Consider the following 267,073-nt stretch of genomic DNA (forward strand, 5'->3'; position numbering starts at 1 on the left):
CTGGAGAATTGTTGCCCGAGGACTCGGAGTAGCCTTTCGGTACCGGATGGGATGATTTGTGCAGGGTTGTACCTAGCAGGAAAAGAAGCGGTGACAGGATGCCGGGTTGGGCACAAATTGGACAAGCAAACATGGACAGCCGATACGATGAGGGGACGCGCGCTACGTGCGAATTGTGCGTGCCCAACCATGCCTTGATGCCCACTTTAGAGAGTCGAAGTTGCTTTTGTGCCTCGTTGAACCAGCAACCATACCGTCCAAGTATCCCGACAGTAATACTGTCAGCGAAGATGAAGCGACGCCAGCCAATCATGGTGGTCAGTGACAGACAAGCCCCGTGCTGACAGTCATGGGCGCCTTAAGTGAAGGACAACTGGAAAATTGTCCTCGATATGAGGCCAGGCCAGTGACTGGAAGAGGCTCCATGATTCGCGGACCGAGAAAATGATCTGACTTTGACGTGAAGCCGGTCGTGTCTTGGATTCTTGTCTTGTATTGGAGCAGGGAACCGGGGCCCAAGAAAGATTGCCAGGAAGGCAGTCAATGGGGCTGGAGAAGATTTGTGTTAGGAGAAGGGGAATCACTCTGGGCAGCGCAAGGGCCGCGTACCCCGGAGGCTTGCTTGCTTCATGGCTGCCGTTCGGCTGGCTGCGGGTGACTGGGTAGTCAATCGACATCGACCTCCATCGCCAATCAGGCGGGATGACGTGCGCCTCGGTTAACCCCAGTATCCTGGGAACTTTGTCGATAACCTCAACCGATCGAGCTTGACCAAGTTCCAGAGTCAAGTGCAGGCCAAAATTGTCGGACGATCGTTAGAATCTCTGCGCATGATGATCACAGGAGATTGCTCGATCTCGGAGTGCAGTTGATGGCAAGCAACTCGACCCAAGATTGGATGGAGGAGAGGGGGCGGACTCGGGGAGACACGCTATGTCGTCTCGTGATGATGTGTCAAACGGCGCCTCGTGGTTTGCGGGGATGCTGCAGGATAATCATCTTGTCAAATTGAGACGACGTTCGTTGTTCGTTGGCCTCGTATGAAGAAGAGTCTGCAGTTCAACCAGCTTCCCGCGGCCTGTCTCTGTGCGCATGAGATTTGAGTCCATGCCGTGACTTCTGAAGCGCGGGGAGGCGCAAGTGTTGCAAAAGAACATGCGGAACCTCTGCATGTGCACAGTGCCGATAGATGGATGAGGGAGGGGTGGTGGATGAGTGGGTTTGCTGTTTGTTGTCCCGCATGCCTCGTCGAGACGAAATCTATCTGGAGCGGAGCAGACCACAGAGCGTGGAGAGTTAGCCGAAACATGGGAATCAGAGGTCTTGGGACCTCCATGCTTCCGGGCATTGACGAGTCCGGGATGGTGCGCATGGCGGAGCGAGATGCGCATGACACGACCGAAATCATCACCGGTGCGGTCCACTAAAAATCTGACGATTCGGAGGGCATGACCGGTCACTTCCACCGAGTTGTCAATGCGTCTTCGCGACTTCGGGAGCTGCGTCGATGCCGGCTAGTCCGGGATGGCGGCTCCAAATCGAGCTCGCGCCGAATCGAGGACAGGTTGGTTTCTGGTGGACGAATGAAAGAGGAGGGGGCCATCTCAGCCATGGAAGAATGTTAGAAGGTTCGACGAATGTTCGATGCTTTCGGCGGAAACAAGGCTATCCGAACTAGCAGTCTAGGCGGTATCTGTAGAGAGTGTATGATAGCGGGCTGGATTGGTAGGTAGAACAAGGTTGACGCTTGACGCTAACAACGATGACTCGGATATGTTAAAAATTGGTTCATGACGTGGGCTAATGCAATCAATCAGGCCCTGGAGCCGTCCGCTCCATCTTAGGAATCCTGAGGACTGAGTGCTGTGAAAGACGGTTGGATGAAGTGTTGAGACAGCAAGTTCGGATCATGGTTGACGCTCGAAGATCTCTAGATACTTAACTTCAGGGTACAGAGGTAGTAGGTAGCTAGACGACAGCTAACAGTGCAGATGCTTCCTTCCTGCTTGCCCCTTCCCCTCTGGGCCGTTCCGCTTTCCTCGCGTTCGCTGGTAGAAGCGACGGGCGACTCGGGGTCCAGAGCTCGCTTGGCAGGGCCGGAGCAAACAGCTCACGGACCCACTAGCCGACCTCGCTGGGGGCCCTCTGATTGGATGGGCCATCATGCACGTCTCGTGTAGCAACTCCCACATGACGCCCTGCGCCAATCATCGTCAACGCCAGCAACGTTTCCGTCACGACAAGAGAGCTCAGGAGGCTGATTAAAAGTGAACAACTCTTTCTCGACTCTCCAACAGCATGCATCCTATCTCCCACTTCCACACTCCAAAGGACAGCGCGTTGTGTGCTTCTCTCCTGCCCAGAGCCGACACCGGGATCTCATGCACCTGCAAGATCAATCCCGCCCTGAACTGCATAGCCGCTATTGCATCAAGCATGGTCATTCGGCGCCGCTTTGAACCCCGGGCCTGTGTGGATTATCATTGACGCCGAGCCACCGGTGGACCGAGTTGACATGGCACCGCCCAAGAGCCGAGTCCGTAAATTCCACCGCCGTAGCAAGAACGGCTGTACGACATGCAAGCAGCGCCATGTGCGATGCGACGAGCGCAAACCTCTATGGTATGCTTCACTCTGCCACCCCTTTCTCTCGCTCGATTGGGCCTTTCCGTCCCCTTTCATCTCCTCGGGGGAACATTTCTTTCGGACCGGGTCGGCTTATATCCCGTGTCCGGTTCAGTCATGGCCTAACACCTGCCGCAGCACGAACTGCCTGCAGACCGGCAAGGACTGCATCTACCCGGAGTCCGAACCCGACCATGATTCTCGAGCCGCCTCCGAGTCGGTCGCCTCCGAGGCCGAGGCCCCTCTTGTCAATGTCGTGTCCCACCAACCATTTGCCGGGTTCTCAGGTGACTACCAGATGTCGCCCATGTCGCAGTGGCTTTGGCACCAGTGTAAGTGGCCTGGACCGTTGTCTGCGGCAGTAACTGATCCGAGGCTCAGTTTCCACCTTCTACGTGAGGGGTCAAACCCCGGTTGAGAGGGGGCAAAACTTGTGCAGGTATACCATCCCACCTTGGCCGAGAATACCAGTGTGTCAGGACTAACACTGAGTAGCGTGCAAAGAACGCTGCTGCATCCAGGTCTTCTTCATGGGTGTTTGGTTGTCGCGGCCTGTCAGTGGGCGTGGGTGACCGGTTCTCTCGAGCACGTCAAAGTCCCGTTTCTGTACCACAAGGCGGCGGCGTATGAATTTGCAAAGCAGCAGCTCTCCGAGTCTGTGGAGACTGTCAGTGACACGACCGTCTTCGCGATAGCCACACTGGCACTCACCGAGGTATGTCACCACCAGCAACTGTTCATAGTACACCGCTGACCAGACTCGTCAAGGGGGCTGTTGGCGATCTAGATGCGTCTTCAAAGCACCTGCGTGGTCTTCACAGACTGACGCGTAGGAAGAATGGCTACAACTTGATGAGGTCGAACTTGGCGCAGCAGATGTTGGAGATGTATGTTGTTACATGTAGTCCAAGACGCATGCGAAGCCAGGCCCGCTGACATTTTTCTGCACAGGGCCGGAGATCGGCTTCGTCGAGGTGAGGTGAACGTCATACACGACGCCATCAGCGCCGATTTCCAGCCCAGCATCATCGCTTTGCTGTTCACATCATTGTGGGATATGGAAAGCCTACCACCGCGACAAGCACCAAGATACGGCTGGTGGGAGGGTGACGAGACCCCAACGGACAGGCTTTGGCAGGACTACACCAAGAACCTCAACTGGGAGCTCTCAAGGGGGTTTGACCCCGAGCGCAACATCGCCACCATGTTGAACGGCGACGCAAAGAGCAGCAGGGCAAGCTACATCGCCACCTTCTTCTACCTCGTCATGGCGGTCAACGACAGCGAGATGGATTGCGTCTTGACGGTATGGTTGCTGGAGCAGCTCATCGACGACGTCTGCGACAAGGAGGAGGAGATGATTGCCGGTACATTCAGCCGCAGTCTGTGGTTTTGGAGTGTCTTGTTCGGCGCCGCCGTAGCCAACACGGGCAGGCCCATCACAGCAACGGGCAGGGAGCAGCTCGCGAAGTGGAGAGCGATGTACGCGGCGAAGCTAGGCCTGGCGAGCAGCGTGATGCGGCTTGATAGTTGGCAAACAGCAAAAGCAGTTCTCGCCGAGGTCGCCTGGACCGATGGTTCAGATGCGGAGGGGCGGCTACAAGACATTTGGGAGGATGCAGTAGTGGGCCGGGGCCCCCAGGACCGGGTCCTCGATATGAGCGGAGGAGGGACTTGGTGAGGTGGCGAGAGGAGAAGGGAACAACTGTCAATGGCATGGCTCTTCAACCCAATCGGAGCAGGATCTCACAGTATTGCTGAGAGATTTTTGATATTACCACAAATGCCAGTCAAAGAATGGTCTAGGCAGAATGAAGATAAGAAATCGAGACGGGGAAAATGCTCCTTCTTTGCTGTCGAGGTCTGGTCTCAAAACTACGGGGACTAGGTTCAAGCCAGGCAGCTGGCATGTGCGAAACTTGTATCCTCGTCCACGTTGGGGGGGGGGGGGGGGGGGGGGTTCAGTATGCCTGCGATGCGTTGCTACTGCCCAACACGCAAACCGATCTATCGACAAAAGTGGATCGTTAAAGCAATTGTGCCTAGGCAGTATGCGGTGATTCACACTTTGATATCCGTAGCAAACCCCATGGACTGCAGGAACAAACGGGGTCGTCTAGGGCCCTATCGCGAAGAAACCGATAGTCAGCCGCAGCCCAGGGTCCTGGAATGGAGGAAGTAGACAGACACACCTTGAACAGCTGGACATCCCAAGACGGCATACCGTTCGTAGAATTGAGTCTGGAGAAGCTGAAACGGGAGAATATTAGACTGCATGAGGAAATCTCCAGGCGTTCCGCCCGCCGCTAGTCTTAGTTTGTGGTCTCGTGGCGTCGACGCTATTTGAGCCTGGCCAACTAACTAGGTCCTTTAGCTGAAGGACCCTGCCAATGACCAGAAACGGTCGGCTCCCGTGCGGTGGCGGCGGCGGCTACACCCGCTGAGCCCGTAGACAGTACGATCTGGACCGACAACATGGCGATTTGCGCTGTAAGGATTCTGATCTTCGGCTGACGTAAAGTGGGTTTCACGAGGGTTTGTCGAGCCTTTGCACTGTCCACACGGGACCGTTCTTTCGCACTCCATGCGTTTTCTGGATCGCCGAGTTGCGGATGCCCCAAGGGCGGACATTCCAGAACGGAACGAAGCGATAGGCCCAGGGGAGGGGGTTGCCGAGCTTCAAGGCCGACCAGCTGTGGTGCTCAGTCTCGACCCATGCTTTGTGAACCTGCTAGATCACGGACGGTGCCTCCCAAAGAAGACTGAGGCAAAGCTGAGAAGTGGATGAAGCAAGGTGATTGGGGTTACAGGGCCTGCAGTTGTATGATAGAATGGAGCGAAGCGAGGTGACGATGCTTGCTAAAGCTGTTCAGCCGGTGGATATCTCCCGCCTCGGTGATCTTGCTCTTCGAACAGCCCGAAAAGGCTTCAGTCGAGATACTGCGATGGCCATCTATAAGAACAGCTCGTTTGTCACGAACTGTTGGTCTTTCCTTGTTCGTCACGCTCACAGCATCTCAAAGGAAGCACCTCAAAGGTTTCGTTTGTTAGCCAAGAAACCGATTCCTCTTCTCATCTCTCCTCCAAGATGAAGTCCTCGCTCCTCGCCGCACTTGTCGGCGGCACCATCGCCGGTGTGGCCGCGTCCCCCATGGACGAGCTCTTCAGCCGCCGCCAGGCCGTGTGCAACCGCGACAACTGCTTCCGCGCTGTCATCGGCTCTCGGCCCGGGCCGGCGTCGGCGTCGGCCGACTGTTCGTCATGGATGCAAGTCACCGAAACGCCATGCGCGTCAACCGTGACGCAGACGGCGGTCGTGACGACCTTCACCACGACCTTGAGCAACGCCTACCCGGGCCTCAAGAAGGTGAAGCGGAAGGAAGGGCTCGAAGACCGCCAGATCTCGCCGACCACCTCGGCTGCCACTGCCACCGCCACCGCCGCCAACCCGACTTGCACGCCCTCGCAGAACCGCCCGAGCAGCCTGCCAGCATACATTGACACGGCCTGCAAGGCAACCATCGGAACACTCGTTCCCACAGCTCGTTACTCGTCGGCCTGCTCGTGCAACGGCATCACGGCGGCGACGACGACGCTCCCCGCCGCCGTCGTCACCGTAACTAGCACCAGCACCGTGGAGGCGGCCTTCACGCCGACGAACACGCCGACGGCCTTCGTACTGCAGGGCTCCGGCGACAGGAGCCTCTACGTGACGGTGGATGGCACAGGCGCCGTGCGTCTGGTCCGCGACGCCACAGCGGCCACGCCGTTCTACGTCGACAAGGCCGGGCAGATGCGCAACTACAACAGTCCTGACAAGACACTCGTCGACTATTACCGACCCGACCCGGCCACGGCTAACGACAGGGTGTACAGCCACGTGCAAGGCGATGGCAACTATGCAATCACATGTAGGAATATCGGCCGTAACGCGGGCGAGTACTACGGCGGTTGTCAGTCGAGCGGCTCGCCCAGCGGGAATCCCGTTGTGTATGGATTCGGATACTGCCCCAACCAGGGCGGCTATCTGTACATGATCCCCAACAGCTCGAATGTGCGATGCGCAGGGGGTTACGCTTTCCTAGGCTTCTGGTTGCAAGCGTACTCGGTCAACCCGTAATTGAACTGTGCCCAAGTAGGAGCTTTGGTGCAAGGGCAATAAATGTCGAAGGAAGAGGGAGTAGGAGGGGCTTAAACAGGTTCTTGACGCAAATTTTCCGAGTTCGACAAAGGGGCCATGGCACAAACAGCAGACAACCCTCACGTACGGGCGGCAATAATGGAGCTGGCAGAAATATTTTTGAATTACAGATATACATACAGCGCGCGCACATTGATACACGAAAGTTGTACTTACCATGGTCCATCTGGCAAAACTGATGCCTCTTCATCTCTGCAGGATGACGGCGTGACGCCCATCAGGACGATGATAGCCATAGTTTGCGAATTGCCTCGTGTCGTGTTTACTATAGTAAGGGGGATCGGCGGCTCGGGGGGCCCATCTGCCGAGGGGGGACGAGCGTAACAGAGTTTTTGATGGTGCGCAACACTCGACAGGGTATCTATGACCGAGTAATGGCCCATGGACGACGATCCGCGAAGAGTGGCTCGTTGGAGAGTGGGAGCAGCCGGACGGTAACTTTGTCTTTCGGCACGGACGGGTCGCACGCAGCGCACGTGTCTGGAGGAGATCTAAATGTGTGTGTGTGTGTGTGTTTGTGTTTGTAAGGAGAGAGAGAGAGAGAGAGAGAGAGAGAGAGAGAGAGAGAGAGAGAGAGAGAGAGAGAGAGAGAGAGAGAGAGAGAGAGAGAGAGAGAGAGAGAGAGAGAATGCAAACCGGGGTTTGCCGAGTGTATGGGTTGGCGAAAGCGAGGCTATTTGGTGTTTTGCAGCCGAGCAAAAGAGACCTACAAAGCAGGAGCAGGTACGTTTGCAGGTTCAACTTGCCGTTGATAGGATTGGTACTATTGTATACCTAGATACCTAGTTAGGTAAGAAAGAACCTGTAGTCGCACTCCTTCCTCCAGGTAGGTACAGAGTAACTTGCTTGGTCAGATAAGCAGGAACATGCAAGTGAAGCAAGAACGGCGTTGCACTTTGGTTCGTTCTTGCCTGTGATCTTACGAGTCACGCTCACACTCACGAGGGACCGCGTTGGCTTCGTACGTACTTCCGTTTGTGCCGTCGCCAGCAACCTACCCACCTTGATGCTCTCGATCCCCGTTCTCGCCAATGCTCCCTCCCATCCGTCCCATCATCAACGAAAATAACGGGCGCATCGTCTCACATCTTCGAACACTCTCCCAAGTCCCGTCGTCGTCGTCGTCGTTACCGTCGTCGTCTGGTCTTCTATGTCCGTGTTTAGTGTCAGCTCATCCCGTTACCAATCTCGCATAACAGCAGCCAAACACTAGTGGTGCCCCGCGTCTCAACCTTATGCCGGCCTCAAAGTCAAGACCAACCGCTTCACCCAACAATTAGGCCGTCGGCGTCTAAATCAGATTGGTGTGGACCCCGTATCACTTTCCCGACTAGAATGAGCTTTGAATTCCATGCTGCCAGCCCGACAGACCAGGGCGTACGACATCGAGGCGTTGCTGTCGATCGAGTCGGACGCTCGTGGATCGTATCAAACAAAACACACAACAAGCCGCCGCTAAGCCCTTGATACGATGGACAGGTTGGCATGACATGGTGCCGTCAAGTAAACAACCACCTATGCGGAATACACTCCCATGCGCGTATGCTGCATACTGTGTTTGATGCATCACAAATGCATTTTCTTGACCAAAGTCGCAAATGGTTGGCGAGGACTGCTTCCGCCCGAGGCAGGTCACTGCCAGGTGACCCGTATCACATCACACCGAGAAGCGCCCTTTCGTGTGCCTCGCGGACTTGGTGCGTTGCTTGTCGTGGCATGTAGCCGACTGACCTACGACGATAACGATGGTATTCGAACCAGTGAGCATCGAACATGCCCAAAAAGCTGCTGGTGGATGGTCTAGACGAGATGTCGACCGGCGAGTGCGGCCCGCACTATGACCTCTGCTCCACCAACACATGAGCCAGCCTATACCAATCAAGCAAACGTCAACCAGGCGGACGGGAAACACGAGGAGACGGCGGGCGGGCTGGCAGGCCGTCCTTCCGTTGTTCCCGCTCAGCTCTGTAGTGGTGTGGTCAAGCAGCATTGGCTTGTTTGCCATCTGCGCCTTTGGTGAGTGAGTCCTCAGCCAGCCAGCTCATCCATGGATGGACTTCTACCTCCGTACTTGGTGCTCGAGACGCCAACTGAAAACCGGAAGCTTTCACATCTGTGCGAGGGAAAAGGGGGATGGGGTCGATCCAGGGATGTCTGAACGAGACCAACTGCCTTTTCTCACCCTCCTTCCTTCTCGCCGAGATGAGACGAGCAGCTCCGGCGCATGGTGCAGGCTGATGATGGAGGGCAAGACGAAGAAGGGGTCGAACCGGGCAGCGCCCTTTCTATCCTTTGCTAGTTTGCGTGCGTCTGCTGGCTCGCTCTCAACTTTCCCGGTCTGCACGGATGTGTTGTCACTGCAGCCATGATCCCTCCATAGGTCTCGGCTCCCTGGCTCTGCGCACAGCGATAGGCCCGGCACATTGTTTGCATCCACCCGGGACCCAACTCAAAGTCGACAAAACCAAGGAAGGAGGCCGGTCACCGCCAGCGTCGCTGGGAACGGGCCTATGACAGACGCAGGCAGAATGAAGCCAGCTGGCTAGCGTCATGTAGCTTCAAGTCCTCCTCAGTCCTGCGGCCTCTGTGACGGCCAACGAGAAGGGACATACGACGGCACACGACGTCGTGGCATTCCCTGCTTCTACGGGCACCTGGATGAGTTCATTCGAAAAGCCCCTCCGAAGCCCAGGAACTCTGGTCAGCAGCTGGACAAGGCCCACGACAGAGAAATGAGAGTGGCCGTCTTGGAAATGAGTGGTGGGCAACCTTTGGACCTCTGTGATTGTGATGGCCCTGGCGGGCGCACGCATACGGCGTACACATCCGCCTTACATATTATTCTGCAGAACCATTGAATCAAGGGCGCCAATGCCTTTTGGAACAGGGGTTGTTTCCTGCCGCCGGCCAGCAGGGCAGAGCAGGGAAGGCCTGGAAAGGGGGGGTGCGCAGTAGGCACGAAGACGTGGAGGATCCACCCCCAATACTCCCCTCCTAAGTCTGTCTCCCCCTCACCCCCATCACAGACCTCATCTCGTTCGTTGGTTTTCCTTGGAATGGCAGCCCGGGCTTCGCTTCATCCTGCAACATTAAAACCCGCTGACCCCCTCTCTCCCTGCCCAACGTCTGCCTTCCTTCTCTTCCTTTCAGCCCAACCCGCAAGATACATTTCTGCCCAACTCTTCTGCTTTCTGCATTGTTGATCCTTCTGGCAACCCAGCCTCTGCCAACATTGTCTTTTTCTATCCGCCAACATCCCTCCCAACCCTCACATCGGATCAGCCCTACCTGCTACTGAGAAGCTCAAAAAGATCTTCCCTACCTAGGCACCCCAAGGATCATCCTCTTCGACACCAACTTCGACAAATATTCCACAGGAACGTTGCAGACAGGTCATTTTCGCTGTGTTTGCTTCTCTCCTTGGTCTCTCACGACACAACTCAGCCGAGTTGAAACTACACATTGCCCTGGATTTGCATGACTAGACGACCCGAGGAATCAATGACTGCCCTTGTTGTTCCGCGCCCGGATATGCCTGGCTACAATTCTATTGACCTGGACGACGTCCACACACCTTCTAGGTATTGTCTTTTCTTCCTTCTCTGTTCCCAGGGTGGTCCATTGTCTTTTTTCGATTCATGTACTGCAAAAGTCTTGTTTTGTTGTTTCTTTCAGTCTAGGAACCAGATCTTTTCCGGCCGAATGGAGGCCTTGATGCCACTGGACATCGACCCAAGGACTTTAGACAAACCCAGGACATCTGCCGGAGTTTCAAGCCAGGAGGCTTTACCCAGGAACCGTTCAGAAGATATTTCATCCTACCGGACACAGGAGACCGTTGAGCTGAGGTCCTACCTCTTGCCGTCGCACCAGACCGGTCACAAGAATTTTTGATCATCTCACCATGGTGAGTATTGCCCGACTATGAGCAAACCTGAGACTAGCAGCATCATGGATTCCGATGGACATCTTCTCGACCCTGAACTTATTGCCGGACTTTCTGCCAATGGAGAAGCCACATGGATTATTTTATTCACCTGGACAACTGGACGTCTCGCCCGAGACAAGAGGCTACCCAGTCTCGCTTTTGGATGGATTGCTAGGATGCCTCTCAAAACACAACCGATCTCTGGATGGCTTCTCTGCCCCAGCCCCAGCCCTATTTCAGGCTCACACTGGGTTTCTCCACTACTGGTTCCAGGACAACGACAAGTCTCCCTCGCCTTTTGGCTTCGTTGTTCATTTTGCATGGATTTTCCGTTTGCTTCGATTCTTCTACCTCGGCTCGTGAGGGAACTGGACTTCTACAGTACATCAGCAAGAACAACAGAATGGGATTTCTGCGCAGTTTGTCTGATGGTTTCAACCATGCGACTATGGCTTTGCCCCTGGAATAGTATAGCCCCAAGGACAACCACGACGAACCATGGATCCGCTACCAAATGTGTCGACTTCCCGGAGTTTGTTACACGACGACAACCCTGGCTTCAATTGCTCTGTATCTGCCAATCATAGGACCTCAACAATGTCGCACCCACGCACACTCTCGGACTGCTGGATCGTTTCTTTTGTCACTCACTGGATCGCCTTGGACGACCCCTTCGCCAACCTCACCTGGAATTGTTATACCCTTGGCCTGATCTGCTGGATCTGTGCTCGCCTGGTCTGTTCACTTGTAACCCCTGAACTCTTGAAGTGAAGCAAAGACCGCTAACATTGCTGTGCTACAGGAACAAAGTTGTGCCACGCTGAGATTTGTTTTCTTGTATTTTCCTTTAATTGTTTGCGTTGCGTACAGAAACAGTGGAGAAACAGCACACTAACCCCCGACCCCAGCGACTACAGCTTCTTCCACGCCGGAATGGTGCCCACAGGAATGTTTTCCTTTTCTTCTCAAACAGGACCATCGGACCCCTTGAGTGGTTCGTGGGAAACGACAGGAGATGGAGCACAGAACTTCCAAGACCTCTCAGACAACGGATCTGCCCACCCGGGAGACTCCGAGGACTTTTCTTTCCAAGTTGATGGCCATATGACGCCCAGAGGACAGGGCCAGACAAACGAGGACCTGCAGAGCAAGTGGACTGCTACCACTCCCGCCACAGCCGTGGTGCCCGTCGGTGGTGAGCTTATGCGAAGAGGGACTTCGCGCAGCTCCGCTGGAAGCCGCAAGCACAGGATCACCAAGATGACCTCTCCCAAGACCAGACCCAGAATGACTTCTGCGGCCTCGTCTCAAGTATCTGCACAGCTGTCCTCCATGGACATCACAGGTAACGCGACTGTCTTCAACGGATCACAGCACAACGCCCAGTTGATGGACGTAAACCCCTATTTCCTGGACACGGACACGAGCGCCGTCTCGTCGCAATGGTTCAACTCGATGGAGCTCGGCATTGTTCCCGACGGCCTGCCGTCCGGCGACATGAACATGCACGTTGTTCCAGCTCAAATGCAGCTGGACCCTGACTCGAGCCTGGGTGCTCACTCTCCTTCTGCCTCCTGGAACTCCTTCAGCCCTGCCGAGTCTCATCTGTCCTCGCCCGCCGGGAGCACCGAAGACTCGTGGCTGTCTGCCCCCCTCATGTCCTCGCCGTCCCACTCGGAGCACGTCTCCCCCATCATCCAAAGCCAGTCTCCAAGGTACGTTTCTCAGATCAGCTGCTCTAGCCTAGAGTCAGCCTCTGACGCGTCGCTTTTGTACAGCGCCAATGGGAAGTTTCTGGGAGACGAGCTCGGTGGGAGCGTCCTCACCATTGTCGGCGATGCCCCTCTTCGCCCTGCTTTCCACAGCCGTCGGCCTACCAACGAGGGTGACTCCGCTCGGGACCACCCTCTGTACAAGAACGCCGCCCCGCAAGCCGATGGCTTGTTCCACTGCCCGTGGGAAGGTGAATCCAGCTGCAACCACAAGCCCGAGAAGCTCAAGTGCAACTACGAGTGAGTCGACCGTTTATCGTTAACCCCCGTCCCTCGCCTTGGTGACTAACCAAACATCCCCTCCAACAGCAAGTTCGTGGACTCTCACCTGAAGCCCTACCGTTGCAAGATTGACTCGTGCGAGAACGCCCGCTTTTCCTCCACTGCCTGCTTGCTGCGACATGAACGCGAGGCCCACGCCATGCATGGCCATGGTGACAAGCCGTTCCTGTGCTCTTACGAGGGGTGCGATCGCGCTATGTCTGGCAACGGATTCCCCCGCCAGTGGAACCTCAAGGACCACATGCGCCGAGTCCACAACGACAACGGAGTCCCTGGATCCCCGACCAGCACCAGCAACGGACAGCAGAGCTCCAAGGGCCGCAAGCGCAAGGATGCGCCCAAGGCCGTCGGACCTGCCCCTCCTTCTCGCAAGGTCACTGCCAAGGCTGCCGCCGTGGAGGCTGCCGCCCAGGAGGAGGACTCTTCCAAGCCTCTCATTGAGGAGTGGATGTCCCATCGCCATGCCCTCGAGGACATCATCCGCGACTTGAACCAGCCCGATGACACCAGGAACATCCAGCTCATTCAGGATGCTCAGAACCACCTGTCCGCCATGGGCAAGATCGGACACAACCTGAGCCCGTCTCAGCCAATGGATGTCAAGATGCCTTTCCACCGGAACTTCGTCCAGGCCGGATGAACAACTATTTTGGTCCGTAAAAACCCGCACCGCTCTGTCCGAAGACGTTCACTAACCAGAATACTCCAGAGTTGTGAATTATCAACCCCCACCCTAGAAGAGTGCTACCAGCTTTGCATGCAAGCGCATCGAGCTCGGTCCTTGACGGCATCGTGATCCTCTACATTGTAGACGTTGCTAGTCACTGGGAGCCATCGCCTTGCTGCCGCGAGGGGCTCGTGTGTACCATGCTCTTCCATGGATGGACCGCAAAGCCCAAGGTCAACTTTACATGCCCACGGCTATGGATACATCCAGGATCGAACCCATGGACACCCATCATTGGGAGACTCGCGAGCTATGAGAAACGCTCTAGTAAAAGCCGAGCCGTGGCCAGAGAGAGAGGAGGAACGCCGTTCGAGACGGCGAGGCATATTTGATTTTCGCGCAAGACTGGATTTTTATTAGAAGGTGGCAACATGTAAGAGCTCGCGCTCGACGTAACAGAACTTGTATTGTTTTTTTGGAAAGGAAACCCTCACAGTACGAGGCCTATCCACGAACAAAGTGGAGAGTTACAGACTCGAATATGGGAACAACAGCAACTGGATTTTAGATTGTGTTATTTTGAAAGCAAACGTAGGGGAGACAAGCTAGTAATCGAGTAAGAGAGAAAATCGGAGAAAATCGTGTCCAATTTCTGGCTGCTTCTTATCAAAACGCCCCGCGACGTAGTTACTGCTCGATTGAGCTCCATCCATCACTGAGGAACGAAGGGTTGAAGATCGATCCGCAAACTACTGGAAGCCTCTGGGCCCAGAAACGAAGCATCCCACGCCCCACGGCCCTGTGTCTCCTGCGTGCGTGGACTGCGTATGAGTTGACTGTGGCGTGTATGTGTGAGTACCACCCCCCCTATGTGTGTGTTCACGTGCTATGTTGGATTTCGAGCTCACGGAGAGCAGTCGGCGAGCGCCCTCTTGGGTGCCGAACTGTTGTCTGCTGGCCTGGGTGGGCTCTCGCCCCTCCCAGTTTGTTGCATCATTCGTAGTCACACTGTCCTACTGTCCTGCCGTCCATCTCTCCCTCACAAGAAGCCGGGTCCGCGTGGAGGTTTTTGCACCGGCTCCCAATGCACTGTAGAATGCCGTCTCAGGTTGGAGTCACTTTTTAAAATACAGGTAGGTCTCCCCTCTTTCTCTCTTACTTACCCATTGGGGGACCCCCCCTTTCTTTCTTTCTTTCTTTCTTTCTCTCATCTCATCTCCTTTTTGACTGCCGCCTGCGTATCTGCGGGAGCCAGACGAACGGTCTTGAGCCCGGATGGCGGCAGGTGTCGAAGTCTAGGACAGTACGGCAAGGACAAGACAGCTCATGTGATCAGAAAGGGTCTTTGCAACACGTCGCAAAGGAACTTGCTCTTGATTCCTGTATGGACCACATTTGTCCAAGGGGGGTTCTTGCTTCAGTGCGCGACCCAAGTACATTTGCTGACAAGAACAGTAGCTCCGGTTCGGGGAGTGCGGCCGAACGTGAGGAGACACGGACGGGGAAGCGCGGGGAGGGGGGGACGAAAGAGGACAAGGGCCACCCACATAGAGACGATGAACCCGAGGGAAGAACGCATCTGAGTTCTTCCACCCCGGTTTTCTTGGGACAGCAGTACGGGACCAAAAGGCGAAGAGAAAAGACCGAGTCAAGGGCATGCGGGGAAGATGGGAAGGGGGGTTGATGGCATCTCAGACGGGCAATGTTGAACAGTCTGGCATACTCGATGGGAATGCTCTGCGAACACGCTTTGACGGCATGCCGCCGCTAACATACCTGGCCCAGAGGCGTAATCCCCATAGGAGGTACTGTCGGGCAAGATGTGGCAAGAGTAGGTGAGACAAGATTGAATCCTCGTTGATAGCAAGGCCCAAATACATACACCCGTCCAAGTCAAGCCCGGCAGGCCTTTGACGAGGTTGCGTCCTGCTGACAGGATTATCTGTGAGCTTTGCCGTCATCCGACGTGGGACTGCACTCTTATCCACAAAGATCTGCGTCGGCGGTAGGTCGGCGGGTAAATTGGCTATAGGCTTCCCTCAGCTGGTGACACGACTCCAATACTGGAGGAAGCGGAACGGTTATGCTTCAATGGAGGACTTTGAAGAGAGCCTACCGAGAGGCCAGTGTGTTGGGAGATTTCTGATCGCCCCCCTTCCCCTCCCTATCAGACCGCGGCCTGGATAAGCGCAAGTGGTGGGCTGATGATCTGGTCAGCAGAACCAACGACGTGCAGAGTTTCGTTATTTGGACCTGCCTTCGGGAACGGTGCCGAGGGGAGGTTCGTCAACAACCTCTGGGAGACGGAAGGTAACGGAACAAAGTTGGGCCAACCACAACTCTCTTGTCTGGCGTCCATGGCGTCCGCGCACGAGAGTTTGCACCGGTTGGGATGCTTCCGCTTTGGGGTTTTCTTTTCTCCCCAGAATGCAGGCCAAATGTACAGATGGGAGGGCGATCGGCGAGATTGGGACGTCGGGCTAAGAGAAGCCTTTTTGGAAAGAGAACTGTCTGCCGTATTATTGGTCATGAGCGTCATGGCCAGAGTTCAGGCTTGGCTCCCGAGAAGCTTACATAAAAAGTATAAATATGGCCACAAAAGGAAGGGAAAAGCAGAGAACCACCGCGCCGCCACGTCTTGGGTGTACTGTAAGAACCCCTCCCAAATAAACACCTGCCAAGCGAGAGACGATCTCCAAACACTGTTTGTTGGGCCCTTCCTGCATGTACATACATGTTGTACAGCGCGACAAGCCTTTCGTTTCGTTCAAATTACCCCCCAAACGTACCGATCGATCCGGATTTGGCATGTCTTCCCAGAGGCGCAGGCACCGCCGAGTATCTGTAGTGGTCGTAGGCGCTGTAACGGACCTCGGCCTCAAGGTCGTCGATGCTTTGGCGGTATATGCTCTCAATGTCATCTAGAATTCGACTGTGACGGGTGCTTTCGCCTGCCGTGGTAGTGGTGGCGGTGGTGATGTGGCTATCGCGACTGTATTCTATTGGGCTGTAAATGCTCGGGCGGTGCTGGCTGGAGGGCTCCGAATTGTTCCTCACGTGCTGGATCCTTGGGCGACTGAAGTTGCTTACTGCCTGGCGCCGGGTCAAGTCTGTTTGTTCTCTTGTTCGACCGCTGGCGGCACGCCTCCTATCTGCCGGGCCCAAGCTGGCTTCGTCGAGTTGAATGTTGATGGTGTAGACCGAGTGGTTCTTCAGCACGGCTGGCAATGGCTTGTTGAGTGCTGCCTCGCCGAACCGTTTCTCTGCTGGTGATTTTGATTCTGTCGAAAGGGCTTCAAGCTCCTTCGCATCAGAACCGTTCGAGACCTGACTGGTAATTGCCAAGCCGTTTGCAGTTTTATTCGTGGGTACGGGGGCACTGGCAGCATGCGACTTGCGCGAGACTGTGCCCAGCAATTTGGGAACGTATTTGTTGAAAAACGGTTTGGTCGAGGGTATGCTGGTACATATGATGCCGAGAAACAGCTCAACACAGGACATTAGCCAGTTGATCCAGGCATTCCAGGTCGCGTCTGGCTCTGTGGTCATGATCCAGGTAAAGTACGTCCGGGCCACACCGGCGAACGAGGCGATGAAGCCGGCGCCAAACAAGATATTGACAATGGTCATCTGTCTCGGGGTAAGCTTGTCGGCGTAGACGACGCGCACAAGAGTAAGTGGAAGTAGGACCACCGCGAAGTCGGTGGCAGTGTTGATGATGCTAGCGACGAGGAGGTGAGCGGCCTCGTTAATGCAGTTCTGTGGTCCTACGGAGAGCGTCCAGTACAACCTGAGAGGCCTTTGTCCTGTTAGTTGAGGAGTGGTCAAAGGTGATCAAGACATCCTCACCGGCACTGTAGCATGACTACCAGCATGAAGACGATGCAATTTACAGAAATGAAGACCTGGAGCACCATGACCAGTATCCTCAGCTTGTTTGAAGCGGCGTAGGCGAATCGATGCATCAGAGCAAGCATCGAGAGCTTGGTGAAACTGGTCGCAAGGTCGAACAAGATCTGGCTGGCGAGCCCTATCTGAAGGGATCCAGTGAGAATATCCGTGGGCACGTCCCATACATGCCGTCCCCAACCGTAGTTGTTAGTGGCGATGACGCCGAGGACCACGAAGCCCGTGGCTGGGACGAAGGCCAAGACGACGAGGATGTCATCCCAGCCGAACCCATTGGTGATGCATCGCCGCGTGTATATCCGGATGGCGAGAATGATCGTGGCGATTGCCAGGAGGATGATGGCGACGATCTCGCTGGCCGGGCCTCTGGTTTCGGGGTTGTCGTAACGCGGTAGTGGCCAACTGAGAATGACTTCTACCGGCGGAATTCTCATGTCGTTGACGGCGTGGACATGTTGTAGACGCGGGATTTGGCCAAAGTACAGCAAACTTCTCGAAAAAGACGCAGAAGAAGATTTTGGGGGGGGGGGGTTATTCTCCTCCTTATTCCTTCCTCTACAGCGGCGAAAGAGGTGGTCCGAGTACACGAGTGGACGAATGGCAGACGGGATGAGAGGGGTTGGGCAAATGGGCAAATAGACCTTTTCAGTATCGGTAACCGTGCTTGAACCAGACCAACAGACGACGGCGATGGGAAAGCATAACTGGTGCTTGTGACATCAACATGATGATGTGAGGCCCCGGCCCAATATATCCTTCCCCTCTGATGGTGGCCATCCCAACCCTGGCGCCGCGCCTGCAGACGGCCTGGTACGACTGATAGCCGTTGGCGAGACGTTCTCCAGGCCGCACGGATGGCCTGAACTGGGGTTACGATGAGGTACTGGTGGTGTTGTGTCGATTTGTCTTTCTCTCGCCACTAGACAGCCAAGGGGTATTGCTGAAAAGGGAATCGCGGATGCTACACTGTTGACCTAAGCGCACCTTGGCCAGTTGCAAATCTGTGTGAGGAAGTCGGGTAGGCAAGCAGACTTTCACGCCTTGCTTCTTTGCACAAGTCGTATTCTGCGACAACATCGCAAAGCTCCACCATAACCATTGTGTGCAGGGACGGCTTCCAGACTCGTAGTATTGTCTTGCGAGTGGGGAAGACGTCGGTTTAGCCCCAGCCGAGGAGGCTCGACTTGCTTAGATGGGTGCAAGAAGGCAGACCCAGGCCTAGGGATTCGGCTCGAATGCCGCTACCACGGCGGGCATTAGTGACAGCTTCCCAAGATGGCTGTCGGAAGCTCTCGGTCTTGGATGTTGAGGGTATCGAGCCTTCACTCATGATGGTTAACATCATGCACCAGGCCTGCCATCACGCGGATGACAGGGCAAGGAAGGGCAGCAAGGCTGTTCGGCAATGTGGCCTGCCGTAGCAAGGGGCTTCGATTGGGCAGGAAACCGCTATTTGGAACAAGCGGTTGAAGTTCAGAGCTCTGCCCCTAGTCTGGATGTGGCGATGGTAATGGCTGTCCAGGGTTGCGGGATGCCGGGTTGCACTACGAGTTAATGTGAAAGAGACATGTCTCCCTGGACGAAGATCAAAAACGTTTGTGCCAGGGTGCAAATATTGACGAGTCGTCTTTAGGCCATGCCACCATCTCGTTTCTCCCCACAAATTGGTGGCCCTTGGCTAAAAGAGGGAGTGTTTGAAGCTTGGCAGGACGCACGGGAATTGGGTTCGCATGGGCGCTTTGACTGCCGAGCGAGGGGACTGTCAAACCGAACGCGTCGGAAGATTTTGGACACCACAGGACCATTGTGGCTCTCGTCTTCTGGTCCAAGGTCACAAGAGGCTATGGTGAGAGAGAGCCTCCCACGGAACGACGACTCTCGATGTCTTGAGCTGTCGGGGTTCGGTCCCTATCACATCGGCTCAGGTCGTTCCGGGGCCAGTAGCGATGGAAGATCACTCTGGCTGACAAACAGAATATTCGAGGACTTGCGTATTATCGGCGCTAAGGAAACCAAGGAGCGAAGCGGCATATGTGACGTGAAAGTTGGGAAGCTGGCAGACGGTTGATAGCATTTGGATGTTGCAAGTTGCGCTCTCGAACATATTTCTGATCCACACGTAGGTACGTATCCTGATCTTTGTCACTAACAGGACGACACCTCCACTGGGGACTCGGGGCTGCTTCAATGTACCTAATCCAAGCAGCATCTACTTGTCCGCTTCTTCCCTGTAGGCTTACAACTATGTTTGGGACATCTGTCGGAATTTGTCACCGCCATCTTTGCCTCGTGTTCAAACCGAAAAAGAAGAAAGAAAACAGTCCCTAACGCCTCGTCGCTACCTGTATGACCGGATTTGCAATTTTCTGACCTGTCCCCGAACCACACTTGGCTAGTAGATGTTTCAATTGGCACAAACTGCCGGGGTTCAGGTGTCCTCCGCGAATGGTTTATGCACGCACAGCTCGGTCCCGGTGTTCCTGTCGTTTAGCAAACGACCCAGGACATGGAAGAACGCACCCGGTCCTCTCCTCCCGCTCTCCCTCGAAAGCCCCGGCGCCATGATCCGCCCCGGGACCCTGGAGGGGCGAAGATGCGATTGGACCCTTGGACCCGGGGCTGTCCAACCCTACGTGTGTCCGGCCTGCCGTCAGCTGCGCGCTATTAACTAACCGATTCAAACCACAATGACACCCGGCATGGTCACTAGGTGCGATGAACAATTGATGAAATCACGGGCTTGGTGACAGGCCGCTTTTCTATAAAACCCCGACGTCTAGTAGGTCAGACGCTGTGGTAAACCGGCGTGTTTCGGACGGTCCTCCGACGAGTCGTACCGCCATCCGCGGACGAAACGTTGGGATGACACTGCGATCACCCTCGAGGTTCCGTCTCATGGGAGGGAAACCATCAGATCTCGAGTACAATGCGGTCCTTCAAGACGTCTTGCTCGTCTTGGCAGCCTTTCAAAAAGCCAACCGATGTCATCCGCTTCCCATGGTTAAAACCGCCGCTCTGGCGTTGCCCCATCATCTGGTTCCGGTTCACATATGCGTTGTTTGTCATGGAGTCTTGCTAGCATGCCTTTATGGCCTTTTGCACCGAGCTTCCTCTACTTGATGTTGGCGTTGTTGCGACAATTGGATTTGGCTAGGCAATAGTAATTCCTAAACGATGCGCAGACTTGACACTATTCTGGAATGAGTGAGATGAAGAAAAAAAAACAAGTAAATACTCAGGACCAAATGCCGAGCCCGACGGGTTTGAGGCGCCGGGAGTGGGGAAGTTGACCCGGTGGCAGGCCCGATGGGCGGCTGCGATGCATTGTGTCGGGCCCGAATTTCGTCTCTTCAGCAAATGCTTTCTCTCTTTGTCACGTCCAACGCACTCATTTGGTCATCTGTGTCTGTCAATGTCGATTATGTCTATTTTCGGCATCGAACGGCTAGCTATGCCTGGTATGCTGTCTTTGGGCTTGGGATGCCAGGCGGATGGAACGTCAATTCAGAAAAAAAAACCCCCCCTGGTCTTATGGGATCCTTTTCTACGTATACTGCGAGTTGAATGAAAATATGTCTCACAGTAGTACGTCCCAAAGCCACGACTCGGGGGCCAATACGACGCTGCTTAGCAGTGCATAGGTCTGAGCTGAGAGATCCCAAACCGGATCAAGGAGTTCTAGATCAGCACGACACGAGGACCAACTTGTATAGGTTCATGCTTCCTAGTCTTGCTGTCCATGGGATGTCATATAGAAACGAGACTCACTTCCTCGGGGGGCCACGAAGATGATCTGTACCATACGGGAAAACGGAAACTCTGGAGACTGCCCACTGTCGTCGATCTACACCGAACCGCAGCAAGCGTGTATATCGGATGAGACACTTTACTCTCTCGTCTACTCAACGGAGGAGGTCTGAAACCGCGGCCTCTCAATTTGGGTCGATGTTAAGTGTAAGATATCTGAGACAGCATCACCACGTTTCTGCTTTTAGAGCCCTAGATCGAAGACAATACGCACTGTTCTTGGGACGGCTCAGAACCGCAGACGTGTTGACAACAGGGGCCTCTGCGTCGTAAATGACAGCTTTTTCGTTTTCGGGTCAGAAGTTGAGTCACTTCAAACATCTGCACACGACGACGAGATTCACAAGTGTCAGGTTAGGGAGGCAAGGCTACATAGTCTATTCCATGCAAAAGGGATGTTGGTTAGTGCAGTAGGATAAATCGACCTGCTACTCAGTGCTTACCAGAAGTGTTGGTGTCACTCAGAGCCATCGCTTCTTGAATAGTTGGTCAATATGTCACATACGACCAAGAAGCCAACTCCAATACACAGTCCCGAGGTTGACAGAAGCCGGCAACCAATTAGCCGTGACATCGGGAGAAACAGGATTCCGACCGACCCGGCCCCGGCCCAGCCTGTTACCTCACAGAAATAAAGCGGCCTCATTGTTCATGCTTGCCCTTGTCAAATAAGCAGCTTAGACGACTGGACGTGACCAAGAACCGTAAACCGAACTCGGCTGTGAACACTGGCGACTCGGGCCCTCGATTGGCCAGGTTTGTGACCGAGTCCTTGTTGTGGTTCATCGCCACGGGAGGGTCGAACGCTTCACCATCTCAGATTGAAGCTGCAATGTAGCGCCAATTGGGGAGTGTAATGTTGCATGCCATTCACTGATGCGTGGGAATTGCAGCGGACATCCGATTGGGTTGTCAAAGAAGAAGCCCGGCATCCGGAGGGCTCAAAGGAAGAGCAACGGGCCGACTGGGCACGAAAAGTGTTGAGGGGGTACTGTTTGTTGGAAGACGGTCTCAGCCCACAGACAAGTACAAGCTCAGATTACGAAAGCTGGACTGCTGCCTCTGCAAGCTGCAAGGGAGGTTGAGTGCGGGGCAGGGCAGGTAGCTGAAGGCCCCCCGGGCCAGGTCGGAGCCGCTGGGAGACCCCACCGGAACTGCTGATTTGTGCTGCAAACTGGTGTACTAGCTGCCCCTCTTCCCTCTTGCGCAGCCCACGCTGGCGCCCCTCCCTTCTGCCCCTCCATGAGACAAGCCCAGCCCACCTCACGCTGGAGCTTTTGACGTGACCCAACCCTGAGGTCTTTTTACTATTACCGTTAAGCTACCACTGCCAACCCCATCCTGCGTCATTTACATCCAGCCTTGATCTGATCTTTTCCTCCCAACAGTCCATCAGACGTCTCAAACTCCAACAACACACCCCCTTAAACCCTCAGATACTACCAATTGCCCAATATGGCTCGCAAGTTCTTCGTCGGCGGCAACTTCAAGATGTAAGTCTCGTCCGTTGGCGGGGTCCCACGATCTCTGCACACCAGAGAGGGGGGCCGAAAGTTGGAGGCTTCGATTTGCAGCCAAAACAACACAGACTGACGGCGTGGGTTTCCCGCATCACAGGAACGGGTCTATCTCGTCCATCAAGGAGATTGTCCAGAACCTGAACAACGCTAACCTCGACCCTAACACTGGTATGTGCCATCCCACTCCCAGTGCTGTCCTGATGGATGTGCATCTCGGCTGACAACCACCCTGCAGAGGTTGTTGTCTCTCCTCCCGCCATCTACCTCCAGCTCGTCCGTGACCTCCTCCGAAAGGACGTCGAGGTTGCCGCCCAGAACGTCTTCGACAAGCCCAACGGTGCCTTCACCGGCGAGATCAGCGTCGCCCAGCTGAAGGATAGCAACATCAACTGGGCCATCCTCGGCCACTCGGAGCGCCGCACCATCCTGCGTGAGTCTGACGAGGTCGTTGCCTCCAAGACCAAGTACGCCACCGAGAACGGCGTCGGCGCCATCTGGTGCTGCGGCGAGAGCCTCGAGGAGCGTGAGGCCGGCACCACCGTCGAGGTTGTCAGCAAGCAGCTGGCAGCCCTCAAGGCCGCCATCTCCGACTGGTCCAAGGTCGTCATCGCCTACGAGCCCATCTGGGCTATTGGCACTGGCAAGGTCGCCACCAACTCCCAGGCCCAGGAGGTCCACGCTGCCATCCGTGCCTGGCTCAAGAAGGAGGTCAGCGAGAAGGTTGCCGGTGAGACCCGCATCCTGTACGGCGGCAGTGTCAACGAGAAGAACTGCAAGGACCTTGCCAAGGAGCAGGACATTGACGGCTTCCTGGTTGGCGGTGCCTCCCTGAAGCCTGGCTGTGAGTGTTTCCCGACTTTCCATGATGAACACCCTGCTAACAACAGTCCGCAGTCGTCGACATTGTCAACGCCAAGCAGTAAAAAAAATCTTAGATTACATACTTGATGATGATGACCTAAAACTAGGCCGGATGGGCCTGGGGCGCACCAAAACAGCCCCGGTGATGATGGCTAGCAGCCCCCAGCTCCTACCTAGGGCGGAAAGAACAACAAAAACAAAAAAACAATTATACCCCCACCGCATGCAATTTGGACATCCTGTGAATTTTGCGATTTTGAATTCGAGAGCTTTTAAGGGGGCACTCTTCCCCTCCCTGCCAGGTGTTTGTATGATACAAGCATCCACAGATGCTGCCTCCGTCTATGCACGCCTTACTCTGTTCGTAGTTTTACACGTTCTCCAAATCGATAGCGCTCACGTCCTCTCATGTTTATACAGTCATGCCCTTTCCATGGTAAGGACTCCAGATACCTCTGACACTTGGGTTGATGCTCGCCACCGGCTTGGTCACCCTCTTGAGCTTCTCGCCGCTTGCATCGCGCAACAGCTCCGCCTTCTTGAGGATCTCGAGGGGCTCCATGTTCCGCACGCAGATGGCCTTCTCGCGGCCGTTGATGTAGTGGCCGACGATAATGGGGTGTTTCGAGGGACGAGGGGAGACGGTGAATTCGATCTGGGGGTTGGCGGCAGCGAACTTGGGAAGCTGGGACTTGATGAAGCCGCTGCGGAACGCGTCAGCATGGATTCCACATGTCGATACTAGGGATCTGCATACTTCATTCCCTTGGAGCTGCCGGCCCAGTCGCAGTAGTGGAAGTCCATCTTCCTGCATTGCAGGATGAAGGCGCCGAGGCCGTTCTGTCAAGATGTCAGCGGAAGCTGCGGGTAGCCCTGGATGAGACGGAAGTCTTACACGGCCGGTAGACACCGTCTTCAATGCCTGGATCGTCATGGTACCCTGCGTAGCATACAGAATCCTGTTGATGGTCTTCGTCGCGAGAAGCTCCTGTTCGAGGACGGACGGGAAATTTCTTAGCGCGAAAATGGCAAATGTTCCGGCCGCTGGCATATCCAGCCTGAGGTGCCCGCCGCCGCCCAGCAGCCTGGGCCAGGTACGTACCTCTACAGCTCGACCGGTACCTAGGTACCTACCTCTGTGGTGACTGGGCCGGCTGAACCACGGGTGATTGATTGAGCGGACCTTGCCTGCGGCTGCACCACAAACTTTCCCATGCTCTCTCGTGTCAATTTCCGGAGCGACGCGTCGCTCCCTTCCTCAATTCCCTATCACCAAGCTCAACCGGTGCATCGCTAGTCAACAGGCGTCACGCATTCTACCCGAGCCACCGACTGCGACACCCGGGATCTTGAACCAGAGACGCCTCTGCCATGACGGATAAGCTCCCTCCCAACCTGCTGGCGCTTTTCGCGCCGCGCCCTCCTCTTCGATGGGTTGCGCCTCCCGACCATGCGCCCGAGTCTCGACGAACCTTGCCGGTCTCGGGCGTCGCCGAGTTCCTCCCCGCGCTCCAGCATTACAAGGAAACGGATGATTACAAGCCGACGGAGTCCTGGTTGCAGATGCGCGACCGCAAGAAGCTTGAGAAGCAAGCTGCCGTCGAGAGCCTCAAGACAGAGGGGCCAAAGAACTGTCAGTTACCCTTGCTGGCTATCGAATGACTTTTGCTAATACGTTCGCCACTCAGTTAAACCGCACGAAGACCCGAACATCCGTGGCGACGCCTTCAAGACGCTGATCGTTGCGCGACTCTCGTACGAGGCCAACGAGCAGGACCTCGAGAGGGAGTTTGGTCGTTTCGGCCCCATTGAGCGTGTATGCGTTTCCCATCTCCATACCTGCCGACCGACACATTGCTAACACCCTGACAGATTCGCATCATCACTGACACTCATGCACATGAGAAGCCCAGAAAGAAGAAGAAGCCCCACCGTGGCTATGCCTTCGTTGTATTTGAACGAGAGAAAGACATGCGAGGTAATACCGCCGAATCTACCCCTTTTGACCAGACTCGGCTTGTCTGCCAGTCCTGCCCCTTTAGGCGCGTGGCCCTCAAGCTTGCCCGCGTCCTGCCTTACACATCGAGATCCGTGGCCCTCAAGCTCGCCCGTCTCAAATCATGTTTTTCTTCTTCTCTTTACTCAACCATGATGCAAAGGTATGATATTGGTAAGGGTTTACTGACACGCGCGCCTTGGCGCACTGGTGAGTAGCTGCTCTAGATGCCTGCGATGGCATTCGAATTAAGGACCGACGTATCAAGGTAGACGTTGAGCGAGGCCGTACCGTCAAGGGCTGGGTCCCCCGCAGATTTGGCGGTGGTCTTGGCGGAAGAGGTTACACCAAGGCACTTCCAGCCAGGCCTATGGGCGGCGGACCTGGTGGCAACTTTGGCGGCGGTGGCGGCTTCCGAGGAGGTTTCCGTGGCGGCTTCGAGGGAGGACGTGGTGGCCGCGGAGGCTTCAGAGGAGGAGGCTTCGGTGGCCGTGGAGGTTTCCGTGGTGGCGGCGACTTTGCCCCCCGTGGTGGCGATCGCGGCCCAAACGGATATGGTGCACCCAGAGATGCGCCATCAGGGCCTGGTCGCGGATTCGGAGGCGACCGTGGTGACCGAGGCGACCGCAGCTTTTCCGGCGGTGGGTATGACCGTGGTGGTGGCCGCTCATTTGACGACAGATCTGGCGGCGCTGGCGACCGCGGCGACCGCGGCGGCGGTTACCGTGATGGAGGTCGCTTCGGCGACCGTAGTGATCGGGACCGCGACGGTGGCCGGAGAACTGGAAGCAACATGGAGCCGATCAGACCCAGAGGCGAAGGTGGGTATCGCGGTGACCGAGGCGACAGAGAAGACCGGGATCGCGGCGGCCGCGACAGAGACAGGGACTACGACCGACCTCGCGACGACGATAGCAGGAAACGTGGCTACGAAGGCGGCGGCTACGAGGACCCCAGGAAGTTGCGCCGTTATTGACGAGACACGTATTAGTGTCTTGCGGTGGGTGACCGACCGCTCGCCCGTCTCATCTCTTAGTCTCTTTTCTCCTTCCCCTTCTCTATCGAGGGTAAGCAGAAGGTGCCAGGCGCAAAGCTTTCAAGTATCTCCATATTCGGATTAAGACAAGTCGAACTCATGCCATTGGGCAAGTATATGCTATGCGCATACCGACCAGGCGCCCCCGGTCCAATATCACAGCATACAACCCTCTCACAGGACGCCTATCAAATGCCTTGAACGTCTACAGGACCCGCTGGAAGGTAATTTTGTTTATGTGTCTTCCGCACCGGCCGAAACCGAACGACGAAGAAGATGACGAACTGTTCCAACAACAACAACTTTTCAACGGCGATTGGCGGCGACGCAGGTAAGGTCAGAGGTAAGGGACTCCGCGCCTACTGACCTGGAGCTTAGTGAGGAGATACGGATATGGGTCAAGGGACATGTACCACGTTATAATTACTTGTATCAATAGGTGAGGACCTCTCGTCGTTTCTCCGCCGAGACCACGTCGTTAGAGTAGCTTTCTCTTTGCATAATGTCGCGGCGAGCGCACTATTCTGCCCCCCCCTTGACTCCCAACGTATACAAGAGAAACAAAAAGCGATGCCCGGACTATTTTTGTGCGTAGGTTCTCGTGAGTTGAGGTAGAATGATGGGGATAAATTGCTCCCCCGACGTATGACCCGAAAATAAAAATTGGTCTCTAACAAACCGTCCGGAACGCCGTAAGTTGTTTTTTCTGGAAATTCCCCCCACCCTCGCAATCCATGATGGTATCGGCCTACATGACAGAAAGCAATCATCAAGTCTAGAAGCTTTTTTTTTTCTTCGTTTCGTTTTGGTTGTGTGAGTGTGTGTGTGTGAGTGTGTCTTTCTCTTTTCTTTTGGTTGGTCATCCCACGTCCCCCGGCAAAGTTTTCAGTCGCTCTCGTCCTCGACACCGTCCATGGCGTTGGGGTTGACCTCCGTCACCTTTCCTGTGGAGGCGCTCCAGTATCTATGGGATGGCGTCAGCGACATTTTCTTTTTTTTTTTTTTTTTTTTTTTGAGGTTCGAAAGGGGGATAAGGAATAGGGATCGGGAAGAGGGAGGGATCGGGAAGAGGGAGGGATCGGGAACTTACCCCAGGACCTTGACCTTGAACTCGCTCAAGCAGATGCCAAACAGCTTCAGCAGCCTCGTCTGCCTGCTGTCAAGGACGTCGCCCTCGCGACAGACGACGTAGTCGTCGCCGCCGCCCTCGGCGTCGCCGAGGCAGACGCGGCCCTTGATCATGCGCGTGGGCATGCCGAGGCGGCGCAGCTCGGGCTCGATGCTGTGCTCGAGGGGCACGTCGTGCTCTGCGGGGACCTCACCGCCGGTGGCGTAGACGACGCCCGAGGGGATGGAGAAGCCGCGGGTCGCGACGGTGCCGGCGCGCGCAAAGTCGACAGGGCTGACGCCGTCAAAGTAGGAGAGGATGGCAGCCGGGTCGCGGTTGGTGAAGAGGAGGCCGACGGTGCCGGCGAGGAAGGGGGTCAGGCGGTCGATGCCGTCGGCGACGGCCGAGGAGGGGTCCTGGCCGAGGGCCTTGGCCATGAGTTTTGTCTTGCCGAAGAAGAGTCTGCGGTTGCGGGTTTGCGTGTGTTAGCAATTGGGTTGGTCCCGGTTGGATATGTATGTGTGCTTCTGTAGACCATAGGCGAGTGCGCGCCCGCCCATGGCCCGGCATAGAAACAGAGACACAGAGAGAGAGGGAACACGGGAAACACGAACCTGCAGTCGTTGAGCTCGTGGCGGACCTCCTTGAGGTAGTTGTTGCGCATGTTGTTGACGCCGAAGACGAAGCAGTGCTGGTACTCTGGGACCGATTCGCGGATGTTGGCGAAGAGCTTGTCCTTCTGCTCGCGCGTCTTCTTGTTCACCTGGGTCAGGTTGACCACTCTGTTGCGCTTCGACTTGGGCATCTTGGCGGCTGCGGAAGTGAGAACCCTTGGGAAGACGTTTGGGAGGTGGCTTCTTTGTGTGTCGAGCAGGTATCTCGAAAAGGGCGGGAATAAAAGGGACTCGGCGACGCTTGGGCGACTTCGGGAATTTCGAGGAGGGGTTAGAGGTTTTGCGAACTCGAGGGGGAACAAGAGTCGGTCTTTCGAGTAAAAGTCGTCGAGAGGTTGCGGCGGGACCACAATGGGAAATATTTCTGGCCGACCGCCTTTGGCACAAAATTTTGGCACGGCCTGGGCGGACGGCGGGCGCGCGCACGCACCCACCCACCACCCGCCCACCCACTTGCACTTGCACTTGCACTTGCACCACTGCAGAAGGGAACCGCCGCAACTTTTTTTTGCGAACCCCGCAATGCGCTAGGTGGAACGATATTCCGCAGGGTCCCCCGACAGGGATCGATTGGCCGAGCTCACCGAGACTTGGAAGGGGACTGCCACCACACCACCGGGTAAGTGCCGCCCCACCCACGCCGACCTCATTCCCTTGGGTGAGGTTAATATTGCTATAAACCACCGAGCTTGGAGTGCTGTTAGTTACATTATTATGGCCTCGCGTCCGCCATGCGGGATGGTAGCAGTTCATAAAGTCAATTCCCTTGATGTTCATTACTTCAACGCCCCTGGTCTGGTTCCTAGCCACCGGAACCTATTTCACCATGCTCATGTACATCTAGTCCGGCAAACAATCCTCGCGCCCGTTATGCCGTGTCCGACGTCTGGTCTAGCCCTATTGCAATCACTCCATCCGTCTATGCCAGGTACGTGTAGATGTTGCCTTCGCGCTCGAGGTAATCCTTGTCGATCAAGCTGTCGGAATGTTAGCAATGTTTCCCACATCGAAAAGGGGAAGAGGCAGGGGAAGGTGTATGCATGGACGACTTACTTCTCAATCTCCTTCTTTATCTGCGCGGCGTCAACCGCCCCGCGGTTCTTGGTCAGGTTGATCACTTCGGCCACCAGCTCGCCGTGGCTCATCTCCTTCCTGCTCTTCATAATGCGCACAATGGCCGCCTGCGTCTCGAACCGCCTGTCCTGCGCAATGCGCTCATGTGTCGCCTTGTTCTCCTCCTTGGTCTCCTTGAGCTGAATCTGGTTGATCTTGACCCGGATCTTGGGATGCGCAAACGCTTTGTTGATCGTGAACGTGTCCGTCGGGTTGACATCCTTGCCCTTGGGGTGCTTCGTGAGCACGCGGACCTGGCCGCAAGCGAGCGACTGCAGCGTCCGGCCCAGCTCTTCACCTTGTAGGTTGGTCGAGCGGGCGATCTGCTCGTAGGCGAGGAAGCCCTCAAGACCGACCTCATTGAACAGGACAAGGACGATGGCCTGGTACGCGCTGACGAGAAGCTCCTTCGTACCTTTAGGGAATTTCGCCTTGACTGTGCAGTGCGCCAGAGCTTGCTTCCAATTAAGGAGTCGGCCAGTGTGCTTGTTTTTGTAATATTGATCGAAGCGCTCGATCTGCTTGGCGACATCGTCCGGCAGGTGGACCTTGACGTCGGGGTACGTTGGCCAAGCCGCAGCCGACAGGATCATCACCGAAAGGTCGACGGGGGCTTTGTCAACGCCGGTGCCTTCCGACCACTGCTTGTACGCTTCCATCTCCTCCTTGGCCACTTCGACGTCCTTGAACATCTGCTCCAAGTTGTGGGTAAAGTTCATGCCGCACTCCTCCCTGAGCTTTCGGAGCATGTTTCGCTCGGCGTCCTGACTGGCACTCCTGCCCATGAGCAGACGACGAGCCAGGTCCTTCTTGTAGAACGCTTCAAATGCGTCCTTGCCTTGGATGAAGCGGAAAAGCTCAAGAGCTTGGTCGAGTTGCCGGTCGAGCTCGGCATCTTCGTCTCCAGTGCTAGCCTGCCCACTCTGCTCTGCCGCAGCTCGGTCCTTGTTGTCAGAGAGCATGGCTTTCGGCAGAGCCTTGATGCCACCCCGAAGCAGCATGTCGACGTACTTTGCAATCATCTCTCCAACCTTGGATGTCCCCGAGCTCCATGTCGCCGCGATACTGCGGTCGTTCATGAAGTCGCCGAAAGCGTTTCTGAGGTCGTTTACGAAGTCTGGATCGCCTCCGTACGCATCACGCACGATGAGGCCGAGCGATCTCTTGAGCTCGAGAAGTCTCTGCACCATGTTATCGCCTTGTTCCTTGTCGGCGACAATGATTGCGCCCGTTTTACGGATGTATGCGCCCCAGGGCTCCTTGAGTTTCTTCTGGATGCCAGAGAGGCGCAACAAGTCGTAAAGCGCTTTCATCGACTCGACCTCATGATCGGACAGGAGCTTGGAGAGACTGTCAACGTTCAGGAGCTTGTCGGCATAATTCTTGACCAATATCCCGTGTGCTGCATCGAGCAGCTGCTTTTTTGTTGTAGAGTCGAGGTTGTATTCGTTACAGCGGTAGTCCTCTCTCTTCAGGAGTCTTTCACACGCCAGGATGTAATCCTTGAGGGATGACGCGCTCCGCTCCTCTGCGAAGTCTTCAAAGTAGCGCTCTGACAGTCCAATGAACCGGGGCTCGAAGTACTTGGTGTAGATGTTGAAGACGTGGAGCATCATGATGGAGTCTTTCAGCAATGTGGCCTCGAATCGCTCGTCCCCAAGCCGGTCGTAGGATATCAGGTCGTACAGGCCCCGCAACGCCCTGCCGCCGGGCGACTGGCCGTCTGGGTCATCCCGTGATGGGAATGCCATCCTCTTGAACTGTGAAATGGTCATGTCGTTGATGGAAGGATAACTCTTGTTCTTGAGGAGAAAGGTACGATCCAGGTAGCTGAAGGTAGACCGAATCATCATCTGACCACAGGCGCGTTAGCCTCAGGTCACGCACGGGTGGCGGAAGGGCCGGCTCAACTCACGATCTGACTGTTCCAGACGCGCCAGTGCTGGAGGACACTTTTAAGCATGTCGACGTCCGTGTTTCCGCCATTGGATTGGATCGATCGCATGACATTGCGCGTCAAGTGCTCCTCGCACTTCCGTCGAAGCGTCTCATAGAGCTGTAGCTCGTTGTCCTTGCCGCGCCGGCAGATATCCTCGACAGCCCGATATAGCCTTTCCAACGGCAACCTCGGCTTTTTGCCGTGGAAGATGTCCTGCAGAGCGTCGACAAGCTCCTGCTCGGTTCGCTGGTAGTACTGTTCCAGCTGCTCGTTCCGCGCCGCCGGTCGCAGGTTCTTGATGACCAACTTCTTGGCGCCAGTGTAGGGGCGGTACGAGTTGGACTGCGTGAGATCAATGACCTCGGGCAGCTTCCCCTTCATCTTGGTCGACATGGTCGAGTGGGAGGGAGGGTCTTCTGTGCCGAACTTGAACCGCTTCGGGCTCGGTCTGCTCGATTGTTGCTGGTGCGGGGCGACAGAGCCGGGCCGTGAGACGTCGGAGTCCACGCGGGGTCTTCGTCGCGGAGGGCTGCCCGTGTCGTTGGCTGGCGCTGGTGTTCCACCTGCCGTCCTTCCCGTCGCCCGTGTTGGCAAAGCTCCCTCGACTGCGGGGGGTGAATTCGACGGCATGGACCGTGTGGCCCTGCAACAACTTCTATCCAAGCTGTTACAGACCTATATGCGCTCTTGTTGGGGGCGGAATGGAGGGGGTTGCGAGTAGGCCGGCGGTTAGGATTGCGGATGATTGCTCGATTCCCGTGTATGCGAGTCGTCGGGTGGGTGCAGCAGAGGGACTTCTTGAGCAGGGAGGCTGGGAAAACCGAGTGGCAGAGGTCGAGTCGTTGTCTGGGAGAAAGTCGTCGCGGAGTTAAAACGCGGAGCTATCGACGCCATTAACAAATCACCACCGGGTCGTTCGCATCATCCATTTAGCAGTAGCACGTCCCCCCCGGTCCCCTGCACCCGCTTATCGGACTGACCGGGGATTGGATAAGACTCGGTCCCCACTAAGGTACCTACCTCCTACCTACAGTACTTGGTCAAACCGTAAGGAAGGCATCGACCCCTGAACGAACGCCTACCGCAATGTTGTAAGTACCTACCTGCTTACCAGCCTACCTAGGTAGGTAGGTACAGCGCCCATGATACCTACCTACCTAAGATAAAAGCAGGTTGATGCTGATTTTGTTTCTCTTCCCTTCACTGGCTTTGGAACTTTATTCACCTTGAATGTGGAGGTACGCAGAGGAGAAAGTGATGGATGAAAGTGCAACATGAAACGAGGACCTAGGTGGTTTTGCCAACTCTTTGTTCGTCTCTCGAATATTTGAAGCTTGCCGCTACTACAACAAGACCAGCGCACTTAGCCTTGCTAAGTATCCGACTACGTGCCCCTATGCAGGCGTCTTACATAGTGTCGAAATGCTTTTTAAGTAAGAGGCTGCATCGTGTGTGTCTGTAAGTCACCGCTATATGTACATGCTTGCATTGCATCGATTTTTTTGTTGAAGTTGTCACTATAAAAGTATGCATGGAGGGGAGAGAGCCAGAAAGTGAGTGACAGGAGATATGACTACGCGTATGCCGCCCAACCTGAGTACAAGACTGCCAGATTGCTCACATCGGTTGCCTGATTGATCAGGTCGTTGACTGTCGCTGTCACACTCAGCGTCTTGGAGAGCTTCTTCCGCACGACCTCCAACGCCCGATCTGCCTCCGACGGCTCATTTACCTGCTGCCCCTTCCTGTCTTTCCTGCCCTCCCCTTCGCCCTCCTCGCCGTCGCCGTCGTACTCCCCGCCCTGCAGCTTCGCCAGTCGGACGGGGGAGATGGACCATGAATAGAGAGGATCGTAGCGCAATACATCAAGAATGGTCATGATGGAGTACGTCTCCTCGCGCAGGGCGTGGAGCGTGAACTCGCAGCACCGGCGAAAGACGCCCTCGGTGCCCGTTATCCCCATGCCGTCCACGATATCTCTCGTCAGCCGGAACGGGACGAGCTCTGGCACGGGAAGGACGCGTCCCATTTCAAACGCAACACCCAGATCGATGTGCACAACCTCGCCCGTCTTATCGTCCAACAGAATGTTGTGGCCATGCCTGTCTCCGAGACCGAGCACGTGGCCGAGCATCGAGATTGCCGCAGTGGTGCGCGTGTATGCCAGCCGCTTGACGAACCAGTCGTCGGGATCGACAAAGTTCTCCATAAAGAAGTACTTCATGACGGGATGAAACCTTTCCGTCACCTTCCTGTAGACGCTGATCCGGGTTTCTGTTGTCTTGCCCTGAGCGTTGGAGATTTCCTTCCGACATTGAGACCCTTTGAGATCCTTGGGGAAATATCTCTCGTGCGCAGGCATGAGGAACTCGTGCAGCGGGATTGTGTTTGGGACGAACTCGATGAGGCCGGACGCTGATGTGAGAGGCAGAACCTTGTAAGTGCGGATGCCAAGATTCCTCTGCTGGGTCGACCGGTGTAGCTTCAGAAGGGACGATACCGCTGCAAACACCTGCTCCATGATGGCGTCCTGACGGAGGTCATCGTTGCCGCCCTTGACCAGTTGCCGGTATCTTTTACCGTCGCTTCCGATGGCCGTGATGATCTTGGGGGCGCTTACGCCCGACGCGATCGACATCTGAGGCTCCAGTCTCTCTATGACCGGAACGCTCGAGTAGTCCTTGGTCGCCGACACCTCGAGCTGCATGGTTGGTGGCGGGATCCGGTATTTCACCAGCGCATTTTGCAAAGACTGGGCCGAGTGAATGTCCCTCAGCGCAATCTTCTGTCCGGCCTTGTATTTGCCAGGGTCTCGATCGACGGCAAGTCGATGGTAATAGGCGCTAGTCCGGTCTACCGCTTGCCAGATCGCTGCCACGTTTTTGGTTGACTGCAGGAGAGCCGCAACTTTCTCCGTGGCCTTGAGTCTCAGCACCGCTACTTGGTCCTCCTTTCGCGTTTTGACCTTCGTGCCGGACCAGATCTGATACATGCCGTGATACGGGTGTTCGGCGCAGATCTTGTACACAAGATTGATCAGGAGCTTCTGGAAAGCCGAGTTCGGCTGGTCCTGTAGTCGCGAGGAAAGTTGGTTCATCAACGCGGCAAACTTTCTCGTCGGTACTTTTTCCAAATGTTTTTTGACGGCCTCGTTGGTCGCTGTCTCTTCTGACCGCTCGAGCCAGAGCGCGGTGAATCGCAAGGCATCGTTGTTGTGCTCGTCGGAGGCAACGAGAGAGAGCAAATAGTTCTCGAGACTGAGACGAACAAATTCGCTCCTCGTTTGCTCCACGCGGCGAAGCTCCTGCTCGTCTAGCTGCAACCATTGGCGAGCGCGATTCAAGTGCGACTGGTACCTTTGCTTCAGTTGCGAGTCCCGACTGTTAGAGATGAGGCTCTGCAGCTGGGAGACCTCGTCACTCTTGCCCTTCCTCAGGCTCTGTAATCTCGCCAAGTCCTCCAAGCTGTCCTGGTTCTGTAGTTGTTCGTCGCAAAACATGGCGAACTGATGGTAGACATGCCCGGCCTGCTGTCCCTCGCTCTTCCCCTTAAGCTCTTTGAGGGCTGGCTCAAGGTAGTTTTTCTGGATGTGGTGGGGCTTTTCCAGCTTGGCCACTGACACCTGGTGGCCGATTTTGGACAATAGGTTCGACCGGCTAACCGGAATGGTTTGCTTCTTCAGAGAAGAGTCGCTGTCGATGCTCTGGAGCATTCGAATCGAGGAGATCATCTCTCCATGGTCCCACAACGAGTTGGCCGCCTCGATCTTGATAGCAGCATCAACCTTAATCCCCAAGGACTCGCATGGGCCGACCAGATCTGTCAACGACGTGGAAATATTGAGAGATTCCTGGGTCGCTTGGTGAAAGCGGTAGATCCCTGAGGACATCATCATACACCGGATCTCGACCTGTCTGGCGTCGGCCATGGACAGCGCCTGCCTGCGGAGCTTCGGTTGTTGACTCATCAAGCTCAATGTCGTCTCTCGACACGACAGCATGTGGCTGACGTCCTCGTATCTGTCGTCCGTCAGTTTCAAAGGTTCACAGTTCCAAGACTTCTGAAATGGAAGATTGGAAGTATCATGAGAGATTTCGGGTACATAAAGGGAAGGAAGCAATCCGTGATAGGGACGACGTACCGTCCGCGTCTCATCCACTGGCTGCGCTGTTCGAATCTCTCAAGCATGCCCTCCAGCTCAGAGAAGTTGGTCACATTTACGATCTCATTCAGCTCAGTCAAGACTGCGAGAGCACCAAGATGATGTCTGAGCTTAGCTGCGTTAAGCCCACGATTGACAAGGCTGTGCATTGTTTGGCTGAAGCCATCATAGATGGCGTTGCGTACTGCAGCCTCTGTGCCGGCCTGCTGGACGTTCTGATAGGCCTTATAGATTGTCACAGAGCAGTTGTCGGCTGTCACGGGTACAGGCAGGTTCCACAGTTCCAACCGGCGTGCTGTTTGAAATGTGCTTTCGAGGGACGCTGCGTCGCCATCGGGGCTTTGCTGCGTCTGAAGGAGAGAGTGAGAGAGACCAGCTAGGCCCAGAGTCCCGAGAGCTCTCACGAGACATTGGCTATCCAGCTGTGATGCGGGATTCCTTCTCCGAATATGACTGTCGTATTGGGCTCCTCGGAAGGCTAGATTCTTGGAGCCATCTTTCTCGTACTCCAGCCGAGCCAGAACGCTAGAGAGATCGGCAGATTGTGGCAAGCCATAGTAGGCGTCGGGGTCGTCAATATTCTCAAAGATGGAAAGAAGGACTTCACTGGAGTCCTCCTCACGCACCGCGGATGATCGTCTGGACGTGCGAGTGGTCTGAGAAGCGGCGATTTCGGTGAAAAGCAGGGCCGTCTTATGCATACCGCAGCGCGAGGCGGCGGCGCCAGCAGTGGTAAAATCGATATCAAGCCACGAGACTCGGTCGGCAATAGATGATTCTTTGGGCAATGACTGTGTCCGTAGATACAGAATCGTGTTGATGAGGTGCTTCTGATTCGTCTGCGCTGCATCATCCTGGACCTTGAGCCATTCTCTCGCAGCTTCTGACAGGTTGCGCTTGATGAGTTGCTGTTTGTCGAGCTGACCGCACAAAGCCAAATGAACGATAAATGGGAAGGAGTCTTGAGCAAACCCCTTGACGTTCTTGAGGATTGGCACCAATGCGATGAGAATGATGTACTCAGGGACCGATTGTGCTAGATGAACCGCCAGCTGCTGAACCCAGTCGGAACTCTCCACGTGCTCGCGAAAGAAGACTTGAGAGTCTGGGATATTCTGTGATGAGACGAAATCAGAAGGTGGTGTACGGTACTGCTCCCAAGCCGAAGCTAGACATAACGATTCGGTCAACGTTCTCTGTGCTGCAGTGATGAGGTCATCGTCGCTCTGGGCTGTTGCCTCCGACACCACTGCTCTCAGTGCTGATTCGGCGAGACCAGCAACATGTGAGTCCTTGCTCTGGGTGAGCTGTTGCAGCAGACGGAGCAGTCCTTGCCCGGAGTCGTTGTCTCCTGGCGCAAGGATGTTGTACCGCGAGAGCTCAGATTCTTCCAAAATCTCGGTTTGTATCTCTCCTGACGCAGCGAAAGACCTGCCAACAACACGGCCCGCCCAGGCAAGATACTCATCACTCAAGGCGAGTGAATTGCAGCTCTTCCAAACAAGTCCACTATGGCGCAGGGCCTCGTTGTCTGTGTCAATGACATCTTTGTGGCCAACAGCAGGCACTACGAAATCTCCGCAGAGCATGTCGAGTGCTAGGTCTCGGGCTGCATCGTTCAGTAGTCTGGACTCGCGCTCACCATCTCTGAGAATTTCCAGTAGAAGCGTGCTCTCGGGTGTGCCCTTCTCTGCGTTTCCCGAGGATCGAATATTGGAAGCCGAATGAGTGATCGATCTGAACGCTTCTCTCTGCTGCTCATCAGCGAAATTGGGCGATTCATACCCCGTGAGGTATGAGCTGAACCACGTGTGGAAAGTCTGCGCCTTACTCATGGTAGCTTTGAACTGACTTTCTTGGGTAGTGCTTGACTGGCTGGACTCGAGAAAGACCCTTAGCGAGGCAAGTGTAGATAATGCATATCCGGCAAGGAAGGAAGGCGTCTGCTCTAGATGCCCGCTCCCTTGAGCAATCAAGTAGCGACTGACGCCAAGTGCGTCATCAGCGCATTCCGAGTCCACAATGAACGGTCGAATGGATGAGAGAAGCATCTCGAGAGGGTAGGCTTCCCATGCCACGGGACCGGTGAGAGCGATCAACACCCGAACCTTCCGCAGCACGGAACATGCGTGAAGCGAGCCCAATGCCGGATGAACCGTGTTGAGGAGGTTTCGAGCGACCGAAACCACAAGAGCTGGCGTCCAAAGTGCATGCAGCTCATACTCGGTTTTGCTGCACAAATGGAATAGCTCCCTGGTCAGAAATTTGGCCCTGAACATGGGTTGTTGGTTGGGCGGCAGGGTTGTGGTTGACTGAGAAAACTTCTTCATCTCGCTCAGACTATCAGCTGCGTGTTGGAAGTTTTTGTCCCTTGAAAGGTACTTCTCAATGGGATCTTCTTGATCGAAAAGGTCCACCAACAACGCCACAATATCCGCAAAGTTGAGGTATATGAGATCCAGGAACAGTTCCCTGCCGAGTAGCTTGCGGACCCAAGTCTCGCCGCCATCGTTTTCTGAGCTAGACGTGCTCGTTTCATGCGCAATTGTGTAGGCCATGATTTTTGTGAATCCTTGTTTGACCATGTCAACCAAAGACATACCAAGTCGCTGTGCGAGCGACCGAACACTTTCGTAACGCCCTCGCATGATCTCTAGTGCAGTTGTCTCGGCCTGTGCTTCACGCAGCAGAGTGTCCAGACTTGGGAAACCGAATATTTCGAACGGAACGTCTTCGACGGCATCCATTTCAAGCCACGTGTACAGCAGCTGGGGGCTGAAGATGCTAAACAGCTCTCGAGGAGATGACAAGTCAAGAGCTTCAGAAACCTTCTCCAGGCACCTTTTGGCATACTTGGTTGACTGCATTATCTTGCCTGGCGTCTCAAATATGTGGTATGTGCATCGTCTGAGGAGCGTCGGCCAACGGCACGCCAGCTGAGATAACACGAAGAGTCGAAACGCAATGCCTTCGATGGCCTCCGGATCGGTAGGAAGGCTGCTGAGAACATCCACGAAGATATCGTCATGCATCTTGAGGACGTAAATGCCGAAAATGTCCGGCAGGGCCGACCCGATGAAGTGCTTGACGGCTAATGTCCCCTCTTGCATGATGGAAAGCAGCGTCGTGCGACAGGAGTCAAGACCCAGATCGCTTCCGTACTGAGGGTTGCTTCGCAGAAGCGCGAATAGCAAGCTCGCAAGAGACATTTGCGCTTTGGGAGACAAACTGTTCTTTGGGAGAGAGGCCTTGACAAAGTAATTGTACAAGTCCCCGACGAGTGAAGACACCTCGTGCTTTTCGTCCATCCAGACCTGTATGATACCCTCGAGAACGTCGAGGCTTGTTGAATGGGCTACTTCGCAGCATGTGTATTCTTGTTCCCCAATAACTTCACCCAGCTTCTCGACGACTCGAAGGGCATCGTCAGGCCCTAAGGGCAAGTCAGACGCGAACAACTCCGAGAGCGTTGACCTGCATAGGAGAAACTCGTCGTTGGGGAGAAGCAGCAATTGATCAAGAAAATCTTGAGGAACAATGCCGACCTGCGCAGCGTCTTTGTGTATGACCTCGAGAAGGTATAGGCGCTGTGCCGTGTCTTGATACAAGGCGCCCGAATCTAGACTCATGGGGATGCTTAACCGAGGAATATCGACAGTCCTTATGGCTACGCTTGCCTTGCTTTCTTGAGAATCGAACTCGTCATCCAAGTCCATCAGGTCCTGGTTTTGTCCCGAGGTCTGTCGCGCAGTCCGCTCGCGAGTGCCTGCGGCCAGCTTTGCCAAGAATCGAAACAAGGGGACATTTTCCTTGGGCAAGGCGCTTAACTTCGTGATATTCAGAGCTGGAAGTACAGGGCGAATGACTTTGAGCATGACTTCGAAGAAAGCTTGGTTATCGCTAGAATCAAGGGCAGCACTGATACTGGTCTCTGATAGTTTAGCAAGGGCTGACTCAATGTCTCGCGACTGTCCCGAATTGAGGTCAGTGAGTTGAGAGGCAAGCATTGTGCCAACGACGTTTGCCGAGAAGAGACTGTGAAGCCTGTCTGGAGAGACTGGCGCCCCCCCTTCAGATCCCTTTTTGTTCCACAAGTCACATAGCTCTTGCAGCTCCTCGACTTTGGGAAACAAAAGTTCCAACACCAGTTTCTTTGAGGCATGGAAAGTAATCGAGTCGCTGGCATTGCTCAGTTCGGTTGCTGGGGCATGGGTACAAGCCGTCGAGGCAGCTTTTACTGTTCGCGGTGGCTCCAACAGTAGCAAGTATCTCGCCAGAGCTGATATCTCATACTGTGCCTTCCAGGTCTGGCAGATCGGTCCCCCAGATACGATCACTGGCGCCGTGAGAGATGCGACCCTTGTACCACAGCATGCCTGGATAATATTGACCAATTCTGGAACTGGGGCATGCATTGAGAAGAGAGAAGCATAGCTTGGGTCGGCTGTCTACAGTCAGGTTTATGGATGGTACTCTCAAGCTCGGGAAAACTCACCTGGATTCCATTTCAAAAAGACCCATCGGATGATATGGTGGCTTGTGGATTGGCTAGCGTTTGGCTGCTTCACGTTCCGAAGAGTCAACAGGTATAACATGAGGATAATGGAAGAATCCACCAGAACAGCCGGGCCGTTGACATCAGCAGTTGTGACAATGCTGTTGATATCATCCGAAACATCGTGATATGGGACTAGGTCTCTCTCGAGGATTGAGTGCAAGAGAACACTTGCGGCACGGCTGGTGTTGGGAAGGCTGATTGCTCGGGCAGCAATCTGCCACAGATGCCTCCACGACGCCGTTGTTTCTCCGGAATCGAAACGGAACATGGTACAGCTAAGAGCATTGTCAGTGAGTAGTCTTTTCGACTGCATTCGTTCAGCTGACCTACCTGGCGCAAGCAAGCATAGCCCATGATGACACAGTGGTGTCCTTATCGCCAACAAAAGCTACAATGTCTGCAAAGAGGTCTGCGGCCTCTGTTGAAGAGAACGTGTTGAGCCCCAGGAGGAACGGCACAAGCTGCAAGGATATTCTCTGTACGGCCAGACTGGGTGATTGTAGCATCTCCTGTAACCGAGTAGCTGCACCACGGGTCCTGCGCTTCTTGCGGGGCTGCTCCCCCGGTGACGGTGGCCTGGCATGCTTATTGCTCTTCCAGAGAATACGCTCCAGGATGGCAATATTCTGCACGAGAGCCCATCTCCTCTCGCCGTCTCGATTATGAACACGCAGACCAAAGAGGTCCAGTTTGAAGTAATCGTCGGGCAGCCCAGAGATGAACGTCAGATCGTCAAGCTGAAGTTGCGATCTCATGCTTCGTCGTGAGTATTCCAGCCACAAGGATTTGGCAAGATCTTCAACATCCTTCTGGGTTGGTTCGTTCTCTTCGTGGCAAACAAGGTGCTCTAGGTGTAGGTGGATGATGAAGATGGTCTTGAGCAATTCATCTCGGACGGAGTTTAGCATCTCATCTTGAGAAACGGTCCGAGCTTGCCACCAGTGACTGATTAGTGGCACGAGGTCTCTGGCCAAGTTGTTGGCCTGCGAGATGTCGTTTGTTTGGATCTCGGCCAAGAGGATGTTGATCGAGGCAAAGCTCAGTTGGATGACCTGACTTAGTCCGAGATGACGCAGTTGCAGCACTTGCGTGAGTGCTTTGGAGAGGTCTCTGGATCTCTGCTCAAGTGGCGCGTTGGGTGGAAGAACAAGAAGGTTGACGCAGTGGAGGAGGTCCTGGACGGTGCTACGGTGGATTTGGCCCGGTATTCTTTGGCTTGCATTGGTGCTCCTGCCAGTGGAGAATCCCATCGATGCCGTGCCCGGCGCCGGAGAGGCCCGAGAGCCAGAGTCGCGGTCTCGATCGGCGTTCTCTAGGTAGCGTTCCAGGGCCTCGATACAAAAATCCACACAAGCAAGCCAACCCTCGGCACCCAACGTGGCAAGGTGCTCGACGTTGGACTGGTGGGAAAGTAGCCCTACGAGGGCCTTTACGTAGTCCTTTAGCAGTGGCTCGACGTACGCCTCATCGCCATGGCCGGGTCCAGGCCCGGGGAGAATTTGCGTGATGTGATCGACGAGGGCAAGCATGGTCTTCCGCTTGAGTTTTGAAGCCCCATGACTGACGGCGAGCCGGACAGCCTCTGCACATTTTGCCAGTCTTGCCGATGCCGCCGCTGCCGTCGTCTTCTTGCCTCCGTAGTAGCTCTGTTTCTCGTTAATCACACATCGAAACAAACTCTCGAATACACGATGGTAATGCTTGTCGCCGAGAGCCGATAGGCTTGCGGTCTTGCCCTTCTTGTCAAGCAGGAAAATCAGATCTACATCGTGTTAGTCTTCCCCGTATTCGTGGCCCTCGCCGGCAAGGGACCCCCAACAAGACTACTATTACATGCGGGAATGCAAAGATCATGGAACGAGTGACAGAGACGGCGAGTGAGGTAATACAAGAGGACTAGGCCCCGGGGATGGGGGCGAATGCGAAACTCACCATCCAGACCTGTCGCACGCTCTTTGAGAGTGCCTCCGGATATCGCATCTACCACATCGTATAAGCTATCAGATCGAGGTTGCTGGTCGAAGGAGAAATGACTACCTAGAGCGTCGTTGACGGTAATTTCGCCCGTCTTGATCTTCGGGGGCGCCATCCTAGCTAGTATTGGACTGCTCTGCCAGCTGGCATGGCGTTTTTTGGCGTCTGATTTCGGTCAGTGAATGATGAGCTACGAGGAAGAATGGAACATGATATATGAAAGAGAGAAACAGAAAAGATGGTATTGGAAAAGGGACCACCAGGCAGTAGGATGACGACGGCAGGAGAGACTTTTCCCAAAGGGAGGTACATAGCATAACATCTGTCCCATGCTGTACCTGCCGAGAGACGGGAAACAGATACTCGAACGTACCTTGAAACCTATGGATAATCAATATGGGAAGAAAGAGATGTCAGGTTCCTGATCGTCCAGCGCATCGATCAGTGAGGTCGCGGTCAAGTCATGTATGCGTGGCGCGGTGCGGGTAGTGAGATCAGTCCGCGGTTGTCGCGCAAACGGAGCTCGAAGCTGACGGCACTGACACTGACACTGACACTGGACACTGACAGGTTCTGAACCAAGGAAATGGCTTGTTGAATAGAGTGAGCCTAAGCTACGGAAGTCTGTCCCCGGTGCTTGCGATCCCCTGCCTGATGGAGCTAGTTGAACGGTGGTTCAATGCAGTGTTAATGTCTTTTGCGTAGGAGTGATGCGCGCCTGGGAATTTACGCGGCGCTTCACAGCCTGAAGGCAATCAACACAGCTCTCTCACTCCTCCGTAGCTCCCTCAAGCTCTCATCTTCCCTGATCCCTGCCAGTCCAGAAAATGGTGGCAGAAACACTCACCACCTGCCCTGGAAGGAAAAGCTCGGTACGTTTCTTATCGACTTCGGCGCGGAACATTGACAATCCCGGCGTTTTTTTTTTTTTTTTACTTAGCAACCGGGCACAGTGCAATCGATTGGACCAGGACGTTACAGGCACCGCCCAGGCCCGATTACGCGCCTGCACCCAGAAACCAGACACTGCACGCACCTGCGGTGATGAGTGTGAGGACCACCAACCAACCTCTGAAAAGATCCACTCTAAAATTCCCGGCATCTCGAAAAGCATCGCCTACGCCGACAGCACGACCATACAACCGAGGAAACCCCCCGTCGCTACCCGCCAACGCGACTGATTCGCGGCCTCCTCTCAGCCCATGACACTACCAGTCCTTGAGGCCATGCAATAGCGCGCCCAATCCCTCACAATGGCCGAAGTAACCACCCTCGATGCGCTGCAGCTTTTCCACCGCGACCTAGCTGCCGTTCGCAACGGACGTCCCGAAGGCGTCGAGTCCTTGGACAACCCCGAGATCCAAGCTTTATTCGAAAGGGAGCTCGAGAAGACATGGCAACGTCCGCCAAGAGACGAGAAGAGTCGCCAGGCCGTCAAGTCAGGTTAGTCAACAGCTTGCAAACACGCTGCCTCGGCTCCGTACACTGACCTAGCGTGATGCGCCAGGCAAGCTTGTCATCGACGAAGAAGAATACGGCCTCAACGAAGAGTTCCAGCAGATTGTGCTCAACCTTGCCGACGAGGCCGAGATCAACGAAATCGAAGCGACACGATGCCTGCTCGACGCCAAAGATGACCCTGCCAGCTTGGGCCGCTCGCTGCTCGAGTGCGGTCTGATCCGGGTCCACCAACAGCGCAAATACACCCTCGACATCGTGCGACTGATGATGGAGATTGATGCGCTGGATGAGGAGGATGTTGAACCAGAAGTTCTTAACGTTGTGCAGATGTGCCTGTCTGCGACTGTTTTCCAGAACCTGCCTGGCGAAACCGCTTCGTCACAAAAGAGACTGCTGCCGAGGTGCATGTCAGCGATGCAGGATGTCAGGGCATGGCTTCAGAAGATTGCCGACAAGATGACGGCCACCGCCGTCTTGATCAATGGTAGGGGCGGCCAGGTGCCGGAGGAGATGGAGACGGTAGAATTCTCTCGGGTCAGCCTTTACCAGCAACACGAGATCCTCGCCGTCATTCTCTGTCGCGCAATCGAGAAGCGGGAGGCCGAGATTGGCGATTTCAAAGCTTTCTTACAAAATTTGAGGAATGCCGATAAATACGACGTGCTGCTTGGTAAAAACCACGGATTCCTTTGAATGGCGTTCCTCAACTGACGTACACAGCACATCTGTTCCCCGCCTTGGGTGCATACATAACCCTATACGGCTCGACGGAAGGTATATCCAACCTCAGCATGGCCAGAGAGCTCAACCCGATCATCTGCCCGCAGCAGGACGAGAGCCCCTGGCGCCTGGTCTACCTACAGGCGGCGGTCAAAGCTTGGTGGCTGGCCGAGTACAGCGGGTGGTATCTTGACGATTCTCTTCTCGGAGGTTTGGAAGGCGTGGATTTGGATCAAGGTGAGTTCTAAAGCGTCACATTTGCAGCTTCGGGGCTAACGGCAGTTCAGAGGATCGCCAGAGGTCAAAGCAATTCCTGGAGGCGCTGAAGGACGGTGCTTTCGACTTCATCCTCTCCATTGCTGCAGATGTCAAGACTCCTGAATGGGTCGACCCTTCGAGGATTACCATGCGCAACTGGCTTCAGCGCAAGGCCCCTCCGCTCATCTCAGACTCGATTGTCTTTGCCGAATACTTCCAAACACTGCTGATGAACCAGCTGGAGGTTTTCGTCGACGCTTTCATTTCCAATCTCCCTGACGTCCTCAGAAAGCTTCGTGTGGAAGAGGACGAGCAACGCCAACTCAGCCAGACACACGAACAGGATCTGGATCTGGAGCGCTTCCTGGTTGTCATTGCCTACGCGTACGAAGGTCGCCCTGATGCTGCGATGAGCTTCTGGTCGGACCCCGACAGCAACCTGGCGGGTTTTATGCATTGGGCCTCACGAAGAGCCTCAACGCCACTCGTCAGTTCGTTCTGTGAGATGTTGCAGGCCATTTCCGGGAACGATGAGTGCGCGACGGCTGCTCACGACTTTTTGCTGGATGAGGGGCATCATGCGTCGGGCAAGATGAGACGGTCGCAGTCCCTTACCTGGCATCAAATCTTCCGAGAACTTGTCTTCTTCTCAAACAAGATCAGGGAGAAGGCTACGGCCCCCCAGGTTTCATCGACCTACCGACCCGGCAGGCCCAGCAGCGACCAGGCCGAAGCGGAGCCCGAGTCTACCATGATGCTGCAGTCATATCTGAGGCTCATCACTAAGCTGGCTTCCGAGAGCGAGACCGCCAGACAATTCCTTCTGAAGGAGCCCAGCTTCAACCTTGTAGAGATGCTCTTCCAGCTGGCCAGCAGTCCTGTTCCGGCGGACCTGCGAGCAGGCACCTTCATGGCCTTGCGCGCGCTGATTTCCCGGAAAACTCAAGAGGAAGCCAACATCATGTGGCAATGCTTGGAGGCCTGGATGAACGGCGCTTACATTGTGACACCAAGCCAGCACCGGTCACCCCAAAGCTCCCCGGTTGTGTCTATGGACACGGTCAGCGATGACATCTGCCACGGCTTTGACGAGCCCCATGCTTTCATCCAGCTTCTGATCGCGCTTATCACGCCACCCGAGGACAGCAGCTCCCTCAACGATTCCCTACCCTTTCCCGAGAACCTCGGTTCAGCCAACCGCATGCCCGGCATCGAAATCTACGTCGACACCGTCCTGGGTAAGGTCTTGGCAAACAAAGCCAACGAAGTCAACGACATCAACCAGCTGAGAATGCTCCGCTTGAGCTGTCTCGAGTTCGCTGCAACATGTCTATCGACATTTAACGAAAACTTGATCGTCATCGCCAACGAGACTAATATTCCCATCGATTCGGCAATGGCAGCGACGGACTTGGCTACATACGTCAAACTCCACCCTTTCGCCCGAGTTATGGAATGGATGTTCAACGACAAGGTTATTGCCGCCCTCGCCCAGACCATTCATCAAGATGCTGTGGATGTGGGAAATGCACCGCCCGACTCGCCAGTGATTCTCGGTATTCTCAGGGCTGTCGAGGTTATCTCCAAGGTCCTGGACCTGCAGGCCACTTTCCTCGATCTTGTCCGTCCCCTGATCAAGATGCAGTCCAACCACCGACGCCCGCCTGTTGCCAACGCCGCGTACGCCTCTTTTGAAGACGGTCTGGTCGGCCATCTTAGCCTTGTAGTCGACCTAGGGAACTACTGTGGTCTCGGCCATCCCGAAGTAACCCTGTCCTGTCTGAGGTTACTGCAGAAGATGACGGCGTCGTTCAAGATCACGTCGGCGTGGTCATCGACACCTGGCCGCAAGAGCCATCGCAACAAAGCCATTGTCGCGCTCGAGGCCAACGGGGAGCACGAGACCATCGCTCGGTCACTCGCCGCAGAGCTGATGACGCCCCTCGACTGGGGACGGGAAGCCGAGTCGCCCGACTACCTCACCAAAACATACATTCTCGATTTTCTCTCCAGCTGCCTGGCTGCCAATCCTGACAAGCCTACGATTGCTCATCTTCTTTTGGGCTTCCACTGCGGCGTCGACTCGCTGTCGACAGAGCCCAATGGCCCTTTTGCTGCCAGGACGTCGGTCTTCCACAACATGCTGAGGCTACTGTTGGAAACACCATTTGGTGATGCCCACGGCATGCGGCATTGGCTAGTCTCCTTGAAGAGCAAATGCATGCACATTCTCCGAGTCTTGTGGACATCACCACTGTCAGCCCCGTTTGTCATTGATGAACTCCGCGATAACGACGTCCTGTTTCACTTCTTGCTCCGCGAGGTTGTCATCCAGCCGCAATTGCCTTGGGAAAACCAAGACATCAGTGCTCCTAATTTCCCGCTTACTGAAGGCGCTCCGACGTTCATCGAGTTTCTTGCTCTACGGAGCATGAGCTTGGAGTACATCGCAATGGAGCTCTGCAGCATATCGCAGAGTCGGATGCCGTCCCTCAAACGGCGGATATTCGAGGCTCTCAACGGTCAGATTGTGGGCGAGAACAACGAGCCCATGCCCATCCCTACCGTGTTCGACTTGTACGACTTTTCACTACCCGAGGGCATATGGGGCGAGTCACTTCCCGCTCTTCAGTTCTATAAAGACCTCGACCTCAGCACCTGTCTCGGGGAAGACGACCACGGAAATGCCATTTATAATATTGACCGAGCGAGGGAGATTCTGCTACTGAAAGGTAGCGAGAGAAGACATGAGGGCGTTATTCTCACAGCACAAGACTTTGCCACCCTGGAACGGGAGGAGACGCTCATCATCAACTACCTCATTTTCACTAACCGCCAAAGGCGGATAGCATCGCAAGGTCTTGTTGTTCTCAAGACGTGGACGAGTCTGCTCCTCGTCATGGTCGCATCCAACGAGTTCAAGGGCACGACAGAGGCCTCATTCTACTTGCAAGCGCTGCAGGCTATCCTGCCGGGCCTGGAAGCGTCGGCGTCGGAGCGGCCAGAAGAAGCCATGGAACTTGCCAAGCTGGCCAGGGTTCTCCTTTTCAAGCTCGACTTGACCTCGAAGCCTTCGCTGGACCGTGAGAGCCAGGCCATCGGCAGCCTCGTCAGTGACAAGCTTTACCAGCTTTTCCAGGTCTGCTTGCAAGCCATTGGCAAATGGACTGGCTCGTCAGACCTCCGGGCAATCTACTACAGTATCTGCTACCGCTACCTGACGGGCATGGTAGACCAGGGGCTGCTCGTCGCCGGCCGTCAGAAGACGATCAAGACGATTCAGATGTACGGCGAGCGGCTCATCAACGTCATCTGCGATGATGCCTACAGCAGCGATGCCGCATGCCAGGCTGCCGCCTTCATTCTGCTTAACGCGCTGGTTAACCTCGGACGTCAAGAAGATGACTCGCACATTGTCGAAACGCTTAACCGGCTAAACTTCATTGGCATCCTCGTCGACTCTCTCCGGACCATCCTGCAAGACTGGACCGAGGTCGTCCACACGGGCAACACGGCGCAGGAGACGTACGTGGCAGCCAAGTTTGCACTGCTCCTGCAGCTCGCGCAGACCAAACCCGGCGCCAAGTACATCCTCCACGCGAACCTCTTCCGTTCGATCGAGGCCTCCGGCCTCTTCGCGGCAGACCCCGAGCTGCAGATCGACCCCATGAATCCCAAGGCTCTGGAGAAGCACTACGAGCTGCTCGCCAAGGTCACGCAGGTCGTGGGTGCAGCCATCGTCAGCCGCGGCTCCAGCAACGTGCTCCAGGGCCGTAGGTTCCTCACGGAGCACCGCATGCTGGTGACACATACCCTCAAGCGCAGCGCGGGCATCGGCACAGTAGAAGGGGAAGGCGGTGTCTTGGAAGACCACATCGAGGAGCTGGCCGAGGGCTTCATGGTTCTGATTGGCGCGACTGGTTTCCTAGAGGTAAGTCCCGACATCGTGACGTTGCCAATCTTTGAAGTGAGTTTTTCCTTTGCTGACAAACTGCCACAGTTTGAGAACGAGGTGATGCCGGAGCCCAAGAAACAAGGCCCCGTCTTGTTTACTTGAGGAGCTAGGCGGAAGGGAGACGCGCGCGCGTAAGACGATGTATAATCAGGGGGGGATGAGAGACGGAGAGACAAGATCAATGAAGAAACAGATCTCAAACCAGTGTAGTAAATGTCTTCTGTGCATAGAACCAGGCGTTCGGGAGAGAGGTGAAGGGCCGGAAAGGAAACTGGGGGACACCTGACAGGAGGTCATGAGTCCCGGGGTGTGAATTTGCGACCCCGCCGGAGAAAACATGCATCAAGCAAAGAAAGTACCTACCGTGTTAACGTGCCGCGACTATCTCCGCCATTGTCCAACGACCAGGTGAAGCAGGCGGTCCCTTCCCTCCCTGCGATGCAATGTCAGCCTCGCCAACTTCACCTGAGCACGGCGAGCAGAAACGAAGATGCATCGTTCCATCGTTCCCTTGGCGAGAAATATGCAACGAGAAAACACCACACAGGCGGGCACGCATGGCATACACACGAACCGGCCTCAGGAGTCGCTCAAAGTGGAATGGTTCGTCTGTGTCCACGCTACGGCCCAGATGTCAGGGTTTCTGCTACCCTCGCTCTTCTGAACGCAATGCTGGCTGAACGGGTATCACCAAAAAATAAACAAAAAAAGGAACCAAGGCCTAGTCCCTTGGCTCCTCCTCCCATCCCTTCCAACGCGCTGAAAATGCCACGGAGCCCTCGCAACCTTATGCCTCCCTTTTCCCCCCTGTTCGCCGTAAAGTAACATGTAGTCCGTGGTGGTTTTGAGCCCATATCCTTGATCAGTGTCTCGTGAGAGTGGTTGCGTGGCTCATGCCCGCTGCTTCCCTTTGCGGCTGGCCGTCATCAACTTGAGTTCCAGGGGCCAAAAACCCTTGGTCTTGGCTGTGTAGTCGCTCTTGTCCTTGGTTTCAACCTTCTGCCTGCAAATGGGGCACTTGTTTTTGGTCGCGTCAACATTGAGCGCCGAGTGGAGGCACTCGGAACAGAAGAGGTGGCCTGGCAAGCATTAGTGTATTGGCAATGCCGGACCCGACGACCATATACGTACCACAATGGGTTACCGTCAGCGCAGTGACATCGTCCATGCAGATAACACACTGAAAAGCCGAAATCTTGATTCTCTTGTCCTCCTTAGGCGCCTTCAAGTCCTCCGGCACTTCGTTTGCGTCGGCTAGATCAATGACGTCTTCGTCCCTTTCCTTGCCCTTGTTTGATGGAACCTTGTCTTCGCCAAAAATGTCGTCGTCGGGACCCAGTACACCGGGCGTTGTTGTCTGTGTGCGTGTCGCTTGGGGCTGTGATGTACGTCGCCGTTTGGGAGCGGTGGTTTCTCTGGCAGGGGCAGAAGAAGGGGCGGGCCTCTTTCGCGTGGCGGAGGCCGCGATCTCGTCTGACTCGGGGTCGTGATCGGAGCTGAGGATGGTGGAGGCCCTACGGCGTGTCTGGACAGGCATCGTGACTTGAGGTTCGTCGTCGGAGCTTACAAAGAGCGACTCTTCCACCTCGTTGTCGTGGTATGCGGGACGGGACGTTGGATGTCGTGCTGCTGTTACCACAGTGTTTGTATTCTGGCTAGCGTCCCTGGCCAAGCGGTCCGGTCGCAGCGGGGTATCAGAGGCGTGGGGATGGGGTGCGTTCCGAGAACTCTGAGCCAGGCTCGGTCGTCGTGGTTGTTGTCGTTGTTGTTGAGTGCCCGGCGAGGCCTGCGTGTGTCGGGGGTATGAGGATGGTGAGAAGTTCCCTTCAACGAGTGCGGAGAGGTATTCGTCGCTGTTCGGTTCGTGGCCCGGTGTCTGCGGGGCGGCGCTGTTATGCAATAGCGCAGTCACTCCCAAAGGTTGGAAATCCAGGTTGGCGGCAAAGTCCGAGAAGGACGGGAGGGATTGTGGGTTTTGCGTGTTGCCGGGTGTCAAAACGCCCCAAAAGTTTTCCAAGTGGTGTTGGTGGTGCTGATGTAGGTGTGTGTAGGTGGCGTTGCGAGGCAGTGGAGCGGTGGGCTCGGAATCGTCGTCGAGGTCGATGGGTGCCTGACTGCTGCTGCCTCGTGCAGCACCCCGGTCTGTACCGAAGAACGTATTGGTCGGTCGAGCTGGGACGGAAGAGGCGTTGGTATGTGTCGACTGCGACAGAGGAGGCGTAGGTGCGAAGGGTATGAGGCCCGGCATGGGAGGTGGGGGGAATCGGTGATGGTCTTTTTTGGCGTGCGAAGAAGTGAATTGAAAGTTAGAAATAAGACGTTCTAGGGGCCAAGGGCGACAGAAGGAAGTAAGTGATGGAAACAGATGAATCCGTAGAATGTGGAAAGGGAAAAGAATTAATTACTAGACAAACATCCAGGGTAGGGAGGTTGAAGGTCGGCAAAGGGGTCTTTGGCCATGTCGGCGTTGCGAAGGGAAGGAGATGGAGGGGAAAGCGAGGAAGGGCGAGGGAGATAGTATGACGGAAGAACGTTGCCGGTATCGTCGTACCTTAGTTTCGGGGTTTAGCCGCGAGTTCGGGGATTGAGGAGGTGATGGGCTTGGTGGTGCAGTGGATCGTTGGTTATATATGTACGCATGCACAGTAGGTACCGCGGCGGCGGCAAATGCGGTAATTTGATGATGAATCGGTCTCGCCAGTCATTTACTTGCATTGTCAGTCATCCTGTCGCAGCAGCAGCTGGTGGCGACCAACACTTTCTTATGGTTCCCGACGTTTTCTTATGGACTGACTGCTGGAAGAACGAGAAAGAAAGTGAGACTGAGTGGGTGAAAAGGAAAGATGGCGAAAACATCCAACACGGTATTCCTCTATTGTGTTTCCTCCCCTCGGAATTCCCGATCGCGACAGGTGGCGCCGTGGCAGGCACAGCGCTTGGGGCAGTTTTGGGAGCCTCGGGGGGGTTGTCGACCTTCGTGCTTGCTCTTGGGGAGGAAAGAGAAGAAATGCAAGTCGAAAAAAGCAACGAGGCCACGCCAAGCACGCCTCTGTTGTTCTCGGTCCCTCCCTGTATCTGTATCTGTACTCCTCTGCAACAGTGGTGCTCCCGGCGTCACACAATACGGCTAAGTGCAGGAGCAAGTGTCACGGCGTACTCTGGCTGGCTTCCCGTCTACAACAAGAATGCAATCGGATATGTATTCTGGCGACTCTCGCCCAGGCTGAGATCACCATACCACCATGTCGAACGACTTGACAAGTGCGACCGCCCTCACACATGCCCGCTGAGTCCGCCCTTGAACTGAGCTTCGCGTGCAGCGCGCTGCCACACAGATGCGGCCAACCATTTGTGATTTATCTCGTGCTGCTCGGAGGCGCACTTCGGAACCGAGAAAGCTTTCCAAGCTGGGTTGTCTTACAAGGTACCTGAAAGAGTGCGTGGGTTCGGAACGTGCCTGCCTACCGAGGTACCTTCCTTGGCCTGGAAGTACGGATACTCCGCACAAAGACCCCCGACCGGCCCGGGATGGCTTGATCCACAATGCCGACAGCATCGGAGGCCATCTGCCACTATCTAGGTACCTACTGTAGTAGCCTGGGGCGGGCTTTCCTGCTGACAACGACAAACACTTATGCGCATTTCAATGTTGTCGCTTCTGTTATCATGTATCTCAAGGAAAAGAAGTCGTGAATTGTGCCCTAACATACGAGCAAGTCGACTACTCTCAGTCTCACGCAGCCGACACCAATTTTTTCGAGGGTGCAGGGCCGACCAAATTCTTCCAGAAGCCCAGGTGGGGGCCGGCGACCCTTAAATGGTGGGGACGTCCTAAGTGAGATGGGCAACGCAGGCAATCCCACTCTCGGCGATTGGCTGCCATGTAGCAATCCCTGCTCCGGCACAGGGGCCTAACGCGCCCCTCTTCTATCCCCTATCGCGATGCATAGGTACCTACCTACTCTAGGTACCTAGCGACGGCAATTCTCGTTTTTTTCTCGCCCACGTTGCTCCTCGTCCATCGTCGTCATCGTCCTTGCCCTCGCGCTCTCGGCTTCTGCGACTGTGCATCATTCACCACGCATTCAAGGTCATGACCTGCAACCGCCCACCTTCGATCAGCCATTAGAAACCAAACGCTGCGACATGCCGCACGGTCGACTTAGACCATGGCCGCAATCACAAACCACGTCCTGAGGGGTTCCACTGCGAGCTTCATCCGCCTAGCCCGACATCATGCTTCTCGCCGCCTCGCCTTGCGCTCTCATGCTCGCTGGCAGTCTTCGCTTGCTGCAGAGACTGCGAACGTCGATAACATCAAGGAGCGACAGGAAAAGCCGAATAGTGAGCCTCACGCCCGTCGTGTCTCTCCCCCAGTCAACTAATTATCCCAGTCTTGTCGCAGGCGCGCTACAGCGACATTGGCGTCCAGCACCTCAGCGCCCACGTGTACAAGCAGATATTCCCCGACGGAACCACGCCGCCGCCACCGGAACTCGTAGAGCTCTCCAGGGACCACTTGCGCCGTCACGATCTGCTCGGAAAGAACACCGACAACAGCGACCCCATCGCCTTCGACCTCCCCGAGCTGCAAGGACGAACCCTAGATGAGCACTTCCACAAGCTTGCGGTTGACTCTGCCGAACCTTACCTGTCGCTCGCGAAACAGTTTGCGAGGGCGAACGCACCGCCAAAGCCGCGGAAATGGGTCCGCCGCAGTGGATGGACCAAATACTATTCGGACGGCAGGACGGAAGCCGTTGACGCGCCCGATGATTCCATGTTGTGTTTTGATACCGAGGTCTTGTGGAAGGAGAGCTCGTTTGCCGTCATGGCTTGCGCCTCGAGTCCGACGGCTTGGTATGCCTGGCTGTCCCCTTGGCTGCTGGGCGAGTCCGAATCCGATCGGCACTTGATCCCACTGGGCGACCCAACGAAAGAGCGAGTGATAGTAGGACACAATGTCGGATATGACCGAGCGAGAATACTGGAAGAGTACGACGTAAAGCAAACGCGCAACTCCTTCATGGATACCATGTCGCTCCACGTGGCTGTAAACGGCATGTGCTCGCAGCAAAGACCGACGTGGATGAAGCACAAGAAGAGTCGAGAGCTGAGAGACAAGATTGCGAGCCAGACCGACGATGTACAGTTGGCGGAGCTTCTGGGAAACAGTGCACTCCGGCAGGAGGAGGAGGAGCTTTGGGTGGACCGAAGTTCGGTCAACTCGCTCCGCGACGTGGCCAAGTTCCATCTCGACGTCACCATTGACAAGGCTGTACGCGACGAGTTTGGCACACTCGACCGAGCCGGCGTGTTGGGCAAACTAGACAACCTGCTGGACTACTGTGCTGCCGACGTTGCTATCACTCACCGGGTGTACCAGATCGTGTTCCCCAACTTCCTCGACACCTGCCCCCATCCCGTCAGTTTCGCGGCGTTGCGCCATCTGTCGTCCGTCATCTTGCCCGTCAACAAGACCTGGGACGCTTACATCCACAATGCCGAGGCCACCTACCGTGAGCTATCCGATGCCGTCCAGGAGCGTCTGATCGGGCTCACCGAACAGGCCCTCGCCATCAAAGACGACCCGGAGAAATGGGGCAACGATCCATGGCTGAAGCAGCTGGACTGGTCTGGCCAAGAAATCAAAATGGTCAAGGGCAAGAAAAAGAACGATCCTCCACGGCCGGCTGCGAGGCAAAAGATGCCCGGCATGCCGCAGTGGTACAAGGACTTGTTCCCGAAGAACGACTCTCCCATCAACATCACAGTAAGGACCCGCATCGCCCCGATCCTGCTCAAGCTCTCGTGGGACAACCACCCACTGTTTTGGTCAGACAAGTACGGCTGGACATTCCGGGTGGCTGCGAGCGAAGCAGCGGATTACCAGCAAAAGCAGATGATCCAGTGCGATTTCTCCGACACCGAGAGCGATGCTGCGCTACAGGAAGATGGCGGCCTCTTCTTCAAGCTACCACATAAGGACGGGCCCATGGCAAGGTGCGTCAACCCGATGGCCAAGGGATACCTATCCTACTTTGAGAAGGGCACGTTGTCTTCGGAGTATCCGTACGCCAAGGAAGCTTTGGAGATGAACGCGTCGTGTTCGTACTGGATCAGTGCCCGCGACCGCATCAGGTCACAGATGGTTGTGTATGAAGACGATATTCCGGGTGAAGGCAAGGAGGCGAGCTCCAAGAAGAAGAGAGATCCGGAACACGTCCAAGGCTACATCCTGCCTCAGATCATACCCATGGGCACCATCACGAGAAGAGCAGTGGAGAACACGTGGCTCACGGCGAGTAATGCGAAGAAGAACAGAGTCGGATCGGAGCTCAAATCGATGGTCAAGGCGCCGCCGGGTTACAGCTTTGTGGGTGCCGACGTGGACTCGGAGGAGCTCTGGATCGCGAGTTTGGTAGGAGACGCGACCTTCAAGCTCCACGGTGGTAACGCCATCGGGTTCATGACATTGGAGGGCACAAAGGCCGCCGGCACGGATCTGCACTCGCGGACGGCGAGCATTCTGGGCATCACCAGAAACGATGCCAAGGTGTTCAACTACGGCCGCATCTACGGCGCCGGCCTCAAGTTTGCCGGTCAGCTGCTCAGGCAGTTCAACCCTAACCTCTCGGAGAAGGAGACGAACGAGACAGCTTCGAGGCTTTATGCCAAGACGAAGGGCACCAAGACGAGCAGGTCGGTCCTGAGCAAGCGGCCATTCTGGCGCGGCGGGACAGAATCCTTCGTTTTCAATAAGCTCGAAGAGTTTGCGGCCCAAGAGCGGCCACGGACATTTGTCCTGGGCGCGGGCATCACGGAGGCTCTGATGCGCCGGTTTATCAACCAGAACGGCTACCTGACCTCACGTATCAACTGGGCAATCCAGTCCTCAGGCGTCGACTACCTCCATCTCCTGATCGTAGGCATGGACTACCTCACTCGACGGTTCAACATCGATGCTCGGCTCGCCATCACCGTGCACGACGAAATTCGATATCTCGTCAGGGACCACGACAAATACCGTGCCGCGATGGCTCTCCAGGTGGCGAATGTTTGGACAAGGGCAATGTTTGCCCAACAAGTGGGCATCAACGATCTGCCTCAGTCGGTGGCATACTTCTCCGCCATCGACATTGACCACGTCCTCCGCAAGGAAGTCGACATGGACTGCGTGACACCAAGCCACAAGACCGCCATCCCCCCGGGAGAGAGCATCGACATTACTGCCCTACTCGCCAAGGGGGCCGAGGCCTGCCTGGACCCTTCCATCGTGCCTGACCCGGCGCATGCGCCCAAGCTCGACGGGATCGAGTACACGCCACGCACGCCCGTCATGGATACACTCGAGGATTCGACATCGGCCGATCCCTACTTTCTCAAGGCGCAGATCGTGAGCACAGAGATAGAGCTGAGCCAAGTGCTCAAGGACAGGAGACAGGCGGTCAAGGTACAGGAGGAGAAGAAGCCGCGCGCAGCCAGGCCCAAGAAGGAGCGCAGCGTGCTGCCGTACCAATCAGACGCAAAGCTGGTGCCGACCATGACAGTGTCGGACGCCTTCGGACACAACAAGTACGGTTCGCGATTCGAACCGAAGAACCGGTGGACGACATGGCAAAAGGAGAAGGGCACTGGTCGCTTCGGACCGAGCTCGAGAATATAATGTAAGATGTGAAGAGGAGAGGGATGTGTTGATGGACCTGTACGAACTTTTGTAAAAAAGAAATTGCCCTAGACGGCATCCTGTTTTCTACATGTATTATCCACTCTGGCGGCTCGAAAAGCGAAGGGGGGTCAAGGCTTGGATAAAGGAGGGGGGAGGGTTCATGCTGGCGTTGAATTGTGTGCCCGGCGCTTTTTCTTCTTCTTTTTCAACTTGGGGAATCGAGGCACCGATGCATATAGGGTGTACGTAGCGTGTACGATCAATCCAAACGGAACACACAATCTGCGGTTTATGGGCTGAGAACTGCCAGGTCGCCCGGCCTGATTACGGAGGGGGTGGGCCCCCCGGGTCCGGCGACTCGGACATCAGCCGGCTCCGCCCACGTTGCTGTCGGGGTCGGGTGTTTGTCTGCGTGATATCAAACGACGGTACATTTCCTCGCTATTAAGAGTGATTTTTTATTGTTGTAAATGCTTCGAGATACGTCAGACACACGATCGAATGTATGTACAGCAATCGGACAAAAGCATGATTATCAGATCCCAGTCAACTACGGATTCAACGCCATGGGAGGGAAAGCCCCCCAGCCAGTTTTCCCGCCCTCATTATAGTTTCGCCATATGAATACATTCGCAGGACGTGGAACGAAGCTGAAGAGAAGGTTGTATGAGGAGAACTCCAGAAACGATAGCAACCCCCCGCCCCAGCCGCCGGCTTACCGGGCTCAGTTCTTCTTCAGCTTCAAGACGGCCCACGCCGCGAGCCTGTAGCCGGCGATGATGGCGAGCATGATGCCGACGTTCCTCGCGAAGTGGTCCTCGGTGTAGCCGTAGGTGTCCAGCACGCCCTGGCCGGCGATCTTGCACTCGCCGGCCAGCGGCGTCTGGAACATGCAGCGGCAGCCGTCGCCGCAGGTGTAGGTCCTCTCGGCGAACTCGTTACGCATCATGCCCTCGAAGACGTACTTCTGGTAGTCCCAGTAGTGGAAGACGTAGCGGTAGAAGGCGTTGAGGATGGTGGGGGAGACCATGAAGCCGTTGACGCTCATCCACAGGCCGTTGGCGAAGGCGACGAGGGCGAGGCTGACGACGAAGCTCGGGAACAGCGAGGTGAAGAGGACGACGAGGCTCTCGGCGGCGAGCAGGTCGAGGAAGAGCCAGAGGACCCAGACGAAGAAGGCGTCGGCGGCCGGGCGGAAGTTGGACAGCCAGTAGGAGATGGCGGAGAAGACGAGGGCGATGAGGAAGAGGTACGGCAGGCCGAGGAGGAAGTTGGAGACGAGCAGCGCCGTGGCGCCGTACAGGCCGTTGTGGTGCTCCTTGACGTACTGGCTGCGGTCCTCGAGGAAGGCCGGGACGTAGGCGACGGCCATGAAGGACATGAAGGCGCCGCCGAAGAAGATGGCGTTGGTCAGCGGGATGATGGAGGACTGGTCCGTCGAGAGGCGCACCCACACGGTGCCCATCATGAGGGCGAGGCCCGTGTACATGGCGAAGCGGATGCCGTAGGCGACGACGTCGCGGTAGCTCTTGACGAAGCCGCGGTGCAGGAGCGTGACGACGAGGCTTGCGAGGTTCGGCTTCGTCTCGTCGTCGTCGGCGGCGGCGACGACGGCGGAGGTGCCGTCACCGTGGCGCCGGACGTCGGCGACGGCCACGCGCAGGTCCTTGGCCGGGGCCGACTCGTCCCAGGCGGCGCGCATGGCCTCGAGGCGCGCGGCGGCCTCGCGCTTGTCGCGGACGAAGTCGGTGTTGACGAGCTCGAGCACGTGCTCGGCCGGGTTCACCTGCAGCGGGATGGGCATGCCCAGGGACTCGTAGTAGGGGACGACGCCGTCGACGGGGCCGAAGTAGTGGGTGCGGCCGGCGGAGAGGAGGAGGAGCTTGTCGAAGAGGTTGAAGGTGGACGACGAGGGTTGGTGGATGGACGCGATAACGACGAGCTTGGAGTGGTTCGTTGTCAGTAAGACTTGAGATCTTCCCCCCCTATCCCCCCCCCTTTATGTGTACATGATACGCATACGTGGGGAGCGCGCGCGCGCGCGTGACTTACATTGCTCCGCTTGGCGACTTTCCTCAGGTAGCTAACGACCTCGTAGCTGGCGGCCGAGTCGAGGCCGCTGGTGGGCTCGTCGAGGAACAGGATCTTGGGGCTCGTGATGAGCTGGCTGGCGACGCCGACGCGCCTCTTCTGGCCGCCCGAGATGCCCTTGCGGATGGGCGTGCCGACGATGGTGTCGGCCTGGTCCTCGAGGCCGAAGGCGGCCAGCAGGCCGTCGACGCGGGCGATGCGCTCGGCGGCGGGCAGGGAGGAGGAGGCGAGGCGCGAGGTGAAGAGCAGGGTCTCGCGGACGGTCAGGGAGCCGATGAGGGCGTCCTCCTGCTCGACGAAGCAGCTGATGCGTCGGAAGTCGGAGCGCGAGGGCGTCGCGCCGTTGACGAGGACGGCGCCGCCGACGGAAGACGCGTTGGTCGGGCGGCCGGCGAGGAAGTTGAGGAGCGTCGTCTTGCCGCAGCCCGAGGGGCCCATGAGGGCGCAGATCTCGCCTGGAAGGGGACGTGTGTTGGTTAGTCTTGGGTACGCAATCCGCAAGAGGGACAGACAAGGGGGGGGGGGGGGGGGGATGGACTCACCTGCTTCGACGAGGCCATCGACTTGGTCGACAATCTTCTTTGGTTTCTTCGTCTCCCTGTCCTTGACGGTGACCTCGACGGCGTCCCACGAGACGTTGTGCACCGTGGTGTTGAACAGGTGGGCGTCGGGGGCGCCCATCTCAACGTCTTGCTGGAAGAACCCGTGGCCGGCGTACTCCTTTGCCGTCGTCGCCGAGGCGTGGCTACCGTGAGTCGCCATGGGCTGCGGTTTGTGAATGTTTTATATCTCTCTTCTCTTCCGCCACTGATTAGTTGAAAGTACAGGAAGTATGTGATCTTCTACAAACGACGGACCCAAGGTGAAGGGGGGACGGTTATATGTGTTTACTGTATGTGTGTGTGTGGCCTCCACCGGGAACCAGGCGCCCAGAGCCAAGGTACGGAACCGTTGGGGGTTTTTTATCTTCTCCTTCACTCCCTCCCTCTTTCCTCTCCTGCACCGACATCCGTCGAGTTGCAATGCGGACCCGGCCGGCGCAGCTGCGGCTAGCCGAGACCCATCTCCTCCTGCTCTGTGCTGCTGGATCCCGCATGTCGACGTGTGAGGCTGAAGCGGATAGCCTACAGCCCTGCCGCGCTAGGTGGGAGGAAGGGCATGCGCAAGCAGGGGGTGGTTGATGGGTGGTAATCGGCGACCATCGTGTAAGACGTGGGGATGCCATCTAGTTAGTGAGTTAGCTGCCCGGCCCCGTTAAAAGGGGGCTGACGCAAGGGTGCGGCGTAGGGGGTTGTCCAGCCGTCCACCCCTCCCCTCCCCTCCCCTCCCTAGGCACGGCGTTCTAATGCATGTGGTCATCTCCCGTCGAGACATGTACACTCACTTGCTGGATCGGCCTGGCCGGCAGCCACGCGAAAGCCTGTTTCGGGAAGCACGCGCGCCATGCGACATGATGTTGACCGTGACCAAGTGAGAGGGAGACTTCCGGTTGGCATCTCTTCCGAGACGGCGGCATCCCCAAGCCGCGCCGAGAGGGTGTGATGTCGTCGTGGGCGCCGACGAGACGGATCCCCGCGTCTCCCGTGCCGCCCTCGCATTGGAGATTGGAGAGGTTGCATCACCCCCCTCCCCCGCCGATAGCCGGCGGAAGAGGAGGAAGAAGAAGAAGAACTGAAAGCTTTACTTCCGCGACGAAAGACGGTGGGGACAAGGGTCGGGGGGGGGGGGGGGGGGGGGGTTGGATGGTCCCCGAGATGAGAAAAAGTCGTTCGGACGGTTTTTTGTGGACGCCGAGAGGAGGACGGGTTCCCGCTTCCCCATCATCTCCGCTCTCGCCTGCGTCACTTACACGAATTGCGATGTGTGTGTATCCGGTGTGGCTCGGGTCTTGCAGCGGCGACCCCGCCCAAGATTAGGTTGGCTGGCGAGCGTTCTGCTTACTGTGCAGAGGGCCGAAAGAAAGAAGAATGGACTGGCGCAGAGAACATGCAGACAGACAGACCAGACACCCCAACGCATCTTGCCTCCGTGTTCCTGCGATGCCACGATACGCCCATCCCGCGGTCTCGCTTGGCGCTTGAAGCTCTGTGGACTTTAGTCAAAAGGCCTAGGCCCCCGGTCACATGGCCCGATGATGGTTGTATCGCTTGGCCCGTCCCGGGAAGTTGGGTCAATTGCTGAGGAGAACCGCCCACGCTAAAAAGAGCCGCAGATTCTCCATCAGCTGTGTCGCGGATCCTTCAGCTGGAAGTTCAATTTTCGAAATAGCAGGGCTGGTTATCCGGCTTACGGCCAGTCTCATATTCCGGTGCGGGGCAGGGAGGAGAGCCTATGGCTACAATCTCTTGGTTGACATTAAGCCGCCGCCCGAGGCTTTCAGGGCCGTGTCGAAGGCGGTTGAGTATTGACGGTCACAGACATTGGCAAGCATAAACAGACGGAGAGAAAAGTCCCTCGGGCCGCCGCCGCCGCCGCCGCCGCCCAAGCTGTCGCGGATAAATCTATATATGTGGACTTTTCGAGTAGAGACTTGTCGCTAGAACCCGTAGTAGATCAATCAACCAACAAGGCAAAGAAAATGATGGCTCAATCAGCAAAAACAAACCCCCCAAAAAACCGCCCACGACGCTTCATCCTCTGCTCATGCTGTGCACGAGCTGGTATACCACGAACCGAACCGGACTGGCCGATGACGCGTATCGCGCCAGTCACTTCCTCTCCATCCCCTTCATTCGTCTTGGCTCTTCACAACGCATACTTCACACACCCCCTCCACTCAACATTCCGACGACTACCCCGTGAGGCTGTCGAGAGACGGCAGCGGGATCCCGCCCAGCCCCGTCTCGATGTCGTTCATGATGGTCTCGTCGGCGGCGATGCTGTTCATGACCTCCTCCTGGCTGAAGCCCTGCCAGTAGGACGGGTTGGCGGCCTGCGACGCCTTCTTGGACCGGTAGATCTCGTGCGCGACGCCCTTGACCTGGCCCGCGGCCTTGCCCGCGGCCCGCCACACGGCCGAGAGGGCGTTGAGGGCGCCGATGTTGAGCCGGATCTGCTGGCGCAGCTCGTCGTCGTCGTGGGGCACGAAGAAGAGGGCCCAGCGGCTCAGGTGGACGATGGACGAGAGCGTGATGACGCAGGTGAAGAAGTGCGTGTGGGACGTCAGCGGCGCGCGGTGCGTGATCATCCGGCTGATCTCGGCGGCCGACGTCACCGTGTGGCTCGTGTGCGAGTTGAACAGGTCGCCCGACGGCACCGGCCGGTGCGGCGCGCACGACGTGACGGATCGCGTGGGCGACGAGTCGAGCTGCGAGTGAGGCTGGTGGAGCATGATGGACGTTCTGTTCTCTGGTCAGCCGAGGGAGGGGGTATGTATGTATGATGGAGGAGGGGGAGAAGAAGAAGAGAAGGAGGATGAAGAAGAAGAAGAAGAAGAAGAAGGGGAGGATGAGGAAGAAGACACACACACAGAGAGATAGAGGGAGGGAGAGAAATAGAAGACGTACGCGTTGGTCATCATGTTGGCCTGGAAAATCATCTCGTCCGGCTGCAGCTTCTGGTTCAGCGCGTCCCTCTTGGACGCCGGGAGATGGAGCCTCCAGTTGGTCAGGAGCGCCTCGATCCGCACCAGGTTCTCGTCGTCCGCGCCGAAGATGGGCGGGACGCGCATGAACCTCCCCAGGTTGCGCCCGGCGAGGACGCGGTACGCGAACGACGAGAACTCCCTGTCCTCGCCGGAGAAGTCCTGGTCCTCCAGGTCGGCGAGGGTTAATGGCGGCGGGATGGTCTACAAGTTGGGGGAAAAGCACACACGCAAAATCTCAGCCGACCCGTCCGTCATAGAAGGATATAAGTGGATGTGGCATAGTATTTTTCTTTTGGGGGTGGGAGGGGAGGAAGGGGGGGGGAGGGATGATGACTTACCCCGGACATATATTGGTGCTCCTCGCAGGGGAGGGCGGCGTCGGCGGGCACGTCAAAGAGCAAAACTTTGGTCTGGCGATGGACTCCGGCGACCATGCCGTCGACGACGAACAGGTCCCACCAGGTCCTGCGCCAGCTCTCCTCGAGGACGGGGACGCCGCGGCCATACTGCGTCGCGTACCCGCGCGTGTTCAGGCCGAGCTCGAGGGCGACACGCTCGGCGTCGCCGAGCAGGTCGCGGGCCCTCTCCTGCTCGCCGCTCCCGTCCAGGCCGACGACGAGGAGGACCAGGGCCTGGACGAAGAAGCCGTCGCGCCGGGTCGCGGGGTCCTGGACCAGGCGCAGCGCCTCGTCTAGGAAGCCGGCGCGGGCGGGCCCGACCTCGAGGAACAGGGCGCCGATCCAGCGGATGGCGGCCAGCAGGGGCTCGATGTTGGTGTCTCGCATGACGCGGAGCAGCCACTCCTTGGGGAGAGCGAAGGGGTGCGAGGCATGGAAATGGTGGTAGAAGGAGTCCAGACACCGCTCGGCAAGGGTGGGGACAGGCACCTGGGCAGGGACGCCGGAGGGCTGAGGCTGGGCCAGGGCCAACTGGTTGGAGCCAGAGCCGGAGCCGGAGCCGAAGCCGACGGCGGCGCCGAAGGACCGGTAGAGTTGCAGGTTAGTGAAGCTGGGCGTCGTGGCAAAGGTGGTGCTGGGGGTGTCCGGGAGGCCGATGGCGGCGGGATAGAAGGGCATGGACGAGTCGTCGGCGGCGGCGGCGGCACCGAGGAATATGGAGCAGCCATTATCGGCGACGTCAAGGGTGGATGTCGGGGACGAAGAGCGTGCCCTCTTGTTGGGGTTGGTGTTGGAATTGGCGGGGTCGTTGTTGGTGGTGGTGTTGATGTTGATGTTGGTGTTGTTGTTCCTCCTCGGACCCTTGTAACCGCGCCGCGAGGCGACGTAGACGCACTCGGACTGCGAGCTCCGGCATCGCGAGCATGGGTTCTGGCCGTCGCACTTAAGGTGCTTCGCGCGCTGTAGCGAAAGAGGAGGAGGGGTTGAGTCAGCTCCGGGCCGTCAGGGGGGGGGGGGGCATGACGGGCTTTTTTTTTCAGGCAAGGGAAGAGAAGGGAAGGGGAAAGGGACGGAGAGAAGAGGTGTAGGTATGTTGCTTACGCAGCCGAGACAGGCGGCAGGGACCGCAATGACTGGTTGGGCGGCCTGCTGCGAGTGAGAGCGGGAATCACTGGTCGCCGAGGAGGACGAGGGTGCGTTCGGCGACTCACGGCCGGCCGGCGACTCCGAGCCGGGCACCACCGCCGCCACGTCTAGAGCGTTTGGGGATCCGTTGCTGTGAGTGCTCCCCGGAGGAAGATCAGAAAGAGGAGGCGGCGGCGGTGGTGGTGGTGGTGAGAAATGGGGGGATAGTGAAGGCTGCATGTCGAGTATGGGGATTCTGCTTTCTTCTTCTTTCTCTTCCTCTTCTTCCGTTATATGTTGTTTTTCTTTTTTGGGGTGGCTTTTTTTAACTTTTTATTTTCACTTCTCAAACACTTCCTTTCCCCTCGCAGCAGCGCACGGGAAGAGAAGAAATGGTTTTTTTGCAAGGGGGGAAATATCGATATTGAGAAGGGTGGAAAAAACCTGGACTCGCCTGAGTCGTCGACCAAGAAAAGGTGCGCAGACAAGGTGTCTTAATTAATCAGTATCGTTTCCTTGCGCCCCTCCCCTCGCTTCCCCCCAAAAGACGAATCGAAGCAAACAAGGCGGCGCACGGTCAGTGTGTGTGTGTGTGTGTGTGTCGAGAGCCTGGAAACAGCGCAAAGGGCCAAAAGGCCCAGTATCCCGGTTTCGACCCCCCTCCCTCCACCGAGTCCACTCGACCAGGGGTGGGGTTTGATCGTACGAGAGAGGCTGACGATGTGGACGTGTTCTGTGTGTGTGCCGGGGGTTTGCCTTTGATAGCTTAGCTGCCGCTGCCGCTACCGCTGCCGCCGTGGGACGAATGCGGGTGAAGACCAATACAACGACGTCGTTGTATCGTGTGTGCTGTGGTGGTGGTGGTGGTGGTGGTGTTGGTCGTGTTGGTGCAAGTGTGACAAAGAGTGCTTGTTTGTTTGCTCGTTTTGGTGGAGACGGCAATCGTCGGGGAGGCGGAACCCTGCGGCCGTGGTCCCGGGGAACTAATGCTGCTGCCTGTCTCCCCTTTACGAAAAAAAAGAAAACGAAGTGGCAGCTGTTTTCACGTCGTGGTCCCTCGTGATGAGATCGAGAGAGAGTACAAAGGCAACTTATACCGACCTTTGAATAGCCGCCCATCAGACTCAACACTTGCCTTGTCGGGGGGGCCCAGCATGACGCGGGTATCGGCCACCGCCGTCCGCCAACCGGTGCCAGTGCACCACTACGAGGGGGAGGGGAAGCTACCCAGCCCGTGCGTCTATCTCGCTGTCTTGCCTGCTGCCCGCGGATGTCGGGGCGCTGTTGTTCAGTGCATGGCCTAGGCTCAGCCCTACTGGCTACAGGCATGGGGCCGGCCTCGTGGCTTTCGGCTTTTGATCCGGCGTGGAGTCCGAGGGCCCTTTTCCAGCACACGGCCGCCCGAGGACCACGAAACTGGCCTGGCCTGACCTACTGACTACATCCATGTTCCCTCCCACCCGGAAATTCATCCAAAATAAACCATCCAAAGCAAGGGGCCGCGGGCGATTCGTCCCGAGTTGCCCGCCACTCCCTGGCGAGCTGCGACTGTCCGATAACACACACACACACACACACAAAATACCGTCTGGCGTCCACACGACGACGCGGCGGCCCCTCAGGCCACGTGTGAAGCCCCGTCCTCGCCGCCCCGCGGGGCGCGCCGCAAGGATGATCGCGGTGTCTCGGGGGCTCCATGCGGCAAGGCTCATCAACCACATTTGCCGGCGCATCTGCCGGCGCATCTGTCGTGGAGGAGAAAAGGGAGAAGAACCGGGGCGAGAGCAATCTCCGCTTGCCGCATCCGGCCGGTAACATGGCCCCACTTCTTGATGGACCATGGAATGCTTCGTGATCCACTCGCGGCGCGGCATTCGGTCGGGGGCCGGATGAATGGGTCCCGGATGCCCGGCGGCCCATCAACACACCCTTTCTTGCCCCTCCACTCCTCCTCCTACAGGGCGAGTTTTAATCTCTCACGAAACCAATGCCATAAAGTTACGTGTACAGGCGTTAATTCCTCTCGCCCGATGACGCTCGCTAGCTAGCTAGCTAACCGACTACCTTGCTTTCTTGCACACCACAATGGGCGTACCCGGGCTGACGACGCTGCCGGGCGGCCGTGTAATCTTCGTCACCACGGCTCCGGCCTGTGCCTCGGATACCACCACCTTGATTTCCATCTTCATCGCCTCCAGAATCGCCACCGTTTGCTTGTCCTCCAGCACATCCCCGACCTTGACCAGCGTCTTCCACACATTGGCGTTCATGGGCGACTCGATCGTGACCGTGTCGGCCGATGCCGCCTCGGCCCCGACCTCGCTCTGGCCCGCCATCTCTGCCGCCTTGGCCTCGCTCCATTCCCCAAAGAGCCGCTGCTCAAGTTCTCCCATCTCCCTCGCCGCCGCAGCCTGACGCTCGCGCCACTCCTGGTGAGCGGGGTCTCGCGCTGCCGCGTCGAACTTGGCAATGTACTCGTCCATGGCGAGGACGCCTTCCGAAATCTCAAACTCGTATCTTCCGCCCTCGAAGTCGCGTTCCGCCTGGTCGAACTCCTCCTTGGAGACCTCGCGGAATCTCACAATGTCAAAGTGATCAAACAGCCACGGCCGCGATGGCGAGAATCCCGGCCGAGTACCCATCATGTCCCACGTGCCCAGAGTGCGGCCCATGAGCTGGTAGCCTCCCGGGGCAGCAACGGGATAGATGGCCAACAGCGACCCGCCGAGGCCGACGGAGCCGCTCGGTGTGTATGCGCGGTTGGGGTTGTACTTCTGGCCCGTAAAGACGTACCTGGGGTCGAGTGGGAACAGGATGGGGGTGCCGACGAAGAAGCCAACAGCGACGGTAAGCCAGGGAGTGTTGACCAGGGAATCGAAGACTTCGCGGCGGGACTTCAGCGCGTTGTTCTTCCGCAGATACTCGACGTTGTCCGGGAGGTAGGCGGCCGTCGGCCGGATGCTCTCCATGTATCGCTCTGTAGCCTCTTGGACCGTGGGGTGGTCCACGCACAGCGGGAGGCTGAGTTCGCGGACCGCCATTCTGGTTCCTACAATCTCTTCAATGCTCTCGTCGAGCTGCCTCAAGCTCTGGAACATTTCCGACTGATGTATTTGGACCGGATCGTAGTGCACGGTGAGCGTGGCGAGGTTTGGCTCGCAGCGTACACCAACAATACCCCGGGCCGCCACTTTTTCCTTGAGAATCTGAACGCAGACGGTGTTTCGTAGATCGGCGACCTGCTCGCCATACTCGACAATGATGGAAGTGTCGCCTCCCTGTCTATAGGTGACGCGCGGATGGTCGCCATGGGGCCGAGTCGTCTGTAAGATGGAGGACGTGTTGTTCTGAGGCCCGAATGTCTTCCTGGGAGGGGAAACCGCAATGTCTTGCCCGTCGACGAGAGCGGCAACAGACTCTAAATAGGCCTCGTTTTCGCGAGTGATCTCCATGGCGTCCTCAAAGTTCACGAGTTGCAGCCGCACGGCATCGCCCGGCTTCAGCTGGCCGACCTTCCACATTTCGGCCGAGCAGATGGTCACCGGACAGGCAAACCCACCGAGATCCGGCCGGTCGCGCGAGAATATGATGGGATACTCTCCGGTCCAGTTGACGCCGCCATTTGGATATCCGTAATCAAAGACGTTGGACGGATGGGACCCGCCCCCTCCGCCCGTCGTGCGAGCCCATTTCAATCGCGGACCTTCCAGCCGAACTCCGCTACGGCTGCTGTTGTGACTGACGGTCCATTTGGAGCTCGTGATCGTCTCCATGCCCTCTGGCGTGAGAATATCTTCCGAACCGTACGGGCCGTTGAGACAGTAGACTTCGGAGACGCTGTAGTCCGGAATGGCCCCTCGAGGTAGCGAAAAAGGTGACGCCGTATCTGCCCACAACCCCGACTCCGAGGAGAGGGCAAGGATGTCGTTTGTTTGCAGCTTCCGTCCTTGCAGACCACCAAGGACAAGCTCCGGCGCCGTGGACTTGGAGCCGAGATAGAGCGGGATCTCGGGAAATCCGCCCTTCACAGCAAGGTAGGTCCGGAGGCCGTCGCCGATAACGTTGCCGATCTTGAGTGTTTGCCCTCGCCTCACGATGATGCGGGACCACATTGGCCGATCCTCGTCATTGACAGCCACGGGAACTTGGGCGCCACAGACAGCCACAACTGCCGACTCGTGGAACATGAGCTCCGGGCCCGTCATAGTGATCTCGAGGAGTTCAGCTTGCGGATCGTTGCCGACGAGGATGTTGGCTGCTCGGCTGCTCAAATCGTCCATGGGACCGCTGGGGGGGACTCCGTGTCCCACCGCCCTTCGCCCAGGGTAGTCCTGGACCGTGGTGAAGACGCCGGGGCTGAGGACTTGTACAGCGCACGCATCGACTTGGAACGAGGCCAGGAAGTTGGTGAGCGTGTTGCCCTTGGTGAATGCGTCAGACCGCAACACCTGCGACAGATACTGCAGGTTTGTCTGGGTCCCTTGTAAGGCCGTGTCAGCCAGGGCCGCAAGCATTCTTTTCTGAGCATCCACCCGGCCGGCCGGGCTGTGCACCATGACCTTGGCGACTAAGGGGTCGTAGAGAGGTGTGATGTGCTGGCCGCTCTTCACCCACGTATCAACGCGGACGCCATCGCCTTGCGGCCAGTGTACGTGCTGAAGAACTCCCGGGCTGGGGGCAAAGTCGAGCAGAGGCACTTCGGCGTATACTCTTGCCTCGATGGCGGAACCGAGTGGTTGCGGCCGTGAGATGCTCTGCAACTCGACCGAGGGAATGCCCAAGTGACCCCCACGCTCGAAGTCGGCCTGATACAGCATCAGATGGACGAGGTCCACTCCGTAGCACATTTCGGTGATGCCATGCTCCACCTGCAGGCGCGTGTTCATCTCGAGGAAGAAGAAGTCGGCCGTCTCGTCGTCGACCAGGAACTCGACGGTACCGGCGCTTTTGTACTTGAGCTGGGAGGCGTAGTTGACTGCTGCCTGCAGCATCTTCTCGCGCAGGCCAGGGGTCCGCTCGACAAACGGACTAGGGCATTCCTCAATGACCTTTTGATGACGGCGCTGGAGGGAGCACTCCCTCTCTCCCAAGGCGACGACTTCGACGCCATTTCCAAACACTTGCACCTCGATGTGCCGGGAACGGGGATAGTACTTCTCCAAGAAGACGCCGCTGTTCTTGAAGAGGGCGCCAGCTCGGCTCTCGACAGTGGCGAAAGCCTTAGGAACGTCGTCGTCGTCGTAGCAGATTTGTAAGCCCATGCCGCCGCCTCCCCCAGTGGCCTTGAGCATGACGGGGAAGCCGAGTTTCTTGGCCCCCTCGATGGCCTCGTGTGTCGAGGGGATAAGCGATGTTCCGGGTATGACGGGGACATTGACAGCTTCGGCGATGGACCTCGCCTCGTGCTTGAGGCCCATGGCCTTGATTGAAGCGGAGGAGGGGCCGACGAAGACGATGCCTGCGTTGGTAACAGCATCGGCGAACTCGACATTCTCGCTCAGGAAGCCATATCCGGGGAAAACGGCGTCAGCACGTGTGCTTCTGCAGATGCTTAGGATGGCAGCGCTATGGCAGGGTCAGCTATCTGACACACGGCCATTAGCACTTACACCGGGAACACTCACCCGTCTGTGTAGGTGTCACTGCCCCGCAACGGGATTGCTTCATCTGCCAGCAGAGCGTGCAGTGAGGTCGTGTCGGCATCCGTGTAGACGGCGATGCTATGGACGCCTAGTTCGCGACAAGCCTTGATGCAGCGGACGGCGATCTCGCCTCGGTTGGCCACCAACACCTTCTTAATATTGAGGAGTGGTTTGGGTTCCATATCGCAGGGGGTAATTCAAAAGAGTCAACAAAGGGCTCGATCCTAGGCCAACGAGTGTTATGTGTATGGAGAGGAGGGCCGGGCAAATGTGGAGGGAGGGTCGAGTGACTTACAGTATATGACCATGAGCCGATTCGATCCATCAGTCCGCGCCATTATGATGAGGAGGCACGACGTACTGGGACCGGGCCGGTGTCTGTCTTTTTTACCCCAACAGCTGATATCCCGGGAGAGGGGCATGGCCGAGGCCGTGGTCGTGTGGGAGCTTGAGCAGTGGCATTGCCGACAGTCCGGTTCAAGATAAAGAGATCGTCGGCCCAGTATGCATGAAAGTTTGGAGGGTGGAGGTTTGGTGTGGTTTGATTCTGGCATGTCTGATTGACCAAGCTTCCCACCCAGGTTTAGGGGGGCAGTTGGCCATCAAGCAGTGAATCACCAGTAACCTAGTTACCCCGCATTGAAATGGCTACCGGGGGGGCGGGATGGGGGGGGGCTGTCACAGGTACAGGTAACCACCCACACCTATCATCCCCCCTGTCAGTACCTAGACTTCTGCGATAAGGACCACCTGATCCCCCAACCGCGAAGCTTGTTCCCCAAAGTTCCGCTTCATCTTCAACTTGGAGCACCTAACCCCAACTCTCTCCCACACCAGAGCTACTCCAACTCTGTCCCATCTGAGATCTTCCCTGGTTGGCCACTGAGCCCGTTCTTTAGCAGAAACTCTGCCTCTGGGCAAGGAAGGGCGATAATAATAAGACGGACCAAGACAAGATGCATCCCTACCGCATACCTGTACTCTCCTCCGGGTTCCTGTTGCGCCACTGCTTGCGCCAATCGCCTCTCTTCTCTTTTCACACGAAGCAACCTGTAACCCGACCTTTCAGAATGGCTTCAGGGCTCGCACGCAAATACGAGATCAACGCCGACATGGGCGAGGGCTTCGGCCGATGGAAGATGGGCCCGGACGAGCAGCTGATGCCTTACCTCGACGCCGCCAACATCGCCTGCGGGTTCCACGCCGGCGACCCAACCATCATGCTGAAAACCGTCCGCCTGTGTAAGCAGCACGGCGTCAGGGCCGGCGCCCACCCCGGGCTCCAGGACATGTTCGGCTTCGGCCGCAGGAAGATCGAGATCGACCCCAAGGACATGTACGCCATGGTGCTGTACCAGGTAGGCGCCCTCAAGGCCATACTGGACTCGGAGGGCGTCGCGTTGTCCCATATCAAACCGCACGGCGAGCTCTTCTTCTACATGCAGAGGGACGAGGCCATCATGAGAGCCGTCCTGGAAGCGTGCGCCACCTTTGGGAACGACGTGCCCGTCTACGCGTCGCAGAACCCCGCCCAGGAAGCCATGTGCAAAGAGCTGGGCATTCCCTTCCAGGGGGAGGTCTACGTCGACATCGACTACTCCCCCGAGGGCAAGCTCATACCGGTCGCACAGTCCAAGGTGGCCACTCCAGAGCTGTGCTACGAGAGAGCGCTATCTGCGTCGCTCGAGGATTCAGGCAAGGACAACAACGGCGACGTCTTCAGCTTCGGGTTCCAGGGCAAGCCATTCAGCATCTGCGTTCACTCGGACCATCCGACGGTTCTTCAGAATGTGACGGGGGTGCGCAGGGCGGTTGATGAGGCGAACAGGCAGAAGTTTCCTGCCGAATAGCAATGTCTGAGAGTGTAAAGAATTTGTTTTGTTGTAACAATATTTGAAATAGTTTGCTCTCGACAATGGACAATGGACAAAAGGTAAACGGGTTAGCGAATGATGATGTTGGCTAGTTACCTCCCTTGGGTAGTTTGTAGCGACAATGGAAAAAAGAGTGAGGATATCTGACGGGAAGCCGGGCCGCTCACAAGTGTCTGGAAAAGCCTACCAGCTGGCACTCGCCAAGCATCCAACATCTGCCGACATCTACCTAACTAGGCATACTAAGGTAGGTAGTTGAGTCTCTCCTCCGACTCGTCCGACTCGGGGGTCGGGTTCCTCAACACATGCACATCGTGCATGCAAACAACCTATCCGTCGCGGGAGAGGCGCACCAAGAAAAAAAAAATGCACAAAACGAGTCTCTCTTCCGTCTAGTGACACGATTCTTGGCGACTGAGTCTGTCAGTCTTCGCCAATGCCAACTCACACCGTAGTTGTCCGCCGAAAAGGAACAATCACTCATTCACTCCGGCCAATATCATGGATCCAATCTCGGCCGCCGGCTTGGCGATCGGCGTTGCGTCCATCGGACTGCAAGTCTACACCGGTTGCGTGCAAGGTAACGAATGATCCATCGTCGTCGCTGCGTAGCACGTTGCATCGGGACAAGAGGTACTAAGCAGACTCAGGTATCCAGCTGTTAATCACGGCCAAGAACTTCCCCGATGACTGCAAGTTCCTCAACCTGAGATTGCGGATGGAGCAACAGAGACTCTTTGCCTGGAGCGAGACGTCCGGCCTGCTCGACCTGGACGGGAACCAGCACGAGAAGATTCTTAGCACAAACACCTTCGTCCTCCACCGCACCACGATCCTAGACCTTTTGGTCCAGGTCCAGTGCTTGTTCAAGGAGTTTGAGGACCATCAGCGCCGCAATGAGCGCTTGAAGCCGACCCCTGACGAGGACACGGTCCTCGACCACCCCGAGAAAGATGCTGCCGCCGCCAGTTTTCCGTTGCCCGAGAGGCGAAAAGACTTCATCAAGCGGGCCATGGGCAAGCTGAAGAGCCAGTCCCGAGAGACCTTTCTCAGGCTGAGCTGGGTCTCATTCGACAAAGTCGCATTCGAGGTCCTCCTGTCCAGGTTTGCTGCTTTGAACGACAACATGACTGATATCCTGGACGCCCGCCTGCAAGTGGAGATCCGCGACACTGTGCAAGATACCAACCGAGGGGTCTTGCAGCTGCATCATCGCGTTGCAGATCTGGGGCGCCTTGTGATGGCTCTAAGCCTGAAGCTGGAAAACACTGCACCGGCAAACATCTCGTCCATGTCCAAGGCTCAACGGGAAAAGAACGCAGACGGTCTGGATCTGCTTGCCAAACTCGCCAAGTTCAAAGCTTTCAACGAGTCGATGGAGCCCGAGAAACAGCGACCGTGGGACGAGGCCACGGCCATGTCTCTAGGGCTGGGGAAGCCAGCACGACGGGACATGCTTGTCTTGGACAGAAAAACTATCACATTACTTCAAGAAGAACCCGACGACTTTGACCAACCGAGATGCGAAGCCATGCTCCGCACCGCCGACGGATCTGAAAGGAGAGTGTGGGTGGAATGGAAGGAATACGATCGCCAGAAAGCCGGAGATGAGTCGCCGCCAAGAAGGATCATTATGGACAGGGTAGGCAAGCTTGCCGCTCTCCTGAACCACAGTCCGAAGCCCGAAGCTTTCCGGACACTGCATTGCCTTGGCTTCTTCGACATGCTGGGACCCGACAGCGACGCGCCGGAAGACGACAGCTTGGATCGGAAGCTCGGGCTTGTGTTCGAACGACCCAGCGGCAACGAGGTGCATCCGTCCCTGCCTCCGCCATCCCTCCGCGAGCTCTTCCAGATCGAGCGGAAACCTCGGGTCACGGAGAGAATCAAGCTGGCACACGCCATCAGTAGCTGCCTTCTGTATCTTCACGCCGTCAACTGGCTCCACAAGGGGCTGCGCAGCCACAACGTTGTCTTCTTCCGGGACAAGAGCGGCCACGTTAACTATGCAGAGCCCTACTTGACTGGTTTCGACTACTCCCGTCCCGCGCGCAGTGATGAAGCAACAGACATCCCCCAGGACGATGCCGAGTACAACTTGTACCGCCATCCTCAGGTACAGCTGATGAACCCCGCCGAGAGGGAGCGGTTCAAGAAGAGCTTCGATCTGTACAGTCTCGGTGTGCTTTTCGTCGAGATCGCCCACTGGAGTCCGGTAGACGAGGTTCTCGGTTACGACATCAACCGGCGGCCCAGCCTCGCCCTAAGGGTTAGAGACGCTCTACTTGACCAAGACCGCATCGCCGAACTGGGCGCCAACATGGGGGAGATGTTCGAGGAGGCTGCCCGGAAGTGCATTGAAGGCGGGGAGAGCCTGGGGCTAGCGGATCATGGCGTCGAGACCGACGACAACGTAGCCGCACGTCTTTCGATGCGGTTTTACGAGGACGTGGTGAAGAAGTTGGATGATGTGCGCGTTTAGTTTTGGTCTTCAGACACCAGATGGACAGGTGTCAGTCGGACTGAGCAGAATGCCCTTTCAAAGTCCCAAAAGCGGTCACTCATACTTAATGATGGATATCCACCAAAGATGCCTGCCAACGTTTGGCCGGCAGAGAGCATCCCTCAGCGCTGGAGGGAGGCTCCGAGGCCAGAAATGGGTTTCTGTCGGCAGTTCTCCCCGTGCTTTCGAGACCTTGCACCTCTTCTAGAACACCGCCCCGTACGCAAACCCAATGTCAGGCCAGTGTCGGCCACGGGCGCAGCGAGGCACTAATGTACACAAATGACAATCCGAACCCGGCGATGCGGTTTGCGGATCCATCTAGTCGATGGTGGGGCCGGATGACATGCGATACGGTCGCTGTTGACTTTTTCGTATCCGATACGACAACCCTTGCCACCGTTGAATGGGAACATCATGCAAACGCGAGATTTCCCTTCGAGGCTTGTGAGACTTGGCAACTTGGCAGTACCTCCTCGGTCTTATTACAGTCTATGTAACGATGGATCGTTGGGGCTTCCAGAGGCCAGTCTTCAAGTGATTAAAAGTCTATACAACCAAGTCGCTGTTGAGCATCAAGTCACAACATCTTCCTTCATTCTCTCGTCGATCCTTCGGTTTACTTTTCATCCGTTTTTCTTGTCACACTCTCTTTATAGTTTTTTGGTATTTGTATATCTTCGATAGTGTGTAAGTCGCTCCCTCCCAGAATGCCTATCTTCTAACCCCCGGACGCACAGCGGGAACGATAGAATGAGGTGGCTTCAGACCTCCGTACGAGCCCCAGCCGTGGCTCTGGCCGCCTTGGTTTTGGCAAAATGCTCAGCCAGCGCCGTGAACTCTACACCTGCGTGCGAAATCCCCACCGAATCAGGCGGTTCTATGCTCGTTACCTCGACTTGTATCGATCCTCTCTACGAGAACCCTGTGATCGACGTCGAGTCCGACGAAACAGCCCCGGGCCCTCACTACCGCGTCTCGGGTCACTTCTTCAACACGTCCACTCGATTCAACTTTTACTTCCCCCCCAAGGACACCTGGGAAGGGCGGTTTCTCCAATTTGCGTATCCGACCCAGTCCGAGAACGCGACCAACGAGACCATCGGCTTCGGGCTGGACAGCAACGCTTACACCGTCCAGGTGACCGGCACGAACGGTTACCGCGCTGAGGCTGCGGCGGCAAAGTTCTCCAGGGTGGTCGCCACGCAGCATTACAAGACCGGCAACACTACCCGCATCTATGGCTATGTCTACGGTGGTAGCGGGGGCTCCAACCAGGTCATTGGCGGCATTGAGAATACCGTCGGAATCTGGGACGGCGCTGTTGCCATGGTGCAGGCCGTGCCCGTCTCTGCCCCTAACGGTCCGTCTGTCAGAGCCATGGCGGGACTTGTCTTGCGCAACAAGTCGGCCGAGATCCAAGAGGTCCTTCGACCAGGTGGCAACGGAGACCCCTTTTCCATCCCGACCCTGACCCAAGTCGAGCGATCGATGCTACTCGAAGTCACAGAATTCGGCGTGCCCGTCGGGACTTGGGAGCACTTCAACGAGGTGGCCAACAGTTCCACGTTGAACATTTTAAAGAACACTTTTCTCAAGACTCTCGACTCTACCTACGCAGACGATTTCTGGTCAAAGCCGGGCTACCTCGGAACCGAACAGAGCCCCCTCGGCGACGTCATTAGAGGCGCGCTGGTTGACTTCAGCACGACTGTTCAGGGCGTCGAGCGGGATGGCAGTGGGATGCCGGTCAGCATCGTGCTGGGCACCGCGCCAGCATCTGTTGCCGACATATATGGCTACGACTTGACCGTCTTTGGACTCAACGGGACTAAGCTGGGAGTCATCAGCGGCACCTTGTACACGCACAGCAAGACCATGGCGTTCAACGACTCGACAGCCGCCGCCAACGACCGTACTATTCAGAAGCAGCTCGCCGAGGGCGCCAGAATACAGATCGATAACAGGTGGTCCCTTGCCGCGCACCCGTACTATAGACACCAGGTCCCGCAACGAGCGGGCTTCTACGGGTTCGATCAGTTCCGCACAGCGAACGGCACCCTCTACCCACAGCGCCCTCTTGACACGTCAAAGCTCCTGGCCTCGTCCGTGGCCGGCGGAGGCCACACCGGCGCGATAGGCTGCAAGCTCATCGTCGTCCAGAACCTCATGGATAGCGATGCCTTCCCCTGGCACGCGGATTGGTACAAATCCCAGGTGAAGCAGCATCTCGGCGACCGCTTCGACGACAACTACCGCCTCTGGTACAACGACAATGCGGAGCACTACTACGAGGAGCGCCCCCTGAGTCGCCTCGCCATTATCGTGCCGTACAATGGCATCTACCAGCAAGCCCTCCAGGACATGATGTCCTGGGTCGAGGACGGAGTCCCCGCGCCTGACGCGACCTCGTACACCGTCTCCGCCGACGACAACTCGGTCCAGCTTTCCCCCTCTGCGGCCGAGAGACGTGGCATCCAGCCAGTTATTGACTTCTTGGTCAACGGCGGCCGCCACTGCAACGTGAAGCTGGGGGAGGCGGTCACGTTTCGTGCCACCGTTGACACGCCCCCCGGCACGGGCGAGGTGGTGGATGTCGAGTGGGATCTCTTCTCGACGGGGACGTTCTCCCACCCTGGGCCTGCCATCGCCCCTAACCAGACCGTCCGTGTTGAGCACACGGTCACTTACAACACCACCGGTGACCACGTCGCCATTGTACGGGCCACTTCTCACCGTAAGGGAGACCCAGGAGCGGCTTACGGCAGAGTGATGAACCTAGCTCGTGTCAGTGTCGTCGTGGAGTAGAGCGGTGTATGCTTCAAGCCGGCCTTGGGGACGTTCTTCTCAAGAGGCAGCACGTGGAAGCGGAAAGGGGTCAATTTCCGTTTGGGTTTCTTCATTGTATAGTGATGGGGCAACACAGACTTGACAACCCCAGACGTCCACTTTCATTCAGTTTTGAGAAATTGCTCACTTGATCATACCAAAAATTCTCACCTTGCTCTGGCCCGACAGAGATTACACAAATTTTACAAATAAATGGACATTCGAGGGATCATGCGGAGAAATCCAACGCTCAAATAGCTTTACGATCTTGTTCGTTACCAGAACCCCAACGTCAGGGCTTGCAGTGAGACGCTCCAACGTCGTAGCCTGTCGGCCTCCCTCACTCTGGAACGTATGGCCGACTCTGGTTGAGAGACAATGCACTACTCTTACAGCAGGGGACAGCCGTACGGTTCAAGAAATTCAACATATATAACATGCAACACCGCATCCGCCACCTACAAGTAAAAGTCAACAGGCACGGCGAACCGCTCCCCAAAACTACCGGGTATCAATGTCTGACCACTCCCCCATGACCCTGCCCAAGTCCGTCTCGGCCCCTTTCCAGCTGCTCCGGATCACCTCCTCGACCCACGGCCCGCGCGGCCTGATGCCGAACCTGAACCCCGAGGGCGCCGTCATGAAGCCCGCCACGTCCATGGCCATCGTGTCGACCTCCTCCACGGGCACGATCTCAAACGCCCACAGCAGGCTGGCAAACACCATGAAGATGTTGTCCGTCGCCACCCGCTTGCCCAGGCAGCTCCTCCTGCCGTGGCCGAAGACCGCCAGCGGGAGCTCGGTGCGCATGCCGCCGTCCACGTCCAGCCACCTCTCCGGCACGAAGTCCCCGAGGTCGCCCACCTCCTCCCCAAAGACCTCCTTGTCCCGCCCGATGGCCCACGAGTTCGCGAACAGCGTCGCCCCCTCGACGATGCGCTTGCCGAGGATCTCGTCCTCCCCGTCCGCCCGCCGCGGGATGCTCCCGGGCGCCACCGGCCGCCACCGCATGACCTCGGACGCGATGGCGTCGACGTACGACAGCCTCGGCCGGTCCGCGAACCGCGGCAGCCTCTTCCTGCCGACGAACTTGTCCAGGACGGCGTGCGCGCGCGTCAGAAAGTCCCGGTTCGCGTGCGCGGCGACCAGGAGCCACATCATCTGCCTGGGCGCGGTCTCCATGCCGCCCTGGACGCTGGTCGCGAGCGTGAAGGCGAGGTCCATCTCCGGCACGCCGGCCCCTTTCGCGTCCCCGGCGTGCTTGGCGGCAACGGCGCGCGCCTGCCTCGTGGCGTTCCAGCCGGATGCGTTCATGCCCTGGTACAGCAGGAAGAGGTAGAGCTCGCTCTGCGACCGAAACAGCCTGTCGGCGGCGCGGCGCCAGGGAGACAGGAACGCTGGCAGGTGGCGCAGGGGCGGGACGAAGTCGACGAGGCTCGGGTTGGCGGCGACGTGGGTGACCTTTTCGTGCACGTCGACGATGCGGCTAAGGACGGGGTCGCTGACGGACGGCACGCGGATGCCGTAGTGCAGCCCCAGGATGACGCTGGCCTGCGTGCGCTCGAAGAGACGGTGGATTTCGGTGCTCTCCATGACCGCGTCGTCGTCGTCGTCTTTGCCCCCCCGCGATGCTGCTGCTGCTGCTGATGCTGCTGCTGTGGCGCTCAGCAGATCGACCAGGAACTGCTTCGACTCGAGCTCCATGAGGGGCTGGTACCGCGGCGCGGCGACGGCCCCGAGGCTGGGCGATAGCATGCGGTGGTGCAGCTTCAGGTCGGCGTCGTAGTCGTGCATCAAGGTGAACCGGGACTTGCCCGGGCCGGACCCGGTGATCATCTCCATGCTCACTGAGCTCGGCCGGTTGCTGTAGCGCGCGCTGCGCTTCGCGAAGAGCTCCGTCGCCGCGGCGGAGGTGTTGAGGACCACCATCGGGACGATGCCGAACAGCTTCGACGCGGCCACCGGCCCGTTGGTCCTGGCCCATTCGTCCCAGTTCAAGAGGGGCCTCTCCCGCGGCGAGCTGTGGAGGTCGCCGATGATTGGGAGCTTGAGCGGTTTGCGAGGCGGGCTGCCCCTTCTGATTCGCGAGAGGACGAAGAGAACCGTCGCCAGCGCGACGGCCCCCAGCAGGGTCGAAGTGGAGGAGCTGGTCATTTCGTCGTTGACCTTGTTGGAAACCAGCTGTGCGATTAGTGTACAACTATGCTTGAGCAGGTTGAAGACAAGGCAGACCGTCGTTGAGAGCAGGTGTCGTTTTGTTTATTAACGGCGCCCGCATCATTCGCTCCGCCAGGTTTCTGCAGTCGGGCGGGGAAGTTGGCCGAATGCATTGCTTGGGATTCCCAACCCTGCCGCAACAACGTCATGTTCTCTGGGCATGGCGAGAGGACACCAGGAGCAGAAGGTCAGGTTTGGGGATGGGCCGAGAGGGGGGGGGGAGGAATCCAGGGGTAGGGTAGCCGAATGCTGATGTGTTGCCGTCCGTCTCGCGAGAGAGTGGGGGATTCGTCCGGAAGAGGTACCAAGACCCGGCAAATGCTCCGCTCCGGAAGCCTTGCCGGGTGGGACCGGACCGTTCGTTGGACCAGCGGCCCGTGTCGCAGCGGGGGCGGGGCGGGCATAGACTTCTTTGAGCCAGAGCCTTGAACGGCTCACGGATAGTGTTATTAAAGTCGCCAGTCTCTCTCTGGCCCATTGTTCCAACTTTGGCCCCGGATTACCATCGCGACCAGTAAGCTTGTACGCTTTGAAGAAACAATCCAGCCATTGAGAGGCGAAATGCTTCTCTGTGAGTGTGCCGTCGTCGCACTGGTGTCCTGGTTGACACGGGTTTGGCAGACTACTAGAAAACGGAGCTGGTCCGGAGCTGTGAGAGTTACACTGCCGCAGGCCGGACCGCTGGAGGTGACAAGTTGGCAACAGACACTGCTTTCCTACTTTCCGTTTTTTTCTTTTCTCGGCGCGGCCACTGGGTGTTGATGCACGACAGATGTATAATCCTGCGCCACCGGACGACTTACAGCCTCTTGGAGCCTTGAACCAACCAACCCGTCGAGGGGCATCGCCGTCCTAACAACAGGGGGGGGCGTGTCCAGCATGGTGTCCGTTCTTCGTTGTGAGGGCAATAACGCCCACGCGCTTCTTCTTCCCTGTCTGCAAGCAGGGTACGATGAACGCATGAATCTGCCTAGCATACTTCTTGGTTTGACGGGGGCGAGGAAGAGGAAGCGTCCTCGTCTTGCGAAGCCGTTCACCCTGCGCTCGTCCAAGAACCTGTTCTTTATCCTCCGAACAACCCCATATGCCGTTGCACTGTCTATACCGATTATCAATTCTTCTTTTTTCGGTATGTGCATCAGAATCATCGTGTAGCCCAGCGTACAGGCTGAGAAATTAGGGAGGTTCTCCATCCACGAGAGCGTGGTTTGGCCCTTGCCGTCTGCCAATCTTCAGAAGAGGGACAGCTGCTGTATGCAATGCACAAAAAGGACCTCGATTGTGGTAACTTTGCACTTCCAGCATTTTGCTCAGTAGTAGGATCTTTTGTACGTTGAACCGTAGCGCAATGTTGACAGGCATCTAGGCATGTTCAATGCCCGACCTCCCGGATGCCATGGCATGGCACTCGCGATGGACATCATAGACCTGCGTCTGATGAAATATATTCACATGACAGGGTCTCATTAATCTGTAGCATGTATACCGCTCATGGACCGGAACTCTAGCACAATCTACCCACGTGAACCGGATAACGGCAGCCAGTCGGTGTTCTGCCACTGAACGCCCCTCTACCTTGGCCCCTCAAGGACCGCCAGCCCCTGGAGCAGGCGGAGGCAGTGTGTGAAACGCCTGCGCAGCCCACCCCCAACTGATCTTGCCGTCTTCGTACCCGTAAAGTGCGTGCTCGTACACCTTGACCTTCTCCCCTGGACCGCCCTTCTGGAGAAAGTCGTTCTCCGGCACACCCTCGAGGGAGAGCCGGACGGCGATCTGCTGCCTCCCCTCGTCGACGGCAACCTCCTCGATCTGGTACTTGAGGCCGGCGATGACGGGCAGAAGGATCTTGCCGAGGAGGACCACCGCCACATTCACCGGCAAATACTTGCCGTTGAACGAGACCGCGTTGGACCAGAGCCGTGGCAGGACCGTGTGCATGGCGCCCTCGTTGTAGCTGAAGATGTACTCGCGGTACCGAGCGTCGATCTCGCCCGCCGACAGCAGGGTTCCGGACGGCTTGGGGGTGACCTCGGGCGCCGGGGGCCCGGCACGGGGGTCCCGGCTCATCTTGGAGGCGACCTGGTAGAACCGGGCGATCTTGCCGTCCTCGAAGGAGACGATGACCAGGTCCCAGACCTGAGCGGACGTTCCCTCCGCGGCGTCCTTGATGCTGGTGACCAGACGAGCGCCCACGGTCTGTGCCGCTTCGTCGATGGTCCACGAGTCTGCGCTGAGCCGGTCGCCCCTGTCGGCGGTTGCGGTGAGCCGCTTGACGAAGTCGTCTCTGGTCTCCGGGGTTTCGTCGTAGGCCGCCGCCACGGACGGCCGGAGGTAATTGTTCACCTCATCCCACTTCTTGTCGTTTACTGCGTCCAGGAAGGCCTGCAGGATTGTGTCGAGGCCTTGTGCTGCCATGTTTGGGACTTGGTCTAGTGAGCCCGCTCGGGTGTTTTTCGTGGTGTTTGTGTAACGAGTGATGCTCCTCTCGGTTTGTGGAGGCGTGGTAAGTGTGTGTAAAGGATGATTTTTTTCGGGCTGTGAGGAGCTTGATCCGAGTGTATTATATAGACTGAGTAACTCCCCATGCTCACGATCCCAGTGTCTCGGGACCATCACGCGTTGCTTGAAGGCGCCGCTGTGAGGTCGTGATTCGGAGCCGCCAACTGCCCCGTCGGGCCGGGATTCGTTACCGGGCATTGGAGTGGGCACACCTTCGCCCTCAATCGACTAACTGTGCACCGAGAAAAACGCGGACGGACAGCATCAACTTTCAGGGTCACATCCGCCAAAACCTTGGTACAGTTGGTTTTATGGGGTCACGAAGCTTCAATGAGCTTGGGCTTCGAGCAAATCGGTCAAATAATCTACCGGTCGCTGCATGAGACGCCTCACGGTAATCAAACCAGTTGTCCGCCCGTCGTCGAGCTACGCCACTTCGCCATCTCGCCATTTCGACCATGACTTTACTGGCAGGCTCCGAAGCATCCGAAAGAGCAGGGGCAGTTTGAGACGAAGATTACGGCGCCGGAGAGTCCGGCCAGGATCCCACGATTCCGGGACAGCACTCCATACTCAGCCCACAGAATTTAGTGTAATACCTGGCACCAACCTTGTAGTGCCCAACATGATGCTCTCTCATATCGAATCTTGGTAGCGGAACATACGTCTGTTCTACTCTATTTGACAGCTGTTTTTGCTACATGCGCAATGACCCAAGTCACTGGCTCCCTCGACCGTCGTTTCTGACGGGGCGACACCGGCCACTATGGCAGCCCCTCCCGTGTCTTGACCCACTTCCGGACCCGACCATGAGCTCCACATCGCCGATGATCCGGCCTTCTCTTGGTCTTTGTCCTCCGTCTTCGGGCCGAATCTGTAGACATCCTGCTGCCTTGCCTGAACCATCCTTTTGCGCGCTCCCGAGTTGATTGCCCAGACCCCGTGCGAGAAGTCTGCAAAGGTATCAATACATACCTGTGACCATTTTTCGGAGATTGCGCCAGCGCATCGTCTCGAACAGAATCAACGGATTGAAATGTGACGAGAGCTGGCTGAGAAACGGACAAAGTCAACAAGAAGTGAGGCATCAACCGAGTCCCCTTATCTTCCTCCCTGTACCGGCATGCGTCGGTTCCCGTTCCCAGACACCCTCCTGCCGGACGTTGCCCGGGCTACGAGATGCCCCGACTGCTTCATATTCAATACCGTTGGTTGAGGCGACAGGGACCGGCGGGCCAATGAGACAATGGCGGCTTTCTCATCATGGCAGGTCCTTGGATCCGCGCCACACAGCACGGGCATCGTGGCCGTTTATGTCGTTGCCTGCCCCAGGCAGCACCGAGGATGGGATGCGCGTTGGCTCTTGTCTTTTGTCAACACGAATAAGGGGCATCAGAGGTGAGCCAACCAAAAGTATATGTGTCCCCGTGTCGCGTCCGTGGTTCTCGTTCTATCGCCTCTGAGCACATCTCCACTTCACACAGCCACCACTGACTTCCCAACTCACCCAACCCACAACACCATCAAACAATCACACGCTCCCACAATCACCATGTCCACCGCCGCCGAGTCCGCCCCGTACACCGGCCCCTCTCCCCGGGAGATGATCGCATCCCACACCCTCGCCCGGGAGATCATCGACCGCAACAACGACCCCTGCCCGATCCTCGACTCGGACGAGCTGGCCCTGCTCTCCCAGTTCGTCGCCGAGCCGTCGCGGGGGGCCGCCCTCCTCGAGGCCCGCGGCCTGGCCGGCGAGCCCGCCAACTCTGGCAGCCTCGTGACCTACGTCGTCTCCCTGCACGGCACAGACAAGGCTGCCCTCACGGAGGAGGAGATCAAAACGCTCAAGGAATGGTTCAAGAACGACCAGAAGGCTTAGCGTGGTGTTTATACAGCGACATCGAGACGAGCTTGCGTAGGAGTTCAGTTTCGGAGTGTTTGCTTGCGTTTTGGGGAGCCAAGGGGGGCGGGGGGCGAGAACCAAAGAGAGATAGTTCGATCAAAGTTTCAGACTCTTTTCCGTCATCTGCGCCGGAGTAGGCTGTTGACTGCGCAATACACTAAGCTTACGGAGTCGCCAAGTCCTTCCTAAATTCTGGTCCTGGCGAGGGTTGTTGATCCTAGCCAGCAGAAGCCCGCCATGTCCCAACAGCCACTTGCATCAAAAGTAGTCTGTCTTCTGATTTCCTCGTGACCCATTTTCAAGGTTGGCCGGATGCAAGAACGAGTCTTCCCATCCACTCGTGCCAGGGAAAGGCAAGAGTCTTCGGCCGTCTGGTTCATCAGGCTAACGACGGCTCAAACCAACTGCAAGCTCGGGCATGCCGCCGCTTATGCTCAGGTCCATCAACACAGTCAGATTGACGCCGCCCCTTGGCACAACTGGATATTCTCGGGCTGACACAGTCTGGCCACGACGACCCGATCCTTCGCGTGAAGACGGTTGCGGGGCCGGCATCGACTCCGCTTCCCTCCCGTCCGCAGGCCGGGCCGAGGACCCGAGTCCGAACGCGAGATTCCGGGGACGGTGTCGCTCTCCAAACGAGCGAAACCAACAATGGAGAAATCCGTCGCCGCCCGGGACATGGCTGGCAAACCGACTGATCTCGGCTGGGGCCTTCCAACGGTAACCCCCGATCGTGAGAAAGGGAACACAGTCCAATGAGACGGCCCCAACCGAGCCACAGGGCGAAAATTGAGTCTTGGTCACATCCGCAGGTCCTTCCCCCTTTTTTCGAGGGAGTCAAGCAGGGAGGGGACATGCCAATCCCTATTCCCTCCTCCTCCCCTCCAACACACCCGGAGCCCGATCCGTTCGGGACACCCCCCCGGCTCCGTACGTCGACCTACCAATGCGAGCGCGGGGCGCCTCCGCACCCACTTCAAACGACGATCCCGTCTCTCGTCCTTCCCCCTCCATCCCTCCCCATCAAAATGTTTCGTTTCAAGGCGTCATCGCTGGAGTTGGGAGTTGCCGAGTTGGAGCAGGTCCCCAGAACCGCACAGCCACCAAAAACACCACCCTCTGCCGCGTCCGTCCACCGTCGAGTTTTGGGAAGCTTCCCAAATAACACTACATTGGTATAGATCGTCCCCTTTCGACTTCCTTCGCCTCAGCCTCCGCACGAGTTATCGCCCTTGTCTGCTGCAGGTGCGGCTTACCATGCCTTTTTTTTCTTCAAGCGAGCCTGACAACACAGGTGGTCCAGGGTTGTCCCGTCAAACCCGTCCAGCATCTCGTTACCTTTCCCATACCAAAGTCATTTCTGTCCCCCTCCACCCCGTCTCCGAATGTCAAACTCAAACCCTTCTAAACTTGCCCCCCCCCCCCCTCGGTCTCCGCAAAGCTTATGGCGGGCCAGCATGGTGATCGCGTTGTGAAAGGGAGGGAGAGAGAGAGTGAGACAGAGGGAGGGAGAGAGAGAGAGAGACAGAGCAAGAGAACAACAACAAGAAGACGAGGAACGACTAGATGGAAATTAAGCGCGGAGCAAAAAACCTCCCCCTTCTTCATGCGCCGTTCAGCACAAACGCTGCCAAGTCTCGTGGGAAGCAGCCTTTCCGTGTTCTTACTGACGACCAAAGTAAAAACATAGAAAAACCGCCCTCAAGCTCACGGGATTTTCTTTGGCGCGCGTTTCCAAAACCCCCCTTCTTCAGACGACCTTCAATTTGGATTTAAACCTTTTGCCCCCTCCCTCCCCTTTAGCCAAGGACGCGTAACGCGCCTCTCCGCGGGGGCCCGTAGTTTATGTCGACGCCGGATGGGCGCCCATCCATCCTCCCAGCAGCCATCCGTGCAGCCGACCGTCGCCCCTTTACACACCCCCTTCTTAACCGTGATAGCTGCCAGCCCGAATCTTGTATATCAAACCCATAAAAAATTTAGTTTGTGTATGGACTTAGAATACCATCCTCCTCGCCTGCATCCCCCCTCCAAAAAAAAACGAAGAAGAACGCCCCCCCCCCCCCCCCCCCCCCCCCATCCAAGCCGAACCAGAGAGAGAGGCCGAGACACTTCCATTGCCGATTTCCATACCCACACGTCTCTCCTCCCCGTCGGCCTTCCCCCCCGCCCCTCTTAGTAGGAACATGGCAACTCATGTGTCCGGTACCCGAAAAGCCGAGAACCATCCCCCTATCCCGGCGACCGGCTGAACCCATCTGGCCGCCGTTACACCTGGCCTACCCCAACCTGGCCCTACATCGTAGAATCCCTCCGGCGTTCAGACGCTTGCTTCCCCTCCCCGTCCGTGAGGGCCTCTTTGTTAATCCGCATGTCACTCGGCAAAGGGCCGACTTTACATCTGAGCCGTGTTCCGAGAGGATGGTGTGGCTCTCTCTCTCTCTCTCTGTGTGTGTGTGTGTGTGTGTGATTGTGTGAGTGTCCATGTTGTTTGCATATCCCATCTACACGTTGTGCCATGGTAGGTCCGCCCAGACCAAGACTAGCGGTAAATCACCCTCTTACTACCAATGCATCCATCGACGACAGACGCTCAGACGTTGTTCATTTTCAGTGACGAGCGCCCTTCATACATGGAACAACCCGCCTCCTTGAACCTTCCCTGCCCAACACCGCCTCATCGAGTCTCGTTTGTTCTTCCTTTGCCGAAAGCTCTGCTCTTGCCGCTGTGAGATGTAAACCGACCCACACCAATCCTCTCACCACCCAAGCCACATTTCTAGGCACGCGAGGGCACGACGCGAAAAAAAAGACGTCTTGGTTGAACAAATCTTGTTCGGATTAACTAATAGCTTCAAATGCAAAATAACCCATTGAGCTGCGTGTAAGCCAGACGTTGACCAGAACCTCCAGGGTTGCTAAGTCGCCCATGTTTCCCGTACCACCCAAACGAGTCTCCAGCGCCCTCTGCCACCGAGTTCAGAGTTGGGCCCGTCTTGCGCAGCAAGGCCGGACCGGACCCCAAAAGTCTCCCGAGCAACTTCTCCAGCCCCCTTCCTCCGTCAAGCAATCGAATGCTTCTCCGAGTCTTCTTCGGCGGCGGAGGACGAGGGCTTTCACGCATGAGAGCGAGCCACGTGTCGCCTCTTGTCTCCGTCGAATGACCGGCTCTCCCCAGCCCGAAGCTACCACCGGACGCGACCCCCCCTTCCCCAGATTCCACGCAATGACCCCCAACCCGGTAGCGACGTTCCGTTCACATACTGTCCCGACTAGCAGGACCCGTTGTATCGTACTTGTGCCCGGGTGGGGTAATCAGCATGGCCTAGGGAGTGGGTTCGTCGTTCCCGGCCGAGTCGGGCGGGGAGGTATCGTCGTGAGAGCAGAGTCCGAAGCTTCGGCAAGAGGTCTTTGCATCGTATCCTGTCCTGCAAGATGTCTTTTCTGCGATGCCCAGCTTCTTTTTGGGTTTGTTGATTTGTTCCCATCTCTCCTTCACTTCCCGTGTCAGCCGCCCTCACCCACCCCCGTTGTGTGAGAGAGGCGGCTGCAGCCAAGATCCTGTCGACAATCCAGTGTCTGCTTCGACGGCCGTATTCCGGACACGGCCCAATCTCAGCTACGAAATGATCGTCTGCAGATCGACCTTCTGCGAGAGAGCGTTGCCATTATTGGACCCAGTCCTGGTTGCAAGTCTTCGCCGCCAAAATTGGAGATCCGAGAGTCTGTGCGGAGCGAAGGAAGACCAAGAGTGTTCGTGTGTCGCGGCATCGAGCCAGTAGCAGTGACGTTGCTCTTGATCCGTATCGTTCGCTGAGCGCGCAGTCGTGAATCGTCGTCATTCGTCGTGAAATGATCGTCGTCCATCATCCGTAAGACAGGAACCCGAGCCCAAGGAAATGAAAGAAAGCAGACGCGCAGCAGTTGGTATCTTCCGATCCAGTGTAATGCCGATGGGGGTATCTCTAAGAAAGCCTCTTGATCCGAAAAAGAAAAGAAAAGAAAAAAAAAAACAAGAGAGAAAAAACAGAGAAGAAAAAAGCCGGACCGATATCCAGAACGGGGGAATCGAGAATCCAAGGATGTCGATTTCTTCTGTCTCGGGCTCCGGGCCTGGAGCCGAGCGGGGGGTTGTTGCATTGCTGCGTGTTCCTCTTGTTTAGATGACAAGACTCAAAGGAAAATGAAGAGAAAGAAATCGAGACACAAGTCGCCGAATATTCAAGAACCCCCCAAGTGAAAATGCACTCAAATGCCCCGGACCCAGCCCTTGATGAGATGATTCGAAAGAGAAACAAGAAAAAAGTGACCGAGCTCGCGGCAAAGTGAGTGGTGGCGGTGGTGAAGGTTGTAGATGTTCCCCGGATATCGAAAAGACGAAAAAAAAAAAGATCAGACGCTCGCTTGCTGCCGACAAAGGAAAAGAAAAAACCGCATTGTATCTTTTTTGTTTCGTCGCCGTTGGCCTCGCGAGTCCCCGCAACACCGAATTCGCTTCCCTGTTGATGATGCAAAACGCCGATATGCCCCGTGGATGATGATGGAATCTATGCCGAGCAAACCGAGAGGACTTCAACTCTTCTCCGGGAAACATGGACAAAACCGTGCCTTGGCAATGCTATGAGGTCGTGACGACAGGGTAGCTCTCAGATGTGACGGGCGTTGGTTGTCACATGGTCGTGGCGTACTCCTGGTAGCGATCCCAGCCGAAGCTGCCGTAGCCAACGCTCACGCCGCATTGGGGCGTGAACATGCTGGGAAGCGGCAGCGCCGGGATGGGTGCCGTGATCGCCGGTGCACTGTAGTAGAAGCCGGCAGTGGAGAAGGGTTGGCTGAACGAGGGCGTGGGCGAGGGGATCTGGACCTCGCTCATGCCGATGTTGGCCCAGATGGGTGTTGATTCCTGAGACGTTGATGCGATGCTGGGGCTCGATGGCAGGACTCTCCATGCGTCGACAGTAGGCAGATGGGCCGGCGTCGGGGGTTGCGACCAGATGCTTGCGTTTGCGGGCGAGCTAGGGAGCAGGGGGGGCTGTCTGATGACATCGACAACGCGGGGAGGAGGAGGCAGCAGGGGCTTCATGAGGCCCATGATGTTGTTCTTGACCTCCTCGCTCTTGCCGGAAAGCAGCTCGCCAACACCGTCCTCCTCAAGACCTTCCAGGGCGGAGACGTGGGTGCGGAAGACAAACTTGTTGATGGCCTGGACAAAGTCTTCGTGCAGCTTCTTGCACTGCTGGTCCTTCTCTGGCCAGTCGTACGGGTTTGCCTTGGAGTCGACGCAGTGGACATCCTTGTGGTACTCGACAAGGGCGTCTATCGAGTCGGTGGTCAGCTTGAAGGCGACCTCGTTGCGCAGGACCATGTCGACGTGGACGATATAGGCCTCGATATGGAGAAGCTGGTAGTTGAACAAAGCCTCGACGAGTGGGTTCGAGTCCTGGCGCAATTCGGATTCCGGGGCCTTGGGGAGCATGATGGAAGTAAGAGTCCAGATGGCGTCAGGCGACGACAGAGTCTCCGTCAGGCATCTTTGGTGTTGAGGGACGCTGTTGAGAGGACGCTTAACCCGGTTAATGCGCTTCAGCGTCTGGGTCAACCACGGCTCGACCTTGGATCCCAGCACGACGTTGACCGATGAGGCTCTCGGGGCAAAAGCCGCCGCGGAAGCGGGTAGCAGTTGAACAGGCATATTGTGGAGGGTGCGTAAGAGAAGACCGAGAGTCGATTTTGGGCGTGAGACGGAAGAAGATGGAAAAAAGAGGCGGTTGGTTATCGTCAAGGGCTATGTCGTAGCAGAAGGCCTTTTCGTGGTGGTTGGTGGTATCTGTGGACTGGGGGAGGCGGTCTTGGTCTTGATCTTTGATGAGTGATGGTCAGGCGCCTTGATAACCGGGGGAGAGGGGGGAGAGGGAGGGGGATATAGAGATGGGGAGGGAAAATGAAGTAATAAAAGAAACAAGTGGTGACGGAGCTGGGCGATCCCGAGAAGATGTACAACACGGGATGTTTATTTGGCTTGCACGCCTGCTACCGCGAATAAGAAGAAGAAGAGGGTGGACGAGGAAGTCGTGAAGAAGGAAGAGGGAGGGAGGGTAAGAAGAAAGAGAGTAGATGTGGTGCGAGGGTGGTGGGGTGTTATAATCGAGCAAAAACTCACTCACACTCTCTGTCTCTGTCTCTCTCAGTGTGTCTGTCTCTGCCTCACTGCCCCTCTGCCCTCTATTTCTCCCTTCTATGTGTCCAGTCAAGAGGGGAGAGAGCATCCGCCCCTCCCCCGTTCAGCGCAGTCAGGCCCGATCACAGAAGGGCGAATGTGGTTAGTGACTGCATCTTGCTCCCACTTGGTGGTACGCTGCGGCTGGGGTTGCGGTGAAGGCCGGGTACCCATAGACTTGATCGTCTGCGTTGGACAGGGGTGCAATGGGCGGCTAGGTCATGTACCAGGGTACTAGGTACAAGGGCTCTGGCTTTTGGTCCCCCCCTCTATCCTCCTCCTCGCTTGCCTCGACCATGCCGGTGTGCATTCGGCTGGCGTTCCAAAGTCAATTGTTCAGCGAGTGAGAGGGCGCAAGAAAAGAGAAGAGGGAGGGGGGAGGGAGTGGCAGGGGAGGAAGAGGGGTGTGGAAGGTACCTCTTCTCTCGCCGCGACATATGCACGAATATTCGTAAAGCAATGAGTGACAAGTTGTGGCGGCGGAGGGCCGAGGCGACTTCGAGCGACAAGAGGAGCAAGTGGAGAGAGAGAGAGAGAGGATGGAATCAGAACTCAGAACACTGAGAACTCTGTCTGAGCCTACTGTGTACTGTACTGTAGAGCCTAGAGAGCCAGCGCTAGACAGTGAGTGAGACGGAGTGACAGCAGCAGTGGACGGCAAGGACGAGGATCCTTGGAACGCTGCACGCCGGCGGGGGCAGCAGCACAGCGCGCTGTGCAGTAGCATCGGATCTCCCTGAGGCACCGGGTGCTCCTTGCTGTAGGACCATGGTACCTTAGGAAGTACCTAGTGGGGAGTACTTTTAGAATGTATTCCTTCGTCCAGCAGCGATTCGGTACTTTCTCATCGGTCATCGTCGCTGCCCAGGGCAGACCGACGACGGTAGTTTACTGGGCTGGCTGCCACGGCATGTATGGTGGTTCCGGTGCGCGGTGCATGCATCCACCTGGGCCGGATTCCAGGTCTGCTTGTCGCCTCACCCGACGCTCCATCGACAGCGGGGAGGGAGCCGGAGCTGGTGCCATGGGAGTGTCTGGCAGTCGACCAGTTTGCTGGTCTGGCGTTGGCGTTGGCGTTGGTGTTGGCGTTGGTGTTGGCGTTGGTGCTGGTGCTGGCGTTGGCGGATGCCTCCAGTTGAGCCACTGAGGCATCCCGAGGCCCATGGCGGCCGACCGAACCTGGACCGAGATGCAGTTGGACGTGTCCATGACAGGTGGATTGTCCGTCGAAGAATCGCCATCCCGAGCAGGCCAGGCATTCGATGTTTGCTTGGGTGCCGTCGTCTGCGCGCGCCGCAAGCCTGGGCCGCTACTTTCTTTTCGGTGCTGCCACTTGGGCTTCTCGTCTCCGTCGAGAGTTTGTAGTCCATGAAACCTAGTCATGGCCTATCAATACTGTACAAGTACCCAAGTAGTGTACAAGTAGGTAGGTAGTCAGCAATTCGGTCAGGCTGGCCGCCCGTTGAGCCGGAACGTTATCCTCGAGGACCAGGCCAAGCCCCGTCAGTCTCGTTGAATCGACTCCCGCTCCCCCCCCTTTGCAAAGGGTTTTTACAAAAGCGTTTCCCATGACGGCTTAGCCTGGCTAGACTTTTGACGGGACGGCCGCAGACAATGCGTCAAGTGTGCGTGGTCTGGCTTGCGCCGGGCGTGCGCCACAGTCACTTATGGGTCTCGACGTCCCGAGGAACACTGAACCCTGCAAATGTCGGCCAACAACTGACTACCTTTAGCATGAGAAGGGGACGATGTACTGACAAACCCCCCAGGCGAAAGGGGGGCAACAGACTGCCAACAAAGAGAGACACCGCTCTCGGCATTTCAAGGCGACCCCGGGTAGGGCTGGGCGACAAAGACATGGTTTCCTATGGGCCTGGGTACGGGTACGGGTGCGAGCCTGGGTCAGAACAGACTTCTGCACCGTACCCTTGATCCCAATGCCGATTCCAATCCTGATCTGATCCTGATCGATTCGGCCCATGGGTAAAATAATCAAAAAAAGCAAACTACCTGCAGACCGAAAGTCTGCGAAGGGTGACAAGTTGCTTACAGAGTTGGAGTTTGTCGTGCGCGTCCCCCCCGCCTCCGAGAATTGCGACAGGTTCGGTTGGCGGCAATGGGAAAAACGAAGCGAGTTGTAAATCATGTGGTACAGTATAATCGAACTTCGAGTACGACACCCTATCCCTAGGTACTCAACTCATCATTGCATGAATCCAACCGAGCAAAAGCGACAGCGGAGAGGGACGGCGGCGAAAAAGAAGCCCCCGTCTTAAAAAAACAAAAATAAAAAAAAACCACTGAAATCCAACAGACGACGAGGGGCTGTGCTGCGACTTGCATATGCTTAATGACAGAATCCGAGAAGGCCAGGCGAATGGGAGCCGTCGGAACCCGCAGAAAGGAAACATACCCAGCTGAACCGATAAGACAGACACATCGAAAGCCACCGCCGCCGGACAGTCAGACGCAAGCCTCATGGCCTCGCAGAACAGCCGGCCCCAGTTGCGAGATGCCGTATCCCGGACTTTCTGGTCTGTTCTCTTCTAGTCAGCTAGTGTAGTGTCAGTTAGTCTGTGTGAGGCGCCTGTGGCTCGTTTTAGGGTCCGTCGTCCGTAGCCCGTTAAGCGGCCAGCCTGTCAAACCAACCCACTTGGGCACTCCACGATGAATTTCTTTTTTGGCTCTTCTTCTTTTCTTTCTCACTTTTCCCCAGGCTCAGCTACCTCGGCCCAGAACCATAGAGTTTAGACGTCATGGCCCGGACGTCGCATTGCCATGTGGTGTGGTGCAATGCAGTGCAGTGCGGTGCGGTGCGGTGCGGTGCTGTGGGCGCGCGGTGGCCTCTCCCCCCCCATTCAGCTGCCAGCTGAGGCGGTCTCGAATGAGAGCGAGTCTAGATTTTGTAGGCCTCTACCTGTACAGATAGATCTTGTGTTCGTAAACCGGGCGGCTTGGGAGTCCGTGGTCTGTGCGAAGAGAAAACATCCGCCGCCCAGAATTCGAGCCTTGCACCTTGGTGGCGACCTGTTACGTCCTCTGCCTATAATCCAGACACGGCAAGTAAGTCGTCGTGTTCGTAAGCACACCTTACTGTGTATTCATGTCCCGGTGGAGCCATGGCATGGAAGTCCGGTTTGCCGGGTTTCTTCTTTGCTCTCATCGTCCTCTTGCCGCCACCCGCGGGCCCAAGATGCGGTACCGTTGATGCCCTCTGCCGTACCTAGCTATGGTTTCCCCTCTTCTGTGCTATGTTGCACCTGCAAAAGTCCACGGCCCATTTTCCTAATTCGATCGACCCTGCGAGGAACCAACCGTCGTGAGAGTCTGACTTGCGGTCCTGAATCAGTGTCTCGCCGGCTGGAGGCACGCCCGAGGAGAGACATGGCCGAGGTTCACTGTCGTCTGCCCTTGCACGAACCGTCAGTAGTATTAGTTAGTACCCGTAACCCGGCTGCTGCCAGAGTCTCCCCGGACAGCGGCTCGTCAGAAAAGAAACAAACCGACACTTGTCAAGTTGTCACAGCTGTCAGGAATGTTTCTGCTCCCGATATTCCAAAGGGCTCACCCCTGCTTGCCGGCACCCACCAAATCCAGCCGCCTCCTTTCACATGTATCTCAGTGGGATAGCAACCCCTGTTTGGGCTACTACAGGGTCTGTCCCAGCCCCATAGCTGCTAATCCACACCTCTGGGCAGCAAGCTCAACTGAGGTGGGTGGTGGAGAGAGAGAGAGAGAGAGAGAGAGAGAGAGAGAGAGAAAGAAAAGGCGACTTCGTGACGACTTCCCCGTCCGCGTCGAGCTCCTGGCGCTTCGTCTAACAAGACGGCATTAACCACCCTTTCGAATGCAACCACCACAGTCCACTAGGTACGGCGGGGCCGTGGATTTGTGCTTCCGCGGCGTCCCAACCCATTTTGAATGTCGTCTCCCCACCGCGGGCTTTTTTTCGATACATCATTTTGCGATTAGGACCGGCCTGTTCCTTAGCCATGCACCTTGCTCTTTTGCGAGCCGTCAGGTCTGCTCGAGGCACATGAATCGCAGGTGTTTACTAGTCGCGAGGGTGACCGTGATTGGAACACTATGTGACATTATGCTGCTTTCCTACAACAAGCCCACGCAGGTCCGGGCTGGCGAAGACCTGCGATGGTGCTTTTCGAGGGGAGGGGGGTTGTGCCGTATCTTGCAGGTGCATGAGAAATCGAAGCCTCTCGACCCGTCCGCCGCTAGGAACTTGCCCTGAACTTCCGCTGGATGGTTACGCTTATGCGGCCGACCAGTTTTGTCAAGCTTTGGCTTTTTGGTGCCCTGCAGATACATCGTATGTGGCTCGTTTCCTACTTGTCAGATTAGGGACGGCTTTCATGCCACCATTGACTGACAAGCCCCTTTTGCCGTCATCGTCATGGACTTTGCCCTGGACGATCCAAGCTGGTCGAGATGAGACCGTCTCGGAGATGAGCAGCCAGACCTACCTTTCTGGTGATCCTTAGGCCGCGGTGCCCTTGGTGTTGACCAGTTGTGTGTTCCAGACGGTCTTCACTACACGTCTCGAATGTCAGTAGCATTATGACTTGCATGTGCCTACAGGTCACTTCTGCCTGTCGCCCTGCATCATGTCGGTCCTAGCAGAAGATCGTCTATGAAACGATGCAGGCGTCGCCGCGACGGCGGGTAGCCCCAATAACCTACCTGTCATCATACCTCTGATTTTGACTGGGCACCCTCATCTGCAGCTTGGGCCTTTTTCGGTCTCAAGATAACCACGTCTAGTAGTTGCTGCAACGGCTCGACTTTGTCGAGAACCAGGGCAGTAGCATGATTGGAGCGGCCCAAGAGCCCGTTGATAGAACCGCCAAAGAAACCATCCCCAGCTTCACCCGCCTGTCATCCCAGCCGGTCTCCACTTGGGAATGGGGCATGGCACCATAAAGCGCGGCGAGTTGTGGTGGCAGAGTTGCTATTTCGTCTAGTGTCCGGACTGGCGTGTAGAGCGGTTCTGTAAGCGTGGTACTGTCCTCCTTCCTTCCTTCGCATGAACATCGAGACGAAGGGGGTTGGTCCTTCACAGTAGAACGGGATCCAACTGGCTGTGGGGTAGGGAGAATGGTCGGTCGAGGGTGTCCTGTGTAGACGTCGAGCAACGACAGCCTGTAAATGGCTTCTTGCAAGGTTGCCGCCCTTGCTAGCGGCGGATGATGAGCTGAGGTGTGTCTGTGAAAAAGCTGGTCTCTGCCGTCTTATTGGTTACTGAGCTGACGGCCAGATTCGGATGATGCGGGCCCAGGCGGGAAATGGCCGAGTGCCTTGATGTTGATTGGCAAAAATGCAGAAATTCACCTGTGATATTTGACGAATCACGAATTGTAGAATACCCGGGCCTCATATCGTTAACTTGTTCCGAGTCATCTCCCCTTGAGCGTGCAGCGATGGCGGGCTGGGTAATTATGACTGACCCTGTTAATGGCGCAACAGCTTCGCAGCAGGACCAAGGGGCAGGAGAATATGCAAGGCCATGGGCATCAGGAGAGAGTTACATATTCGTACAAGACGGACCAACATGTCCAGATTGGGAACGGGCCTGTCTTGCTCGCAGGTGCCCGGCTATATGAGCAGCCGTTCTCGAGGGACATCGGGAGCGGATTGGGATCTGGCATCAATAAATCTGCCATCCAATCGAGTCTTCTAGATGCCGACCTTTTGAAATCGACTCAAGCACGAGGGAAGTATCGCTTGAAAAGCATCCAGAGCGCGAAAACAAGGACAGCCGCAATCGTTGTCTGCCGAAAACTGGTCGTCCACCCGCGGCAAAGTGGTTTTGTGGCGAAATCGGCTCCTTCACCAAGCGGGTTGACGAGCTTGGTTCTTGTTGAACCTGGACTCGGTGGCATCGCGGCGAGCCAGCGTGGGGATCTTGCAATGCCACCTCGGACGGAAATGAAATGCTCGCCTGGGAGGGCGGCGGTTGTTCGGTGGTAGACGCGGCAGGAGGCGACAATCGAGGCGTCGTGGAGCCGAATAAGCGAATGCAGTGGAGATGTGTCCCGGCAGGCGTTGGCCTCTAACGCTGTGGCGGCAATGTTGCGACTTGTTAGTCTGCTGACTGCCTATTTTTGGCCCCCGCGGCCTTCCACTCGCCTGCCATTGACGCAGGCAGGGACCGCCGTTTGCCGCATCTCGAGCCTGCAGCAATCGAGTCGTCAGCCCCTGGCAGCAGCCAGTGCGCGCAAGCCCGCTAAAGCTCGTGACCGCCGGTATCGTCACTTGACGTGGGATCACATGAGGATACCCGCCGAGAGAAACGCGCAGGTAGGCTTCGGACTCGAGTCCACTGAGGGTAGAGGTGCCAAGCCACGCGAGCCGTGTCGGTTCCGGTGTCGCCGCAGTCCAAGGCTGATCCTTACCCCCATGGCTGGACCCGCGATCCGAAAACCTTGCTTTGCCGTACGGTTGCGCGGGAGGAAATCCCTCGGTTTTTGGGGTCAAGTCGAACGACACCAAGAAGTACGGACATGATGTATTTCGTACTGTACCTTGAAACCAGAAACCGGGACTGCTGCAAGACGGCATACTTGTCTTGCAATTCGATCCCAGCTTTTGTACTGACCCAGGCCCACGAGCGGCCAGATTGGCATGATAGGCTTGAGCCGGCCAAGGAGGCAGGACGGTTCAACCATCCCTCAGGTCAACGTTGTACATGTGGTGTACCGGGTTACCCTGAAACGTTTGTAAGGGTTGATGTAGGCACAACAAAGTAGGACATTCCTGGTCGTAGAGATGGGGTTGTGTCAACCGTCGCCACCGACTATCGTGCCTGAACCGGTTTGGAGCTGCAGCGAGTGCAGAGCGCGGCCACGTCAAGCAAGCATAGGGTGCGAAAAAAATGGCCGGGCAGACTATATCGGGCAGACTAAAGGCCTGCACGGTGAATGACGATGATAGAGGGGCGGTGGGGGGATGGAAGCAAAAAAAAAAAACATCAACGACGAGGCCTTGCGTGTCTGTATCTGACGGTCGGATGGCGACGTCGTGAGCCGACTGTGTGAAGGTTTCCCCAGATCTCGAAGCTCCGAAATTGTCCAAAAAAAGAACAGGGACTACCGGCCGGCCAGGGGGGAGAACCCCACCATTGACGATCCGCGTGTGGCGCAGGCATTGTGAGGCTGGTGAGGGTGTGTGGAGGAACTGCCCCGGAGGAAACCGTAGGTACAAGGTATCTGGGACCGGGGACATAGCAGTTCTTTGGATGTGTTGGGAGGTTTCCAGAGAAATGCGTATGGGGAGATGCACAACGCAGGCGATTTAACGTGTCAGTGGTGTGCCGAATACGGCCGCCCCCTGGTTGGGCACAAAGTTGCATCCTTGAGCAGCTGAAATGGATTCTGCTGCTATGCAGCCAATGCAAGAGACCCGCTGATCGATTGAAGCCGGGTGCCTGTTAGTGGTCGCCGCACCTCGATACTGCATGAGAGAGGCCACACGGGAGGGGCTGAGGGGCTGTGCTGCCCGCAGGAAACGACGGGTGTTGACTCGTTGATGGTCGGCATTTTAGCATTGACTTGACCCTCTTAGCCCTCCCCTAGACGTTGGCACAGGACACCAAACAGTCTGGTCTGCTGCCAGGCACTCAGGTTGTCGACACTGACAGCCACGCGGCTCCGACGCGGTGTAAAACGGCCGCGGGGCAATCCATACTAGCCACCAACCTGGGCCAGCATGATGTTATTGCAGTTGTTTACCCCAAAGTGTCGATCGATGATGGGATTTTGTTTCACCAAGAAAACCCACCCAGATGAGCCTGTGGCGGAAACGGACCAGTGTCTGGGGTGAGGTTGGGAAGTGTGTCGCAATAACGGCGAAGTCCCGGCCAGTCATCGTGACCCCGTGTTTCGAACAGAGAAGCTCGACTAAGTTTGACGAGGTTGGCACGGCAGAGCCATCACGACGCCCGAACCGATTTGTTGAGCCTTCCGACGACGCTCTGTCCTTGTCGAATATCTGACGACAGCTACATTGGCGTGTCTCGTCGAGTTGCTCCATGACTCAATCTCGACGGCAGATGGCAGTAGTGCTCCTGAGTGCTCCGATGCCACAGGCCACGGCAATACGCCACGGTAAGGCAGGTGTGGTTGTGCGCATGTTAGGCCTCGGGGGGCGAGACAGTATCATGATGTGGCACGAGGCAAGCATAACCTGCTCCTGAGGGAACTAAACCGCTTAGTTGCCCGAGTCGTTTCACGGGTTCGGATTAGGGGCGGCCAGTCAGTTATATGAAGACCGACAGGAATGATGCATGGCCGAGTCGAGATCGGGCTCGTAGGGTGCCAAATGCCGTTGCCGCTGCCGAGGTCCATGAACTCTCTCGGACCAGATTGGAAGAAGGTCGCTTTGAGACTTTATGAAGCGCAAACCATGCCCCAGTTTTGTTCCGCGAGAGGGCCGCAAGTCGTGTTGTAGGACGGGGAAACGTCGCAAAGCTTGTGGTTTGGAAGAGACCGTTTGGCCTGTCAGTGCAGTCAATGGCATGGAATGGCACTAGGGGGGGAGCTTTGGCCACTTCTTCCCGCTGGATTACCGAGCTATAAAAAAAAACGGTACCTAATAGAACGGCACACGGTGAAAGTGGGTGCAAGTCCCTTATGCCTTCAGCGATCCGCGGGGTGCTCTCGGCCGAGTCTATAGTGGACCGGCCAGTCAAGACTGACCTGGGTGAAGCACAAAGCGAGGCTGTCCCATTGGTCCTCTCTTCGGCCGGCTTCAGCCTATTCTCCAGACGAGCAAGCGAGGCTTGACATTGACAGCACACCTCCCAAAGCTGCGACCTCCCAAACGCGGCGTTCGCCGACGTCATCACAACTTCGCCAAACATTTTTGGTTCCTGTGGCCTCGCCTCCCTTCGCATTACTCTATCGAACCAACCTTTTCGAGCATGCATACTAGACTCCATAGACGCCCATGATACCCCCCTTAGACTGCGACCCGACCGACTCCAAGTCGCCTTAATCCACCCCCCTATACGATGACCGAGCCCGCTCCGGCGGCCGCCCCCGGCGCTGCAACGACGACCACTCCGGCCCCGAAACAAACAAGCCCTGCGATCCCCGTTGGCTTGAACGAAGCATCTCTTGACTCGCCGACCTTTCGGTCTACCGCTCAGCATTTCGGGGAACACATTGACAACGTCGAGAAATGGCTCGACGACTATGTCCGCTCCACCTCCCGCGTCACTCGTGACATCCTGGCTCTCGAGGAGAGCGTCAACACCTATCTGTCCAAGATCTTCCCCCCCGCCGCGACAGCCGATGCCATTATCGACCACGATTACACACTGCTCGCTCTGCGCCGCATCAGCGATGGATCCAAGGAGTGGTGGACGCAGATTATGTCGACCGTGCGGAAGATGGATACCATTTCCGTCGAACCCATTCGTTCTTTCGTCGCCGCCGACCTGCGCTCGTTCAAGGAGGTGAGGAGAGTCCTGGAGCACACCCAGAGGAACTTTGACCAGGCCATGGCTCGTTATATGAGCCAGTCCAAGACGAAGGAGCCGTCTGCCATCCGCGAAGAAGCGTTCGCCGTGTACGAGACGCGCAAGGCGTACCTCAAGGTCTCGATGGATTTTTGCCAGCTCGCACCCCAGATCCGCTTCAGCTTGGACAAGCTCCTTGTTCGTGTCAGCTCCGACTTCTGGAAGGAGATGAAGCGGTCGCGCGACGCCGCTGCCGTGTCGACCAAGTGGGGCTCGGAGATGGACCGCATTCGCGGCTGGTCACGGGAGATGGAAACGACAGAGTTCGTCTTCAAGAGGGAGCTGCAGATCGCTCGCCGCGACATCGGGGAAAGTACCCTCCAGGCTTTCAAGCCATCCCGAGAGTTGGAGGACTATAGCGCGTCGACCGTTCAGTTCCTCGGTTCCAGAGGCCCCGTCAGTGTCCAGCCGCAAGAGAGCTCTGCCGTCGTCTCGGAGAAACAGGGCTGGCTCTTCCTCAAGACGCTCTATGGAAAACCGGCCAGGTCGAACTGGGTTCCTCGCTGGTATTATTGTCGGGATGGCATCTTTGGCTGGCTGATCAACGCTCCCCAAGGTGTCCTGCAAGGCGACGAGATTGGCGTTCTTCTGTGCAATGCCAAACCAGCCGTCGCGGAAGATCGCCGGTTCTGCTTCGAGGTCAAGACCAAAAGCCAGACCCTCGTTCTTCAGGCAGAGACCCAAAACCAGCTCACAGAGTGGCTTGAAGTCTTCGAAGTTGCCAAGAAGCGAGCGTTTGAGGCCAGCATGGACCGGGACAGCAGCTCTTCACCTGCTGGAGCCGACCCTGCCTTCTCCATCACGCCGCCCCCTCTTCCGGAGTTTTCAGCTAGATCCCTGGACGCGATGGTTGCGGGCGAGGAACCTGCACCACCAACCTTTGACAGGGCTGGAACACTTCCGGTTCCTGGGACAGAGAGCAACATGGCCGGCCGCGCTAGTTTCGACGTCAACGCCAGCGCCTCTCGTCGCTCCATCACCGCTTTGGGTCGGGATCTGGGCCGGGAAATGGTTCGTGAAGAGGGGGAAAGCAATCGCGACCATGCGGCGAGGATTATCCAGAAGCTAGATCTCCACCGAAAAGCGACCTTTGGAGCCGGTGCCGAGGCCGCGGTGGCGGCCGCTGCTGCACCGGGTAGTGGCGGCATTGCGGGCTTGTTAGCAAACCACGGTCACCTTCCCGGATACCCTTCTCCTCCCCAAGGCGGGTCAAAGAATTCGTCGAGCTCAAGATTACCTGCCCTGGACCCAGTCCATGGGACCTTGGCCCCTTTGACGCTGGCAAGGCCCCCTGCGGCGACCAACCTAAGCCGGACGGCTGTCATGTTCTCCGTGGACAGGGGCATAGGAGGGGACAATACTAGCCACATGCCCACCGCCGTCCTCGCCAACTACTGGGGAAGCAGTGCATGGAGTACCGTCTACGGGTCAAGCCCGGGCCGTCCTCGCACTCCCGGTCTGCTCGAAGAGAACCCTTTCGGAATAGTCGTCCGAGAGGTGGGCAAACCCGGAGAGGAGAAGCCCGCGACCCCCACAGCCGGACATAGGAAGACAGTCAGTGTCGATGCGAAGTTCAACCAGCCTCACATGCCGTTCAAACAGCCGGCCGAGACTTTCCCCCCGGGTTACCCGCCAGAGTTAAGGATCCAACATCACCAGTTCCGCATCCTCTTCCCTACCGTTCCCCTCGACGAAAAGCTTGTCCTCGTCTTCCGGGCTGCTTGGTCAAGCTCGACGGGTAAAGACTCACCATCACATGGACAGGGGCTTGCGGGTAACGGTCGGATTTACATCACCCCCGACAATATGTACTTTTACGGGCAGCAGCTGGGTCTCGTCGTCGCCTATGCCATCAGCCTCGACATCATCGCCGAGGTCACGGCAGCGCCTGGAAAGGAATGCGACTTCATCTTCCTCCACCTCGGCGAGGATGGCAACGAGACGGGATTCACCAGAATCACCATCAAGATATTCCTGGACAATCTCCCACTCCTGCATGCCAGATTGAACCTGCTCATCGACGACCTCCAGTCGGAGGAGCCCTTGGAGCTGTCAGAGCTCATCCGGGCCCTGATCAGCCTCGAATACGAAGATTACAGCAAACGCAGCCCGAGCGTCGAGAGCTGGGAAGAGGTTTCCTCCAATACGCCGTTTGACGATGGTACACACTCTGGCCGTCCCGCCAGACGCCAGAGCCAGTTTGGACCACGGCTTCGCGTGTCGGGCCCAGGCTCTCGGCATACTCCCAAGGTGCAGCTGCCCACGCATCCCGTCATTTTCGAACCCGAAGACATGCAGAGAATGGTGGCGGAACGACATTTCGAGATCAGCGCCAAGGCGTGCTTCCACGTGCTCTTTGGAGACAAGAGCTTCGTCTTTCCCAAGCTCTACTTTGAGCGGAGAGCGCAGCAGATTGCCCAGGGCCCGTGGGCGCTCGCAGACCACGGTCGGATGAAGCGGGAATTCCACTTTAAGTTCGACTACAAAGACATGATCGGTCGACCCAAGACGGTGGACGTCGTCGACAGCCAGACAATGGATATTTTCCAGGAGCATGTCACGTACGTCGTCACGCACACCAAGACGGCATGGCATCTCCCGCATTCGCAGGACTTCAAACTGGTGACCAAGGTTGTCATCACACACGTGGCCAAGTCCAAGTGCAAGCTGGCGATTTACACAAAGGTCGAATGGTCCAAGGTGCCGACCTTCTCCAAAAACCTGGTCGAGCGCCAGGCGCTGAACGATGCCGAGGGCGACGCTGAAGAGCTCGCGGACGTCGCAACTGACCAGGTGCGCAAACTGGGCCCGCACAGTCGAACGAAACGGGCAATCCAGGTCTACGGAAACATTGGGCAGCAGACTCAGGTCGTTGTGTTCTCGCCAGCCGACGCCGCGGCGTCCAAGAAGCAGCTTATCAAGCCGCGAACGCTGACCGCCATGTTGCTGGAGACGCTCCGCTCGTTCGGCGAGAGCGCGGTAACGTCGCTCATCATGTGGGCCATTGCGGCAGTGAAGACGCTCTTCAGCGTGGTCACGGCCCACAGGCTCATCCTTCTCGTACTTGCCGTCAGCGCGTTTACAAACATCGCGCTGACTTCTAAGGAGAGCTCGACGTGGTGGACGGAGAGGCGGGCAGCCAAGTTCATGGGCCGTGTCGGGGTTGGGCCGAACGTGGTGATGAGCAAGGCCATCTACATGGCAGACCTGGGCGAGGCAACGGGGGCGGTGGGGCACAACAGCAGTTGGCCCGCGGACAGCGCATGGCAAGTTGAAAGCGCGAGACTATGTGAGAGAACATTTACGCTAACAAACCGCAGTTTCAGCACTTTCCAGCTTGTCGCCAACGCCACCGATCTTGACGCGCCATACGAGGACGCAGGGTCGACATTGTCGTCGGCCACGAGCCGAGCAACGGCACGGCGGCTGCGGCGGACGCGGCAGCGACTCGGGTCGTACCGACACGACCTGCTCGTCGCGATGCGAATCGTCAACAGCATCGAGCGGGAGATGGTGCAGTCGGAGTGGGAGAACTGGCTCGCGGACGAGAACGTACGCTGCGACAAGCTCAAGACGGTCTTGGAGGAGAAGGGGGCGGACACTAAGGACAAGACCAAGACGAAGCGGAGCGGCAGCCAGAAGGTCATGACGGCCACCATGGACGAAGACAAGAAGGAGACGTTGCGCGAATGGTACGATACATACTGCGGGAGTTGTAAGATGGATCACCAGGCGTTGATGAGTGAGCGGAACTCGTTGGCGGGCCTGTAGAGGAGTTTGGGGGTTCGCATGGGCATTGGGCAATAGTGGAGGTTTTCGTCAACACTCACAGTCTACTGTTTTGTCTCCATTTAGGGAGGGATAATCATTGATTTTCGACATTTTACAACACACGTCCGAGTTCCCTCCTTTTGCGAGCATTGATTTGGAGGCATCGTGTGTAGACTGGAACCGTCGAACCAGATAGTGGTTAGATTACCAACAACTGCGGGGCATACATCGCTCGGGTGGCTGGATCGGGGCAACATAGAGGCTACTAGCTAACACCGTTAAAGGCGAGAGACTAGATAGAGGTCGCGTCCCGGCTATCACGGCCGGGCTCGCATAGGGGTGGATTGGACAGCAACTAGTGTAGACTGTACGATGTAGATCATGACGACGTGACAGGAATTGACTGTCTAGTATGTAGGATAGAAGAAGAAAAGGTCCCAGGCACAATTGGCATCAGTGACATCGTGCCTCAATCGCGTGTTCATACCCCGGATCAGTTTGCCCCAGCGGAGAAAGAGGGTGAAGATCTCACGTGCCTTTCGGCTCTGGAAAGTACGCGACAGGAATAGAAGTGGCCCAGGCAGATGGACCGACTACGTAAGATGAGAGAGAATGCGACGAAGCAACCCCAACCCCCCCTACCCCTCCATGTCGAGATGGATGTAGGTAGGTTGTGAAGACGTACAGTACAGGACGCAGGTAGTCGGGTGACAATTGCTTGGGCGACGTAGGTCGGCCGTCTAGAACGAGGTCTTTGTCCAGCGACAGAGAGAGGTGAGCCGCACTTGACTTCATCGGCGGGAAGCGGTCTCCAATGAGAGGGATCCGAGGAGACGGAGGTCTAGCCCAGAATACGCGTTTTCTAGACGATCGCTAGCGCCACGGACCCACTCATCGGCCGCCTTCATCGGGGCAGTGGATACCACGGCCACCAATTGGTGACGTCGGGATGAACGGGGGTAAGGAATGTCTCCCTTTTCGCTACCTACCTTACCTATATCCGTACTCGGCAAGGGAGTGTGGCCCATTTCTCAAGGGAAGGGTGCAAGGACATGGGGGTGACGTCAGCGCCGGGCTTCGGGTTGAAAAGTGCGAACCCGCGTAAGGGAAGGAGGAACAAGAGAGGAGCGGGAGGAGCAGGTTATTGTGGTTGGGAGCCTGGGCAACGATGCCATTCCCAAGGAAATGGGGGGTTCAGGTTTGCAGCAGGATTGCGCACGCATGGGGAGGGACAGAGAAAGAGTACAGACAGCATCGGGGTGCAAGAGTCGAGTCCCCCCGACAGAGAGACATGACGGGACTTGATGGAACATGGAGGAGCAACAGCTCCGCCCGAGGGGCCGATAGACGTCAGTCAGGAAGTAATAGCGAGTAGCGAGTACTCTGTACCTGCACTACGCAACTCACAGCACGAGGTCAGACCGCACCTTGATTCGTACCCTGTGAGTGAAACTCGGCATGCTGCGAACCCATGCCGTTGACGTTGTTCTTACTGTATCGTTAGTACCTACCTACCTACCTTGCTTTCAATTGTTTGCACCTTCAACACAGACAGGCACAACTGTGGCTTACGCACCACCCACCACATCCTCCCTCTCAACTATTCCCCCGACTTTTGTCCTTCTATTAAGCCACACGTGGGGCATCTCTGCAGGTCACTCTGGACCATCGAAGCTTTATTTCGTCCCCATTTTATTTACACCGCAGTCAACCACCCCTCCAACACACACTCAAGCAATCAATAAGCCGTTCGTCCCCATTCTCCTAACGGCATCTACCTTGCTTTCCCCACGACCACGAACAATCCCCCTTTCCCATCTTAGTGATCACAAACTACCCCTCGGTCACCTCCGGACCCCGAAGACGGTTCCAAATTAGCACCACTCGACTTTCGCAAATAACCCGTCCGCCTCCATACTGACTTGACGGTACGAAATTACACCATCGATCGGCCTTTCTCGGTTTCGTCGGGTGGCCTGGGCTATGACATCTTCTTAAAACACCATACACCCCAATATTTCCCCCCCTCGGCCGCCAACGCCAACCGCAACCCTTCGCAACACAACCGCGATGGCGCCGCATCACGAGCCCTTCAAGGGCCTCGCGCCTGTGAAATGGGAATCCGTTGCCCAGGAGGACCCCAAAGAATTCATGACGAAAGTGTTTGCCGACGCCCAAACTATCGTCGACTCCATTCCCGTCCCCGCCGTCGTCAAGCAGGCCACCGCCTCCCAAGGCCGCACTCGCTCCCACACCGATCCCCCGCTGCCCGTTGCCGACATCAATCGATCCCTCTCCCAGCGTTCCACCGGCACCGCCCTGCGCCTGTCTCAGGATCTGTCCAAAGAGTGGAAGGAGGTCAAGGTCAACGCGAGGGACAACCCGCTCGCCATCAACGTCTACAAGCTTGCCTCCAAGGACGGTAAGGGCAGCTGGTTCGCCCGCCGCAGCGTCCACGACGGCCTGACTTTCGAGAAGTGGAAGCTCGGCCTCGAGAGGGAGTTTGCCGAGTCCATGAAGGCCCAGAGCGGCCCTGGCGCCGGCGCCATCCGCGGCATTGGTGCCGAAAAGCGTGTGGTGCACGAGGTCGTCGAAGGCTCTGGAAAGATGGAGGGTGAGCTTCGCCGACACACCATTGGCAGTAATGATGCCGTTGGCTGACAATATCCCCCTCGCAGTTTTCCAATTATCGGCGCAGTTCCCGGGCCCGACCGCTCCGAGAGACTTTGTGACCCTGCTCCTGACTTCCGACTTTTCCGGCAACGCCCCGCCAGAGTCCGGCAAGCGCCCGCTCAGGACATTCATGATTGTCTCAAAACCCTGCGTACACCCCGAGTGCGCCGAAAGGCAGGGTTACATCCGAGGCCAATACGAGTCGGTGGAAATCATCCGCGAAATCCCGTCCGACAAGCCTGCTGCCATCACCCGTGCGCGTTCCTCCATTGACCTCAGCCAAGAAGGCGCAAAGGAACGGCAGGCGGTGGCCGAGTCCATGGGCAAGGAAGCCGTCCTCCGCGCGGCGAAGAAGGCGGCAGATGGCGACGGCCGCCACCGCGGCACATCTGTCGACAGCGCCCCAGCCAGAAACGACGCTGCACACACTGGCGAGGGCCTCGAAGATGAGGGAACGAGGTCGATTGAATGGCTCATGGTCACCCGCAGCGACCCCGGCGGCAACGTGCCCCGCTTCCTGATCGATCGAGGTACGCCTGGAGGCATCATAGGAGACGCCGGCAAGTTCATCAAGTGGATGTCTGCCAAGACTGCCGATGACTTTGCCACCTCGGACACCGAGCAGGAGGAGGTCAAAGAAGGCGCCAAGCAAGCCGAGGACAAAAAGGAAGCCTCCCCCGTCGAGGTGGCTAAACAACCAACATCAAATCTGGTACCTGAACCTTCGGCACAGACACGGGACAATTCCGTCCCCAGCAGCAATGGACTATACGGCATCATCTCCGGAGCGTTCGGTATGGCCAGCTCCGTGGTAGCGAGCCGCATCCCGGACGGTTACGCACTGCCAGGCATATTCCAGACCCCGAGCACCACCGGCTCAATAGCCGAGGAAGAAGGGGAGGAGGACGACGACGACACGAACGAAAGCGACACCTCGTCGATTCGGAGCTTCGCCTCCGCTGTCGAGAAGACGGATGAGGGCGAGGCCGTAACGCCGCCTCCCGAGATCACCCAGCCCGACACGCTGTCGCTGCACTCGTCGGGCTCGGGTGCCGGTTCCCTCCAGGGGTCCAAGACGTCCTCGCACCACGAGAGGGAACTCAGGAAGCTCCAAGAGCGCCGTCAGAAGATGCAGGACAAGATCAACAAGATGCAGGAGCGCATGTCCAGCAAGCGCGACCAAGACTCGCAGAAGGAGGCGGCGAACTTGGCCAAGTTGCGCGAGAAGCACGACAGGGAAATGACCAAACAGGAGGAGAAATACAAGCGCGATCTGCAGCGTCTCGAGCAGCGCCGCGAGCAGGAGCAGCGCAAGGCCGAGGAGAAGCGCCGGAAGCAGGCTGAGAAGGAGGAGAAGAGCAACCTCGCGCTAGAGCTCGAGCGTGTCAGGACCGAGCGGGACGTCGCGCTCAAGGAGATTGACATCCTCAAGGAGCAAATCGGCCAGCTACAGAGTCAGAACACCATGCTCGTGGTCAAGATGGGCAAGTTGGGCGGGATCAAAAGGCAAGACTCGTCGCTGAGCGTGCCCGGAGAGAAGGTTGCCCACACGGTGTCCAACTAAACACGCGGGTGTTTGGGAGGGGCGTGAAAGACTGGCGATCAAGGTAATCAACCCCGCATGAGAGAGCAAGGCAAGTCAGAACAGGATACCCAGCGCATTACGCGAGAAGAAGTGAGGAGGTGGAGGAGGAGGAGGGGGAGGAAGAGATGAGAATCGAGATGACAAAAAGCATCCAACGGCGTCGGGGCGTCATAGCCTTTTTTTCTTTCCTCTTTTTTTTTTTTCTTCATCTAGCCATTGGTTTTTGAGTGTCACATTTTCTCAATTCTATTCTAGAAAAGCATTGTATACGAAGCATATCTAAACCAAAACTTGAACACTCTACAACTTTTGATCTTCCACATGACCTGGGAAAAAAGAGACAAAAAAATCTTGGTTGTGTCTCCATCCCCCCTCCCTGTCCCGTCTGCGTCACGAGTGAGACATCGGCCCCGTTCTACCCTAGACGACCGCCTCGTCGAGCAGCAACCCGTGGAGCCTCGCGCGCTGGCCCGCGCTCCGGAACCGCTCCAGCTTGCTCCTCAGCAGCTCCGATCCGGCCGCGCCTGCCCTGGCCAGCGCCGTCGCGCAGAGTAGGATGCGCGCGCAGACGGCGTAAACCTCCGGGTCCGAGGCCCAGCCTAGGGGTCCGTCGTCGGCGGCGATGTCTCGATCGGCGGGGGAGGTGATGTCCAGGAGGGAGTCGAGGCCGGCGGACGTCCATTCCGTCAGGGCGGTGGACGAAGAAGAAACCGCGGGCGACGAGGGGGAGAAGACGTCCTCGAGGACGGCGGCCCAGCGGTTCGACTCGCGGACCTCGTCGATGAAGAGGTTCTGCTCCTCGATGGCGAAGAGGGAGTCATCGAAGCGGAGGGCCTTTGCGAGCTGCGCCCCCGCGGGCTCCCACGCGTCTGCCCCGTCCGGCGCCGCATGGCCCGTCAGGCGGGCGGCCAGCAGGTTGTGGAACGCGGGGGCATCGCGGTAGGTGGCGGCGATGCGGGTCAGCAGCCTCGAGGCGGCGTCCAGGGGCGCGAGGGGCTGCGTGAGGATGTGCTTCGCGGAGACGGAGGCCAGGTCGCGGACCTCGTCGTCGTCATCGTTGAGGGCGTCGTAGAGGGCGACCAGGGCGGGTAGGTAGGCCGCTTCGCCGTCGGCGGTCGGGAGCGGGGACGCCGAGGAGAAGAAGGAGGCGAGGGAGGCCGTCGCGGCGATGCGGGTGTCGAAGGGGCGGGAGTCGAGGAGGGCCGAGGACATCATCCGACCCCATCCTGCAAGGGATTCCGTAGGAGCCGACGACGACGGGGAGGAGGAGGAGACGAGGGTCGCCATGATGGGGCCGCTGACGCGGACCACGGCGTTGGAGAGGTTGGGGTTCATCGTCTTTGAGGTGAGATCCTGCCAGAGCTCGGTGAGCTTCTCCGGGGACGGCAGGAGATGTGCGAGGGATTGCTCGGTGTTCGAGGATGAGAGAACGAGGTCGAGGACCTCGGCGAGGTTGTCGAGGGCCGCCGCGCGGGAGTCCGGGTGCGTCGTGGAGAGGGCCACGTCGGTGTACAGCGTGGCATAAGATGCTGCCGCCTCCGGGGTGAGGCGCGGGTGGTGGATCGCGGCGAGGGTCTCGAGCGTTGTGATTGTCGCCTCGACGCTGGTCGTGCTTGTCGACAGAAGGATCTCGCGGAGGGACGCGGCGGCAGAGGCAGAGGTGGAGGTGGTGGCAGTTTGCGTTGCATGGACCGCGGCGACGGCGAGCTGGGTGCGGAGGAGAGCGCTCTGCGGAGGCCGAGCGGTGGACTCAGAGGTGGTGGTGGGTGAGGAAGACGGGTGCGAGAGGGCGAAGAGAGAGATGAGGTTCTGGACTTCGAGGTACGCGGCGCGGATGTCCGGGCAGTTCCCGAAAGATTCCGGGTCGCTGGGCTCGATCCTGCTGAGGATCTCAGCCAGGCGCGGGATGGCGGACGCCAGCTTTTGCGGGGCGACGTCGGATAGCCGCTCGAAGACGGCCTTGACGGTCAGCAGCGCGCCGTGGATGTGATTGTTCCTGCTTGCGGGTACAGCGGCCAGCGAGGCGTCAACGATGGCGGCGGCGGCGGCGACCCAGTCGTCGTCCTTGAGCAGGAACGAACACAGCGCTCGCGCGGCCATCTCGCGGACGTGCCAGACAGGACTGGCAAGGTAGCCAGCAACGAGGTCGTAGAGCTCGTCGCGCGAGGCGTCGGGGGGACCGGCGCGGCGGACGATGTCGAGGGCCGGGAAGACGGACTCGGCTGCGATGGTGCTGCCTAGGGTGGTGGGCTTCATGACCTCGCGGCCGGAGCGGAGGAGGTTCAGGAGCACGCTGGGCAGGATGGGGTATTTGTGGTACTGCAGGCGGGTGGTCTTGCCGTCCCAACCGGCCTCGAGCGTGGCCTTGCTCTCGTTCGTGCCGAAGAGGTTGTCGAGAAGGGAGCGGAGGAAGAGGAGGCCACAGTTGCGGATACCCCAGCTGGGTAGGATGTCAGGGGGGGAACCGAGAATGAAAGAAGGGCGGGGGCTTCGACTTACACTTCCGACTTGAGGCTGCTGGCCGCGAGCTCGAGGCATTGCGGGATGTGAGGCGCGGACTTGCCGAGCTGCGTGATGAAGGAGCTCTTGAAGATGTCCTTGAGGCAGTTGAGGGCGTGCACCTGCGGCAGCTTGGAGCCGTCCGACTCGGAGTTGTAGGCGGGCTTCTGCGCAATCGTTACGAGTTCCTCGATGACCTTGTCGAAGGACGGCTGCGCGGCGTTGGCGGAGATTATACCCGTAACCATGGCCGGGATGCCGGCAGAGCGTCGAGTTGTAGAGGCCTGAGCGAAGATGCACTCCTTGGTTCCCTGTAACGGGAGTGAACATTTTGATGTCATGGTATTACAACGGAAATAGGGGGCCGCGTACCTTGTACCAGATATCGAGGAGTGTTTCGCCTCCCTCGTGACTGGCCTTCGAGTCGTCTAGGTGCTTGACCAGCTGGCAACACGTCGCGAACGATAGCGAGACCGTGTTGAAGGCGCCGCGGTGTCGTAGGCTGGACAGTTGGTCGAAGGTCAGGGAGCCGACGGTGGCGAAGAGCTCCGTCGAGGGGCGTAGTATTCCCTCCTTGGCCTTGGTCTTGAGCGGCAGGACCATCACACGCATCAGGGCGCTGGGGGGGTACCGTCAGTTGTGCCTTCTAGTCTCGAGGCGGTACCACTTACCTTGACTCATGGATGGCACGGAAGCTGTAGCTCAGCAGGTCCTTCGTGTCGAGGCCTTCGAGGTCCTCCAGCTCCTGCGGCAGATGGCCCTCCGGAGAGTCATCGCAGAGAATATCCCTGACCGCGGCCCAGATACGTTGGCAGCACTTGACGATGCGGTCTTGGAGGACCGACATCGCTTCGAGGTCGGATGGTGAGAAGCTCATGTCGGCAGTGGCTTGCCAGATGTAGCTAGTATGGTCAGTCGATTTGACCAAATAGACATTCCACTTGGCCCGTACTCACCGAAGAGAGGCGAAATAGCCGTGAACAGGCGCCTCCAAGACGGCGTTGCCAAGATCGGCCTCAGCAAATGCGAGCTTGTTCTCAAGCAGATCCGCCAGCTTGGAGATGTGCGCAACCTGCACGTCCCTACCGTCGTAGAACCTGAAGAGCAACTCGTTCGTCCGGGCAACACCGTCGGCGTGGTCGGCGCGGGCCGTTTTCCGCGCGATATCCTCGGCCCTCAACAAGAACTCCTCGAGCGTGGGCGAAACACCCCGAGTGCCGACGAGACACTTGAAGCGCTCGTCGGCGAACAGGCTCTTCAAGACGCCAGTGGCATTTTCTCGCACGTCGTCAAAGGGGTCCATGATGAGGTCGAGAAGCGTGCGCGTCCACTTTTCGTCGAAAAGGCTGAAGAAAAGAGTCTCATCCTCCTCCGTCTCCCAGGTCTTGGCGAGGTCGGCCTCGAGCTTAAGGATGAATGCGACCGCTCTCAACGAAGTGAAGTGACGCTGGAAGGACGCCGTAGGGATCAACTCTGAGCGCAGGAAGCCAATGTACCATGCGAGGAACTCCTCGTGCTGCTTCAAGCTTTCCCGCAGCTTGTCTTCAGGCCAGAACAGGATATTGGTGCGATGGTTCGCCTGTTTTGGCGGCTTGGGAGGGGCTTTTGGTGCACCGTTCGCGGCGGCGGCCCCGTCGAACGCCTTGAGACGAGCCAAGCTCTTGTGGAGGATGAAGATAGCACCTCTGTTCCGCTTGAACATATCTTTCAACTTGCTCAGCACCTCCATGCGGAACTTGGCGTCCGACTCTGAAAAGTACGTGGGGAGGTGGATCTGTAAGAGACGGAGGGCAACTGGAGAGTAGGGCCTCGTCGTCGAGGGAGAGGCGATGATGAGAGACAGCGCCAGCGAGCGCAGCTCGTGGGAAGGATGCGAGAGCACTCTCTCGAGGACGGTCTCTTCCAAAACTACCGAGGAGGACTCTTCCCTGTAAATGGCACCTTCGTCGATTGTACATTAGTAATGGTGCTCATCACTCAGGGGGGTTCACGGGACATACCAGGCTCCTCAACCATGCCGACCTTCTTGCCCACCTCAAGCACAGCAAGGTTCAACTGGGCCAACGTGTTCAGCTCCGCGACGGCGGAACCAGACGCAGACCACATGCTGTTGATCTGCTCGAGGATCTGGACCGAGTCCTTGCGCTCGTCCTTGAACAGCGGGAGGAAGACATACGTCTTGATACCCTCCAGGAGGGACGGCGTCTTGGAGATGGCGGCCTGCACCCAGCGGAGCCACGTCTCGACGCTGAACTGCTCGGTGCCAGCGGCTTGCGGGTTCTTCAACGACCGCTGCCGCAGGGCCCTGAAGATGGTGACGATGAACTTGCCTGCGGTGGGGCAGACGTAGTGCATGGTCATCCAGTCGAGCATCTGCCCAAAGAAATCCTGCCACAGAGCGATGTCGGACTCCCAGCTGCACGACGGCTGGGTGCGCCTATAGCTGTCGGCGATGTCCTCGACGGTGAAGACGGACTTGGACGCAAAGTGGTCCATGGCCTTGAGCGACGACTTGAGCAGGGGCTTGGTGGACTGCGGGCCGATGATGGAGATGAGGGTGTCAAGGACGGTGGTCTTGACGGCGTCGGCGACGGCCCGGTCCGGGTTGCGGCGAATGAGAGACGGCAGCAGGTCGAGGACCAGCTTCATGGAGCGGTGCTGCTCCGTCTCGTTCCACTTGATGAAGAAGTTGAACAGCCGCAGGCTGGGCTGGTCGGAGAAGGCCCATTGGCGCAGCGCCGGCTTGTCTGACTTGGAGCTCTGCTCGACGAATCCGCAGAGCTTCACGCAGGAATTGCCTGAGACGCCCTTGGGCTGGGCGGCCAGGGACAAGAGGTGGTCAAACACATGCTGGGCTGTACTAAACAGGGGGGGAGAAGAAGGGGGGGAAATGTTAATTCATTTTCTACAGTTGCAATACGGGGAAGGGGGGGTTGGAAGGGCTGGAATTTTCTCTTACGAAGTCCATGACTCCTCCGGCTGTTCTTCAACCCATTTGAGCAAGTCACTCGGGTTGACGAAGCTCTCGTACTGGGGGGCCGTATCCTGCTTCATCGCTTTGTCATAACTTGGAGTTGATGAGATGCACGGCGAGTGACTATGAAAATTGGATGAGGGGCACCGAGGGGCACACCGAGGGGCACGGGGGTGGTGTTGTTGCTGCTGCTGCTGCTGCTGCTAGGTACCGACAAGCCTGTACGCAGCAGGGGTCCAATTTTTTTCCTCCGGCGTGTAAGTGGCAGGCCGGCGTGCACCCAAAAGCCTGATGCTCCTACGGTTCTTACATAAAAAGTTTTATTTGGGTTAATACTGGCAATAGCAAAATAAAACCAATGAAATAAATTACCACTGCAATCAGATTAAAGAGTTCGTCAATAAATTGATTGGGTCAATGAGTACCTCATTCGTCGAGGGGGCGGACGTATCAAGAAGGCAGGCGCAGGCAGGACTGGGCGTCGGTGAAAGACCCTTCGGTCGGGTCGGGTCCCTTGACGCAGCCAATCGTCTGCGACATCCAGAACGTTGCCCGCACGGACCACACCACACACACGATGCCCTAATTGAAAAGAAGTTTGCCGCCCCGCCAAAATTTCCGTCCGCCTTCTTCTTTTTCTCTTTTGCTCTCTCAACCCAACTAACCCCTCCAGCATCTAACCGTAAGCACCAGATTCCTGGGAGATATCGCAAAGATGTCGAAAATTACGGTCGCCAACGTCCGCACTCAGGTTGCTGAGTTGCTCGAGTACTCCCTCGAGACCAAGAAGCGCAACTTCCTTGTCAGTATTTCCCCCCCGTTCGCGACCGAAGAAACCATCGCCTTCTTCGCTTCGTCTTGCGCTCGTCGCCGACTCGACCATCCGCTGATACCCCTTTACAGGAGTCTGTCGAGCTCCAGATCGGCCTCAAGAACTATGACCCCCAGCGTGACAAGCGTTTCTCCGGCACCGTCCGCCTGCCCATCGTTCCCCGCCCGAACATGAGCATCTGCATTCTCGGTGACCAGCACGATATCGACCGTGCCAAGCACGGCGGTGTTGACGCCATGTCCGCCGACGACTTGAAGAAGCTCAACAAGAACAAGAAGCTCATCAAGAAGCTCGCTCGCAAGTACGACGCCTTCGTCGCCTCCGAGACCCTCATCAAGCAGATTCCCCGTCTCTTGGGTCCCGGTCTGTCCAAGGGTATGTTCCAAGCTCCTGTCAATCCGCCAACCGTTTTCGAACCAGATGCTGACAATTATCTCTCCAGCCGGCAAGTTCCCCACCCCCGTCTCCCACGCCGACGACCTCTCTGGCAAGATCAACGAGGTCAAGTCCACCATCAAGTTCCAGCTGAAGAAGGTTCTCTGCATGGGTGTCGCCGTCGGCAACGTCGGCATGACCCAGGAGCAGCTGATCGCCAACATCATGCTGGCCATCAACTACCTCGTCTCCCTGCTGAAGAAGGGCTGGCAGAACGTTGGTAGCCTTACCATCAAGGCTACCATGTCCCCCCCCAAGCGCCTCTACTAAGCGTCTTTTCCACGACAACGCCTGTGCTAGAGCACCGCCACTGGGGTCGGTTATGTCGATGGCTTAGCTGCCTGTTCGCATAAAGAATACTACGCCAAGGCGGGACGAAGATCACGGGCAATCGTAGGAAGCTCTGCGCAAGGATTAGGAGCCGGTCAATACAATTCTTCCTTTTCCACACCTGTATCAGTGCCAGAGAGGAAACCCGTGAACTGTCGTTACAGAATATGACTTGTGAAAGTTTTCGCCAGCCGCCCCCTCCAGTACTGACCTAGACGTACGAAATCATGGCACCTTTTTTTTTTTGCCTTTCGCAACCCAAACTACCACGCTCGCAAGAAGTATTGTCAAGCAATTTTGAACCCTTTTAAAAATCCTTCATGTTGTGTTTCATTTCCCCGGGCCTGACTTGAACAAAGGTAGGCGGCTACTCAAAACCGGCGATTGCCCTACCGTCGTCGATCGGCACCCGGATTCTCACATAAACCTGGTGCCGACGCCAATCATATGGACAAACTTGTCGACGGGCGGGTCGTTCTCGGCCGCGTCCTTGGCGGCGCTGTCGGCTTCGTGGTTCCACTCCCGGGGGATCCTCCAGAAGTGCACGGTCATGCCGTTGTCGTGCAGCTTCTCGGCCTCGAGCAAGAGGGACACCCAGAGGTCGCGGTTCTTGACGGGCTGGCCGTTGCTCAGCCTCCACTCCTTGCGGCACCAGCCGCGAGCCCAGTCGGTGGCCCCGTCGACAACGTAGGTTGAGTCTGTGGCGATGACTATGCTCTTGAAGCTCTCGCCGTACCATCGCCGGAATCGCAGTGCGCCCACGGCGGCACGGAGCTCGGCGCGGTTACTGGTGTGCCGATAGACCTGCCCGTCGGGCCCGCGATCCTCGAGCTTGAAGGCGACGCGGCCGGGGGCCGTCTCCAACCGAGGTCCGAAGACGAAGCCGCAGCCCCCGCGAGCGTCGGCCGCCCCGTTCTCGAGGCACGCCCCGTCGGTGTAGATCAGCATCTCGAACCTGTTGTAGCGGTTGTGGAAGCGCGTGTCACGCGCCGGGAATAAGTCCTGCGGTCTCATCGACGACTTCTTCGGGTGCTGGAAAACCGTCGGGAACACATCGCCCGAGGGCTCCGTTCTATCGGGAGCACCTGCCATGCGGCTGAAGTCGATGGGGCCGGGGAAGAAGCCGTGGTCCTCCTCCTCCCCGGATGGCGCCACGCCTTCGTCCCCGGCCGTTCGGCGTCCGTACTTGCTGTTGGCAACCTGACTGAAGGTGACGTCGCGGGGGATCGGGAGATTGCCGTACGTGCCGAAGATCTCTTCGTCGTCAGAGATGTTATCGCCGTCGCTGTCGACGTCGAAGCTGAGGTCAAGGCAGCACTGTCCGCAGACAACCTGCTTGTGGAGTGCGCAGACAGTAATGGTCTTCCCATTGGGCAGGTCCATGTAGTCGATGTCGGGCATAGCCATGATGCTGCTGGTTTGAGATGGTGTCAAGGTGAGAATGAGCTGAGATTGAGGTGAGTGGGGTCAAGAAGCGGTTGAGGAGCTGAATTGAGGAATGCGAGGGGCAGGTCGTTGAAAGAAAGGTCCCCCCCCCCCGCGCTTGGTAAAATATGTAGGGTGCTCTTATCAGGTAGCCTGCATAGCAGTATGCCAATGTTCAGCATGTGGGAGCGCTCCATTCCAAGGCCGCCCAAATAAGGAAATCCGGCAGGCTCAAGCCCGCCCTCTTTCCACACGACCAGGTTGTGAGCGATGTGTGGTTTAGCATTAACAATTGCATCCTTCCAAATGGTGGTGGTTCTGGTTGGTTAACTATCAGAAAACAAAACAAAACAAAACAAAATGCCAATCTTCCTCTTTGTTTCACTGGGAACTTTCTTATCCTACAAGCGATTCCCAAAGCATCAAATTGTTTTGAGAGACCTAACCGCAGCAACCAACTAAGCAGCAAAACCCTACGCATAGAGAAACATGTGGCGATTTGACCTACTCTACGTTCTGTTCTTCGATCTCTTGCTGGACATGGATGATTCGAACAGCGCGGCCTGACGAGTCCCCCTGGTGAATGCCAAGGAAGGTATATCGTATCAACACAGGGGGCGTTCTGTTACTGCTTGGCAATCATAGGAAGCCCCCGTTCATAGAATCTGGCCAAATAAAACAGTTGTATCAGCCAACAAATCCAAAATGCCCCTTGCACAACGCCCAGACTGTCATTTGGGGGGGCAAAAGATGAAGTATAAGTAAGATGACGACGAGTATTGTCAAAAGGATTTTCCAGGATCCAGTTTGAGCCTGGCTGCAGGCAGGAGTAGAAACAAAGACATGTGTCGCACACCATTCGCGCCGTCCCAGCCGCCTCTGAAGATTTCCATGTTGACAAACGGCGCAAGAGGGGCGTACTTCTCACCCAGCTACACATGGTCGCCAAAGACATCGGTAAAGTTGTCCGTCGTCATAAGGATGGCGGCCGCGCCCTTGGCGGCCCTGTCGGCGATGTGGTTGAACTTGCGCAGGATCCGCCACAAGCGGACGTGGGGGCCACGGTCGTGCAGCTTCTCGACGTCTGGGAGCAACGCCTCCCAGAGGTCGCGGTTCTTGACGGGCTCGCCAGTCGACAAGTGCCAGGCCTTCCTGATCCAGGGGGGGGGGGGGGGGGGGGGGGGGGGCAAACCGTCGCGCCGTGGACGACGTAGGTCGAATCCGTGGCGATGACGACGCTCTTGAACCCTCGCTCTGCCACGCCCGGTAACGGAGCGCCGCGATGATGGCGCGCAGCTCGGCGCGGTTGCTCATGTGGCGGTAGGCTTTGCCATCAGGGCCGCGGTCCTCGAGCTTGAAAGCGGCACTGCCACTCTGATCGCTGATGTAAGTCGGTTTGAAAAAGATGCCGCTTCCGCCGCGGGCGTCGGCGGCGCCGTTGTCGAAGCAGGCGCCGTCCGTGTAGATCAGACACTCGAGGCTATCGTAGCGATCCATGCAGCGCTTGACGTTGGGTTTGACCCGGACGCAGCTGCTGGCGGGGAAGAGTTCAACGAGCGACATGGGCTTCTTCTTCCTCTGGCCGAATCTGGAAGGGGAACACGGTGCCGAAGTGCTTGGTCTTCTCGGGGATCTCGATGACAATGTTCGGGGCCTTGGGTTTGGCGAGTTCGGGCATCACTGCACGGAAACCATAAACATGGGCCTCAGGAGTGTGTTTGGCGGATTTGACCACGCCCAAGTCCTCGTCGGCGGTGTGCTCATCGTCCGAGTTGTCGAATCTAAAGTCGACACAGCATTTGCCGCAGGTCACCAGCTGGTGAAGCGCGCAGACAGTCATGCTTCGCCCGTTGGACAGCTCCATGTGGTCGATCTCCTGTGGCCAGGTCATGGTGCGCAGCGCAGCAGTGCGCAACTGTCCCCTCGGCTGGATATGTGGAGAAGAAGTGGAGGGAAGGTACTCTGCATTGGCATGGGCTTTCTCTTGGTACACGCATAGATGAGTAGATAGTGAGTGAGAGGCTGGGTGAAGGTGGCCGGGTTGTTTTGGGCTCACGGGCGGCAATATTAGAGTTGCGTAATCAGGCACCTTGCATTAGCCCCCTGGGTTGCTGGCTAGACAACTTTGCCTCGCGATGGTCGTGCGGCCCAAATCCATAAATAATATGGCGTCCTTGCTGGGAGTTGAGGTGACGGACGCACCAGGCATCACTGCCCTACAAATGCAAAGAAACATTCAGCCGATGAACTGTTGCAGTATTGCATGTCTCCCGTGTCTTCTTTGCTGCCACTGCAAGGTTCCGCTGTGTTGTCCAAAGAGCCCCATGACTCGGGCTGCAAGTTGGGAATAGCTTCACAAACAGCTTCAGAACAGAAATCAGTATCAACCGCAATAACGCCCCCCCCACCCCCAAAACAGTCCGCAATCCGTTTCTGCCATTGTAAGAACGAAGACGACCTTATTACAACATAAGCAGAGCAGGGGGTGGGACAAAAAGAAAGGAACCCAAGTAGCAAAAAAGATGGAGGAAAAAAGGAAGCCGTATTCCCCGCCCTGTCCCCAGTGAGGTTTGAACAGCGCGCCCCAACATGGCCCAGTGAGGTATGAATAAGGGGTATTATGTTAAAGCTTTAACCAACTAGGCCACTCACGCCGTCATCGCTGGACTGGTGACAGGAACGACGATGGTACGGACCAAGTAGGTAGGTACCGTTGAGGGTTGCGGATGGTTGCCTGGGTGCGGTGGCAGCATCAAGGTGACCGTCCTCAAGGGAAGGTGCGCGAGTCCCTCCTCCCAACCACGGACGGCACCCACCCCCACCACCCAGGAGGCAGGCAGGCTCATGATTCGCCAACACTGGCCGAAGCGGCCGATACTGAAGGTCTTTGCCAGAAGTGAGCCATGGTGGCTATGAACCCTATTAAAAAAAGTCAGAGTATCAGGTAGCAGGGCATAGTATAGACAGTAATAGATGGAGGGTGGAGAAGGCTGAGTCGGCTTGCTAGAACGGGTGTGATGCAGGTCTATTCTCGCAAGCCCCAGTCTTTGTCGTGGAAAGAACATCAAACAACTTTCAAGAAAAACCAATCACAGCCAAAACAAAGTAACGTTGTCCACCAATAGTCGGTGGTGGGTATCTATCTAACATACTTGCTCATGAATCGTTTGTGGAAGTCGGAGCGCAGGAGATCCTATACAAATGTCAGCATCATCCAAACCAGCCCAGCACTTTGGGACGGAAAACTTACGTTGATGAACTCCTTACTCTTGCCCTTATCCTCCGTGCCCCTTGCCTGGTTTTTGAACACGACATCGTCGTCCCACCGCCGCTTCATGTTGAAGTCGGGCTTGTTCAGCAGCGGGTTCCCCAACGCGATGTCCCTCTCCCTGGCCTCCTCTTCGACCTTGGCCCTCTCTCGCTCCTCTCGCTCCCTCTTTTCCGCCCTCTCGCGCCGGATCTTCTCCATCTCGCGCTGCAGCTCCGCCTCCTCGTCATCGCTGTCCTCATCGCTGTCGTCCTCGTCGTCGTCCTCCTCTTCCTCATCGTCCGAGGACGCGTCGACGTCTCGCGACTCTTCCAATATCCTCCTTCGCTTTGCTTCAAAGTCCTCGCCGTCCGCTTGTGACTCAGATTCGAGGGCGCGCTTCACGCCGCCGGCGGGCGCGTCGGTGTCGTTCTCTGCGGAGGGGGGAGGCGCGCCACCGTTCTTCTTGGCGTAGTGGGCAGCCTCGGCGGCAAGGAGCTCGGCGCGGAGGTCATGGGCCTCGTCGTCGGCGTCGCCGCCCTGGCCGGACTGACGAAACTTGAGCTGGGTGTGCGCCGGTAGCAGGCGTTGGTGATAGGCCGGGCCACGGAGGGCTTCCTTGCCGCGAGCCTGGTGACAGTTAGTAAACTATAGAAAGTGGAAAGTCAAAGTTGGTTATCATACCGGATCGAACGTCGGACGGTGAGCGGTGGTCATCCTGGCGGTTGGCGACGACGAAAGGGATGCAACAATAAGAGTTGTGGCGTGTGATGATGGGGAAGTTGGCCGGTCAAAAGTCGTCTTGGCTTAACGTTCGACGTTCGACGTTCAATCCCCCCCCTGTAAATGCACGCGCAACAGAGCGAGTGGGTCCCGACTACAGGGGAGGCAACAAATAAGGCTTCTACCGCCCGGCAGAATTTTTGCAGCGGCCCCGCCAATGCGATTGACCTCACTAAACACCTAGAAGGTCACTCACTTACTGCCGGATCCTCATAAGGCCCTCAGACTGAAGGTCACTTTTCACAGTCCAAAATACACCGCAAAGATGCCCAGGGAAGCCGAGCCATCAGCAAATGAGAAGGCTTTTGTCACACAAGCTCTCAAGGAGAACTTGAGGCTTGACGGCCGGGAATTTGACCAGTACCGGGAAGCCCAACTCACATTCGGTGATGAGTTCGGAGTCGCCAACGTCGAACTCGGCAAGACGAGGTCAGAATACACACAACATGCATCCATACCTACCTGCCCCGGTCAACCCCAACTAACACATCTCACAGAATCCTCGTCAAGGTCTCGGCAGAAGTCACAGTCCCCTACGCCGACCGCCCCTTTGAGGGCATCTTCCAAATCACCTCGGAGCTGAGCCCTATGGCCTCGCCCGCCTTCGAGATCAACCGCCCGACCGAGGCCGAGGTCCTTCTCTCGCGCCTCCTTGAGAAGACGATCCGCCGCTCTGGCGCCCTCGACACAGAGTCCCTGTGCCTCGTCGCCGGCCAGAAAGTCTGGTCCGTCCGCGCCGACGTCCACGTCCTCTCCCACGACGGCAACCTCACCGACGCCGCCTGCCTGGCTGTCGTCGCCGCCTTGCGCCACTTTCGCAAGCCCGACACCTCCAATGAGGGCGAGTCCCTCACCATCTTCACGCCTGCCGAGCGCGAGCCTGTGCCCCTGAGCTGGCTGCACAGCCCCTTCTGCGTGACCTTCAGCTTCTTCGGCGACGAGGGAGAGATCACGCTCGTCGACGCCAACTGGATCGAGGAACAGCTGCGCACGAGCAGCGCGACGGTCAGCCTGAACAAGCACGGCGAGATCAGCCAGATCTCGAAACTGGGAGGCACCCCCGTCGAGGCGGTGACGCTGTTGCACTGCGGGAACGTGGCGTTGCAGAAGGCCAAGGACTTTTCGACGCTGGTGGACGAGAAGCTGGCCGACGATGCGAAGCGGAGGGACAAGGGCGGTCTCATATCTGAGCTCTTGTCCGCAGAGAACGACAGGGTGGTGGATGCATAGACGGGCGAAAGCTGAAGACCAAAAAAACAGCCAAAGAGTCGAGAAAAAAATTGTAAAATGATACCCAGCCATATACGCTTCGAAAAATTCAATGCCTGCAAACTGTGTGTGAACCGCGTTGGCCCTCGCCGTCGGGCTCTCCAACTCCAGCAAACGCCATTCTAATGGTTCCCCTTGTAAATTTCATGCATCGTAAAACAACCGTCCCTTGCAACGACGGTGATGACGACTACCGCATCACCGGCGGTCTCGACTCCTTATTCCATTTCACTCTTGATCTGACCCACTCCACCGCCTCCTTGACGCCGGTCCCCGTCAGGGCGCTGACGGGCAGCACCCTCGAGTCGCGGATGCTGCTCGCCTTCTCGCCCTCAAACACCTTCTTCACGAGCCCCTCCTTGATCCTCACGACCTCGACGCAGTCCTCGCGGTCCTGCTTGTTGGCGAGCACCAGCACGGGCACGCCTTCGGTCTCGGAGTGCTGCAGCACGTCCTCGAGCACGAGGCGGCACTCGTCGAGGCGCCCCGAGCTGTCGTGATCGAGGTTCCCGTCGCCAATGTCGGTCGAGTCGATGATGAAGACGATGGCGTGCGCCGAGGCGTAATAGCTCTGCCACAGCCGGCGCAGCGAGTGCTGGCCACCCACGTCCCAGATCTTCAGGTACATGTCCGGCAGCGTAATGGTCGATACGTTCTGCCCCACCGTCGGCACTGTCTTGAGCTTCGGCTCTGGGTTACCGGGGAGGAAGAGGGCCTTGACCTGCTCGTGGAAGGTCGTCTTTCCGGCATTGTCGAGGCCGAGGAGGATGACGGAGTACTCTGCGACGGCAGGGAGAGATTAGCTAGGGCGACGACGATGTGCATAGATGGGCAGCTTGTGGTTTCATTGCGCGGCGAACCTTCTTTGCTGGTGGCCAGGAGGTAGAGGCCCTTTGCAAGGTGGTACATGGTGGGCTACGGTCGCTCGTGGGCAGGCCGGCTGCGATGGTACGGGACGCGCGAGGGTGTTGGGAGGTGGGCAGTTGGCGTCGCGGGAGAGGTGGAGGGTTTCGATAGCGGCGCAATTGGCGGGATGTGGACAGACGAAGTGGCCGGGACGGAATGGAGCTCGACAGATGCGGGAGCTGGTGCTGGGCCCGCGACGCTGACACGCTGTCCGGTGCTATGGCGGTGGGGGTTCTACAGGGGGTGGTTCAGGGGACCTCATGTTTGGTGGCGGCGGGCGTTGGCGGCCTTTTCAGCCCTACAGCCCCGTCCGTCACACCACGGCTATCCATGGCCTGAGGGGGCATATCGCAGTCAAATCGACTGCCTGCTATCTAGCATATATATCTATATATAGCTATATAGACATACCTTTGATGCGAAATCGTGAGACTTCGGCTACGTCTCGTTTGCGATACATATAAGTACGTTTCGAAGGAGAGCTTAGGTGAGAATATCACATGGCGTCCGGGAGCAATGTAAGTAAGTACCTCTATTCATCCCGGTCTATCTCTTCCGCATCTAAACACGCCTTTACCCAACGAACAACCAACGCTTGATACCCGATACCTCACATCTTCGGAATGGTTGTCGCATAACCCTCCACCACGGCAGTCAAGAGCCGGTTGGCAATGGCCATGGGAGGGGGCAGCCGGAGGCCACCCTCCTTGTATCCCTCGGGAGCAGGGTCACCAAGACCACTGACACCATACTTAAGCGCATCCCTGACGACGTCGAAGGGATACCACTTTGCGTCCTCCAGCTCAGGGTCGTTACCCAGATCAATAGTCTCGCCATCGGGCAGAGCCTGCGCAATGGCACCAATCATCAGGCTTGCAGGGTACGGCCACGGCTGGCTCGAATGGATTACGACACGGCCGACCCTCACGCCGCTCTCCTCCAAGACCTCGCGACGGACAGACTCCTCGATGGACTCCCCGGGCTCGATGAAGCCCGCGAGGGTGCTGTACCAGTTGGGGGGATACCTCTTGTTGCGACCCAGGAGCACCTTCTGGCCGTCGGCGGAAATGACGGCGGCGATCATGGTCGGGTCCGTCCTCGGGAAGCTGATGTTAGAAACGCCCTTGCGAGTGGCACACTCGGCCCTTTCGCGGGGAGTGTCCGAGCCGGCAAGGTCGGTGGGAGGGCACAGCCGCTTGTAGCCAGTGTTGCCCGACAAGGACGGCTGTCCGCAGCCAGCACAGAACTTGTGGCGGGTGTTCCAGTCCGCGATGGACCGGGCCTGGGCATAAATTCCGGCTAAACAATGTGAATCAGCGACAGAGACGGAGAGGGGTTCGTTAGAGGGGCGTACCATCGTCCGGCTCGAGGGTCATGGGCCTCATGCCTTCCAGGAACTTGTGTCCCTTATTGGTCTGAGCCTCGATAAGTTGGTTGGCGGCATCGGCATACGAGCCCTTGGGCGTCACATCGACGGCGAACCAGGGCCGGCCCTTAAGGCCCTTGTACTCAAAGGGCACGTTTGCGCTCTCGTCGAGGCCCAGGAAGATGATGAGCGGTTTAGTGACGGTCGAGTCGAAGTTCTTGACCAGGTCTTCCTCGGACGGGCCGAACGGGTCCTCGGTGGTCAGGGGCTTAACATCCTCGAAGGACGCAAACTGAATTTTTGTGGGCGCGTTGGTGAGAGGGCTGAGATCCTTCAGGAGCATAAACTTCGTCTCCTTGAACTGGAACGCGGCCCTGATGAAGGTGTGGTCGGTACGGAGCCAGCCCATGCGGTTCAGGACGCTGCCGGCGAAGTAGTTGACGGTCTCCCGTCCGAACTTGCGGGACAACATGGAGTCGGGATCGTCGACTGGTGCGGGTAAGTTCCAGGCCTGAGAACCCATGCCGAGGTTCGTGAGATGGTGACGGGTGAAGCTATCGCGGGGTTTCCAGCGAACGTGTTTGGAATGGATTGGCCGTCGACGGTGTGCTGGTTATGTAACGATGCGATGAACTCTGAAAAGGGAATATCCGGAAGAGGAGAGAGAGCACCAAGACAATGTAACCTAAAAATGGGTTTGCGATGTCTTTCAGTGTGGGATATCAAAAGACGTGCAGTGGTGGCGGAGGCGGACTCTTCGGCTGATTAATCAGTTTGTCGGGGAACGGGGATAGGAGGAATAAGATGGGGTAGAGAGAGACCCGTTGATGGAGCCGTCACGGTGAATGGCGACTCGCTGCCGAGCTCCGATAAATGGAGCCCCCGGCAGATCCCCTGTCACAGACCGAGAGAAACCGTGCGGGACAAGAAAGGCTCGACACGACGACATCGACTTGTCATTCAAATGGCCCGGAATTGTCGCGGCGTTCGGAGCCAATGGGAGAAGCGTCCGGCAGCCGCTACGGGTGTCGTCATGCGATAGGCGTGCTGGACTGTCGAGAGACCGGACGAGAGGAATCGAGTGAACGGAAGCAAGAGATGAATCGAATCCCTGGAATACAATAAATAAGCAGACCCAACCTGAACTAAATGTTGTCAATAGCTACCCCCGCGATTGGCCTTCATTAGTTAACGAATCTCCCTCCAGCATCCACTATATGTCGTTGCTGGTGGCAAGTATGCCTAGAGGCGGACTCGACTCTGTGCACCAACTGCCTCCAGGAAATGCCGAAGGGTTTTTAAGAGATACCGTAACGGGGACCCATGGACAGGTGCCATTGCGACACATCAGATATGAGTGAGATGATGGATCAGAGGGCTCACTTAAGCTTATCCACTCGACTTGGCCCCTGAAATCGCCCAGGGAAAGAGATCTTGCCGAGGTGCAGACATGGGGGACAGGAAATGCTTAGTCATGTCGTTGTTGCTGTGCTGGCTGTTGTGACGTTATGCAAAGCTGAAAATGCACCAAATCCTGCATAAAGCCGGTTGTAAAGACATAGGCGTTTCAGCGCATTTTAGCGCCATTTCCCCCGCATTTTGCTCGTTTCCGGCTGTAGGAGTGACGTCGTGGCCCTCTGGGCTTCTTCGCTAAAAATCCCAGCTGGGCCGCCCCTCCCCCCCCTGTAAGCTGGTTTTTTTTTTTTTCGTACTGGGCGACAGGGCGGGCGCGCGCCCAAAGAGACTTGCAAGCGCACGTGGACACCGATGGCGTGGGTGCCCGCCGCTGCCGGAAGCGGAAGTGGAAATGGGCAAAAAAGGGCCCTGGGAAATGGCAAACCATCTTTCGCGAGAAATGCCAATGTCTTGTTTATTGCAGGAAAAAGTCTTCCCACCACCACCATCATCATCGTCCGATTTTGGGACGCCCGTTTCTTCCCTCTTCTTTAGCCATTGCCGACTAAGCCTGAAGACATTTGGGGTTTTGTTTCTGTCCCTTTTTGCTGTAGGAAGTCGTTATTCTTGAACAGCTTTTTAATAGCTTCATTTATCCCCCTCTTTGTTTAATTCTTTGGTCGCATACGAACTCCTCTGCCCGGAATCGTACCATGGCTCCCCCTACCGCCCCCCTCAACCTCGACGTCGAGGCGATATCTGGCATTTGCGGGTAAGCTCGCCCTACCGTCCCTCGTCAGCGAATCGTACTCTCCGATAAGGTACTGACCCAATGCGCCCAGTTCAATCTCAATTGCCTGCTGGGTCGTCGTCTTCTCGCCCCAGATCCTCGAGAACTTCCGTCGCGGCAGCGCCGACGGCCTGTCGCTGCAGTTCATTATCGTTTGGCTGGCGGGCGATGTTTTCAACATCCTGGGTGCCGTCCTCCAGGGCGTCCTCCCTACCATGGTGAGTCAGAGCCCCTTGCAGACTCGTCGCTCTCGCCATACTGCTTCGAGAACCCCTGGCTGACGCTATGACGCTGCCTCCCGTTAGATCATCCTCGCAATTTACTACACCATCGCCGATATGGTGCTCTTGGCACAATGCTTCTACTACCGGGGTTTCACCTGGAAGGACGAGGTCGTCCCGCCGGCCCCGAAGACGCGCAACCGCACCGGCGAACCGAACGAGCGGACCGGCCTCCTGCCCTCAGCCATAATTGACCGCGAGCGCCGGGGCTCCGATTGGTCCAACCTCTCCCCTGCCGCGCCGATGCGCCCCGAGAGCGCACCCGCTCCTCCTCCGAGACCGACGACGACGCTGCAGGCCCTCCTGTGGAACACTACTGCCGTGCTCATGGTTTGCGCTGCCGGCGTTGTCGGCTGGTTCCTCAGCCGCAAGTACTCCCACCCCGAGGAGCCCGGCCACGAGACCAACGACAACGACGCTCTGGCGTTCAACACTCTTGGCCAGGTCTTTGGCTGGCTCTGCGCTGTCTTCTACCTCGGCTCCCGCCTGCCGCAGCTTCTGCTGAACTACCGCCGCAAGTCCACCGAGGGCGTCAGCATGCTCTTCTTCCTCTTTGCGTGCCTTGGGAACTTGACCTACGTGCTCAGCATCTTCGCCTTTGACCCTCGCTGCAAGCACGACAAGTGCGCCCCCGGCGAGGCGAGCGCCATCTACGGCCGCTACATTCTGGTCAACCTGAGCTGGTTGGCAGGAAGCTTGGGCACCCTGCTGCTTGACATGGGCATCTTTGCGCAGTACTTCATGTACCGCGCCGATGAGTTTGCCAGCGACGACGAGGAGGAGGGCGATGACCAGAGCATCGACGAGGATCAGTGGGACCAGCGCCCTCTGCTCGCGCGCGGTGACTCTGTCTACCAGTAAGAGGTGGCAAAACCTCGACATAGTGAATTTCTTTTCTTGGATTTTTTTACGGGATTATATTTGTGAAAACATTTACGGGCGTACTCGATACACGGAAAAGGGCTGGGTGGTCAATTGTTTTATTCCAAAAGAGAGCATTCGCTGCATTACAGGGCTGGGTAAAAGAAGGTTTACACTACCATCCGGAAAATTAAAAAGGGGCAGGGTTGGAGAGGTAGATCATCCGCCATGGCATGGATCATTTGGCTGTTATTTATCTTAGAGAAATCGGACACCTTTTCCTGACTAGTCCATTCCATTGCGCCTGCGACTGTGCCTCGGAGCAACACTCACATCCACCCGAGCCTCTTCCACACGAAGCTGGCTCCCCCCGCGAGCGCGGTGACGCCCGTGAAGACGATCAACGTCCCGTAGCCGCTGCCGTACCCGAACCCGGCCTCCCCCTTCCACGGGGCACCCTTGATCAGCGCCTCGCTGAGCGGGCCCGAGATGACGTTCCCGATCCCCCGCCCCGCGGCCAACATGCCAAACACCATGCTCGGGTCGACGCCGCGCTCCCTCGCGCGCTCGTGCTCGACGACGACCTTCATGATGCCCGGCCACGCCGACGTGTACGCGCCGGCGAACAGCCCGTACACGACGCAGAAGGCGTACAGCACGCCGAGGGTCGACGAGAACCCCCACGCGAGGAACGTGCCGAGGGTCGCGCCCGCGCTGGCGAGCATCAGGCACGACGGAGCCGAGACGCGGTCGACGAGGGACCCCATGGCGACGCAGCCGACGACGGAGGCGACGTTGACGAGGAGGATCGTCAGGGCCGAGGCGTAGGCCGAGGCACCGAGGGCGGACTGCGCGTACGAGGGGAGGTAGATGCCCGGCAGGAAGAAGCCCAGCGCCTCGACGACGTTGGCGGCCTGGTGCAGGGCGAAGGGGCGGCTCAGGGCGAAGCGCAGGTTGCTGAAGGGGCGCGCGTGCGTCGCCGGCGTCGCGTGCGTCGTCGACGACGCGGGCAGCCTCGGCTTGATGAAGAAGGCCAGCGGCGCCGTGAGGGCGAAGAGCAGGCCGGACCACAGGCGGAGGGTGGTGCGGAAGCCCATGCGGCCGAGGAGGTGCTCCATCATGAGCGGCAGGACGACGCCGGCGAGGCCGGTGCCGGACCACATGACGCCGTAGGCGAACCCCTTGCGGCGGACGAACCACTGGTCGATGTAGAGGATGCAGGGGCAGTAGGCGATGGCGCCGCCGACGGCGTAGAGGACGCCCTGGGTGACGATGAGGTGGGTGACGGTGCGGGAGAAGGAGGAAGCGGCGAGGGCGACGCACATGACGATCAGGCCGAGGATGGGCGCGTGGCGGGACTCGCGGGGGAACATGCGGAGGAGGCCGATGACGACGGGGCCGGAGAGGTACATGATCCCCTGGGTGAGGGGGGTTGTCTCGTTGTCAGTATAACGCATCTCGTCAAGGGGTCCCACAGAACCCAAGGACATACATACCATGGAACAGGTCCCGATGACGGCGATGTTGGGCTGGCCGGCGAACGGCGGGTTCGTCGAGTAGTGGCTCTGGAAGACGCCAAAGGCAAAGGGAAACCCCCAGACGAGCATCTCGACGGCGAAGCAGGCGGCGAGGAAGAGCCAGGCCCGCCTGCCGCCGTCGACGGGCGGGAGGGAGGAGAACTCGTGGCTCGCGCGGTGGGGGTCATTGCCGGTGTCGTTGTCGTTGTCGTTGTCGTTGCCACTACCGGACTCGGCGGCCGAGTACGGGTCCCGGGGCGGCGATGTCGCCGGCGTCTTGGCGGGGGTCGGGATCTTTGTCTCCGGGGTGAGGTGTTGGAGCTCGGTCTGCGTCGACATGGTGGGCAATTATGGCTGAATGCAGTTCCCTGACCCTTGTCCGGTCCTTCGATGCTCCTACGAAAACCGGAACCCGTAAGTAGATGGTTGGGGCAACGGCTTTAAAGACCCGAATTGCTGCAGCGGTTGAGGGGGCTCATGTCAGTGTCTCGGCGCGAATCCACACCACGCCCTACCGGTGACTTGTCGGCACAAGGGCGATTGGCAGACACAAAAACCCCAATCCGTACCTACATAAGCACATGCTGGAGCACACGCTAAACCCTGCTGCAGGAGGGGATTGAGGGGGGGGGGTCCAATAGAATTCAGGGGCGCATCTGTATTGAGCCCGATCGTCTTCTCACTCCCTCATGGGATTCATGTCAAGGGTCTTGAGCTTTCAGTGGTTATATGGAGCGCTGTGACGGGGGTAGGGGATGATTTTCAAAGACGGCATGGAGGCTTCTCCTTTCTTTCCGCAGCCCCCAAATTCTTTAACAGAGGCGTTGGTCGTGTTCGAGTGGAACATATCTCAAAAAGCAATTTAGCAACAAGGGCCTCTTCAGAACGCCAAAAGATGGTTTCTTGGGCTGCGTCTTCGCCCCTCCACTGGAATGCCACGCCAAGGCAAAGAGCCACCGGCCATGTCTCGGCGATCGTTTGCTGCCGAGACACTCGCGGACCCGGCGCTTCGGGGTGAGAAGACCCACTGACCGGTTCCGACCGACTCCGTGGCCCGGATGTCCAGTGCGGCAGCCAGCGGCAACTTGTTGAAATTCGTGTTCTTGACTTCGAATAAGTGTGGCTGTTCCATTGAAACCGCCCTATAATTTTTCGACTTGTCTGGAGACTATGGAAACAGTCATCAAAAGCCCTCACCGGAAGCTGTCACCAAGTGTATTGGAGCTCTCAATGGCGACGCAGCAGTCGTTGATGGAATCGAGGTACCGGTCGGACAGAATACACGCGTACGAACGCACCTTGATGCGTAAGCAAGCTCAGTATCCGGAGCCAGAACAGACTGATTGTCCCAGTGTAGCAACATATCGAACGTTGTCTTCCTGGCCTCGCATTGTGCGAATTCCCAGCCCCTCATCCCATTGGGTCCGCCGTCCCAATTCGCGTTGTTTCGAGTCGAATCCAAGAGCTCGGCAGGCCTACCCAGTACCCTGCCCCTCGCGGCGCCTCAAAGCATCTTGCTACGACGCCAGAAACAGAATGTTCCTCTGGAGTCGGGTTCCGTCAACGCCAGCTGGAGAGGCTGAAGAAACACTGAAACCCCTTAGTCTTCGCTTCCCTGCACCTATACTGCACCTATACATAGCTAGCACCCACAGAATACCACGCCGAACCGCAGCTCGAGTTCTGCACAGCAAGAACGGCCCCTCCCCAAAGCAGTTCATTCGTCACGCGCGGGGTGTTCATTGATTGGCGACGAGTCAGCATCGCGCGATCCCGCTCGATCGGGATCCCCGGGGTCATTTAAAGAGAAGCCCACTTGTCACCGCGGAGCCATGCTACCTCGCATCCACCCACGGAGACGGCGTTCTAGGGCTCTCTCTCGAGACAATCTAGAATAAACTAGCAAAGCCTTAAAATAGGCCGTGCCATCAGGCCAGGTGCTGCGCATCTGCGCCCCCCCCCCCCCAACAAAACATCGGATCTTTTCGCCAGCGCTGCATGAACTCAGGCAGGACGAACGAGCACCCAGACACCGAAAAGAATTTTGAGTCATCCCCTTTGCCAGCGGGAGTGATGTAAGGCCGTCAACAAACTCTCTATCTCTCTCTCTCTCTCTCTCTCCCTCCTGCTTATTAGTGCTGCCACCGTGCGACCTCGAGCGGCTTTCCATAGCCATGTACCAACGCATCCCGCACTCGGTATCTCGCTCGCGGCCCCTCCGCTGGGGTCATTCCACCCATCCCCTCTCGCAATCGGGGACCCCCCTCCCTCCGGTCATCTTCGAGTGCTGTGCACAACCACGAGGTCAGGCGCAAGCCCTGTCTCAGCGCAGGACCGTTGGGAAGGGTATCCCGAGCCCCATGCCACACTGCCACACGGTGTGTCCTCACCGCGGGAGGGGGTTTCTTGCGTAGGAAGGTATGTAACGTACCGAACGGGGAAGAGAGGAGGCGTTCCGCGTATATCGTATTTGTTAGTGTAGGTATGTACGTACGTATGTGTATGTACTTGCGTCGATCGGTATCGGCAGCTGGAACTCCCAAAACCTTCAAACACACCGAACCGGTGGACCGCCTGATCTAAGCCTCGTCCATCCTTGCATCTCGTTTGCTTGCATTCCCCTTCGTCAGCCTGGTCTGGTCTGCCCTCTCCGTCATGCAGAAGGGGTGGCCCCGGGACCGTGGGGACACGCACCTCAGACTCGGTTTCCCAACTCTTATTCCATGCCGTTCGTTCTTCCTCGCCGTTGATAAAGGGATCGATCGCCGTCCCGCACGTCCATCTGTGTGACGACCTTGTTCTTCTTTGGTTTTTACCTGAAAACACCTCCCCCTCCTCCCACACCCTTTGCTCAACGTCTTTTATATACATTCATACAACCGCCCACCACCCTCGTTAGAACACCGGAGTCGAATCCGAGAAGCCAGCACGACAAAAAGGAAAACACATAACCAAACAAGACGAGGGTCACCGCATCTTCCACCTAGAAACGCTGCGCCGCTATAATCCCTAATCTACCTACCCAAAAAAAGAAAATGTCGGGCCAGATCGAGTACAATCAGATGCCAAGAGAGCCCGCGCCAGCCGTGCTCTCAGAACGCAGCTTCAGCGCCGAGCAACCTGTGAGTTCCCAGCCCGAAGTCTTTGCTTCGGCTTCTTCTTTTACACCCTTCCCCTTCCCCTCTCCCACCCGTTCGGCTCCTGTGCACACGACTGTGCAGCCCAATGTTGTCGAGTTCCAACATGAGCTGACCGTCGACCAAACAGCGCCCGAACCAGCCCATGACGATGGACCATACGATGAACCTGCGCGGCGGAGGCGGCGATGGCGGAGTAAGTTGACAAACCCCAATCAATATCCTCCCCCCACCCCCCCCTCCCTTCCCCCCAAACTCGCCTTCAAACTCCCCTACAAACCTCTGAAAACTTCCAAACGTCCTTGCGCGAGAAGAAGAAGAAAAAGGCCGGGGACGCTGATGCGCGAGAGTTCCCTCTCCGCCAAGCGCAATAGCTAATCGACGACCCCCGCTTCCTCAAGGCCGTCTGCTGCGGGATCTGCGCCGGCCTCTGCTGCTACGAGTGCTGCGACTGCTGCTGCTGCTGCTGCTAGTGGGCAACCCTCCCTTTTCCCAACTCGCCGAGTCGACGGGGGCTCCTCGAGGTTGTCGGCTTCGAGAGAAGAGATCGATGTCGCCGCCCCCCGTAACGAGACACGTGCGTGGGCGGATCGAACCGAGTCTGGGCAGCAGGGACAAAAGGAGGTGGTCGATATATGGACATAGGGAAGTGGCTTTTTTTTTTTGTGGCTGGGGAAATAAGGCGTATACACCATCATATACCAGGGCATCGGGTTCCATGCCTGAGACGTTTGTTTTCTTCTTCTCTTTCTGTCACACTTTTGTAGAATACCGTCATTGAACAATTGTACTTTTTTCTCCATTTTTTCCCTACATAGGTGGGGGGGTATTCAGAGCTTGTCTTACATCGCTCTCGTGACAGTCCACGGCCCGCTACGATCTCTCAACTAACCCTTTATCTTACCGCGCCGGCACTTACACGGGGGGGGCACCGGCCTCCCGTTTTCTCTTATACACCTCACATTCAAAACGTTCCACCTCCCACTCACAGCTTGGAGCGGACGTCCTTGGCAGGCCTATCACGACGGTCAGCATCGCATCCGACTAACGAGACACCCCTCTCCTTCACGTACGCGGCAATCTTCTCCGTCTCCTTCTTGATGGCGGCGCCGAGATCAGGGGTGACACGCGAGAACATGTCGTAGGTGCGCGCGCGGACGTCCGGGTGGGCGCCGGCGAGGGCGCCGGAGATGTTGGACACGAAGTTCTTCTGCTGGCCCTCCTGGCGGCCGAGGACCTTCCAGAGGCCGAGGGCCTGCTCGTAGTCCTCGGGCTTGACGGGGCCGAAGAGGTCGGTGACGACCTCGCCGGCCCACTTCTCGTGCGGCGTGTTGACGGCCTTGACAGGCTTGTACTCCAGGGGGCGGAAGGTCGAGGCGTAGTTCTGCAGGAAGTCGGGTCAGTGGCGTTTGATTCGATCTTGGTACCATATCCCCATGGACGGGAAGGGAAAGGGGGGGGGGAGCGTACCGGGTTCGCGCCGTAGTTGCCGTTGACGGCCATGGCGCCGTCCCTCTGGAAGGGGTTGAAGGCGTTGAGGGGCGCGTTGACGGGGATCTGTTGATAGTTGACGCCAAGACGGTGGCGGTGGGTGTCCGGGTAGGAGAACAGGCGCGACTGCAGGACGGGGTCGGCGGTGGGCTCGACGCCCGGGACGAGGTGGGACGGCGAGAAGGCAGCCTGCTCTATCTCGGCGAAATAGTTCTCGGGGTTCCTGTTGAGGGTGAGCTTGCCAAAGGGCCGCAGGGGCACCTCGCTCTGCGGCCAGACCTTGGTCAGGTCGAAGACGTTCCACTTGAACTTCTGGGCCTGCTCGGGCGTCAGGGTCTGGACGTAGACGGTCCAGCTCGGGTGCTCGCCCTTCTCGATGGCCTCGAACAGGTCCTGGGTGTGCCAGTCGGGGTTCTCGGAGGCCATCTTGCCGGCCTCTTCGTTGGTGAAGGTCTTGTTGCCCTGGTCCGTCTTGAGGTGGATCTGGACGTAGACGAAGGAGCCGTCGGGCTTGGTCCACTTGTGCGTGTGGCCCGAGTAACCGTTCATGTGGCGGTACGAGTAGGGGGTGCCGCGGTCGGAGAAGAGGTGCATCAACTGATGAATGCACTCCTGGTTTTTCGTCCAGTAATCGAACGTTTCGCCTGTTAATAAGACGGCGCACGGCAGGTTTGGAGGTCATCGCTTACCATCTGGCCGAGTTAGAAGTGAATCCCGTCGAGGGTGGGTGGTGAGACTTACCATGGTGGCATCCTTGAGATTGGTCTGCGGGTGGCGCTTCTGGGTGTGGATGAACACCTGGAAAACAACGTTAGACCAACGCCTGAAGGAAGAGAAAGCCAAAGACTCCCTCCCAATAGATCAAATTACCGGGAACTTGACGGGATCGCGGATGAAGAAAATGGGCGTGTTGTTGTAGACCCAGTCCCAGTTGCCCTCGTCCGTGTAGAACTTGACAGAGAAGCCGCGGGGGTCGCGCGCCGAGTCGGCGGAGCCCTTCTCGCCGCCGACGGTCGAGAAGCGGGCAAGAGCCTTGGTCTTCTTGCCGACCTTGCTGAGCATGTCGATGGAGCAGATGTCGCTGATGTCGTGGGTGACCTCGAACTGCAGGCCGGTCATCGTCAGCGTCTCCTCACTCTCTTCACAGACGGTTCTCATTTTTTTATCGACAGGGGAGATTCAGTAACGAACCTCGCCGTAAGCACCGGCGCCCTTGGCGTGGACGACGCGCTCGGGGATGCGCTCGCGGTCAAAGTGAGCCAGCAGGTCGATCAGGTGGAAGTCCTGCAGCAGCAGAGGGCCCTGGGGACCGATGCGCTGCCACGCCTGGGGGTTCTCGACGGGGGCGCCATTGGACGTAGTGTAAGTCGGCTTCTCGTTGTACCGGTAGGTGGAAGGGGGTTTCTCGTCGGAACCCATCTTGGTCGTCGGTCTGGTTTCTCGTGTTCGTGTTCGTGTGTAAGGAGGAGGGGAGGATTCGAGTTGGTATTGGTGATGATGACGGACAAACACAGGATGGCAAATGGCAAGTCAGATCCTAAGACGGATCAAGGAGGGTCACCAGGGGGGGAATATGAATAAATACTAATCTAATTCTCTATCCGTACTGCAAAAGGAAAAGCGAAAAGACGGCGGGACCCTCCCTCCCTCCCGGCAAGCACCTCGGCCCCTCTCTCTCTCTGTCTTTTCACCAGCCGCTCCAGTTTCTTTTGGCTCTTGGAGCCCAGTCTCCAGAAGCTCTCCTCCCACTCAGGGCGGCCAAGTTACGAAGCAGAAACAGAAGCCCCAGGGCACGACATGCCAGGTTTGCGAAGCTCTGGCGGGGACACGCGGCCAATAGGAGGGCCGGTGAATGCAAGCTTGAGGAGGCCGAGGTCCACCGGGGGGAAGGGGGGGGGGGGGGGGGGGGTCCATCGCGAGATTTCCTACGTAGTAGTCTTTTGGCTACTATCCACTCCATATGGAGCTCCACCCCTGCGTCTACCTCCATCAGCAGTATTGCTTCTGGAATGGCGGCGACTTTTTTACATGGTCTTGCTCGGGATTCAACTTCAGCCTAGGTGTAAGAGGCTACGATGTGTAAAAAGTTGTCGCAATATCGAGCAACCCGCGACATGATTCAAAGTCTCAAGTCAGGCTGCCTTCTTCCTGCGTCACTGGGCCCTTCCGACAACGGCGGGGGTCCCACCACCCACTGCCAAGTTGGTCTTTGCCGGGTGCACCAGTCATGACCCGGTCTGGCTGACCTCCCCAGATGTTGCGGGGGGGGGGGGAAGGGATGAGGACATGTTTGGATGCGTTGACGTCGGGTTGGGAGAGACTCGAGCCTTTTGGCCATGCGGAGAAAACTCGCAGAGATCTCGCGGGAGAAAGGGCGGGGGACACGGCGCAGCATGGACATGCCGGTGCTCCTGGGGCTCATCCATCAGGCCACTTACATGCACCTCGACGGCTGAGCCAAGCACCGGAAGGCAGGCTCAAATGCAAACGCCATGTTGGTTCACTTGTTAGCCGTTTGATCTGCAATTGCCTGTCAAGAGGCAAACCATTTTCGGCGTTTGGATGAAGGTCTGGCGTGAACCCGAGTTCCCTTCATAGCCCGGGCCCGGGGATTCCGTCTCCCATCAACGACAAAACATTCCGCTTCGCTTCACCGAACCAGCTCACCGACCGCCTCGGCTCACCTCGTGTTTTTTGCCCGAATCGGGAGTAGGCGGACGCAAGCTGCCATGACATCACTGGGCCGGCCCCAAAAAGGCAGTCCAAGCCGGCGGTGCCCCATCGACAATGGCTTCTCCCTCGGCCTGGGGGAGGAGAGTGGAGCGCAGGACCAGCAGCAGCAGCCAGAGGAGATTGTGTTATCGCCGAGATCGCGCAGAGCGTTCCACGGCAAAGTCGCGTCTGCGCCAGAGACTCTTGCGCAGCCGCCGAGGTCCAGGCAAGTCGCGGTGTCACATGGTTCTTTGCAGGCTCGGCTCACGAGCCCGCAGAAGATCGGCGGGTTTCCCGGGCTCTGCTTTGGAACGGCGCAAGTCGGCCAAGCGCCGAGGACGCCGAGGGCTGAGACATCGCACCTCGGCGATATCCCGGGGGTGTCCGGGTTCTTTCACGGACTTGGTGTTTTTGACGCCGTTGATCCCAGGTCTTTTGTAGCACCACAAAGTACGTTTCAAGAAGAGGAGGGTTCGATGCATATCGCAAAGCCACCCATGCAGCCGCCGCCGCCGCCGTAGGGAACAGAGTAACCTTGGGAGAAGTCGACATTGGCCAGCTAGTACGAGGCAGGTTCCGATTCGGCTCACGGAAAAGCGTTCCGAAAGCGAAGTCGTTCCGAGGAAAGCGACGGTGGGACCGACCCGCCGGACCACCGATGACACCTGTCAGACGGCCCTGTCAGCGGGAAGTGGCAGACCACCGCGTCTTGCCGTACAACGTCTTACAGCATTACTATTGTATGTGTTTGCAGGTGATTTTGAAGTGAAGGGTTCATCCTCTGATTTTCACTGGGCGAATGCCGTACAACAACGGCAAGAGAGTCTTCAAACATCGTGCCCAAAGTCAACGTGGGGAAACCATCACGTCCAAGTCTCAACATGAATCTGTTTGCGCCTCCAGTCTCACACCTGTCAACGTTGACATCGACCGAATGACATAGACATATCGCAAGTCTGCTAATGCAATGAGAGATGAAGATCACCCCAGTGCCGAACTCATGGGAAGAAAACGAAATCTCCCACCAACGTGCACTGGTACAAGCGCAGGATTCTGAGTGTAAAGCGAGTACCACAAACAATGTTCATGGAAGATTCCGCCAACGAGTCTCACTTGAACAGAGACGAGATGTCCGCCCCGGGGTTGCCGCAGACAACCTAGGGTTGTTACGTACCAGGCAAAGCTGATTGTGACAACAGCTCTTGTAAAGAGTCGTTTCCGTCGGGCACCCTTGGCGGAGGCCACAGGGCCGTGGTTCGCCGCAACGCTCGCTGGGTTGATCCGCTTACCGTCGCGAATCTGCGGACGAATCTCACAGCCGTCCCGGCCTGGGTACGCAGTTGACAGAAGATACCTTTGGAAACCCGTTCCCAACTCTGTAAAGAGATGGGGTAAGCAAAGTCACCAACACGTTTGTAACACGCGGGTTGGGGGAGGTCGACGGTCGCCTATGTATGAAACCTGGATGCATTTTCTGTCTAGACTGTGACCGCATGTTCCTCCTCCAACTCGACGAAACGGAGAACCATGGCAGACGAACCGGACGTATCCACGCCCTCATCGTCCACAACCCCCCGAAATCCTACGAAACACGAAACACGACACTCGCGACACGCGATGCGTGATGCTCAAAAAGGTTGACGGACAAGCGGGGAGGCCTGGACGAACGTGGCAAACTCTCCGCAACGGGAGAGGGCAACGTCACACCCGCATCCGACCCGGGCCCGAACGTCGTCGTCGTTGTCGTCGCCGTCGTCTGTCCACAAGGCGAGGAGGGGACGTGATTGTGAGCAAACATGAGTCTACTCCACCGCCGCTTTGCATTCGTGATTCACCGTCGCATACGCATCTGTGATTCACAGCAGACGTCCATCGGTCTTGGGGGTGTTATAAAAAGGGGACCCTTCTTCGTCGTGGGGAGCAGGCCTCATTGATGACAAGATCGAAATCCCATTTGTTATATCGTTTTCTCTCTGTACTAGCAGTGAGAGTCCTAAGGACCCCTAGCCTTCTGCTCGAAATCCCATATATGTCGACTTTTAATGCCCGAAGACGAACATATTTATCATCAACAACCTCATACCAACACTTTCAGTTCAAGCCGTAGACGCCCCCCCCCCCCCCCAGAAAACCCGCCCAGCATGCACCTCGCAAAGCCCCTTTTCCTCCTCTCCCTCCTCTCACTCGCGGCAGCAACGCCGGCACCCACCTCAACCCCACCCGCGGACGGCGACGGCGACGACGAAGTCTTCTGCCCGGGGGACACCATCGCCTGCGGTCCCTTCTGCGTCCAAGCTACTCATCGTTGCTGCAACGACCCCCTCACCCCCGACTTCTGGTCCTGCGAGAGCACTCAGACCTGCGGCCCGACAAAGAAGGCTGGCTGCCTCACCCCGCCAAACAACAACAGACCCTCCCCTTCCTCATCCTCATCCTCATCCTCATCCTCGCCTCCGGCCACCCCGCCCCCCTCGTCGTCAACCCCACCGCCATCCACCACGTCCCACTCCCCGGCCATAACGGTCTCATCCACAGCAACGCGGACGCGGACGATCCAGACGCGGCCATCATCTGCCGTCTCGCAGCCGACGTCGACGGGCGCCGGGCAACCGCCAACGTGCGTCTTCAGGGAGCCCGTCGCTAAGAGGGTGCCCTCCGAGAACGAGGGAACGCCTTGTCCCACCTCGCTCGTGTCGTCCGACACACCCACCTCGATTCCTCCCAAGACGGGCATGGCGGCCGCCGGCCGGCCGGGGGTTGTTGCGGCGGTTTTCGGAGCGGTGGCTGCGTTGCTGGTTTAGGTAGAGAATGAGACCCTTCATATGAGGATCAGCCGCTCACTGATGTTTTTTTAAAGAAAAAAAGAAACCCCGGTGTTGCTTCTCGTCGGTAGTTTACTCTAAGTATATGAAAACCAGCTCATCGTCATGACCTCGTGAGATCCTTCTGAACGCCATACTGCCAAGATCTAGGGAAAGAAGTGACCGTGTCAGAACAGAACCAGGGACGCGGTACGACGTCCCCGTGCTGGCATTAGAAGCATATAAACTGATAAAAGAACGAATCAAATCGAGTTTCTTTCTCTTTCTCTTTCTCTTCCTCGTCTCCCCAGGATCTCTGATCGCCTCATGAAAAGTATATGCGCCATACGTGTCACTCCATCCATGTTCGAGAGCCCTCCCGTCCCAATAAAAAAAAGTCGTCAACGTTATGGGTCACACGCGGGGCTGGCTGGCAAAAACTTCCCCAATGCCCTCCTTCTTCCGTACTCTGCCCTCGTCTCTAGACAGGAAGACACACCAGGCATGCCCTTCCCCTATCGAAGACGTCGACAAAACACACGTTGCTGCGCAAGCTCTACCCAACTAAAAAGGGCTGTATTATAAATCGTGAGGGGCGTTATATATAAAGGTTGATCGGTGAGGTCGCTGCATGGGATCCACGAAGTCGGAACTCCGAGTTTATGACTCCTGGTTGACGGTTTGCTACAAGATGTCAGCGCTCTCTGTCAAGAAAAGGGACCGCCCCCCAAGGAAATCGAGGGACGGGACAACAACGTACGACAAGCCAGTCCATGCCCTCTGTAACGCCGCTGCCGTCGACGGCGGAGCAGGCCATGATGCTCCAGTTCCGGTCGCGCAGCTCGCCCAGGCGCAGCGCCTCCGAGATCTCGCCCGCGCCCTTGGCGCCGGGCTGGTCCTGCTTGTTGGCGAAGACGAGGAGCGAGGCATCCTTGAGCTCCTCCTCATTGAGCATGGCGCCCAGCTCCTCGGCGGCGGTCTGCAGACGCTCGATATCGGTCGAGTCGACGACGAAGATGACGGCCGCCGTGTTGGCGTAGTAACACCGCCAGTACGGCCGGATGCTGGTCTGACCGCCTAGATCCTACAGGCGAGAGCGCGCGGGGCGATTGTGTCAGTCTCTTTGCATGTCTGCTGCAAGAAGAAGGGTCGGTCTCCGCGTACCCAGACGTTAAAATTGAGGTTTTTGTATGTGACGGACTCGACGTTGAATCCTATCGTAGGGATCGTGGTGACAACCTCGCCGATCTAGAAAGTCCAAGGGGTTAGTCTCGCCGCCGTTTGCACATGCGCGCGCGCGATTAGCGGCTTCGTATGGAGCGCAGACTCACCTTCAACCTGTACAGAAGTGTCGTCTTGCCAGCGTTATCCTACAGTTGGAATCTGTCAGCCCTTTGCGCTCGTTTTTCGGGGCCCGTCTTCTTTTCTCTCTCTCTAGTTTTTTGGGTCTCGAGGAGAGCAGCGGGAATGGGTACTGCCCGGTGCGGTGTGTTGCGACGTACCAGTCCCAAGATCAATATCCGGATCTCCTTCTTGGACCACAAGAGGCCGGAAAGCCATGACATGCTTGCGCCCATCTTGATAGATTAACTTCGGAGGGCTTGAAGGGCGGTGGTGTCGCGGGTTCGGGAGCGTTGCGACAGGAGATAATAGTGGTATGCTGTCACAATGCCTAGGTACGCGGTTGGCCTCGGGACAGGAGGTTTGGAGGGTGAAATGGTGGCAGTAAAGGTGGCAGTAAAGGTGGCTTGTTTCCCAAGGGGCGATACCAGAATGACGGAAGTGCAAACGAGAAACTCCGCTCCAGAGAGTCAGATGGTGAGTTAGCAGGCCAGGGTACGGATGCCTTATGTACAAAGCAGGAACAGTATCCGTATTGGTAATGCGGAATCAACGATGGGTGTTGAAGTTCAGGGGTAAAATGAAATGACCCAGAGTCTATCTGTCCCCTTTCCCCTTTGGTTCCAAATCGCCGTTTCGTTTCGTCAAGCCATTTATTTTTTTGTCTCTCCGGCCCAGTGGACAAAGAACCGTTGGAAAAGATTCTCGATGGCTTGCTCCCCGAGGGGGAAGACCCGTTTTCCGCTACAGCACTACAGGAGTGCCACTGTGCCTGCCTCCCGCCCCCCCTAAATGACAGTTTTTAAGACATGCATGGATGGGAATTCTGGGCTCCGGGCGTCCATACGGGTCCGCTAGCTGCCAGTGCCACTGCTGATCGCCGAGCCTTGGTCGGTACTTGGCTCATGTACCCATCGAGACTCTAGAGCTTCACGTAAGCACTCTTCATAGGTGCCTGAGGTCTCCAACATATGTCAACACTTCCTTATCTAATCATAGACCCCTGTGAAAGCCACACTCGGCTGAGCCTCTGAGGCGAGTGCCTTGCTGCAGTGACTCCTCTGGAAAGCGTGACCGACCCCACCGCATGCCCTGCCCGCCAATCAGGGCAACTGCGGGCTCGCTAACCCGGTACGCCTCCTGTGCGCACGAATTCTCTAGAAATGAGAAATTCCTCCGCAACCCAATCGAGAGCACAACTGCACCCAAAGGACTCGACCACTTTGATCAGCCAACAGCCGTCAAAATGCCGGTACGTGATGTCCACGCCCTCTCTTCGCGCCCCCTTTCGACGACGACGACGATGATGATGTGATATCCCCTCTCCCCGCGCACGCGCGGTCGAAATTTACCTGGAAACCCGGATGATGGAGGAGGCACCCCGCGATTTTTTCGCTATCGCGCGGGCTCATGGACTTTGAGAGAAAACCAGCAACGGAGACGAACGGGGAGACGACACACATCATCACCATCGAAGAAGGAGGGGGGCTGTTGCCGACGAAGAAACATTTTATACCCGGAAGCAGAACGCTGACGTTCCTTTCACGAATACAGAGCCACAAGACTTTCCGCACGAAGCAGAAGCTCGCCAAGGCGCAGAAGCAGAACCGCCCTATCCCCCAATGGATCCGTCTTCGCACCGGTAACACCATTCGGTATGATACACCCCTCTTTCGATAGTTGCTCCTCTGGCACCTTTTTCAATCCTTCGTGAAAGGAGAAGGACCAGACGAGAGATTCTCGACCCCCTCCATTCCAAATACAATACTGACACCAGGCACAGCTACAACGCGAAGAGACGCCACTGGCGCAAGAGCAAGCTCGGCATCTAAACCACTCGCGTCCTTCTCTCTCTTCAAAAACCCCCCCTTTGCCATACACCCTTGCGGGCTTTTCCCCTGGTCCTTCCATGCCACCGCCGACCGAAACGACGACACCGCGCTCGAATTTGGGAGAGGTTTCCTCTAACAACCGGGAGGGGTCACTCTGACGGACTCGAAACGAATACCCACTGGCTACGAGTTCCGATTCGTGGGGGGGAAGGGGAGTCTACACAGGATGGGAGGGGAAACAAAATGGGAATGCCCGGCTCGGCTAGACTCTACGTATTGCATGTTACGGTCATAGGGAAAGGAATGCAAAATCATTGATGCCTCTGAACGAAGACACGAGGCCCCCAACGACTCCCCACGTCTGTCTGAACCGCGTCTTGGTGATGGCCTCGAAAGTATGAGGCCTGGTGGCTCCCACTAGCCGTTGCTTGCATCCATCGGGCTCGGCTACATATGCCGAAATATCGATCCGCTCTACTCGTCCGTCTTTCCAATCAATTCTAGATTGAAGACATTGTCCACGCCTGGTTGAAATATGAACTGCGCTTTCGGCCCTGGGACGAAAGAAGCCTGGAACCCCGCGACTGGCCGCAACGTGTGTTAGGCCGCTATGGTGCCACTATGAATTGTCGAAACCGCCTTATGGCCCGGAATCCGAATCTTGCATTATCGGGTCACTACCACAAGCATAGTACCACAGATCTTTTTGCCTAGGTGGACTTTGTAGCGCTCTGAGAGACAGTATTTGCCCCCACGAAGTCACTTGGTTCTGTGTGCTAGCTACACTACACCTCTTGATACATTTTCAATAGGCAGCTGATAACACAACACTGAAAAGACTTCCTGCCCAGAGGAGATATATGCTTACGTCCGACGGGTAATGAAAGGATCGAGCCTCCGTTGGCGTCTGGCGCCAGCGAGTAGCGCATTCACCCTCCGCACAGGGGAGAAGCACCGCCACACATGTCGCTGTCACCATCCTTGCCCACCGCCTCATGATAAATTTGTTTGCGAATAAACACTGAAATTGCTTTGCTATGACTGTCTAGCAAACCAACCGGCGAAGCGTATCTGCTTCGAAAGAGGCAGTCATGTATCGACCGCGTCGTTCTCCATCCTGATGTCCCTGTCCATGAACACCCAAAGCCTGGCCTGTGAAGCGAACCTCAAACTTTCCAGGTAACCGAAACCGAATTAAAGAGCGATCGTCATAAAACGCCGGAGTACGATGCATCACACATTAGGAGTGAGGGAGATATCCGAAGAGGGATTCGAACCCATACTCCGGCCGCCACTCGAATCGTCCGAGGGTCTCATCGGTCCTCGGCCCACTCGTTCTCACGGCGAATCTGCTCCTCTTCCTCGGGCGTAAAGTCGTTGGTGATGTTGAATGTCTTACGAATTTCCTCCGGGGACTTGCCCTTGATCATGTTGGCGACCGTCTTGCAGCCAACGTCGAGGAGGGGCTTGATGTCCAGGTAGTTGGAGGCCTAGACGGACGTCAGCTTGGGCACGCTGCCAGTTGGGGCCAGAACGAGGGGGCAACGTACAAGGATGATCTCAAAGAGCATCTCCTGGTCAACCTGCATAAACTTCTGATCCCACTCCTCAATCTCGGTAGTCTTCTTGCGAGCGTCGTTCTCATCATCCTGGGTCTGGACGGGATCGTTGCGGTGGTGCTCGCACCACTCAATCACCTTGCGAAGGACAGCCTCGTTCACCTGCGACGGAAAGAGTTAGCGAACTGTCTAGAAGTGAAGCAAGGGGTGGCGGCGGTGGCGGGACCGAGACGTACGTTCGGGATGGGAATAGGGTTCTCCTGGCTGATACTATCGTCGCCAACATCCTCGAGCATGTTCTTGATGAGCATGGAGCGCTCAGCGACAACGCGATCTATAGTCCACCAATCAGCAAAACGCGACAAGGCCGAGTGGTGGCGTGAAGGGTCTGACGTACCGACGGGAATGGTGATGTTGTCGTTGGACTGCACCCAGATCTTGGAGTCCTTCTTTTCGGCGGCCATCTTAGCTGATATGTATGGGTGACTGTGGGATACTATCTTCTGGAGCGTCAGCTTGAAAGTGATGGGTTGCGATGGGCGAGCGGGCGAGTGGTAATTGATTGATTGATCGACTGAGGCCGTTTGTTGGTGGAGGAAGGTGGGGGAATTAAGTAGTCGGTCGGAGGTGGCAGTCGCTAGAGTATGTTATAGACATTCACTCACATATCGGAGAAAGATAACTCTAAGTAAAGGGTTCGTGGGCGGAAGTAACTGCGGGCTGTTTCCGTTTGGGTTGGTGATTTGGTACCGACAAACGGGAGGTAAGTAAGTAGGTGATTTGTGGTCGGAGATGGCCTTTGAATCACGTTCGCGGGCTGACGTTGGTTTTCAGGCTGGGGGGGCAGCTGGTGGAGAAGAAGAAGGCACAGAGGGTGCGGCTACCCGGAGAGGGTAGAAGCAGTGAAGGCAAAGGGCAGGAGGCACGCACTTTGGTTGGTTCAGAGAGTTTGTTCTTGGATGATAAGTGGGTCAATTAGCCTTGGTTGCCTGGAGAAGTTGGTCCATGGGCATTGCAAATCCGCCGGCCACTCAGGTTCCCCGCTCAAATGCAGGTCAATGAGAGGCATGGCGCTTCGAGGTGGGAAATCCGACCCGTCGAAGAGTCTACCTAGCTACCTATTCCAAGAAAGAGAGAGAGAGAGAGAGAAAGGAGGGGGATTTCTAAGAGCACTGTGTCTTCCAATCCAGGGTACCGGGGTCATTAGGCAGAAGCATGGTGGAAATATCCCTCTCACTTGGATGACTCCTCCCCGAAGCCATACACGTTCTGGAGCTGGGAAAGGAAGGCACGGACTGCTGTATGCCATTTGCGGCTTACCAGCAGAGTGGCTTTGTTCCCCGCTGCCACCAGGCCGCCAGATGCCACAGCTCAGCCCTTTCTGGAGTTAAGTTGATAGGTTTCTACACTGATTAAACTTGATGAATTGAATATTTTGGGCATCATATTGTCGAGTTTTCGTCTCTGCTTTGCGCAACGTAACTTGGGCATGCGCTTCGGAGTTGAACCAGTCATGGCGACTTGGCCAACGAATGAACGTTGTTGGATGCCAGGTCGGCTGCTCGAGTTTCTGATATCCTGAAGCCTCAAGCCAAGTACGCTGGCGGATAGAACTGGCGTGATGCGCAGCAGCAACAGTTCGAAGCACCAGTTCTAAGCACCAGTAAAAATAAAATAAATAAAAAAGAGTGACTCCGCGTGACAATGCCACTATAAGTATGGAAAGTTGACGTTCTCTGACCACACCTGTGACAATCTTCTGGCCCAGGACAACCACGTACGCAGTGTGCATCGTGGACTCTTATCATGCTTTCTTGATGCCGAACCCCTACAATAGAGATGTGAGATTGACCTGCCAAAGTACTTCACCATACAGACGAAGTACTCGATGATCGGGCCTGGAACGGGGTTTCCAACTGTCGTTGCTGTCTCATGACACAGGTCAAGACAAAGCCTCCTTAGAGAGAACCCATGACCATATGTCAACCCATGATCTTGCATAGCGCCTCTAACGAGAACCGAGTTTGAGAAAAGCGCATTCTCCCCGCCGCAGGTACCAGGTAAGAAGATGCAACTGTTAAGGACAACCTAAACGAAATGTTTATGACGGGCTGTCGATGCCAACTGGCCAATCGGAGAGCGCAACATACGGCCCTGCCACCGGTCACTAGGAAGACGCTTGGTGCTGTTGGACTTGGGTATATCTGCTACGTCAGGGGTAGAAAGAGCGGGCGAGGCAGACTCGGCGCGATCCAGACTGCACCGAGACCGAAGTCGAGTCTATGGCCCCTCCGTTTCCGTGCCGGCGGAGCACCGTCAACCAACCCGCCCAACGGTTGTACGGAGAAGACAAGGCGCTCAGGCGAGTGGCTCTGGCCCTGGATAGCAAGTGTACGTAGTCCCAAATTCAAGGCTGTCGACGCCGGTCCAGTCAGCCGTCAGGTTTGTCCTCGCCATCTGAACGGGATGGCCTGTTTTCCTCTCTCGTGGCATGGATAAGTGTTGTCCGCTCACAGAAAAAGTCACGGATGTGGCCCGGTACCGAAGCCAACATCAGGCTGGAATCTGGAGAAGACGGGGGGAGATGGGACAAGCCAGGGCCGATGGCGAAAGCGAGCTGCATGCACTTAAAAGAAGCCTGTCTACTCCACGAAATCGACCCCCACGACGAGCAGGGGAACCGCTGGTCTCATGACGCGCAGTTAGATGGCGCGAGACACTGGGGGATGGGGACATATGGCAAAGCATTCCTGGCATTTGCGTCGCGCCAGGAACTTGGAGTGCGAGACTGAGGCTGGGCGGGAGTATATACAGCGATGGCTAGGCCGGTTTCACGGAGGTGCGTCGCCCTAGGCCTCCGTCTGCGATGACAGTCATCCATGATGACCAACCCCATGGGATAGCGCATCGGACCTCGAGGGGCCCGCCAAGCCGAAGCTTCCGTCGAGGGCGCAGACGCGGCCGCGGATGCGCAAGATGCGCCCCCTCCCCCGGGGTCTAATGTCATTCTGTTCGTCTGATATCGGCCCTCGCAGGACGAACGGGGGGTGGTTAGTTAACCCGACCGGTGTGTGGCGCGTTTGTTACTCTAGAGACGGGTTGGCATCAAGGAAGTAAGTCGACGAGTTGTTCCCAGGTCGAGGAGATGGGAAATGGATCAAATGATGCATGATGACAACCATACAATCTGACGGCCATGGTTCAAGAAACCTGATGACTGACAGAGTGTTATCTGGTTGGCCTCTGCCAGGGGAAAGGGGTGTTGTCCTCCCCTCTCCCCCCCTGATGCTTGACGAGGGAGGGTGAGGATGAATAAATCAGAGAATGGAAGGTCGCTGATGCTATTCCGTCTTGCCCGTTTTGGGGGCTAGCGTTCCCACCCGAGAGCCCTAGCGAGAGGACCTTGGCAGGGAACAGGGGGCCGTTGCAGGCTTGCAGCGGGCTCTCTCGGCCAGAGGTCTCACTCCTCAGGTTTGGCGAGCACCAGCAGCCACGTCGCGCATCACGCTGCACCTGCACCGTGGTATGGGACAGCTGCACCGGGCTGGCGATCCCTGTGCCTGTAAGGTGTGCCGTGGAATAAGCATTTTACCAAGCAAAGGCAGGGCAGGCGAGAGCAAGAGGGATATCGCATCGTGTCTGTCTTTCCCTTCCTCGCAAAAATGACACCCACCCACGGTCGCCCACCCACCTTCGTCTTCGTCTTCGTACTCTTGCCTTCCTGCCTGACCTCAATCATACTTCACTCACCCTTGCTTCGCTCACACCTCATCTCGAGAAGAACAGCTCCGAAGCACCGAAGCACCAAACAGAATCGAGAGCAGGGGCCATGTGCCTGCTAGTCTCCGAGATTGCGGATACACCTTCATCTGGATAGTTCTGGGCCGATTGCTTGGGAACTGGGAACTGGAACCTTACCAACCATTAGATACCTGACTACCTACCTGGGTACTCAAAAAAAGGGCCCCTCCCAACGAGCTGGGACATTGGACTAAGCGCCCAGCGTCAGCAGCGCAGAATGATCCTGACCATCACCCTACCTACCACCTACCTACCTTAGCTGTTCTTCCTTTGCGCAGCATATTATTGCTTTTGTTTTCTTTTTGCTTCTTTCTGCGCACTTCTTCTCTCTTACCTCCCTCGCCATACGGATACTTGGCCTTGCAATAATCTTTTCCCTTTCTCTACTGCTCGATCGTATTTCTTGCTCTTCCCCTTCACCTCACTCACTCCCAACCCACCTACACGCCTGGCCGACAGTCGCATAGTTGCTCCTCTTGCATGTACTCTCCCTCCAGATGATGCGACGTTGCGGCCGACACTCCTTTTCGCAACGAACCTCCCGCCGACCTTGCCCCTGCTGACGGCGACCGACTTGCGATTCACCTGCCCTTGGCCGCGAACCGATGCTCTCACTGCGCGCAGCACTCCCGACGACTACGTAATCATTCGCAACAGTACCAGCCATGTGGCGGAGAACATACCTGTTTCTGGTGTTGATCCGGCTGTGGTTTGCGCTGTCGCCCAGCTACCTTCACCCCGACGAGAATTTCCAAGGCCCAGAGGTCATTGCAGGTAGGTCTGGCCTGATTCCCGGCTGCTGCTGCTGCTGTTGTTGTTGTTGTTGTCGCTGTTGCTGCATACTTGTTGTCCTCTTCGCGTGGGTGGCAGACCCCCTTCTGTGCTTTGCGCAACGGAGCTTCCCCAAGCTTCCCTGAGCTTTCGCTGAGCTCGGATTGAGTTTGGGCTCAATTTGGCCTGTTTGTTTTCGCTGCGGAAGACCTAGACTAACGGCGTGGCGCAGGCCAAATCTTTAGCTACCCGGTCCGACACACCTGGGAATTTACAAACGACCACCCGATACGAAGCGTCTTCCCGTTATGGCCTGTGTATGGCCTGCCTATGCTGCTGCTGCGATGGCTGTGGATTGGCAACGGCAAGGACGGAGAGATCCCTCCCATCGCAGTCTTTTGGACACTGCGAGTGCTCATGTTTGTTACTAGCTTCGTGCTGGAGGACTGGGCCATTCATGAGCTCATCAGCTCCCCACGCCACCGTCGCGTTGCTGTGCTTCTGGTTGCCTCGTCCTATGTCACTTGGACCTACCAAACACACACCTTCTCGAACTCGGTTGAATGTCTGGTTGTTGCATGGTGCTTGGTCTTGATCCAGCGCATTGTCGAGAGTCCGGTAAGGGACCCCCCCTTCCCTTGGTAGAGCTTTGTGGACACCTGTGGATATGCTAATAATGCCTCTGTTATTGTTCTAGCAACAATCATCACTTCTTGCTTCTTCGATTCTCGGCATAGTGGCCGTATTTGGATTGTTCAATAGGATTACTTTCCCGGCATTCTTGTTGATTCCTGGATTCCGCTTGATACCCCATTTTATCAATCGGTTGGTCCATCCTTGGCATCGTGACATCAGGGATGCGCTCACTAACTGCCCGGCAGGCCCCTTTCTTTCACCGTCATGGTGCTGGCCGCTCTCACAACCACCTTGGTCGCCATCACCCTGGATACGGCATTTTACCTCCCCGAGCCCATAAAGTGGACAGACCTTGTCACCCGACCAGTCATCACGCCACTCAACAACCTCCTCTACAACATTGACTCAGACAACCTTGCACAGCATGGCCTGCACCCCTGGTACCAGCACCTGCTCGTCAATATCCCCATGCTGATCGGCCCGGCGGCGGTTCTGCTCTTCACTCAGCCGCACGTATCGCTTCGACTCTACTCGGCCATCTCGGGCGTCTTTGTGTTGTCTATCTTCCAGCACCAAGAAGCCCGGTTCCTGTTGCCGACTGTCCCGCTCATTCTTTCGTCAGTCCACGTGCCCAGAAGCCGCACCCTTCTCCGAGTATGGGTCGGCGCCTGGATTCTCTTCAACATTTTCTTTGGTATCCTGATGGGCGTTTACCACCAGGGCGGCATAGTGCCGGGCCAGGTCTTTTTGAGCAAGCAGCCGGATGCGACGCAAGCCGTTTGGTGGAAGACTTACACGCCACCCATATGGTTACTGAATGGCAAGAACGAGGTCCTCACCACACGCGATGTTATGGGCATGAAGGGCGACGCGCTCCTCGAGGAGCTCACCAAGCTCGCGACGTGCGATACCCCCGCCGATCGACGCAACTCGGAATATCTGAAGGAGAAGAACGGCACGTACCTGATGGCGCCGGCTTCGGCGACGTGGATCGACCCCTACCTCTCCAACAAGGGTCTCAAGGGCCTGCGGTTCCGTGAGGTTTGGCGATACAGACAACACCTGAACCTCGACGATCTTGATTTCGGCGACGACGGCATCTGGAACACCTTGGCGCGGGTGGTTGGCAGACGCGGTCTCGTCGCCTGGCGGGTGACGAAGAGCTGCAAATGAAGGCCGGGACACATACCAGAAAAAAGTAATGAATGAAAAGAATTTGAACGTTTGATGACACTACTCTCTCCGATCTGAAGCTGGAGTGAAACTGGTATCGTACATGTATCCCCCCCCCACAGCCTAACCATATCCCAAAGACGCCGAGGGCGCCGTATTGTCGTCGCCCGTTTTGATATCCTACTACAGTCCATGCCGGGGTTGTTCTCGGTTTTCTCTCTTGCTTTTTTCTCCGAGACGCAGAGGTTCGTTAGTCGTCCCATTTCACAGGCTATTCCCCATTTCTTGATCACCAGCGGGACCCTCCAGCGCAAACCCGAGCGCCCCATGGACGCCACTACTCTTCTCCCTGACACACGCCTCCCACCACCAGTACCATTCATCATCTTGCCGGCTATTTCTCTTCCAGATCCAACCATTCGTTGACGTCTGACAGCAGCGCGCGGAGAGCCCTACGCCGACTCCGCGGCCGTCTTGTCGACGTCGACGGCGAAGAGCCAGTTCCCCGAGACGTTCATCTCCCCGAGCCGGCTCTTCATCCAGCAGAGGTGGCTGCCGTAGTAGTCGCCCCAGCCGGCGCCGACGCAGGCGGCCTCGGCGGCGCACAGGTCGATGCAGGCGGCCATGGTGGTGGCGTTGGCCGAGGTGAGGTCGATGGCGCCGTCCTGCGAGTTGAAGTCGTGGCCGCAGAGGAGCCGGAAGCGGCGGGCGGGAGCGTTCTGCGCCGAGAAGGTTGAGTTGTCTGAGGCCGGGCAGGTTATCGTTGCCGTTTTTGTTGATTCTGGGGTTGTTTTCGAGCCGCTGGGGGAACCGTGTCAGTATTAGGAGAGTCATTCCGGCGTGTGGTGAGTGGAGTGGCGTGAGATGGATAGGTTGAGAGACACAACGGGGGGGGGGGGGGGGGGTGAGACTTACGATGACGAGCCGCCGCTCTGCGACCGCCTCCCGAACGCCAGACCCACGCCGACGCCGACGGCGATGGCCGCGACGGCGAAGACTATCGCGACGCCCATGATGACGTAGCAGAGCCTCCGGCGCACGCCGCACAGCTTCCGTCGGCCGTCGGCGCCCATCGCCTTGGGCTCCGGCGACGTCGGCGGCGGGTGGTGATAGCCCGGCGGATGGTGCTGGCCGTACGCTGCCGCGGTCGTGGTGGAGACGGACGACGAGGGCGCGACCTCGAGGCCCGGGTTCTGCTTGTGGTAGTAGTTGCGCCACGAGAGTGGGTCGTCGGCGACCTGAGGTGTCGAGACGGTCTTGGCGTCGACGTGGACGTAGGGCGCGACCTCAGCGAGAGCGAAGTCCTCACGGCTCCAGGGGCCCGGGTGGGCGACCTCGAGGCCCGAGTCGTACTGCTGCTGGTGTTGCTGCTGCTGGTGGTGCGCCATGTTGAGATACTTCTCCCCTTCCTTCATGATGTCTTTTGGCTGGTTGGAGAGGGGGAAGCGGCGAGCAGGAGACTCGCTCGCCGTGCTTGTGGATTTTGATTTCGGGTATTTCTTCTTGTTTTCGTCTCTGATTCTTACAATCTTGCTATCTTCTGCCCTTCTCCTCTCCCCGTTGGCGCACACCCCTCTCGTTCGGATTAGTTGTAGGTATTCCGAGGTAGACCGGAAGGTAGCCGTCCCGCCCCCTCCCTTTCCCTTTCCTTCCCTTTTCTTTTCTTTGCTTTTCTTTTTGATGGAGACGGTGCCAGCTCGCCAAGAGATGTAGTTCGGATGTGGGCTTGGGGGCCGGTGACCTTTCTTATTTTCGTGGAGATGGGCGATGGTGCTTTACCACGACGGCCAAGCGATGACCATCGAATAGGACAAAGGAAACAGAAGGCTAGTCAACACCGTGATGAGGAAGGGAAGATAGAAGAGGAGATGAGGAAACCGGAAGAGCAAAGAGGGCCCGATGGGAAAGAGACCACTTCCCTCTCAGGGATGGCGCTTGCACAAGGATAAAGTAGAAAACGTCAGAAAAGAGAGAGGGAAGCGGCGCCAATAAAACCACCAACAGGGCTAGCTGACCAGGTAGGTAGCTAGGTTGGCCCTCGCATGTTCCTTCAATACAACCCTCCCCTTCTGGCAGGTTTTTATTTCTCCAGCTTCCCTAAAGAGGATCAGGAGTAACGGGAACTGCTGCCTCCGCCGGGGGTAACCTATGAAGGTTGGTATAGGTAGGTAGGTACCTTGGGTAGATATCCCAGGAACAAAAGTGGCAAAAGAATACAACGGCGAGTTTGTGGCACTCTCAGTGCTGCTGTTCCGTTCCGCCAGGCAGAAGTTTGGTTTGAGTGGGAATGTATGCAGCCCTCCTTCTCTTGCCCCTCCTCTATTATAAGCATCTTTGCTGCCCGAGACATACTGGTTCGCCCCTTCGCCCCGAAGTAGGTTCCTGTGTGGTAGGGCAGGATGCAAATGCATTCGCGGGCGACGGATTGGAACGCGAGACGGACGACTCTTAGCGTAACCCCCATTTGGGCGTCTACGAACAGCTCTCACACGCCACAGGTTCCTCCCTAATGTAAGCATAAGCCACCCTCAACGGTCTCCTGTTTAGTGCGAGGGGGGGGGGCGTCCCGGCTCGAAATCAACATCGAGCACGCGGGTTGTACCTCTCGAGAGATTCACAGAGAGGGGGGGATAGCGGCACGCAGCACATCTCGCAGTGTCCCAGGGGGAGGGTCAAACCCGGCGTCGTCTTGGAAATGGGGGCGGCAGCATCGTGCAGCCCGGGGGGGGGGGGGGGGGGAAGCAAATGCCAATATTGGTATAGGGACCGGGGGGAGCAGCCAATCAGACGACTCGATGGCGTATCCGTTTCGATGGGTTGAATGAGCTTGATTTGTTTAGGCGCAGCCCTGCTGCACGTTGGTATTCAAAGACGAGAGAGAGAGAGGAAGGGGGAGGGCGGAGGGGGGGGGGGGCGCAGAAGTCGAGACCTTCGTGGCACCAGGGGGCAGAGGGTGTGTGAATCATGCAGGTCTAAGGCAGTGGAACATGTTAGCTGGCTGGCTGGCTGGCTCGACACTCGGCTGCGGCAAGGACGGTTGGTGTATTTATAGGATCGTTGCCCGTGGTGGAAGACCACGGCTTCTGAGCCTTGCTGTAGTAGACACGGGGAAAAGGTAGCAAGCACCGGTTTGCCTCCCCCTGGGGCTTCTTCACACGTCGTGGTGATGGCTGAGCGGTCGACTGCCTGCTTGCCTGCCTGTCTGCGGGATTCCAAATGCCGTTCCCCAAGGTCGTATCCGGACACCCACAATAACCCCCTTAGATTGACATATCGACCATCAGCCCCCATGCCCAGTAAGCTGTCGGGTGGTAGTGAGATCGACCTCTTCGTCAGCCCTAGCGAAGGTTAACCAAAAAAGAAGGAAAACCGAGGTCCAGCCAACGTTCCAGGCGACCCGTTCGTTTCCCCTGCCCGTCGCACACGTTCTGGGTGGTTTTGGCTGGACCAATTGCCAACGTGGCATCATGGGCTACGGCGGCAAGGTTGCGGAAACCTTGACAACTCTTGACTCGACCATGGATCACAAAGCAATAGCTCGAGGGGTGCGCGGTGTTATGGAGAAACCCATGTTCGTCCGTGAACCCGTCTCATCAGATGCAGTAGAACTTCAAGTCACGCAAAGTTCTCGCCATTGTCCGAAAGACACAAGTCATAATAGAGAGTTCAATTAAAACTCTACCAAGGGCTGCGCCGGGCGCTGGATCGTCGAATGCCCGGGATGGCCTAGATGCTCATCGTTTGATCACAACAAACTGCCGGTACTGCTCCCCCGGCCCCGGGTCACTTCTTTTCCCCTGGCTCTTGAAGAGAGACCGCCCGGCTCTTCATACTGGCATTGATTCTCATCGAACCCGTCGGGGGAAGAAATAAGACTTCTGCCTGATATCAAACGGAACCTGACGAGCCCGCGCATAGTCAAGATCGCACGCTCAAAAGTGGTCGGTGCGATTGTCCGCTCGCCGATGTTTGTTGGGGCGAATAATGTGACGGCCCATCCTACCGGCGACGGCATCTTTCGCCCCTGGGTTGGCGAACCCAAGTCTACCGCCGGGCTGCTAGCCCCAACGGTGTCCCTCACGCTCAGCCTCCATTCTGCGCATCCTCTCTTCTTCGTCATCCATGCTGATGGCCTCGCTGCGCCGTCCCTTTCGCCGACTGCGCTTTCCATCATCGCCGCCGCCGCCGCCGCCGCTGACGTCGTCTCTGCTGCGCTTGACGCCAGCCAGTCCCGCCAGCCCGGCCATGCGCTGCGTCTCCTTGAGCAGCCGCTCGCGGTCCCTGGCCTCGCGCTCAAGGGCGTGAGCGTCCTTGGTGGGAACGCCGCCCGCGGATTTACTATTGACCGAAGCCTGGGAGTCCCGTCTTCCTGCATCTTGTCGGTCAGATGATCGGCCGGGCTTCGAGCCCGCTCCTCTGATCTCGAGCCCCGATGTGCTGCCTCGCGGGCCGGTGGGCGGATTGAAGTCTTTCTCGACCGGCGTGGGCGGCTCGGCCGAGTGCTTGCGGCTGCTGCGATGACGATGCTCCCGATCCCTATGCTTATCGCGCTTCCGGTCCTTCTCACGTTCGCGGTCCTTGCGGTCGCGGTCACGGTCACGATCACGATCACGGTCACGATCACGATCACGGTCACGGTCGTACTCTCGGTCGCGGTCGCGATCTCTGTCCCGATGTGAGCGGTGGCTGGACTTTCTGTGGTAGTCGTCATAGTCCTCATCTCGGTACTTGTCCTTCTCCCGGTCGCGTCGTTTCTCGTCGCGGTCTCTGCGGCTCCGGTGGCTGGATCTCTTAGAATCGCTGGGCGACGCGGACCTCGACCTCTCCTCGTGACCGTCATCTTTAGACCGGGACTTGACTTCATCTTCGTCGTTGTATGAGGTGTGCTTTCTGCTCTTATGCTTCCTGCGACGGTGCTCATCGTCTCGGTCGTCGACGGATCGTGACTCGGAGCGTCTGCGCCGACGGGTCCGGTGGCGGTCGCCGCGGTCGCTCTTGCGCTCTCGGCTCTGATCTCTGCTGCGCGATGGGGAGCGTGAGTGGTCCCGTTCTCGCCCCGCGTAGTCCCTTTCTGACCTGACATCCGGTTCCCTCTCGCGCTCTCGACTCGCGTCCCGACGGCGGCTCTTGTCCTGGTCCTTAATGGGCGCGGAAGAGTTGCTTCGCGATCGTTGATGTTCCACGGTAGGGCTCTGCACGCCGTCGACCGACGTCTGCCGACCGCCTTCGTCCGGGATGACGTATCCTCGCGCCCGCAATGTGTGCAGGCTGGTATTCGGCAGGCCCTGGCGCATGGCCTTGGGACCCGTCGGGGCATTTATAGGAACATCAGGCGCTGCAGGTGCAAATCCCAGATTCTGGTTTGGAAATCCCGACGGCCCGTAGCCTCCAGGCATGCCATTCCCGTTGTACGCGGCGTAGTCACCGGAGTCCTGTGCCATGTGTGATCCGTTCTCAGCCTTCTCATGCTCTGATGCATCACGAGGGCCCTGTTCGTTCCCACCCTCGTCAACGGGCTTGGGACCTTCACCACCCTCTCCGTTATTGTCGTTGTTGCCACCTCCCGCATTGGAGGTTGCGTCTTGGTCGTCCTTGCGCTCGCGGCCAAACTCGTCCACGTTGGCGGTTGCTCGGCTTCCCTCATCGGACCCCTGGCCGTGCGTGTTGTGCCCGAACTGCTGTTGCTGTTGCATGTGGCCTTGGTCCCCGTAGCCGCCATACTGTTGGTATCCGCCTCGACCGTAGCCACCGCCGTAAAAGCCGCGTCCTCGTCCACGTCCACGGTTGCCGTAGTTGTTGCGGCGGTAGTCATTGAATTGGTGACCGTAATTACCTTGATTGTACCCTGACTGGAATCCTGAGTTATAGTTGCCAAAGTCACCAGATCCCATGCCAGCAGCATTAGCAGAATTGAAATTATCTTGGCCGAAATTCCATGACTGTTGCCCGTTCCAGTTATTGGAGCCTGAGCCGAAACCACCGCCGAAGCCTCCCATGCCCATGCCTTGAGGACCATAGCCGCCGTTCATGTACATGTTCTGCATCGCCATTGGGTCCATACCCATTCCTGGCATCCCTGAACCGGTCAGCTTCGGTCCGCGCCGAGGTGGGTGCTGCGAGAGGGGACAAGACCTACCCATCATAGGAAAGTTGCCGAACGAGTTGGCCCCCATGCCGTTCTGCATGGCCATCATCATTTGCATCTGGCTGAAATCGCCGTTGCCGTTAAAGTTCATATTGGAAAAGTTGCTTCCATTCATGCCGTTAAAGTTGGCGTTTCCGTTCGCATCCGCGTCGTCGCCTTCGGCACCGTTGTTTTCCATGGCGTCACCCTCCTGCTGATCGGTGTTTTGCCTTGCGGCGGCCGCGTTCTCGTCGCCAGTGATGATGACGATTTCATCATCATCATCCTCTCCCTTAGAGAGGGTAGGCTCTTTGTCGTGGTCGGGCGCACCCTGAAGGACATGTTAGCAAGTTTCGCCCGGCAAGAGCACCCCTCCGGGGTACCTACGGTGCTGTTCTGAGCCGCCGCTGCGTCAGCGTCGGCATTGGCGCTTCCATTTGTGCTTGCGTCCGCGGCTTGCGCAGCCTGGGAATCTGTATTTTCGAACTGTGCATTGGCTACGACTGCGGGCTGCGATGGGGTTTCGACGGCCGGAGACTCGGAGGGAGCAGCTTGCTGCACGATCGGCTTTGCGTCGACGGGGGCAGGAGGTGCCGAATCCTTCGCGTCCTTGGACCGCGCCTCCTCGCGCTTCTTTTCCTGGGTCCGGAGGAAGACCTTGATCGTCGTTCGCAACGACTTGTGCGGCGTGCAGTCCTCGGCAGACACCGGCGAGTGCTCGCAAACCGGGCAAGAGGACGGGAGGGAAGATTGGCCTAGGGTTTCAGTCAGAACGCAAGGGTCGTGACGGAGTAGGAGGGCGAGTGACTAACAAGTCTCGCAAATGGCTTGCTCGCAGCAGGGAAGCCGGAAGGCGTTGACGGCGAGCTTGCTGCAGATGGCGCATCGCAGCTTGATCGGGATATCGTCGGGCGCGAGCGAGCTGAAGGGGGGACGTTAGCAGATTAACCACCGGCCGAGAAGGAGGAGCGACTCGCCTGATGAGCTCGGCCTGAGCCGGGGTGATTGACGAAGCCATGCTGTCGTCGTCGTGGAATGAAGGACTCTCAAGAGGAGGGATACATGGGCGAAGAAGGGGCTTGGAAAGTACAGCGTAAGGCAGACCAGGTTACCGCCGGCCGGATATTATTATGAAAGAAGGAGAAACGAAAAAAAAGGGTATTTCAGCGTGTCGCGCAGGACACTGTCATGACGGCTGAGCGGTGTTGTTGTACTGGGCTTTGTTTGCGCAGGTGGCTGCAAAAAGATTCTGTAGTGACGGACGGGTTTGAGGTGGACGAGGCGCGGGAAGGACCAGAAAAAAGGTGGAGACGCGTGGGCGGTGACTGGCCAATCCAGCACCCCTCATTCACTGCGGGTAGGTAGTACGAAGTACAGTGCTTGCTTTTGGATCGGCCACCCGGCCACCCGGCCACCCGGTCTGCCCATTGCCCGCTGACTTACTCGCTCATCACCTGCGTCAAACAAGACAAACCTGCTGTCGCCTGATGAGTCTGCTGAGTTGATGGTTTCATGGGTCTCGAGCCCTGCGATGATGCGGAAAGGGTATTTCATATTTCATTCTGTTCCGAGACCAAGAAACATAGAGCTGCAATGGAATGGTCTTGGTTGTGTATGAGCTTTCGTCTACATAATGGCTCACTAAGCTTCAGTTCCAAACTGATCCCAACGATCCATCAATTGATCCATCCATACATCCATCCCCATGACTTCTTCTGCAATACGTTCCAATACAAAACGATCATGTTACACGACGGAATGTCGGCATGTTGAAAGGGTGGCGAGCGTCTTCTTTCTTGTCTGTTTACGACTCATGACGGTCTTTCCCAGTTGCTGCCGGATGGACGCTCCCATAAAAATGAACCCCATAGCAAAATGCAGCGCATTAAACAACTGAACGACTCCCAAATAATGAAAAATAGATAAAGTGATTCCTCTTCGCCAAGTCGTTCCCTCTCGAATTCACACGCACGCACACACGCATACACACGGCAGCCTACAATCAGCAAGCGCATCCCTCCTTCGCCGCGTCTCTAGAGCCCGTCAGGCTGACTCGCTGCTGTTCGTCTGCGCCCCGACTCACGGCGTGCGATGCGCCCGGGCCTCGTGCGCTCTTCAGAGATGTCTCTGGGATGGCGTTGGCGATCGCCGTGAAGACCTCCGTGACGTTGTGGCCCGTCTTGGCACTCGTCTCGAAGAAGAGCAGGCTCTCCTCCTCGGCATACGTCTTGGCCTCCTCTGTGGAGATCTTGCGGGCGTCGCCGGAGTCCTCCCCATCCGCCTCCTCGTTGTCACCGGCAGACCCGGACTCGGCGTCGTTTGTCAGATCGAGCTTGTTGCCGACGAGGGCGATGACGATACCAGGCGAGGCTTGTCGTTGGAGCTCGGCGACCCAGTGCTTGGCCTTGATGAGTGACGTCGGCTTCGTGAGGTCGTAGACGACGAGGGCGGCTTGAGCGTTGCGGTAGTACATGGGCGCCAGCGAGGCGAAACGCTCCTGGCCGGCGGTATCCCAGATCTCAAACTTGATCGTTCGGGTGGGCAGGTTGCACTTTTGCGTCAGGAAAGCAGCTGCACGAGGGGTCAGCGGGTTGGCTCTTGGCTCCAATGACTGGTCTGCGGACCGGACGGCAATGTTTCGCACCTCCAATAGTTGGCTCCTTGTTTTCTTGGAAATCGTTGTTGACGAAGCGCAGAACAAGCGACGACTGCGATGCGTTTAGCATAAGATTCAAGATGTTGGCTGGGATCGGATGGTGGCTGTACCTTTCCTACGGCAGCTTCACCAAGCAAGACCAGCTTGACGCTGCTGCTCGGCTTCGGGGCACCGCCGGATCCATCCATCTTTATCGGTAATCAGGTCGATAACGACAGCCTCTTTGTGGATTGTAGATTCGCGGTAGGGCGGAGAGGGGGGAAGGGGGGTGAATTTCAACGTTTGGTTCGGATTGAGGAGAGCGACAGATTTAAATCAAGTTGCTGCCTTCGTGATGGGTGGTTGGTTGGACGGTTTTCGGCGGTGGTAGGATGCACTGTAGCTCGGCCACTGAAACAACGAGGGTGAGGCGCAACAATGACGAAGCGCCCCCCGAACGACGCACCGCCCCCGGCGTGTGTTGGCCAATGCTCTTGCTCTCTCAGTTACCAGATGATCAAGAGGTGGGGGGAGCGGATGATTGATGCGCCGGAGTCCGTCACAATCCCCGCCAAAAATCCTAGTTCAGGTTGTCCAGCAGGGCCCGCGCCATGCGTGCTGCAGCAGCTGCTAGGCGGCAGAAAAAAAAAAGTTCCTTGACCACCCATTAGGACGCCCAATTCTTGAGGGACGCTCCCCAAAGACTTACAAGACTTCAGCTTTCTCTCTTTCGCCCACCCCCGATATCGTCCAGACATACGTTCGATACTGGGAAACGAAGCTGAAATCATGGCGCCCGAGTCAAAGAAAGAAAAGGCGCCGAAAAGGGTCAACCTTTTGGACGACAGCGACTCAGACGAGGAGGATGGAGGGGCAGACATCGCGACGCCGCAGCTGAAGGTCAACGAGGAGTACGCGAAGCGCTTCGAGCACAACAAGAAGCGCGAGGAACTACAAAGACGTGAGTGGGAACCAATTGCATTCTGTGTGGCATCGGGAAACATTTTCTGACCAAACAAAACAAAAATAGTGGAGGAAAAGTACAAGAAAACCGGCAAAGGTAACGACGACGACGACTCAGACGCCGACTCGTCTTCGTCGGACGAGACCGAGGACGAAGAGGGGTTCCTCGCGACGGAAGACCTAGACGCCCAAATTTCGGCCACGCTCAGCGCGATCAAGAACAAGGACCCGAGGGTGCTCGACAAGAACTTCTCCTTCTTCCAGGAAGCCGCCGCCGCCGAGGCGACGCCCTCCAAGAAGAAGGAGAAGCCTCTGTTCCTCAAGGACTACCACCGCGAAAAGATTCTGGCCGGAGGCGTCGGAGCCTCGGACGACGAGGACGAAGACGGCCCGCCGCCGCCGCAGACGTACAACCAGGAGCAGGACGCCCTCAAGAAGTCCATTGTCTCGGAGATCAACAAGGCCGCCGAGTCGGACAACGAAGATGACTTTGTGCAGCGGAAGCCGGGACAGGAAGTCGTGCAGCCGGTGGACCTCGGCGACGAGGGCATCCACCCGGCGCGCGCGGCCAATGTCAACCCGTACAAGAAGAAGACCAAGAAGCAGATCACCGAGGAGGACATCGCCAATGCCGAAAAGGACCCGGAGCTCTTCCTGTCCAACTTCATGGCGGCGCGCGCTTGGACCGAGGGCGGAGAGCACAACTGGAAGGCGTTCGAGTCAGACGAGGGCGAGGGCGACGAGGGCGAGCTGTACGACAAGTTCGAGGAGGCCTACAACCTCCGCTTCGAGGACCCGGACAAGGCCAACCAGGCCCTGAAGACGTACTCGCGTGAGATTGTCAGCGCGCGGTCGGTCCGCAAGGAGGCGGCCAGCTCGCGCAAGAAGCAGCGCGAAGCCGAACGGGAGCGCAAGGAGGCGGAGAAGCAGCAGCGCAAGGATGAGAAGGCGCGCCTGCGCAAGCTCAAGCTCGAGGAGGCCGAGGAGAAGCTCAAGAAGATCAAGCACGCGGCGGGCGTGAGCGGCAAGGAGCTCAAGGACGAGGAGTGGCTGCGTTTCCTCAACGACGCGTGGGACGACGACAAGTGGGAGGACGAGATGAAGCGCCGGTTCGGTGAGGACTACTACGCCGTGGCCGAAGGCGCCGGCTCCGACTCGGAAGAGGACGCGGACGCGGAGGACGGCGACGACGACAAGAAGCGGAAGAAGAAGAAGAAGCCCAAGAAGCCCACATGGGACGACGATATCGACATCAAGGACATCATCCCTGACTTTAAGGACGTTACGGAACACCCACAAATCACCCTCTCGGACGACGAAACAGCAGCGGCGGCAGCAGCAGCCGCCGCGGCCGCGGAAGAGCAAGAAGACGACGACGACGAAGATGAAGATGGACGCCCGTCCAAGAAGCGCAGGACGACAAAGGACCTCAAGAAGGAACGCCTGGACGCCAAAAAGGCCGCCAAGGCGGAGCGCGCCAAGCTCGAGGCCCTCGTGGACGCCAAGATGGACCTCGACATCCCCGCGTCCTCGTCGTCCAGGAACGCCGGCGGCGCCGACGGCGAGGTGCCGGCCTTCCGGTACCGCGAGACGTCGCCCCAGGCCTTTGGCATGACGGCGCGCGACATCCTGCTGGCGCCCTCGGACGCGGCGCTCAACAGCTTCGCCGGCCTCAAGAAGCTCGCGACGTTCCGCGACGAGGACAAGAAGCGCAAGGACAAGAAGCGCCTCGGCAAGAAGGCCCGCCTCCGCCAGTGGCGCCGGGAGCACTTTGGCCAGGAGTACGAGCGCACGGGGCCGACCTTTGGCCTCGACGAGGTCGAGGTCAAGGAGAAGAAGAGCCGGAAGCGGGGGAAGCGTGCGGCCGGCGGCGGCGGCGGCGGCGGCGACGGCGAGAGGGCCGAGGAGAACGCCGACGACGGCGGCGCCGCGCTGGACGGCGAGAGCAAGAAGCGCAAGAGGTCGAGGGGGAAGAAGAAGGCCGACGGCGTCGCCGAGGAGTGAGAGAGAGAGATAGAGAGAAAGAAAAAGAAATTAGTATAGCAGCGTCCCCCCTTTTTTTTATGCCGCCACCGAAAGAAAAAAAATGCATCAAACGGAGTCGACATCTCTTTTTCACTCTGGTTTTTCCTTTTTCTTTTCTCCCCCTTTCCAAGTTCGTTTTGTATTTGGGTCCCCGGGACATTTTTAGAAAAATTAGTAGTGTATTTAGACCACCCAACGATACCATGTACAGGTTTCCCCTTTTCCCCCTCGAACCATCCTGCACCGTGGCCGGTAATGGACCAAAACGTGCACGCCTGACGGGAAACGATCACCAGAGGCTTCACATCTCACCCCCCCCCGTTTCCATTCAGCTTTAATGGTAGGTGTCTCAACAAGTAGCTTTAACATTGAATCGCTAAGATGGTACACCACGCACCCGCCTAACCAATACCATCTTTTGTAAATCCCCGTCCAGGTAAAACACCCCGTCCCATTCCCTTTTCCCGTCATGTAGTCATAAATAAAAGAAGGGGAACATGGATACAGAGGAGGAGGAACACCCAAGACTGTGTGTGTGTGTGTGTGTGTGTGTGTGTGTGTGAGTGTGTGTGCGCGTACAATGTACAGTTCAATACATGGTGCCATGATGGCTTCGAAGGCACGCCCGGCGCGCTGTGTTGTGCTTATCCCGATCCCGGTCCCGATCCCGCGTCGCAATCTCGGCCAGTTGGGTCAACGCGCTCCGTGGTGCAAGCCGTTGCCAAACATGTTGCCGAACCCGTCCAGGCCCATACCTATGTCTTGGCCGATCTCGGGCGGCTCCATGTTGAAGGGCATGAACCACGCAGTCGACGCCTCTTGGCCTCCAAACCCTGACATGCTGCTGCTGCCGCCGTTGTTGTCTGGGTGCCCGTGGCCGGGCCCGCCCATGCCATTGAGGCTGCCGCCGCGGTGGGAACGCGAACGCGCCCCCGGTAGGCTGTGAGCGCCGTGGGCACTCGAGGGCATGCCGTCCCAGTCGATGCCGTCGAAATGACTCATGTTCCCCTGCTCCATCGAATAGCCGCCGAAAACTAGCTGCCGGTCGAGGGGCTGCAAAATCCCGTTCTGCTGGTTCAGCGACATGTTGAGCATGTCGGGGGTGTAGAAGGCCGACGTGTCCGGGTGGTGGTGTCCGAACTGGCTGACGGTGATGGGACTGATGGGCGAGAGGGCGTGGTAGTTGGATCCCTGTGGGTGAGACGCGGTGAGGGGGTTGAAGCTGGTTGGGCCGCTGGTCTGGCCGCCGAGGGAGCCTTGCATGCCTCTCTGGTGCTGCATGCGGGCGCTCAGCTGCTCTTGCGCCGTGACGGCGATGTTCTCGGTGGTGGAGGACGGTTCCGCGTGGCCTCCGTCCGGTCTCATACCGGCGGTGCTCAGCTTCTTTCCGGCAAAGGCCTTGCGCTTGGACGGGTTCGGCCTCGAAGGGTGGCTTTCTGTGCCGCGAGGCGGCGACAGGTTGGTAAAGTACTCCTCGACGGTGTGCAGCTCGGGCTTCTGCTCCAGGACGGCGTCGTCGCCCTTCTCCTTCTTCTTCAGCGTAGCCGGGTCCGTGAAGTCGGATTGCGAAACGCCGTGGGGGTATCGGTCGAACCAGTCGCCGTACTGGAAAATGGGAGAGGCCGTCGAGGCCTCCTTGGTCGCGGATCCCTGTCTGGCGGCATCGGCGTATGTCCGGTATTGGTCACGAAGGTTTTCCGTCATGTAGTGGAACATGCCCCAGTACCTCTTCATCTTGGAGAGGAACTTGACGTTGGTTGCCAGGTTTCTCTTCGAGGCCGCCTCCACGGCAGGATTGCCGGAAAAGATGCCGAGGATGTGGATGGTTCCTGAAGAGAACGCGCAGTATCCAACAAAGGGGGCAGTGACCATGTGCGACTCGGCATCTTTGAGGATCTCGGAGATGCGGTTAGCCGCCGCGAACGTCTTGTCGCCGGCCTTGGCGACAAAGTCCCTGGGAACCCCTTGGGCCGCGGGGCTGTTTGGTGTCGCCACGGCGACACGGTTGAGGAATAAGATGTTTTGCTGTGTCGCGATGTGGAGGAAGAGAAACTGGTTGGCCATCTTTTCCGTGTCATGGAGTGCCAGGTTCTCGGACGAGTATTGCAGGCACTCGGGGAGTTCGTCCAGCAGCTTTTCCGCCTCTTGAAGCAGCGTGGTGTACTCGGAATCCGGACTCCAGATGGGATGGGGGTCGAGCTCCTTTCCTCCTTGGTTCAGGTAGTTGATGATCTTGCCCCAGAGGGCGATGGTCTTGATCATGTGGGCGGCAACGCCCATGTTGTCTTTGGCATCGGCCATTTGGCCTTCGTCTACCGACACCGGATGGGGGACTTTGCCCTTGAGGGTTTCCGTCGGCGCCGGCATGTCCAGTTGGAAATACTTCTCCTTGATTGGTAGCGGTATCTCGATGGTCTCCTCCCTCACGAATGTTGGCCGTTCGGTGCCCGAGGAGTTGAACCGGTCCATGAGAAAGCAGGCCCACATCGTCCGTCGTCGGATTTCCCGGTCGATGAAGCTCAGCTGCGAGGGCCCGTTACGGTTGAGGGGATCGTGGTCCAGGTCCTTGTGGAGTTGCAGGGCGAACGCCATGCGGATTGCCTGCCCCGCCAGGGCCCAACTCCGCCCTCCGTGGCAGGTACCAAACTCGTGCAGGCCAAGAATCAAGAGACATGTCAGTATCGTGATGTTGGGCCACTCGTATCGCCTGGTGCAAATGTCTCTGGCATGTGATGCCCACTCTTCGCCGCGTAGGAAATTGGGTGACGAGGTGATGAGCTTGGGATGGCTGGAGAAGCGGGCGGCAACGGCGCAAACAGACAAGATGAGAACGGGTGGCAGTGTGCCAGCTCTGCAAGGAGCCGATTAGCCTCGGTTAGCAGAAGCGATCCTTACGAGACGTACCTGAGCTTTCTCATATAACTCGGTTTGTGAAGCAAGTGGTAGGCTTGGCCGTAGATGTTTTCGAAAAAGACCTCGGCTAAATGTTCCTGGATCTCTTTGGACGGCAGTGCATCGAGTCCCTCGAGAAACAGCTTGTTGTCCTCCGCTTCCTGCGCCTGGAGTGATGTGGGCTTGTTGGATGTGTCGAGCATGGTCTTGGCCGGGGCTTTGGCCCAGTGGTCGAGGTCCTGGCCAAAGGCTTCGTCGGCGACTCGCTTCTTGGGGCCGGCCTTGGCCGCGGGGAGGGTGCCCGGAATTGCCGGCTTGACAACGGCGCGGGTCAGCGAGGCAGCGTTCGAGTCGTGTTCGTTCTTAGGGACGATCTTGATGATACGCTCCTCCATACGCTTGAGACGCTTGTCCAACATGGCCATGTAGTCGGTCCTGGGCGCGGCCTTCCTCGTTGTGACCTTGTACACGCAGGGGATCCGGGAACGCAGGCAGTGCTTGCATGCTGGCTTTTCACCCGAGCATCGGATCTTCTTGCGGCGGCATGCGATACATGCCAACGGAAGCCGCTTTCGTTCCTTGCCAGCCTTGGTCTTCAGCTCACTCCATGCAGGCGTGTGGTCCGTCTTGTCGTCCTTGTTGGCCTTTCCTCCCACGTCGGAGCCGTTGCCGGCGATCTGGGTGGCTAAGCCAAACTCGTCGGCGCCGGCATCCTCGAGGGGATTGTGCTCGGCATGACCGCTGTCTTGGCTACCGTCGTCCGAGGCAATTATGCTATGGCGTCGCTGGTCCATTGCGCCCGCGAAGGGGGCGGGCATGACGGTTATGGAGTCCTGGCGGCCACCCAAGGAGGAGACCGAGGGACGGTGCGAGGTCGAAAACATGTCGGAAGGGTGGTCCGGCTCGCCGAGGAACATCATTGCATTCTGGTCGTGGAGTTCGGGAGGCGGGAAGGAAAAGTCGTCGGCAAAGTGAGGAGCGTCGACGAGACTCTGGGCGGCGCTGTTGGAGCGCATGCCGTCATTGGGAGTCCCGGAGGAAAAGGCGTGGTGGGAGACCGAGGAAGTGGTTATATGAGATTGAGCGCCGGGCGAGTCCAGACCGTGCTGCGAGTGGTCGAGACTGACAGCTCTTAGTTGTTGGGCTTGGAGCTGCTGCAGACTACTAGATGACATTTTCCTTTGTCATGCACGAAACAAGGGAAGGATCAATGTAGTGTGCAGTCGAGGCGAGGACAGCGGAAGACGACGGTCACGAGCGAGCTGGGTCGCCGCACGCACGCCGGTCGGTGCTGGATAACGACGGCGTCCGTTCCCTCTCTGTCCCTGTCCCTGTCCCTGTCCCTGTTTATGCCTTTCGACCGCGGTGTAAGTATGAGTGTGAGCGTGAGGGCGAGGGCGAGCGTGAGCAGCAGTGGGGGTCACAGCGGTCGCAAGAAAAGATCATTATACAGCGGAAGCACTTGTGCCTGGGGCGAGGAGCAGTCCGGTCGCGTGTCCCGACGATTCTTGTCAGCGTTTCCGTCTCCGTCTCGCCTGGTTGTGCTGGAGAGTTACAGATGTACAGAGGCTAAAGAAAAGAGGATTGGATGGGGATGAATAGGTGGGGGAGGGGGGGGGAGATGGAGGAGAAGAGGCGTTGGAGGTTTGTCGGAGAGTAGAACTCGCGCTCGGCCAGTCGTTGAGCAGCAATGGAGGGCGGGGGAATAGGGACAAAAAGGCAAAGGGGAGCGAAACCAAGTCATGCAAGCAAGCAAGGTCTAGGCCAAAATAAATAAATAAAAAAACACTCCAACCCAATCCAATCCAGCGGAGCAGATTTGCGATTTCGAGAGAGGAGATGGGGAATGTCGCCGGCTTTGCTGCGGCAGCAAAAACTGGGGTTGGGGGAGGAGGACGGTCGGCCGGGGAGGGGGGAGTGGAGGGGTGGGGTCGTACTAGAGAGCCTGAGGGGGCGTGCAGTAATCGACGGCGTCTGATTGCCTGGACTGGCAAGTGTGATCCAGTCTAAACGGGGCTTTTGGGTGCGGTTCAGGAAGTATGCAGGCGTGCAGGCAGGGTAGGTGGGATAGTGGAGACTGGAAGGAGAGAGTTGGAGACTCCTAGTTGATACCAAGCGTTTTCGGCGGTGGAATTATGGGGGGGTGGGGGGGTGGGGGGTGCCGGGTTGGTGCTGGAACGTGGCCGGGGGGAGTTAGGTCGGGCGGCCGTAGTGCGCACGCTGCATCTTCGTAGTGTAAGCTGGAGAGGTCTAGGTCGTCGTTGTCGTCGTGTGCAGCAGAGACAGGCCTGGTTGAGATGATCCTTTTTTCACGAATACTTTTCCCCCTTCAACTCGTTTCCTCACCGAACAAAGTGGTACCAGGCCGCCTCTGATCCTGCAAATACAGACAGCGAGGGTGGGGAAAGGAGAGACGCGAGCGTGAGAGCACAGCAGTACGTATGCAGGGCTGGGATGTGAGGCGTCCGAGACTGCTGTGTTTGTGTTTGGGCGTTTCGGCTGACAGATGCTGATGGCAATGCTGACAATGGCTAGGCAAGTCAGGTTGGTTGACGCTGGTGCTGCTCAAACAGTGGTTCCCCGGTCCTCGGTGAAAGAAGTGGAGCTCTCTCTACTTGTACTTCTCGGTGCGGAGGGAGGCGCTTGTCCACCTTCGTCTCGTGATTGTGATGTCCAGACGGGAACCGGATGCCCAGGAACCTTAAGTGCCCCAGGCGCAGCCACAAACGTTGGTACAGGTATGTAAACGCAGACGGACAATAACCCCTGCTAGAAACCCCCCACCGCGGGCTGGCTGGACTGGTGATGTGTCTATGTCGTTGATCGTCGTTGTCCTCGTCGTCTTTTGCGTCGTAGCTTGAGCGGGATGGCGTCCTGTCGAAAGATGCTTCGACAGCTCCAAAACCCATTGACTTCCCTTTCAGTCCGAGGCTCGGTGCTGGCTCCAGCCGGACTGGACGAGGAAACTAGTAGAACCAGCAATAAAACTATAATGCTTGTGACGTCTGTGAAGAGCTACGGACGATGAATCCAGGGTCGGCAAGGCTTTGCGACGGCGCAGGAAAGGATGGTTCCAGTCGTTCCTTGAGAATAGGAAGAGAACGTGGCATTGGGTCTCCGTGGCATTGTAAGATTGTGAAAAGAGAGGCAGGTGCGGACAGAGAGAGACAGCAGCAACTGAGTTGGTCCCAGCTTGGGCCCTGAATAAGATCCCGTACAGATGGGCAACAACCTATCTCACGGCCCGGGTTGGGGTGGATGCAAAGTGCAGGCCACCAAACCCGACCCCTGGAAGACGCGCCTCAACAGGGTTCGATCGGGGGAAGTAAAGGGAGAAAGCCAGAAGTCTGGCGGACTCTCAACTAGAGGCAACTTCCGAGACTCTCCCGGTGCGAGCGCGTGGGTAGGCAGGTATAGTATGTGCGTCGTGCCCAGATGAGATGCCCTGCGGATGCCACGTTCCTGGTGAGTCGGCTATGGTGATGTTGAGCCTCCAGTCACAGAGACAAGGATATCGATATGCCCAGGAAGAACAGTGCGAGTAGCTGTAGTCGCAGCAACTTGCTAGATAGTCTTGCTGTTGCTATTCGAGGATGTTGCAAACTTCGCCTCGGCTGCCATTGTCTGAGCCTCGAAATCGTCGCAAACATCCAAGAATCAGTCTTGGACAAAGAATCGGGATTGCACTCGGCCGTTCGAATGTACGGTGTTTCGGGGACAACATTAACGCCACGGAGATTTCAGGTGATCTATCGGTCATGCATGTCCATGGCCAGTGTGCATTCCGAGAAGGATTCTGGAAGCTGGTTGGCCGATGCAGTCGATGACCCCAGGGCTCATGTACCCCTACTGCCGCCTTTGGGCCCTTGGGAATGCGGTGGCTTCCTCAGAGGCATGAAATGTCTGACCTGTCGTCCGTAGTAGGGTAGTGTCATGAACAGCGAAACACCAAGAGAGGGCCGTCGAGCTGCCATGGCATTCGGGGAGACTGCGTAGGCTGTCGCTGTTTGGCGGGAACTTCCACCAGGAACCGTCGTCACAGCAGGGCGACAGCGGCCCAGGGATCCCGGAGACGGGCCAGGAGCAACTGCGGCGAGCTTGCCTCAGTTTGGCCATGATCCGTGTTTGTCGGGGCTGGCCCAGACCACCCACCACCTTAGTTAGAGGCCTGGGGTCTTGTCTGCTGCAGATGTGCTGATGTCGAGAGTGGTGGGGTTTTGGACAACGACCGGATCTGTACGACGTGGCGTCGCGACTGTGACCCTTGTCACAAATTGGCAAGACATGAGCTTGAACTCTGTCGATACTCGGCGATAATCGAAGCCGCTAGCTCGGGTTACAGTGGCGCCGACGCAATGGGGCGTAGGTATAGGCAGGTTGAGCTGGGCGCTTTGTTTGGCCCAAGTTGGATTGCGGTGGAACCAGGGTAAGATAGCACACATGGGCATCTTGTACAGAGTATTGCAGAGCGCAATGCTTGTCTACACTAGGACCTTGGTGCTTGGCTCTTCGTTCGACGCCTCTTTCATAAAGTGGACCCCAGCATCGTTGGGGTCAATAGTGTATTTGGGCTTGGAGTGGGAATGAAGAATGATCTTCCTGAGGGGTGAGAGGCTAACGTAGTACATAGCGGACGTCATTCGGCCAAATCAGGGACGGGACAGCTTCCCCTGGTCCAAGGTGATGGCGGATCCAAGTAAGACCCCATGTCGGTGAAGAATACAGAGACTACTTGATACTAGGTAGGTAGAAACTCTGGTGATGATGATGATGATGATGGTATTTGGTGATGACGGCTGGGTAACGAACAACACAGGGCCTTGAAGATCTGGGGCCGATGGGGAACGAGGGGTACTGCCGCCGAATCCTCACAGCTGGCGGGTCATCTCGAACGGTCAAAATTCGGGGTTGGTAGGTTGGACGGGGATTGGGTAGGCTTGGGAGCCGGAAAATAGATGGTGATCTGTCTGGACAATGATAGGAGAAGGAGGAGGGGAACATATTCAGCGAAGTCGTGGCGAGTGTGGAGGAAGTGCGCTAGAATCAAGACCCATTTTAGCTAGGTACCCACCCGGGACCTGCTGATGCTGAGGTAAGCATAGAAACCAGGAAGTCCCTGCGGCTCGCTTTCCTAATGTGGTGGCCAACACTGTGTTCATCATACCTTCCTCGTGGAAAGCACGAAGGGTTCTGGACGAACAAAGGCGACCAAGCCTTATGCCTCGTGGTTACACAAATCCCACAGCTTTGTACAAACTGAGACATTCCAAAGGCATGGGACTGGCTGAGTCAACAGTGACGGACGTCTACGAACCAGGTACCCAGAGCTTCGTCTCTCAAATTATTATTTTTTGTCTTGTGTCTGCCGACATGCAGAATCCGGAAGCTGTCTTGGGATCCGCCCAGCACGCGACTGTGCAAACACGGCACGCAGGAAGATCACGATCAACGGACGATCGCCAACGGGGGCGCATCCTAACTGATTAACGAACTCAGAACCCAGAACCTCACCCAGCACCCAAGGACCAAGGAAAGGTAGTGATTTTACATAGCTTCCGCTTGTGGCTGGGCTCCGGCAACAGCCGCCGCCCTCCTATTCCTATTGGATGGGGCCAGACTCGGGGACCTAGGCCGGACTCAATCCCCAGACTTGGTTAAGGCTGTTGATGCTAAGAATACTTAGGAAGTGCACGGGAGATTGGTTGCTCAGTGGTGCCGGTCAATCAGCCACGCGAGTCCTTGGCATTCCTGTCCGGCACCCAAGAGCTCTTTACACGCTTGAGGTCGAGCGACTGGAGGGGCTAGAGGGCACCGAGGGATTGTCGCATCCCGTCTCCCTGGCGTTGTCTGTGCCCTTCGATAGGGTTGAATTGTGGCGCCTGGCTCGCCCTCGACTCTGGCTGTGCCTGGTTCTCTATCTTGCTCGCATATCGGCGGCCATTGTATTGGTTTGTATCCCCGTCCAATATCAAAACTCGTTCAACACTAGTTGCCTAAACTCACTCACTAGATGAGGATGGGTGTCGGTGTGTGTGCCTCGGCCGAAGTGACCAAGAAGCGGTGCCTTGGCGGAGAAGATCTCTGGCTGCACATTGTAGTGCGCTTAAACCAGGACTTACCTCTAGGGAGAACTCAATAACATGCAGTTTTCTTTGATATCTACCCAGGACATTGTATGTACGTATCTCTGTACTTTTGGTCAGTTGGTATCCAGGCTCTACCCCGACCAGTTTCTCCCCTTTCCTTCCAACATACTACACTTTGAAGACACAGGGTTTGGCATAAGACAGCTTGACCAAGCCCCCAAGAGGGGTTCTATTCCTCCCGTGTGGCATCAACGGATCCTACGTCTCGGGGCATCCGGCCCGCAGGCTCTGTCCGCCCCCCCCCCCCCCCCCCCCCCCCCAACATCTTCCGTCGTTTTCTTCATCGACAACTCGTCATGCCTCGTTCGAACCAGGCTCGACTCATTGACCCTCGAGGGAGTGATGTTCCATTTTACTGAAAGTACAAACAGTCCCACAATGGCATTTGCGCTCTCACCCAACTACACTGGGCCCCATCACAACCTCGACTCAAGCAGGCGCGGCGACTTGGTCCACCTGTCTATTTTCCTGGCCGGGTCACTCTTCTTCTTCAGAATTTGTTGAATACTTTCATCAACAACCACAAAGCGTTAACCATCGGGTCTCTTCTTCGCTTTGCGTTCTGTCACATATTTCAACCGTACCGTATAGACGACCATATCCCTGCCAGCTGCCCTCCCTGGGCAACAGGATAAGCTGTGTCCAGGACGCTGTCTTGGATCAGCATGTCTGGATGATTTAAACATGCCGCCGGCGAGAACATCAAATGCCGGCCATGGGAGAGAAAAAGGAGAAAAGACAAGAAAAGGGGAGTGCGAACCGCCATTGAGACGCTACGGTTGTTGGTTCGCTCGCACACTCGATACTCGGTCACGTTCGACAGTGGCCGACATCAAACTAATGAGAAGCCCGAGCACACCATTCTGCCATCGGACGCTACCCGGGATCGATAGTCTCATCAGCCTCTTCGAAACGACGATAGATAACTGGGAATCACCCTTTTCCAGTTTCATACCCACTTTTTGTGCTTGTACAAAAATGACGTCGAATAAGTCAGAGTGGGCTTCGAGGCGGTTCACGTCCTCTTCTCGCTCCTATCTCCGTCATAACAAGGTATCATAACCTGAAAGTATACCCGCCGAGCCAATCGCCGCTACGTACGTAACCTAGGGAGGCTGGTATGGCCAGAGAGTCACAATAGTTGACCCATCTGTTGGCCATACGTCCTGGGGCTTGTGACAAGCCCTTTGCCTGCTCGCCTGTCCGTCATTTTGGAAGTCTGGTGGCAAGGAAACCACACCAACCTCGTACCATTGGCCGTCACACACCTTGCCTAAGCTGACCCAGTCCACGAGCCTACGCAAGATGAGGTACACCATACTGACATGCGTCACGACATAAATACGTACATTGTGTTGACGCAGCCGGTCTTTTTGGCACGTTTATGTGGCCACACGCCCCCTCTTTCGAGGTAGCATTGCTGATTTCATCAAACATATCAACCATGTATCTCGGAGACTTTCCCGCAAGTCTCATCTCGCCGCGCGCAGAGTGTACATACATATAGCCCCGCCCCTCAGTCACTGCGTCTCAGACGTCTCCCCAGCTGCCCTGCTCCTTGTCGGTACGTGGACGCACCGCTGGTTATGCAGCAGGTTGCTCAGGACCTGCTCGTCGACCAGGAATGCAGCAACATGAGCAGCGACGCATCCTGCAACCCCAGCCGGATGCTCTCCGCCGCCTCCTCTCTGGATGGTCGTTCATGATCCCAATGCCATACGGATACATATCCACTCTGGCTCCAAAGGCTTAGGCTAGCCAGCCCTCTCCATTTACGCATAAGCAGCCGGCCCCTTCGCTACCGATGGTGAACCCTGGCCCCTTGAAATCCGGCCCCTTGAAAGCATCGCAGCGCAGCAGGTGAAGGATTTGAGCCACAGGCCCATGGTCGGGACAACAAGGCTTTATCGGGGAGCCACTGCCGGCCGCCCGGCCGTCTTGAACGGAACCATAGCTTGCACTCCTTCGGCACGCCCACAGGAGCCACGTCCATCCACGCATAATCTCACGAACTGCTACTGGGTTGGAGGCGCCCATCCCGCATGAGGTATCAGGCTGATTCTTGCCATAAACAAAAGCGGCTGTTTCATCGATTCGTGCAACCCAAAAACGCTGCACTTGGATTCCAAAACGGGCTGTCACGACGTGCGCAAGCAGCTTCATTTTCAATAGGGCTGGCGCGTATGCCAAGCACACTGTCGCGGGCCTGGCGAACCTGCGTCTAAGTCACATTGCCTCCTGGCAAATTGGCGCTGAGGGTATGGGAAGAGGAGAAACACTGCCCCCCGCACCCCTTTTCCCGCGCGTCGTAACGTAACACTCATTTCAGCCATAAGAGCCGAGCAGACGATTTGGCAAATGAGTTCTGAAATTCTGGCTAAACTCAGAAATCCGGCGACTGTGAGTATCAAAAAAAAAAAAAATTTCCCATCCCATGGTTGTATAGAAGCAGGGCCGATCCTCTTGCCTTTCTCCCGCTTTGACAGCAGAGGAACGACGAATGGGAAGCCAAGGGGACCCGACAACTACGCTTAGAGCGTGGCCATTGTCGGCCTTTTTGGCCCTCTTGGCCTCCTTGGACGGACGAGTGGCCTCTTTGGGTGTCCAGCGGCGGTCAAGACGTTGGTGGCCGCCCGAGTCCCTCCGAGGTGGTGGTGTGTCGTCGATTCAACCAGCAACCTGCATGGATATTGACTTTGGAAGAAGAGACGGTCTCAGAGTTCCGGGGGTCCAATTGCGGTCACCAATGGATATTGATATTCAATATGCTTCCCCGGCATGTTCTCTTACCAGCACTGTACGCTACCTTGCTTGCCGTACATCGTACTACAGGCACGAGGTGCACGTGTCTGTCGTGTTGGGGTCGGGGCGATGCCTAATTGTTCTTTGGTCTAGACACCCCCGGCGGCAGGAGTTCAACGCTGTCCTCCACGCCAGACACTGGAAGAGATGTTTCCCTATGGTCATGCGTAGTGGGACGCAGGTTGTAGGAGACGGAGAGGCTTACACGGGTGCGTGCTTTGTCGCGAACGAATGAAGCGGCCCTCGCGCCAGCCAGCTTGACCAACTGCTGACTGACGTCTCAAACGGTCTTCGTCCCCAAGTCAAATGGCCGTTCAGCCCAGCGGGCGATTGCTGGCTTGTCTCTCGACGATTTATCAGTATAACCTGGGGTTCAAGTTGTGAGTGGTCTATGCTACTGCTACTGCTGGCCACCCAATACCCTACAGGTACAGGTACGGCGGTTGAATGAGTGTTCGCTACCTATTCAAGCGTACATCTATCTGCCTTTCTGTGGTCCACCCCTCAAAGCTGGCTCCACTTCTGCCCCTTAACATTGACGAATTATACGCACTGCTCCCTGTCGGCACTCTGTCTAGGTACTTAGACCTGAAGTCCTTCGTAAGGTGCTTGCACCTTCTTCCCTCTTGGGTACTTGTCTACCTCCCTGGTTCGGTAGATTGCGGGAGTACCTGTCTGTGTCTAGGTACTCAAGAACACGAGACGTTTCGACAGCAGCTTGGGAAACAGCTTCCATCTCGTCCCACATCTTCCTACCTGTTCTCCTTGACCTTACGCCCCCTCGTTCCTTCAGGCTTGCACACCCAACCCCACACACCGTCCAGTTCCCTGTCATTCTCTTTCACTCCCGCCGCAAAGGCCCGCCAATCGATCCCGTCAGTCCCACTTATCTGCTCATCCCAAGATACGAGTGGCTCTTCACTTAAACGCCACAACCACGGCCTTACGCTTCGATCTGCGCCACGATACCTATTAGACAAGGCGTGAAGGCCTCCTCCCCCAGCATCAGCGACCAACCAACCAGCCGACTGATTGACTGACGCTGTAGATCTCAACAAAGTCGGCGCCAGCCTTGTGCCGCAACCGCCACGTTTCGGAGCAACCCCCGAACACAGCTAGCCAACAACCATATGGCGGACGCCTCGGAGACGATATCCAAAAAACAGTGAGACTGCAACCAAAAGAGGCTTACGTGCTGATGCTGATGCTGACGCTTCATCAGTGGCATCCTCCTTTTTGCTTTTCTTTTCCATCTGCCTACCCCTTAAGGATCGTCCCTGCGTCTGATGAGCGCTACCGTATAGCCGCAGTTGCCCACCGATGCGTTCCATGTACCCAGTCTCATTACCACACTATCACGGGCACGCCGTGGGACATACGTACGCTATCAGGCAGCAACAGGGCACGCACGGGATGTAGGGCCTCAAAGTCGCGGTATCTATGAGGGGGGCCTCGTCTCAACATCCGGAGCTGGATGTGAGGCACGACGGCCGCTCAGCCTGCCCATACCAACATCAATATACCGCCCTCTTTCTTGACACCAAGGCCGCCGTTCCCTTGTCCTGGACTGACAAAATAGCTTACATGACGTTGCCAACAGCAGCATCGCTCCAGGTCCTGTCCGCGCATCGCCGTTGAACATCGGCCCGGCTGCGACTTCATCTCGCAAGCCGTCATGGCCGGGGTGGTAACGATTGTCCAAGGGATGACCGACGTCCGTAGGACAAGGAGAAGACTCGGATCATGTCGCTGTTCAGAGAGACCATTCTCCTCCCTTGGGGGGGGGGCCTTTTCAAGGCTCTATCGGTCAACCAACGGCGAGACCAGATACGATGCCCCCCTTTCTTTCTCTTTCGGAGTTGCCTACGTCACTGCATCAGATTCGGGCAACACAAGAGGCGGTTCCGGAGATACGATGTTTCCCCTGGACAGGAATAGAGTCACCGATATAGAGGCGCTCCTTTCGGGACCTGATGGCAGTATCAGATAGGCCTTCTTCTCCTCACAGTTGGCATCGATGGTGCAGTTGCAGTTGCTGACGTTGACACCGCGCCCGGGATCCGAGTTTCTCATCCTTCGCGAGCTTGCGTGTAGAAGGAGGAGACGGACTGGGGGTGGCCGTCCCGTCTCCATTCCAGCCTTTCCAAAGCCCGCTGAATCCCTTACGCTTTCGTCACGGGCCCGGTTAGATGCTGTGCCCAGTGACGACCACCACGACAGATGGCGGTTTCCAGGTAAGAAAAGGGCTCAACAACAGTCCATCTATCGGTCGTCCCGTCTCGAATGCGGCGCAGCTCGCAGACCGGTTATCTCGAGAACTTGCGGTCAGTAGCCGCAGATAGATGGACTGCGACTCACCCATTCTTGCGTCCCACATTACGTCCGTCGTAGTTTCTTTCCGTTTCCACATCACTGCGATGCCGGTTCAACGAACCCCCCCCCCTCCAGCCCGTTCCAGGGGCCGCGTGTCGAGATGCCCGAGACCCTCGGTGTCGTCCTCCCTCGTCCCAACGCACACGTGAATAGAAACAACTAGAGGGAGAGCTCGACACTCCGTCGTCCCCCATACCCCTCATGGCTTTTCTCCGCGTGTGTGTTTCCAAGCACCACCAAGCATCTTGGACGGCACAGCCCGTTTCGAGATGGAACCACCTTGAGCAACACACGCACACGCGCCGAATAAGCCCGCCCACTCAACGATGACGGGGCAGCGATCGTCTCCGTTCATCCCGTGTCACGCGCGCAGGGGGGGGGGGTTGGTTATTATGAGTACAATCTCTTCTGAGAGAAGCAGGAGGAAGAAACGGAGAAGAGAAAGCTCTGTTGGTACAGCCCTCTCTGCTCAATGGTATCAGATACACGCCTGCCAGCACCGAGCTACCTGCCACCGTATGATCACCCAGAGTCTGTACGCCTTCGATACGATCTATCCCACCCACCCTATGAATGCTTCTACACCTTGATAATGACAGCCACAACCTTCGTCCAACTCCCACGAGTTTCCATGCAATGCTAACAGTCCGAACCCCCATTCCTAATCACACAATAAAAAAGAAAGATAAAACAAAAACCTTGCATCCCTTCTTTCCCTTCCTCCCAAGGATGATGCTATGCTCCCCCCCCTTTTCGAGTACACACCTCCCTCCACCCCCTTTCATGCGCCATCGACCTTGGTCTGGTCAACATACAAAGGGATACCGTACACACACACCGCGCCAGCCGTGATATACCTGAATCGACAGGCGCCCCTAGCCCTGGCAACGGCTTCCACGAGCGACGCGCTTCCTCTCGAACCTTCCGCGGGGGTTGTCGTCGTCGTCTTCTTTCCAACTTTCCCCTTCTTGTCCGCAAACATACCCTTCTCCTTAGTCTTGCCTGTCTTGCCCTGCTTCCCGCCGTCGTCCGCAAAGGTGCCCCTCTCCATGAGACCCCACTCCTCGAGCATCCGGCCCGCGTAACGGTCAATGTCCTTGTCCGTCACGTCCCACAGGGTACCCACGACGGCGGGACACCCCGCCAGCATGTAGTTCCACACGGGACCGTGGCACTCATACTCGCCGACGTTCTGCAGCGACGCAGAGCTGCACCCCATGAGCAGCGCCGCCGCTTTGCACTTCTCGAGCCGCCTGATGGTCTTCCCGCGGATGTACTGCGCTCCGCTACCGTGGCCAAAGTAGAGAAGAATGTCCGAGGTCTTAAGGGCACCCTCGAACTCGTCCTCAGTCGGGTTGCGCGACGCGATGCCCGTCCAGGACTCGCCGAGGGTCTTGAGAGGCTTTTCAAAGGTGGACAGAGTGTTCTTGAGGTCCGCGCCGGGATTCAGGATATACGTGCCGCCGAGGGGAGACACCGTTTGGCGGTGATCTTTGGCCTCCTCGCCCTGGCCTCGGGCGGCCCGTTGATCGAGGAGCAGTCTACGTAGGCAGGAAATCGAGGGAACGCGAGAGTAGGCTAGCCCCTCCATGCAGGGAAGCGACTCCCAGGGAAAGGCATGCAGAGCCTTGTCGAGAATCAGGATGCTATGAGCGCCTTCTTCGGGGTCCGAGGTCTTGGCCGCGGCATGGTATGCCTGAAGGGCATCCAAGGTGTCCAGCACCATCGAGTCGAAGTCGATCTCGTCGTAGGCGTTCCTCTCGCCGTGAAATTGCAGTATGTCCACGACAAAGTACAAAAGGTCGTTCAGTGGCTCATCCAAATCGCTGTCCGACGCCGAGGGGTCGCCAAGGCCGACGAAGAGGTCGAGGATGCGCGTCTCCAGAGTCACCTTGGGGACCTTGACGGTCTTCTTTCCTCGGACTTGTCTGCGCGAGGGAAGGTGCTTGTCGAGGATCTTGGAGAACGCCTTTTGGAACTTGGTGAGGAGGTCGACCCGAGGGCGATGTTGGGAGAAAATGCCTTTGAATCCGCCGAGCCAGACTTGCTCAACGTTGTCGAGGAGATCCTTGAACCTGTTGTCCAGGTTCTCGCGTTGCGCCCACCAGGCCGACTTGGCTCCCTTGCCCGTGTAGTCGCCGGAATTATGACAGCTTGCATTGGTTGCCTTGACGATGTCCATGAGCTCGCCATATCCGTGCTGGAAGTCGAACAGCTCGTCCTCGCCGTCTCGGGAGGCCACGCGCTCGAGCGGCAACCGCAGAACGAAGGGGGTCTGGCCTGCTCGCAGCTTGGTGATGCATAGATCTTTGCGGTTGTCGCTTAGCGAGATCGACAAGACGCTCCACGCCTCGGGGATAATGTCGATGTAGTCACGCTGGAATCTCGTCATGTCGTCGAGGGTGACGATGCTCGCTCGTCTGTCGTCCTTGACAGGCAGAGCCAGCGGCCATCCCATCTCGCTAAAGCTGGGATTCAGCTGTTCCGTCACCACGGTGTTTCGTTCTCGCTTCCACGTCAGGTTTCGTGCTAGCTCGACGGAACAGGTGGCGTATCCAAAGCTTCCCATGCCTTTAGGCATGCGTTGGGAAGCTGCCGATAGAAATATGCCCGTGCTCTGGAGCAATGCCGAGATGCGATGAACCAGGTGTCCGTTTCCTGAAATAGCAGCGGCAGCCTGGGCTTCCATCAGCTGAGCCTGCGCCTGCTCCAACGTTTCGACAAAAGTGGCATTTTCTTTTGACACCTTTCGCTCCGCCGAGACAGCGCGGCTCTGGGTCTTCCGGGGAGAGTGGCCCGCAGGCGCAGCCTTTTCCGTGTTAGTTTTGTCGGGCGCGGCGTGGATCGAGGGGTAGGAAATTGTCGATTCCTTCACTACGGAGAAGACCGAGTCGCCCTCCATCTGCTTGGTGCCTTGTTCGATGAGGCAGATCGCCTCGCCAATCTGCACTCGCAAAGACTCCCGCAGGCTGCTGGACATTTGCTTCGCCTCCTCGAGAAGTGATGCTGCGGTAGTCCAGTCACCCTTGCTAAGGTGGACAAGTGCCTTGTACATCAACATGGAGGCCGTTAGGTCGGACGTCTTGTCGTTCGAAGCGACAACAACGGCTTTGGATGGCGCAGCAGCTTTGGGCTTCGGAGCTGCCGCCTTTCTCGTCGTCCTTGTTCTTGCTGGGATCGCCGCCTTTGTCGCTCTGGTTCTCCGGGTTTCGGGGGCCTTGAGCGTGAGCTTTGCCATCTTGGTGACAACCTGCTCATCACTGACACCAGTGATGGCGCCGCGGTTGCTGTTGTTCAGGGTGCCAAGCGTGGCCTCGGCAAGCTCAATGAGCAGATTCTCGTTCTCGTGATCCTTCATCTCTCCGAACGAAACGCTGAGTTCGCAAGCCAGCTGGAAAGCTTGACGTGTGGGCTTGACCGCTGTTGCCATGAGCTCTCTAGCCTCGTTCAGGTAGCCGACGCTTTTGTCGAGTTTGCATGCCTTCATCCACACCGAACCAATCCAAGTAGCGGCCTGGGCCCTGTGGATCGAAGCATTTGTCGATTTGGCGATCTGATGTGCCTTTTCTGCGTAGTACACCGTCTCCTGGAACATTCCCAGATGAGCATACACCGAGGACAGATGCAAAACGGACCGCAGGAGACCGCAGGCTAGCGCCCAGTTGTCAGGGCCGTCAGACAACTCGACCAGGCTCGTAGCAGGCTCCGCATTGACGACGCTTTCCTCGGCATTGGGCGACCCTTGCCTGGAGGACTGCTTCGACTCGGTCTTTGGTGCCTTCTGCCAGCGCGCTTCGAGCTTGGTCCAGTCCTGGAACAAGATGCGGACGCTGGTCTTTGCGTGAAAGAGTGCGTGTTGATATTCGCCCTTGTCCCACTTGATGCGGGAAGACAGGCATGCAGCCCTTGCTAGAAGGAGCTTTCTCTGGAGCCTTGGAGCTTTTCGGATAGCAGAAGAAGCCTTCTCGAAAGTGGCCTCGCCTTGTAGCAGCATCTTGTAACTTGTGTCTTATTAGCTGTTTTGCTCTTCACTTCTAATTTTGGGTGACCTACGCGGCATCAGAGTTCTGGTTGGCTAGCTGGTACTCTGTGAGGGAGATTTGCAGATTGACTGCGGAAAGATCGGGATTGCTGCTCGTGGACTCAACGAACTGCTTCGCCTTATTCAGTATTTCCTCGGCCTTCTCCGAGTAGCCCAGATGAGTGTACTGGTCAGCAAGGTTGCTGTGCGCTTGGACGAGCAAGTCTGTCGATGAGTCTGATAGCTTGGAAGAGATATCGGCGGACAATGTCAAGACCAAGAGCAAGAATTCATCCTCGCCCCGGAGCTTCGCATACTCGGCGACCGCGTTGAGTTGCCTGAGAAGGCCCTCTGCGTCGCTGATCTTGGACAGGAGGTCATCTTTGGTTTGGGACTCGTTGACAAGAGCGCGCCAAACGCTGATTGACTTTTCAAAGTCGGTCGCCCGACACTCGGTCTCTGATGCGACCAGGGCCAGAGTAGACGACAAACCGGCCTCCAGGTCAGCAACGTAAGAGGCCAGACCGACGTCCTCCCCAAAAGCCTCGTCACGGCATAGTTGCAGAGCCGTTTCGGTCTGTTCGCGGAGGTTTTGGAATTCCTCTTGGTTGCCAATGGCCATGGTCAGCAGTTGAGACAGAGTTCGCAGACGCCGAATTGGAAAACGGTCGGGCGAGTAAATTCTCAAGAGAGCCTCCTCCACCGGTTCTTTGATGTCGCCGGGTTTTGAATCGCTGGATGGATCAGACAGGATGAGCTGTATGATGCGTTCCAAGACTGCTGCTCGCTCGACGTCCGCGAGGAAAAATGTCCAGTCGTTCCAGGATTGGTCGAGCTTGACCATAGTTCCCAGGGTCCTTGACAGTGTCTCCGCCTTATCACTTCCGCTCCATGCCACTGCAGGTGACTTCTCGGACAGCGAGGTTGCCACCGCAGACAGGACGCCGTCCTCTACCATGTTGGTGCAGATGAGCTTGAGCGCGTCTCGAGCGTCGTTGATCCTACCAGCTCGTTCGCAAAGGTCCGCAAAGTATTCGAGCTTCGCTGTTGTCTGCGCCTTCTCCTTCTCCTCGGGGGATCTATCCTTTACGCAATCAACAGACCGTCTCAGAGCCCGGAGAGGCGTCTTGTCTCCGGGTGTGCTTTCGACGTTGCGACGATACCAGTGGAAGAACATGAAGTAGAGGTGCGATATTTTGACATGGTGGGAGCTCGCGGCGTCTGGTTTAGAGCCGGCGGGGTGGATGTCGCCCATGGATTCGAGCAACATGAGGCACTCCTGGAGAAGAGCGTCGAGAGAGCCCCAGACCATCTTGTCGCTGTTGATTTGTGATTTAGCCACCATCATGGCCGACTCCAGAACCTGGACAACCGATGTGAGCAAGATCTGTCTCCGCGACTCGAAGCGCACATGTTCTTTGGGAGAAGCGTCTCTTGTCGGCGTTTTCCCCAACCATCGTAGAGCAAACCGGGGAAATTGAAGGACGAGATTGTTCAATAGCTCGTGAATATTTGCCGACTCATCCACGGTCTTGCTGGCCAAGATGCCAACCACGGACTTACGGGCAGCAGACAGATGGAGCATGAGTTCCTCCAGTTCCGCCAGGTCGCCCTTGAGCGACCCCTGAAGTGCATCGACCACTTCCTGCAAAAGTGCAGAAAGTTGCACCTCGGGTATCGGCGTTTGTTTAGCGTAGACAGCTACGAGCTGCGCGGTCGCTGCACAACGCTTCGCTGCTGAGTCGCTCGCGGGATCGAGGGTCCCCCTGACCTTGGAAATCCACTCAGCCGATTCCTTGTATAATCGGGCTGCCTGAGCTGCCGTTCCCAAAGCCTGGTGGATGACAGTGAGCGGTGATTTCGATGACAAGGTTGCCTCCAACCACTGAGATTTGGCCATAGCAATGATGCGATCAACAACGGCCAAACATTCGCGATACACCGCAGTGTGGTCGTGCTTGGCTCTGCGAATGAACGATGTGATGCATCTGGAGAGTGGCGAGATGATTTCTTTGTCGATGTCTGCCACATGACCGGACATGGGCCACCAGAGCAAACGCGCCTCCAGGCCCAGCGTTTGCAATTCGAGGGCTGTAGAGGGGGAGCAGCTCAGGCGGGAGTCCATGGCCAGCTCATCATCTTTACGCGACAGATTAGGAGCGAGGGACAGCAGTAGTTGTGAGAGGAGATCGAGTTGCCGCGCAGCCTTTGTCTTGGCTTGCGTTGACTCTTTGGCGGATTCCAAAAGGAGATTTGTCGGTGATGTCGGACAAGAAGAAACGAGATAGGGCAATGCCGCTTCAATGACTGCTGCTTTTTTGGTCGCAGACATGAGACGCAGGATGTGAGTTTGGGTCGTGATGACAAGTCCAAGAGTCGGTCCGGAGAACTTCGCGTCGCCAAAGTCCAAAAGTTCCGCAAGCCCCTTGACCTTGACATCCGCCGCGACCGGTTTGGCTTTTGTTTTGGCCTTTGTCGCGGTACACATCGAGTCGAGTCTCCGCTTCAGAACAGTGAGCTCTCTCAAGGCGTGCTCTTGGAGTCCCAGTCCAACAAGCTTGCCAACGAAAGACGACATCCCGCTCTCTAGTTGCAGTTCGGGGAGCGTCACCGCGCCAGAGGTCTGCAGCGATCTCAGGCAGGCGAATGCAGTCCGCAAACACTCCACCGTGGCGAGACACGTGATGGAGGGCGCCGTTGCAGTTGTTGTCGTCTTTGCAGGTTTCGGTGTTGTGATGGGGGACGTCGAGGTTCGGTTCAGCGAACGCGGCTGCATCGGGGTCATCGGCATCGAATTGGATCGTCTGAGGGTCCGCTTGCTGGGAGGTTTTCGTAGGTCGTCGCCCGAGTTCTGTCGACGGCAGGGCGTGGTGGGTTGCGCGACAGGCGCAGGCTTTGATGCCTCCGTAAGCGACTTGAGAGCGACATTGATGATGTGCGCCGCCAGAGCCGCCTTTTCCTTGGGCGGCAGCTCCTCCTTTTTACTCGCTGTCGCGCCTGCTCGAATCGTCCCGATCGCTTTGCCTCGCGTCGCCGATGTTGTCTTGGTGATTCGTGCTGCCGTCTTTTGCGCAGCCGAGGGGGCATCTGCCTCCGTCGTGAGAAGTTCTTTGAGGAGCACCGATGTTGTTGGTACGCATGTCGCGGTCGATGCTGCCGCCGCCTTGACGGCGTCTACTTTGCTTTGTAAGGAAGTCATGAGGTCGTGTGTGTTGAGGTCATATATCTGTCGTCATGAAGCCTTCATCTCAGGGAGTGCAACGAGCAGATGGCCAAAAATTGGGGCAATGCTGTTGTTCGAGAAGCGATTTGATGTGACTTCATGCTAACTGTAACCGCCACGGCCGCAGTTGGCAGTTGTCAGGTCTCGCTAAACAATGGACCGGGGGGGGCGTTGCCCAGGGCAACTGTAATCCCGGCTCGGTCCGTGCAAGGAAGGACTATTGACGCACGGACCATGTATGTCTGGATTGTGAGAGGAACCGCCCGTGAGCACCTCAGCTTTTTTTGTGCTCCTCGAGATCAGCCGACAGATCGCAAGAAGACGCGCCGTAGAATCACGACCATTACTCTTGTGTATATCCTGAACCTTGCACCATGTCACGAATTGCTACACAGCGACTTTTCGCGGCATCGCCGTGCTTGCGGGTTGCGACATCTGCGCAAGCCACCTATCGCCCCCTCTACCTCCACGCGCGACACTCGAGCTCCCTGCCCACTGTTGCGCAGCTGGACTTCTGGAAGTCCCTTATTCCGAAGCCGTTTCGGCCCGAGGAGAAGCTTCGCGATGATCCCATGATCAAGCGCGTTAAGCCGAAGAGGAAGAAGGAGTGGAACCCGGCGACCTTCTACATCGTCATCTTCCTGCTGATCGGCTCCATGTCCATCAACATGCTGTCGACGAAGCAGGCGTTTGAGGCCTTCTCGCGCCAAGCAGACGTGCGCATCAGCGTGTTGAGGGAGGTGGTCGAGAAGCTGCAGAGGGGCGAGGCGGTTGACGTGGAAAAGGCATTGGGCACCGGCGACCCTCAGAAGGAGCTGGAGTGGGAGGAGAGTATGTTGCCATGACGAGAGCGCCAGGTTTGACGACGTACTAATAAGCTACCTATAGTGTTGAAGGAAATCGAGCGCGAGGACTTATCCCGGCAGAAGAAGCAGGAAAAGGCACGGCAGGCGGAAGTCGCAGGGAAGAGCAAGGCCGAATCGATCACGGAGCGGCAACCGGCGGCGGCGGCGGCGGCGGCGCCAGAGGCTGTCAAGACGCCGGCACGGGGCATGTCGAGCTTTTTCTAGGTTGCAAAATGGAAACGCTTTGGATTGGTATATTTGATGGATTATGACAGCATGTCCTTGAACACGCCTTGCTTTACTGCGGAAGTACTCAAGGTTCCGTCCAAGCCCGACGCCCCGTTCGGCAGCTCCCGGAGCCGCTCGACGAGCGCCGGGAGCACGGCATCAGTGGACACTTCCGTCCGGACTCTCAGAGTGCCTGTTGGGTCGGGATCCGACAAGGCGGATATCTGATCCTCGCCTCGTACGCCCCCTGTATTAACGATGGCGATTGGCATTCCGCGGTCCAGCGCCTTCTTGGCTAATCGCCACGCCGAGTAAGTGGCGAGCGAAGTGCCCAGGATGAGGAGCTTTCCAGCACCATCAATAGCTTCCTCGGCAGCGGTCTTGACTTGGCCGGGAATACTCTCGCCGAACATGACGACGGCGGGCTTCAGGATCCCCCCGGAGCTGGTGGGTTTCCACGCACCGTCGACGTCCACCTCGACAACATGGCGGGCACCTTCAGGCGTGGAAGGCGGCTTCGCGAGGCAATGCGGGCAGGCCGGGTATCTAAAAGTGGTGTACGGCGCGCCCGGCAGGTCCACGTCTCCGTCCGGGTTAGTCCGGATGCCCTTGTGCTTGCGCTCGGCGGGATCCTCGGTGTCGAGAGCCCCGGAAGCCAAAGCCTCGACGAGGAAGGCGGCCCAGGCGGGATTGAGCCTCGCAAGCTCGTCCTGGAAGACGTCTCTGGGATACTCATTCCTGCAGGTGACGCAGACGGTGGATCTCAGATAGCCATGTAACTCCAGGGTAGGAATGTCAGGATGAGCTTTTGAGTGAAACGAGTCGACGTTTTGCGTGACGACGCTCCTGATCAACCCCAGTTGCCCCAGGTCTCGGATCGCATAGTGGCCGCGATTGGGTGACGCCTTGTGAAGCGACGTCCAGCCCAGGAAACTACGTGCCCAATACCTTTTCCGGGCTTCGTGATTTGCGATAAACTCGTGGTAGTAGATGGGGCGGTACGTCTTGTTCACACGGTATGTGCCATTGACGCCTCGGTAGTCGGCGAGCCCGCTGGATACCGAGAGGCCGGCCCCAGTCAGCACGACGGTCGACCTCGGCAGGCCTCTAGGGGGCGGAGCCGTGAAGAAATTCTGAAGGGCCGTGACAGCACCGGGGATGGTGTTTGCATTGGTAGGCCGGACTGTGGGAGGGGCCAGGAGTTCCGTGTAAGGAATGCGCATAAGGGGTTTACGCATTGGGGCGATGTTGCGTTGCGTAAGGCTATCGGGATGTGGGAGGTGGTTCCGGAGGTGTCAAAAGACAGGGCAAGGCGGCAAAGGGTGAAGCGGCAGATATACGTGGGCTCTGTGGAGGCTGAGCGGATAGAGGGGGCCCAGGAGATACTGCCGGAAACAGCTCGTTACGTGGACATGCAACCCCCAGCGCGGATTTTAAGAATAGAGATTGAAGCGTGCCAGGGGCGGGAAGAGATTTGTAGGTAGGCGCGTGTAAATGGAACTGTTGCGACAGGCTCATCTTGCATGCGAGTTGAAGGGGCGACGATCTCACACCAGTCAGTTAGTGGTCAATTCGTCATGATTCGGGGACCAGCACTCGGCAGCATCGGCCGCGGACCCGCTCTAACTCCACAAGATGACCAAGCCCCATGTGGCTTGCGTGATTATGTAAGGCCAGGGATGGTTTCTAGCGAGCCGCAGGAGTGCAGTGCAAACTTCAGCCACATCAGACGTGTGACGCTGCTGCTGCTGCTGCTGCTGCAACCTAACGAATTGGGTAGAAAGATGGCTTGTTCATTCGACAGCGACCCCCCTACTACAGGGCCTGAAATGCAGAGCAACCTTTTAACGTCGTGGAGGGCGGCGTTCCGCTGGTCTTTTTTCGGATTCTACTAGTCGTGGTCGCAGGTTTGGCCCGACCTTTCGGAAGCACAGATGGATGAACAACAGGACACGTGGAGAAATGTGTCCAGATGTTGAACGGTGGAAAAGTTAGAAGTCAGCCCCATCACCTGAACCGTATTAGAAGAGTCAGACTGCAGCGTTTCCGGGTGGTCCAGGGGACAAGTAGGTATACCTAGGTACCTTACTGTATGAGTGGGCTGACGCATATCGTTGCTCACGTCAGGCATACATACTGTGTAATGCTGCGTTTCTGCGCAGCAACCCATTGACACTGCAGGGCAAATAAGAAAGAAACTCGAGGCTTGTTCCGGAATAAGTTCAACTGGCGGCACTCTATTCGGTTGACTCGAGTCGAGGCGGCAGGGTGGAGCTCAATTCGTGCTCTCGACTTTGGACCCATGAGTCGGCAAAGAAAAGACCAAAAAAAAAAACCAAAAACCCCCATTTCCAGGGATCTGCATGCTTGCTCTTGGCATAGAGGTTCCATTTATCAACCCAGTCCAATCCAATTCAATTCGCCTTGTGGGGGTGGCATAGCACAGCAACAAGCAACAGCACAAGTTGGCTGAAGTTGCACTACAAGACACACACACGCAACAAGTTTCTCCATGGCAGGGCCACCTATTAGCTTCGGTGCTCGGGATAAGATACGGAGCCGGGAGCACAACAAGCCAACCGAAGCCGATTAGATCACAATACGTACCTACCTACCTAGTTGAGGGAGTGAGGTATCCGTAAGTAGTTGTTGACGATTGGGACGATTGGGACGACTGCCGTCATTTTTTGCAAGAGCGCGTACCTTTCCAATCACCCGCTACCGTACCTGACTGAACCTTCCCTCCCTTCCATCCGCCCACGTCCACCCTTTCCGCCTTCCACACACACCCCTCATCAGCGCGTCTAGACTGAGACTATTTGCTCTTTCTCTCGCTCTCTCTCTCTATCTCTCTTTCCCTCTCGCGCCTGTCTACCCTACCTACCCTTACCTACCTACCTACATCCCCTCACGGACGGCACGCGTCCCCACCCCCCCGGCCTGCCTGCTCGCAATTAGCCAGCCCATTATTCGTTCCCCCTCCACCCACCCGCCCCCCTTCCATCCACGCAACGCCTGTCCGGTCAATCTCCAATACCCTACCTCTCTGCTCCTGCTGTACACGGAAATACCCAAGTAGTACGGAGAGGACAGGCAAAACCAAAGAGGTAAGAGCCGAGGACTCCTGGGCATGTCTCCCCCGTCCAAGCGTCCTACGGGAATGCTCCGCCGCCTTTCCGCTGTGAGCTGTGTGACGTCTGCACGATCAGCCGCAGCGGCAGCGGCAGCGGCACCTGGACAATCCGGTACGGGAACGCACACCCTCCTCCGTTGCCTCCATTTTGCATCCTCCCCCTTTAGGCCACCTCAACCACCACCACACCTGCGCCGCGTCTCCCTCCGTGTCCATCAGACATCCAGCCCGGCCGCGTCTCCCTGTGGCCCCTACTTAACCCCCCGTGCCGCCCGCCACTCTCTCCGCCTGCGCTCTACCACTTCTTCCTCACTCCCCCATCTCACACACACCTTGACGGCCGCGAAGAACACGTCCCCCTCAATACCAGCCGCCGTCATCATGTCCTCCACCACCACTGCCACAACGACGGCCAACTCGGTCCAGTCTCGCCGGAGTCATGGCGGCCACTCGCACCACCACCACCACCACCATGGCCACGACAACGTCTACCTCACCTCGGCCAACAAGAACGATGCCGGCGTGCGCATCACCCGCATCGGCCTCTACTCCAACCTGGGCATGGCCTTCGCCAAGGGCGCTGGCGGTTACGCTTTCGGCTCCCAGGCCATGATTGCCGATGCCTGGCACAGTCTGACCGACCTGGCCTCGGACATCCTGACGCTGGCCACAGTTTCCTGGAGCCTGAAGCCCCCGACCGAAGCCTTTCCCACTGGCTTCGGCAAGATCGAGAGTCTGGGTTCGCTGGGCGTCTCCAGCATGCTCCTCGGCGGCGGCCTGTTCATGTGCTGGAGCAGCTTGATCACCCTTCACGCCCACCTCTTCCTTGATCCCGCTGCGGCTGCAGAGGCCATTGCACACGCCCACCACGGTCACAGCCATGGCCACGGCCATGTTGGTCCCAGTTTGCATGCTGCCTGGTTGGCACTGGGTACCGTCGCAGTCAAAGAATGGCTGTACCAAGCTAGTAAGCGCCGTTCCCTCCCCCTCGTCTCCTCTCTCCCCATCAGCCTTTCAGGCCCGAGTAGACAGACGCAAAGGGTCAAGGCAAAGCTGACAAAGGAAACAACAGCCATGAAAGTCGCCCGCGAACGAAAATCCTCCGTCCTTGCCTCCAACGCCGTCCACCACCGTGTCGACAGCTGGACCGGTATCGTCACATTGCTCGCCATCCTGGGCGCAAACTTTTTCAAGGATGCAACTTGGTTGGACCCTGTCGGCGGCCTCTTGATTTCCCTTCTCGTCATCAAGGCCGGGGCTGAAAACACCCTCTCGGCCGTTTATGAACTGGCCGACCGTGCTATTGACGACGAGGTCAAGGATGATGTCCGCAAGTACGCCCTGAGAAGCCTCTCGGATGTCACCGAGGGTCATGAAGTCGATGTACGCAATATTTCGGGCGTCAAGTCGGGCCAGAACTACCTGGTTGATATTGATCTGGCCGTGCCCGGAGTTTGGTCGGTTGAGGCCGTCCGCGACGTGGAAGACCAGGTCCGCACTCTGGTGGGCGCCAAGGTCCGGGGTGTTCGGAGGATCAAGGTGCGCTTCGTTCCGAAGGAAGCCGAGATGGCGCCTGCGTTTGACGAGTTCATTCCGGGAGAAGCCAACCGGGAGGCCAGCGAGGAGGCCGAAGACCACAGCCACACCAATGGCAACGGCAACGGCCACAAGCACAAATAAGCCCATTGTACATTCGGAGGAAGAGCTTGCCGTTCACGATGAGATACCCTTGGTTTCCTAACCATTTCTGGAAGCGCGGACATGCCTCTGTCTGTGTTTCCTTTTTCTTCGTCCTTTCTTTTTTTTCTTCACTTTTTCTTTATCGAAAATTTATCTCTGAAGTCCATGGAGGAATTGCCATGTATAGAAAGCATCTGTGGGTAGCCTTCTCCCGGCATTCATTTGCATCAGGGCGGCGTTTTTGGAGGGGTTTGCAAAAGACAGGCCAACGACAGGCCTGTCATCTCGAGAACTTTTCTTGTTCTCTCGTCTACAGAATCACATATCTGCTTTTGTCTCCATTATTGATTTGGCCGTGCAAAGAATGTGGTCTCGTTGAACTGGCTGCCTATATACCCTGTCCAATCCCATAACTCTTGACATGGGAATCGCATGCAGGGCCACACATCAAATCGTCTAGCCGCGCATAGAACGCGGGAAGAGCTATCCCCGACTCCCGAGTCCAGGGACAAGGCTGGCTTGGCTTCTGCCAAGCTGTCCCGATATAATTGGCGCGCATATCCGTCACATTGGGCTCTGAAATCTACGATTGGCCCGCCCGTATTTAGCCTGAATCGCCACAAGGCTGATACTGACACCATGCATGCACCTGTCCGAACTTGCCCCTCCATGCAATGCCCCACGTCAAGGTGATGTAGAAGTAGTGGCGGCAGCAGCAGCAGCAGCAGCAGCGGGCAGCAGTCAACTTTTGGCCAAATAAACCGGTTGGTTGTCTTGTGTCATTTTTCTCTCCCTCCACCTACATGCCGATCTACCTTTTTGATTTCTTTTCTTGTTCCAGCACCATTGAAAGATAGACAGATATACTACGCTATAATACCCCCAAGCTTGCGTGCTCTGTCTCTCTCTCTCATCATGAGTTCTGGTCCCTTGTATCTCGGGTTCGACCTGTCGACCCAACAGCTCAAAGGTCAGTCGACAACACCACCGCCCGCCTCGTCATCTACGCTCTCCAATCTGACGCATCCCCAGCCATTGTTGTGCAGTCCGACCTGACCGTCGTCTCCGAGGCCAAGGTCGACTTCGACGCCGATTTCGGCAAGCAGTATGGCCTGCACAAGGGCGTCTTGACCAACGAGGCCGAGGGCGAAGTCTACGCCCCCGTCGCCATGTTCCTAGAGGCCATCGACCTCGTCCTTGACCGCCTCAAAGCCAAGACGCCGCTGGACCGCATCAGAGGCATCAGCGGCTCGTGCCAGCAGCACGGCAGCACCTACTGGGCCAAGGATGCCGAGACGCTGCTGGGCGGACTGCGGGCGGACAAGCCGCTTGTCGACCAGCTCAAGCAGGCCTTCTCGCACCCCTACGCTCCCAACTGGCAGGACCACAGCACGCAGGCGCAGTGCGACGAATTCGACGCCAACTTTGAGACGGCCCAGCGCCTGGCCGAGGTCACCGGCAGCGCCGCCCATCACGTATGTTCTCCATGCAACGCCCGAGTCTCCCAGGAGCCCATGTGCGCCGCTTGCTAAAGACACGACGCCGACGACCACAGCGCTTCACCGGCACGCAGATCATGCGCCTCCGCCAGAAGCTCCCCGAGATGTACGCCGCCACCTCCCGCATCTCCCTCGTCTCGTCCTTCCTCGGCTCCGTGCTCCTCGGCTCCGTCGCCCCCATCGACATCAGCGACGTCTGCGGCATGAACCTCTGGGACATTCCCGCCGGTACCTGGAGCGAGCCCCTCCTCGAGCTCACCGCCGGCGACAAGTCCAAGGTGGCCGACCTACGGGCCAAGCTGGGCGAGCCGCGCCACGATGGCGGCGGCTCCATGGGCCCCATCTCCCGGTACTTTGTCGAGCGCTACGGCTTCAGTGAGGACTGCCAGATTGCACCCTTCACCGGCGACAACCCGGCCACGATCCTCGCGCTGCCATTGCGTCCCATGGACGCCATCGTCTCGCTCGGCACCTCGTCGACCTTCCTCATGGTCACCCCCGTCTACAAGCCCGATGCCGCCTACCACTTCTTCAACCACCCCTGCACCCCGGGGCAGTACATGTTCATGCTGTGCTACAAGAACGGCGGCCTCGCGCGCGAGCGCGTCCGCGACGCCCTCCCCAAGCCCGATGCCGGCGGCGACCCGTGGGCCAACTTCAACAAGGCCGTCCTCAACACCCCGCCGCTCGACGTGCGCTCCGAGTCCGACAAGGCGAAGCTGGGCCTCTACTTTGACCTACCCGAGATCGTGCCCAACATCAAGGCCGGCACCTGGCGGTACACGGCGAACCAGGACGGTAGCGACCTCGCCGAGGCGGCGGCGGCGTGGGACGCGAAGACGGACGCGCGCGTCATTGTCGAGTCACAGGCCCTCTCGATGCGCCTGCGCAGCCAGAACCTCGTGCACAGCCCCCGCGACGGGCTGCCCGCGCAGCCGCGCCGGATCTACCTTGTGGGCGGCGGGTCGCTCAACCCGGCGATCGCGCGGGTCATGGGCGACGTGCTGGGCGGCGTCGACGGGGTGTACAAGCTCGACGTGGGCGGCAACGCGTGCGCGCTGGGCGGCGCGTACAAGGCCGTGTGGGCGCTCGAGCGGGCCGAGGGCGAGAGCTTCGACGAGCTTATCGGGAAGCGGTGGAAGGAGGAGGGGGCGATCCAGAAGGTCGACGACGGCTTCAAGGACGGCGTGTTCCAGAGGTATCAGCCCATTGTCGGGGCGTTTGAGGAGATGGAGAAGACAATCTTGAAGGTTGCCCACAACTGAGTGGGGGAACGCAAGGCTGGAAGGGAACGATGCCAGATGGTGTCTATGGAAGCTGCTTGGTCTTGGTGCATATCGAGGGGCGATAGACATGGATTAGTGAGGCCATTCCGATTCTAGCTCTAGCCAGCCATATCGCATCAGAGTCGTCACAAAAGCAAGCACCATCACATTTAAAATTATCACGAGAACCATCAAGCATGAATAATGCGTGTCCTGGTATTTATTTGGCAACTGGTCCATGCAGTTAGGTTTTCCCCTCCCCCACTTCCAAACCTCGGATCCTCAACCTTCAAAAAGGAAAACTACCCAGAAAGGGCCGGCCATCAGTCTTTCCCCAGATCCATATACCGAAACCCAGAAGATGAAGAAGAAGAGGCCTTTTTTTTTCTCTCCAGTCGTTGTTCCAAATGTCGAGAGAGGGGAGAATAGAAGAAGAGAGAGAGAGAGCCCTCTGCGGTTTCATCCCCGTGCCGAATGACCAAGTATCAGAACGCATGAAATGAAAGGGTTTCCTCGTGAAACCATTTTCCGCTAACCGTGTGAAGTTCTGCTTTTGAACATTCGACCAAAGAGCGTGGCAAAGAGCATCGACAGAGTCCCTGGAAATCAAAATCGACTGGACCGAACCGCCAATCACCCTGCTGACCAAGGCAAGGATGGAAAAGGGGGGAAAGTCTGGTCTCCTCCAAATAAACCGTGAAACCCATCGAGCCTGAGCTATCTCATATGATGAAAGTGGGAAAAGCAGAGACAAGTCGAAGTAGTAGGGTCGACTAGAACAGAACCAGCAGGCCCAGGACGAAGATGACCAGGCAGGTGGTGCAGCTCTTGCAACCGCCGGTGGCGGCGTCGATGCCAAAGATGACGGGCTCGGCGCGCTTCTCCGCGTTGGAGGTGACAGCCGCGGAGCTGGTGGGCAGCGGGTGCGAGACGCTGAGGTTACCAGACGGGTGGAAGTAGGTCGTGCTCGGGCGCATGGCGGTGCCGTTGGTGAGCGCGTAGGGGGGGAAGGTGGGACGCGGGTGCATCATGGGCGTGCCGGTGATGTGGATGGTAGTGTTCATCCGGGGCAGGCGGGCAGTGTCCGTCACGATGCTCGTCACGGTGGCGTTGTGGACGCGGGTCAAGGTGATGGTGGAGGTCAGGTTCTTGAGGACCGTAACCAGGGACGTCTCGACGTGGCCGCTGACGGTGACGGTCTTGGTGCGGACAACCTGCGTGATGATGACCTTTGTGCTCAGCATGGTGGAGTTGTGTCCAACGACGGAGGAAGACGCGGTAGGCTTCTTGGGGGTAACCGTCACGGTGGCCATGCCTCCTCCCACGGTCACGGTCTTGGTGGCGCGGCCGGTGAGGACGACCGTGGTGAAGATGGACTTGGAAGATAGTGACGACTCGGGGGTGGTGCTGGGGAGGGCGGTGACGGTGACGAGGGACGTCTGGGTGTCGGTCTCAACGCGGGTCTCGACGTCGACGGGGGACGTGGAAGAAGCGCTGACGGTCTGGAACACCTGGTCGGTGACGGTCGTGGTGATGACGACAACGTCCGTGGCGGTCGAGGCCTGAGCAGACTCGGTGGAGGGGATGGAGGTAAGGACAGGGGTGCCGACATGGCCAAGTGCAGAAGACACGGCGGTGCTGAAGGCGATGGTGGTTCCATCAGCCACGGTGACGTAGACGGTCTGAGTAGCCACCTGAGTCACGATGCGGGTCGTCTTGGAGCTCGAGGAGACCTCCTTGGTCGAGTGCTTGGCGACGATGGAGGAAGAACTGACCTTGGAGATCTTGGAGATGGGCGTCAGGCTGTCGATGGTGACCGTGTAGGTGACAATGACGGTGGCATCGGTGACCTTGGGGGTAGCGACTGCAGACGAGGTCGGCTTGGACGTCTTGACAGCCTTGGAGCTGGAGTTGTCAGACTTGGTGACGGTGATGTAGACGGTGTGATCCTGAGCATCGTGCGAGCACTGAGCCTCCTGGGACGAAGTGACCAGGGGCTGCTGGGTGACGGTCACAGTGGAATGAATGACGGTGGTCGGGGTGTGGGTGACAGTAGAAACGACCTCCTGAATAGTGGACGTGGCCATGCGGGTCCGGGTGAGAGTCTTGGTGAGGACGACTGAGGCGACGTCAGCGGAAGAGGTCTCGACCTGGGAGGTGGCCTCGCTGGTAGACGCGCTGGATGAGGCCTTGCCCGAAGACATGGTGGCCTTGGACTCGGAGACAATGCTCTCAGTGGCAGTAGCAATGGCAGTAGCGGTCAGGAAAGCAGTCTCGGTCACCGAAGTGGTGAGGAACTGAGTGACGACAGTAACAAACCTGGGAGAGTGTGAGCAAATAGGAAACATGAGGATTTTTTTTTAAAAAAGGGGGGGGGAGAAGAAGACATACTCAGAGTGAGCAGATGAGCCAGACAGGGTCGCGTTGATAGGCTTAGCAGACGAGACGGTGGTTCCCTCAGCAGTCTTGTGAACGGTCTGGGTGCGAGTCATCTCGATGGTGGTAATGCCATCAGTGGCGGTCTGGTTCTTGGACTCGGTGGCAGTCTCAGTCTCAGTCGGCTCAGAATCATCAGCGCAGAGAATCGAAGTGCCAGTGAAAGAGATGATGGAATGAGTGTGGTTGGCAGTGAAGTGAATGCCGGTAGGGTTGGCAGCGTTAAGCTGCATGACAGGGAAGCGCGCGACGATGTGGGCATCAGAGGCCTGGCCAGCACTGCCGGTGGCAGAGCCTCCAGAAGCGACTACCACAGGGTCAGTCGGATGCGAAGCAGGGGTATAAGAGACACGAGAGGTGGGCAAGGGCTTACAGTGAGCGGCGATGGCGATACCACCTCCAAGGATAGTGAAGAGAACGCCCGCAGCACAGAAGAGGATGAAGGCATCAGTCTTGCGATAGGTGCTCCAGTCCTTATTGCGCTCGATAGCGCCCTCATGGACGCTCACGTCGTCATCCTCGCGATAGTAGCCGCAGTGGCTGCGGGGGAAGTTCTTGTCTGTGGTTTTCATTAGAACTTTCTCCCCTTCTTTGATGATTATCAGCAGCGGATGTCCAGAAGACTTACTCATGATGACGTTGGAACTTGAAGCTTGTCGAACAAGGGGCTAGTTTAGGTCGGTCTGAGATTTTGGTCAGCTCACTAGGTTTTTCTCTCAATCGCGCAAGAGTAATCAAACACAAAGGTGTCAAGGTAAAGAGTGAGATTTGAAGATACAAAAAGGGGACTTCAATGAAGGCGCTGAATGAGATGACACTTACTGAGTTTGTTGAATGAAAGTCGATGTGGAAGTGAGTGTTGCTGTCTGCAAAGGAAATTTGCGGTCAGTTGGTGGTGGTGAGAGAGGAAGGAAAAGAGAAAGTGAGTGTGAGAGAAGGTGTGAAAAGGGGGTTGAGTGAGAAGGGTGGGCGAGAGAGTGAGCTGCTCAGTGAGGGAAAGTGCTCAGTGAGAGAAGGTACGCGAGGATAAGGGTAGGAAAAGGCGCGTTAACAAAGGCAGAGGTAAACAAGACTGCGCGTCTAGGTTTCTAGAATCCGGCACAGGAGGAAGGTGCAAGAGGGGAGGGGAATTGCCCACAACAGATTGTCTGTTTGGAATTAGTATAGATGTGTAGGGAAGGGTGCTCCTTGACACCAAGAGGCTGGAACAGTCAAAAACCGCTTGATCCGGGGAAGAGTAAAGGATGGTATCAAGACTTGTAGATCAAGTAGAGACAATCCGACCCAGCGATCCCGTATATTGGATAAATCTCACCCAATATTGCTGGGTGACAGTCGTCACTTACCTTGAAAGACAGGATGGCGAAAGAGTGTTGGTGATGGGACTGAAGCGGCAAAGCGTGCTGTTTTTCCTTTTTGTCAACGACAATGACTTAAAGTAAGAGAAGAGGAGGAGAAGGAAAAAGAAGAGAAGGTTCTCATTGCAAAGGCTAGACATAGACATACCTTGGATCTACTGGTGGGCAAACGAAAGTTGCGGTGTGATTTGAAGCAGTGGTGTTGACGGTGGGTGGAAAAAGAGAGGAGGAGAAAGTTGGGTTGAGTTGGGTTGGAGGAGAAAAGAGAAAGGGGAGGCAGGCGTCCAAGCAAGGAATTGGCGTAGCAAAGAAACTATTATATTACCCCATCAGATAGGGTGTGAATACACATGAAATGTTCATGCTATGGCCTGTTGAGGTTGATGCGTGGTCAAGAGCGTATTGCCCGATAGCCAGCCTAGCAACACAACAAACTCCCTACATAACAGGACTGATATGTTCCCTTCACATAGCAAGAGAGGCGAGGCGATTGAAAAGTAGGGGTTTCTTCGTTCCTCAGGTATGTTGACATGTCTTGAAGTCGGCAATGGTTTACTGTTGCGCTGGAGTTTGACATAAACTTCTTTCGTATCAATGCCCGTGTAACTCGGGGCATCAACAAGAACATGACTCTATTGCCTGGAGTCTCCTTTACTAGGAACACCTGACCTTACGAGATTAAGTCTTGGACTAAGGGACAAGCACCCTTGAATCTTGATTGCATAAAGCCTGACGAGATATACTCTATGATTGCGTTTGGAAATGCTTGCGTAGAAAACGATAAATGCAGTACAGATGTATCCAGTCCTGGAGCAAATATAGGAAAGTGCGACAAGAACTCTTACTGCAACATCCCACTCGATCTCCTGTCGTAAGGCATGGACGATTTCGACATTGGGGCAGACTTTGATAGCTGGACATATGAAACCTTAAAGAGGACAAGACGAAGATCACCCTATATTGACGACCTGCCCTATGTTTCGGAATGCTTCCCCGACCGGATGGCTGGTGTTTGATCATCTGATGTAAGTTGCAATCCGAGGCGACAGTTCAATTAGGAAATATATCCAGAAACTCTCCTAAGATACTTGGAGGCTCTCCAGGCATCCAGCAACGGAGTTTTCATGATTTAATCAATGTATTCGCCAACCCCAGGTCTCGCTCGTCGATGTTTACATTTCAACGAATGTAGTTCTGGGACGACGGCAGGGATTCTGCCAGAGACGGTGGTAGATCCAGGAAGCTGAAGACAGATCCAATTTAGCAAAAAGCAATTCCTACATTATATCAGAAAAATGGCGCAAAATTCATGCAATGTAAGGCAGAAAGGTAGATGGGTATTGAGATGCAGCAAAGATAGAGAGAGCATCGAACTGAAGCGGAGACAGGTCGTTGAACATGGCACGGCGACCTCCGTGGCCAGCCACCCGAGGCAGCGCAGCCACAGCCCCACATGTGTTCGCGCCCGGACCACCCACACAGCCGCGACAAGGGGGGAAGGTGCAGCTGCAAGCTCCTGTTCCAGCAGGTACCTTGGTCCTTTCCGCTTGCTTAGCTCAGGTAAGCACGCGAAACCCGATGAACTGTAGGCGCAGGCGCGTAACACGACTCGACTTATTCCCATTCCCATCCATTTTCGTCGCAACATTGAGAGCGCCAGCTTCATCCCCCTTCACGTCGCCACCACCACAATTGGACCCGCGACCCCGCGCGCCCGTTACTCTCGCTGCACGCCTCTACCAAGTGCTCGCGACGCGCCCATTTCTATCCATGACTTTGGCCACGCGCCTATCGCCGACTTCCTGACACGTCCCCGTCGATCCACGACACCCATCGATACAGCCCTTCCCCGCTTCACCAACCCGTCAACCCCCGAGCGCCCGCAACGCACCTCTCCCCAAGATGGCGCCCCGCCGCGGTCGCGCTGAACCCCAGGAAGAAGTCGAGGAGGAACAAGGAGAGGAGCTTGTCAGCCTTCAATTCGACGAAGAATTGACCTGGAAGCCCGGAAAACCCATCCCCACCACCGAACTGCTCAACCGCCTGCAGACTCTGTCCGAGGAGCTCGGCGGCCTCGATCAAGACACTGTCGACGTCGAGTCTCTGAACGATGTCGCCTACGCTCTGGGCCAACGCAACCTGCTGGCGCACAAGGACAAGGGCGTGAGGGCCTATGCTGCAGTATGCATAGCAGACATCCTGCGCCTGTGTGCGCCTGACGCGCCGTTCACCGCCGACCAGACCAAGGTAGGCGACGGATATCACAGTATGCACGTTGTCTCCCAGCTAATGAATCCATCAGATGTTCTTCAATCTCGTGGTCACGCACATCTTTCCTTCCCTGAACGACCAAGCCCATCCCTACCACAGCCAGCACAAGTACGTGCTAACGGCGCTCACCGACGTCAAGAGTATTCTTCTGATTAATGACGTCGATGGCGCCGATGACATGCTGCTCAAGCTGTTCTCGGTCTTTTTCGATGGCGTCTCTGGTGGCTCCAACTCGAGCCCCGAGGAGGGCGTCTCAAAAGAAGTCCGCAACACCATGACGGAAATGCTGATCGCCTTGGTTGATGAGGCGTCGGGAATGAACCCCAAGGTCATTGAGGTGATAATGGCCCAATTTCTGAGGGCAGCACCCCCAGGAGGGTTCCACAGCCGCACCGAGCGCGGCGAGCAAAATGGCAGCCAGTCGACGTTGCTACCCAAGGACGAGCCGGCTGCATACATCATGGCCAAGGAGATCTGCAACGTATGCACGGAAAAGATGGTGCACTACGTAAGCCAGTACTTCAGCGATGTTATTCTCGATGCCTCCCGGTTCGCGGCAAAGACTGTTGGGAATCGTCATGACGAGGAGGAAGACGAGGATGCGCCCAGGGGCCCCACGGACGCAGAACTGAAGGAGCTCAAGAAGGCCCACTACCTCATCAGGGAGCTGTGGCGCGCCGCGCCGTCGGTGCTGCAAAATGTCATTCCTCAGGTCGAGGCAGAGCTTTCGGCCGATAACGTAGATCTTCGACAGCTGGCCACCGAGACGCTCGGAGATATGATCTCTGGAATCGGCGCTGCTGGCCCGCCGCCTCCGCCCGTCTTGGACCCTGCCCAGTACCCCCCGCTGCGCTTGGCCGATGAGGCTCCCAGCCAGATATCCGATAACGTTCTCACAACGCCCTTGTCGCCTCAGTCGTTTGCGCAGACGCACTCGTCTGCGTACAATCACTTCCTGGGAAGAAGGAACGATAAAACGGCAACCATTCGCGCCGCCTGGACCACCGCTGTTGGATACATTTTGGCAACCTCGGCAGGTGGCATTGGCCTCAACCGCGAGGAACAGTCCGAGCTCGTGAAGCACCTCGGAGAGAAGCTCAACGACGGTGACGAAAAGGTCCGTCTGGCCGCTGTCAAGGTGATGGAGCTGTTCAGCTTCCGCGACTTTGTCACAAAGCTCGCCGCACCTGGTGGCGTCGACAAGGACGGCTCGGTGCTGAGCAGCCTTGCTGACCGTTGCCGTGACAAGCGCACCGCTGTTCGAGTCGATGCCATGACTCTGCTCGCGAAGCTGTGGGCTGTCGGGTCCGGAGAGTTGGCTGCTGGGCAGGAGAGCGTCGTCGTGGCCTTGGCCGGGATCCCATCACGCATCTTCAACGCGTTTTACGCCAATGACTCCGAGCTCAACATCCTTCTGGATCGCGTACTCTTTGAGTGCCTGGTGCCACTGTCCTACCCTCCCATCAAAGCGCCCAAGAACACCAGAGCCGCGGCCAGCCAGAGCTCTCAGACTGCGAGCGTGGCGGACCAAGACCGAATTCGGGCAGAGAGGATTCTGCTCCTCACTCAATCGCTGGACGCCGCGGCCAAGAGGGCTTTCTTCGCCATGCAGGGTCGCCAACCTCAGTTTGCGCAGGTACTTGAGGCTTTCATCAACCAATGCGAGAGCTACAACGGCGGTGTGATGGACGACAACCGGCCAAGGAAGACAGCCAATCTGGAAAGGACAGTGCAGTACATCACCCAGTTCTTCCCGGACCCGTTCAAGGTCAAGACGGACCTCCAGAAGTTTGCCAACCTGAACGACAGGCGCGCCTACCAACTTGTCAGGTTCTCAGTCAGCGCCGGGAGCGACTACAAGACAGTGCGCCAAGCCATCAAGGAGCTGGTGAAGCGCATTAATGCAAGCCAGGTCGCGACGAGCTTGGACACTCTCCTGCCGCTCCTCTACCGCTCGGCCTGTTTATTGTTCAACCGCAGCCATCTGGCAACGATCCTGGACTACTCCAGGAATGACAAGGATGGCCTGGGCTCCGTCTCTCACGAGATTCTGAACGAGATTTCTCAGCGCAACCCCGAGCTGTTCAAGACCCACGTGGGTGAACTGTGCAAGGGCCTGATCGAACAGGCCCCTACAGAGACTAACGAGAACGATTCGACGGTCGTCGACACTTTGAAGGCTTGCGCGTCGTACTCTAAAAAATACCCAGAGGAGATCCCCCAAGACCGCAAGTTTTCGCAGGCTCTCGTGAACTACGCTCTGTACGGCCGGCCCGTCAAGTCTGCCAAGTATGCCATCAAGATTCTGCTGGCAAAGGCCGACGACAAGGGTCTCGTCAACGCGACTAGCTTGCTGGAGAAGGTCATGGAAGACTGGAAATACGGCTCGTCACACTTCCTGAACAGGCTGCAGTCTGTCGCACAGCTTGAGTTGCAGGCACCCAAGATCACGCTGGACTCGGATGATGACATCCTCGACATGACGGTACAGCAAATCCTTCTCAAGGTCCGGACCGACGCCACAGACAAGGACCCCGACTGGGTGGAGGATGCCGATGTGGACGAGGAGCTGCAGGCCAAGTGTCTGTCGATGCACATTCTCGTCAATCGACTGCGCAGCATGGAAGATGTCGAGGAAGCCAAGGAGAAGGCCGTCCCGGTCTTCAAGCTGCTCAAGACGCTGGTCGCCAAGAGGGGAGAGCTTTGCAAGACGAAGGACACTCCGAACCATCACAAGTCGCGCCTTCGCCTTCTGGCCGCCCAGCTGCTGTTGAAGCTGTGTACCGTCAAGCACTTTGATGACTTCCTGACCCCCGCCGACTTCAACCGTCTTGCCTTCACCGCGCAGGACCCTCATCTCAGTGTTCGCCGGGGTTTCATCGAGAAGCTCCAGAAATATCTTGTCCAGGGAAAGCTTCGAGCGCGGTTTTACACCATTGTGTTCCTGACGGCTTTCGAGCCAAGCGCCGACCTGAAGCAGCGTGTCGAGACTTGGATCCGCTCTCGAGTCCGCGCACTGCAGACGAGCGAACAGCATCCCATGGAGGCCATCATGGGTCGACTCATCTCCCTGCTGGCCCACCATCCCGACTTCACCAAGCCGGAGAATGTCGACGATGCCAGCAGCGACGAATTGTCGGCTTATGCGAGCGACCTGGCGGATCACGGCCGTTACATCCTGTACTACCTCACAAACGTGGCAACCGAGGACAACCTGGGACTCATCTACAAGTACGCCGAAAGGGTCAAGCAGACTCGCGATGCAATCGACCCGGAGGCGAGTGAGAATCTGTACATCGTCAGCGACCTGGCACAGGCCGTCATCAGGAAATGGCAGGAAAGGAAGAACTGGAGCTTCCAGGCGTACCCGGGCAAGGTTGGCCTGCCGATCGGTCTCTACACTGCTCTGCCTTCGCACCAGGTCGCTCAAGAGATTGCCGAGAAGCAGTACCTGCCATCGGAGATTGACGGGAAGCTGGATGGCCTTTTCAAGTCCATCGATCGAAAGAAGGTTGGTTCACATTCCCATCGCATGTTCAAGGTTGAGACTAACGTCGCCGCAGAAGAGAAAATCCGTGGATGAAAGGGGCGACCACCAGCCAGCCAAAAAGGCAAGGCAGGCGCCCAGAGTCAAGGAGCCCAAGGCACCCAAGGAACCGAAAGTGAAGAAGCAGAAGGTCAAGAAACCCGCCAAGGTCAAGACGAGGCGTCCCGAGTCCGATATTCCGCCAGAGAACCGGAGACGCAGCGGCAGAGCCACCAGGGTTTCTCAGTACACCGAACGCGACTCTTCGGACGACGACCGCGAAATGTGGGATGGTGTCAGCAAGTGGGAATACGTCGACGGCGAGCCCGAAGACGAGTCTGACGACGAGGACGGCTCCTCCGTCCTTTCAGATGCTCCCGATGAAGAGAATGGCGAGAAGGGTTCCAAGAAGTCCGCTGCCAAAGCCAACGACAGCGGTGATGAATCTCCTCTGTCCGACGTTGAAGACGAGGCGATAGCTGAACCGGACGCAGAGCCCGAGTCGGAGAAGGAAGAGGAAGAAGCAGGCGAGGAGGTGGAGGAGGAGGAGGCCGAGGAGGCCACACCACCGCCCAAATCGAACGGACGCAAGGGCAGGTCAGCGGCGGCGGCGGCCAAGACGAAGCTGCCGGCGCGACCCGCGGCCAGGGAGAAGCCAGCCCCAAGAGCTGCGACGAGGTCGTCGGCGCGGACCACGCGAGGAAGGGCCGCCAAGGAGTCAATGGACATTGACGAAAGCGAGTGATGAATCAGTGGGGTGGTTGGGTGGTGGTGGTGGTGGTGTACAAAAACAAAAAGCCGATTTTCACTTTGCGTTCACGAGCTTGCTTCAGGTTGAGCTAGGTAGGTACTTGTTTTCTGCGGATTCTTTGCCTTTTTTTTCTTCCCCGTCGGCTTTATAGGGGACGGATATCCTCACCTAGCTAGGTATGCAATCGTGGGGGTGGATGGGGGGGTGCTATTGAGGGTGCTTGCGGCGGCAACTGAAATTTATCGTTTCCGCCCCCTCTGACTTAAGTCTTCCCTTTTTTTGCGAAACACTATATGTACATTTGCCCTCCCTTCGCACGTGGTTTTTTTTTTTACTTGGTCAATATACCCCCCCACCAGATTTCCATCGTGCTCGCGTCGTCTTTGGTCCGAAAACCTGCATCTCACGAGTGAAGTGTTTGCGGTTTGTTCGGGGGCGTTCATAGGCCTCTTCTTGTGGATAGTTCAAGCACCCCCACCAACCACGCTCCGAGCCTTTTTGGGTCACGACGCGACGAATCGACGGTTCTTCACCTGGTTTCACATCGTTCGCCCATAAGTCATTCCTGACAAGGGAGGAGGAGGAGTGGGGGGCAAGTAGTGACGGGTCTCAGAATCACGATGCCGTCGAACACTCCCCTTATCTTGCGACGTCGCTTGTTAAGAGAAGCAACCAGGCGGGGAATACGGCAACCTCACTTTGCAAGCCTGTCTGATTGTTGACCAAGATTCTGGTGTGCTGCCACGAATTGTTGGTATTACTGGGATTACACTCTACTCCTAGAACAAGGGGGGGGTGGGGTTTATCAAAAAGAAAAAAAGAGAAATTGGAGAAAAAAAAGACAAGGTGAAAACGAAACGGAGGGGGTATAAGTTGAAACTTCTAGAAAAGGTCCACGCAAACGCCAAAACATCTTTTCCCTGGGCGACCTCGCCTGCTCTCCCGCGGGAAGGGATTCAGGACCAACGGATCCGCCCGTGTGGACGACGGCCTCGCAACCTTCTAAACCTGAGCCGTCTCCGCGCGATCGACGCTGGGCCGGCTGGGTCCGCCTTCGGCCCGCGCGGGTCCTCCCGTCTCTGCTCCGCCGTTCGCCTGCGGCTTTCCGCCGGACCTGGCCCTCTCTTCTGCCTCCTTGGCCCTGTCCCGCGCCTCGACCCGGTCCGCCGCCTCGGCCTGATGCTCCCCTTCCTCGTTCTCGGCGATGTCGTCTCTCGCCTTCGGGCTCTCTGCGGACTTGCGCGCCGCCTCCCCCTCCGCGGATCGTCGGGTATCGGCGCTGTGCCTCGCGGCGCGACTCTTGAGCTTCTCGTCCGTCTTGCGAAGCTCCTTCTCGGTGCCGACGACCGTGTCCATGCCGTCGCCCTTCTTGATTGCCTGGAGCGCGCGCTCGGCAATTTCGACGCTCTCGAAAGCAGCGTTGTTGACCCGGTCCTTCTTGGATGGGAGCATGCCCCGGATGCCCTTCTTCTTCTCCTCCGCCTCGAGAGTCTCCATGAGCTCGCGGATCGTCAACCAACCCGCCACGACTTCCTTGTCCAGGTTTTTCTTGACGTCGGCCGCCTGCTGGCGCCGCTCGCGTTGCCCTTGGACGAGCCGTGCCCGGCGGACGACCCTGTCGGGCTGCTTCTTTCGCTCAACCTGCTTGGCGATGCCCTTGAGGGTGTAGCCGAAGGGGCTGATAATGGCGCTGAGGTCTTTGAGGACAAATCCTGTGATGCCCATACCTGTCCCCTTGACGAAGCCCTTGACACCTTCCTTCTTGGCCCCTCTGACAGGGAGTCGCACGAGGCCGGTCGTGCCGTCGTAGATGCCGTATGCGAATTCTTTGCCGGCCGCTTTGAGGCCCGAGCTGATGCCTGTGACGCGAGGCGGCCGCCGGACGGTGTCGTCTCCGTATAGGCGGGGGGCGTTGTGGAATCCCTGTGCGATTGCCATGGACAGGTTCACTGGCGCCTTCGCTATGGCCTGGGCCGACCTGCCGAAGCCTTCGCCAACCTCGTTGGCGTATTCGTCAACGGCGTCTTCGACGTCGGTTCCTGTGTCGACCGACGACATCGTGTCCCGACGGTCCTGGCCGCCGGGTCTGCTGGAGGACGTGTTGCCATTTGTCTGGGGCTGCTCTTTCGAATCGTCCTTCTTCTTCTGCTTCTCGTCCTCTTGCCCGTCTCCGTTGCCCTGTTCCGTCCGGTCGCCGTTTGTCTGCGGGTCGTCGTTGCTGATCTCGACATGTTGGTGGAGGTCGCGGTTGGTTTGGGGGTTTCGGTTCTTGGCGCTTGTTCGCTTGTCTCTGAGCGCCCTCAGCTTCCTCTTCTTCTCCTTCTTCTCCCGCCGCTTGTGGGAAGTCTTGGCCAGCCGGTATGGCACACTTCCGATTCCGCCAAAGACGTTGCCCATGGTTCCGGCAATCGAACCCGCTATTCCCGTCACCGGCTCTCCGGGACCTTCGAAATCGTTCCATTCGGTGTGTCGCAGTAGCCTCAGCTTCTTCCAGGACAATTCTCCTTGTTCAACGATGACGTCGGCGGCGAAGGCGCTTAGCTTGACGTTGGTCTTCCTGACCGTCCAGACTGCGGGGCGATCTCGCAGAATGGCGCACCGCATTGAGTTGATACCGGATAAGGAAAGGTGGCGATGGAACGACCTCACGGCGTTCTTCGCGCCGTCACCCTCCAGCTCAATGTCCTTGGCCACCTTGGCTGCCGCTTCTTTGGCTTCATCCGACAGGCAGTATCTTATGCCCTCGGCGAGCTTTTCGGCATCGAGTTGCTTGTAAGGCACAGCTTCAGGCCCCGCCTTGCATTTCGACAAGATGCTGCCCCAGAAGTGCTGGTCGCCGAAGAACGGCACAATCATGGTCGGCAAGCCGCACTTGAGAGCGATGGCAGTGGTTCCCGCTCCTCCGTGGATGACGCATGCTTTGACCCGGGGGAAGAGCCAATCGTGAGGGGTGTTCTCCAGCATGAAGATGCTGTCGGGCACCTCCATCTCGTCCCCCCCAAGGCCGCCCCATCCCTTGGACACCAGTGCGCGGACCCCGGCGAGCTTCACAGCCTCAAAAATCATTTCGGTGAAGCGGTCGGCGTCATCGACGACGATGGAGCCGAAGCCGATGTAGATGGGCGGTTCGCCGGCGTCGAGGAACTTCTCCAGGTCGCTAGGGGGCTTGAAGGTCGAGGCCAGATCGAGGAATACGAAGCCGGAGATGTCAATCTCTGGACCCCAGTCCTGGGGCTTCGGCACAAGACCAGGACTCCAGAGGTAGGTGAAGGGGACGTGAAGACGGTACGTGGCTCCGGGGGCCCACAGCGTCGAAACCGCGTCCAGGCCGAGGGTCTTGACGCGGAAGTCGTTGACCAAGTCACCCAGTCCTTGCCAGACCATCATTTCGACCAGCGGGTAAGAGATGAAGTTTGTGTAGCCCGGGTCCACGTTGGACTTCTTGATGCTCGCCAACGGGTGGGGGAAGGCCTGCGTTGGCGTGTAGGGGAACGTGAACATGAGGTGCAACGGGATGCCGAGGGCCTCGGCGCAGTGGACGTGGGCGAAACTGGGCGGGTTGGCGATGATGGCGTCGGCGATGAAGGGGTCCTTCTCCCCCATCATTCTGAGGTTGTGCACGTCTTTCTCGTCGTCGGTCGCGTTGATGCAAGCTCTCCAGAACCCGTCAAACATCTCCGCCATGGCCGATCTACGTCGCCCGATATCCCCGGCTTTGACGGCGTCGAGCGTCGGAATCATGCCTGGATTCTTGACCATGAAGGCCATGAGCTCGGAGGGGTCTCCTCCGACCGAGAAGAACTCGAGACCCGAGTCCTTTTCAACAAAGTCGCGGAACGCAGGATGAGTCGCAATACGAACGCGATGACCATAATCTTCCTTGAGGATCTTGCCAATCTTGAGGAACGGCTGAGCGTCGCCGCGCGAGCCAATGACCATAATGACTATGTTGAGTCGCGGCGCCGGTTCACGGTCGGCCGTGGCTGTGGTGGCGGACGACAGGCGGGAGACGGAAGGACGCTCGTCGTCGTCGTCGCCTTCGGCGCGCTCCTCGCCCTCGGGCACCGGCACGACCTTCTTAACGGCCTGGCCCAAAGCCTTGGCCAAATAGCCGGTGTTTGCCGTCTCCTTTACCGAGATGCGCAGACGGCCATCCTTCTTCACCTTTCCCTTGGTGTTGTAGTTCTCGTTTCCGACGTGGAACCGGCGGTAGCGGTCGGCGATTTCTTTTTGGCGTTTTGCGTTGGCCCTGTCTTGGGCGGCCTTTTTCTCGGCGGGGCTACTTGTGTCTTGGGTATCATCGTCTGACGAGTCGCTCGAGCTCGAGCTGGAGGTCGAATCACGCCTTTTGGCCTCCCATAGAGCCCTGTCCAGGTAGGATGTTCCCGCGCGTTTGGGAGTACGGCGGGAGCCTGCGCTGCTGGGCCCGGCTTTTCGTGCTGGCGCATCCGTTCTTGATCTCTGATCGACGGTGGGGCGATGCTGGGGGTTTGTCGATGCGGACGGCTCAGGGCCTTCGGGGGCTAGGTGGTTCGGCGAAGAAGGAGACTTCCGCGGTTCTCTGTCTTTTGGCGACACTTCAGGTAACTTGGCGGGAGTTGCTGCGTGCGGCGATCGGGCATTGGGCGAATCGATCTCGGGAGGTATGTAGGAGGGGAAGACGACGTTCTTGTCCCCGTCTCTTACGACAGCGACGGGCTGGCCCTCGCGGTTGATCTCGTCGACATGAAGGCCCTCAGGCGGCGGAGTGGCAGACGCTTCGGATTCTGCCGTCGTGCCGAGGGCGAGGTTTGCTGCGGTGGGTGGGTGCGCCATGATGGCGCCGGTTTCCGCGTGTGATTAATCTGGAATTGAGTTTTTTGTCGAAGGCGATAGATATCTGGATGGGGGGAGTTGTCGGTAGGATGAAGAGCGTTCGAGCTTGTGCAGAAGAAATGGATTGAGTTAAAGGACGGTACCTCGATGCGACAGCAATGGGCAAGTTTAGTTGAGCGGAAGGGTTTGGGGCGAATACTGGAAGGTGTGGACGTCGCGTCACCGGGGTCTTGGCTCGTTGTCATGCGAGTATTGACGTACGGTACAGTGGGGGGGGAGAGAGAGAGACAGAGAGAGAAAAGAGACTGGAGAGCGCAAGAGGAGAGCCAAGATGATCAAACACAAAACAGACTAAGTAGGAGGTGACGGAATCTCTAGGTAGTTTAAAAAGAGACAACGCCAATCTTCTCCTGGTATCCATCAGTACCGGGAATAACAACACGCATACACACACACACACTACAACTGCACTACACTCTGCTCGGGTAAAGTGCACCACCCAAGTGCAGCCAGTACCTGAAGAAGAGGGTTTCACACGAAAAGCAAGCTTGTGAGGAAGGCTTGCGCACCCGCACCCGCTCCCAAAGCAAAAAAGCATCAAAGTCAGAGCTTGGAATTCCCAGCCCCTGCTTCGATGACATCACATCCGCGATGGCGCTAGAGGCGTAACGAATGCAAGGATTTGTCCCTGTCAGTGCTGCTGGCCGGCACCCCGGTCTGTGCGGCGGCTGACATTGGCTAGACCGGGCTGGCCCGTGCAATGGGGCATGTTAGTAAGTACCTTAGGTAGGTAGGTAGGTAGGCAAGTAAGTAGCTAGGTACTTTATAATCCGTACCCAGCTACCTAGCTGCGGGTGTTGAGTTGTATTAGTGCTCGAAAATACCGGAGACTCTTCCCCGGTTGTCGAATTAAACCACCACCACTACCTTGGCAACTTACCCCCCCCCCCCCCCCGTGTTGGGATTTTCCTCGACGTTACCTCGTTGACAACGCACATCCTTTCATGTCCATCAATCAAATCCGACAGACCGCCGTAAGACAAAGTCAGGCACACGGCATGATGATGCACATGCACCCATCAACGGAAATCGCAAAATGCTGAGACCGCATCCCGCCCTGAACCCAAATTTGGCTCGAACCTCCCTCCCCCCTTGGACGACGCAACACTTTGCACCCAAAACCGAGATACCTATACAATAAACACGTAGCCAAGGCGGGCACCCTGCCGCCCCCCAAAACATGCACGACCCGAACCTGAGACCTCCGGATTCGGACATGCATTCGTGCTTGTTTGCTGCACACATGCATCGTACACAGAAGCTCTACGTGTAAGTACGATGTAGTGTGGTAGGTAGTGTGCATCGCCGGCGCCACACATGTGATTCATCCCTGTGCTTGGTAGTGTGGAATCGGGCGGGCTCTTGTGAGCCAATGGAGCCACCATCTGCGCCCCCCCGTCCGCGAAGCACAGCCACGGGGGCACTCGCCACGCCTGCGCCCATCAATCAGAAGGTAAGGCGAGTGTGGAAGTACTGCGCGCCGTCATCAGTTGGGTATGCGAGAGCCAAACGCGTCAGGATGCGTCAGAGTGCCGTTTGTTCTCTTTCCACTGCATGCTAGGTCTTGAGGAGGAAGCCCTGGGACTCTGGACGTGGCCGTGGGTGGATAGGGTGAAGGATGAGACGACACGTGCCGACGTACGGAGTACACTAGTTATCTATCTATCTGTACACATACATTGCATTCCGTGCAGTTCGTGGCGATTTCTCAGTCTGTCTGTGAACGTGTGTGCTGTGACTCAGGCACACGCAGTTTCCCCCCACGTTTCCATTCCATTTGCAGAGACGACATAAACATGATTACTTTTTGCGAATTATAGCATCCAGGCAGTTGGCAAAGATGGGAGGGTTTTGTTTTTAGTGGTTTATTTTTTAAATTCATGCGGCTGCGCGTTGCTCAACAGCCCAAAGTAGTTCGTAACTCATAAACTCCCTCCCACACCATGAAAACCTACTCCCCCAAAATGCAAAGCCACATCACAAGAGTATCCCGGCTTGCCCGCGCCGGAGCGCCCATGACATGACATTGGTTGATGTACAAAGAAGCTCACTGCAGAGGCAGGCTCTTTAAACGCATCGTCAAAATGTCGAGCTGCTGCGCGACCTCCGCGCCCTGTCCCTGGTCATCCACCTCCTTCTTCTCGATGGCCGTCAGCAGCGCCTGCGCGGCATGCTGCAACGGCTCGACGTAGCGTTGCTCCACCGCCCCAGGCATGCTGGCCGGCACTAGGTGTTGGAAGCTGGTGCCCGCGAACAAGAAGTAGGCAAAGTTGGCCACCTGGAGATGGAAGGGGAAGTTCTGCACCCAGTATTCCCAGAGCGCCGGTGCGTCCTGCTCCTTGAGGAACGCCATGTTGGGGAACAGCGCGTACTGCAGGGCGTCGATCGCGTCCGCCGTCGCGAATCGGTTTGTGAGCTTGCGCTTCTGGGCGATGATCAGCTCCTCTCTCAACCACGTCACCGCCGATGCCTGCAGAGCGGAGAATATGCAGTTTTCAAGGAGGTCCTCGAGGATCTTCAGCCGGTCGTTGTCGTCGGGGTCGTCGTGCAAGACGAGGCCCGCGAGTGTCGTCGCGACGTTCCGGACCGAGAGCGATGGGTGGAAGACAGAAACCAGCGTCAGGAGATGGTGGTACGGCATGAAGTCACCGTCCGACGGCGAAATACGCTTGTAGTTCTCCAAATAGAGCCCCATGACGACGAGGGCCTCGGTGGTGCCTGGGTTGCCCACGATGCGCGATTGCGGGTCCTCGCCAAGGAAGTTCTGCAGGAGCTTGAGGTGATCGGGGAACATTGTCATCTGCACCTGCTCGTAGTCCGCGTCAAAGACCTCCGCCGAGAAGAGCCAGTATGCGACCAGGCACCAGACGCCTCCGGTGGAGAGCTTGATGGTATCGGGGCCGAGGACATCGGTGTCGATGGCCAGCGGGCTGTTGGGGATGGTTTCCTCGAAGATGTCCTTGACGGAGAGGGCATGCACTCTGTTCAGGCCGAGATCTCCTGCAAGAGCCTGAGTAATTTTCAATCCGTTAGCAGTTCGTCCGTCTCTCCGCAACACCGCAACATCGGACGAAATGTACATACCACCAACTGACCAACCAGGGCATCCCTCGCCAGGAGGTCGGCGTCCTCTTTAAAGGCACGCAAGACGCTCTTCCGGATGACGACGCGCTCAGGGTTGTAGAACTCCAACAGGCGCGAGGCCCATTCCATGCCTGTGCAGTTGACGTAGGCCTCGATTATGCAGGTGATGAAGGACTGGAGCAGCCTCTGGGTCGTGTCGGGCTCGGTGGGCGCGAGCTGCTCCTTCTGCCCAGCCTCCGGGTCGGGCGCATGCTTCGTGGGATCGCTTTTCGTAAAGGGCGTGTCGAGCTTGTTGCTGGACTGGCGAGTGGGAAGCGGCGGGCGCTTCTCACCCGAAAGGGAACGGATGAGGGCGATGACGGCGGCCGTCATTTCCGGGTTCCGGGGATGGTAGGTGCGGTAGACGCTTTGGAGCGTCGTGTGGACGAAACGCGAGGGGCGCGCCACGTTCAGCCGCTTGTGCAAAATGCTCAGCATGCCGACGAGGTGGACAAAAGTCGCCGTCGTTGCCGGGTCGTCTTCCTCGTCGGTGGCCTCGTCGACCGTCTTCTCGAGGACCTCGAGGACCTTGAGAATCACCTCGCGCGGGTTGCCGAGCTGGGCAATGGTCTCGAGGCACTGTTCGCTGCCCTGGATAGGCACGAGCATCTCGACCAGGTCCCATCCGATATCCTGCGTGAGCTGGGCATCCTGCAGGATGTCATTGAGTTCAGGCAGGATTTCAGGGGAAAGGACCTCGCCGATGATGGTGAGGTAGGTGAAGGTGTCGGTGGCCGGCGGTTTGGACTCGCACAGAGCCTGGAGGCCGTTGGGCTTCGAAGCCATGGCAAGAGGTGGGTTCGTCGCTTCAATCATGGTGTCAACTCGGCTCCTCTCTGTGGGATTTGTTGAAGGGTTCGGGGCGAAACGAGCGAGCACAGAGGGAGGAAGGAGGGCGAGGAGTTGAAGAAAAAGAAGGAAAAGAAAAGAGGCTGCGCTTCCCAGGTTTCGTCATCGGCGCTGAGAACAGTGAGGTCGGGGGGGGGACCAGGGTTCCAACTCCAAATTCTCTCCACCAAGCAATATAATTAGCACCTCACCAGTGACCAGAGTCATCCACATAGCGCAGCTCACAATGCTGCTCTACACCCGAGACGGACGATCACAACCAACCGCAGGTCCAGAAATGCCAGCAGTGGGCGCGGCGAGAACCCCGCACTAGCCCTGATTCAGTGAGGGTGAGAGGCCTGCCTGGGTTGGAGGGACTTAGTGAGAGAGCGACAGGTACCTAGGTACCTACAGTAGTCTAGATACAGGTAATGCACTGGAACTGGAACTGGAACTGCAACAACAACCCGGAGTCTCCACTGGGTGAGAAGCTTGCCCCGCCCCTTGAGTGCAGACGTGTCAGTGGAGAGGCGTAGTGAAACCCGGCGGCCATCGGGACCAGTCCAGGTCGGTTCCAGCCCGCAACACTGGCGGGGACCAGTCCAGGCTTGGCTGGCGGTGAGAGTGTGCGGCATCTGGCCCAGTGCCTGCATTCTGCGACAAGGAGATCTGAGGATTCTCAGGAGAGCGAGTGGCAGTGTTGTCTTGTGGATGATCGGCTCGTGTTTGAATTTATGCTTGACACTGGGAGCATCCGAACAGAGAACAGAGGGCAAAACTGTACGTCCCCCCCCCCCCCCCCCCACCTCCCTATATCCTCCTTCCCCTTTCATCTACGGGATGGGGACTGGACCCTGAAGACGCTCAACTGTGGGTGCGTTATCGATAGTTCTTATCGATAGAGAAGGTGGAGAGCCAAGATGGCGGGATGTGCTGCGATAAGACCTTGGCGACTGGGGAAAGAGGAGCGATACCTTGATGAGAGCACCATGGATTTCCGGAGAGTAGCCAGTATTCGTACTATGGTGGCAGGCAAAAGTAAAACCCCCCTGCTGGGTAGATGTGGCCATGCTTCCATGATTACCTCAGCGAGGAGTACTTTGGAATTCTTGTGCACATCCAGCACAAATCTAGCCAGTGAGAGTCACTAAGGCTGTGGATCATGGCTCCATACTACCTGTTAGGGAGTTTAAACTTACCCCTAACACCATAGTAGGTATCCTATTTTGTGTACCTCGTACCTCTTCCAACACTCGATCCTCTCCCCATTTTGGTTTTCAAGGTCGACAAGCAGAAAAGAAACCTCCAGAAAACACCACAGCATGGCCCAAGCCCGAGCCATGAGAGACTGACTGCATCCCGGCGACTGATTCGTTCCCATCGACGGAGGTCTTGCCGTACACTGATTACCTTTCTACCAACTACTTGCTACTAACAATATCGATTCCCCGCACCCGCCCGCTACCCATTTTATGTGCAGTTACCAACCACATGATAACCGCCCTGAACGAACGCCCCCTGGTCTGGTGTCGAGTAGTACAATCGGGTACTTTGGAGGGTTTTGGCCGTCGGGGTACCAGCGTAGTACATGTGCCGTCGCACCTGTGACCTCCCCTTTCCCAGCCAGACTCTCACTGCGGCATCCTCCCTCTCGGCTTGACAGATGTACCCTCTTGTCCTGTCGCTCCCATCCTCCGACCTCCGCCATCCTCCCATCCTATCCCAGGGCAATCAGGTGCGCTCCCCCCCCGCCTGGCCTCTTGCCCACCAAACGCCGCCCCTCCTCCTGCCTTGCCTTGCTCCGACCTGACCGATACTTACCGACCGCAGCCTCAGCGGAGAGTGACAGGCCACCGCCGAACTCAAGTCAACGTCGTGCCATCTCATCCTGCAACCTCACCCGCTCTTTCGCAGAGCCACCGTCTTGTTTCATCGCTTCGCACCATGCCTTCTTGCGGTGAATCGCCCCCTCCAAGCAGGATGGATCGGTTTTGCCAGCTGCCCCCGGAGCTCCGCGCAGCAGTCGTCGAGCACGTCGTCGACTATTGGCGCCATGGCGATGAGTCCGATTCCATCGCCGACTACGCCCTGGTCTGCAAGGAATGGCAGGCCATCATTGAGCGTTTCAACTTTGCCGTCCTCCGAGTCACCCAGGCCAACCTGGACGACTTCGAGACCGCCATGGTGGGCTCCCGCCGGGGTATCGTGAAGCAGATCAACCTACATGTCGAGCTGCCCGCCTACGACAATGATCCCTGCGAAAAGAAGGAGACCTGGGAGGACAAGGCGGAGAACAACGCCTGCTTCACTCGTGCTTTCCACCGTCTCTTCCGCATCATGAGCCGCTGGCCCGTCGAAGAGGCCGTCAGCGGCGGTATCGACTTCACCTTGAGCATTTCGTCGCCGAGCGACCTTCGTAACGCCAACTTTGAGCTATGGCAACGACGCAGGTGGAACATCAAGGACATCGGCGAGAAGCGCTTTGCCGATTCCTGGATAGACTTTGTCGGCCAGGACGAGGAATTTGACAGGGTCAACCGTTTGCCTGCCGTCAGCGTCATCAGGTCCTTTACCGTGAGCCCCCAGAACCACCGCGCCTTGATGCCTGCCGCCCACGCCGACATTATCGCGAGACTACCAGGGTTGCAAGAAGCCCGCTTCGACATTACCAAGGATCGCAAGAAAGAGGCACGCAAAATCCACTTTAACCGTGCGGGTCCCCCCTCACTCACCCTTGCAAAGCGTGCTCTCACTAACTTGTCATAGAATTCGCCGGGTCCATGAACAATTGGCCCATCTCGCTCAAGTCGCTCATAATCGCCAGTAACACCATCTCGTCGTGGCGTCAGATCCCCCACGAGACTCTGGCCGAGGGCGACAGCGGCGCCAAGCTGTGTGAAAGGCTCCGCTCTGCCGCCCAGCACCTCAAGCACTTGAACATCACCAACGTCGTGCGGATTCGCGAGTTTCTCCGCCCCTACTGGCCTCTGGGCATGGAAGATACGGAGCCTTTCCTAACCAACCGTCCCTACTATCCGGAGTTCTGGCACCTTGAGACACTGCATATATCGTATGGCTCCATTTGGTACAACACGGAGTGGCACAAGCAGGGCGACAATATCAACGAGTCTTCCGAGCTTGTCGATTTCCGCCAGAACGTCTCGCTCGCCGCCGCTCGAATGGCGTACATGATGCCCCGGCTGAAGCACCTGACCATCAAGCAGCGGCCGCTTATGTGGGCGGGCAAGCACGAGCTCGAGTACCGGGTCGAGAAGGAGAACGGGAAGCCGACCAAAGCCACGCTCATCTGGACTAGCACGTTCGATTTTAAGCCTTGGGAGCGGACCGTCGAGGCATGGACCGAAGTGGCGGCCCGGTATACCGGATCGAAGCTCGGATCCCACGTCAGGAAGGCCTCGTGGCTTACGGATGGCAAAGCGCCTCTGTTGCCGTCTCTTACCTTCTAGTTGAACGCTTTTTTGTTGATCACATATGGGGCTTTTTCCATTGGTGGAGTTGAACTATTTCCTCCCCCTGCTGGTTTTCTCTTCTTTTCTTTTTTTTCTCTTATTTTTCTTGCTTTGGCACGCCCTCTCATTACACTTGGTTCATGATACCCGGGGTCTAGAATTGCTTCCACAACATCAGGGCATTTTTGAAGGGACGGCACCAGGAAGGGCAACGGGACCAGTAAAGCGGAGGGTGCTCTAAATAAGGTGTGTGGTAGACATCACATCACAACCGGCGTATCTTTGGCTTCCATTCTAGGTAGACATGTTGAATGAATGAGACACGATTCAAACACACGCATTGTCCACGATTTCCACGACTGGTTCCCCCCGGCGTCTCCCCCAGCTTGCGAGGCATGATTCAGGATGAGGTGGTTCTGCTACACAACAAGCGCCGCAGCCATCGATCGCCCCGTGCCTCACGCACTGTATCGCTACGAGTCTCCATGGTTTGGTGATGGCCGGGTTCGGGTGGGCGTCCTTGTTGGAAGTGGGAACGTGTTGACACAATCGTCACGGGCGCGAACCTGATGGCATCACGACATCCACGCGGATGATGCATTACGTCTTTTTGTGTCAACGGTGTAAATTCTTGTTCATTCTCATCTGACGCCAGACGAAACCCAAAAAAAAAAAAAAACCCCCAAGCCTGAGCCCAAAAAGCTTCCCCTACAACCATCACCAAACGCCAAATACCGTAACGCCATAAACCCGGCCAGACTAACACATCACCCGGGTGGGAAACATTCTCACGCCAACAACGAATGTGTATTTCTTCTTCTTCCGTAGTCCAGCGTCATGGTCGGTAAAGGAAAGATGGAAAAAAAAAGGGGGGGGGAGACAAAAATTCACCACCCGGGCCCTCAAGTCTTTTCACTCATCATCCTCGTCCTCGTCTTCAGATTGGTTGGGCCTGGAGCCTGGCCCCCAGCTATACCGCTTGCGCGTCCTCAGCATCCAGCTCCAGTGGGACCATGGGTCCTCGGCGAGCTTCGTCATCTCGACGACGTCGCCGTGGCCCTCCCACAGGGTCATGAGGCCGGCTTCGACGGCGAGGCGGGCGTACTTTGTGGCGAGCCAGGGCTCGCCGACGCCGTTGTACTCGATGGCGGCCAGGGTGTAGGCCTCGCTCAGCAGGGACCAGTTGTTCTCCTGCTCGTAGAGGGAGATGAGAAGCTCGGCCATCTGCGGGGTGGCGCGCGAGGCCGGGGTGTAGTCGTTGAACTCCTCGCGCAGGGAGGCGATCTGCTCGATGCGGCGGTCCGACTCGTCCGTCTTGAGGCGGTGCTGCATGCAGTGGTTGCAGGAGCAGTGGAAGCCCCAGGTCGTGTGCAGGCGCTCGCGGCGGGCGGCGCGCGACTGCATCGGGTCGATGTAGGAGAGCGTCAGCTCCTCGCCGGGGATGATGTCGCGAATGGCGACGGTGCGCTGGGTCAGGGTGCGCGGGTCGAACCAGTAGTCGACGTTGGGGCGGCAGTCATGGTTCATGCGGGACGCTTGGGCGGTGTTAGTGAGGGGGTATTGTTTCCCTAATTCTTTTTCTCCCTTTCTTCTCTTCTCCTTGTCCATCTTCATGTTCATTTTTCTTTCTCTTTTTTTTTTTCTCTCTCCATCTCTCTCCACAACACATAGAAACACAACAGATGCAGGGGCACTCACTGTTCACAAAGACGGCGTAAAAGTCGTCGTCGCGCTTGACGTCGTCCATCTCGACGTCGAAGGAGTTGGTGAGGAGGATCTTGTCGACCATGGCGGTATGGTCGCCCTGGAAGCCGTGACTCGACATGTTGAGCCACTGGCTGCGGTGGTTGAAGGGGAGGTAGTCGATGGCGTGGACCTGCAGCTTCTTCATCTCGTCGAGGGGGACGTGGGTGAAGGCGGCGTAGTCGATGAGCAGGCTGGCCGTCTCGCGCAGGATGACCTCGCCGCGGCGGATGGGGATGGTGGCGACGAGGCCGTAATCCTTGCCGGGCACCTTGGCCACCTCGAACTTGGGCAGGGGCCGGTTGACGCCCTCGAGCTCCTGGGGCCGGGTGAAGCCCCAGTTGCGGGTGATGTGGGCGGCGCGTTCGGCGTCGGTGATGATGGACATGCCCTTGCCGCCGTAGTGGGCGGCGTGATAGATGCAGAACTCGGGGCTGTCGGTGCCGTTCCTGAAGCAGGGCGACGTGTGCGTCCAGTTCGAGTGCGGCGTTGTGGGCGACGGCGGAATGGAGCCGGCGAGGGAGAACTGGTCCCCGCCCCGGCCGCGACCGCTGCCGCTGAGGAGATCGGCGCCGTCCTTGTTGCGGCAGATGGGGTTGCTCGACGAGGCGGCGAGGAGCTGGGACGAGATGCACATCTCGCCCGAGCTCGACGAGATGATCTTGGAGTCGCGGAAGGCCAGGGCGGAAGAGCATGCGCCCAGGAGCACGAGTGAGGGCTTCATGATGGGTGGGTGGATGTGAGGGACGGCGGGTCAAAGTGAGCACCCAATAGACGACCGTGATCTACACAATGCGAATATGGAGAGAGATGAATCCGATGAGGGGAGATGGTGAGAAGAGGAGAAGAAGAGAAAAAGAAGAAAGAAGAACAATGGCAAAATGGAGAGGGCGCAAAGAGGAAATGGGGAAGATGCTACTTTCGTCCCGTTGATCTACAAACAGCCCCTCAGAGACGACCGAAGCGCTTGGCAGGTTGAGCACATGGGACCATCCATATAATAAGTTTCCGCCGTCCTAGAGCTCACTCAATGAGGAGGAAGAGAAGGGAAAAGAAGAAGCGGCATGAGACCCTTGGCAGCGCCTCGGCTTTGAAGCATGATGGCCGCGGGAGGTTCGAGCCCGGCGCGGGCTGGACCAGCGTTTGGGATTGCTTCGCGGGGAGCAGGGGGGGGGGACGGCAGCAGCGGCAGCGGTATTGGAGCGGCGGGGAGCAGTGACAAGGTCCGCGAGCTTGGTCGAACCCGGATCCATGGGTGTTCCTGTGCCTGTGCCTGTGCCTGTGACTGTGCCCAATAATCAAGGTAAGGTAAGTAAGTATACTAATCAATGTGTGAGTCGTTCTGCGCCAGTCGAGGCCGACTTGGGCCCGTTGACGCTCCTCGTCCCCCTTCCCCCTCCCCCCCCCGGGGTGAGGACCCACGACGGGAAGGGGAAACAAGACCATCGGAGACGAATGTGACGCCATGGTACAGCCTTATTATTTTTCTTTTTCTTTTTTTTTTGCTGGGGCTATTTTCGTGGACGAAAGCAAGGATTTAGGCGACTCATGATGATGGCGGAGGAACCAGCCGTCGACGACTCCAATTGGACGTTGACGGTGTTTGATCGCTCGCGAGAGCCTGCGCTGCGGTGGCGGTCACTGGCTACTGCGATGTTTCCTTGATGTCGAGATGCTCGTTGATGGGAGGGTGGGGGGGCTAGTCGACGAGGGGGTGGAGGGCGGTTTGTGCGCTCGTGTCAGATGTGTTGCAGGAGCTCCCAGGGGAGGGAACATTGTAGCGTCGCAGACATCAAAACGACGGGAAAGACGGAGAAGACGGTGGGGTGGGAATTCTGTTTGGGGATCAGACAAAACAAGTGACACTGGCTGATCGGCAGCATGAGAAAAAGCCTTGGCCTTCGATCACCCCCCTCATGTTATGTCTCCCCCCCCCCCCTTGACTACATCGTACAGGTACGGTCCCAACGAACAACCTTCTTTGCATGGCGGTGGAGTGTTTCCAAACCGATTCCGAGGAATATTGTGTGTTGGTGACGCGCCGCGCGGGGGGGCGGGGGGGGGGGGGGGATGTGAGTTGGAACGAGGCAAGAGGAAACACTCTGGTTAAATAGAGTTAACTTTTGCCAGTGCAGCAGCCGTCCACACAACAGGCCCGGATGCGATGGGGTCTGTCGGGATTGACCTGCTTCTCTGAGAGAGGGTTCGATGTGGATGCGGATTGAAGGGATGCAGGTGGACGACGACGACTTTTGCGCGCTTGCTACCGCCGCAGTCTCGAGGAAAAAACATGCGACGAGACGAATGCAGGGCTCGCGCCGCAATGCCCACCCACCCCGCTTGGTGGCTAAAACAGCCGGTGCACGATACATCGTACTCCTTCAGCTAGGGTTGCACTGCCAGTTTATCCGGCGATACAGAGGCGCGGGCGGATTTTTACAAAATAGCGACTGGGGCCTCTGCACAAGCAGCAGTCGCTTTTTTTTCTGGGGGGGGGGGTTTGTGCTACTTGGAGAGATGCATCGCGGGATTTTGCATCTTGTCTTGTTGGTTTGCTAGGTACGGAGAGAGCCGGTCTCTCCCGTCGGGACGTACGGAGTACCAAGATGAGCACCCGTCGCGGGCACGCCCGGATGATGACCCACACACGGACTCGACTCCGAAAATAAAATGGGACCATCCGGAGCTCCGGATCGCCAGCCAAGCGTCATTTTCAACAAGCAAGTTTTCTTCTTCTTCTTCTTCTTCTTCTTCTTTTTTCATGAGAGCCTCCGACCCCGAAGCAAAGATCATGAAACTGGGGGGGGGGAAATGAAGAAAAAAGCATGAAAAGAAATTTGAAGATTTTTAATTTCTTTATATAAGAAACAGATAAATCACCCCTTGACCACGTCCCCATCCAAGACGCCGCCCCTCTTCCGGAACTGCTCGGCGACGCTCTCCATCTCCACGGCCGGGAACCGCGGGTCCTTCTGCCACGGCAAGAAGTCGCTGCTCGCGACCATCCACCGCAGCACCACCCCCTCCATCCGCCTCCTCACGTCCGCGTACTCGCCGACCTCGGCCAGGTTGTGCAGCTCGCCCGGGTCCCCCGCGCGGTCGTAGAGCTCCGCCGGCTCGTACAGCCGGTACACGAACGTCCACCGCCGGTCGCGGCACGCCACGGCCTTGCCCGCCACCGTCGCGTCCTCGTGCTGCAGCGCCGCCTTGATGTCGTACGGGTACGGCGCCTGCTCCAGCAGCGGCTCCTCGCTCGCCAGGAACCCGCCCTCCGTGAAGGCGAACTCCTTGTGCCGCAGCGGCAGCCCCGTGCGCCCGTCCAGCCCCGCCGACGCGAGCACCGACGCGAGCGACGCCCCGCAGTGCGGGAAGTGCTCCCCGACCCCGGCGAGCTGGAGCACCGTCGGCACGAGGTCCACCATCTCGCACATCTCGTCGTACACCACGCCCCGCGGCAGCCCCGCGCCGCCGACGAGGAGAGGCTCGTGCGTCAGCGAGTCCGACAACCCCGACGGCCACTTCTCGATCATGCCGTGGTCGCCGAGGTACTCGCCGTGGTCCGTGAAGAAGAGCGTCACCGTCGAGTCCCAGTGGCCCAGCGCCTTGGTGCGCTCCACCACCCGCCCGAACTGGTCGTCCAGCCGCGAGATCATGCCGTAGTACGTCGCCATCACCTCGGCCCAGATCTCGGGCGTCGCCCTGTGCGTGCCGTACCGCTCGCGGTTGAGCTGCATGTACCGCGGTTCATAGCCCGTCTGCCGTATTTCGTCAGTCAGGGGGGGGGGATGTGATACATGTATGTACGCGTGGGCTAAGAAAAACAGATAGATGAAAAAGGAGAAGGAGGGAAAACTCACCTTGTCGGCCGGGTTCGTGGGCTTGCTCATCTGGCTCCGGTCGTACATGGAGAAGTAGGGCTCCTCCACCTGGAACGGGCAGTGCGGGAAGATCAGCGGCATGAACAGCACCCACGGCTTGTCGGCCGGCGGGTGCTCCAGCCACTTGAGCGCGCCCTTGACCACGGCGTCGTCGTAGTCCATCGCCTCGGAGGGGTTCCGCAGCCCCTTGTAGAACAGCCGCCTCCAGATGTCCTCCTTGTCCTCGGTCTCGGCCCCGGCGCCGCCGCTCGCGAAACGCGGGACGAACTCGGGCGTCTCGAGGAACCCGTACTCGTCCAGCGACAGCTCCGTCACCGCCGGCGCGAAGGTGTCCCCCCGCGGCGCGAGGCACGCGACGTGGTACCCGCCCCTCTCCCGCAGCGAGCGGAACAGGTTGGGCTCCCACGGCTTGATGAGGTTCTCGAGCGACCGGTGGCCCGACACGTGCGGGTAGTTGCCCGTGAACATGCTGCAGCGCGACTGCGCGCACACCGACGCCTGGACGAAGCAGTTGGTGAACCGCGTGCCCTCGGCCGCGAAGCCGTCAATGTTGGGCGTCTTGACCGTCTGTCGCGCGTTTTTTTGTTCTTGTGTTAGCCGTGAGTGGAGTCTTTGGAGGTGTGCCACTGCGCCATGCGGCGCGCTGTACCGACCTTGTTCCCGTTGCAGCCCAGCGAGTCGTAGCGGAGCTGGTCCGGCATGAAGATGATGAAGTTGGGCCTGTCCACCGCCAGACCACTGGGCTTGGGGGGCTTCTCATAAGGAGGGGGGATCTGAGAGGAGGGCGCCATTGCGAGGGGATGTCGTAGAAAGACACTGCGATGAAGGAGCTCGCAAACTGCGTAGGCCTGTTGGAGCTGAATGAAGCTGTGACGGCCAGGTCGAGCGGAAGCAGAGAGACCAACCACATGGAGACCGAGCGAAGTACATATATAGATCACGCAGGAATCTCAGAGGCTACCCGTTTGACCGCCCTCAGCAACCAGTCCACCCGCCCAATTTCACGCGCCAGCTCCTACTGGTCGAGGCGACGTTCAACAAGGGCGACGACGATGGCGCATCGTCAACAGCGGAGCCGATAGCCGCTGCGATCATCCGGCGAGATCCGACCTGGGGGGGGGGGGGGGGGGAGCGGGGCCCGCCATGGGGCCAATGGGAACCGGCACAGGGGCGTTCCTCGTCCGTTTCGGGGCATGAATCGGGGAGAGGCCATGATCGCCGCGACGGGAGGGGGAAGGGAATTTGTTCATTTGCTCGTCGATCATGCCCACCACCACGGCCCGGCTGGGATGTTTGCTCGAGGTGAATCAGTCGCAGCGGCGTTCCGTGCTCAGCCACTCGAGGCAAAAGAAGAAAACGTCGTGCCCCGTCTTGGTCCTGAGCATATGATTCTGCAACTCGCCGCCTGTAACACCGTCCGTCCTCACTTTGGGAGGGCGGCTAGTCGGCCGATCGGGCTTCGGCCGGACCTCCGATGGAAAGCCTGTGCGGGGATGGCTGCGACGTCCAGTGCTAAAAGTAGCACACACTTAGGGGTATCGACGGGCACAAAACGACAAGGCAAGTTCATGTGGGAAGCCTGGCTTCACCGGCTATGGTCAATTGTAGTGAGGACGAAGGAAATTATACAGCATTAGAATATACAAATATTCTACAACCCGGCATTCCGCCTTCACCACACGGTGAATCCTGTCGTCGTTCACACCGCGGGACAGGCTTCCCGGGGTAGTCGTTAGTTTATATACGTAATTGTTGCGCCCGAGCCATATCCTAATGTGTCGCGACGCGCGATAACTCCACAGAACACTGGCCGATCCTCCGTTTGCGGATCATGCATTGATCAAAGTCATCGGTGCGCAGGGTATAAAAGTGTGTCGTCGAACGCCATGCCATGTCGAGAAAAACGCTGAGTGATTTGTTTGTACAGCGGGTGACGATCTGTACAGCTTGGTTTTGTTGTCCGGGCAGCGTGGCAAGGACCACGTGGACGATTGAACTGGTGTGTTGCTCAGTTGAAGCGCTCCTTCTCCCGCAGGCCGCCGATCGAGTCCATGTCGACGGAGTAGAACTGCGACTTGCTGTCCTTCTCGTAGGCCGGAAGCTGCTCGTCGCGAACGGGCTCGAGGCCGACGGAGCCGCCGTCGCCGACGCGGACGACGAGCACACGGCCGCTCTTGCGGCGACCGCCCTCGTCCTGCTCGTCAGGGAAGGTGATGTGGATCTCGGGAACGTTGTCGGGAGAGTGAGGGGCGGACTGGGGGTTCTGGAGCATCGGCGAACGTCCGTCCTGGCCGATGTACAGGACGCTTGAGCGGCCGTCCTGACTTGTCTGGATGGTGAGGTTGTGGTGGTTGCGGGCGCCGCCACCCTTGACCTCTTGGTAGGTGGGAAGCATCGCTTCTTGCCGTTGTTGTTTGCGGATGCGGCGCATGAGGAAGAGTGTGGAAACGAGGAGGAGGGCGAAGAAGACCAAGGCAAGGACCACGATCATGAGGTTGAGCATGTTGCTGCCATCGTCGTCGCGGCGGACAACACCGGAGGAGGCGTCCCGGGTAATGAGGTTCTGGATGGAAGGCATTTTGCGGATCGATCGTAAGAGGGCCTGGTTAATATTACTGCAAATATGTCCGTTTTTAGAGTGGGTTCTGCTGGAAAGAAAGTGGTTCGTTTCGGCGGTCAAGGAGCGGTATTCGACGCAATTATTAACGAGAGGACGTCTACGGTGACCCGTTAGCATCACGAAAGGGGTCTGCTGCGAGCTGTGTTCGAGGGTGCGACGGCCTAGTGAGACATTCTGAAGCTTTGGCAGGTGAAGGCCGAAAAAGGGGACGGTGTTCTAGATCTCCCTTTTCTCACCGGCCAACGCAGGTCGGTCGCGGGATCGGGTATGGCGAAGCAGACAAGGACGTACGTAAGGGATTAAGTCTTCTCTTTGCAGGCCGTCGTGGAAAGTCGTAAAGAATGCACTTGTTTCTGGTTGTCGTGGTTATTTTTGGGTTTGGTATTTCGGGAGTGGTTTTTTGGTGGTGGTGGGCGGGTGGTAGACGGGATAGTGAGCGGGATTAACGATAGGACGGATAATAACAGCTGAGTGAATGCAAGCTGGAATTCCAAGGGGGGGACGATATTAGAGAGTGACTGGAAGGATGATAACGAAGGTAGGTAGAGAGCGAGTGACAACACACGGTCCTGCAACGCACAGCAAGGACGACGACGATTGAACAAAGTTGTTGAAGAAGAAGGAAGGGGAGAAAAGAAGAGGAGGAGAAGTCGGAACGGGGACGGGGACGAGGAAGGATATGTCCTGGAAATGGAAATGAACAAGCAGGGGGCGATTTGGCAGGTGCAGGTGCAGGTGCAGGTGCGGTGTGGTGTGTTCCTGCATTAGAACTGGGCAGTGGGCGGCGGGTGGTGGCCGCCACACCTCTCAGTCTCAGTCTCTCTCTCTCTTTCTTCCACTCACCTCCACGCCTCCCAGTCGGCGGCGGGTGGGTATTGGACGCCTAGGAGGAACACGCGATGGGGCCTTTCCGTTCCTGGCGAGGCATCCAGGGATAATGCAGTCACAACACAGTATATCACATTATGGAATGCCCTCTTTGGTATAACTGGGTAGCATGCATATTACACATCGTCCACATCGTGCACATTGCACACGGCGTGGGCGGCACGGTCGTTCGTCATCCCAGATTCCTAGATTGAATCCTTCCCAACTCCTAAGCGCCTCATTCCCTCCCCCCAGACTAGCCTCTACGGATATGTATATGCACTGTAAGGAGAGAGGTATGCACAGAAATAGGGGAGAGAGCCGCTTGAGCCTTTACCGCCTGGATACTTCGTTGGTTGGACAGCAAAGAGAAGGGCTAGCAGAGAAGAAAAAAAGAAAAAGAGGAGATGAGGAATCGGACGACATCCCCCCAATCGGCTGGACGGGGACTCCCACCTTCCCTTCCACGGATTCATGGAGCCCATAGTTCCCATGATCCATTGGCGTAAGTGTCTTCGTGCAAAGTACGAAGAACACTGTAGTGGACCAGACCGGGCCAAATCCCCATCTGGCAAGCACAGCCCTTGGAGTGGTTTGGACCGATTCGGCATGGCTTGGAGCAACGGTCCAAGATTGAGCGTACCTGACAGGCACGAACGATTCGTCAACGACCAGCTGCAATTTCCGGCATGTACCAATCACCACCGCGTGTGCCTGATAAAGGTGGGACCGAACCGGGAGCCGCCTTGAAACGGCGCGGATTATTGGGCGGCCGTTGGCCGTTTCCGAACTAAGCTCATTGACCCCCTGCAGGGGCAAGCTCGTGAGCAAGAAGCGAGCCCAGCGCCTGCCTGGCTTCCTGTTGGCAGCTGCTTACGACCTCTCCTGAGTTCCGAGTCGTGAGTCCATCTCTCCTTGAAGCCGGGCGGCAGTGACGAAAACCTGGTACTCCCCTTTTCCCGCACAATCTGGACTCGCAAATCAGCATCCACCTGTGGACTGCCATCGGTGGGGACATTGGATAGAACAACCGGTTAGCGTTGTGATGACTTCCATTTCGAGAAGAAAGGTGCGTTCGCCCGCCAGCCGTACCCAGCAATATCCAGCTCAACCCGGCTTTATTACCCAGAGCCCATAGCCCACCTACGGACAGAGGCAAAAAAAAAAAAAAAAAGCATCGCCAGGAAGAATAACAATGCAACGATGCAACGCCCGCCGAGATCCCACACTCATTCACTCGTCACGGCTATTGCCTAATTCCCTTTCCATGCCGTCCGTCTCACAGCGTCGCCTACGGTCTACGTTTACCCACACTCCCGTCGCCTCGTCTTCGCTTCTCTCCTCTCCGCCCACTCCCCCTTCCCTCCCCTGAGCCAAAGCGAAGATGGGAACCACCTAAGCTTCCCATGAGGTACACCAGTATGAGTGAGTATACACACACGTACACGCCCTCGATCTCGCCCCTTTCTCTCAGGATCACGGAAAATATGGTACCACGGCGCGTACTCCATTGACCACCGACCAAGGTTGCTGCTGGCTTGAGCTCTCTACTTCCGCCCAAGCCGGCTTACCATGCCGTCGTCGTCAACTGACAAGCCGGCTGTCCCGCTTCGGCCTTGCGCTGATGGATACACCCACGAAGGCAAAGGTTCGGAGACACGACAAGCCAGTCTCAAGGCGGTCGGTCGGTCCTTCATGGACGTCGTTGTCAAATCAGGTTTGCTGACTCCCGCTCCATTCTAGAAGCACCTCATCCCGCCATCTCTCCCACCTTTTCGCGGCGGCAACCTCCCGATGCCAGAAATAGCTTCAAAGTCCAAGCTTGTGGGACACGGTCCACATTATCGACCCCAGCCGGAAAAGAGCCTCTTGGCCCACGACTCTCGGTTATCCTACACCACGAAATTGCAGCTCACAAAATAACTCCTTCAACGCACATGTCCTATGTTCTGCCCATGTCGCAACAATGCAAGCACAGCCATTTCGTCCGGCTCCGCCTCCCGGCTCCTATTGTCGCAGATCATCCCTTTCGGGAACTCCTCCAAGATTTCCTGGAATTACCGTTGCCCCTTGGAGACAAACGACCCTTCTCTTCATCTCGTCTGTTGTGAGCCACGTTGCATTGCTCAATGCAGCGACCACCTCTTATCCCTCAACCCGTGTTTCTCCACGTCCAATGCAACATGGACGCCTCGTCTGTCATCACCGAGCACACCGAGCACACCGAACATACCGAACCTGTGCTCGGTCCTGAGATGTGGCGCAAGCCACTCTGGGCGCCGTTTCGTGGCGTCAGCTCGTCCCGCTTCACCAGACGCCACAGCAAGACGGATGGCGCCTTTCGCTCAAATATCGCTATTCCCCTCGAACGAGAAATTAGTTTTCACGAAGTCGTGCCCGATTCATCCATTCGCCAGCCGTCAAATGATGTTAAAAGAGCGTTCAAGCGACTATGGCGACCATGCTTAAGGGCTTGCTCAGCAGACATACCGCCTCCCCGACGCAGCAGATGCCTCATCGAGTCTCTCGCAACCCTCCGCCACCGCTCCATAGCCTTTTCAATGTTGCTTGTTTGCCTACCACATCGCCCTTCTTGGGGTGGTCGCATATCTTACTGACAGGGCGGAGAAGACGACCTGTCTAGCTGCGTCCCAGACCCGAGCAATTCCTACAAGCATCATGGTTCTCGCTAGATGGTTTCTAACAATCGACTTGGTATGGCGACAACAATTTTGCTTTCTTAAAGCGACTAAACCTTCGGGGTCGCCTTTCGGAGAATGGTCCCGCACAGAAGAGCCCTCAACGGCCATCATGTTGCCCACCAAGTATGATTCGCGAATTCGACGCCGCCGACGATGCCTCAACGCCCATCAAGCGGTGAGACAGCTTTAGAAGCATGGCGCATAGCCCCGGGGCCTCGACAGTTTGAATACGCTGGACCAGCGGTCAAGTGACTGGCATCGTCCAAACGCCCGAAGATGCAAGGACAGGCCATCAGGATGCAAGATATTGAGCTTCCCGGCAGCCGACTCCTGCCCTGCCACAACTACCACAAAAGACTTCAGGCGGCAGTGTCTGATGGCGATGTGCAGCCACATGTCCATGAAATTGGACCCACGCAGTATCAGCTCTTGCTTGGTTTTATGCGAGTGCAATTATCCACTGCCGTACAGCGAAAGGCCCGCGATGGCCGCCATTGCCAATCATGTTGGATTCTTTTTTCCAGATCAATCATGGCTGGAGGCGGTGTGGCACTCTTCAGCGGTGCTGCAAGTGAAACCATATCGAAAATGCCTAAAATGATGCCGCTCGAATCACGGTTCTTGCCTCTTGGGAGCACCGCCAACACGTGCGGATCTTTGGTGGCTGTATCGGCGTCAGTGACTGCAAGATCGAAATGCTGGTCGCCCCGAATGTCTCGGCGTGGTTTGCTGGCAATGTCCGGTATTGGGAAGCAAATTTCATTTGACCTGTGCGAAAGAAGCAATTTCGAGTCGGACGGTGATTTGGCTGACCACAGATATCATTTCCTGCCAACGAAAGTCTCCTCGTCTTGCCCCGGCGGCTGATCGAACCTAGGAATCTTGACTTCTCCTATTGGGGGGAATGTGATCGTGGAAGCTTAATGTTGCACGTCGTTGACTTAGCCGACAACGGCGTTACTTTGGACGTTTGCAATGGCCAATGTGAGTGATCTGATAACTTTGGTTCGCGGCGGACGGGCGGGCGGCAGTGCTTCTCATCACCAGACTGTTGTGTTCTTCTCATATTTGGCCATCATCCGGACAGGCCTGCTGAAAGGAGAGCACATCCTGACGGTTTATACCAGAGATATTGAATCTCGAGGCTCGACGGGTATCCTATCAGTCCAGTCTGCCGCTTGATGGACTGGCGGAGAAGCCAAGGCTCGAGTATTAAATGCGACGAAGAAAAAGTCACAGTCTCCTGAACATGTCGAAGCAAGCAACGTGTAGTCGCGTTGTACAACATTGAAATGGACCACAAGAGAAGCATTTGATGGACAGCCTGGATGTGAAAGATACGCTTCGAAATGGTATCGGGACTGAGTACTGAAGAGGGCTTGGCCGGGGGCGATTCTACGTCCTCATGCCACATGATCACCACAACGAAAACTCACGGTGCCGGACTAGGATGGCTCAGAGACGACAACAAGAGGAACAGCATGTCCAGGTTCCAACACGGAATTCCCAAGTTTCTTGTGCCCGGTTTTGTTGTGCAATGCGGCCTTGTCCGACAGCGTCGCCATCAAGGCAACCGACGGAACAGGCCGTTAGGATTCGGGGATGAAAAGCGCTCTGTGACTGGCCCCTTTCAACCGGCCAAGTTGAAACGCTGAAACAACGACATCCCCGCTAGAGTGGGGTTCAACCCGGGTTTGAACTCCGAGGGGCGGTCCGCCAGGGTCCGCGGGGGGGGGGGGGGGTCATAACTCCCATGGGGGGGGGGGGAAATAGGTCCATTCCCGAAGTTCCAAGAAGCTCAGTAACGATCAAAGAAGCCGAAGGAAGTCCAGGCGCGAAGCGGTGTGCCATGCAACCGCACGTTGGGTACTGAGGTCGCACCCGTGAGAGATGTCGCAAAGTGATGCACAGCAGAGACGGGAGAGCAGGTATCGTGCTCAGTGCGCTTCATTCCCCCTAGTTGGAAGAAGAAATCTTGCTTGAACAAGGAGACGAGTGTTTGGCGGGCACAGCGCATTGAGAAGACGGAAACGGGGGGAATAGCCTGCGAAACATGTCAAACCCCACCGAAGAGGGCCAGCCCACACCAAGACGACGGCTACCAGCTTGGAGCCTGGGGCCGGCGTGTCTTTGACGTCGTTGAGGGGCTAGGGGGGCGCGCCCCAGACGCAGTGTGACGCTGCGCAAGAATCTACTCGATCAAGCTCTTTTCTTGGTGTTACCCACGCCAACACTAGCAAGCGAAGAGGGCGGCGGCGGGAACGGCTTGGCTCGCGTGGGTGCTTCAAACGAACCCTTCCCTTAGTTAGCACTGACGCCGTGATTGTCAACACGGCGCTTCGACTTGCTGTAAGATACTTTTGTCCTTGCTTGCCATGCTAACAGGGCCGATGTAAATGTGTCTACCAAGGGTTGACAGACAGGGGCGGGCGCGGGCGGGCATGTTGGGACGGAAAAGGTTTACTTACTTGCGTAGGTTGAGACGACCGGGCCTGTGGACTGGTTCGTACCAGACGGGAACATGGAACGGAACGGCTGGCTCGTTTAATCAGCCGAAGGATGGCAGAAGACGCACATACCGGCGCGACCGCCAGCTACATTATCACATTCCTGGCACAAAGGTTCAAGAGAAGAAGATGCATGGAGTCAGATCAGCAACTCACTCACCCAAGGGGTTGCGCCGATTTTCAGCTCTCCGCTCCGAGATGAGGTTGCACTCGATGCCCATTCCTTCATGTACCACCACCTCCCCCACCCTCTTTACCTTTCTTCCCCTGGGCACTGTCACCTTTGAGGACGGAGGCTACGACCGTGCTGTTTACTCGGCATGCAGCCGGCGGGGGCCATATTGTTTTGTTTCCTCCCTTCGGCATGACTTGTGTTATTGTCGACTTGATGACAATGCCGACACAATGAAGGTGCTCCGCAGATGAAGCGACCGGGTAAATTATTGTTGGCCATACCATGGGGTGCACCGCCGTTGACATCCCCCCCCCCCCCCCCCCCCCCCCCCCCCCCCCCCCAAACAGCCGGTCCAGACCTGTCAACGACTTTTTCCAATAGCACATACAGACACGGGTGTTATACCATACATACGTGGTCGCCCTTCGAGACCGTCCGCATGTTGCACTCTTTTGCCCTCCCGCCCCCTTCCTGTCGACCGAGTTCCACAAGCTCGCAGAGGTTTCGATTCACAAGCACACGACGGCGAGGCGGACCACAGTAGGGCGTGTGACACCAGAGCAGTGCTGGATTGCAGCAGGGTTATTTTTCTTTTCTTTTCTTTTTCTCTTCTCTTTCTTTTCCGCAGAGTTGAGCCCTCATTTTGGAAGGCGAGCACTACCCTTCTCGGACGAAGGCGAAGCGATACAGAACGAGGCAGCACGCGACATGGCACACGGCACCTCTGCGCATTTTGCTGGATCAACCCCCTGCACGTGCCGAGGAAGCTGCATGCTGAAGAAACGGCAATCCGTCTCTCATGTGTCGCTTTTCTCACCTTTGAGGGCTTTGGCCGCTGTTCTGCCCCGGAATTCCTGACGATCACACACGGGAACCTGTTTGGAACGTGACCAAGAGGTACATACACATCGCCGCCCCCTGACCCTGCTTTTTCCACGCCCCCTTCCAGCACGCAAGATTCGAAGTGAGATGCGGCACGACACGGCGCTGAGACGGAGAGACAGCTGGGGGGGGGGCAGTGGACAGGAAGGAAAATCCGGGGTTCTGACGTGAGTGAGGCTGGCGGCGACTTCTCAAACCTCAAGCCACGCTTCGCACGGGGCTATTATGACCATTGACCACCAACGGCACCATTGGTAGCTATTCGGCGCGGACAACGACAGGTTTGGCCGTCCACAGGGCGAGAAGCAAAGCAAACAAGCAGCGGCTGGCTGCTCGGCTGGCTGCTCGTCATCGGGCATTCTCTCTCCCACACTTGACGATCCACCCAGCTGTTGCAGGAGTTGTGGTCCCTCGCTATCCCTGGGCCCTGGGCCCTGGCTTAGGCTTCCTCACGTTAACTGACCCCTTGTTCTAATTCCTCCACAACGAGCGGCGTGCTGTTGCCTCAAGTGCCGTTGCCTGCTAACGTAGGTACTGTCGAGCTCGGGTTAATCTTGTCTGGCTCTTCGTTACATGACTTATGGAATACCTCGGACGGTACTACGCAAGCCACAGTCGAGGGGGGGCAATCAACCGTAGGCGCGGAGATGTCTCTCAACAGCAGCCGTCCCTTGTCGGTATCATTTCGCCTGCAGTGATCTTCGGGCGATACCAGCTCTGCGGGGAAAACGTTGTCTCTGAAAGACATCAGTCTGCTGTCTATTTGTTTCTGGGAGAAGAGACGACCCTCGTCCGCTGCTCCAAGGTGGAGGCACCCAACAGCCTTTTGTCCGCTCTATCCAGTCTTGGCCAGCGAAGCGTGGGCGGCATCGCATGCCCTATTGCATTTCGTTCTACCTTTCGTCTTCGTCCAACAACTTTTGTCAACGAGTGAGGGCCTCGCCTCCAATGAAACAGACCGCCAGTCGGCCGCTAAAAGTTCCCTTCCCTCCCACCCCCGGCAGACGGGGCTTTGTATGGTCTTAACTCGTCTCGTCCTAGCGTCTCTCTGTCCGTGGCCTCCCTCGATTGAAGTCGTCCGCACATTGCCCAGCTCAGATTCCTCTAAAAGCTCGAGACTCAGATCAGACCCGACCCTAACCCTCGGACCGCCAACGGTACGGGAGCATACAGGGTAGGTAGGACGACCTTGCCAACTCGTCTCGTGTTGGAGAAGGAAGCCCGTCAGTTTTATCTGATGTCGCCAGACACCACCCATGAATCTTGGGGTCCTGATTGAGAATGAGCAAGATCTTGTCGATCAGCGGCGATTCGTCTTCCACACCGGGGAAAAAAGGGGGACTCTTCTCACGACGACGACTCTCGCCAACCAATCCCGTAGTTCATCTTCTCCGCTTCGTGTCTCGAACCCGCCTACGGCTGGCTGGCTCTGCTTTCGTGCACCACACCCACGCCCGCGCCCACGCCCGTACGGAGGAGGAGGAGGAGGAGGAGCCCTAGCACAGCGGGAGACTGGCCGCCTTGTTCCATCCGGTCTGGTCTGGTCTGGTCTGGCCGCCTTTGGATCTCATCCATATCTGCCTCTGACGCTTGACCTCTGGCTCCGCAGTGGCTCACACTCCCGGCTCCGCGCGCTGCATCTCATCCGCATTCTCGCATCGACCAGCGAAGCAACACGAACCCCCTTCTCAAGCGCAGCGCGGACACATTCCACTCTCCTTTGCCCTGAGGACCTCGGGCGCAGATAAGCATTGAACGGACCACGACGGCATCAGATGCACACGCACTTCTACCTGGGCAATTGGGCCTGTGTTAGTTTCTCTCTCTCTCTCTCTTCTTGTTCTTGTTCTTCTTCCTCCTTGGTTTTCCCACCAGCTTGCAAGCTGCATCACACGAAACACCCCTGATCCCGGCCTCCTTCCCCCGTCTGTATTCGCACGCTTTGTTCATTGAGCACTTTCGGGGCATCAGCCTGTCAGTCAACCATGTACAATAGGTGCACCGCGTTCTCTCCGTCTGTAAATATTCATGAACGGGACGAGATGTACAGCGCGTGCCTATAACAGCAGCAGCAGCAGCAGCAGCAGCAGCAGTGATAGCAGTGATAGCAGTGTCATGGCAGTAGTGATGGAAGAATCTGATTCGCAGGAGGACCCTAGAAAGCTTGAGAGTCGCCTTTCTCGCGTTTCTCGGTCTCGGTACCCGCACACCTCCGCTGCAAGAGTCGGGTACGGGTCCTTTTCTGGCCTGTTTGGCCTGGTTGTTGCACGTACAGCAAGCAAGTACCTCGGCCAAACAAGGTAATTGGCGAAGTACCGCCGTGACAGTCTGGCTTAGGGGCTTGACATGATTGCAACATCAACGTCTCTCCCTGTCGTGCCTGTGGGCAGCCGTGGTCTGGCAATCGCAAATCACCAATTCATTCCAAAGGAAGCAAAGAAAGAATAAGGGAAGTGGCTGCTCCAGTCATTTGTCTTGTCTCCAGACGTGGTGGTGGTGGTGGTGGTGGTGGTGGTGGTGTTGGTCTGAAGTCTATTTTATATCGTCTGGAACCACGCCTCTCGTTTGCAGTTTTTTCGTCGCTCTTCTCTTCCGTCCACCTTCGTCTCGTTCTTCTTGTCCGAGCATCGCGCTTTCGTCGTTTGCCTATCCACCACACCTTTTTGTGCCTGTCAGGGCCGTCTTGCCGACAACGTCTGCCGGACTTAATCCCAGGGAACATATCTTGCACGGCTGAAGAGAGAGAGAAAAAGAGAGAGACTGGACGACATTTGGGAAGCCCGAACACGGCACTTCGGTACCACGAGTAGATACAAAGTTTGCACATATACGGCACGCACCAGGCGAGGTACCCACGGCAGACACACATACACCAGACACGCACGCACGTACGCGTGACAGGCCACATTTGACGCTTCGTCCCGATATTTTTCGACGTTTCGAACCCCCGGGGGGAGGCAGAGCTTTGTGCCCTGCAAGTCCCCAACGAACGGCACTCGATATTAGTCGATGCCTCTTGCGACCGTTCTCTTGGGACCGTTTATCTGCACTCGTCGTCTTTCTTACCCGCCTCTTTCTCGAGCACGCTCGGCCCGGTCTTCATCGTCTTGATCGTCTGGCCTCGACGAACAACAGAGCTTGCAGTTGCATCCAAGTGGCGGACATCGACGGTCGTTTGCATCCAGCGGGCGTCCAACACGATCGATACCTCTCTGCGCGCGCCCATCGCAGCCCAGCTTGGTCAGACTCGGACTCAGACTCATATTCCAGAGTACATACACACACATACACGCACGTATTACATAGGGACCTACCTCTCCATCGACAAGGGTACCTCGGCACCTCAGCAGTTATTAGCTGCCTCTCGACTCTGAACGCACGCATAAACCGTCCATACAACAATAAAGCTGCAAACGAACATTAGCCTTTCCCCACCCTTCCTCTCTCGGCCAAGCCACATTACACATACACACATCGCATCATTTGGAGACAAACGACGCCGACAACGCACGAGCCAAAGACACCGTTTCCGCTTTTGCAGCGGGGAAAAAGAGAGGAAGAAAAATAAAGCAAGGAAAGAAATAGAGAGACAGAGAGGAGAGAGAAGTCGTAATTGCTTGCCTTTCTACATACCTTCGTACCTCCATACCAGTTTCTTGCCTACCTAGCCGGACACGAATTGAGAGGGGGGAAAAAAGGTTCAACAGAGCAGTGCAGGAAGAGGGAAAGGGAAATTCGGTAAGTTCATCTGTCTGTCTGTTTGTCTGCGCGTCTGTCCGTCCCTGTCCTTTTATCTCATTTTATTTGGTTTGTTTCTCGCTAAGTTTGCCCTGTGCTTTGGATGCGATGACTGGGGGGAGGGCAACTGCCAAACTGTCTGTCAGTTGCAAGTTGCAAGTGCACCCGCCGCCTTCACACCTTCCCACCTTCTCTCCCCCTTCCTCCGCTCCCTCCTCCGCCCCTTCCCCCACTACGTCCTTTTGTGCCTGCCTACCTACCTAGGTACCTTGCCTATTTCGATCAGTATTAGTCCCATGTTTCTGCTGTGTCTGGCTGGCTGTCCTCCCTCTCCTCCCGTCCTCCCTCCTATGCTCGCCATTATCCAATTCCATTCCCTTTCCCATTCATTGCACTGCATTGCACTGCATCGCCTTGTCCTCTCTGCTTCGTCAATACTGCCTGCTTGGTAGACACATTATCCACACATACCTACACTGCATTCCATTCCATCGTCAACGAGTCCATGTCCGGTGCGTCCGTCGCTCAAGACTCCTGTCGAGAGTTCAGGGTGGCCCAAATCTTCAAGGTACCCACCCCTACGGCCTTCTACCAGCTGCACCCAAGGTACCTCACTCACCTCGCCTATCCACCCACCTCTGCACCTCTGCACCTCTGCACCACCCCTCCGGTCCCGTCCATCCCATGCCCTGGGCAAGTGGACAAGAACCAAGACCCAAGACGAAGAAGCTCCAGGTTCAGCTCTCCCCTTCAAACCTCCCTCTCCACTCCCCCCTCATCCCTTCAGCCCCCCCTCCCCAGTCAGTCAGTAGTCGTCCCAGTGGATGCCTCCAGTCTTCAGTTCGCGTCACAAGCACCAGCACCAGCACCAGCACCCAGCACCAGTGCAACCTGTACCCTGAACCCGAACTCCAAGGGTGGTGGTGCGTCAACGTCGTCCCAGGCAAGCGCCAACCAAAACCAGGCGACAAGACTGAAAAAATCTCCTACAAAGTTATTAGCTGCCCGCTCCCGTCTGGGACCGTCGCCCCAGCTGTCAGCGGGCGCTCCATCATCAATCAACCTAATCAGCCTTACCACGGACGCTTGATCTTGGCCTGTCGGGTGTTTCCCCCCATCTCTTCCCTCTCTTCCCTTTATTTTTTATTTCTGATCTTGTCCTTTCCCCGTTCCATTGAATCGATTCCTCGTCCTGCTTCGTCATCCTTTCCCGCCCTCATTCCGCATCCCTTCCCACAATCGCCTCCCACATACTCATCTCTCTCTCTCATTCCCATTCAATATCTCTCCCTCTCTCTGTCTCTCTCACATTCAAACTCACACTCACACACACATACACACACACACACACACACACACTCTCTCTCTCTCTCTTTCGCGCAGGGCCCGCTTACTTTTTATTGTTTCGTGCTACATAATCCTCCTCCCCCCCCAAAAAAAAAACCTCCCCATCCGCACACTACAAAGACTCATCCCTCACTCTATTGCTCCTTCTCGTCTCCTCCCTCACTCCCTCACGACGCAAAGCGCCCCCAACAATCCACCCTGCTTCGCGCTAGATTTTCCGCCCCCAGTCTGCCTGGTTTTGCTGACGCCCGCCGGTTGTCTCCCTTCCATTTTAGCCCGCGCAATAGAGGATTCCTGGAGAAAGCTCCTGCCGCTTGAGACAATCAACTTTACACCTACTTCGTATATAATTCACGAACGGGAAGCCGAAACAAAACCCAGCAATCCACCACAACAGCCAACCACTCACTCGTGGCCGACACTCGACCTTTACCTGTGTGCGTCGCGCTACCGGCCAGCCACCGCACACTCAACCTCTGTGTGTAATAGACGACGGTCGACAGACGACAGGCGCCCCGACTCGTGCCGCCATCGCAATCGCCCATCTCGAAACTCTCGATCCCCCGCTCCCGCTTCACCCCCGGCCCTCAACCCTCGACCGCACTCGTGCGACTGTCTCTGCTGCAAAACAGAGACCGCCCGCGAACATGACGACCACCGTAAGTTTGCGCTCCCGTTTACTCCACGTGAGGTCCGATGGGGGGGGACCAGATGCAAGCCCCCTCCCTCCGGGTCGCCGACATGCGAGCGCGCGGCCGTGTGTGTCAAGGACTGCATCCTGCTAGCCCCGTCATGGCCCTTGGCTCGAGTCGCTCACTCGGCGCTCGGAACTTCGCCTAGACCTGGCAAACCGCTCTAAAAAGCTTGCCTCGCGCCTCGTTACCTCCCACCTTCCTCCAATCCCTTCCCTCTTCTCACACATGGCTGCCACTTTGCTAACCTGCCACGTCCTTCAGGCCCGGCCAACAGGTCGCTACGGAAGCTTCCCAATGGCAAACGGCCAGAACGAAAAGCAGGCCCCGGCCGTCCCTCCCACCTTCGCCGCCTCAAACCTCTATTCACAAAATATCTGGACCTCCACCTATGGCGGCGCCAAGAGAGACACTAGAGGTAACGAATGCCCTGCGACGACCCAAAAAACCCCAGACATAGCCTCTGAGGCTCTACATGATGACCGAGGCTGACCTATTCCATCACCACCAGGCCCCGAAGACTCCTTCCCCGGACAGCCCTCCGGCTCCAGCGCCCTCAGAGAGAACTCGGAGGCCGAGACCTGGGGCCAGAGACCCTGGAACCAGGACAGCCAGACTCGGACCGCCTCCGGCAGCGCCTCTCCCAACCGCACCCGCGACAGCCTGCACAGCACCACTTCCTTCTTCGACAACAACGCCGTCGGCCAGGGACGTTCCCTCATCAACGGCCGCCCCAAGTCATACCTCGAGGATGACAAGGAGAACACGGCCTTCGCGCCCAGCTATAACAGCCCCTTTGACGCCACCTACGCGAGGCAGGAGAAGCGTGGCTCGAAAGACAATGCCTACCTGAGCCTTGGCGTCGTTGGCGCTCCCTCGAGAGACAGCAGTATCCCTCCCTCGCGTCAGTCGGACGATTCCCAGCACCACTCGCCCCCGGCCTTCCGAGACACCTTTGGCTACGGCCACACGCCGAGCAACTCGATTACCTCGTCCCGCCCGGTCATCCCCGGCCACTCTTCCTCCTTCCCTACCCAGACCACCAACAACCGCGCCTTCATGGCGAACGGCAGGCAGATGGATGACGCCGACTTGGCCTCGCAGTTCAAGAAGTCCCTCACCCTCGACGAAGCCCAGAGCCTTGCCGCCAGCGCCCAGAACTTCCAGTTCAACCCCGTGTCCCAGCCCTGGAGGGGAGACGTCGCTGCTACCGGTGACGTCTACGCCGATGCCATGGCCCAATACCTCCCCCACAACAAGCGCAGCTCCGTCGTCGGTGCCTCGGGCGGCCAGTACCGCGTAGTAGCGAGCCCAAAGACATTCCCGCCCCAGTCATCCGACCCCTGGGCCCAACGGCAATCGCCCCGCGACCTGAGAATGGTCCCGGACGGTGACCGCCGGACGCCCGTCCCGGCCTTTATGCAAGCCCAGGCCCCCGCCTTCTACCCCGGCCCCTACTACAGCCCCAACTTCGCCGGCCAGTACCCTCCCCAGATGTTCGATCCCTACGGCAGGCCCTCGCTGCCTCTGCCAGGTTACGGTCTGCACATGGCGCCCTACTCCATCCCCGGCGTCATGCCTGTCCGGCCTGGCAAGGATCAGGACCCGGGCAAGGGCGTCCGGAGCCTGTTGCTGGAGGAGTTTAGGTCCAGCTCCAAGTCGAATAAACGGTATGAGCTCAAGGACATTTACGGCCACGTCGTCGAGTTCAGCGGCGACCAACATGGTTCAAGGTTCATCCAGCAGAAGCTCGAGACGGCCAATAGCGACGAGAAGGACCAGGTCTTCCGCGAGATCGAGCCCAACGCCATCCAGCTGATGAAGGACGTCTTTGGAAACTACGTCATCCAGAAATTCTTCGAGCACGGCAACCAGGTCCAGAAGAAGGTGCTGGCGTCGCAGATGAAGGGCAAGGTTGTCGATTTGTCGATGCAGATGTATGCTTGCAGGGTCGTGCAAAAGGTGTGTGGTGCCTATCCCGTCGATTCTCCTTCCTTTCCCCTCTGTGCCTCTCTCTACGTGTCCCACTCTTCTCCTTCTTGCTCCTCATTTTTCTCTTCAATTTTTTGGTTGAAACCCCGCTAACGTTGTAGGCCCTCGAACACGTCCTCGTCGAGCAGCAGGCGGAGCTGGTCAAGGAGCTGGAGCCCGAGATCCTCAAGGTCGTCAAGGACCAGAATGGCAACCACGTCGTGCAGAAGATCATCGAGCTCGTTCCCCGCCAGTACATTGACTTCGTTATGGACTCGTTCCGCGGCCAGGTCAGCCAACTGGCTGCCCACATGTACGCCTGTCGTGTCATCCAGCGCATGCTCGAGTACGGCACGGAACAGGACAAGGAGACCATCCTGGCTGAGCTCCACAGCTCCACGCAGGTCCTCATCACCGACCAGTACGGCAACTATGTCGTGCAGCACATCATCGAGCACGGCAAGTCCGAGGACCGCTCACGAATCATTCAGCTCGTCATTGCGCAGCTCGTCACCCTGTCCAAGCACAAGTTTGCGTCCAACGTCGTCGAGAAGTGCATCCAGTACGGTACCGCCGAGGAGCGCAAGGGCATCCGGGAGCAGATCATTTCTCACGCTGCCGACGGTACCAGCTCGCTCCAGCTGATGATGAAGGACCAGTACGGAAACTACGTGATCCAGAAGCTGCTGAACCAGCTCGAGGGCGCTGAACGAGAGGCCTTTGTCGAGGAAATGAGGCCCCAGTTCAACACGCTGCGCAAGACGAGCACGAGCCGCCAGCTGGCGGCCATCGACAGGCTCATCTACGCGACACAGACCCCCCCATCCAAGTCCGGAGGGTCTCAAGCCGACTCGACGGCCCCGACCCCGGTGCTGACGATGGAGCCCAACAGCCCGCAGAGCAGCAGCCCCCCCAGCACCAGCGCCAGCGCCGTCGGCGAGGTTGCGGAAGATGACAATCACAAGATCAGCGCCCGGGGCGGCGTCAGCCTCAAGGTGGAGGTAGACGAGGCCTAAACAGCATACGACACAACCAAGGGATGGGCGGCGGCGTCCGGGGTTGATTCGAGGTATCACGAACATGCATCACGACGACGCCATGTGGATTTGATGATGCCGGCCGTGGGATGTCCCCCACGTGCTGGACTTGTTTCAAAACGATGACAACTAATTCCTGTTTACATTTGACTGCTCTGAATATGCACCACCAAAAAAATCAACAACACATACATGGTGGGAAATGGCCACCACAGTAGAAAATTGTCTGGACAAAGAAAGGGCAATGGAAAACATAGCAAGGGATGGACAAAACGGACACAACGGGTGTTGTTACATGTTCTACGTTTATTTTCCCAGGTAATGATTCTCAGAGCAACTAGTGGGGACGACTACAGGGGGGGAATGGCTGAAGAAAAACTTGTAGAATGGTGAAAGGGGTGCGGAGGGGGGACATGACATTCTCACGGTTTCGCCAGGGGCATTGGGGACAGGGCGCGTCATTGGGGCAAGGTTGTTTTTTTGTCTTCTTGTACTTTATTGGGTTCTTTGTGTGTCTAGCGATACCAGTCTTGGTCTGATGGTAGAAGTCTGTCAATAGACGTCAGCGTATGAAGGTTTTTGTGCTGAATGGGTATGAGTGAGTGAGAGAGGAGGGAGCGTGATCATAGATGGTGGACAATTACACACAGAGGCTCCCTTGGACCCCTCCCTCCCTTTATCAATCAATTAGCCAGGAAGGGAGTTTGGAGTCTTGCATTCATTCCACTGAAGGACCCTCGGCATCTGGTCCGGCTCGGAAGGTCATCCGACATCGCTCTGCTCGGGATCGGGATTATGTAAGGGACATGGTCCCACTTATGACATCACTCGGTCCGACATTAAGCGGCCGGTGCCTGTGTTTTAGTCTCCGGCTCGGACCAAGGACCCTGTGCCCCACTGTGTCCAGAATCGTGGAAATTAACGGGCAATTCGCTCCTTTCTCGTCCCGTCCCTCTCTCTCTCTCCCCTACCTTCAAACGTCCCTCCCACACACCGCACAACACACACCAGCGTCCGACGTAGCGCAACCGAAAGATGCAACCCGCGCGACTGACCTTCCTCTACCCGCACTTGTTCCGGACGATACGAGTCGCCGACGGCACCGCAGCCGCAAACGCCTCCAGATCATCGTCGTCACCATGCCGTAGGCGGGCGACCGCCGAGGTGCGGCGACGGGGGTACGCCGCGTTCGCCCCGACGCCGGGGGCGCAACAGTCCGGCTTCGCGCCGCGGCACGGAAAGGGCATCGAGCCCGCGGCGACGATGACGAAGACGACGACGACGACGGTGACAAGTCCCGGGCAGGCGGCGGTGGGTGCGTCCAAGGGGGATACCGACGACGGGCTGGACCCGCAGGGCGGCCAGAGCGCGGCGACGAAGAAGACTACGGCATCTTCCCCCCCGCCGCCGCCGTCGCCATCGCCATCGCCAACGTCGTCGCAGACGGGGGAAGCGGAAGAGGCGGACGAGGCCAAGGCGGCGAAGCAGGAGGCGCGGGACCAGGCGAAGAAGAGCGGGCCGCTCGAGGCGATCCTGCACATGGGCCCGCCGGAGGAGGTGGCGAAGCAGCACCCGCCCATGTCGCCGACGCCGTACGTGCACCACTTTGACAGCTACTCGCTCGTCAAGGACCTGGAGCGCGGCGGGTACAGCAAGGAGCAGAGCATCACGCTGATGAAGGCGATCCGGGCGATCCTGGCGCAGAACCTGGACGTGGCGCAGGAGAGCCTCGTGAGCAAGAGCGACGTGGAGAACGTACGTGTACACCGATCCGGGCCCTTGGAAGATTGACTCTAGGGGGAGGGGGAGGGGAGGGAGGCGTGATGACTCCCCCGATGGAAGTGACGAACGAAATTTGGCGCTGACGACGGTGTCGATTTGGGGGGGAAACAGGAAACGTACCTCTTCCGGGCGGCGTGCTCGGAGCTGAGCACCGAGGTCAGGAACAACCAGAAGCTGGCGGACGAGGAGATGCGGCAGAAGCGGACGCTGCTGCAGCACGAGGTGGACATCCTGACGCAGAGCCTCAACCAGGAGCTGCTGACGCTCAACGACAACGTCCGCGGCATGTTCAACGACCGCAAGATGGCGGTGCGGGAGGAGCAGAAGGCGGGCGACAGCGTGGTGAGTTTTGGTTTCCCCCCGGAAGGGGGGGGGGGTGAAAGACTCCCCCTCCGAAGGGGCGATCTTGCTAACCTCCCTACGCACGACAGATCCAGCAGATCAACTACAAGATCAGCCTGCACCTCAGCAGCGACGCCAAGTCGGAGATCGAGGGCCTGCGGTGGATCCTGATCCGGCGGTCGGTGATCGGGATCCTGTTCATGGCGGTGCTGACGCTGGGGACGCTGCGGTACGGGACGTACGTGAGCCACGCGAAGCAGGCCGAGGCGGACCGGGTGCGGAAGCAGGCCGAGATGATCAAGATGGCGGACGGGAAGCGCGACCACAGCTCCGCGCCGGACGCGGCGGAGATCCTGGCGGCGAACTAGGCGCGGGGGGAGGGGGACGCTTGTCGCTGAAGTGAAGGGGGGGGGGGGGTTGGATGGAAGGTATGATGGGTTATTGGCATGATACCCTTAGGCCACGGGCATACACGGAAAAAAATTGCGTTAAGACACTGACGGACAGCAGAGGGGAGGCGGGAAAGGCAAGGAGAAATTCGCGTGTGAGTGTTCGTTGAGCACCAAGTGCTCCTCGCGAACCGACAGCGTGATACGAAGACAGCGACGACAGCCGGGAGGTGAGGAACGCCCCCCCCCCCCCGGATTGCTCTCCACCGTACTCAACAGCTGTGCGGGAGAAAAGGATACCTCCCGCAGGACTATTGTGCCGGTTCCCTCCGGCCGCGTAGCCGTTGCATGTGCGTGGATCTCCTAAGGTACGGCTACAAGCCAGCCCAGCCTCACTCCGTGGGTGGAAGCCGGACAGCTACCTTACTCAGATTACGCTCTGGAGGCGCTTCTGGAAAACGCGCTAGAAGGTCCTTGTGGCGCTGAACGGTTGGCCACGGAAGCTGGAGGAGGGACTTGGGGCGATTGGCGCAAGCCGGCGGCAAGTTCGCTGCGGTCTAAAGGGCACGAGGGGGCTGGGAAGCAGCGGAATAGGAATAGGGGCCTGACAGGCTGAAGATTATATGCAACCTTGGCCCGCAGCCCCAAGGGGAGCCTTACCACCTCCAACATCGGAGGCTCGCGGTCCTCAACTTCCAAGTTCGCAGACCCAACATAAATCCAATGAAAAGCATAAAGTGTTTTGCTTTCCCGCGGCGACAATGCACCCACCCACTGGCCCTGTTTCTATTCCTCATTTGTGCACTGTTTCTTAAAAAAAGAAAAAAAAAAGAAAAAAAAGACCTATCCGTTCGGCACCTTTGTCAGCCCATCCACGCATACGATATACCTTGACCAACAATGGCTGTGGATCATCCGTCGCCGCCCGCCACGTTCAAATGCCACGAGCCCGGCTGTGAGTCGAAGCCCTTCGCCAGCCCGTCCAACCTCAAGAGACACGCCAAGGCGAAACACGGGCCCAAGGTCACGATGCCCTGCGGCAAGAAGCGGAGCGACCACTCCTCCAACAACAAGCGCCACGAGAAATCTTGCAGGCCATGTCAACAAGCTCGGGGAGACGCCGTCTCCGCCGTCAAGCAAGAAGAGCAAACGTCGCCTGCGCATGGCGGTACTGGGTACCCCTCCGACGCCACCGAGGAAGTCGGAGTGCCTTTCGACTTTGACCCATGTTCTCCCTACGACCCCTTCTGGGACCTCCAACACGACGAAAGCTCGTTTTGATTATTCATTCGTGATCGCGAGCCTCTCGCGAGTAGATGTCGCTGGTATTGGGGATGGATGGTGTGTGCAAATGAATGATGAGAAGGACTGCGATTATGACAGGCATGTGTATTCCTAGGTTAGAGCATGAACGCTTCCATTATGGGCCGGCTTTAAACCCACGTGGTTCGGGACGTGATTCATCTCCGTGACCCCCGTGCCCCCCGTGCCTCGCAGAGAAGACAGGTGAGACCGTCGAAAGGAAAGTTGCCAGCCTATCGTAGTAGTCTAGCGATGGTTACACGAAACTCTCAGGTAAGCCTGGAGTCAATAACAGCCAGGCGTTCGAAAGCTTTTACTTTCTAAATGCGGGTGTTGTCTTCCATGCTGGTTGGGGCGTGGGCAGAGGCGCCTGACCCCGACCACAAACGTGTAAGTGAGACTCGATGAAGTAGCACTCACTCGCTGTATGAGACTGGAATTTTAAAGGCAACATGTTGTCATAGCGTAGCGAAGGGGGACGGCGTGGGGAGTGGGCGGGTGTGGCTGAACGGGCTCAGGGTGTAGAAGAGCCAGATGAACGGGGGATTGCTGGGCTGGAAACGTGGTGTGCGCCCCCCCCCCCCCATCCACCCCTCCCCACTCTGGCTTTAAACTGCTGTCATTTCTGTTGTGATGAACGACGTTCGTCCTAGAATGGAACCTTACGAGAACACAGACCGGCGCCAAGCTCGTGGGCGTCCGTGCATCCGGCACGTCTAACTAGACTCACAAAAGGCTGACTGGCAGCGAGATGATACGATAAATTGTTGATTCACGAACGGAGGAGTGTGGTTTCCTGTTGCTCGAGACGAAGCGAGGGGAGGGGCATGTGACGGGTAGACAGATAGAGACACAGCCGGCGGAGAGAAAAACAACATGGAGCTGCAGAGGAAGCGAGCGGCATTAAGGCATGGAAATGGAGGTGCTGCAGCAGCAATACATGGATGAGCTCCAGGTTTCCCCCAAAAGCATGAGCAGCCGTAGTGAAGATGCCCTGGTCGGTACCCTAGGCAGTTGGACCTCGGTGTTGGCAAGACCCGGTACGGTACGTACCGGGTAGGGAAAGTACACTTCCAGTATCCATAAAGGTGGGCGGCAATGTCAGGAACAATTCAGTGCACTAGCCAATTTAAGCTCAGACCCTGCCAGCCTCAACACCCCTGGACCATTCGGGCTAATTCACGGGTTCGGCATGATAGCTGACCGAGGTGCGTGGCCAAGGCGCTCTCTCTTGATAAAACACAGGCAAGCCATGTGTGTGGAGAGAGAGAGAAGCAGATAAGAAAACACAGTAACGAGAGCGGCTCTAGACAGACCGCGCCAGGTGTCTGAAGCTCAAGTTTTCACCCTTGTACGTCAGAGAGCAGAGCGGCGTGGTAAAGGAGGAGGAAGAGGAGTAAGAGGAGGATGAGACAACACAACCGTTAAACATCTTCGTTTGACCGAGCGCCCAGCGGGGAAGCCAATCGTGGTTCCGCCCAGTGCCGCCCGCGCCCACCATCTCTCTGGGACCCTGCTTGAGTGGCGTCTTGAGACGTTGAAGAACGCAGCGCACAGTGAGTTTATTGGGGTTGGCCATCAGAATGCACTTTAGCAGGATTTTCCGTTTCTGGTGAACCTGCGTCAAATGAAAGAATTGCAAGGTGTGGGGGGGGGGGGGGGCGGTGTGCTGAGCAGTCGGGCCATGGAGTGACCTTCCCTGGCTCAACACCTGGCATATCTGAGTTCGGCATCGTGAGAGGGCCGCAACTGTCCCTGTGACACTAAAAGAGGAGGGCGGATGGTCGGATTCCAGATCTACTTCGTTTTCTTTGCTAGCTGTTGTTGCGGTTGTTGCCGCTTGTCGCATACCCCCTGCTTGCCGATTGATTATTATCAGACGGCACTGGGCTGACAGGGTATTCCAGGTACGTGATTTCTACCAAGTATCTAGGTAGGTCGTTGTGGGCAGTCCAGCCAAGGTACATATCAATTCAGGCGTCTAGTTCATTACGGGCAATCCGGCCAAGGTACCTTACAGGTACATGCAATTTCAGGCATCTAGTTCGCCATGTGTTGTCATGAGCTGAGGCAACTGCAAGTGGTTCGTGTAAAGGGTGGCCAATGAGGACCAGGATTTAAGCAAGCCTTGTCCTATGCGTCTGGCAGGCGTCTGGTGGAGTTCCATGCATTCTCAAAAGCCAACCACATATAACTGGCTAGAGGGTGGTCGTTCATGCTTCTGGATCGGTCGTTTCTATATAATCAACGAGGAGTCCCTCGACTAGACAACGTAGCTTGTCCTCACAACAATTGCCGCGCCGTCTTGTCGAATTCTCCTCTGTCAGGTATCTCTCTTATATTGGACCGATGTATCCCCCGTCACTTTCTCTTCGTCTTCCAATCCACTTGGTTCTTATCCTTCTTTCTTAGCAACCCTCTCACTGCTTGCCCCATCATTCAGCGTCAAGCAAGCCCAACCCAAACAAGCCTTGCTCCAACCTACTCACAATATTCTGGCCGACTTGAACGATGAACCGAAGGTCTCCTAACCTACCGAGAGGCTCGTTCCGATGCATAATGACCGACTGCAGGTCCCGGCCGTTCACAACAAAGGCCAACCTCAATCGGCACGTTAAATCCAAGCACGGCCGACGAGCGATGATGCCGTGTGGCAAGTTTCTTGGGAACTGCTCATGCAACCTGCAACGCCACAAAGCATCATGCCTCATGTGCTGCGTACTCATTGCAGGCGGAGAGGCTCACTTTACCCTTCCCCCGGTGCCACCAGGCACCGGTCCTGTGCCAGTCCCGCCCGGCGATCCGCGTTTCATCGACCCTCACGATCTTTCTGATGGTATAACTGTGGGCATGCCGTTGGGGCGCCAGTTTCAAGTGGATGAAAGGCTGCTTGACGGCATCTCAACTGTGCCCCAAGAGCCATGGGCTAGCCCAGGAGAGGGAACTTCAGACTCATCTGACAGTTCCAGATCCGGTTCCTGAACTCAATGGCCGGTACCCGGCAGCCAAGTAAGATCCATTTGTACCCGCTACGCACCAGCCAGTGTATTGCTTGTCATCTAACGCGTGTTGCGGTTCCCGTAGGGCTGTCCCAGCGCTGAAGGCTCACCTTTCGCTTACCTAAGTCCTCTCGAATCGCCAACCAATCAGATTAATCATGCTTGCCCGAGTACCTAGGTACTTTCGAAAGGGAAATGGCTAGGCCGGGCATTGTGCCGGGGTCAAGGGTCAAAGGTCAAGGGTCAAGGGACGCCGTCGGAAATCTGCGGAGAAGTATTGTAGCTGAGGAAGCTCGACCATGTACGTCAGAGAGCCAAGCAATACAGAGCATATGGGACAGAGAGCGAAACGACGGGGTGGAGGAGGTGACGGAGGAGGAAGAGGAGGAGGCAGAGGAGGAGGAGATAACACAACCATCAGCTTCCCCATAGGGGCCTCTTCCGTTCCAAGCCCCCGGTCCTCTTCCTCGCTCCCTCTTTTTCCCAGTGCCATGACCCGACTGGTACTTTTTGCACCAGATTCTCAATGTGAACCGTGCATGACTCGTTCTCGAAGCCGGCCGCCCAACACTGCGGTTACGGGCGGCGACAGGGACTATTTGAACACGGGTTTCCGACAGAAACTACCGGTATTGATTCCATCAGTGGAGGAGACCTGCGGCTCCGCTAGTTGGGATCGCTTGAATTTGTATTATATGGAGGCATACCGGGTGACGGGTGACATCGGCCGGGAGCGAGTCCAATGGAGCTTCCGGCGAGCAGGATCGGTCGGTGCGACGCCTAGGGCAGAAAGACCGAAAGCCTAGCGCTAACACTGAAGGGCGGGCGCTGGGGGGCCGTTTAGGGGCGTTTGGGGCCCTCTTCGCTCCCCACCGGCGCTCGCCATCCCCCCCGACCTGTCATCGCTTCGGCGAAAAATCCGCTCAGTATAATAGGGCAGCGTTTTTGGGTTGGCCATGGGGCTGCACTCTCGTTGGTTTTGAGTTTCGGGCGAATTGTTGTACATTTAAAAAAAACTTGTCCATACTAATTAAAGTGGCCGATGGGTTGGCCTGGTCAACAATTAAAGGTGAGCGCCATTCTATGCAATCCGATTTCAGTGTCATGTAGTCGCACAGATAGGTACTGCGTGAGAAGGGTGGTCGATGGAAGCAAGAGGCGCGGCGTGCTGTGTCGTGGCAGACGGCACTTTGGGTAGGTACCTAGAGAACGTGAGCTACTACCGGGCAGTCGGACCACAGAATGACGTTTCCCGCCCCTCTCACATCATGTAACTCGCTGGCGGCGGCGTCACTGCCAACGATTGGACCGTACGACTACCAAGTGGTTAGTCAGTCTAGGCACAAGAATGCCACTTCATTGCTGATTGCTATTAGTGGGGAAGGGGAAGGAGAAGTATTTATACTGGACTCTGTAAGGCAACTGTTTGCGGTGGTCCGCGCACAGCAGAGCCGCATTGCACTAGTTCGGAATTTTAGTACCTGGGTACCTAGGCACATGATTAAAGAGACCCGGGCTCGACCCCGGACTCAACTTAGCATCTAAATAGATAAAGAGTCCCGCACTCGACTTGCGGCCAGGTAAGGTCTCGCAACAATAGTGATGATCAACACGCCATCTTGTCGCATCAAACTCTTACAAGCATCTCTTATATATTTAACGGGCTGATTGTCAGTCAATCTTTCTTGCCTTTTAGTTTACTTTAACGGCATCCCCCTCTTGCAGTAAATCTTTTACTACGTGCCCTACCTTCTGGTTTCAAGCAAGCCCAACGGATACAAGGCTTTTCCGAACCTATTCGAACCATCCTTACCGCTTTAAACGATGCATCAGTAGCATCTCGATCCACCAAGATGTTCCCGTGCGAAGTGCCTGCCTGCAGGTCCAACCCATTTTCAACAAAGGCCAATCTCAAGCGACATACCAAATCCAAGCATGGCGCGCCAGTTTTGATGGCGTGTGGCAAGGTCTTTAAGAACCACTCTTGCAATCTGAAGCGGCATCGCATATCATGCCATACATGCCGAAAGACCCTTCCAGACGGAGAACCCCGAGACAACAATCCCAAGAACATCATTTCATTGGGGCCACCCGCCGCCATTGATTATCTCATCCCGTACAGGGACCTGCGTGACGATGATGTCAGCTCTTGCGTTCCACATACACCAGAAGGCATATCGTTATGGGGACAACGTCAACCCAATGATAATGAATCGTTTGGAAACTTATTGTTTCTGTCACAAGAGCCTTGGGACCCCCTAAGAGATGGGAACAGCACTCCAAGTCCAGGTACTATGTCATAGTGCTGGGCCCGGCCCCTCGACCAACGGATCGGGCCCAGTCGCAAGGTGAGGCCCATCTTTACCCGCCCCAGATCCATCGCCTGACGCATATTGATGGGTACCCCAAGACCGACCGACCTTGTCGTGCTTAGTCATCACGACTGCCAGCCAATCACAATGTCGAAACCAGCTCGGTCAGGCGGTTGAAAGCCATTCACAACTAAAGAAGTACCGAGATACTTAGGTACATGAGTGGGCACAGGGCACATGCGCAAGGCAACCGGCAGCGCCGCGGAACACACATCTGCAGCTTCTTCACTAAGGTACGTCGCCAAAGCGGTCCCTTGAGGTCGCTCAGGTACCTGCTCCTGAATCACGAGCTGACACAAGGCCAGTACAGTATATTTCTAAGTTTCTGGTATCGACGGTAATCACAGACGGTGTATTATGCCATGTAACGAGTTCAGTAATCTCGTGTAGAGTTGGAAGGCCTTACGGATCAATGAAGAAAAGTTCGTTTCTTACAGCTAGAGATTGACCAGCTCACCCCATCTTCTATGAGCCCATAGCATCAATCCCTGTCTTGTGTTGAGTACTGCACTTTTGTTGCATGTAGTGCCTCCACGATTCTCTGTCAAGCTTTTGACTGCCTTGTCTCTGTGCATCCTTGCTGATGATCGCTGAGTCTCTAATTAAATAGATACACCGGCCAGTCGGGTATACCATCCATCACCCTTCCAAACTCTGAACGATGTCAGATTCCCGGCCTCAAACCCGAAAGCTACCGCTTTTGCATTGGGCCGGGATGACAGAAGATTGGATAAGGAGGCAACCAAGCTAAAGCCAAGCGCTGCGCTGCTCCGCTCTTCGAGCTCCAGGCACTGGAGGGTCGCATCGCGTCATCCACCCCAGCGATCTTTCGACAGACGTTGAATCTAACTCAAGACCACGCCGAGCCCCCTGCTTTCTGTGCACCACACCTCGCAGGCTTGGTTTCACATGTGAGACGATGCCAGCCGCTCGTCTCATGGTCTCACCAACGGTGGTAGAACCTGGATTCGGACGAACCCGTCGATATGGTTTGACGTGCATCGTCTCCAGAGGTTACATGGTGCACTTCGAGGCCGAGTATCCGAAAGCGGCGCTTCCTATTGAGTCCTCGCTGTTGGACTCGGAGGCAGTGGGCCTTGTCCGATGCAGCGGGGAACAAGTGGTGGGGGCATCTCGGCAGATCCGGGGAAATGATCGGCTCCGCACCCAAACCAAAAATCGTGTGCCGTCTTCCGAAAGTTACGCTCTTTGGCTCTCCAAAAGTATATGTACTCAGTTTAACATATTACAAGTAAGCCCACCCCCCCTTCCAGAAGTTCCACTGCTGACGGAAGGGCAACAGTCTCCCTTGTGTGTATCTGGCTTGTCCTCTACGGACACGCGAGAGGGAGTGTGGAATGAAACCCCGATTTACGCATAACGGGTGACCTCAAAAGCCGACGCAACTCATAGGGCGAAACAAGACGGGATAAGCAAAACCTGTGATCTGAGACTGGTCCTGGCATCGACGAGGAACCATACGACTACCCGCCCTGGCGTTACGCCAAGGCCGCTCTTACCGGCCTCCTTCTTGAGACAAAAAGGATGGCGCGGAGCGTGGAAACGTTTCCCGACCCAATGACTAGCTCCGATATCAACGCCATTGACAAACCCCATTCTATTCCTTGCGTCCGGTTTCCTAAACTGCAACTTATGTCACGTCGGCCGTACCCGCACGGCCCAGTCTACAGAGGTAGATGTCTCGTTTACCGGATCGCCCCCTGGGATGGCGAGCCTCGTCAGAGACCACTGTGGATTCAGGACTCCCTGGCGGACCCTTGGCTTGACTCAGCTCCGTAGAAGGAGGACAGGAATGCGGAGACAATGAGACATGGCCTGTGGGAGCTAGCAGCGGGGTCGTCGTTTTGGTCGCGAGCCAATTCGCCTGGTGACTTCGCCAGCTTGAGGTTGAATTCCGTCTGTAAACACGTGTGGTGTCACATGCTGCTTCGACGAAAATGTAGAGGTTTACAGGGAGAGAAGGGCCCGGCGAGCTCAATAACCGAAAGTGCATGTATTCAGTGTGCCCACTTTCCTTTAGTACAAGGTCGATGCTGCTCGCTAGCTGGTCAGGTCTATCGGCTGCGAGAAGTGGGGTTGAGAGAATGGAAAACATTCCAGATGAACGCCAGCCAGGAGGCCCAATATGATGTCGGTGTTCCCCCGCTACGACCAGTACTTTCTCCGGCAACACATCATAACCTCTGACGACAAACGTAGGCCTAGAAGAACGACCCCCTTCTATGTTGCATATCCTAAACTGTGAGCTAGTCTGTCGCCGTCGTGTTGGGCTTCCTCTCGCCGGAATTTTACACTGAGGACGTCTACACCGAGACAGTGATGATTCGACTGTTGGCCACACTGAGACAGGGAGATTCGAGTGTCGTCTAAAAGTCGGGTCCGAGTCAGCTCGCCCAAGACACGGGGTGAGGGTAAGGTAGGTAGGTGTGGGAAGCGGAAGACGAGGTGTGGGAAGCGGAAGACGAGGTGTGGGAAGCGGAAGGCGAGGTGCGGGAGGAGAAAAGAGAGGGGGCGTGTGTTTCTGTATACATGTCTGGATCATGAGTTTAGATAGAAACTGTTATTGCAAGGAAGTTTTCCATCTTATCTTCATCCTACTCATCATAATCGACATCCTCAATGTCCTCATCGTCCTCATCTTCCTCATCATCCTCAATATCCTCATGATCCTCAGCTGCCCCCTCTTCCTCCTCTTTGCTAGCGGCACGATGCATTTGCCAGTATTCTTGATCCGATGCTCGTCATCAGAGGCATCGCAGGCCTTCTCGTCGTCGTCGGCGTCCTCCTGATCCTCTTCCTCGTCATCTTCATCGTCCTCCTTGTTTTCCTCGCCCTCCTCCTCGTTGCCCTCCTCCTCCTCCTCATCCTCCTCGTCGCCCTCATGCACACATCAATGGTGTGAGGGTGGGGATTATAAACAGTCGCACCGGCACCAGCACCAGCACCCTCACCAAGTTTAATGAACCTCCTTTGTGTATCGACCATCTCGAAAACTCGCCATTGTTTAATCTCCTCTTGTGTCTCAACAAGAATGTCTTCCAACAACTCGTCGGGCGCCGGGTTTCGCTGCATGGTCCCGGGCTGCACAGCAAACCCAATTTCAACAAAAAGCAACCTGGATCGGCACATCGAGAACACACACGGTCCCTTTGCCCTCTGGGTCAAGATGCCTTGCGAAAAACTGTTGAAGTTCAACCCGCACAACAATCGTCGCCACTCCATGGGGTGCAGCAACGCTCTCTGCAGGAGCTACGAAGGACTCGGCGAAACCTTCTTCGTCCCCGAAGGCTACGAAAGGGAGCTAGTTCAGGCCATCGTCGATACCAAAGGCTCCATGAGCCCCCAGGATGCGATTTGGAATTGGGTCTTTGTCAACCTCGACATACAATTTCTCGACAACTAGTTCTGCTTCCAAGTCCATTCGATGTAAGTTAAGACGCCTCAGACACTGCAAACACAGCTTTCTAACCAAAGTGTAACACAGATATGATAAACATGATCGGAGACGCACACACGTGCTTATTTTCATCCTCTGAGTTTCCTTCTACCTGGCGAGGAAGGCGAAGCAAAACAACGGCCAAAAACGGAACGAACAAAAAACATACAACACCAGGTATTCGCTGGTCGTCACCGACCCAACTACTAATCCGGCCCTCATTGGCTTATCTTTGGGAGAGCGGACGGGATCCCGAGTTTTCCAATGGGTATGGTCGTATGTGGTTGTTAAGGGGGGGGAGTATTGCCTATGTAGGCCTGCAGAGAGATCGTGACAGGTGTGTTCTAAGTCGCAACAGTCAGAGGTCTGGATACAGTTTGCGGCTCACTTGTCGCCGAGAGGGTGGGCCGTACATAGTTCAGCTCATCGTCAATGCGAGAGGCTTCATGAACCCCCAGGATGCAGTGCTGAGTTGCCTTTTCGCCGACTCTTATGCTCGGTTTCTTCACCATGAGCTTGCAATCCCCGGCAACAACAATTCGGCTACTTTCACTCACGTTCCCCTCCAGCTCGCCACAGAGAATCCTCACCATGATCTCTCTATTTTCTTACGATGACCCCAAACCCGACATATTACTTTTGTCTTTTGATGTCATTGTCTCTTGTGCCAGTCTTTGAGCAATCCTTCTTTCAGATCTGGCAGCCCGCTTGGCCTTCCTTCTCATTTTCGATTCCGTTTTTGCTTCCCGGTTAGCTTGATCTATTGGTTCCTGCTTCTCCCCTGCTGTAAGCGGACGATCTTCTCGCGCAACCTGTTGGAAGAGCTGTACTAATGGCTGAGAACCCAACGATTGCTGTTCTGCATCCCTTACAGCAATCATGAGCAGCGCTTGTAAGCAGAAGCGGGCATCATTGCCAGCAGCGTGCAAAGCTGCAAAAGGGATCTCAAGAACCCCAAGTAGCTTCTCTAAGCTGTATCGATAATGCAGTTGGAGAGGGAATTGTGCCGCTTTGGTTGTGTCGATGACGTAAAGTGCTTGAGTTGGCAGGCCGATGTTGAGTTGTTGAAGAAGCTTAAGATCTGAGTTGACGCCATGTAAAATGAGAACGATATCCCTTTTAGACGGGATCAGCGACTCAATTTTCAATTGCAATTGCGCGATTTCAATTGGTTCCGATATTCCAAAAAGAAACCTCTTTGACGCTCGTCGGCAGTATTCTGATTCTCCGACGGTAAACTGGTACGAGCTGATAGCCTTTTCCAAAGATGACGCATTTGAGTATATGCCCTCGAGAATCCGGGTGTCTAGTATTGATATCCCAACATGAAGCTGTTGATCTGGGATAAGGTGGTCATATCCTTGAAATGTGTCTATGTCGAGACCAACCAAAAGCACATCTCTCATCGGAGAATTTTGCAATAAGTCGCTGGGTTTTTTGGAAACCGTTCGGCAAGTCTTCTGAATGGTTGCAGTATCCCAAAAGATGCCAAAGTATGTGCCTGCAGGGGTAGTGCTTACATCGCTACCCTGGCTGGCGCGGGGACTATCATCATCATTAAAGGCTGCAGGAAGCTGCTCGGGGCGCGGCGTGCCGGCGAGGGGCAGATCTCGGGAGTAGTCCCATTAGCGAAACTGGGATGTCTGAGGTGCAACTCCAATGGCTGTCCAATATTTTTTATCCCTTTTTATTTTTTAGATTGGCTGGTTGATTGTGGTGAATGGTTATGGACTGACTGCACTTGCTTGCTGACTGGTTGGGGGCGGAGGAGAGAGCTCTGCAAATCTGTGCACATGCGCTAGAGCGGTTCCCTCGCGTGAGGTACCTTTGAGGTACTTCTACACACTTCCCATTTGGTTGAACGGGTGCTGCTGTCACACACACAGCACACAGAATGGGTGCAGAGGCTTCGGCGCCAGGCTCGAGCTCGGGGTCTTAGCCGGGGTGGATGCCGCTTGTGGAGCCGTGTTCCGGGGCGATGCCTTTCCCCACCTCGCCGGCCGACTTCTCCACAGCGCTTAGCCGGAGAGTGCCAACAGCGGTCGCGTTGATCAAGCTCTTACACACAATGGGGACGGGGAAAGGACTGAAAGGACGATCAATCAGGAAAAGAGGATCGTCCGCAGCATCGTATGATGCATCTGGGCGGCCGTACATGCCCACGAGTCATTGTGCTCCAAGCACGGGACACTGGCCGTTCTGCTCGGCTTCTACCGGACGCTGTACATAGTAGGCGAGGTTTCTGCTGCTAGGATATTCCCAGGTGCTCCCTTCTGTTTCTGCGGAGTTGAACGTAAGCTGATCGACGGTTTTACATTTCTCTCTCTTTACAGTACATTTGCGGGAGGCAGCAGGGGCTGGTAACGGTCTAGATCTTCCATGCACTGAGAAGCAACTCCCGAACACCGGCGGAATCAACGAAAGAGCTGTTCAAAACTCGCCTGATTCAGTGTAATAGCTGATAATCTGTTGAGAAATAGAGTGTTTTGAAGCCGTTAAAACACACAGGCAAGGACTGAGACGTCAGTCAACCACCCGGAGTGCTTCTTCAGCTTGGTTCTATTCTAGGCTCCCGTCAGCTGAAGATTGGCTTCCAAACCCTATTTCTTAATTGCGGATCCTAACATGATTACCCCCACACTGAATTCTAGTGCAGTACCGATTGCTAATGCTGACCAAGGTCCGCGTAGACGTGGTCCTGCACTGCAATTCGGGCTCCCCGGTGCCAAGGCCCGATGGGTTTCACAGCCCTCTTCCCGTTGTGCCGATGGCTCTACAGATCTGGCCAAGGCACTCGTAATCTTACACCAAATATAGGGTGGACCAAAGCCTTACGGAGGGTCTCCTTCTGAAGCAGGGCTTTACAAGGTCGGCAACAACTAGAAGTATGGCCGACTCCTTAGTTGCTTGTGGCCTGGGCGAAGTATAGTCGTCGTTTTCTCTGAAACCCTTGGCGGGTGAAATCGGCTGACTTGGATATAGGCCGAGATTGGCATGGTCTACTATTTCGCCAGCGAAGCTCTCAAGACCAATCACCTCCTGGACATCCATTGGTTGATGTGGGTCTCGAACTGTGTTTATTCTGGTCATGTTAGGGGACTAGACATGCTGGACTGCCGGGCAGAACTACTGGTCATAATTCTTGGCTTTCTGGTAGTCTGGTTAGTAGTACACGATTTCGTTACGAGTCGGCTGTTCATGTGCCCTTGTACAACAACTATCTTTAGACATTGGTTAAGTGTTTGTGCCCTTACAAGTCGTTTACCGAGGGGTATCGATGGTGGTTCCAGGGCGCAGCGTCAACTCAGAGGAACATGGGTGGGGGGCTGGCTCGAGAATCGAGGCCTCGAATCCCCTCGCGGGAACGGCCTTTGTGTAGACGGTCTCGAGGCAGCATTACAAAAAGCGGCCGATTCCACATCTCCTCATGGGCTTTTCTTCACCCTCATCACCCTCGTTAAAGCAGTCATTCCGAGAAACTTGCTCGCCTCATTCGTTACGATCAAACTCTTACAGGAACACTCATTAACTTTCTTTCCGTTCCATAACAAGATGCACTTCTCCATCGCCATCAGCACCATCCTTTCGGCCATGGCCGTCCAAACAGCCCTCGCCGCTAGCGTAGGTGTTACGACCCATGTCTATGCCATACTGCAGTGACTGACGTCCAATAGTGCCACGTCGATAGGGAACAGCAGAACTGCTGCTGGGGCAAGGGCAACGATTCCTGCCAGGCTCAGAACCCCAACAACGAAATCTGGTGCCTCCGAGACAAGAAGAACTACTGTAGCAATGTCATGAAGCAAGGAACTGACACTCCGGTCTCCGCAAGCTGCGTAAGCGCATCCTCGTCGACCTGGTGCGGTGGTCCGGTTTACTGACCTCATCTTCCAGGATGCCGATTGCTGTGACACCGTCACCGGATGGGGGATCGCCTGTCCCAAGTAAGCATGCATGAATGGGTATGATCGTGGCTTCTATGGTGTCCAGCTGGGAAGAGGACTGGTAGTGTCGTTCACTGTAGTTCAATATTGGCCGTTGCCTCGTTTGGCCAAGATAGCGGTGATGTCGTCTATGTCGAATAAATAACGAAAAAATATTGGCCTCCAACTCCCCCCGACATATTTTAGACACTGGCGCGTTCGAAAGCTGCAACTCGATGACAGCCGTTGCCTCTCATTGAGAACGACTCACGCAATTTCCCAGGTTCATCAACATCAACAACTCAAGTAGCAGGTAGATCCTCACATACAGACAAGAAACGGTTCAATTGGAATACTCCGTGGTCATTCATTGTAAAAGTTTGAGCTGATCAATGCCGACCATTCAACGTGAGCTCGGCGCCCTCCCTCGCCACGAATCCTTCAGGCTCGACAGAAGCATCCTCCACCCGTTTGCCCTTCTTCTTCTTCTTCTTGTCCTTCTTAGAAGCTGGCCCCATGCTGTTGCCCAGGGTCGACTCCAACGCAAGCTCGCCGGTCAGGTCCAGCTCATGCTCGGCAGCCTCCGACCAGGGGGCCGCGGCGGGCTTCGACGTGACCGACGGCCCGATGCGAGGCGAGGGCTGGGACTCGCTCGGGTTGACGGAGACCGAGTAGTCGCAGCAGATGTCGATCATGCTCTTGACGAGCAGCTTCGAGTACGTCGTCGCGTTGTCGAAACACCCCAGCAGGCCCGACTTGTTCAGGGAAGCCGGGTCCTCGAACAACTGCTGGACGCGACGCTTGACAAAGGCCGAAAACCACGGGTCGTCCTCCCCGAGGGCGGCGCAGGCGTCCGAGGCCAGCAGCAGAACGTCGAGCGGGGGCGACGACTCTGCGTAGAGCGAAACCTTCTCCCTGGCGAGCTCTGCCAACTGGGGCAGCTTGTAGGCCTGCGCAGCCGCGTAGACGTGCAAGCTGATGCCGAGGTGAGACGTGTACTTGGCCGTGTCCGGCGACTCTCTGACCCTGAGCGTCTGCCACGAGTTGGTGTGAAGGTAGTGGACGAGCACGTGGCCGGCCTCGTCGGGTATGTGCTTCAGTCGGATCTCGCCCAGGCCGCGGTGGCGGATGTTCTCAAGCTCTCCGCAGAGGAGGTTGCGAGGAACCCTGAACGGCTGTCCGCTCTGGAAGTAGACGTTGCACGCCGGGCTCGCGTACGGCCTTTTCGAGTGGTCAGTAGTAGTAGGGACGGTGTAAGACACCAAAGCGCCCACCAAAAGGGATCAAACTTACGACACCTCGGGTCCAACATCCTGTAGGTTGTCGACGGAGGCTTCGAGTCCCTGACTCCCAGCGGTCTCCTGGGGCGATGCCGGCGTCCAACCGTTGGTTTCCATGTTTGGAAAAGGCCTTGTTGGTCGAGAGAATCCCAATGTCAACAGCAGGTCCCAGCGCGGGCTTATAAGCATTTGGTCCGTCTGCCATGCCCATCCACGACTCGCCTCATATTTCCATGCAGCGCGCCGCCAACCGTGGCAATTGTCCTCCTCAATGGACTTCGGCCTGCTTCATGCGAGGACAGAAGGAGAGCAACCACCACCACTCTATGCATTGCGGGTGCCACGTCGAAGCGCAGCAGGCTGCCCGAGTGTCTGCTCACCGAACTCGATCGCCATTGGCCGCCTTGGGGAAACCATTCGCCCGCTGGCTCCATTGGGCCTCGCCCATCTTACGTGAACCTGCATGCGGTGGACTCGGTGCTGGTGGCCCATTCTTGAGGCTCGACAACGAAAGCACGTTAGTGGGAATGTACCCCGCGCTGTCGTTGCGGCACACGCGCGTCCCGCTGGATCGAGAGGTGCGCTCTACACCCTCTTGACGACTGCACGCGCCTATGGGAGGGCATCTCACCCCGGCAGCCTTCTCCGTTAATAAGTACCTATCATACCATTCATATGCTGTAACACACGAGACTCTTCGGGTGGCCCGTCTCCTTTGTTTGCTAAACAAAAGCTACCCACAGTTGGGCGTTTGCTAATTACCGCCCTTCAGTGTGTACTCGTCTGCTCGCTCGTCTTTTACTTGGGCAGCCGTCGTGAGAAGACCACTACGAGATGCCTTTCTATTCGTGCGGTCGGCAGAGGGCGCAGGGGAACGTTGCTGCCCAGCCCAGGCCGTGGAACAGCAAGGCTGCTCTCCAGCAAGCGGAGGCCAATGGGCCATGCACCCCGCATCGGATCCTCGATCTTTCGAGGGAGGGTCGTGTCGTAAACGAGGCTTGCAAGGTGCAGGACAGGAGGCCCAACCTGCCCACGGCGGCGTTACGAACGATGTTTGCCCGACGCAGACCATCGACCATGACGCGACGATCCAGGCGGCGGCCGAGAGGTTCACGGTTCTGGGGGAGATTCAGAGGGGGCCTGCCCAGTCCCGCATGGGTTACACGAGGCGTTATTGCTTGCTGGGCAGTATGTCTTCGTGCCGAGTGTGCCTTTTCACAACACAAGCATTAACGCGCACTAGGCGGTCGTTTCTGTCTTATCTACTCTTTAGTTGACTTTGAACTTTGACGAAAGGGATGAGAGAGTACGGAACAGATGTCGACTGAGAGGATAGCAATCAAGTTGGAGTTACGCAACTGGGGTTGTTGTTGAAAAGGATGATATATGTTAGGGGACAGGAGCGCGTGTTCACGAGCGAGCGGCACGGAACAGAGTGGATGTGACGGGAAAACAAGGTAAAGAGGAAATCAAATAGGTTCTGTCAATGCTTTCTATCTACGTTTCGGAGGCAAAGAACGACACGGAAACCGTCATCGGTTGGACCAGGGATGCTGGGTAGTCTGCGTGGCCACCACAACCACGTCCAGTGCGGCCAAGGAGGCCAAGGATTGTCTTTGGAGGCATTTCAGACCAAAAGAGACGGTGTTGAGGTACGCCCAGGTCGATACATGCACCGGATCTGGCTCCTGGCTGGACCAATGGGCCACGTCCAGTTGATGGTAGACGTGTGTTCACGAATCGTCGTAGACTGGCGGACAAGAGCATGAGGATCGTCCGCGACGCGACTGAGAGCGTGCCTCAGGGTTCCCGGACACTTGATTTCACCTTACAGACGAGGGGCGGTGGTGGCAAGGAAGAGACATGTCCTTCTTCATCAGTGATATGTAGACAAGGGGTGAAGTCTTACCGGTAGCCAAGGGCACCACCACATCACTCGAGCATGGCCTCCCGGATATGAAACCGAAGAGAAGCACACCTTGGGCCAGTAGAGTTCGTCGGAAGGAGGGACGGGTGGCCGGTAAGTGGACACCCATGCGTCCCCAGGCCTCACACTATGAACTGCCATGTGCGCAGGTCACGATAGTAACCAGTGGCAACGGCCAGAACCCGCGGAATCGCAAACGCGATCCCCATAACACGCCTCCCGAAGACACTCGTCCGCCCAATCCGATCCCGGTCCACATGCCCCCAGCATTTTCACGAGAATGCCGGTCGCGAGCCCGCCCAAGAGGAGAGACACGTGGGATGGTCCCAATCTATCCCGATACGCCCTCCTTGGCGGGGCGGTGTGGGCTGTCCAGCGTCCATTCTGTCAGACACTGATTGATATCTTGTCGATGATGAACACTTGAGACCCACAGATGGAGCGAAATTCAATGTGTGAAAACCGTGAACAAGGCCTAGGGGGGGTGCCCTGCGCTGACGAATGTCGGTGGCAGTGTGGGGCCGCCTGAGATGCATACGTCAGGTTGAGAATAAGGAATAAAGCGGCGTTAATCTGTCGAATGGGAAGGCCGGGGCTCCCGTCCATCATTTCCCTTCCCCGGGGTGATCGCGACGAACACGTCTGCGGTGGCAGATGCGGCTGCCTGGACGCGTGCGGGTTCGACTCGACGAGACGACGTTTTCTTCCTCTGGGAAATTACTCTGTGCTCACCGCTCGCTCCATGGCCTGTGGCACCGGACAGTCGGTGGCCCGTACGGACGGCCAGGCCGTTCCTCTCGAGGATATTGAGAGTGGCCACCCCGGCAACCATTTCCTTCCTGCTTCAACAACCGGGCGGGCGACCTTGAGCGAGAGGGCTGATAGGACAAGGCAAGTTTTGGGATTATGAGTCACGGAGGGCAGAGAATCCTGGTTTCACAAGTTCACCGAGTGCAATACTCTCCACATGGGCGAAGCCACGACCGGGGCCAAGACAGATTGCAAAGCGTGGGATCAAGCCAATCTTCTTCTTTTCCTGCTGGATTTGGTCCATGTTTGACACGCTTGAGCCACCTGGACAAAGAAATCACGTCTTCATCCATGCACCACCACCACCACCCAACGCCAACGTGGTGTCGGCGGAGGCTCCACCAGGTAGGTACATGTATGGTGGTAGGTGTGATGCCTCTACATCGTACGTCCAAGATGTCCAGCACAACATCATGATCCGACCTTGGATCTCTCTTACGCCACCGTGATTGCAAGTAACCTCGCCAGGCCCGTGCTCTCTGTCACGAGGTGGGAGCTTGGGCCGGCTGCGGCGGGGCGAGTCCGCCGACTAATGTGGACATAATCGGCCGCGACCGGACAAACTTCGGCGCCGCGAAGCCGTGGTGGCCCCATATACCTCGGAGAATATCGGCCGCCGGGCGGTCAGTTATTGTCCGTGCCAAAAGCAAATGGCCCAAACCGATTAAAAGAGTTTTTGTTGTACTGTGTACTATATTTTTATTTGAGCTGCGCAAGGTCTTTCTTCTACAGCCAACGCGGGAATGGCGTTCTTTAGCGTCGCGTATGGTGGCTAGGTCTGGTCATTCTTCGGCCCGAAGCGCGTTCCTCTCCCTCGCCACAGCTACTGACTGACCCGGCACTATGGACGGTCGAGCATTTGACGTGTTTCCAGAACAGGGTGGTGGCTGCGCTCGGCCCATCCACAGCGGGGGTGGACCAAAAGGTAGGATGTTAGACGTGATATATGGTGCGGGTCAGGTATCCTATCGCGCAAGGTTGGCCCGACTAGCCCTGCTCTCGTCAGCCATCGTAGTGAAAAGCAAACAAAATACGTCCGTAAGCAGCAGCCAGATGTACTAATGCCGAGTTACCTGTGGCTGCTGCACCTTTCACAGTCTGCCTGCCCCACGGGGGAAACATCTGCCTGCAACCACAGTATGCATAGTAACAAGAGGATGAGACACATTAAGGGCAAGGATAGCGAAAGACAGGCGAACCGTTGCGGAAACGCCGCCGAAAGCCGAGAGAATCTGCAGCAAAAGTCCGAACTTCGAAAGGCCAGACAGACCCCCAGGTGTGAGGCGCGAGGTGAGGTCTGATTAAACTTTTGTGTGTGCACTCACTCGCTGCTTATGGATCGTCGTCCCATCGGGCCTTCTGCCCCAAGTAGGCAGCTTGCCTCGGGGTCGGAAGTCTTTTGTGGAGGTTAAAGCCAAAATGGGCGCAATGAGCCTACTATGCACGCAATCGATACCGTTGTCGCCTCGCTCCTTTTGGTTCTGTTTGTCAAGACGGGACACGGGGGGGGGAGGGGAGGGGGTGCGGGGCATAGAAATTCCTGGCCCGATTCACATGACTGCACTGGATGATTGCAATCCGGCAGCTACCGTACTACTTACGTGGGCGATGGATGCTCGCTTCTACGTGCAAGATAATGAGGAACTCGTAGTACTCACGACCATCACGAGATGGCATGACGGCAAAGGCGATAGACGGGGCCGGAAATACGAGACTGGCCCTCACAAAGCGTGCCGCAACGAAGCAATGAAATTTGAAACGATAGAACGGCAGTGTGGCTTTAGTCGGTGAGTTTAGCATGAAAGATCCATTCCCAGGGCTGGGCAAAGTAGCTGGGGGGGGCCGACTGTGCGATCGTCATATTAGCAGTTCTCGTCGTATCCACATTGACTTAGGAGTGGAGTGTAAGCCAGACCCTTCACGAAAGAACGACGGGGGGAAGAAGCCAGGGATTCGCTAAAGGACGACCGGGCGAGGAGAGGAGAGATGGGAGAGAAGAGGAGGGATGGGAGAGAAGAGGAGGGAAGGGAGAAAGAGGAGGGAAGGGAGAAAGAGGAGGGAAGGGAGGGGTGGGTTCGAAATCAACCCATTTTTCCAACACTACGATGTATCGAGTGCCGTTGAGACATGAACTCACCCAGGAAGGAAGAATGTTAGATTGGCCCCCCTCGGATGCTGGAAACCCTGCCAATATTCGTTGCTTTTTCTTCCTCAATCAGGCCGTGCCATCGTCTGTGCCAGGCCTCTATCCTCACACTACGATGTACAGCTCAGCTACGGTACTTCCAGTCTTCACTCCTCTATCCTCACACTTCCATTCAGTTGCACACCTCCCATCAAACATCTCACATCTCACGATGGGCCTGCGATGTACACATGTACTCTGTACGGACGGACCTGTCAGGATGACCCCCCCTGTCCTGACCCATTAAAAAGCCTGCCGGGCTTGGTTCCCCGGGCCCGGCTTGATTCGCCTAGGAGGAGCCAGCCCTGTCACGAACACCTGCAACCTGAGCAAGTACTGTACATAGTAGTTCGAGCCTGTACAGGTAGTCCGTCGGATGCGTCCTGGCAGAGCCTATCCTTATTCTTCGAATGCGCCCACTCCTCGACGAGGCCTTGAGCGGTTGACTTAGCGGTCAAGTTCAGGTGAAAGAGAGAAAAAAAAGAAGAAAAAAAGGAAACAAACACCAACCTCTAACCAGTTCGAGACTAAAACATATTTGTGGCGTCGTAAGGCTGACACGCGAGAGGGAAACGATTGGCCTCGAGCTGGCGAAGCGGAAACTCGGATACTGCACACGCCAAAGAAGCCGTGATGCCCGTGCATCATCTGGCTGCCAGTTGAACTTTCGGTTATGAATCTTCAGAGAAAAGATGGGCAAGAGGAAAAAAAGGAAAGAAAGCAAGGAGTCAACATGAAGAGAGCGGATGTCCCCCCCCCCTTGGCGTGGTTTCTTGAGGACACACAAAACTGCTACCGCTCCGTCTCCCTTGCCTTCATCATTGGCTGTTGTATGGCAGACCTGTTCCGACATTCAACTCACCTTGTTGACCCACGTCAAACCACGACACCCCAAGTCCGTGACGAGGGGGCATTATTGCAGATCTCACCCCCGGCAATCTTAGAAGTGCCATGAAGTGAACGAAAATGGTGCCATCCACCCTCAGCCTCCTCCAGGGTGTTGAGGGCCCACCCAGCCGCTCGCTGCTTGTCCGCTGCCCTCACCTCGTTGCCGAGAAGACGTGAGATGAGCGTGCGGTACGTCGCCGGGATGCCGGCCGAGACTGGCCAGCTGGGAGGCTCAAGTGTACACGCCCAAGGAACCATGGCCAGATGCCGCCCGTCAGGCAATGTATTCGACTAAGCGTCGCGGAGCTGGGCCGTTCGACGTGACCGTTGGAGGCTGGTGCCCTAATGGTTGTTATCTGCATGCAACACCACACCGTGATTCTCTCCTGGTCAATAATCTCGGTGGCTTGGTAGACGGACGCGCAAGGGAATGCGAATAAATAGGTCTCTTCCTCCCACATTCGATCAGAGCTTTACTCACCAGTCCTCATCACCTCAGTATCACTCCCCCCCACCCCCTCAAAGACATCTATTGTCCCCAAACCCGTTCTCAACTCTTCGAAACTGTACCTAAGCCTCGTAGCCAAGATGCCCGAATCCACCTCCAGTCTGCAGAGCTGCCCCTTCTACCGTTGCACCTGGCGACAGAAATGCCGCGGCCATTCTCTACAGGCTCACATATGCCACATGCATATGGATGAGACGCCCCGTGGGGAACCCGCACACAACACCACCGAGCCCGACGCCGGCGTCAACAACACCGGATCGAAACTCCGCCTCAAAATCAACGCCAAGAAGGTTCACGTCAATTTTCAGGGTTAGGCAACTGTCTATCTGCGGGCAACTCATCCCACAATCTCAGTCTTCGCACCGCCACGCGGACCTCTGAGACAGCAACGCAATCGACGTCGAAACATGGCCGGGGCTTACAATATAGGGATTGAGGTTTTAGAGGAAACGATATGGGTAAATGTGTTCTAAAGTAGGATAAAAGGAAAGAAAGGGGAACGGAGGAATGGGAAGGGGGAGTTCCAGCTCAGGGGTGAAGAACACAACAACGAATGCAATTCAGATACGGACACGGGGCGAATCCTTTGGCCGTTTCGATTGTTGAAGCTCTTTTTTCACCACACACTAGATGGACAAAAAAATAGAAGTAGGACTAAACACGGCGTTTTTGTCACCAGTTGACGGGTCGAGTGAAAGGCTTACAGACGGCCATCGAAGTGAGATGCATCGACGCGACGTATCAGAGACTGAAGATACTCCGACTTGATGTCCCTGACGCGTGCCCCTTGTACAGGCCCAAGGGTAGGCCCAGGGGCCCGCTGGCTACTCTAGATTCCCCTCGGCACCTGATGGTTTCATCAGTGCTCTTCGAGTGTCACAGTTCACGGCTGGTACCTATCGGTATTCTAGCAGTACCACGTAGAAGCCATGCCCCTAACCTGCGACGAGCGTACATCGCAACTCACTGGCATCACTCATCAACTATGGACAGCTCGGACCGTCAGTGAGGCACGAGCCCATCTAGGGGATTCGCATCACTGGACAAACCGTTCGCGGCGAGACACATGGCGTAATGGTACTAGGAAAGTAGGGCAATAGGGGGGAAAGAAAAAAACACTCTCTCGACGAGCCGGAATAGGGGTATCTGTTCAAGGAATGAGTCACGCTGGCCGAGGAAAAGAAAGAAAATCAGAGAAAAGTTTCGCTCTCTGTTCACAGGATTTCGAACAGCAATGCAGCAGTGACAGGTCGCACCGCTCACCATGGCAAGTAAACTTGGCAGTCTGTACTTCTATGCGGCCGACAACGTAAGTATACGCCCTACGTCGCCCTGTCTGGGCAACAGGGAGGCAAGGCAACGACCCGCCCACCCCCCTCCTAGCGTGGCAGATGGATGTCCCTTTCCGATGGGTTTATCGACAGATGGCACAGGGGGGATCGACAAGATTGCTCTCATGACCACTCCTTGAGGAGGTTGCGGGCGTGATGAGTGCGAATAGACAACATTCGCTGCTGTGACTTGTAGAGTTGAAACTCAGGGGGATGCCAGCAGGCGAGTAGGTGTCTGCATATCGCCAACGCGCCACCCAGCCCCTCTGCAAAAGGTCGCCACCGGGGAGAGCGCGGAAGAGAGCGAGGGCATCGTCGGATGTGCTTTTCATCCAGCAGAGGCACAGGACTCGTCGTAGGTGAAAGATGAGTTGTGACCGGCTTCTCTTCCTATCTGCAGAGCGGCAAGTGTTTGTGAACGATGGGAGCTGCGGATGAGACACCAATTTGAAAGTGGCGAGACGGTGTGTGCTTCTACACAGGTGGTATGAATCGGGGAATACCTTTATGGTCTCTCGCCCGAGCCAGAGAGGTTGTTTTTGGATCGGTCCCGCTCGTGTTTTCGCCCTGCCCGGTCTCGTGAGGGCGACCACCGGCCTCCTATCTGAGCGGCTGGACTGGAAGAAGCACGAGTAGGCACATGGGAGGCACAGGAGAGGCACATGAGACGAAGAGTACATGTCGCTCTGATCGGAACCACCACTACTGCAGGGTTAATCGACTCTACTATGTGTGGTTTTCTTTTGGCTGCCAGGTTGAAAGCGGGTTGCGAACGCGCAACAACCGCTGCCGATGGTGACGTTGAGGTCATGAACCGGACAACACTGGGAACAGGAGCCCCTTGTCCCACGATTCGAACAAGCCCATCGAATTCCGAAGGGCGTGCAAGGAAAAAGCAAACCGTCCCCCTCCCAAAGTGTAAAAACTCCATGGCAGGCCGAAGAACCTCGAAAATGACGATGGCCCCCGGGAACCGCGGGATCCAAGGCACAGATGGGCGCTTGCGACGTTGGACCCCAACCGTGGGGGCTAAGCGCCGTCACACAGATCTGGGAAATTTCTCTCGTCGTCATTTTGGGCTTCTTACATTTGTGACCTTCCCCCTCGCCTCAGAAGCGGCCTTGGTCTGTGGCCGGACGGCCATGAGTTCGGGCCAGGGTAGCATTCTGGCAACCAACGGAATCTGCCCCGCCGCGGCCTTTCCAAGGTCGCCCCGACGAAATCTGCCTTGTTGGCAAGAAGAAAAAAAGACACTCTCAATCATGGCAAATCTCCAGCAGCAGGGCTGCCTGGTTGCCTTGCGTCACGGAATGAAAATTTCTCTCACGGCGGGCGCCTATTACGAGATGAACCCAGGCCGAGAAAAAAAAGAAGGCCCGGGGCAACAAACGGCCCCGACGGTGTGTGTGTGTGTGTGTGTGCTGTGCCACATTTCGGACCACACACAGTCACCAGCGAAGGTCTCGTCGACCCGGTGCTTGAACCGGCGTGAAAGAAGCAAGGCAGTCAAGAAGCGAAAAAATCCTGCACACGCACGACGAGACGGTAATCTCCCAGAGGAAAAGAGAGTCTCTTTGCTTTTGTGTTCTGGCCAAGCTTGGACCCGGTCACGTCTCTCCAACTGCTTTCCCATCCCGCGCGTCACGTACTGATACCCGAGAGAATCTCGACAAGAGCTGTGGTATTCCTGGGGGCAAGTAAGTGGTATCGATATGGCTTTCAGACTAGGTAGAACCAAGCCTGATGATGTGGACTTTCGTTAGTTTTCATGGATGCACAGCGGTGCGTTGTCAAGGCCCCTTTCAGACTCGTGCTACCTGCTGTGCAGCTGTTCTCGACATCGAAGTTGCTGCTAACTGGCAAACGCGTGCAGAAAAGAAACTCACCAACCTGTTTTCGACATTCCACTCGATCGTACACGATATAAGAATACCGAATAGATGATATACACAGGCGTTTTGGGAAGAGGGAGGAGTTCCGAGTGGTATCCGACTCGGAGTCAAGTTTCTGGAACCAGACATGTCGGCTCTCAAAGCGCAGACGTACCCGAGTTGTGGCATTCGTCACCACAATCATGAATCGAGAACACTTATTGTCGGTGTAAAGTCGCCGCCACAGACGTCTCGGGTACTCGACGTATCTCTATCAGGCGTTTGGCTCGCCGAACGCGGTTTTGTCGTCTTGCCTCTGGCGATTCTTTGAGGGGATTTATCTTCTGCGGATGCTGGCTTACTACCAGCGAGACCAAGGTGCTTTCTCGACGCGTCGCATATTTCCCGCGTTTTAACTGGCGTCTGCGGCACATTGTCGACGACTCTGCCTGCCCACGCTCGCTTTATCGAAATTCCCAAGGACCCTCGAGCAAGAGACGGCAAACAAAGGATCTTGTAGCTCAGAAATAAAAGTGCAAGTACCTGCGTTGGGCGCGCGCCTTGCTCGGACGAAGCCGGGCTGGATCACCGGACCGCGAGTCACCCGGTCGGCCGTCCGGCCCCACCGCACCCGGGCCCCATAACGCCGGCCTCTAGTTTGCCCATGGCTCCTCTTTTTCCTCTTCACCAGGTACCTGGTCACTTCCTCCTTACACACTCCCATAAACTGATTTCGCGCAGCGCGGTCTCTCGGAGCACCACGAATCGAAATATCGAGAAGCAAGACGAGACGAGACTTGCATCTACACCTCACACTTCTCTACTTAATGCAGTCAGTCAGCCGGTGGCAATGGAACCGAGAGCGGCGATAACGGCAGAACCCACAAGGCAAATGGCAGACACGATCCCTTTTTCTCGTCTACCAAACCACGTCGAGACGGATGAAATTACTCACAACGGGGGTTTCTTGGTCGTCGTCGAAAAGTCAGCCCACTCGGCCGGCCCGTGCCATCTCCACGGATATCCACACCACACGGTCTCTCTCCGCACTTGGGATTCAACCGGGGTCTACCCCTCCCCAGCGGTCCGCCACACAAGCTTCCGGAGTGTTTGTCTCCCCATCGGCCCCTGGCCCTCGGCCTGGGAGGGCTGACTCGGTGTCATGTCCGTCAAGCAAAGGCCGAGCCCTTCTACCCGCGCATGAACTGACTCAAACCGCCAGCGGGGAGAGTCGAGGTTTGTTGTTTGCGACTCGGTGGGTGGGGCTACAGGTTTCTGCTGTACCTGTATACGATGTAAGCGGCCCCGGCCATGGATGGCATACATCGTACATCGTACCATTAGGTTGTCACGTCGAGTGGCAAATAGCTGTGCAGAGCTGGACCCCTCGCCCCTGTTTGACTGGGTCACTGGCTCGGGGTTAAGAAGGGATTTCAGAGGCGATTCAATTCGCCCATCTTGGACATAACGCCGACGCCGTCTATTGAAGCAAGAAATGCTGACCACGCTAACGACTCTTAGGCCAGAGTACATGTGTTCCTTTGACTTGCCCCAACCGTCTCATCCCCAAAAGTGTGTCCCACGGGCCGGGCCCAGCGCCTTGACGTTGCCAAACTCGAACTACAGTAGAACCTGCACCGAACGATGAGATGACAGGCCCGTACGACAGGACAGGATGGGACTATGCTCACGGCTGATGAGTTCCCCCCCAGGTCATTCTGTTGCCCCGTTTAGCCTGAACCGCAGACGCAGCCCTCGCGAAGCGCCGGGGCGATGTTGGGGAAAGGGAAGCATTGCCGGCCTTGGGCGTCGCAGTTTTCGCTCTCGACGCCGCAGGCCTCGTCGGTGCAGGGGCCGGTGTAGGGGCTCGCGGGAGCCTGGGCGACGGAGGCCGCGACGAGGGCGAGGACGGTGACGAGGACGCCGTGCATTTTCTTCTTGTTCTTGATTTTGTGCTGACTTCCAGGGGAGTGTCTTGTACTTGGATGTGGCGGAAGGGCGAGGCGTTTCAATCGGGATGAAAAACAAAGCTTGGAGAGACTCGATGGGCGGACGGTGAGGTGGTGGAGAGATGGGAATCCTTCTCGACTGTGCGTTCGTCTCGATTATATATATACTTCTTTCACGACGGGACGACGACATGTCATTCGACTTCACACACCACCCCCCCTTTTTTCTTCTTCTTCTATTCTCCCCTCAAGTCCATCCATCGTCAATGGCCCGCCAGGAAGTATCATGTCTATTTT

General features: G+C 57.0%; 75 protein-coding genes across 75 annotated transcripts; 35 read left to right on the forward strand and 40 right to left on the reverse strand.

Moving 5' to 3' along the window:
* Positions 1 to 2,515: 2,515 nt before the first annotated feature.
* On the forward strand, positions 2,516 to 4,306 carry CH63R_02396 (C6 transcription factor; the record flags this gene model as incomplete). Its single annotated transcript, XM_018297371.1, has 6 exons — positions 2,516 to 2,622; positions 2,764 to 2,957; positions 3,007 to 3,064; positions 3,121 to 3,340; positions 3,394 to 3,512; positions 3,577 to 4,306. 6 exons carry the CDS (start codon positions 2,516 to 2,518, stop codon positions 4,304 to 4,306), a joined length of 1,428 nt encoding a protein of 475 aa, XP_018162187.1.
* Positions 4,307 to 5,713: 1,407 nt separating this feature from the next.
* On the forward strand, positions 5,714 to 6,745 carry CH63R_02397 (FAD dependent oxidoreductase; the record flags this gene model as incomplete). Its single annotated transcript, XM_018297372.1, has 1 exon — positions 5,714 to 6,745. The coding sequence occupies one exon, from the start codon at positions 5,714 to 5,716 to the stop codon at positions 6,743 to 6,745; it is 1,032 nt and encodes a 343-aa protein (XP_018162188.1).
* A 4,507-nt stretch (positions 6,746 to 11,252) lies between these two features.
* CH63R_02398 (C2H2 transcription factor) lies at positions 11,253 to 13,448 on the forward strand (the record flags this gene model as incomplete). Its single annotated transcript, XM_018297373.1, has 3 exons — positions 11,253 to 11,489; positions 11,625 to 12,766; positions 12,836 to 13,448. The coding sequence occupies 3 exons, from the start codon at positions 11,253 to 11,255 to the stop codon at positions 13,446 to 13,448; spliced, it is 1,992 nt and encodes a 663-aa protein (XP_018162189.1).
* Positions 13,449 to 16,247: 2,799 nt separating this feature from the next.
* Positions 16,248 to 17,818, reverse strand: CH63R_02399 (Integral membrane protein; the record flags this gene model as incomplete). Its single annotated transcript, XM_018297374.1, has 2 exons — positions 16,248 to 17,274; positions 17,325 to 17,818. The coding sequence occupies 2 exons, from the start codon at positions 17,816 to 17,818 to the stop codon at positions 16,248 to 16,250; spliced, it is 1,521 nt and encodes a 506-aa protein (XP_018162190.1).
* Positions 17,819 to 22,646: 4,828 nt separating this feature from the next.
* Positions 22,647 to 23,634, forward strand: CH63R_02400 (Triosephosphate isomerase; the record flags this gene model as incomplete). The annotated part of the gene is made up of 4 exons (XM_018297375.1): positions 22,647 to 22,684; positions 22,809 to 22,879; positions 22,947 to 23,552; positions 23,606 to 23,634. 4 exons carry the CDS (start codon positions 22,647 to 22,649, stop codon positions 23,632 to 23,634), a joined length of 744 nt encoding a protein of 247 aa, XP_018162191.1.
* A 350-nt stretch (positions 23,635 to 23,984) lies between these two features.
* On the reverse strand, positions 23,985 to 24,623 carry CH63R_02401 (Mitochondrial ribosomal protein; the record flags this gene model as incomplete). Its single annotated transcript, XM_018297376.1, has 3 exons — positions 23,985 to 24,276; positions 24,330 to 24,412; positions 24,468 to 24,623. 3 exons carry the CDS (start codon positions 24,621 to 24,623, stop codon positions 23,985 to 23,987), a joined length of 531 nt encoding a protein of 176 aa, XP_018162192.1.
* Positions 24,624 to 24,943: 320 nt separating this feature from the next.
* CH63R_02402 (U1 small nuclear ribonucleoprotein) lies at positions 24,944 to 26,544 on the forward strand (the record flags this gene model as incomplete). The annotated part of the gene is made up of 4 exons (XM_018297377.1): positions 24,944 to 25,205; positions 25,261 to 25,388; positions 25,445 to 25,550; positions 25,787 to 26,544. 4 exons carry the CDS (start codon positions 24,944 to 24,946, stop codon positions 26,542 to 26,544), a joined length of 1,254 nt encoding a protein of 417 aa, XP_018162193.1.
* Positions 26,545 to 27,489: 945 nt separating this feature from the next.
* Positions 27,490 to 28,517, reverse strand: CH63R_02403 (Ribosomal protein L10; the record flags this gene model as incomplete). Its single annotated transcript, XM_018297378.1, has 3 exons — positions 27,490 to 27,568; positions 27,695 to 28,174; positions 28,327 to 28,517. The coding sequence occupies 3 exons, from the start codon at positions 28,515 to 28,517 to the stop codon at positions 27,490 to 27,492; spliced, it is 750 nt and encodes a 249-aa protein (XP_018162194.1).
* Positions 28,518 to 29,305: 788 nt separating this feature from the next.
* CH63R_02404 (Cullin family protein) lies at positions 29,306 to 32,068 on the reverse strand (the record flags this gene model as incomplete). The annotated part of the gene is made up of 3 exons (XM_018297379.1): positions 29,306 to 29,363; positions 29,440 to 31,352; positions 31,415 to 32,068. The coding sequence occupies 3 exons, from the start codon at positions 32,066 to 32,068 to the stop codon at positions 29,306 to 29,308; spliced, it is 2,625 nt and encodes an 874-aa protein (XP_018162195.1).
* Positions 32,069 to 33,011: 943 nt separating this feature from the next.
* CH63R_02405 (Phosphatidylinositol 3) lies at positions 33,012 to 42,247 on the reverse strand (the record flags this gene model as incomplete). The annotated part of the gene is made up of 6 exons (XM_018297380.1): positions 33,012 to 35,457; positions 35,580 to 40,044; positions 40,096 to 40,433; positions 40,489 to 41,920; positions 42,091 to 42,138; positions 42,196 to 42,247. The coding sequence occupies 6 exons, from the start codon at positions 42,245 to 42,247 to the stop codon at positions 33,012 to 33,014; spliced, it is 8,781 nt and encodes a 2,926-aa protein (XP_018162196.1).
* Positions 42,248 to 43,385: 1,138 nt separating this feature from the next.
* On the forward strand, positions 43,386 to 48,628 carry CH63R_02406 (Nuclear pore complex subunit; the record flags this gene model as incomplete). The annotated part of the gene is made up of 5 exons (XM_018297381.1): positions 43,386 to 43,575; positions 43,640 to 44,263; positions 44,314 to 44,550; positions 44,601 to 48,502; positions 48,572 to 48,628. The coding sequence occupies 5 exons, from the start codon at positions 43,386 to 43,388 to the stop codon at positions 48,626 to 48,628; spliced, it is 5,010 nt and encodes a 1,669-aa protein (XP_018162197.1).
* A 789-nt stretch (positions 48,629 to 49,417) lies between these two features.
* On the reverse strand, positions 49,418 to 50,774 carry CH63R_02407 (Slx8 protein; the record flags this gene model as incomplete). Its single annotated transcript, XM_018297382.1, has 2 exons — positions 49,418 to 49,605; positions 49,658 to 50,774. The coding sequence occupies 2 exons, from the start codon at positions 50,772 to 50,774 to the stop codon at positions 49,418 to 49,420; spliced, it is 1,305 nt and encodes a 434-aa protein (XP_018162198.1).
* Positions 50,775 to 52,695: 1,921 nt separating this feature from the next.
* CH63R_02408 (DNA polymerase family A) lies at positions 52,696 to 56,192 on the forward strand (the record flags this gene model as incomplete). Its single annotated transcript, XM_018297383.1, has 2 exons — positions 52,696 to 52,870; positions 52,921 to 56,192. The coding sequence occupies 2 exons, from the start codon at positions 52,696 to 52,698 to the stop codon at positions 56,190 to 56,192; spliced, it is 3,447 nt and encodes a 1,148-aa protein (XP_018162199.1).
* A 727-nt stretch (positions 56,193 to 56,919) lies between these two features.
* On the reverse strand, positions 56,920 to 59,048 carry CH63R_02409 (ABC transporter; the record flags this gene model as incomplete). Its single annotated transcript, XM_018297384.1, has 3 exons — positions 56,920 to 58,137; positions 58,248 to 58,741; positions 58,829 to 59,048. The coding sequence occupies 3 exons, from the start codon at positions 59,046 to 59,048 to the stop codon at positions 56,920 to 56,922; spliced, it is 1,932 nt and encodes a 643-aa protein (XP_018162200.1).
* A 2,029-nt stretch (positions 59,049 to 61,077) lies between these two features.
* CH63R_02410 (C6 zinc finger domain-containing protein) lies at positions 61,078 to 63,635 on the reverse strand (the record flags this gene model as incomplete). The annotated part of the gene is made up of 4 exons (XM_018297385.1): positions 61,078 to 61,627; positions 61,793 to 62,073; positions 62,211 to 63,212; positions 63,372 to 63,635. The coding sequence occupies 4 exons, from the start codon at positions 63,633 to 63,635 to the stop codon at positions 61,078 to 61,080; spliced, it is 2,097 nt and encodes a 698-aa protein (XP_018162201.1).
* A 1,820-nt stretch (positions 63,636 to 65,455) lies between these two features.
* On the reverse strand, positions 65,456 to 69,219 carry CH63R_02411 (Urea carboxylase; the record flags this gene model as incomplete). The annotated part of the gene is made up of 2 exons (XM_018297386.1): positions 65,456 to 68,960; positions 69,020 to 69,219. The coding sequence occupies 2 exons, from the start codon at positions 69,217 to 69,219 to the stop codon at positions 65,456 to 65,458; spliced, it is 3,705 nt and encodes a 1,234-aa protein (XP_018162202.1).
* An 888-nt stretch (positions 69,220 to 70,107) lies between these two features.
* Positions 70,108 to 70,887, forward strand: CH63R_02412 (LamB/YcsF family protein; the record flags this gene model as incomplete). Its single annotated transcript, XM_018297387.1, has 1 exon — positions 70,108 to 70,887. The coding sequence occupies one exon, from the start codon at positions 70,108 to 70,110 to the stop codon at positions 70,885 to 70,887; it is 780 nt and encodes a 259-aa protein (XP_018162203.1).
* A 525-nt stretch (positions 70,888 to 71,412) lies between these two features.
* CH63R_02413 (Serine threonine protein kinase) lies at positions 71,413 to 73,393 on the forward strand (the record flags this gene model as incomplete). Its single annotated transcript, XM_018297388.1, has 2 exons — positions 71,413 to 71,491; positions 71,562 to 73,393. The coding sequence occupies 2 exons, from the start codon at positions 71,413 to 71,415 to the stop codon at positions 73,391 to 73,393; spliced, it is 1,911 nt and encodes a 636-aa protein (XP_018162204.1).
* A 774-nt stretch (positions 73,394 to 74,167) lies between these two features.
* CH63R_02414 (Pkd domain containing protein) lies at positions 74,168 to 76,222 on the forward strand (the record flags this gene model as incomplete). The annotated part of the gene is made up of 1 exon (XM_018297389.1): positions 74,168 to 76,222. One exon carries the CDS (start codon positions 74,168 to 74,170, stop codon positions 76,220 to 76,222), a length of 2,055 nt encoding a protein of 684 aa, XP_018162205.1.
* A 522-nt stretch (positions 76,223 to 76,744) lies between these two features.
* CH63R_02415 (Cytochrome P450) lies at positions 76,745 to 78,397 on the reverse strand (the record flags this gene model as incomplete). Its single annotated transcript, XM_018297390.1, has 1 exon — positions 76,745 to 78,397. One exon carries the CDS (start codon positions 78,395 to 78,397, stop codon positions 76,745 to 76,747), a length of 1,653 nt encoding a protein of 550 aa, XP_018162206.1.
* Positions 78,398 to 80,044: 1,647 nt separating this feature from the next.
* Positions 80,045 to 80,875, reverse strand: CH63R_02416 (SnoaL-like polyketide cyclase; the record flags this gene model as incomplete). Its single annotated transcript, XM_018297391.1, has 1 exon — positions 80,045 to 80,875. The coding sequence occupies one exon, from the start codon at positions 80,873 to 80,875 to the stop codon at positions 80,045 to 80,047; it is 831 nt and encodes a 276-aa protein (XP_018162207.1).
* A 1,636-nt stretch (positions 80,876 to 82,511) lies between these two features.
* CH63R_02417 (uncharacterized protein) lies at positions 82,512 to 82,841 on the forward strand (the record flags this gene model as incomplete). The annotated part of the gene is made up of 1 exon (XM_018297392.1): positions 82,512 to 82,841. One exon carries the CDS (start codon positions 82,512 to 82,514, stop codon positions 82,839 to 82,841), a length of 330 nt encoding a protein of 109 aa, XP_018162208.1.
* Positions 82,842 to 86,094: 3,253 nt separating this feature from the next.
* Positions 86,095 to 86,685, forward strand: CH63R_02418 (uncharacterized protein; the record flags this gene model as incomplete). Its single annotated transcript, XM_018297393.1, has 2 exons — positions 86,095 to 86,174; positions 86,445 to 86,685. 2 exons carry the CDS (start codon positions 86,095 to 86,097, stop codon positions 86,683 to 86,685), a joined length of 321 nt encoding a protein of 106 aa, XP_018162209.1.
* Positions 86,686 to 87,537: 852 nt separating this feature from the next.
* On the reverse strand, positions 87,538 to 88,560 carry CH63R_02419 (uncharacterized protein; the record flags this gene model as incomplete). The annotated part of the gene is made up of 1 exon (XM_018297394.1): positions 87,538 to 88,560. The coding sequence occupies one exon, from the start codon at positions 88,558 to 88,560 to the stop codon at positions 87,538 to 87,540; it is 1,023 nt and encodes a 340-aa protein (XP_018162210.1).
* A 1,413-nt stretch (positions 88,561 to 89,973) lies between these two features.
* CH63R_02420 (uncharacterized protein) lies at positions 89,974 to 90,468 on the reverse strand (the record flags this gene model as incomplete). The annotated part of the gene is made up of 1 exon (XM_018297395.1): positions 89,974 to 90,468. The coding sequence occupies one exon, from the start codon at positions 90,466 to 90,468 to the stop codon at positions 89,974 to 89,976; it is 495 nt and encodes a 164-aa protein (XP_018162211.1).
* A 7,639-nt stretch (positions 90,469 to 98,107) lies between these two features.
* On the forward strand, positions 98,108 to 102,388 carry CH63R_02421 (PH domain-containing protein; the record flags this gene model as incomplete). Its single annotated transcript, XM_018297396.1, has 1 exon — positions 98,108 to 102,388. The coding sequence occupies one exon, from the start codon at positions 98,108 to 98,110 to the stop codon at positions 102,386 to 102,388; it is 4,281 nt and encodes a 1,426-aa protein (XP_018162212.1).
* A 2,070-nt stretch (positions 102,389 to 104,458) lies between these two features.
* On the forward strand, positions 104,459 to 106,625 carry CH63R_02422 (uncharacterized protein; the record flags this gene model as incomplete). The annotated part of the gene is made up of 2 exons (XM_018297397.1): positions 104,459 to 105,002; positions 105,067 to 106,625. The coding sequence occupies 2 exons, from the start codon at positions 104,459 to 104,461 to the stop codon at positions 106,623 to 106,625; spliced, it is 2,103 nt and encodes a 700-aa protein (XP_018162213.1).
* Positions 106,626 to 107,066: 441 nt separating this feature from the next.
* CH63R_02423 (Heat repeat protein) lies at positions 107,067 to 112,199 on the reverse strand (the record flags this gene model as incomplete). The annotated part of the gene is made up of 7 exons (XM_018297398.1): positions 107,067 to 109,086; positions 109,146 to 109,456; positions 109,518 to 109,764; positions 109,817 to 110,047; positions 110,102 to 111,086; positions 111,146 to 112,005; positions 112,105 to 112,199. 7 exons carry the CDS (start codon positions 112,197 to 112,199, stop codon positions 107,067 to 107,069), a joined length of 4,749 nt encoding a protein of 1,582 aa, XP_018162214.1.
* Positions 112,200 to 112,834: 635 nt separating this feature from the next.
* CH63R_02424 (Ribosomal protein) lies at positions 112,835 to 113,656 on the forward strand (the record flags this gene model as incomplete). Its single annotated transcript, XM_018297399.1, has 3 exons — positions 112,835 to 112,921; positions 113,023 to 113,326; positions 113,394 to 113,656. The coding sequence occupies 3 exons, from the start codon at positions 112,835 to 112,837 to the stop codon at positions 113,654 to 113,656; spliced, it is 654 nt and encodes a 217-aa protein (XP_018162215.1).
* A 477-nt stretch (positions 113,657 to 114,133) lies between these two features.
* Positions 114,134 to 115,123, reverse strand: CH63R_02425 (RNase H domain-containing protein; the record flags this gene model as incomplete). The annotated part of the gene is made up of 1 exon (XM_018297400.1): positions 114,134 to 115,123. The coding sequence occupies one exon, from the start codon at positions 115,121 to 115,123 to the stop codon at positions 114,134 to 114,136; it is 990 nt and encodes a 329-aa protein (XP_018162216.1).
* A 950-nt stretch (positions 115,124 to 116,073) lies between these two features.
* CH63R_02426 (RNase H domain-containing protein) lies at positions 116,074 to 117,032 on the reverse strand (the record flags this gene model as incomplete). Its single annotated transcript, XM_018297401.1, is given in 3 exon segments — positions 116,074 to 116,293; positions 116,334 to 116,729; positions 116,743 to 117,032. The coding sequence occupies 3 exon segments, from the start codon at positions 117,030 to 117,032 to the stop codon at positions 116,074 to 116,076; spliced, it is 906 nt and encodes a 301-aa protein (XP_018162217.1).
* A 317-nt stretch (positions 117,033 to 117,349) lies between these two features.
* CH63R_02427 (uncharacterized protein) lies at positions 117,350 to 117,987 on the reverse strand (the record flags this gene model as incomplete). The annotated part of the gene is made up of 2 exons (XM_018297402.1): positions 117,350 to 117,770; positions 117,794 to 117,987. 2 exons carry the CDS (start codon positions 117,985 to 117,987, stop codon positions 117,350 to 117,352), a joined length of 615 nt encoding a protein of 204 aa, XP_018162218.1.
* Positions 117,988 to 118,280: 293 nt separating this feature from the next.
* Positions 118,281 to 119,105, reverse strand: CH63R_02428 (Cwf15/Cwc15 cell cycle control protein; the record flags this gene model as incomplete). Its single annotated transcript, XM_018297403.1, has 3 exons — positions 118,281 to 118,334; positions 118,392 to 119,018; positions 119,073 to 119,105. 3 exons carry the CDS (start codon positions 119,103 to 119,105, stop codon positions 118,281 to 118,283), a joined length of 714 nt encoding a protein of 237 aa, XP_018162219.1.
* Positions 119,106 to 119,436: 331 nt separating this feature from the next.
* Positions 119,437 to 120,401, forward strand: CH63R_02429 (3' exoribonuclease; the record flags this gene model as incomplete). The annotated part of the gene is made up of 2 exons (XM_018297404.1): positions 119,437 to 119,600; positions 119,669 to 120,401. The coding sequence occupies 2 exons, from the start codon at positions 119,437 to 119,439 to the stop codon at positions 120,399 to 120,401; spliced, it is 897 nt and encodes a 298-aa protein (XP_018162220.1).
* Positions 120,402 to 120,630: 229 nt separating this feature from the next.
* CH63R_02430 (ADP-ribosylation factor family protein) lies at positions 120,631 to 121,349 on the reverse strand (the record flags this gene model as incomplete). Its single annotated transcript, XM_018297405.1, has 2 exons — positions 120,631 to 121,220; positions 121,301 to 121,349. The coding sequence occupies 2 exons, from the start codon at positions 121,347 to 121,349 to the stop codon at positions 120,631 to 120,633; spliced, it is 639 nt and encodes a 212-aa protein (XP_018162221.1).
* A 607-nt stretch (positions 121,350 to 121,956) lies between these two features.
* Positions 121,957 to 123,235, reverse strand: CH63R_02431 (NUDIX domain-containing protein; the record flags this gene model as incomplete). The annotated part of the gene is made up of 2 exons (XM_018297406.1): positions 121,957 to 122,645; positions 122,701 to 123,235. 2 exons carry the CDS (start codon positions 123,233 to 123,235, stop codon positions 121,957 to 121,959), a joined length of 1,224 nt encoding a protein of 407 aa, XP_018162222.1.
* A 1,585-nt stretch (positions 123,236 to 124,820) lies between these two features.
* On the forward strand, positions 124,821 to 126,039 carry CH63R_02432 (Pq loop repeat protein; the record flags this gene model as incomplete). Its single annotated transcript, XM_018297407.1, has 3 exons — positions 124,821 to 124,879; positions 124,950 to 125,115; positions 125,203 to 126,039. 3 exons carry the CDS (start codon positions 124,821 to 124,823, stop codon positions 126,037 to 126,039), a joined length of 1,062 nt encoding a protein of 353 aa, XP_018162223.1.
* A 329-nt stretch (positions 126,040 to 126,368) lies between these two features.
* Positions 126,369 to 127,895, reverse strand: CH63R_02433 (Major facilitator superfamily transporter; the record flags this gene model as incomplete). Its single annotated transcript, XM_018297408.1, has 1 exon — positions 126,369 to 127,895. One exon carries the CDS (start codon positions 127,893 to 127,895, stop codon positions 126,369 to 126,371), a length of 1,527 nt encoding a protein of 508 aa, XP_018162224.1.
* A 2,696-nt stretch (positions 127,896 to 130,591) lies between these two features.
* CH63R_02434 (uncharacterized protein) lies at positions 130,592 to 131,166 on the forward strand (the record flags this gene model as incomplete). Its single annotated transcript, XM_018297409.1, has 3 exons — positions 130,592 to 130,678; positions 130,824 to 130,889; positions 131,068 to 131,166. 3 exons carry the CDS (start codon positions 130,592 to 130,594, stop codon positions 131,164 to 131,166), a joined length of 252 nt encoding a protein of 83 aa, XP_018162225.1.
* A 512-nt stretch (positions 131,167 to 131,678) lies between these two features.
* Positions 131,679 to 133,603, reverse strand: CH63R_02435 (Catalase; the record flags this gene model as incomplete). Its single annotated transcript, XM_018297410.1, has 5 exons — positions 131,679 to 132,077; positions 132,164 to 132,828; positions 132,874 to 132,982; positions 133,055 to 133,288; positions 133,376 to 133,603. The coding sequence occupies 5 exons, from the start codon at positions 133,601 to 133,603 to the stop codon at positions 131,679 to 131,681; spliced, it is 1,635 nt and encodes a 544-aa protein (XP_018162226.1).
* Positions 133,604 to 134,913: 1,310 nt separating this feature from the next.
* Positions 134,914 to 135,417, forward strand: CH63R_02436 (uncharacterized protein; the record flags this gene model as incomplete). The annotated part of the gene is made up of 1 exon (XM_018297411.1): positions 134,914 to 135,417. The coding sequence occupies one exon, from the start codon at positions 134,914 to 134,916 to the stop codon at positions 135,415 to 135,417; it is 504 nt and encodes a 167-aa protein (XP_018162227.1).
* Positions 135,418 to 137,106: 1,689 nt separating this feature from the next.
* CH63R_02437 (uncharacterized protein) lies at positions 137,107 to 137,630 on the reverse strand (the record flags this gene model as incomplete). Its single annotated transcript, XM_018297412.1, has 2 exons — positions 137,107 to 137,255; positions 137,309 to 137,630. The coding sequence occupies 2 exons, from the start codon at positions 137,628 to 137,630 to the stop codon at positions 137,107 to 137,109; spliced, it is 471 nt and encodes a 156-aa protein (XP_018162228.1).
* Positions 137,631 to 138,357: 727 nt separating this feature from the next.
* On the reverse strand, positions 138,358 to 139,274 carry CH63R_02438 (ADP-ribosylation factor family protein; the record flags this gene model as incomplete). The annotated part of the gene is made up of 5 exons (XM_018297413.1): positions 138,358 to 138,381; positions 138,458 to 138,781; positions 138,862 to 138,945; positions 139,029 to 139,067; positions 139,200 to 139,274. 5 exons carry the CDS (start codon positions 139,272 to 139,274, stop codon positions 138,358 to 138,360), a joined length of 546 nt encoding a protein of 181 aa, XP_018162229.1.
* Positions 139,275 to 140,448: 1,174 nt separating this feature from the next.
* CH63R_02439 (60S ribosomal protein L39) lies at positions 140,449 to 140,870 on the forward strand (the record flags this gene model as incomplete). Its single annotated transcript, XM_018297414.1, has 2 exons — positions 140,449 to 140,693; positions 140,822 to 140,870. 2 exons carry the CDS (start codon positions 140,449 to 140,451, stop codon positions 140,868 to 140,870), a joined length of 294 nt encoding a protein of 97 aa, XP_018162230.1.
* Positions 140,871 to 142,183: 1,313 nt separating this feature from the next.
* On the reverse strand, positions 142,184 to 142,893 carry CH63R_02440 (E3 ubiquitin ligase complex SCF subunit scon-3; the record flags this gene model as incomplete). Its single annotated transcript, XM_018297415.1, has 4 exons — positions 142,184 to 142,360; positions 142,421 to 142,591; positions 142,666 to 142,763; positions 142,827 to 142,893. The coding sequence occupies 4 exons, from the start codon at positions 142,891 to 142,893 to the stop codon at positions 142,184 to 142,186; spliced, it is 513 nt and encodes a 170-aa protein (XP_018162231.1).
* Positions 142,894 to 143,388: 495 nt separating this feature from the next.
* Positions 143,389 to 143,820, forward strand: CH63R_02441 (uncharacterized protein; the record flags this gene model as incomplete). Its single annotated transcript, XM_018297416.1, has 1 exon — positions 143,389 to 143,820. One exon carries the CDS (start codon positions 143,389 to 143,391, stop codon positions 143,818 to 143,820), a length of 432 nt encoding a protein of 143 aa, XP_018162232.1.
* A 3,075-nt stretch (positions 143,821 to 146,895) lies between these two features.
* Positions 146,896 to 148,810, forward strand: CH63R_02442 (GPI mannosyltransferase 4; the record flags this gene model as incomplete). The annotated part of the gene is made up of 4 exons (XM_018297417.1): positions 146,896 to 147,004; positions 147,234 to 147,619; positions 147,699 to 147,826; positions 147,883 to 148,810. 4 exons carry the CDS (start codon positions 146,896 to 146,898, stop codon positions 148,808 to 148,810), a joined length of 1,551 nt encoding a protein of 516 aa, XP_018162233.1.
* Positions 148,811 to 149,262: 452 nt separating this feature from the next.
* Positions 149,263 to 150,225, reverse strand: CH63R_02443 (uncharacterized protein; the record flags this gene model as incomplete). The annotated part of the gene is made up of 2 exons (XM_018297418.1): positions 149,263 to 149,611; positions 149,726 to 150,225. 2 exons carry the CDS (start codon positions 150,223 to 150,225, stop codon positions 149,263 to 149,265), a joined length of 849 nt encoding a protein of 282 aa, XP_018162234.1.
* A 2,643-nt stretch (positions 150,226 to 152,868) lies between these two features.
* CH63R_02444 (Pre-mRNA-splicing factor 38B) lies at positions 152,869 to 155,952 on the reverse strand (the record flags this gene model as incomplete). Its single annotated transcript, XM_018297419.1, is given in 5 exon segments — positions 152,869 to 154,877; positions 154,947 to 155,226; positions 155,322 to 155,689; positions 155,747 to 155,856; positions 155,870 to 155,952. The coding sequence occupies 5 exon segments, from the start codon at positions 155,950 to 155,952 to the stop codon at positions 152,869 to 152,871; spliced, it is 2,850 nt and encodes a 949-aa protein (XP_018162235.1).
* Positions 155,953 to 156,936: 984 nt separating this feature from the next.
* On the reverse strand, positions 156,937 to 157,778 carry CH63R_02445 (Ras family protein; the record flags this gene model as incomplete). The annotated part of the gene is made up of 3 exons (XM_018297420.1): positions 156,937 to 157,505; positions 157,579 to 157,642; positions 157,701 to 157,778. The coding sequence occupies 3 exons, from the start codon at positions 157,776 to 157,778 to the stop codon at positions 156,937 to 156,939; spliced, it is 711 nt and encodes a 236-aa protein (XP_018162236.1).
* A 580-nt stretch (positions 157,779 to 158,358) lies between these two features.
* CH63R_02446 (Ribosome biogenesis protein Kri1) lies at positions 158,359 to 160,536 on the forward strand (the record flags this gene model as incomplete). Its single annotated transcript, XM_018297421.1, has 2 exons — positions 158,359 to 158,530; positions 158,600 to 160,536. 2 exons carry the CDS (start codon positions 158,359 to 158,361, stop codon positions 160,534 to 160,536), a joined length of 2,109 nt encoding a protein of 702 aa, XP_018162237.1.
* Positions 160,537 to 161,250: 714 nt separating this feature from the next.
* Positions 161,251 to 164,624, reverse strand: CH63R_02447 (Fungal specific transcription factor; the record flags this gene model as incomplete). Its single annotated transcript, XM_018297422.1, has 2 exons — positions 161,251 to 163,408; positions 163,462 to 164,624. The coding sequence occupies 2 exons, from the start codon at positions 164,622 to 164,624 to the stop codon at positions 161,251 to 161,253; spliced, it is 3,321 nt and encodes a 1,106-aa protein (XP_018162238.1).
* A 10,927-nt stretch (positions 164,625 to 175,551) lies between these two features.
* On the reverse strand, positions 175,552 to 181,990 carry CH63R_02448 (Peptidase family C50; the record flags this gene model as incomplete). The annotated part of the gene is made up of 2 exons (XM_018297423.1): positions 175,552 to 178,771; positions 178,824 to 181,990. 2 exons carry the CDS (start codon positions 181,988 to 181,990, stop codon positions 175,552 to 175,554), a joined length of 6,387 nt encoding a protein of 2,128 aa, XP_018162239.1.
* Positions 181,991 to 182,388: 398 nt separating this feature from the next.
* Positions 182,389 to 183,084, forward strand: CH63R_02449 (uncharacterized protein; the record flags this gene model as incomplete). Its single annotated transcript, XM_018297424.1, has 2 exons — positions 182,389 to 182,845; positions 182,903 to 183,084. The coding sequence occupies 2 exons, from the start codon at positions 182,389 to 182,391 to the stop codon at positions 183,082 to 183,084; spliced, it is 639 nt and encodes a 212-aa protein (XP_018162240.1).
* A 41-nt stretch (positions 183,085 to 183,125) lies between these two features.
* On the reverse strand, positions 183,126 to 184,325 carry CH63R_02450 (Sir2 family protein; the record flags this gene model as incomplete). The annotated part of the gene is made up of 1 exon (XM_018297425.1): positions 183,126 to 184,325. The coding sequence occupies one exon, from the start codon at positions 184,323 to 184,325 to the stop codon at positions 183,126 to 183,128; it is 1,200 nt and encodes a 399-aa protein (XP_018162241.1).
* Positions 184,326 to 186,217: 1,892 nt separating this feature from the next.
* On the forward strand, positions 186,218 to 187,900 carry CH63R_02451 (Cation efflux family protein; the record flags this gene model as incomplete). Its single annotated transcript, XM_018297426.1, has 2 exons — positions 186,218 to 187,187; positions 187,239 to 187,900. The coding sequence occupies 2 exons, from the start codon at positions 186,218 to 186,220 to the stop codon at positions 187,898 to 187,900; spliced, it is 1,632 nt and encodes a 543-aa protein (XP_018162242.1).
* A 915-nt stretch (positions 187,901 to 188,815) lies between these two features.
* CH63R_02452 (D-xylulose kinase) lies at positions 188,816 to 190,664 on the forward strand (the record flags this gene model as incomplete). Its single annotated transcript, XM_018297427.1, is given in 3 exon segments — positions 188,816 to 188,870; positions 188,876 to 189,375; positions 189,456 to 190,664. Coding segments are annotated over 3 exon segments (1,764 nt in total).
* Positions 190,665 to 191,437: 773 nt separating this feature from the next.
* CH63R_02453 (uncharacterized protein) lies at positions 191,438 to 193,732 on the reverse strand (the record flags this gene model as incomplete). The annotated part of the gene is made up of 3 exons (XM_018297428.1): positions 191,438 to 192,983; positions 193,056 to 193,659; positions 193,729 to 193,732. 3 exons carry the CDS (start codon positions 193,730 to 193,732, stop codon positions 191,438 to 191,440), a joined length of 2,154 nt encoding a protein of 717 aa, XP_018162244.1.
* A 2,628-nt stretch (positions 193,733 to 196,360) lies between these two features.
* On the forward strand, positions 196,361 to 201,000 carry CH63R_02454 (Sister chromatid cohesion and dna repair protein; the record flags this gene model as incomplete). The annotated part of the gene is made up of 3 exons (XM_018297429.1): positions 196,361 to 196,705; positions 196,761 to 200,240; positions 200,293 to 201,000. 3 exons carry the CDS (start codon positions 196,361 to 196,363, stop codon positions 200,998 to 201,000), a joined length of 4,533 nt encoding a protein of 1,510 aa, XP_018162245.1.
* Positions 201,001 to 202,008: 1,008 nt separating this feature from the next.
* Positions 202,009 to 205,821, reverse strand: CH63R_02455 (Glycosyltransferase family 28; the record flags this gene model as incomplete). Its single annotated transcript, XM_018297430.1, has 1 exon — positions 202,009 to 205,821. The coding sequence occupies one exon, from the start codon at positions 205,819 to 205,821 to the stop codon at positions 202,009 to 202,011; it is 3,813 nt and encodes a 1,270-aa protein (XP_018162246.1).
* Positions 205,822 to 207,928: 2,107 nt separating this feature from the next.
* CH63R_02456 (Yap-binding protein) lies at positions 207,929 to 209,820 on the reverse strand (the record flags this gene model as incomplete). Its single annotated transcript, XM_018297431.1, has 2 exons — positions 207,929 to 208,891; positions 208,966 to 209,820. 2 exons carry the CDS (start codon positions 209,818 to 209,820, stop codon positions 207,929 to 207,931), a joined length of 1,818 nt encoding a protein of 605 aa, XP_018162247.1.
* Positions 209,821 to 211,776: 1,956 nt separating this feature from the next.
* On the forward strand, positions 211,777 to 213,299 carry CH63R_02457 (Oxoglutarate iron-dependent oxygenase; the record flags this gene model as incomplete). Its single annotated transcript, XM_018297432.1, has 2 exons — positions 211,777 to 212,542; positions 212,599 to 213,299. 2 exons carry the CDS (start codon positions 211,777 to 211,779, stop codon positions 213,297 to 213,299), a joined length of 1,467 nt encoding a protein of 488 aa, XP_018162248.1.
* Positions 213,300 to 214,214: 915 nt separating this feature from the next.
* Positions 214,215 to 215,769, reverse strand: CH63R_02458 (Lysine methyltransferase; the record flags this gene model as incomplete). The annotated part of the gene is made up of 2 exons (XM_018297433.1): positions 214,215 to 214,837; positions 215,001 to 215,769. The coding sequence occupies 2 exons, from the start codon at positions 215,767 to 215,769 to the stop codon at positions 214,215 to 214,217; spliced, it is 1,392 nt and encodes a 463-aa protein (XP_018162249.1).
* A 2,152-nt stretch (positions 215,770 to 217,921) lies between these two features.
* On the reverse strand, positions 217,922 to 219,714 carry CH63R_02459 (Sulfatase; the record flags this gene model as incomplete). Its single annotated transcript, XM_018297434.1, has 3 exons — positions 217,922 to 218,800; positions 218,903 to 219,490; positions 219,577 to 219,714. 3 exons carry the CDS (start codon positions 219,712 to 219,714, stop codon positions 217,922 to 217,924), a joined length of 1,605 nt encoding a protein of 534 aa, XP_018162250.1.
* A 1,217-nt stretch (positions 219,715 to 220,931) lies between these two features.
* On the reverse strand, positions 220,932 to 221,501 carry CH63R_02460 (uncharacterized protein; the record flags this gene model as incomplete). Its single annotated transcript, XM_018297435.1, has 1 exon — positions 220,932 to 221,501. One exon carries the CDS (start codon positions 221,499 to 221,501, stop codon positions 220,932 to 220,934), a length of 570 nt encoding a protein of 189 aa, XP_018162251.1.
* Positions 221,502 to 224,539: 3,038 nt separating this feature from the next.
* Positions 224,540 to 225,028, forward strand: CH63R_02461 (uncharacterized protein; the record flags this gene model as incomplete). Its single annotated transcript, XM_018297436.1, has 1 exon — positions 224,540 to 225,028. One exon carries the CDS (start codon positions 224,540 to 224,542, stop codon positions 225,026 to 225,028), a length of 489 nt encoding a protein of 162 aa, XP_018162252.1.
* Positions 225,029 to 226,461: 1,433 nt separating this feature from the next.
* CH63R_02462 (uncharacterized protein) lies at positions 226,462 to 226,767 on the forward strand (the record flags this gene model as incomplete). The annotated part of the gene is made up of 1 exon (XM_018297437.1): positions 226,462 to 226,767. One exon carries the CDS (start codon positions 226,462 to 226,464, stop codon positions 226,765 to 226,767), a length of 306 nt encoding a protein of 101 aa, XP_018162253.1.
* A 6,152-nt stretch (positions 226,768 to 232,919) lies between these two features.
* Positions 232,920 to 239,953, forward strand: CH63R_02463 (mRNA binding protein pumilio; the record flags this gene model as incomplete). Its single annotated transcript, XM_018297438.1, has 9 exons — positions 232,920 to 233,337; positions 234,251 to 234,420; positions 234,547 to 234,871; positions 234,965 to 236,415; positions 236,547 to 237,425; positions 238,610 to 239,053; positions 239,091 to 239,216; positions 239,355 to 239,585; positions 239,675 to 239,953. The coding sequence occupies 9 exons, from the start codon at positions 232,920 to 232,922 to the stop codon at positions 239,951 to 239,953; spliced, it is 4,323 nt and encodes a 1,440-aa protein (XP_018162254.1).
* Positions 239,954 to 249,402: 9,449 nt separating this feature from the next.
* Positions 249,403 to 250,071, forward strand: CH63R_02464 (uncharacterized protein; the record flags this gene model as incomplete). Its single annotated transcript, XM_018297439.1, has 2 exons — positions 249,403 to 249,566; positions 249,699 to 250,071. The coding sequence occupies 2 exons, from the start codon at positions 249,403 to 249,405 to the stop codon at positions 250,069 to 250,071; spliced, it is 537 nt and encodes a 178-aa protein (XP_018162255.1).
* A 1,968-nt stretch (positions 250,072 to 252,039) lies between these two features.
* CH63R_02465 (uncharacterized protein) lies at positions 252,040 to 252,261 on the reverse strand (the record flags this gene model as incomplete). The annotated part of the gene is made up of 1 exon (XM_018297440.1): positions 252,040 to 252,261. The coding sequence occupies one exon, from the start codon at positions 252,259 to 252,261 to the stop codon at positions 252,040 to 252,042; it is 222 nt and encodes a 73-aa protein (XP_018162256.1).
* Positions 252,262 to 253,098: 837 nt separating this feature from the next.
* On the forward strand, positions 253,099 to 254,052 carry CH63R_02466 (uncharacterized protein; the record flags this gene model as incomplete). The annotated part of the gene is made up of 3 exons (XM_018297441.1): positions 253,099 to 253,725; positions 253,779 to 253,940; positions 253,999 to 254,052. The coding sequence occupies 3 exons, from the start codon at positions 253,099 to 253,101 to the stop codon at positions 254,050 to 254,052; spliced, it is 843 nt and encodes a 280-aa protein (XP_018162257.1).
* A 364-nt stretch (positions 254,053 to 254,416) lies between these two features.
* Positions 254,417 to 255,424, reverse strand: CH63R_02467 (uncharacterized protein; the record flags this gene model as incomplete). Its single annotated transcript, XM_018297442.1, has 2 exons — positions 254,417 to 255,248; positions 255,321 to 255,424. 2 exons carry the CDS (start codon positions 255,422 to 255,424, stop codon positions 254,417 to 254,419), a joined length of 936 nt encoding a protein of 311 aa, XP_018162258.1.
* Positions 255,425 to 256,248: 824 nt separating this feature from the next.
* Positions 256,249 to 256,597, forward strand: CH63R_02468 (uncharacterized protein; the record flags this gene model as incomplete). The annotated part of the gene is made up of 2 exons (XM_018297443.1): positions 256,249 to 256,495; positions 256,551 to 256,597. The coding sequence occupies 2 exons, from the start codon at positions 256,249 to 256,251 to the stop codon at positions 256,595 to 256,597; spliced, it is 294 nt and encodes a 97-aa protein (XP_018162259.1).
* A 5,108-nt stretch (positions 256,598 to 261,705) lies between these two features.
* Positions 261,706 to 261,939, forward strand: CH63R_02469 (uncharacterized protein; the record flags this gene model as incomplete). Its single annotated transcript, XM_018297444.1, has 1 exon — positions 261,706 to 261,939. The coding sequence occupies one exon, from the start codon at positions 261,706 to 261,708 to the stop codon at positions 261,937 to 261,939; it is 234 nt and encodes a 77-aa protein (XP_018162260.1).
* Positions 261,940 to 266,557: 4,618 nt separating this feature from the next.
* On the reverse strand, positions 266,558 to 266,758 carry CH63R_02470 (EC87 protein; the record flags this gene model as incomplete). The annotated part of the gene is made up of 1 exon (XM_018297445.1): positions 266,558 to 266,758. The coding sequence occupies one exon, from the start codon at positions 266,756 to 266,758 to the stop codon at positions 266,558 to 266,560; it is 201 nt and encodes a 66-aa protein (XP_018162261.1).
* Positions 266,759 to 267,073: the final 315 nt, after the last annotated feature.

Source organism: Colletotrichum higginsianum, chromosome 2, assembly GCF_001672515.1.
Source record: "Colletotrichum higginsianum IMI 349063 chromosome 2, whole genome shotgun sequence".
NCBI classification, from domain to species: domain Eukaryota; kingdom Fungi; phylum Ascomycota; class Sordariomycetes; order Glomerellales; family Glomerellaceae; genus Colletotrichum; species Colletotrichum higginsianum.